Source organism: Erinaceus europaeus, chromosome 1, assembly GCF_950295315.1.
Source record: "Erinaceus europaeus chromosome 1, mEriEur2.1, whole genome shotgun sequence".
Lineage (NCBI taxonomy): Eukaryota > Metazoa > Chordata > Mammalia > Eulipotyphla > Erinaceidae > Erinaceus > Erinaceus europaeus.
The window spans coordinates 150,755,271-151,006,586 of NC_080162.1; the positions used below are offsets into that span (position 1 = coordinate 150,755,271).

At 50.7% G+C, this 251,316-nt stretch overlaps 18 protein-coding genes and 2 pseudogenes across 34 annotated transcripts; 9 read left to right on the plus strand and 11 right to left on the minus strand.

Annotated features, from left to right (window-relative positions):
• Positions 1 to 178: 178 nt before the first annotated feature.
• Positions 179 to 2,563, minus strand: SLC52A2 (solute carrier family 52 member 2). Of its 2 annotated transcripts, none has more exons than XM_007516029.3 (5): positions 2,370 to 2,563; positions 1,885 to 2,032; positions 899 to 1,781; positions 680 to 803; positions 179 to 584 (listed from the first exon to the last, which is right to left on the minus strand). In XM_007516029.3, the coding sequence occupies exons 2-5, from the start codon at positions 2,012 to 2,014 to the stop codon at positions 372 to 374; spliced, it is 1,350 nt and encodes a 449-aa protein (XP_007516091.1). In that variant the 5' UTR covers positions 2,015 to 2,032; positions 2,370 to 2,563; the 3' UTR covers positions 179 to 371. The 2 variants fall into 2 exon arrangements, with proteins under 2 accessions (XP_007516091.1, XP_016040624.1); XM_016185138.2 differs by having other exon boundaries at positions 1,885 to 2,136.
• A 215-nt stretch (positions 2,564 to 2,778) lies between these two features.
• FBXL6 (F-box and leucine rich repeat protein 6) lies at positions 2,779 to 5,730 on the plus strand. 6 transcript variants are annotated; one of them, XM_060197402.1, is made up of 9 exons: positions 2,779 to 3,174; positions 3,466 to 3,624; positions 3,774 to 3,837; positions 4,094 to 4,225; positions 4,300 to 4,407; positions 4,487 to 4,600; positions 4,669 to 4,900; positions 4,983 to 5,229; positions 5,460 to 5,730. In XM_060197402.1, exons 1-9 carry the CDS (start codon positions 2,792 to 2,794, stop codon positions 5,626 to 5,628), a joined length of 1,608 nt encoding a protein of 535 aa, XP_060053385.1. In that variant the 5' UTR covers positions 2,779 to 2,791; the 3' UTR covers positions 5,629 to 5,730. The 6 variants fall into 6 exon arrangements, with proteins under 6 accessions (XP_060053385.1, XP_007516141.2, XP_060053400.1 ...); XM_007516079.3 differs by having other exon boundaries at positions 5,478 to 5,730; XM_060197417.1 differs by having other exon boundaries at positions 4,487 to 4,519; positions 4,651 to 4,900.
• A 3,723-nt stretch (positions 5,731 to 9,453) lies between these two features.
• TMEM249 (transmembrane protein 249) lies at positions 9,454 to 11,144 on the plus strand. Its single transcript, XM_016185129.2, has 6 exons — positions 9,454 to 9,471; positions 9,532 to 9,706; positions 10,015 to 10,109; positions 10,226 to 10,421; positions 10,623 to 10,708; positions 10,850 to 11,144. Exons 1-6 carry the CDS (start codon positions 9,454 to 9,456, stop codon positions 11,024 to 11,026), a joined length of 747 nt encoding a protein of 248 aa, XP_016040615.1. The 3' UTR covers positions 11,027 to 11,144.
• A 12,667-nt stretch (positions 11,145 to 23,811) lies between these two features.
• SCRT1 (scratch family transcriptional repressor 1) lies at positions 23,812 to 28,118 on the plus strand. The gene is made up of 2 exons (XM_060197457.1): positions 23,812 to 24,566; positions 26,484 to 28,118. The coding sequence occupies exons 1-2, from the start codon at positions 24,452 to 24,454 to the stop codon at positions 27,416 to 27,418; spliced, it is 1,050 nt and encodes a 349-aa protein (XP_060053440.1). The 5' UTR covers positions 23,812 to 24,451; the 3' UTR covers positions 27,419 to 28,118.
• An 18,522-nt stretch (positions 28,119 to 46,640) lies between these two features.
• DGAT1 (diacylglycerol O-acyltransferase 1) lies at positions 46,641 to 56,348 on the plus strand. Its single transcript, XM_007516027.3, has 17 exons — positions 46,641 to 46,906; positions 51,014 to 51,101; positions 53,750 to 53,790; positions 53,882 to 53,967; positions 54,048 to 54,100; positions 54,232 to 54,337; positions 54,455 to 54,568; positions 54,668 to 54,742; positions 54,845 to 54,948; positions 55,032 to 55,070; positions 55,141 to 55,182; positions 55,280 to 55,324; positions 55,406 to 55,518; positions 55,592 to 55,657; positions 55,737 to 55,824; positions 55,900 to 55,962; positions 56,049 to 56,348. The coding sequence occupies exons 1-17, from the start codon at positions 46,716 to 46,718 to the stop codon at positions 56,202 to 56,204; spliced, it is 1,470 nt and encodes a 489-aa protein (XP_007516089.1). The 5' UTR covers positions 46,641 to 46,715; the 3' UTR covers positions 56,205 to 56,348.
• A 1,158-nt stretch (positions 56,349 to 57,506) lies between these two features.
• On the minus strand, positions 57,507 to 81,623 carry HSF1 (heat shock transcription factor 1). 2 transcript variants are annotated; one of them, XM_060197529.1, is made up of 13 exons: positions 81,324 to 81,623; positions 61,973 to 62,081; positions 61,537 to 61,673; positions 61,198 to 61,322; positions 60,336 to 60,411; positions 60,195 to 60,256; positions 60,011 to 60,107; positions 59,792 to 59,928; positions 59,449 to 59,703; positions 58,338 to 58,443; positions 58,202 to 58,267; positions 58,044 to 58,116; positions 57,507 to 57,977 (listed from the first exon to the last, which is right to left on the minus strand). In XM_060197529.1, the coding sequence occupies exons 1-13, from the start codon at positions 81,438 to 81,440 to the stop codon at positions 57,772 to 57,774; spliced, it is 1,566 nt and encodes a 521-aa protein (XP_060053512.1). In that variant the 5' UTR covers positions 81,441 to 81,623; the 3' UTR covers positions 57,507 to 57,771. The 2 variants fall into 2 exon arrangements, with proteins under 2 accessions (XP_060053512.1, XP_007516090.1); XM_007516028.3 differs by having other exon boundaries at positions 58,044 to 58,113; positions 81,324 to 81,622.
• Positions 81,624 to 81,781: 158 nt separating this feature from the next.
• Positions 81,782 to 105,305, plus strand: BOP1 (BOP1 ribosomal biogenesis factor). Of its 2 annotated transcripts, XM_007516076.3 has the most exons (16): positions 81,785 to 82,048; positions 85,841 to 86,029; positions 93,935 to 94,015; positions 102,419 to 102,573; positions 102,664 to 102,781; positions 102,862 to 102,963; positions 103,030 to 103,242; positions 103,332 to 103,493; positions 103,569 to 103,649; positions 103,723 to 103,792; positions 103,877 to 104,009; positions 104,093 to 104,273; positions 104,347 to 104,635; positions 104,729 to 104,813; positions 104,888 to 104,995; positions 105,078 to 105,304. In XM_007516076.3, exons 1-16 carry the CDS (start codon positions 81,935 to 81,937, stop codon positions 105,229 to 105,231), a joined length of 2,235 nt encoding a protein of 744 aa, XP_007516138.1. In that variant the 5' UTR covers positions 81,785 to 81,934; the 3' UTR covers positions 105,232 to 105,304. The 2 variants fall into 2 exon arrangements, with proteins under 2 accessions (XP_060053504.1, XP_007516138.1); XM_060197521.1 differs by lacking the exon at positions 85,841 to 86,029 and having other exon boundaries at positions 81,782 to 82,048; positions 105,078 to 105,305.
• Positions 88,514 to 88,631, minus strand: LOC132542907 (small nucleolar RNA SNORA44; annotated as a pseudogene).
• On the minus strand, positions 99,532 to 101,211 carry SCX (scleraxis bHLH transcription factor). 2 transcript variants are annotated; one of them, XM_007516026.3, is made up of 2 exons: positions 100,490 to 101,210; positions 99,532 to 99,831 (listed from the first exon to the last, which is right to left on the minus strand). In XM_007516026.3, the coding sequence occupies exons 1-2, from the start codon at positions 101,039 to 101,041 to the stop codon at positions 99,793 to 99,795; spliced, it is 591 nt and encodes a 196-aa protein (XP_007516088.1). In that variant the 5' UTR covers positions 101,042 to 101,210; the 3' UTR covers positions 99,532 to 99,792. The 2 variants fall into 2 exon arrangements, with proteins under 2 accessions (XP_007516088.1, XP_060053526.1); XM_060197543.1 differs by lacking the exon at positions 99,532 to 99,831 and adding an exon at positions 99,971 to 100,054 and having other exon boundaries at positions 100,490 to 101,211.
• Positions 105,306 to 105,418: 113 nt separating the features above from the next.
• On the minus strand, positions 105,419 to 167,846 carry MROH1 (maestro heat like repeat family member 1). 7 transcript variants are annotated; one of them, XM_060197474.1, is made up of 43 exons: positions 167,796 to 167,846; positions 160,545 to 160,698; positions 159,723 to 159,868; positions 146,871 to 147,002; positions 146,301 to 146,463; positions 146,069 to 146,167; positions 141,777 to 141,928; positions 141,422 to 141,562; positions 141,040 to 141,132; positions 134,737 to 134,815; positions 134,499 to 134,612; positions 132,140 to 132,213; positions 131,183 to 131,305; positions 129,091 to 129,198; positions 128,779 to 128,923; positions 128,528 to 128,568; positions 128,259 to 128,400; positions 126,423 to 126,475; positions 126,146 to 126,253; positions 125,784 to 125,903; positions 125,481 to 125,603; positions 124,717 to 124,863; positions 124,590 to 124,616; positions 123,648 to 123,770; positions 123,478 to 123,557; positions 123,296 to 123,410; positions 123,115 to 123,210; positions 122,593 to 122,697; positions 116,015 to 116,150; positions 115,797 to 115,909; positions 114,856 to 115,008; positions 111,787 to 111,941; positions 110,774 to 110,939; positions 110,087 to 110,277; positions 107,921 to 108,058; positions 107,636 to 107,750; positions 107,305 to 107,451; positions 107,045 to 107,233; positions 106,627 to 106,782; positions 106,425 to 106,559; positions 106,248 to 106,350; positions 106,061 to 106,126; positions 105,419 to 105,654 (listed from the first exon to the last, which is right to left on the minus strand). In XM_060197474.1, the coding sequence occupies exons 2-43, from the start codon at positions 160,570 to 160,572 to the stop codon at positions 105,569 to 105,571; spliced, it is 4,926 nt and encodes a 1,641-aa protein (XP_060053457.1). In that variant the 5' UTR covers positions 160,573 to 160,698; positions 167,796 to 167,846; the 3' UTR covers positions 105,419 to 105,568. The 7 variants fall into 7 exon arrangements, 6 of the variants coding, with proteins under 6 accessions (XP_060053457.1, XP_016040651.1, XP_060053449.1 ...); XM_016185165.2 differs by lacking the exon at positions 167,796 to 167,846 and adding an exon at positions 167,487 to 167,614 and having other exon boundaries at positions 123,320 to 123,410; XM_060197466.1 differs by lacking the exon at positions 167,796 to 167,846 and adding an exon at positions 167,487 to 167,614.
• A 393-nt stretch (positions 167,847 to 168,239) lies between these two features.
• Positions 168,240 to 178,074, plus strand: LOC103107247 (large ribosomal subunit protein uL29-like). Its single transcript, XM_016185137.2, has 2 exons — positions 168,240 to 168,314; positions 177,619 to 178,074. The coding sequence occupies exons 1-2, from the start codon at positions 168,255 to 168,257 to the stop codon at positions 178,030 to 178,032; spliced, it is 474 nt and encodes a 157-aa protein (XP_016040623.1). The 5' UTR covers positions 168,240 to 168,254; the 3' UTR covers positions 178,033 to 178,074.
• On the plus strand, positions 168,498 to 168,595 carry LOC132542761 (U6 spliceosomal RNA; annotated as a pseudogene).
• Positions 178,075 to 179,569: 1,495 nt separating the features above from the next.
• Positions 179,570 to 182,260, plus strand: LOC103107298 (testis-specific serine/threonine-protein kinase 5-like). Its single transcript, XM_060197556.1, has 8 exons — positions 179,570 to 179,909; positions 180,103 to 180,210; positions 180,355 to 180,557; positions 180,642 to 180,697; positions 181,162 to 181,300; positions 181,378 to 181,493; positions 181,745 to 181,879; positions 181,955 to 182,260. Exons 1-8 carry the CDS (start codon positions 179,721 to 179,723, stop codon positions 182,122 to 182,124), a joined length of 1,116 nt encoding a protein of 371 aa, XP_060053539.1. The 5' UTR covers positions 179,570 to 179,720; the 3' UTR covers positions 182,125 to 182,260.
• On the minus strand, positions 182,236 to 185,061 carry HGH1 (HGH1 homolog). The gene is made up of 6 exons (XM_007516074.3): positions 184,348 to 185,061; positions 184,177 to 184,277; positions 183,952 to 184,050; positions 183,747 to 183,838; positions 183,544 to 183,666; positions 182,236 to 183,467 (listed from the first exon to the last, which is right to left on the minus strand). Exons 1-6 carry the CDS (start codon positions 184,983 to 184,985, stop codon positions 183,288 to 183,290), a joined length of 1,233 nt encoding a protein of 410 aa, XP_007516136.1. The 5' UTR covers positions 184,986 to 185,061; the 3' UTR covers positions 182,236 to 183,287.
• A 16,356-nt stretch (positions 185,062 to 201,417) lies between these two features.
• WDR97 (WD repeat domain 97) lies at positions 201,418 to 212,346 on the minus strand. Of its 2 annotated transcripts, XM_060197570.1 has the most exons (24): positions 212,197 to 212,346; positions 211,884 to 212,014; positions 211,137 to 211,765; positions 210,891 to 211,012; positions 210,050 to 210,752; positions 209,657 to 209,799; positions 209,335 to 209,571; positions 209,170 to 209,260; positions 208,864 to 208,996; positions 208,651 to 208,772; positions 208,369 to 208,429; positions 208,105 to 208,254; positions 207,829 to 208,008; positions 207,623 to 207,748; positions 207,458 to 207,541; positions 204,189 to 204,317; positions 203,882 to 204,112; positions 203,607 to 203,804; positions 203,309 to 203,506; positions 202,997 to 203,118; positions 202,765 to 202,927; positions 201,981 to 202,576; positions 201,832 to 201,893; positions 201,418 to 201,733 (listed from the first exon to the last, which is right to left on the minus strand). In XM_060197570.1, exons 1-24 carry the CDS (start codon positions 212,336 to 212,338, stop codon positions 201,561 to 201,563), a joined length of 4,926 nt encoding a protein of 1,641 aa, XP_060053553.1. In that variant the 5' UTR covers positions 212,339 to 212,346; the 3' UTR covers positions 201,418 to 201,560. The 2 variants fall into 2 exon arrangements, with proteins under 2 accessions (XP_060053553.1, XP_060053562.1); XM_060197579.1 differs by lacking the exons at positions 201,418 to 201,733; positions 201,832 to 201,893 and having other exon boundaries at positions 202,072 to 202,242.
• Positions 212,347 to 212,478: 132 nt separating this feature from the next.
• On the minus strand, positions 212,479 to 215,483 carry MAF1 (MAF1 homolog, negative regulator of RNA polymerase III). Its single transcript, XM_007516023.3, has 8 exons — positions 215,029 to 215,483; positions 214,260 to 214,384; positions 214,044 to 214,172; positions 213,805 to 213,970; positions 213,527 to 213,648; positions 213,325 to 213,444; positions 213,029 to 213,175; positions 212,479 to 212,920 (listed from the first exon to the last, which is right to left on the minus strand). Exons 2-8 carry the CDS (start codon positions 214,340 to 214,342, stop codon positions 212,899 to 212,901), a joined length of 789 nt encoding a protein of 262 aa, XP_007516085.1. The 5' UTR covers positions 214,343 to 214,384; positions 215,029 to 215,483; the 3' UTR covers positions 212,479 to 212,898.
• Positions 215,484 to 215,969: 486 nt separating this feature from the next.
• On the plus strand, positions 215,970 to 220,357 carry SHARPIN (SHANK associated RH domain interactor). The gene is given in 12 exon segments (XM_060202161.1): positions 215,970 to 216,038; positions 216,041 to 216,155; positions 216,158 to 216,189; positions 216,315 to 216,485; positions 218,212 to 218,294; positions 218,563 to 218,636; positions 218,874 to 219,011; positions 219,084 to 219,225; positions 219,296 to 219,386; positions 219,462 to 219,809; positions 219,889 to 220,017; positions 220,090 to 220,357. Coding segments are annotated over 12 exon segments (1,470 nt in total). The 5' UTR covers positions 215,970 to 215,975; the 3' UTR covers positions 220,174 to 220,357.
• An 878-nt stretch (positions 220,358 to 221,235) lies between these two features.
• LOC103107244 (cytochrome c1, heme protein, mitochondrial) lies at positions 221,236 to 223,508 on the minus strand. The gene is made up of 7 exons (XM_007516022.3): positions 223,341 to 223,508; positions 222,679 to 222,875; positions 222,456 to 222,582; positions 222,214 to 222,371; positions 221,982 to 222,142; positions 221,613 to 221,713; positions 221,236 to 221,525 (listed from the first exon to the last, which is right to left on the minus strand). The coding sequence occupies exons 1-7, from the start codon at positions 223,467 to 223,469 to the stop codon at positions 221,421 to 221,423; spliced, it is 978 nt and encodes a 325-aa protein (XP_007516084.1). The 5' UTR covers positions 223,470 to 223,508; the 3' UTR covers positions 221,236 to 221,420.
• Positions 223,509 to 230,497: 6,989 nt separating this feature from the next.
• GPAA1 (glycosylphosphatidylinositol anchor attachment 1) lies at positions 230,498 to 233,754 on the minus strand. The gene is made up of 12 exons (XM_007516020.3): positions 233,590 to 233,754; positions 233,318 to 233,497; positions 233,123 to 233,234; positions 232,793 to 232,940; positions 232,608 to 232,709; positions 232,322 to 232,518; positions 232,055 to 232,251; positions 231,789 to 231,942; positions 231,534 to 231,629; positions 231,211 to 231,401; positions 230,959 to 231,129; positions 230,498 to 230,854 (listed from the first exon to the last, which is right to left on the minus strand). The coding sequence occupies exons 1-12, from the start codon at positions 233,661 to 233,663 to the stop codon at positions 230,611 to 230,613; spliced, it is 1,866 nt and encodes a 621-aa protein (XP_007516082.1). The 5' UTR covers positions 233,664 to 233,754; the 3' UTR covers positions 230,498 to 230,610.
• A 2,055-nt stretch (positions 233,755 to 235,809) lies between these two features.
• Positions 235,810 to 238,024, minus strand: EXOSC4 (exosome component 4). Its single transcript, XM_007516019.3, has 3 exons — positions 237,813 to 238,024; positions 236,300 to 236,506; positions 235,810 to 236,209 (listed from the first exon to the last, which is right to left on the minus strand). Exons 1-3 carry the CDS (start codon positions 237,981 to 237,983, stop codon positions 235,850 to 235,852), a joined length of 738 nt encoding a protein of 245 aa, XP_007516081.1. The 5' UTR covers positions 237,984 to 238,024; the 3' UTR covers positions 235,810 to 235,849.
• Between the last annotated feature and the right edge of the window lie 13,292 nt (positions 238,025 to 251,316).

Genomic DNA, 251,316 nt, shown 5'->3' on the forward strand with positions numbered 1-251,316 from the left:
GGTCTTCTGGGAAGAGTGGTCCAAGAAACAACCGGGGGAGAATGACAGGGCTCAGATGGTGTAACCCCAGGATCTCTGAGAAAGTCTGGGTCCCTAGCAGACATGGCAGCTGTCAGTGCTGGGTGGGGGGGATCAGTCTACATAGAGGTAGGTGTTCCTGCATTTACCACACGAACCATAAAAATAAAAATGCTTTATTGTACAAATCCCACGTGGATGAAGGACCCTGGTTCAGTGCCTGCGGAGTCAGGACTTCCCATGGAGGTGCCCTGGGTGAGCATGGGTGGGGAAGGCCTCTCCGGGCCACAGGTACAGTGACACTTTTTGGGCGGAGAAGGGAATGGTTTGAGAAGCGGTCCCCAGAGCCTGGCTTAGAGGCCACATAGATCCACACAGTCCTGGCCACTGCGGAACACTTGGTAGACACTAGTGGGAGGGAACATGGCAACGGCACCCAGCAGGGAGCCCACCTGGATGGCCACGCCAGCTGCCAGCAATGCAGGACGCCCCCCCACATGCAGGAGGGAGCTAGCGGCCACCTTCACATAAGAGAAGACACCCAGACACAGCACCCAGGACAGCACCTAGAAGGGTGGGCAGAGGAGCAGGCTGAGTAGAAGGCAGTCCTGTGCCAGAGCCAGCCACCCTCTTTGCTTTCCTTTGTCTCCAGTGTACTTACCACAAGGACCACGCCAGCAGAAGTACCCACTAGGGGTGGACAGGGACTCAGGACTGCCAGTGCTATCAGGTAGGTCCCAAAGAATAAGCCGAGCAAAGAGAGACCACTCAGTCCTGCCAGAGACCTGCCAGGGGGATGCAGAAACTCAGGAATCGCTGAGCCAGGACCTGGCCCACCCCAGAGTCTCCACCCCCCGAGTGTATTAGGCCCCTTGAGCACCTGCACAGCACGCCCATGGCCAGGAAACAGGCAAGTGGGTTGGCGAGACTGCCCAGCACCACGGCCAAGTGGTAGGCCAGGCGTCCATAGGGCAGGCAGGAAAAGCTCTGTATGGCGGGCAGCACACCGTTGATCAGTGCATTGGTGACCGTCAGCAGTCCCAGCAAACAGATTCCACGGACAGAGAGCAGTCGAGCTTTCTTAGAGTCTGGGTTGGGGGTGGCACCTGCCGCCTGACCCAGTGGCTCCTGCAGTGGTGAAGCTTCCTCCTCCTCCTCCTCCTCTTCCTCCTCTGTTCTGGGGGCTCCCACCCGAAGGTTAGGCCCTGAGCCCCCAGAAGGGGAAGATGGTGAGGTTGGCAAAAGTAGTAGGAGACCCTGAAAGGAGGCAGCTGAAACCACCAGAAGGGTGGTCAGCACCCAGAAGAAGGTGCTGGCAGAAAAACGCTCTGAAAAATGGTGTGGTGGCCCTGGGGTGCTGTTGGTGGCAGCTGGTGGGCACTCAAGGTGGCCCACACCCTGCACCAGGGCTAGCACACAGGGCAGCAGGGCACTGAGGCCCTGACCCAGGAAAAAGGAGCGCAGGAAGGGAGGGGGCAGGTGGCTCAGGAAGGGCAGAAAAGTGACATTTGAAGCGCAGCAGGCCAATGCCAGCACGAAGGTTAGCGTCAGAAAGGCCACAGAGTGTGGCTGCCCTGCCACAGGGGTCACATGATGCCACAGCAGGGCCAGCAGGGCTGTGCCCACCCCATTCAGTGCTTGTACCACCTGGATGGGGCCCCGCTCGCCTTTGCTAGGGACCAGCCGCCTCCATAGGGTCACCGCTAGCAGCCCCAGGTTCCCCAGTGCCACCAGCACAGAGAGGTAGGCAGGCAGGCTCCAACCTGGAAGGATGGATGGAGAACAACAGACCGTCAGAGGGCAGGAGATAAGTGATGCCTGAGCCGCCCGGCTCATCTTCCTGCACACCAGCATGCTTCCACTCACCCTCGGGAAGGCCTTTAACCACCACAGGTAACTCCACCCAGACGCCATTGACTGAAGACCAGGAGCCCATGCCAAAGAGGGCAACCAGCAGGTGGGTCAGGACTAGACGGCGCAGTGGGGGTGCTGCCATCCAGTTTAAGGGTGGGCGCTGCAAGACAGGAAGCGCTCACGGTCGGTCAGCCCTTCTTTTCCCCCCAGTTCAGAGAAGACACTTCGGTTCCTTCAGATGTGAAGACCTCTCCTAGCAAGAGGCTGACAGCGAGAGCGGAAGGAGAGACAGAGTTGAAGTCAATGCAGGGTCCGCCTGTCCAGCCCCGGGGACCTCGAGCAGCAGAAACCCCAAGGAGCACCCCGCCCACCAGTCGGGATCGCGTGCTGCAGGGTCCGCAGTCGCCGCACCAACAAGGGCCCGCGGTGTTCTGGTCCCTGGGGAGGAAGACGAGAGAGGGCACGGGTCGGATACCTCACGCGGTCTCTGCACCCACCTGGGAGGCCGAGCTGCAGGGTCAGGCCGGGCGGCCCCGCGGGCTCCGGCTCCAGCTCTAGGGGGTGTGGTCGCCGCGGGCCCGGCCCGGGGGTGGGGGTGGGGGTAGGCGGCCCAGACACCGCCCCTCGCCCGCCAGGGCGGTCCCTGCACCCGGGCGGCCGCAGCCTGCGCGCTCCCCGCCCCGGCGGGGAGGCTCTTCCCGCCGCGTGGTGAGGACGCCACCCCGGGTCTGAGGATGCGGCCCGCCCCAGAGCCGGAGCGACCCGGAGACACGGGCCGCCGGGAGCTGGTCTGCGATGCAAGGCACCTGCTCCCAGGAGCCCGCCTAGCGCCCGGCCACGGCGCCGCCGTAAATCCCGGAAGTGACCCGCTACAGGCCCGCCCCTTCCGCTCCGTGAGGCGGCTCGGTGCGCAGAGATTATGGCTCCCGGGGCTGTCCGGCGGGCTCGGCGTCGAGCTCGGGGCACACCGCCCGCCGGGGCACGGGCCCAATCGGCCCGCTCGGCTGAGGACTGGTGGTGGGACCGGCTGGCACCCAGCGGCTCTGGATACCACCTGCTGCAGTCGGACAGCATGCTGCTGGTATTGCCCGACCCGGGGCCCGTCCGCGCACAGCGGCGCGCCCCCCGTCGCGCCCCCCGCCCGCAGCTTTCTGGGACCCGCGCGGCTGCCAGGCCCAAGCCCGCACCCACGCCGGAGCAGGGGCCCGACTCCGGCTGGGGCGACCGCATTCCACTGGAAATTCTGGTGCAGATTTTCGGGCTGCTGGTGGCATCCGATGGGCCCATGCCCTTCCTCGGCAGGTACGTGGGCGCCCGTGTGTGGAGCGCAGTGGCCCTGCTACCCACTTAGCAGCGGGGCTGATGTGGGACGCGGAAGAAAGCGCCCCAGGGAGTGCAGGTGCTCAAGGGTCCCATAGGCGCTTCAGGGTCGGACTTAGAGCTTCGGCACCCACAGTGTTTTGAGAGCTGGGGGTGGGGTGGGGAGCAGGTCTTTCTTTTAGACCCACCTACCCCCCCCCCTCCGGCCCAGCGGCAGCTGGTGCAAAGCATCCGCTACGAAAGGGCGGTCCCTCAGCGGAGCTTTTCTCACAGAGCTGCTCGCGTGTGCCGCCGCTGGTACCAAGCCGCCTCCCAACCCGCGCTCTGGCATACCCTGACCCTGTTGGCCCCGCAGGCGGGCCGCCCCGGCAAAGACGGGGCCAAGGCCGAGAAGAAGCTCCTAACGTCTCTGGAGTGGCTTATGCCCAATCGGTGAGGAGTTCCCTCGCTCCTTGTGTTGTTTGTGGACCCCTCACCCCCTCCGCAACACCCTTCCTCTCTCCGGCACCAAGGCAATGGGTGGGAAGCCCTGACCAGAGGGCAACCGGAGCGCTGCAGCTTTGCCTCTGCTACCGGCCCAGGTTCTCCCAGCTCCAGAGGCTGACACTCATCCACTGGAAGTCGCAAGTACACCCTTTGTTGAAGGTGAGAGCTCCATGCACACCAGCAGTAACACTGAGCTGTACTGTTCTAGGGAGCGGAGGTCAGACAGTGGAGACAGTGCTGCAGTAAGGGGTATTGCTTGGTTCTCGTTTCCAATGACCTCCTCCAGCTAGAGGGACCAGAGGCAGAAGCACCTAGAGAAGCCCAGAATGGGTAGAACCCCATATCCATTTCTTCCCTAGTAACTCGCAGCCCATTACAACCATCCACAACCTGGCTGGTCCTCTTTCTTCCACAGCTGGTGAGCGAGCACTGTCCCCGGCTTACCTTGCTCAAGCTCTCCGACTGCCATGGTGTGACCCCTGACACTCTGGTTATGCTAGCCAAAGCCTGCCCCCAACTACACAGCTTGAACATACAGCACTCCATGGTGAGCCCAGTGTCCCAAGGGGCCCCAAAGAAGACGGGACTGAGGTGACAGGCACCCCTGTGCTGGGTCCCCAGGTGGAGTCAACAGCCATCTTGAGCTTCTTGGAGGAGGCAGGCCCTCGAATGCGCAAGCTGTGGCTGACCTACAGCTCCCAGACCACAGCCATCGTGGGTGCACTGCTGGTAGGTTGTCGGTGGGCAGAGGCAGAGCCTACAGATGAACCTGGGACTGCCATTCCTCAGACTCCCTGTTCTTCCACAGGGCAGTTGCTGCCCCCAGCTCCAGGTCCTGGAGGTGAGCGCTGGCATTCATCGTAACAGCACTCCTCTCCAGCTGCCTGTGGAGGCCTTGCAGAAAGGCTGCCCACAGTTACAGGTACCTGATGCCCCACCTCTCCCACCTGCCACCTCCCTCCCCACCTACAGCTCAGACCTTGCTCCCAGGTGCTACGGCTGCTGAACCTGATGTGGCTTCCCAAGCCTTCTGGGAGAGCAGTGACCCTCAGCCCAGGATTCCCTGGCCTGGAGGAGCTCTGCCTTGCCAGTTCCACCTGCAACTTTGTGAGCAATGAGATCCTAGGCCGCCTGCTCCATGACTCCCCAAATTTGCGCCTCTTGGACCTCCGTGGCTGTGCTCGAATCACACCGGCTGGCCTGTTTGACCTGCCATGTCAGGGTCAGCTCTTCCTGCTGGCAGCTGGGCAGGTGGGAGGTGGTAGCCCAGCCCTCTAGCGGCTCACACTCACTCTTACCTCCAGACCTGGAGCAGCTTCACCTAGGCCTTTATGGCATGTCCGACCGGCTGATTCTAATCAAGGAGGGTAGCCCCCTGTTGACTCAGAAGTGGTGCCACAGCCTGCGGGAACTGGACTTGAGTGGCCAAGGCTTCATCGAGAAAGACCTGGAGCAGGCCCTCGCTGCCTTCTCCACCATCCCTGGGAGCTCCCACCCGCCTTTGTGCTCCCTCAACCTCAGGGGCACCCGGGTCACACCCAGCACAGTCAGGTCAGCACCTCTCTGCATCCCCCAGCACCAGGATGGCTTACTTCCTGTTCTGCTTGGCTCACTAGCTTACTAAGAGGAAGAGGATACTAGCCAAACACTGCTTGGGGTGGGCCTTGCAAACTAAAAGCACTGAGTGGAGTTCTCAGTGCCAGGTGGCAAGGATAAAGGGTCCCCTAGGCAACCCCAGCCCACTGGGACCTGTGTCTTCTGGGGTCCTAACTTCCTCACAGCCTGCCCTGCTCCCACAGCTCTGTCATCAGCAGCTGCCCCGGTCTGCTGTACCTCAACTTGGAGTCCTGCCGCTGCTTACCCAGGGGCCTGAAGCGGGCCTACCAAGGCTCAGAGGCCATCCAGTGGTGCCTGGAGCAGCTGCTCACCAGCCTCCCTTCTGCCAGCTAGGCAGCCTGGGTCTCAGGCCCTGCCAGTAGGCCCCACCCCGCACCTTTTTTCTCTTTGGGATGTTTGAGCATTATGTTACAATAAAATGTGTTTTATTTACTTCTTCTTCTTCTTCTTATTATTATTATTGTCTCCAGGGTTATTGCTGGGGCTCGGTGCCTGCACCATGAATCCACTACTCCTGGAGGCCTTTTTTTTCCCCTTTTGTTACCCTTGTTGTAGTCTTGTGGTTATTATTGTTGTTGTTGATGTTCTTTGTGGTTGAATGAAATGGAGAGAGGAGGGGAAGACAGAGAGGGGGAGAGAAAGATAGACACCTGCAGACCTGCTTCACCACCTGTGAAGCGACTCCCCTGCAGGTGGGGAGCCGGGGGCTCAAACCGGAATCCTCACTCCGGTCCTTGCGCTTTATGCCACATGCGCTTAACCCGCTGCACTACAGCCTGACCCCCTATCTACTTATTATTCTTAGGAACTCTGTGGTCATGATAAGGATGAGGGAGGGGACAGGTAGTAGAAGGGGGTCTGGACCTGGCAGACCCTGAGTTTTGGGGCAGGCAGGACCCCCAAGTCTGCCTGTGATTGTGCCTTGCCTGCTCAGTGTTGCACAGGAATGTTATTTGATAGTTATTACACAAGAGTTTCACATGAGATAGGGTGAAAAGCCAGAGCTCCACAGTTGTACATTCGGTGCTGGGAATTGAACCTCAGGCATGCAGGTCCTGTGCTCAGTCAGCTGAACTATTTTCCCCATCTCCAGGATTTTTTAAAACCAGTATTGGAGGAAGAGAAACATTCCCTTCATACCACCCCTCATTAAAAACATTTAGAGGGAGTTGGGCGGTAGCGAAACGTGTTAAGTGCACATGATGCAAGGACCTTATCGATCCAAGTTCAAGCCCCTGGCTCCCCACCTGCAGGGAAGTCGCTTCACAGATGGTGAAGCAGGTCTGCAGGTGTCTATCTTTCTCTCCCCCTCTCTGTCTTCCCCTCCTCCATTTCTCTTTCCTATCTAACAACAATATCAATAACAACAACAATAAAAAAAGGGAAAATAAATAAATAATCATTTAGAGATTGGACTAGGGTTATAGCATAATGACCGTGCAAAAGACTTCACCTGTGACTCTGAGGTCCCAGGTTCAATCCCCAGCACCACCATAAGCCAGAGTTGATCAGTGCTCTGGTTTCACTGCCTTTCTGTATCTTTTTCTCTGTATTTATCACTCATTTAAAAATGAATAAATTAATAAAAATATTTAGGGTTCATGAGCACACCCAGTATAGTGCACATATCACTCAGGTTCAAGTCCTCAGTCCCCTCCTGCAGGGGTGAAGCAGCATGAGTGGTGGAGCAGTGCTATAGGTATCTCCTATTTCTCCCTTTCTGCCTCTCACCCTCTATCAAAACAAAAGAGGACTGGTGAAATAGCTCTCTTTAATAGTACTCTGCCTTACAATGTGTTTGACCCAGGTTCAAGCCTGGCCCACTGGCGGGGTCTCTGGCGGGGTGATCTCCAGGGGCAAGGTAACGGACCGGTTCTTTCTCGAATAAAGACACCAGGGAGACTGCAGCGTGCTCAGAACTAGTTTATTAGCATGTGGACATGAGTTTAATAGGAAACCAAACAAAGGGAATTATTGAAATATGTCAGAAATGACAGGTTTCTTAAAGGTCGGCTTGCCCCTATGGTAGGGGGCGGGTATGACAAGAATTGATGCAGATACATAAAGGTCAAGATAATTAGTCTTCTGATGCAGGTATTTAATTACCCAAGTGCTTTTGAGGGGAGGAGAGGGGTTGAACCAGTTAAGGCAAGATAGAAGATAAGCAAGGTTTGATGCAAATTGAGGACATCAAAGGGCACTGCTAGGAGTGTGTGATAAGGTGTGTTCTCCTCTGAACTTTGAGTAAGTGAATCTTAAGGTAGGCGGCCATGTGGCCTGCAGTTAATGGGGAGAAGTATTGGGGTTTCTGTGGGCTTGAGAGACTAACAAGGCAAGCTTAGTCTGGGAGACTTTTTCCCTCTTGGCTCATCTCTATGATGAGAGAGACTTACCAGCGGGGTGTCTATCCAGACCTCCATCCAAGGATGGGAGAGCTCCCCTATGCTCTACCAAGCTGTCACATAGTCCCAACAGCCCACACTTCATTGAAGGAAGCTTTGATGTGGTATTTCTTTGTCTCTGCCTCCAGAAGAAAAGAAAGAAAAAAGGCCACTTGGATCGGTGAGGTTGTGCAGGCATCAAGCCCAAGCAAGAACCCTGATGGCAAAAAAAAAACAGTAGTGAAGAGAGAACCAGAGCATTCCTCTGGTATGTTTGATGCTGGGATTAACTCAGGATCTCATGTCCCAGAAGTCTAGTCACTATACCACCTCCTGGACATATATATATTATATATATATATATATATATATATATATATATATATATATATATATAATTTATTTTTACTGAAAACCAGAGGGTAAAGCACTGAATCCTCAAGCATGAGGTCCCATCCCTAGCATGAGCTCCTGAGTTAATCCCAGCATCCCTAGCATGGAATGTGAAAAAAAAAAGTGATTTTTTTTTTCCACCAAGGTTATTACTGGGGCTCATGTGAGCAATACAAATTTTTGCTCCTGGCAGCCATCTTTTTCTTTCTACTTTATTTGGCAGGACAGAAAGAAACTAAAAGGGAAGGGGAGATAGGGAGAAGGAAAGATAGATACCTGTAGACCTGCTTCATTGCTCATGAAGTGTCCTACCTGCAGATGGGTAGTAGAGGCTCAAACCCAGAAGGATCCTTCAACATGGTGATATGTGTGCTTAACCGAGTGCACCACCACAGGCTCTGAAGTGATGCTCTCTTTGGTTCTTTTTCCCTTTCACTCTCACTAATCTTAAAGGGCTGGGAAGACAGTGAGACAGTGTAATAGTTATACAAAGGAATTTCATGCCTCAGGCTAGGAGCTTTTAGGTTCAATTCCTAGCACCACTATAAACTATAGAGTTGAACAGTACTCTAGATTAAGGGGTTGGGGAGACTGAGACAAGCCAGAGCACTGCTCTGTTACATGCAGCGTTGGAGATCAAGCCTGGAGCCTCAGGTATACAAGTCCTGTGCTCTACCAGCTGAGCTACTTTCCAGACGGGATGGGAGTTTTGACTTTTAATTATTTTGTGTGTGAGAGAGAGAGCAAACCAGAACATCACTCTGGTACATGTCATACCAAGACTTAAACTGGTGTTACTTCAGCTTTAGAGTTAAGACAACTCCCAGTCATAGATGGGAATTTTAAATTGAGTGCGTGTCCTACCCCCAGAGACACTGAGGTCTCCAAGTTGTATGCTGTATGTGAGGCTCTCTCTTGGACAGAGGAAGTCGGGGCTCAAGTCATGGAGTCTGATATAGGATGACTGGCGGCGGATTCTCTTCCAGCTCAGGCCTGGGATGCTATTGAACTGCTCCAGTTTAAACTAGGAACCAGATAGCACAGGGGACCGAGAGCTGAGGAAACAGCATGATGATTATGCAAAAAATAGGTTCATGTCTGACGCTCTTAAGTCTCTGGTTCAATCCCCAGCATCACCATACAACAGAGCTGAGCAGAGCTCTGGTAAACAACAACAAAAACTGACCAGGGACCCAGGGAGGGGGTGGGATCTAGGTGAGAGGTACACACCCACCTCAGGGGCTGCCTACTGGACTTCTGGAGAAGTGGTCAACAGAACTGTCCCTTCTAGAATTCACTGCCCAGCTTCTAGAATCCAGACGCAGCCTGGCCTGCACTGCCACCTGGTGTCGCTTGGGGCCTGTCTCCCTCCTGGATTGCAGCCATGGAGGTTTTCTTACGGGTAAGAGCGCAGCTGAGAGCAGTCATGGGCAAAGGCGGCAGACGAGGCGCCTGCTGACCGGCTGACCTCCTGTGCCTGACCCAGACTCCCAAGAGCCCACTCGTCTGTTCGGCCCCGTTGACCCATGGCAAGCGCTTCCAGCTCTGGTCACTGGGATTCCATCAACCTGAGCGCCACCTGGCCAAGCGCCTCAAGCACAACAGTTTCTACCCATTCACTGAGCAACAGCCCAACGGTGCGCGGGGGCGGGGGCGGGGGAGCCGGGAGCGGGTGGCTCGGGACAGACCCGGACCCAAGGAATGGACACCGGTCCGAGCCCGTGTCTCTGAAACACCAGGCACCGTGAGCTTGGTCAGGGCTGAGCTCTGAGCCTCTGGGCTAGGAAAGGCAGGAGGCGGGGCCTCGGGCGGGGGCGCGGCTACCAGGCGGGGGGCGGGGCACAAAACCGTGGCCAAAAGCCCCGCGACTGCCACCCCCACCTGCGAGCGACTGGACCCAGAACCTCACGTTCTCCCTTCCCCTTAACCCCCGTACCACCCCCAGTTTTCGTGCTCGAGTACTACCTGGACACGCTGTGGAAGGGGACACTGCTTTTCGTCGCCTGTCTCGTTGTGGTCATCAGCGTCCTCATGAACCAGGTCTGGCATTCTTTCCCAGAGGACTGGGCCGCCCTGTCCCCCATCTCCGGTCCTCCCACCTCAGTCCCCAATTTCAGTGCCCCTCAGTCGCTGAGAAGGTCCGGCCATGCCTGCAGGTACAAAGGCAGGAGACGTGGGGCATCCCCGCGTACGGCGTGGTCATAGGCTTGTGGCTCATGATCTCGTCACTACCGCTGCGTCGCCTGGTGCTGAACCACCCGCATGGCACATACCATTTCTCCATCCAAGGCCGCACCGTGTATCAGGGCCCCATGCACCTGGTCTACTTGCGCTTGGCCTTCAACTCCGACGGTGATGCCTGGGGCAGGGTGGGGATGGAGGGGGAAGCAATTGGCCCCACTCCATGCCCTTGAACCCCTACCCCCAAACCTAGCTGAGCCCTTCACCCCCTCTGCTGGGCCCCTGACCCTAGAAGGACCCATCCCTGGAGTCCTATCCCTTGAAGCCCTAGAGCCCCACCCCTAGAGCCCTGCTGAGTTGCTCCCTTCCCAGCCCGTGGAAGGTGCTTCTTCCAGCTGGTCCTCTGTGGCTACAAGCTGGAGCCGCTGGTGCTGCTGCAGTTATCCGAGCACTATGAGGTGGGTCTCTCTGCCAGCCTAGCAACACCCCCCACCCCCAGTCATGCTTCCCTTCCTGCCAGGAGCTGGTACCTGGCAGATGTGTGGGTGGGGCTGTGGGTTATCTGGGGAGGGCCTGTCCTACCCACTGCACTCCCACAGCAAGTGGAGTACCTAGGCCGATTCATCGCCAGGAAGCTCAACATCAACTACTTTGACTGCTTGGCTGTTTCCTACCGGCATGTGGTCCGACACTGGCCACTGCGTACCAACACTGACTCCACCAGCATAGCGCAGACCAGGAGCCAAACCTACAGCAAGATGAGTTTGAACTTGTGAGGCTGCTGTCCACACCCCATTGCCCCCCCACCGAGGGACTACAGCCTCCTTTCTTTGCCATTTCTTACCCTTCCCCACCTACTAGTCTGACTTGCAGTAAAGCTTCCTCTCACCTGGAGCTGGCCATTTTCCTGCTACCTGCCTCCTAAGTGTCTGCACAGAGCACCAGGTAAGGGCTTGAACCTGCTACTTTCCCGCGTCGTAATTACCAGTTCCTGCTGGAATTCATGCCTCTTGTTCCTGGTCCTGTGTCATCCTGCACACACACCCCCTCCCAGCTGAGGTCTCCTGGGAGTAGCCAGCAGAGCCCAGAAGTGATGCTTACCTGCCCACCTGTCTCTCCTGCTTGCTTTTCCTCCAGACAAGGCTGGTGACCTCAGTGGGAGGGTCTCCCCTTGGGACAAGGAGCAGCTAGTGATTGAACTCAGGGCCTTATGCAAAAGGAAAATGTGGCACTCCTGCTCAGTAAGTAGCTCAAAGCATTAGGCCAAGTGTGGGCCCTTCTGTGCTTTAAGCCCATAAAACCAAACTTTCCTTTGACCAGGGTTTAGAATCATACAAAATTGGGTTGACTCCCAATTTTTAGGCTCGTCCAATCCAGCAGGCATACCAGCATCTCACTTCATGCCTGAGGAGGGTCCAGCACTGACAAATGGCTTCAAGAACATCAGTCAGCCATGGCAGGAATGTAACCAATCCTCTCACTCAGAAGTCAGGGTTCATAGGCTGAGTGGTAGTGACCAGTTTGAGTGCACACCTTAGTGTGCAAGAAACTGGGTTTAACCCCAGTCTTCACATGCAGGGGGGAAGCTGCACAAGTAGTGAAGCAGTACTGTAGGTCAGGGTCTCAAGTTCTCTGTCTTTCTCTCTCTCTCCCTTATCCTCTTTCCCTCTCAATTTCTCCATTTCTATACAAAATAAATAAATAAAGTCATGTGGAGATAGTATAATAGTTATGCAAGGGGAGTTGGGCGGTAGCGCACAGCAGTTAAGCACAGGTGGCGCAAAGCACAAGGACCAGTGTAAGGATCCTGGTTCAAGCCCCTGGCTCACTACCTGCAGGAGAGTCACTTCACAGGCAGTGAAACAGGTCTACAGGTGTCTATCTTTCTATCCCCCTCTCTGTCTCCCCTCCCTCTCTCCATTTCCCTCTGCCCTATCCAACAACGTAGACATCAATAACAACAATAATAACTACAACAATAAAACAACAAGGGCAACAAAAAGGGAAAAATAATAAATATTTTTAAAGTTATGCAAAAATATTTCCATGCCTGAGGCATCAATGTTCCCTAAACCACAGCATCACTCTAGCACATGTGGTGCTAGTGATCAATCCTAGGACCTCATTCTTGATAGTACAACTTTGATCCACTGAGTCTGAGTCACCTCCTGAATCACTCTCTTCACTTTTTTTTTTTTATGAGAAAGATAGGAGGAGAGAGAGAAAGAACCAGACATCAGTCTGGTACATGTGCTGCCGGGGATTGAACTCAGGACCTCATGCTTGACAGTCTGATGCTTTATCCACTACGCCACCTCCCGGACCACCCTCTTCACTTTTTTTTTTTTTTTAGAACTTTTTAATTTTTTATTATATTTATTTATTTTCCCTTTTGTTGCCATTTTTATTGTTGTTGTTGATATCGTTGTTGGATATGACAGAAATGGAAAGTGGAGGGGAAGAGAAAGATAGACACCTGCAGACCTGCTTCACTGTTTGTGAAGACTACCCTGTAGGTGGGGAGCCGGGGGCTCGAACCGGGATTCTTACTCCGGTTCTTGCGCTTTTAGCCATGTGCGCTTAACTGCTGTGCTACCACCCAACTCTCACTCTTCACTTTTTTATGGCACTGCTTTGCCAGTAGTACCAGAAGCTAGAGCTGGGGTGCTCAGATAACAAAAAGGAAGACAAACAAAAACTAACCCATAAATAAATAAATAAATAAATAAGACAGGGTCCATGTTGACCCCAACTTTTACTAAGGGGATGGGTTCAAGAGAGTAGGTGGAAATTAGCAATGTTGGGGCAGGTTGGGGACAATGTAGTTTGGAGAGTGTGAGGTGTGGGTCATGAGTCTTATGAGGGCATGCTAGCCACCCCTGGCCTTATCCCTGCAGGGGTCAGGGAACCTGCTCACAGCTCAATTAGGAATTGGGTTGGGGACTCATTTTCACCCCAGTGGACAGACTTCTGCCCTCCTAGCCTAAAGGTTGACTTCTCTATTGTGAGGTGACTGGAGGGAGAGGATCCTCCAGTTAGTGGATCAGGAAAGGCTTCTCTGAGGATGAAGCATCTGACTAGATACAAGAAGCTAGTAGCCATGTAGCGTTCTAGGCAAAGCTAAGAGAGCCTTCCAGGCAGAGGGGACAGGAGTGTCAAGTGGTAGCACAGGGCTGCACTAGACTTGCTGGACTCAAGGTTTCATCCAAGGGCAATACTGCTGAATGGCTTCTTGGGCTCAATTTGTTCAATTAAAAAATATTTATCAGGAGTCGGGTGGTAGCGCAACAGGTTAAGCGCATATGGCACAAAGCGCAAGGATCCCGGTTCGAGCCCCCAGGTCCCCACCTGCAGGGTAGTCGCTTCAGAAGTGGTGAAGCAGGTCTGCAGGTGTCTATCTTTCTCTCTCCCTCTCTGTCTTCCCCTCCTCTCTCCATTTCTCTCTGTTCTATTCAACAACGATGACATCAACAACAACAATAAAACAACAAGGGCAACAAAAGGGAATAAATATTTTTTTTTAATTTTTAAAAAATCATTTTAGGGGGCCAGGTGGTAGCAGAGTAGGCTAAGTGCACATAACGTGAAGCGCACAGATGAGAGTAGGGATCCAGGTTCGAGCTCCCAGCTCCCCACCTGCAGGGGAGGGGTGTCACTTTACAAGCAGTGAAGTTGGTATGCAGGTGTCTATTTTTCTTCCCCCTTCCTCTCTCCATTTCTTTCTGTACTATCCAGCAACAATGACAACAATAACAATAATACGGGCAACAAAAATGGAGAAAAATGGCCTTCAGGAGTAGTGAATTCATGGTGCAGGCACTGAGCCCCAGCGATAACCCTGGAGGCAAAAAAAAAAAAATCACTTTAAGGGGCCAGGCAGTGGTACACCTGGTTAAGTGTATACATAACACAGTGCACACAAAAACCCAGGTTCAAGTTCCTGGTCTCCACCTGCAGGAGAAAAGCTTCACAAGTGGTGAGACAGTGCTACAGGTATCTCTCTCTCTCCCCCTCCCATTTCAATTACTCTGTCTTTACCTAATAATAGACAAATATATTTAAAGAAAAAGTTGTATATTTAAAAAATCAAAACCTCAGATAAGGGGCTGGGGAGACAGCATAATGGTTACACAAAAGACTTTCAAGCCTGAGGTTCCAAAGTCCCAGCACCACCATAAGCCAGAGCTGAGCAGTGGTCTGGTAGCTCTCTCTGTGTATCCCTCTTTCACTAAAAATAAAATATTAAAAAAAAAAACTCAGATAAGGAGAAAGACACAATTACATCATCCATGAAGTTTTCCCCAGTACTGCGGCACTTCCCCATGGTTTCAAGACTTGAACCCCAGGGGCTCCCACATGGTAAGGCAGGCACTGTACCAGGTGAATTATGTCCTGGTCCCTGGGTCTTCCACCTTCCAAGTCTCTGCCTGACATAGTCACTCCTTTCTGGCTTTCTGGATTATAGACAATAGTCCTAGCTGTGTTAGTATACTTGTCAACAATTCTGACACCTGTGTCACTTCTGGGTCAAGTTGGATCACTGATATGTATTACTTTGAGTAGTACTTGTCCCACTCTTTGCAGGGCAGGTAATTAATCTCATTGGATGTCAGACATTGGATGTTATACTGTTGGGTTCCAGAGTGTCATCCTATAAATAATTCTGAAATTTGCTATGGAATGTAGTTTAAGTAGTATTCTTCTGGGTCTGGCTTTCAAGCTTCATTAATGAATCTTGGAGGCTAGAGTCTTTTCTCCACTTAGTGGTCTGGGGAACCAACATAATGGTTATACAAAAGATTTTCATGCCTGAGGCTCCAAAGTCCCAGGTTCAATCCCCAGCACCACTAAACGTTGAGCAGTGCTCTAGTAGCTCTCTCTGTCATTAAAAATAAACAAATAGGGGCTGGATGGTGGCATCCCTGGTTGAGCACACACATTATAGTGCACAAGGACCTGGGCTGGAGCCCCTGGCCCCCACCTGTAGGGGAAAGTTTTGCGAGTGGTGAAGCAGTGTTGCAGGTGTCTCTCTGTCCTTTTTTTTTCTCTCTTCTTCCCCTTCCCTCTCAATTTCTGGATGTCTCTATCCAATAAATAAAATTTTAAAACGCCTTAATAAAAAATAAACAAAATATTATTAAAAAAACATCTTGAGTGGTCTGGGAAATCGTACAGTGGATAAGATATTGGACTCGTTGGGGGTTGGGTGGTAGTGCAGCGGGTTAAACGCACATGGCACAAAGCACAAGGACTGGCGTAAGGATCCTGGTTCAAGTCCCCGGCTCCCCACCTGCAAGGGAGTCGCTTCACAAGTGGTGAAGCAGGTCTGCAGGTGTCTATCTTTCTCCCTCTCTTTCTTCCCCATCTCTCACAATTTCTCTGTCCTATACAACAATAATGATATCAATAACAATAATAACCACAACAATGATAAAACAAAAGGGAAAAAAATAGCCTCCAGGAGGAGTCAGGCCTACCTAGCGCAGTGGGTAAAGCGCATGTGGCACAAAGAGCAAGGACCAGAGTAAGGATCCTGGTTCAAGCCCCTGGCTCCCCACCTGCAGGGAAGTCACTTCACAAGCGATGAAGCAGGTCTGTAGGTATCTATCTTTCTTTCCCCCTCTCTGTCTTTGCCTCCTCTCTCCATTTCTTTCTGTCTTATCCAACAATGACGACATCAATAACAATAATAACTACAACACTAAAACAACAAGGGCAACAAAAGGGAATAAATAAATAAATAGCCTCCAGGAGCCCCAGCAATAACCCTGGAGGCAAAAAAAGAGGTTAAGCACACGTGGCTCAAAGTGCAAGGACCGGAATAAGGATCTGGGTTCGAGCCCTCAGCTCCCCATCTGCAGGGGAGTCGCTCCACAGGCGGTGAAGCAGATCTGCAGTTGTCTATCTTTCTTTCCCCTTCTCTGTCTTCCCCTCCTCTCTCCATTTCTCTGTCTATCCAACAGTGACAACATCAACAACAACAACAATAACTGCAATAAAACAACAAGGGCAACAAAAGGGAATAATTAAATAAATATTTTTTAAAAACTTAAAAAAAGGGAGTCGGGCTGTAGCACATCGGGTTAAGCGCAGGTGGCGCAAAGCACAAGGACCGGCATAAGGATCCCGGTTCGAACCCCGGCTTCCCACCTGAAGGGGAGTCGCTTCACAGGTGGTGAAGCAGGTCTGCAGGTGTCTTTCTCTCCTCCTCTCTGTCTTCCCCTCCTCTCTCCATTTCTCTGTCCTATCCAACGACAACAACAATAACTACAACAATAAAACAACAATGGCAACAAAAGGGAATAAATAAATAAAATAAATATTTAAAAAAACTTAAAAAAAAAAGATAACACCTTGGATTATTTCCATGAAACCATGCACATCAGGAGGTGTTCCAGCCTGGCCAGTGGGATCAGGTGCCAGTCTGGACCCTGTCTAAGCACCGTTAATTCCTCAAACTTTTATTTTTTGACACACTAAGGTTATTGCTGAGGCTTCATACCTGCACAATTCCATTGCTTCCAATGAACTATATTTATTTATTTATTTACATTTACCAGACCACTGATGAGCTCTGGCTTATGGTGGTGAGGGGGATTGAACCTGGAACTCTGGAGTCTAAAGCATGAGAATCTCTTTGCATAACTAGTATGCTATCTAGCCCCCATCCTCTCTCGATTTTTTAAAATAAGAGGGTAAGAGACAGAGACACACAGAAGAGGCACCATAGTACTGCTGCATTGCTATTTAAGCTTCCTTCATGCCTATATGGTGGCCAGGAGCTTGAAGTATATGATAAAGTGCTTCTCCACCACATGAGCCACTGCCCAGGCCTCCTCCTCACCCTTTATTATTTTATAGAGATTTATTTACCTCCAGGGTTATTGCTGGGGCTCGGTGCCAGCACTACAAATCCACTACTCCGGGAGGCCATTTTTTCCATTTTGTTGCCCTTGTTGTTGTTATTATTTTTGCCATTGCTGCTGTTGTTGGATAGGACAGAGAGAAACCAAGAGAGGAAGGGAGACAGGTAATGGGAGAGAAAGATAGACACCTTCAGAACTGCTTCACCACCTGTGAAGCAGCCCCCGCCCTGCAGGTGGGGAGCCAGGGGCTCCAACCAGGATCCTTACTCTGGTCCTTACACTTCGTGCCATGTGCATTTAACCCACTGCCCTACTGCCTGCCCCCTGAGATTTATTTATTATCCCCACATACAGGGTGGACACTTCATGAGCACTGAAGCAGATCTGCAGGTGTTTTTTTTTTTCTCTCTCTCTCTCTCTCCCTTCACTCTCAATTTCTCACTGTCCTATTAATAAAATAAGAGAGAGAGAAAGGGAGAAAATGACTGCCAGGAGAGGCAGATTCTTTTTTAATATTTATTTCCTTTTGTTGCCCTTGTTTTATTGTTGTAGTTATTATTGTTGTTGATGTTGTCCTCTGATGCTAATTTCCAGGCCTATACCTGTGACCAACTGCTATAATCAGTGGCCCACAAGGCATCCAGTTTCAGGTCAAGGTGGCCAGGTCCTTCTTCCTTGCTTTCTAGCAGAAGGTAGGATGTGATGTGGGGCCAGAGGCGGTGATGGGGAAGGAGGTGACTGCTGACACACTCTGGCACTCCAAACAGTTGATCATTGTCTCGCCCAGGTTATTAAGATGTTATTTATTTATTCACATGAGATATATATAGATCAAACTTAGGACCTCATGCCCATGAATTTACCAATTTACCCACTGAACACCTCCAAGGCCATTTTTTAGATAAAAAAATATTTTATTCACTTTTAGAAGTTTTATTTATTTTTTTAATTTAATTTAATTTTTTTATTTTTTATCTTTTAAGACACCTGCAGACCTGCTTCACCGCCTGTGAAGCCATTCCCCTGTAGGTGGGGAGCCAGGGGCTTGAACCGGGGTCCTTGAGATTCGCACCATATGTGCTTAACCCGGTGTGCTGCCGCCCAGCCCCCAGACAAGTTACTTTTTTTTTCTTTTAGTTTTCTTTCTTTCTTTTTTAAATACTTTATTTATTTATTCATGAGAAATGATAGAATAGAGAGAAAGAACAAGGCATCACTCTGGTACATGTGCTGCCAGGGATTGAACTCAGGACTTCATGCTTGAGAGTCCAAAGCCTTATCCACTGCGCCACCTCCCGGACCACAGTTTTATTTATTCTTAATGAGAGATATAGGAAGAGAGAGAAAAAGAGAACCAGAGCATCACTCTGTTACATGTGCTGTCTAAAGATTAAACTTGGGACTTCATGCCTTTTTTTTTTTTGGGTTGTTTTTTGTTTTGTAAGATTTATTTGTGTGTGTGAGAAGAGAACACCATCACTCTGGCACATGTGACACCAGGGATCAAGCTTAAGACCTCATGCTATATCCACTCCAACACCTGCTGGGTTACTAGCCCAGATTTTATTTATTTAATTTATTATTTTTTACCAGATCACTGCTCAGCTCTGGCTTATGGTGGTGCTAGGGACTGAACAGAGGACTTTGTAGCTTCAGGTATAAAAGTCTTTGTGATTATTATTATTATTATTATTAAAAAATATTTTATTTACTTAACAACTCATTAAAAAAGAGAACCGGGGAGTCGGGTGGTAGTGCAGCGGGTTAAGTGCAGGTGGCGCAAAGCACAAGGATAGGCATAAGGATCCTGGTTCAAGCCCCTGGCTCCCCACCTGCAAAGGAGTCGCTTCACAGGCAGTGAAGCAGGTCTGCAGTTATATTTCTCTCCCCCTCTCTGTCTTCCCTTCCTCTCTCCATTTCTCTCTGTCCTACACAACAACAACAACACCAATAATAATTACAACAATAAAACAAGAGCAACAAAAGAAAGAACCAAACTAAACAAAAATATTTTTTTTATTTATTTACAAGAAAGATAGGAGGGGGGCCAGGTGGTGGTGCACCTGGTTGAGCGCACATGCTGCAATGCTCAAGGACCCAGGTTCAAGCCCCTGGTTGCCACCCGCAGGGGGAAAGGTTTGCAAGTGGTGAAGCAGTGCTGCAGGTGTCTGTCTCTCTGTCTCTTTCCCTTTCTGTCTCCCCCTTCCTCTCAACTTCTGGCTGTCTCTAGCCAATAAATAAAAATAAAAGGAAAAAAAAGTTTGAAAAAAGAAAAAAGATAGGAGAAGACAGGAAGAACCATACATCACTCCGGCACATGTGCTGCCAGGGATTGAACTTGGGACTTCATGCTTGAGAGTTCAAAGCTTTATCACTGCTTCACCCCCCCCCCCACTACTGTTTTGTTTTTTTTTTTCCCCTGGGCAGCATTTCTCTCTCTGTGTTTCTCAAATATTTTATTAATTTATTAATGAGAAATTTTTTGTTGTTGTTTTAAGGGAAGTCTTTAAATTTTTTTTAAGATTTAAAAAAATATTTATTAATTTATTCCCTTTTGTTGCTCTTGTAGTAGTTATTATTGATGTCGTTGTTGTTGGATAGGACAGAGAGAAATGGAGAGAGGGGAAGACAGAGAGAAAGGTAGATACCTGCAGATTTGCTTCATTGCCTGTGAAGCGACTCCCTTGCAGGTGGGGAGCCGGGGGCTTGAACCGGGATCCTTATGCTGGTCCTTGCGCTTTGCGCCACGTGCACTTACCCCGCTGTGCTACCGCCTGACTCCTTAAACGTTTTTTTAAAAAACTACCTTTATTTACTGGATAGAGAATGCCAGAAACCAAGAGGGAAGCCGGTGGTAGGGAGAGAGACAGAGAGGCACCTGCGACACTACTTCACCACTTGCTCCCTGTTTATTTTATTTTTTAACCAGAGCACTGTTCAGCTCTGGCTTATGGTGGTGCAGGGGATTGAACCTGGGACTTTGGAGCCTCAGGCATGAGAGTGTTTTGCATAACCATTATGCTATCTACCCTCTGCCCAAAGCTTTCCCCCTGTGAGGACCAGGCACTCAAACAAAGGTCCTTGCACACTGTAACATGCACTTAACTAGGTGTGCCATCACCCAGCCCCTGAAAGTCTTTGTATAATTATTATTCTCTCTAACCATCCTGGCCCTGGCTTTTACCCACACCCCTATCTGTGGTCTCAGGAACTTTTCCATGGCTGTTCATCCAGACCATTCAGTCTTAATCTCTCCTAGTTTTACTCTCACCATTCAAGCTGTGAACTAGTGTAGTGTCCCTGTGCCTCCTGTGATACATGACACATACCCCCAGTGGTATGTCTTGAGCTGGACCAACCTCTGGGACTACAGATGTCAGTACCAGTCTATCACAGCCCACGTCCCAAACGGGGCTCCCATCTTTGCTTTGCAGAGCACAGTGAGGTTCAGTACAGGTTTAGAGGATGAAGGTAGAAATGGCTCCAGAACCGACCTCATCTCCAAGTCCAAGGGTTAACTTTTTCCAGCCCTGCTGAAGCCCAAGTACTGATGGGTTCTGTGACCTGGAAGGGCAGGACCCCCAGCCCTAAAGGTGCATTTTGAAGGGTCCAATGAATTTTAAATCTTAATTTGTGAGCAAGAGGCTGCTCAGAGAAGGAATCTTTTTTTTTTAATTTTTAAAAAAATATTTATTTTATTTATTTATTCCCTTTTGTTGCCCTTGTTGTTTTATTGTTGTAGTCGTTGTTGAATAGGACAGAGAGAAATGGAGAGAGGAGGGGAAGACAGAGAGGAAGAGAGAAAGATAGACACCTGCAGACCTGCTTCACTGCCTGTGAAGCGACTCCCCTGCAGGTGGGGAGCCGGGGTTTGAACCAGGATCCTTATGCCGGTCCTTGTGCTTTGCGCCACCTGCACTTAACCCGTTGCGCTACAGCTCGACTCCCCTCAGAGAAGGAATCTTTTGGAGCTGTGGGACCTGCCAAGGATGGAGATGGCACAAAAGCAGAGGCAGGAAGACATGAACTGCCTGGAATACCCCTAGACCACATGGATAAGGTCTGGGCTCAGCTGCAGTTGAACCAGGATACACGGGAAACAATTACAGAAGACCCTCAGGTTGGGAGGACGGGTACAGGAGCATGAGAGTGTCCTGCAAGCCAGCAGAGGGGAAGAGGGCAAAAAGTAGCCTAGCTTCTTCTGTTATGAAAACCCCTCCCCCATGCTTCCAGGTCTCTGCCGAAGAGACTCTGTGTGGCCTCAGTGGTGTAAGGCTGGCCCTACTGAAAACAGGGTACCATCGATTGTCTTCCAGTCTCTGAAGGGGGGTTCCCCAGGTCTGAGACAAGGCGAAGAAGATGGAAAAGAGGCAGGCGAGGCTAGGCGATCCAAATGATTGATTCTGGGCCGCATGTGTGCTCAGCATGTAGCCGCCAGAGGACTGATGGCAGAGGCCTGGGCTCAGCTGCCCCTCCCCGCAGGGTTGGCGCCCCAAGAGGCTGCAGGCTCCACCTGAGCTGGGGCAGGGGCTGCCCAAATGCACCCCTTGGGAGCAGAAGGCTAGGAAACAGGGGCCGGAACTCTGACAAGTCGTCAGTCAAGAGGGTTGGAGGCTAAGAGGGGCGGAGAAATTGACACAGAGAGGTGGGACATACAACGAGCTGGGGGATGCCCTACCCCCCAAATCCCCTTCCCCATCCGCCCGCTCCCAGGTTGGACGGAGAAATTGAAGGGTCTGAGGGAGGATTAAGAGGGAGAGAGGAGGAGGGGTTAGAGGACTGGAAGAATGAGGGATGGTGACTAGTCGTGAGAGGATGGACAAAAGTACAGTGTTAGGGTGAGTAGGATACAGTGTTAGGGTGAGTAGGGCACTGAGGGGGACAGGGGCGGAGGCAGGGAGTGATGGAGAGGGGTCGGCAGAGTCTGGGGGTGAAGTAACAGAGGCTGGCATGTCACGCTGGAACCCCGAGGGTTAGCCTGGTAATTAGGCCTGGATCCAGATGGCCCCCCCCAACCCCGCAATCAAAATGCTAATTGTCCCCGCGCCTCCGGCTGCGCCTCGACCCGGCCCCCTCCAGTGAGGGAAGACGGGACCAGCGGCTGGGGGAGGAAGATCCCGATCCCGCCCTCACTCCCGGCCTGGCCGGCTGCGCCTCGGTGATAAGGGGGCTGCTGCGCCCCGCCCCCGCCCCCCGGGAGCACCTGCCACGCAAGATGAATATCCAGCGACTGCGGTGGGGGGACTACAAAGCGGACCGCTGTTTGCGCCGCTGCCCACGCGCCGATCCCGCTGCTCCACACCCGCCCTCCTGGGTGACTGCGCCCGGGACTAGGGCGGGAGCGGGTCTCCGCAGCCCGCGGCTAGGCGCTGAGCTCAGCTCTCCCCGCGCGCTCCCGCGTGCGCTCCCGGGTGTGGCCCGCCCGCCGCGCGCTCCCGGCCGGAGGCCGCGGGCTCGCGCTGACGCCCAGCACAAGGTCACCGCGTGCGGTGACGGGTGCGCGCGCACGCTCCCGCCGGGCCCGCGATTCCAGGCCCTCCCGAGAGGCACCCCTGGGGACCTCGGCCTCCAGCGACCGAGGGCTGAGTGGGGGCCGCGCTCCCAGCCTAGAGACCCGAGCCACGGGCGGGGGCGGGGACAATGGCGGCGCCGGCCCTAATTGGGGACATATGTCCCCGCGCGCGGCCATTGTGCAGCCCGGAACCCCCTCACCCCTGCGCGGAGTCATTGGCCGCCAGGCCTGACGTCATGGGGGCTGCAAACTCCAGGCGGGCGGCCACGGCAAGGGTTGTCCGCATGGTTTCTAGGCTGCCTGGGGTGGGGGGTGGGGGGAATGCAGCTTCGTGGAAGGGCAGAAAACCACCAATGCAGCCAATGTCTGCAGAAAGAGCAGAGGAGCTCCCCGCTGTCCACACCCGGCTCACAAGCGTCGTCGATGTACTCGGTTCCTGTCCCTTGGGAGCGGAGCGGGGGTGGAGGGGTGCCCCCGCAGCGGGCACGGGGTCAGCCCGGGTGACCGAGTGGCAGGGAGACACTGCGGCACAGCGTTTCCACACTGCGCTTTCGCTGCCTCAGCATTTGCTTCTTCGCCTCCCACCTCCCCCACCCGCCCCCGCAGATCCCGCGCCCCCATGCCCGTGAGTCAGGAAGGCAGGACGCGCCCCGGGCCAGTCCAGCGCTCCACCCCCAAAGACTCCCCCCCAAATCAGGGCTCGTGGGTCCCGGAACCGTTGGTCCCTCCCCCGCCACCACGCCTGACAATGCGGTGGCCCGCAGGGCCTCCATTTCCCGTAGCCGCGCGGCGGGACTCCTCGCCTGCGGGGGCCGCGGCATTCCCGAGCCCCCTCCCTGGAAACTCAGGCCGGGGCCGGCGCAGCGAAGCCATTTCCGTCGGCCTCTCCTGGGCCTCGCCCACCCCCTCCCGCAGTTCCTGGGCTTTAAAAGCCGGGGGCTGGACCCGACCGCTGGCAGAGGCGGCCGCGGGTGCAGTAGGCCTGGCCCGTCAGCTGTCCGAGAGCCGAGCCCCGCCCCTGGCGTCTCCGGCCCTCCCCCCTCCTTCCCTGGGTCCGCCCTCTCTGCACACCCCTCCCCTCAAGGACCCCCGCCCCCCGCCCGCCGCCGCCGCCGCCGCCGCTGCTCGCTCTGGCTTCAGAACAATAAAGCCAGCCTCCCGGAGACCCCCGCCGAGGACCCCCAGCCGGCGGCCGAGCCCCCGCGGCCCGCCCCTCGCTGGCGCGGCGGGCTGAGTGCGCCCGGTCGGTCGCTGGCCGAGGTGCTGGCCGGGCCGGCGCTGGCCGCGGTGCTGAAACTGCCAGCGCTCCCGCCGCCGCCGCGTTCTCTGGGCCCGGCGCCGCCGCCCCCGAGGGCATGGAGGGGCGCTGACTGAGGCTCCGCCGCCGCGGTGGGGGGGAGGGGCAGGGGGCCGCGGAGCCGGGCCAGCCCTGCACCCACTCGCAGCCTCCGGGCCCGGGACGGAGCCGCTCCCCCCCTCCCCACCCCGCCAGCCTCCTCCCCCGCCTGTCCAGGGGCGGCACTGCGGGCTGGGAAGCCGGGTTCAGAGGAGGGAAGGAAGGAAGGAAGGAAGGAAGGAAGGAAGGAAGGAAGGAAGGAAGGAAACAGAAGAGAAGAGAAGAGAGAAGAGAGGAGGAAGGGAAAGAAAAAGAGATCCCCGGAGGAGCATCAGAGGAAACGCAGGGCAGGCAGGAAGAAGAGAGAGGACAGCACTCTTGCGGCAGCATTCAAAGGTCAGAGTGGGGACCCGGGCTGCCTCCGCTGCTCCTCGGATGGTGACGGGGCCGCGCCGCGGCCGCAGCCCCTCGGAGCCCCACAGGAATCATGCCCAGGTCTTTTCTGGTCAAGAAGGTCAAACTTGACACATTCTCCTCGGCGGACCTCGACAGCTCCTACGGGCGTGCCCGCAGCGACCTCGGTGTTCGACTACACGAGAAAGGTTTGAGCTGGGCTGAGGCTGGGGGAGGCGGCGGGGGGCACAGGGCAATGCTGGAAGGGGTGGAGGGGATCAGGGCCCCAAGAGATAGACCCCAGGGAAAGCAGAACCAGCAGGAAGCAGTGGCTGGAGCAGGACTGAGGGGGGATGGGCGTTGGGAAGAGGGGAGCATAGAGGCAGGCTAGAACCGGGCCAAACTGGCAGTGACTGTTAATGCAGGAGAGGATGAGGGAGGGGTGGAGGTCAAGAATAGGCAGGATGGGCAGGACACCCTGGCCCACAGACTAAGCTATGCCTAGACAAACAGCCTCATGGCACCTGCCGACATGACAGGACCTAGCCAGGCATGCAGACCCACACCCAGGAAGCTGGGCCTGCCTCTGTGTCCTCTATTTCCAGGACCCCTTGTAAGGGCCACCTGAGGAGGGCTGGAAGCTCCAAGGAGTAAACTTAGGGGTGCAGTGGAGGCTGCTCATCTGTCAGGGCAAAGGCACAAGCAGTGGCAGAAGCAGTGCTATCCCTGTTTCTGAAGGGGGGGGGTGTTGGGCAGGAGGACTGTGGGGAGGGGAGGTCCAAAGGGCTGGAGGCAGGGGAAGCTCTTTGTGTCAGGGTACCCAAGTTCAAGGACAACTGTTAGCAAACAGGCAAGGGGGCCAGGAGTGCCAGCAGTGTTGGGTGGCAGAACAAGTGTGACCTGCAGGAGCAGGAACCTGTGTGTGAGTCTGTGTGCACCCATGTGACTGCATGTGGCCATGTGACTGTGTGCGTTTGTGTGTGACCCCTGTATGAGTGTGTGTTTGCCTGTGTGCCACTACATGGGGCCATGTGACTCTGAGGCCACTGTGCCCCCATGTGACTGAAGACCCTGGCTGAGACTGTGCCTGGCAGGTGTGACCCTACATGAGTAGGTGGATCAGTATGCAGCCCAGAGAATGAGAGGCTCCAGGTTCAGCTTTGGCCTGGGAGTTGGCATAACCCTACAGGAGCCAACGCCTGTATTTTGCGGTGTGTGTATTTGTAACTTTGAGGCTGGGAGGCCCACCTTGTGCCTTGAGAACTACTGCAGATACCAGCGGGCATGGCACTGCCCACCTGCAGCTTGCCTCTATTCAGGTGTCCCTCACTGGACACGGTGTTATTCATCATTCAATCTCCTCAGAACAGCATTGCCCTGGCTGTCAGTCCAGGAGCTTAGAAAGGCCCAGAAAGGGGCTAGGAACTAAGGAGGGTGGGGGGGGGGTGGAGAAAGAACCCCAAGGGTGCAGGATGGGGAGGGTAGACAGGGCTGGAACACAGGGGGGTAAAGTCCAGAGAGACCAGATGATGCAGGAAGGGGGGAGGTTAGAAGTCTGGCTGAGGGGGAGTTGCTGGGGGGGACCTAGAGGATCAGAGAGGACTTCATCAAAGCCCGGTGCGGGTGCTGGGGGCTGAGGGGAGGAGCTACTAGGAACCCAGAGAGGCGGGAGCAATGGGGTCCCTGGGCAGGCAGTCCTGGCTTTGTGCGCTGCGGGTCTGCAGTGTGTTGCATAATCAGGGAAAACTGCTGAAGTGGGGAGAACCCGAGGGGGAGGGGAGGAGAGGGGAGAGACTAGGGGGAGGAGGGCGAGGGAAGCGCTGCCCCTCCCCCCTGACCTTGAGGCTCCGAGGAAGGGGGTGGGGGACAGCCGCGCCCTAGGATGCGCCTCTTCTCTCCCTCGGCAAGGGCAGGGCAGCGGGCGGCGGGGGTGGGGCCGGGCCTGGCCGGGTCTCATTTCTCTTCTCTCTCTCTCCTCTTGGCCCTGCGGTCCCTTGGCCCCTTCTCCTTTGTCCTCTCCCTCCCGGCCCCCGGTGTCTCCCGGTCTGTGTCTGTTCTGTCTGCCGCTTCCCGGCACCCCCTCCCACTCTCTGTCTGTCTGTCTTTCCGTCTGCCTCGGCCCGCAGGATACCTCAACGACTACGCAGGGCCTGCATCTGTCTACGATGGCGACGCCGATGCGACCTTGCTCAAAGGGCCGTCCCCGGAGCCCATGTATGCCGCGGCCGTGCGGGGAGAGCTGGGCCCGGCGGCCGCGGGCTCGGCGCCACCGCCCACCCCACGCCCGGAGCTGGCCACTGCCGCGGGCGGCTACATCAACGGCGACGCGGCGGTCAGCGAGGGCTACGCGGCCGACGCCTTCTTCATCACCGACGGGCGCTCACGCCGAAAGGCTGCCAACACCAACGGGGCTGCAGCCCCCTCAGCGGTCGCGGCTGCCGCCCCCGACGGCGACGACGGAGGCGGGGCCGGGGCGGGCGCGCGAGGGGCGGGCGCGGGGCCCGGGAGCAGGGGCGGTGCGCGCGCGGGGGGCGGCACTGAGGCGCGCGCCGGGCCCGGAGTCGGCGGCCCGGCGGGCCGGCACGCTTGCGGCGAATGCGGCAAGACGTACGCCACGTCGTCGAACCTGAGCCGCCATAAGCAAACGCACCGCAGCCTGGACAGCCAGCTGGCTCGGCGCTGCCCGACGTGCGGCAAGGTGTACGTGTCCATGCCGGCCATGGCCATGCACCTGCTCACGCACGACCTGCGCCACAAGTGCGGCGTGTGCGGCAAGGCTTTCTCCCGGCCTTGGCTGCTCCAGGGTCACATGCGCTCCCACACCGGCGAGAAGCCCTTCGGCTGTGCGCACTGCGGCAAGGCCTTCGCCGACCGCTCCAACCTGCGCGCGCACATGCAGACCCACTCGGCCTTCAAGCACTTCCAGTGTAAGCGCTGCAAGAAGAGCTTCGCACTCAAGTCCTATCTCAACAAGCACTATGAGTCGGCCTGCTTTAAGGGCGGCGCCGGCGGCGGCCCCGCGACCCCCGCGCCGCCGCAGCTCAGCCCAGTGCAGGCCTAGGGCAGCCGGGCCTCCGCCAGCCGGGTCAGCTCTCAGCAATATGGGCCCCCAGGGAAGTCTCGGCCGCGCCCGGGTGGAGAGGCCGGAGGGCGGGCCCTCCTCACAGCAATAGGGGGAGGGGGCCCGGCCCCGCCCCGCCCGCCAGGGGCCTTGCGGGTCCCTTCAAGCAATAGGGTCCTGAGGGGAGACCCACCCCGAACCCTCTCCCTTCCTCTCCAGGGTGCCCCAGGCTTTCTCCCAGCAATAGGGTCGAAGAGACCCGGAACAGAACCTCATCTCCGAGTTAGGTCTCTGAAGACCAGACTGGGGCGAGGCGAGAAGGGCCCTCCTCCTCCCTCCTCTGCGCCCCTGGATCGTGCAGAGACTCAGGTCTTTCCCACCCCTTTCAAGCCTTCCAGGGCTAGGCCTGCGGCCGAGTCGTCCAGGGAGCCCGTGCCTCTCCGGCCTCAGACGAGGAGGGAGAGGAGGGGGGGAGGGCTGCAGAGGCATCCCTATTCCTCAGCCTTCACTGAGTGTCAGACGTGTTGGGGATCGGGGAGGGGGGCGGATGGCGGCACCCCTCTCCCTAGGGTTCCTTCTGGGGCCTCAAGTCCGAGCCGCTCTCCTACCGTCGCCTCGCATTCTCTGCCAAATCCGAATTCTTCCAGCCCCGATTCCTGGGCTCTGTCCTCCACAACGAATAATAATGACGCATATCGAATCGCATGGACTTCTCCCACCTCCTCAGATCTCGCTCCCACCCTGCCCCGCTCCTTGGCCCCCGCCCCCTCAGACCCAGGCATTTGGTGTTGGAAGGCAGAATCCTGGGGTCCGGCAGGCAGGCCGGGACACGGCCCTCTATACACCTCTCTGTATTCGCTTTGCGGGTAAAGCCCCCTGGGGGGGTTACGGACGCGTCGGGTTTCTTTCTTTCTGTATTTGTTACGTTTTCTTGAGGACGGATTGCACTCGGGTCAGGGAAGGGGGCGCTGAGTTCCCCCATCCTTCCCGCCGACGCCCGGGGCTTCGGATGTTCAAGAACACTTTCTCCACCTCCTACCCGGACCCCGCCTCCCCGGGACCACCCAGGACCCTCCTCCCCGGGACCCCCAGGCCCCGCCCCCACTTGGTTGCCAACTTTCGCCCGTCTATGCCAAAGCCTCGGCGGCGACCCGCCCCAAGGGCCCGCCCATTGGCCGCCGCCTTTGTGACGTCACTGCATGCAGTCCCAGCCCTCCTCCTGTCCTCCCCCGGGGCTGCCCGCTCCCTCTCCCTCTTAGTTAGTCCGATGCCGACTATAGAGCAATAATGCGCACTGCATGCGAAGAAGCTGCCGCCGCCTCTAGAGTTACTGAGAATCAGGTATCCCCCTGCCCGACCCCTCCATCCCCCCCTTTCCCCTTCATAGGCCCCTAGATCAGGGACGCTGCGCGGAACCGGACGCGCAGACTTTCTTCCCCTCTTCCCCACCCCTCCCAGCCCCTCCCACGGCAGAGCCCGGCGGGTGGCAGGTAGGACGGTTTCACGGGCAGGGGTGGGGTGACTGCACCTATGACCCCCCTACCCTACTTCAGGCATCCATCACGCACCAACCGTTCACTGGGCACCTCTCGCATGCCAGGCCTGTTGCTAAGTCTGGAGAATCCGCAGCAACCTGCAAAGGGGTGGGCATGTCTTCAGGCCTGGCGCGGGTCAGGGACTCCCCAGAGGCAGAGAAAGGCCAGTCCCTGAACCCAGTCTCAGTCTGTTAGCGCTCGCGGCCCCGGCCAGATGACAGTACTAGGCCTTGACTGGTTCTAGCTTTGACTTGGGCCCCTTGTGTTCTTAGCTCAGGTGGGCCAAACCCAGGGCCCCAAGGCCCAGCGCCCCTAGGGCTGCCCCAAACAACTCCTTCCAGTCTTTCCATTCTGTGGTTCCCAGAGCTTGCAAAGCCACCATGCACCAGGGCTCCTGACCTGATGAAAAGGTGCACACTGGAGCACACGACCTGGTCAGCACAGCTCTGCTGTGCCAGGCAGGCTGAGGGCCAGAACCCCTCCACCCCCGGCTCGGTACCCACACAGATCCCAAGCTGGGGCCTGCTTCGCCTGTGCCAGACACACCCGCATGCACATGCACACACAGGCCCTCCCCCACCCCACGCCTGTCTACCTACCTGAGGAGAAGGCCGCCGGAGGGCTGTGGGCCGGCCAGGTCTTCCGCTTCTCCCCACACCCTGCCGCCGTGGAAAGCCATGGACCCCCTCCCGCCCCCATAACTAAGCAGCACAATAACCGACTTAGCGAATTCAGGTAGAAGGAACGTTTAGGTAGCACCTATTTTGTACTGATTCTATAAGTAGGGCCCGAGATGCGGGGGGGCCCTAGGGTGGGGGCCTGGCTGCCGGCCCGCCCGCCCCCACTCCCGCCTGCGCCCCGCTGCCTTGTATATACTCCCACCCGGAACAGGCCGGGATTTTTACTCGGGCCGCGCCCCACTTCCGCCCCCATTTGGGGCCGGGCCGGCCGGACAGACGGACGGACGGACAGACCTCCTTCCTAAGCACAATAGCACCAGCTCCCCGGAGCGCCGCACCTCCTTGAGGAGAATAAATGCCACTCTTGATAGAACCTGGAGTGTTGGGCTGATGTATCCAGTGCTGGGCTGGGCTGGGCTGGGCTGGGCTGGGCTGGGCTTGGGGGGTGGGTTCCTGGGGGGACTCCTGCTCAAGGGTCCAGCTTGGGGAGCTGTGGACTGCCATGCAGCCCTGGGTCATATTGCTGCTTTTTGCTAGGGTGCACCCCTGTCTGCTTTTACAATAGGGTTGCCTTCTTCCACCCGCAACGCTGGGGCAGGCCTAGTAGCAGGAGCACCCTCCACCCAAGCAAAGCAGTTGGCATTTCTCTTGTGGTAGGTGAATCAACTCTGTGCCAGGAAACCCAGAAGTGAAAACACAGCAGTCTGAAGTCAGGCCAACCCCAATCTTTTTTTTCTTTTTCCTTTGCCTCTAGGCATATTTTATCACTAAGGCTCCATGCCTGCACAAGTCCACAGCTCCCATTGGACTCCTTAATTTTCTTTTTCTAGGGAGTCGGGCAGTAGTGCAGCCGGTTAAGCGCACGTGGCGCAAAGCTTAAGGATTGTCATGGGTCGCGGTTTGAGCCCCTGGCTCCCCACATGCAGGGGGAGTCGCTTCACAAGCAGTGAAGCAGGTCTGCAGGTGTCTTTCTCTCCCCCTCTCTGTCTTCCCCTCCTCTCTCCATTTCTCTCTGCCCTATCCAACAACAACGACAACAATAACTACAATAATAAAACAACAAAAGGGAAAATAATAAATAAATATAAAAAATATTTTTTCTAGGGGGCTGGGCAGTAGCGCAGCAGGTTAAGCGCACGTGGTGCAAAGTGCAAGGACCAGCGGAAGGATCCCAGTTGGAGCCCCTGGCTCCCCACCTGCAGGGGAATCGCTTCACAAGCGGTGAAGCAGGTCTGCAAGTGTCTTTTTCTCCCCCTCTCTGTCTTCCCCTCCTCTCTCATTTCTCTCTGTCCTATCTGACAACAATAATAGCTACAACAACAATAAAAACAAGGGCAACAAAAGGGAAAAAATAGCCTCCAGGAGCAGTGGATTTGTGATGCAGGCAAAAAAAAAAAATTCTAGATAGAGGTTAAGAGGCAGAGAGACAGAATGGGAGAGAGAAACAGAGGAGTGACACTACAGCACTGCTCCACTACACATGAAACTTCCCCTGTGCAGATGCTCCCAGATGGTGACTGGAGCTCAAACCTAGATTCTTGATCATGGTAAAAAGTGTGTGTTTTACCAGATGAGCTATCTCCTGGCTCCCCATCCCAAGGAAAATCTTGAATGGTGCAGTCATCTGGTAGGGGGTATTCCTATTCTCCCTAAGGAGTAGGCCAAGGTCTTGCAGCCACCAGCAAGCCCTTGTTGATGTTTTTGAAGAAAGTGGGGTGGGGGTAGATAGCATAATGGTTATGCAAACAGACTCTCATGCCTGAGGCTCCAAAGTCCCTGGGTCCCATGCTCTGGTAAAAAAATAAAAATGAAAAAGTGGCATAGGGTGTAAGGTCTGGCTATTCCCTGCAGCCTTCTGCCCATCCTGACTGCAGACATGCTCCCCCACTGTCTGAGGGAGCCCTCATAGACACTTGCAGCCCTCAGACTAGACAGGATGAGTTGGGGTGAGGGGAGGAACTGCTAGGCAGGGCCAAGCATGAGCTGGTCAAACCAGGTCAGCCCAGAACCAGCCCAGCTGTCTGCACTTTGGCAGGGAACATGCTTTCCTGGAATATATTGAAGCTACAGCATATGGCTTACTGTTCAGGGCTTACATGATGTGAGCACACCTTTCATCAGGAGTGTAAGTGAACCTGGTGTTAATATGAGGTCCATGGCCAGGCCATCCTGCTCAGGGGTCCTCTACTATCACTGTCCCCAGGCTGAGAAGTCACTCTCAGCTGGTTTGCCGAGGAAGACTGATGGCAGTGATAGAAACAGCTTGTCTAAGGGCTGCCTTTGGCATAAGCCTGCCCTAGTACCTCACCCATAGTGCATCTGGAGCTACCATTGGGCAAGAAGGTGGGGGAAGGCTCTTAGACACCCCTTCCTTACAGCAGGCTCCCCAGCCTCTAGCTCTGCTGTGTAGTTTCTGCTTCTGTATTCTTTTTTTTTTTAAATATTTATTTTATTTATTTTTTCCTTTTTGTTGCCCTTGTTTTATTGTTGTAGTTATTATTGTTGTTGGATAGGACAGAGAGAAATGGAGAGAGGGAGGGGAAGACAGAGAGGAGGAGAGAAAGATAGACACCTGCAGACCTGCTTCACCGCCTGTGAAGCGACTCCCCTGCAGGTGGGGAGCCGGGGTTCGAACTGGGATCCTTAGGCCGGTCTTTGTGCTTTGCGCCACCTGCGCTTAGCCCGCTGTACTACAGCCCGACTCCCTGCTTCTGTATTCTAAGGCACACTGGAGGTAGAAGGATGGGAGCCCATTCCTCAGTCCCTTAAGAAGCTGGAGGACAAAACTTTGTGCCCAGAGAATGGGTGGTACAGCCTGCTGGCTGCCATATCTGCATTGACTCTGCTGGCCACACTCCTCACAGTTCTCTGTCTTTTATCCCTCAGCCTGAAACCCATTGTTTATTACTTATTGTTGTTATTTAAATACAGAGCACTGATCAGCTCTGGCTTATGGTGGTGCTGGGGATTGAGCCTGGGAGCTCAGAAACTTAAAAGTCATTTGCATACCACTATTCTGTTCCCCCAGCCCAAACCCTTTATTTTTCTTATTTTTAATTTCTTATTTTTAGATTGAGACAGGCTCAAGCATCAAACTATCCAAGGCAGAGGGTAGATAGCATAATAGTTATGCAAAGGGCCAGGAGGTGGCGCACCTGGTTAAGCACTCACATCTCTGTGCAAGGACTCAGTTACAGCCCCTGGTCCCTGCCTGCAGGGGAAAAGCTTCACGTGTGGTGACGCAGGGCTGCAGGGGTCTCTCTGTCTCTCACCCTCTCTATCCCCCCCTCCAATCTCAATTTATCTCTGTCTCTATCTAATAATAAAAATATTTAAAAAGGGAGTAGGGCAGTAGCGCAGCTGATTAAGTGCAGGTGGCGCAAAGCACAAGGACCAGTATAAGGATCCGGGTTTGAGCCCCCCCCTGCTCCCCATCTACAGGGGAGTCGCTTCACAAGCAGTGAAGCAGGTCTGCAGGTGTCTATCTTTCTCTCCTCCCTCTGTGTCTTCCCCTCCTCTCTCCATTTTTCTCTGTCCTATCCAACAATGACATCAATAACAACAATAATAACTAAAACAATAAAAAGGGCAACAAAAGGGAATAAATAAATATTAAAAATACATTTTAAAAATAGTTATGCAAACAGACTCTTATGCTTTAGGCTCTAAAGTCCAAGGTTCAATCCCCTGCACCACCATAAACCAGAGCTGAAGAGTGTGTGGGGGGGCTATCCAAGTGAACTAGTTTACAGGCCTAAGGTCCTTTCTTTTTGTTGTTTGTTTATTTATTTTCATACTTTATTAGATAGGACAGAGAAAAATTGAGAGGGGAGGGGGAAATAGGGAGAAAGAAAGCAACATCTGCTGACCTGCTTCAGTGCTTATGAAGCGTCCCTTCTGTAGGTATGGAATGAAGACTCAAACCCAGGTCCTTATGCATAGTAATGTGTGCACTCAACTGAGTGTGTCATCACTCTGTCCTCATTTCTTTTTCTTTTATTCTTTAAAAAAAATTTTAGGGAGTCGGGCTGTAGCGCAGCGGGTTAAGCGCAGGTGGCGCTAAGCTCAAGGACCAGCATCAGGATCCCGGTTCGAGCCCCCGGCTCCCCACCTGCAGGCAGGTCCCTTCACAGGCGGTGAAGCAGGTCTGCAGGTGTCTGTCTTTCTCTCCCCCTCTCTGTCTTCCCCTCCTCTCTCCATTTCTCTCTGTCCTATCCCACAACAACGACAACAACAATAATAACTACAACAATAAAACAACAAGGGCTTTTTGGCTTTTTTTTTTATTTAAGAAAGGATTAATTAACAAAACCATAGGGTAGGAGGGGTACAACTCCACACAATTCCCACCGACAACAAGGGCAACAAAAGGGAATAAATAAATAAAATAAAAATAAAATAATTAAATTTTTTTATTATTTTATTTATTTATGAGAAAGATAGGAGGAGAGAGAAAGAACCAGACATCACTTTGGCACATGTGCTGCCGGGGATTGAAGTTGGGACTTAATGCTTGAGAGTCCAAAGCCCTATCACTGTGCCACCTCCCGGACCACTATTTTTTTAATATTTATTTATTCCCTTTTGTTGCCCTTGTTTTATTGTTGTAGTTATTGATATCGTTGTTGTTGGACAGGACAGAGAGAAATGGAGAGAGATGGGGAAGACAGAGAGGGGGAGAGAAAGATAGACACCTATAGACCTGCTTCACCGCCTGTGAAGTTACCCTCCTGCAGGTGGGGAGCCGGGGGCTCCAACCGGGATCCTTATGCCAGTCCTGGGGCTTTGTGCCATGTGCGCTGAAACCGCTGTGCTACTGTCCGACTCCCCATTTCTTTTTCTTTTTATGCATCACTGAAGAAAGAACTGAGAGCCTCACCCATGCATGATACCACTGAGTAAGCTGTCCAGCTCAATAAAAAAAAAAAAAAAAAAAAAAAGCACTGGGGAGACTTCCGGAGGCAGAGCTACGAGCAGCAGCAGATCGCTTTCTCTCCTCTCCTCTCCTCTCCTCTCCTCTCCTCTCCTCTCCTCTCCTCTCCTCTCCTCTCCTCTCCTCTCCTCTCCTCTCCTCTCCTCTCCTCTCCTCTCCTCGGTCAACTAGGAATACCAAAGGAGACCACCCGGGACCGAAATAAGACAGGACTAGAATGACCACAGGAACCCACTAAATCACCGGTGAGTACAAACACCTGTGGCTGGTGACAGAGAGGAGAGAGGAGCCTAAGGAGAGATTAAGTGACTGCTAACAGTTCAGCAGTTTATCAGTTGAGATACCACCTCCAGTCTGCTCCACCAACAAGGGGACAGCTGAAGGGAGGAGAGGACTCCCCAGAGACTCACCAAGTGCAACTCTGAGTCTCCATTGCTACTGCCCTCAGAATCTGGAGCAGCAACAGGGAGGGACACCAGGGGACAGAGATCTAACCGAGAAACTCAGGAGAAGACCTATACCTAGGTGGCATAGCAGAGGGGCTGTGAAAGTCTCTTTGCATAACCACTGGATTATCTCTGCCACACCCTGCTTTATCTCTTGGTCAGGAGTCAGTGATTAAGCTAAGAAGCCTACTGATAGTTTAAAAGCCCTCAGGCTCCCATAGCCTACAGGGAAGAAAAAAAAAAGAGCTTTTAAACCACTGAGCTCCAACTGTTAACTTCTACCACTGTGAACCCTTTAATTAACTTACTTAGATACAAGTCAATCCAGGCAATAGGGATCAGTAATTTGAACAGTACTGAGAAAGGGAACTCATAACATAATATATAAAATGGTTAAAACAACAAGAAGAAATATTGGAGAATCGAACCAGGACAAGAGTCCAGCTAAAAGTCCTCCAGAGGGTGAAGCACAAAACAACGAGTTCAACATCCAAACATTAGCTAAGGAAATAATAACAGGAGTGAGTAAAGAATTTGAAAAAATTATAATCAGAAATGCAGGAACAACAAATGAGAATATGGAAGAAAATACTAATTGTCTCATGGTCATTAGAGAGCTGAAAGCTGAAATCACTGAGCTAAGAACGCAACTAGTTGAACAAGCTAAAACAGTATCAGAACAGGGTAACAAAATAGATGAACTCCAGAAAACAGTAGAGGGCAGAGAGAATAGAATCAATCAGGCTGAAGACAGAATTAGCAAGATCGAGGATGAATTAGAGACAACTAAAAAAGAAGTAAGAGATCTCAAAAAAAGAGATTAAGAGATGCTGAAAACAACAACAGAGTCCTATGGGATGACTTCAAAAGAAACAATATATGCATTATTGGTATACCAGAGGAAGAAAAAGAAGGAGAGGAAGAAAGCATTCTCCAGGCCATAATAGCTGAAAACTTCTCTAGTCTAGACAACATCAAAGACATAAAGATTCAAGAAGCCCAGAGGGTCCCAAACAGAATTAACCCAGACCTAAAGAGACCAAGACATATCATAGTTAGAATGGAAAGGAAGAAGGATAAAGAAAGGATCCTGAAGGCTGCAAGAGAAAAACAAAGAGTCACCTACAAAGGAAAACCCATAAGATGAGCAGCAGACTTCTCCATACAAACACTACAGGCCAGAAGAGAATGGCAAGATATCTATCGAGCGCTCAATGAGAAAGGCTTTTAGCCAAGAATACTATATCCTGCTAGACTGTCATTCAGACTAGATGGAGGCATCAAAACCTTCTCAGACAAGCAACAGTTGAAGGAATCAACTATCACCAAGCCTGCCCTGAAAGAAGTTCTGAAAGGTCTCCTATAAACAACCAGACCACCATAAATAGGACATATATCAAAACACTCTAAAACTCTACAAGAATGGCATTAAAATATCTTCAATCTTTGATATCAATAAATGTCAATGGCCTGAATTCACCTATTAAAAGACACAGAGTAGGAAGATGGATCATAAAATACAACCCAACAATATGCTGTCTATAGGAAACCCACCTAACACAAGACAAACACAGACTTAAAGTGAAAGGATGGAAAACTATCATACAAGCCAATGGCCCACAAAAAAGGGAGGGAACAGCTATTCTCATATCACATGATAGACTTTAAAATAGATAAGATTAAAAAAGACAGGAATGGACACTACTTAATGCTCAGAGGATCAGTCAATCAAGAGGACTTAACAATTATTAACATCTATGCACCCAATGAGAAGCCATCTAAATACATCAAACTTCTACTGAAAGAGCTACAGCAATATATTAACAGCAACACAATCATAATAGGGGACTTCAACACCCCACTCTCTCAACTTAACAGATGATCCAGGCAGAAAATCAATAAAGACATAAGGGAGCTAAATGAAGAGATAGATAAACTAGAACTATTGGGCATTTTCAGTCATTCATCCCAAGAAACTGGAATATACATTTTACTCAAATCCTCATGGGTCATTCTCAAGGACAGACTATGTTAGGCCACAAAGACAGCATCAGCCAATTCAAGAGCACAGAAATCATCCCAAGCATCTTCTCAGACCACAGTGGAATTAAACTAACACTTAACAATCAACAAAAGACTAGTAACAGTCCCAAAATGTGGAAGCTCAACAGTACACTTCTTAACAACTTCTGGGTCAAAGAAGAAATAAAGGAAGAAATCATAATGTTTTGAGAGTTCAATGAAAATGAAGACACAAGCTATCAAAATATTTGGGACACAGCTAAGGCAGTACTGAGAGGGAAGTTCATAGCTATACAAGCACACATCAGGAAACAAGAAAAAGCACAAATAAACAGCCTGATTGCACATCTTAAAGACCTAGAAGAAGAACAACAAAGGAACCCAAAAGCAACCAGAAGGACAGAAAAAAAAATAAAGTTAGGGCAGAAATAAATAACATTGAGAATAAGAAAACCATACAAAAGATCAACGAAAGTAAATGTTGGTTCTTCGAAAGAGTGAACAAAATCAACAAACCTTTAGCCAGATTCACAAAAAAAAAAAAAAAGGAGACGACTCAAATAAATCACATACTAAATGAAAGAGGAGATATCATAACAGACACCACAGAAATTCAACATAGAAGCGAGGCTTCTATGAACAACTATATGCCACCAAGCTAGAGAATCTGGAAGAAATGGACGATTTCCTAGATACCTACCAACTTCCAAAACTAAGTAAAGAGGAAGTGGATAACATGAACAGGTCCATCACAGCTAATGAAATTAAAACAGTTATCAAAAATCTCCCCAAAAATAAAAGTCCTGGACCAGATGGTTTTACAAATGAATTCTACAAAACCTTCAAGAAGAACTAATACCTCTACTTTTAAAAGTCTTCTAGAAGATTGAAGACACTGGAATACTCCCTGCCAGCTTCTATGAAGCCAACATCACTCTGATACCAAAAGCAGACAGGGACACAACCAAAAAAGAAAACTACAGACCAATATCTCTGATGAACATAGATGCGAAAATATTGAACAAAATTCTAGCCAACTGGATACAGCAGTATATCAAAAAGATTGTTCATCATGAACAAGTGGGGTTTATCCCAGGCATGCAAGGTTGGTTTAATATACGTAAATTAATCAACGTGATCCACCACATCAACAAAAGCAAGACCAAAAACCACATGGTCATATCAATAGATGCAGAGAAAGCCTTTGACAAAACACAACATCCCTTTAGGATCAAAACACTACAAAAATGGGAACAGATGGAAAATTCCTGAAGATAGTGGAGTCTATATATAGCAAACCTACAGCCAACATCATACTCAATGGTGAAAAACTGGAAGCATTTCCCCTCAGATCAGGTACTAGACAGGGCTGCCCACTATCACCATTACTATTCAACATAGTGTTGGAAGTTCTTGCCATAGCAATCAGGCAGGAGCAAGGAATTAAAGGCATACAGATTGGAAGAGAAGAAGTCAAACTCCCTATTTGCAGATGACATGATAGTATACATGGAAAAACCGAAGGAATCCAGCAAGAAGCTTTTGGAAATCATCAGGCAATACAGTAAGGTGTCAGGCTACAAAATTAACATTCAAAAGTCAGTGGCATTCCTCTATGCAAACACTAAGTTAGAAGAAATTGAAATCCAGAAATAAATTCCTTTTACTATAGCAACAAAAACAATAAAATATCTAGGAGTAAACCTAACCAAAGAAGTGAAAGACTTGTATACTGAAAATTATGAGTCACTACTCAAAGAAATTGAAAAAGACACAAAGAAGTGGAAAGGTATTCCATGTTCATGGGTTGGAAGAATTAACATCATCAAAATGAATATACTACCCAGAGCCATCTACAAATTTAATGCTATCCCCATCAAGATCACAAGCACACTTTTTAGGAGAATAGAAAAAATGCTACAAATGTTTATCTGGAACCAGAAAAGACCTAGAATTGCCAAAACAATCTTGAGAAAAAAGAACAGAACCGGAGGCATCACACTCCCAGATTTCAAACTGTATTATAGGGCCACTGTCATCAAAACTGCTTGGTACTGGAACATGAACAGACACACTGACCAGTGGAATAGAATTGAGAGCCCAGAAATGAGGCCCCACACCTATGGACATCTAATCTTTAACAAAGGGGCCCAGACTATTACATGGGGAAAGCAGAGTCTCTTCAACAAATGGTGTTGGAAACAATGGGTTGAAACATGCAGAAGAATGAAACTGAATCACTGTATTTCACCAAATACAAAAGTAAATTCCAAGTGGATCAAGGATTTGGATGTTAGACCAGAAACTATCAGATACTTAGAGGAAAATATTGGCAAAACTCTTTTCTGCATAAATTTTAAAGACATTTTCAATGAAACGAATCCAATTACAAAGAAGACTAAGGCAAGTATAAACCTATGGGACTACATCAAGTTAAAAAGCTTCTTCACAGCAAAAGAAACCACTATAGAAACCAAGAGACCCCTCACAGAATGGGAGATCTTTACATGCCATACATCAGATAAGAGTTTAATAACCAACATATATAAAGAGCTTGCCAGATTCAACAACAAGACAACAAATAACCCTATCCAAAAATGGGGGGAGGACTTGGACAGAATATTCACCACAGAAGAGATCCAAAAGGCCGAGAAACACATGAAAAAATGCTCCAAGTCTCTGATTGTCAGAGAAATGCAAATAAAGACAACAATGAGATACCTCTTCACTCCTGTGAGAATGTCATACATCAGAAAAGGTAATAGCAGCAAATGCTGGAGAGGGTGTGGGGTCAAAGGAACCCTCCTACACTGCTGGTGGGAATGTCAGTTGGTCCAGCCTCTGTGGAGAACAGTCTGGAGAACTCTCAGAAGGCTAGAAATGGACCTACCGTATGACCCTGCAATTCCTCTCCTGGGGATATATCCTAAGGAACCCAACACATCCATCCAAAAAGATCTGTGTACACACGTTCTTGGCAGCACAGTTTGTAATAGCCAAAACCTGGAAGCAACCCAGGTGTCCAACAACAGATGAGTGGCTGAGCAAGTTGTGGTATATATACTACTCAGCTGTAAAAAATGGTGACCACCATTTTCAGCTGATCTTAGATGGACCTTGAAAAATTCATGTTAAGTGAAATAAGTCAGAAATAGAAGGATGAATATGGGATGATCTCACTCTCAGGCAGAAGTTGAAAAACAAGATCAGAAACGAAAACACAAGTAGAACCTGAAATGGAATTGGCATATCACACCAAAGTAAAAGACTCTGGGGTGGGTGGGTGGGGAGAATACAGGTCTATGAAGGATGATAGATGACATAGTGGGGGTTGTACTGTTATATGGGAAACTGGAGAATGTTATGCATATACAAACTATTGTATTTACTGTTGAATGTAAAACATTAATTCTCTAATAAAGAAATAATTTTTTAAAAAAAGCATTGTTCAGCTGTGGTTTATGGTAGGTAATACAGGAGTTTGAACCTGGGACCTTGTAGCCTCAGCCATGAGAATCTGTTTGCATAATCATTATGCTTGCTCCCCCACCCAATATTTTCTTTCTTTTCTTTAATCTTAATTTTTTAAAAAGATTTTGTTTATTTATTAATGAGAAAGGACAGAGAGAGAGAGAGAGAGAACCAGACATCACTCTGGTACATGTGCTGCCGGGGATTGAACTCAGGACCTTTTGCTTGTTAGTCAAATGCTTTATCCACTGCACCACCTCCCAGACCACTAATCTTAATTTTTAAAATTTATTACGGGGTAGAGACAGATAGAAATTGAGTGGTTTGGGAGGTGGCGCAGTGGATAAATTGCTTGACTCTCAAGTGTGAGGTCCTAAGTTCAATTCCCAGCAGCACATGTACTACAGTGATGTCTGGTTCTTTCTCTCTCTCCTTTTATCTTTCTAATAAATAAAGTCTAAAATTTTTTTTAAAAAATTGAGAGGGGAGGGGGATATAGAGAGGGAGAGAGGGAGATACCTGCAGCCTTGCTCTACCACTTATGAAGCTTTCCCCCTGCAGGTGGGGACCAGGGGCTTGAATCTGAGTCCTTGCTCACTGCAGTGTGTGAGTTTAACCAGGTGCACTACCACCTGGCCCCTCCCAACATTTTCATTTCATGAGAGATCAGAGCATTGCTCAGTTCTGGTTTATTGAGTGATGCCAGAGACTGAACCTAAACCCTCAGGCATGAAAGTTTGGTGCACTGCCACTGCACTATCTCTACCATCCTCCTGTTTGTTTACGAGAGAGAGAACCAGAGCATCACTCATGTACATGAGATGCTTGGAGTCAAATTCATGCTTGAGAGTTTAATGTTTATCTACTTCACCACCTCGTATTTTTTATTCTATAGATTTGTAGATAGAATGAGACCAAAGGGAAGGGAAAAGAAAGAGAAAGAAAGAGGGAGAGACACTAAAACACCTCTCCACCACACATGCTGTTCTCTGGGTGCTCCCCATGGTGCTCCTGTGTGACGCCAGGATGGAACCCAAAGCCTCACACACAGCACACTTCCTCCCCAGACCGTAGCTAAACCTTAAACCCCTTCCAGACCTTTATTCCTCAGACCAGAGGCTTCTCATCCCTTGACTCTTTAATCAGTTGCTGCAGGCAGTGGCGCTGGGCATTTCTGGACAAGCCTTCATATATACCTTTGTCCCTAATCAACCAACCCCACCTATCCTGACCTTTCCCCTTTCCTGGGGGCCCTGGGCCACACCTTTCCCTGGATCATGCTATATCAGGACTGGCATAGGCTCAGCATCCTGTAGAATTCCTGCCTAGGCTAGGTACCCAGATTGTTACTATTATTTCAATTTTAAACATTTATATTTTTACCAGAGTACCGCTCAACCCTGGCTTATGTGGTGCATGGGAATGAACTTGGGACTTTGGAAGCTTAAGTGTGATAGGGTTAGGTTTGTGTGACACTAAAAGGCCCAGAGAGAGAGACTATATCCTTAGCCCCTCTCAGGTTTTAGCACCAAAATGCTAGAATGATGAAGTGCAAAGTAAGTCAAATAGAATCAGGAGTGCAAACAAATAAATATTTAATATAGTAGCCAAAGGTGTGTGTGTGTGTGTGTGTGTGTGTGTGTGTGTGTGTGTGTGTGTGTGTGTGTGTAATGAGCCCTAGTTGGGATGGAGCTAAAAGCCCAATCTGGGTAGTTGGGCGGTTGCACAGTGGGTTAAGCGCACGTGGCGTGAAGCACAAGGGCCGGGGTAAGGATCCGGGTTGGAGCCCCCGGTTCCCCACCTGCAGGGGAGTCGCTTCACAGGTGGTGAAGCAGGTCTGCAGGTGTCTATCTTTCTCTCCCCCTCTCTGCCTTCTCCTCCTCTGTCCATTTCTCTCTGTCCTATCTGACAACAATAATAGCTACACCAACAATAAAAACAAGAGCAACAAAAGGGAAAATAAATAAAATTTAAAAACAAAAGGGAAAAAGAAAGAAAGAAAGGGCAAGGGTAGATAGCATAATGGTTATGCAAAGAGACACTTGTGTCTGAGGCTCCAAAGTCCTAGGTTCAATCCCCTGCACCACCATAAGCCAGAGCTGAGCAGTGCTCTGGTAAAAAATAAAGAGGGAGTCAGGCAGTGGCACAGTGGGTTAAGCCATGTGGCGCGAAGTGCAAGGACCGGTGTAAGGATCCCAGTTTGAGCCCCCGGCTCCCCATCTGCAGGGGAGTTGTTTCACATGTGGTGAAGCAGGTCTGCAGGTGTCTATCTTTCTCTCCCCTCTCTGTCTTCCCTTCCTCTCTCCATTTCTCTCTGTCCTATCTAACAACAACGACATCAATACAACAATAATAACAATAACAACAAAAAACAACAATGGCAACAATAGGGGAAATAAATAAATGAATAAATATATAAAAATAATAAATAAATAGAGAGAACAAAAGAAAAAAAGAAAAAGAAAAGCCCAATGTGGGGGGAATTAAAAACCTGAAGTGGGACTTGCTGTTTGGTCTTCATATAGAGTCTTGTTACTTTGTCTGGCATGGAAAGGGCTGTGGCCTGTATCATAGAATTTATGATGCATTTCTGGTTGGAGATGTCTGCTTCAAGCAGGGGTAAGTCTTCCTGTGTGGGTGAGGGGTCTGCTTATCCTGTGAGGCCTTAGTATATTTCCTTCAGATAGTCTCTTTGCATAACTATTATGCCATCTCACCCACCCCAATATTTATTTATTTTTAAGTATTTTATTTTATTTATTAATGAGAAATATAGGAGGAGAGAGAGAAAGAACCAGACATCACTCTGGTACATGTGCTGCCAGGGATTGAACTCAGGACCTCATGCTTAAGAGACCAATGCTTTATCCACTGCGCCACCTCCTGGAACACCCAATATTTAAGGAGGGTGGTGGGACCCAAAGGCATGTGATAACACATAGGACCTCTTGCAGTGCCCCTCACAAGAAGCAAGGAGTTAAGAGGAGATAGCATAATGGTTATGCAAAAGACTTTCATGCCTGAGGCTTCAATGTCCCAGGTTCAATCTCCCATATCACCATAAGCCTGAGCTGAGTAGTGCTCTGATAAAAACAAAAACATGGGGAGTAAAGTGGTAGCGCATCGGGTTAAGTGCATGTGGCGTGAAGCGCAAGGACTGGAGTAAGGATCCGGGTTCAAGCCACCAGTTCCCCACCTGCAGGGTAGTCGCTTCACAGGTGGTGAAGCAAGTCTGCAGGTGTCTATCTTTCTCTCCCCCTCTCTCTGTCTTCCCTCCTATCTCCATTTCTCTCTGTCCTATCTAACAATGATGACATCAGTAACTATAACAATAACAACAATGAAAAATAAGGGCAACAAAAGGAAAAATAAATATTAAACAAACAAACACGGAGAGCATCTGGGTGTGTGTGTGTAACTGAACTTCCAGAGCTCACCCCTGTGCTCCAGTATCCTGAGAAGACCCTCACTTCCATTTGTCTCCCTTGGGGTCAGCACTCAAGAAGACCCAGCTGTGACTAGGTCTGGCTGGCCAATGAACAGGTGACTATGGAAACTGGACAGGAGGCAGGCTGGTCTTGACTCACCTAGCTGAGTATGAACAACAGAGGTGTCTCTCCCCTTCTCAGGGCAGGTCACTACACCAAAACATTTGTCAGCTACTCCCAGGATGCCAGTCTGGCCCCATTCCAATATGGCCCCTTGACTGCAAGACTGAGTCACCAGGGCGCAGCTGAGGTGGTGAATCTTTGTAGCCTGGAGAGAAGGTGGTGACCATACACCCTTGGAGATGTCATGTCTACAGGATGAACTTCCAGCTTTATTTGCTGTGGGTACTCTCTGAGGCTCTGCACCCTTCTTAGGGGAGGAATGACAAATGAACTCTGTTGTAGAGGTATTTCTTGAGCAAACCAGACCTGAGCCTCCAGTGAACCCACAGTCAAGATCCAGGATGCTCACTCTGCGCTCTATGTGGGGCGGGTGTCAAGCCAAGGCTGCACAGTTGCTAGAGACTGTAGTGACACAGAGGCCTTTGAATTTCTGCGATCAGGTAGCCTAAACCTTGGCAAAATGGTTCGGGTGGAAAACTGGGAGTCCTTTCAGGTTGGCATGGTAAGCACCTTCCTCAGCCTTGCCCAATCCTGACAGTGCACGAGTGTCCAAACTTTTTCCCTTTTTTTAAATATTTATTTTCCCTTTTGTTGCCCTTGTTGCTTTATTGTTGTAGTTACTAATGTCGTTGTTGTTGGACAGGATAGAGAAAAATGGAGAGAGGAGGGGAAGACAGAGAGAGGGGGAGAGAAAGATAGACACCTGCAGACATGCTTCACCGCCTGTGGGGAGCTTCCCCTACATGTGGGGAGCTAGGGCCTTGAACCGGGATCTTTCTGCCAGTCCTTATGCTTTGCACCACGAGTGCCGCAGGCACCGCCATGTGAGCTGCTTAACACAGTACTAGCTTCACAGGAAGTTCAGCACGGCTGGACTCTCCAGGCCAAACTGAAACCATCTTGCCTTTTGCCATGTATAGAGCTTGAGATTAAGCTCTGTGTGGTCTTAATAATATTTACCTGTGGCCAAGGTCAGAGCCTGACCAATAACAAAAGTAATGACAAAACCTGCATTCCACTCTGTAAGTCTGATCATAATGGAACGAGCAATATCAGTAATGCAGAATTTTTCAGGAGGTTCCAATAGGAAAAATTGTTTCCCCCTTTATCTACAACACTTCCTTTAGTATTCCCCCTAAAATATAAAGATTGGTGCTTCCCACAGTGGAGGGGCCACCTTACATAGCATACTTAATAAATGGAAAGTTATGGTACCTGCCTAGATACAATGGGCCTTTTAATCTACCGCCCACCAATATGCTCCCACTTCCTTATGCAGGAATAGTACATGAGAACCTAGGTCACACAGTAAGCATACACAGAAGATGGATTCTAGCTAGAGAGCTTAATTTTATGGAGAGGCTGGCCAGGTCAGCACCACCTTGGTGCCTTCTCAGTAAAAAAAAAAAAAACTCCTTGATCAAACAATGGAACAGGTTTTTATGAAAAATGGACTGCTCAATTTGTTTAAGGCCCCTAGAAACATAACAAGCTTGAACTTTTTATGAACCATTAGCTTCTGATGCACAGGGGCAAGAGAGTGGCATAAACATACAGGTAGCATATTAATCTTAAATCAAAAGGACATTTGCCTAGCACACAGGTACACACACAGGAATAACAAAAGACATAAAAACTGTGATGTGATCTCTAGGGAGGAAAGTGCCCCTGGAGTGTGAATGTTCCACAAAGCATAAGGTCTTTCCTACCTGTGCTGTTCTTACTTGGTGATTTTTGTATTGATAATCAAAGCCTTGGTGATTTTTGTATTAGTGACCAAAGCCTTGGTGATTTTTGTTTTAGTAATCTATACCTTGGTGATTTTTGTTTTAATGACCTAAGCCATATAAGACTATAGAAACAAAGTTCTGCTTAAGTATGACAGAGATGTCTGCTTGAGCTTGATTCAGCATCAACTCACACGTCTCTCATTCTTCACCTACGCCCCTCCTCCTCCAGGATGCCCTAATAACCTGCTGCCCCCCCCCCCCCAAACGAGCGCTTAACCGGCTGCGCTAGCGTCAGACTCCCTTGTTTCCAAACCTTTTCCTCTCTCCATCTAGCTGGCGCGGATCTGAGTCCCCTTAAACGGAGTAAAGGTGGTGCCCTCACTGATAACGGGAAGGTTCGCGGGGCTTGCGTGCTATGGTGGAGGTCGCTGTCACAGAAGCCTGTTTGCATTTGCAACAAGGGCGAGCGGTGGCCAGTCAGGCACACTGCTTCGGCGAGTTGACAAGTGACAGAGATGCGGAACCAGCAACCCACCGCTAGCAGCTGCGCTCAGATTCCTGCAGATGTCCATAGCTCCCAGCCTGCTCCACGCGTGTGCCTATAACTACCAGCGTGCCTTGCGTTGGCGTCCAAGACTCCCAGCATGCCGCGCGGCCCGCGGACTACGAATGAACATGCCCCCGAGGTTGTGGGCCAGTTAGCGGTTCCTGGAAGTAGGAGGCCGGGACCGTAGGGCGGACCCAGCAGGCTCGTGGGCTACGGCGGCCGGCAGGGGGCGGTGGCGGTCGTTGCTCTAGGGCCCGGGGGCGGGGCTGCAGGCCTCGGGCACCGAGAGCCCAGCAGACGCGACAGAGTGCGGATCAAAGTCATGAGCGACCGCGGTGGCGCGGGAGGCTCCCGGCGCCGCAGGGCCGGGTCGCGCCCCTCCAGCCAGGGCGGCGGTGGTCCCCCCGCGGTGGAAGAGGAGGTGCGGGACGTGGGCGCAGGAGGTGATGCCCCGGGCCCGGACAAGGACAAGGGCGGAGAAGCCAACGTGAACAGTGGCCACTGGGACCTGAGGTAGTGGCGTCTTGATTCCTAACTTCTGACTCGTGTCCCCGGGACCTCGCGACCCTCCTGGGTCCCCGGGCGTGGCCGCAGCAGCTTAGGCGGCTAGTGGGAGAACCTGGCTCCAGAGACTTGTCCGGGGCAGGGAGACTGAGGCTGAGGGGGTGGAGGGTCGTCTGCCAAGGTCACTCGAGTGGGGGCTCAGAGGTCTCTGTCTGCATATCTTGCGAATCCCTGAGACCCTTCACCAGAGCCTGGAGCCCTGGGCAGGCTGCAGGGAGAGTGATAGAATGTGATGCTTTGCATTGAAGGCTGTGAGGGACCTGGGGGCAGGGAGGGCTCCTGGGTGTGTGTGTGTGTGTGTGTGTGTGTGTGTATGTGTGAGAGAGGGAGAGAGAGAGAGAGAGCCAGAGCCAGCAGGAGACAGCACTACCTGAGGGTGGACAGGACATGAGGCAGTCGGGAGCTCAGGAGAGCTTCCTTAGAACAAGTGACCGTAGTGACAGAATTGGGTCCTGTCTTGAAGCTGTCTCCCCATGGGGTCCAAGTAGAGAGTTGGAAGTGGACATGCCCACAGGTGAGCGCCTGCCCAGCTGAAGGGGTGGCTGTGGGGGAGAACAGGGGCTCCCCCCCCCCCTCTGGCCCCAGCGTCCTCAGGGAGCAGCAGAGGACGTAGGTAGGTTATTGGTTGGCAAGGGCTTGCTCTCTCAGTAAGACAAGAAGCAGGCTTTCTTCACTTGGTGTGGGAGGGGGCAGGTGGGGTACAGATTGGCTCTGCCCTTGGGGTGCTCAGAGTCCTCTAGGGAGATAAGATAATCTCAACCCCAGCAGAATGATCAAAGGTCAGCTGGGGCTGGTGAAGGTGCCCTGGGGGAGGAGGGTGGCTCTCCCCAGGGGGCCTGTGTATGTGTGTGGAAGCTGGTACAAAGGACAGAGAATGCTGGAGTTCCTTCTGCTACCTCAGCAGTCACTTCTGTTCAGGAGGCCTGGGCCTCAGTGGGAAGTAAGGTCTTCCTGTGTAAGTGAGGTGGGGTGCTGGCTCTGGATCAGTGTGTCACCCCTGGGTGGGCTTTCCTACTCTGAGCAGGCCAGGTAGATAGAAGTTTCTCCAATGCTCCTGCTGGTTGAGCAAGATGCATGGAGCCCTGTCCATCCCTACCCCCCACCTCTAGCGCTGCCCCCTTCCCCCAAAAGGAGCTGGGGTGGACCTGCCTAGGACTGGTGGAGGAGCTGGCAGGCGATATTGGGATTTGGCCTCTGACACACCTCCTTCTCACTGCCTGTTGCCCCAACCCCGCCTTTCTCTCTCCTTTCCTGCTTTCTCCCAAGTTGGGCCTCTCCCAACACTTCAACACTTCCTGCTCACCCTGGGCTGGGGCAGGCAGGTCAGGCTCTGCGTGTCTGTGTGTGTGTGTGTGTGTGTGTGCGCGTGCCTTTCTTTCTCCACTGGGCCAGGTGTGGCCACGCTTGCTCAGGAAGGGGAGGACTGCCCTTCCCACTGTGCTGTGGCTCACTCCTTCCAGGCAGAAGGAACTCTGAACACTCACTTCCACCCACCTGGTCTGTTCACAAGCAGGTCCTGGGCAGGTTCTTCTAGTTGTGGGACTCTCCAGGAGTGTCCCACAGGAGAGTGGGGCTAGGGGAAGTACTATGGCCATTGAGAGGGGAGCTGTCACCCTGCCGGCTCTAAGTCTGTAAGGGCGGCTCATATTCACAGGCTGGGCCTTGGGCATTTTCAGACTTGGGTGAGCCTGAGTTTCTCTGTTTCCTCCTTCCAGCATTGCTGAGAATGAATTGGATTGGCCTTGCTGGCTGGTAGGCTCTGAGAGCCCAGTGGGGTCACAGGGGTCAGTGGGGGGTGGTCAGCCTGGGCAGCCCTCGTCACAGGGGAGAGACTGACATAGAGCTCTGGGTATGGTGGCTGAGGGATGTGCTTTACTCAGCAGTGCCTACCCTCTGGTCCACTGCTGTCAAAGGGTCCTGATGGCTGGTGGGATTCACCGACAGCACAGGCCTAAAGAAGGGTTGCATGTGTAAATGGTGGGGAGACCTGGAGAGCCTTGGTGTCAGGTCTGAAAAACAGCACTTCTTCACCCTGGTTTTCAGAGTGCTGGAAACAAATCCAGAGTCTTCTTCATGACCCAAAGTGGGCAGGGGTGACAAGGTTGTGAAACTGTCCTCTGGGAATGCTAAGTGGGTATCGATGTGTGGACCTCATTAGCATGAGGTGGCATTGGGGTGGCTTCCTGGAGGCATGGACTGGGACTTTGGGGGCAGGGCTGTGGGACCAGGCCAAGGACCAGCCTCTGTGGGTACTGGAGCTTGAGGTGCTGCTTTTAGTCCCTTGCTTAAAGCAGTCAGTTGAAAAGATAGCTGTAGGCACGGGGATGCAGCCAAGTGAGGCCCCAGCCTCACTGCAGGCCCAGGGTGGGCCATGAATGCTGAGGCCAGATAGACAGGCCTATGGCTGGGAAATGTGGGTGGGCAGCTGGGTGAACCAGGGCTAAAGCCAGTCTGCCCTGTACTCCAGCTGGACCCTGGCACATGGAGGGTGTGTCCACCCTGCTGGAGGGCACCCTGCTCCAGCTACTTGCTCAGCTGGCAGGCACAGGGCTCTGAGCACCAGCCCAAAGGAGACATATGTCCAAGGGAGGAAAGGGGATGTCCTCCCTGGCTTCCCTGCTTACAAAATCAGAGGCTTTGCTCAACACTGTGACTTCCTGGTACCCTGGGGGGTGGAGTCCCCAGCTCTTGGCTGGAAGGGATGGGTCTGGCCCAACTCTGACCCTTTTCCACCTTGATTCCTGGAAGGTGTGCTTGTGTGTCTGCCCCGCCTAGTGGGAATTCTCAGGGGTAAGCAGGAACCACCCCGAGGTACTTACTGTTCCCTTGACCCTTCTGCTGAGGCAGCAATGCTGATGCTGGCTTACCTGGGACAGCCATCATTATGGAATCAATTGGAGGCTGCTAGATTCCTGTCCTCAGGCAGACACACAGCAGACAGGGTGCCTAGCTGTCTCTTGGCCTTTGTCCCTGTGCCCACTACACCAGGGCCAGGAGATGTCCTAGTGGTTATTCACCTTAAGCCAGAGATGAACAGTGCTCTAGTTAGAAAACAAACAAATCTGAGGCCAGGTGGTGGCACATTTAGCACATGTTACCACGGTAAAGACCTGTGTTCAAGTCCCCACTCCCCACCTGTGGGAGGGGGTGTTTCACAAGCAGTGAAACAGTGCTGCAGGTCTCTCGCTCATCCTTATCTCCACCTTTACTCTCATCTTCTCTCTGTATCAAAAAACAAATAGGGAGTCGGGTGGTAGCATAATGGGTTAAGCGCAGGTGATGCAAAGTGCAAGGAATGGTGTAAGGATCCCAGTTCAAGCCCCCAGCTCCCCACCTGCAGAGGAGTTGCTTCATAAGCAGTGAAGCAGGACTGCAGGTATCTATCTTTCTCTCACCCTCTGTCTTCCCCTCCTCTCTCCATTTCTGTGTGTCCTATACAACAACGACGACAATAATAACTACAACAATAAAACAAGGGCAACAAAAGGGAACAATTAGATAAATATTAAAAAACAAATATTAAAAAACAAACAAAAATCTGTGTGGGCCAGTATGGTAGGGAGGTGGCTTAAGGGGGGGACTCCTTAGATCTCTGGGTGACTGGGTTCACTCCCTCTCCATATCCTGCCCCCACCTCTAGGCCTGGGCACAAGTCCCTGGTGAGACCCTTGCAGTTTCACTCCATGGCCTTCTGAGGCCTGGAGAAGCTAGACAGTGATTGGAAGTGCCCCTACACTTGCTCTTGCCTGTGAGGGGCCCTCGCTGTTGGCTGCAGGAAAGGTGTCTGGGTGGCCCTGGGATCCAGGCCGATCCTATTTCTCTGTAAGAGGGGGGACATGTGTTGGTAGTAGAGAGGGTTGGGGGGGGGTTGGTACAGGTAGGGGCTCATGGAAGAGAGTAGCTCTTTGCTCTGTGATGGGCCTGGCTCCTGAGCGACTGTGCCTGGCCTGCTCAGTATCTGCCAGGGCTCAGACCCATCCCTGTACTTGCTTGTGGTCCTGGCCAGGTTTTTCCCTATTCCGGGGCTCACCAGGTGCCTGCGTTCTTCTCTATCAGGTGTCATCGCCTGCAGGATTCCTTGTTCAGCTCTGACAGTGGTTTCAGCAACTACCGTGGCATCTTGAATTGGTGTGTGGTGATGCTGGTGAGTAGGATGGTGTCCCTGGGGTAACCTTGGCCTAGGCAGACTCTTCGGAGCAGGACATCCTGTGGGTGGATGTGGTAGGCACTGGAGTGGTGGAGAAGGGTGGGAGCTCCCTGGCTTCCGTTGGCTCTCATCCTGTGGGATCCCCAGAGGCCTTGGTGTGAAGGGTAATGGATCCTCCAGTGGCCTATCTATAGGTGTGGCAGAGGTGTGAAGATGGTGGCCATGGGGTCGTGCCCTGCATTTTGTCAGCCCACTGGTGCAAGTAGTTTTGGGAGGGTCTCAGTAGAGTAGTACCGAATGGGGCTCGAGTGTGAAGTCCACCCCAAGTAGGTGCTGCAGACGTCTCTCCTCCTCAGGTTCTGCTGCCATGATTAGGGGAGTTGCTGCCTTCACCTGTCTGGGGATGGTGTCTTGCTGGCTCTTGGCAGGGCCGTCAACCCTCACTCGATGGCTTGGAGGAAATTTGCAGTGCAGGACATGTGGCCTGAGCTGATGTGGCTCATAGAGTGCTGTCTTAGGTGTGAGAGGGTTCCAGGCATAGATAACCCCTCCCTACTCTTTATTATTCTCTTTTTAAACTAGAGCACTGCTTAGCTCTGGTTTATGGTGGTGGTGGTAGGATTTGGAGCCTCAGGCATGAGTCTCTTTGCATAACCATTATGCTGTCTACCCCTGTCCTGCCCTTGCTGCTCTTGGTCCAAGTTTTCCTGGGGTGGCTGAAGTTATGCTGGTGGGCAAGGAGGTACTACATGTTCTTGGCTTATGGGGTTCACTCTTGGCCTGGGACAGTGGGCATCCCTGGCCAGCCTGCACTGCTTGTGTAGTGCAGGCCCAAAGCCCTTCTTCCGTTTGGCTCTCTGAGGGGTGTTTTATCTTAGTACCTGTGGTCCATGTCTTCTGTGGACTTTTTTTTTTTGCCTCCAGGGTTATTGGTGGGATTGGTGCCTGCACTGTGAATCCATTGCTCCTGGAGGCTATTTTTTTCCCCTTTTGTTGCCCTTGTTTATTTATTTATTTATTTTTTATTTCTGTCCTTGTTGTTGGATAGGACAGAAAGAAATTGAGAGAGGAGGGGAAGACAGAGAAGGGGAGAGAAAGACTGATACCTGCAGTCCTGCTTCACCAGCTGTGGAGCGACTCCCCTGCAGGTGGGGAGCTGGGGACTCGAACTGGGATCCTTACACAGGTCCTTGTGCTTTGTGCCACCTGCGCTTAATCAGCTGCACTACCACCCAACCCCCAGATTTTTTTTTCACCAGAGCACTGTTCATCTCTGATTTATGGTGGTGCAGGGATTGATTCTGAGACTCTGGAGTCTCAGGCAGGAGAATCTCTTTGCATAACCATTATGCTATATCCCCTCCACCCGATTTTTTGTTTTTTGGTATTTTAAAAAAATCATTTTATTTGATAGGACAGAAAGAAATTGAAAGCGGGGGAGTTGGGCAGTGGCGCAGCGAGTTAAGTGCATGTGGTGCAAAGTGTAAGGATCCTGGTTCAAGCCCCTGGCTCCCCACCTGCAAAGGAGTCGTTTTGCAGGCGGTGAAGCAGGTCTGCAGGTGTCTTCATCTTTCTCTCCCTGTCTTCCCCTCATCTCTCCATTTCTGTCCTATCCAACAACGATGACATCAAGAACAACAACAGTAACTACAACAATAAAACAAGGGCAACAAAAGGTAAAATAAATAAATATTTTAAAAAACTTAAAAAATATTTATTTTCCCTTTTGTTGCCCTTGTTTTTATTGTTGTAGTTAGTATTGTTGTTATTAATGCTGTTGTTGGATAGGACAGAGAAATGGAGAGAGGAGCAGAAGACAGAGAGGAGGAGAGAAAGATAGACACCTGCAAACCTCCTTCACCGCTTGTGAAGCGACTCCCCTGCAGGTGGGAAGCTGGGGGCTTGAACTGGGATCCTTAAGCCAGTCCTTGCGCTTTGCGCCACATGCGCTTAACCTGCTGTGCTGCCACCTCCCTTTTTTTTTTTTTATAAGATTCTTTTTTGTTTCATTTATTATTGGATAGAGACAGAGAAATTGAGAGGGGAGGGGGAGATAGAGAGGGAGAGACACCTGCAGCCCTGCTTCACCACTCGTGAAGCTTTTCCCCTGCAGGAGGGGACCAGGGGCTTGAACCCAGGTCCTTGCAGCACACTGTGTGCCTAACCAGTTGTGCCACTGCCTGGCCCCTTAGTTCTGAACTCTTAAGACAGGGTGACAGCTACATAAGACTCATTAGGAGGTCCTCAGGTCAGGCTTGGGGGTGAGGAAGGCTTGGTCAAAGGCTCATTTTTAACTTGCCACCTCTTTGTGACTTTTCTGACCATATTTAAATGTTTAGACTCTAAATGGTTAGATCCCCACATGGGTAGAGCTCAGAGCACCGACAGTCTGTGCCAGCTCCCTCAGGCAAGCTTGTGTGTGTGGGGGTCTCTCTACTCAGAGGGACTGAAGGTTTGGGGTTGTCCCCCCCCAAGGGTGTGCCCTCTCCTTGTGACAGGGTGGTACTGTGGGATTGCCTATCTGGCATGGCTCTAGGTGATGTAGGCAGTGAGTTCAGCTGCCAACTTGACCCAGGGCTCCTGCCTCACAGTGCTGGGAGGAGATAGGCCACAGTACTTCTGACTACAACCTTTCTCTCTTGTAGATCTTGAGCAATGCCAGGCTATTTTTAGAGAACCTAATCAAGTGAGTATCTTTCCCAGGGCCCTGTCACCCCTCTACCTGCCCTGCTTTTCTTCTCCAACCACCACTGAGGCCCATGTCCCCCGACCTTTAGGTATGGCATCTTGGTGGACCCTATCCAGGTTGTGTCTCTGTTCCTGAAGAACCCCTACAGCTGGCCTGCCCTGTGCCTGATCATTGGTGAGTTGGCTGCTGTGGAGGGCACCGGGAGGATGTGGGGTGAGCCAGGCCTGAACCTGCCGTGATGCTTGTGTCCTTAGTGGCCAATGTCTTTGCTGTGGCTGCCTTCCAGGTGGAGAAGCGCCTGGCAGTGGTAAGCTGGACTTTGGTGTCCCCCAATGCCCCTCCCCCACTCTCCTCACTAGGCCTGGGCTTTCAGGCACCCTTTGCCTGGGGGAGTAGGTGCCCTCTCTGAGCTCTTTCCTCCATGTACCCCAACACCAGGGTGCCCTCACGGAGCAGGCAGGGCTGCTGCTGCATGTGGCCAACCTGGCTACCATTCTCTGCTTCCCAGCGGCTGTAGCCTTCTTGCTTGAGTCCATCACTCCAGGTGAACATCCCCCCACCCCCCATTTTGTGGGCCTGCAGGAGATCCCAGGGGCTGCCCCCAGGCCTGGCACTCCTGTGGGTGTATGCACAAATCCAAGCTGAGGCCTCCTCTCTGCAGTGGGCTCCGTGGTGGCTTTGCTGGTTTACACCATCCTCTTCCTCAAGCTCTTTTCCTACCGGGATGTTAACTTGTGGTGCCGTGAGCGCAGGGCTCAGGTCAAGACCAAAACTGGTGAGGGGTCACTTATGGCTGCCTGGGGCTGGGATCACAGCCTACCCTGCCTACGTACCAGAGCCTGAGGCCTCACTTCCCTCACCCCCTTGCTCTTAGCTCCCACAGGCAAGAAGGCCAATGGCGGAACTTCCCAGCACACCGTCAGCTACCCTGACAACCTGACCTATCGTGGTAAGTGGCCTGCAGGTCCAGCCTCTGGGAGGGAGGTGAGGACAGAGGGCAGGGCCTGTGCCAAGCCAGTACAGTCATGTCATCCTCGCTTCTCCCTTCCAGATCTCTACTACTTCCTCTTTGCCCCAACTCTGTGCTATGAGCTCAACTTTCCTCGCTCCCCCCGCATCCGGAAGCGCTTCCTGTTGCGGAGGCTCCTTGAGATGGTGAGGCCTAGGTACACTGGTGAGGCCAGGGGTTGTAGGGTAGTGGGGAAGGCTTAGCCTGCTACCTGTGCTTCCTCCCGCAGCTCTTCTTTACCCAGCTTCTGGTGGGGCTGATACAGCAGGTAAGGGGAAAAGCAGAGTGGTGGGGCTGCCTGATGTGGCTAGGAACTGACACCATACCCTCCTTTGCAGTGGATGGTCCCCACCATTCAGAACTCCATGAAGCCCTTCAAGGTGAGGGCTCAGGCTGTCCCATGGCTGGGGGGTGGGGTGGAGAGGAGTGTCTGGGAGTGCAGCTTCAGGAGCCAGAGGAGCCCTTTTTTTTTTGTAGGACATGGACTATTCTCGCATCATTGAACGTCTCCTGAAGCTGGCAGTGAGTGTCTGTGGGAGGGGTGGGGGGTGGCGGTAGGGGTGGGAGTAAGTTCTGGAACCTGGAGCCCAACTTCCCCCACAGATCCCTAACCACCTCATCTGGCTCATCTTCTTCTACTGGCTCTTCCATTCCTGCTTGAACGCCGTGGCTGAGCTCATGCAGTTTGGAGACCGAGAGTTCTATCGGGACTGGTGGTGGGTATCCTGGGTAGGGGCTGGAGGTAGGGTGGGCCATGGCCCCATCTGACCCCCACCCCTCTGACCCCAGGAACTCGGAGTCTGTCACCTACTTCTGGCAGAACTGGAACATCCCAGTGCACAAGTGGTGCTTCAGGTGGGTGCTGGTTTGTGACAAGTGGGTGGGCTCTACGCAACCCAGGCTCTCACCCCATTCTCAACCTCTTCCTCCACAGACACTTCTACAAGCCCATGCTCCGCCGGGGCAGCAGCAAGTGGGTGGCAAGGACGGGTGTGTTCCTAGCCTCAGCTTTCTTCCATGAGGTCAGTGCTCCCTAACCTGGCACCCCCTTGGACGAGTGTGCTCCCTGTTCCTTGACCTCCTGTTCCCCTCCCCAGTACCTGGTGAGCATCCCACTGCGAATGTTCCGCCTCTGGGCCTTCACTGGCATGATGGCACAGGTGAGTGTCCTCATGTGCCCTAGGCAGCCCTTGCACCCCCTGCCCTGTGCTTCTGCACCCAACTGACCCTGGTGCTGTGTCCCCAGATCCCGCTGGCCTGGATTGTGAGCCGCTTCTTTCGGGGCAACTATGGCAACGCAGCTGTGTGGCTGACACTCATCATTGGGCAGCCAGTGGCTGTGCTCATGTACGTCCATGACTACTACGTACTCAACTATGAGGCTGAGGCTGCTGAGGCCTAAGCTGCCCCCTCCCCTCTGGGGAGGCCTCTCTGCCCCTATGGGGCTCCCTCAGGAATGGCCAACTGGGCACAGGCCAGCATCCTGGAATCCTGGCTGAGCCTTGTCCAAGATGCAGAAGCGTCAATAAAGTGCTATCCAGAGTGATCCCTAAGCCTGCAGGGGGCTCCAGCTGGGGGGAGGTGGGGCCCACAGCACTTGGTGCACAGCAGCTTTGGGAGCAGCAGGCCTGTCCTTCTGGGAGGGAGGTTTGGGTCCCATCAGCTTCTTCCATGCCCTGGCACTTTTGGGCCATCACTCCCTATCCCCATTCCTCAAAAACCTCAGCCCTGGCCAGACTTTCTCCTGCCACTGTGCTGGTAGCTCAGAAGAGGGTGCCAAAGAGCTGTCAAGTACCTGGATGGAGGTGGGGCTGGGGTTGGGTATGTGTACAGAATCTGCCTGAGACAAGGCTGCGAAGGCCACACACTAGATTCACGCAACCTGGAGAGGCTGTTACACCCTACTCTGGCCTGGCACATGTTGAAGCATCAACTGGGGGTGCAGAGCTCAGGGAAGGGACTAGCTTGGCCCAGTTCCAAGGCCTACTGTTCTGATGTCCTCACCCCCTGCCACCCATTTGCCAGGGCCAGAGTACCAGTTAACTGCACTGCCCAGTGTGGCTGGTCTGAGGCACCTGCAGTATTATCATTTAGCACTTCTGGCACTGGACTAGGTAGTGCCCAGGACTGAGTACAGTCCTGCCACCTCATGCCCACCAGGTCTTGGGCCAGTTTACAGGCCTGGAGAGCCCAAAGCCAGATTAAATTGGATGGAGGCCTCAGCGTGTTGCCCCTGCCCTGCCTGGCATCTGCTGGACCCTGAAGTGGGAGCAGTGTGCCTCTGGTCTCTTGACTCCTAGGAAGCCAATTTTCTGGGGCTTTAATGGGAACAGTGAGTCGTGGATGACTTCCTGGGAGTGCAGGACACTGGATGGGCCACTTTGGTGTAGACTCCCCCATACACACATACACACACACATTTTGTGCCCCTGCACCCCCTGGCTGAGGGTCAGGAGCCAAATCCCAGAGCACTAAACAATCCTCCTCTGCCAGAGATTGCCTGGTGTTTTGTGACCACTGTGGGGGTTCATCTCCAATGTCCAAATTTGTGGAGAGATTTGGGAGTGGGGTTTCTGTGGCCCAGCTAGCCCCTGCCTAGTCCTTTAATAAAGACTTGTGAGCAAACACGGATCCTGTGGTATCATGGGTATGAGTGTGCTAGTGCATTTCCCAGGGCAGGAGGAAAGACGCAGAAGCCACACCATAGAGACTGTCCTTTATATATATAGATCCCTGCCTGCCTGTCTGTGTAGATATCTGTGTATCTATAGTGGGGAAGGGGTCCACTTGTGTAAAAATCCAAAATACAATTCTATGAACACCGCAACCCTAGTCAGTCCAAGTGTGGCTGTGAGGCCCAGGCAGCCATTGCCACTGATGGGTCTGCCCACCCCACCACCGTCCAGTTCCCCCAAGATAGCCCTGCATGGGAAGGCTAGGGGAAGGCATGGCCAGCCCTTCTGGAACCTCTACGAGACAGTGGGGTCCTTGGTTTTTGGGGGGTCGGAGCCTGTCAGAAGGGAGATGGTGGGATCATCCACGTAGTCATCCCCCTCAGAGAAGTAGGCGCCCTCTCCCAGCTCGAAGAGCACAGGCAGGTCGCTGCTGCCCATGTCCACAGGGCCCGGGTCCACCAGGAACAGGGGTTGTGCTGTGTAGTGTACCAGCTGCTTCCCTGCAGGGGGAGGTGGGTCAGGGAGGGGCATATGCAGGGCCAGGGTGGGCAGTGGGCTCTGCTCACCTGAGTCAGGGTTGTTGTTCTCAGCCTCGAGAGGCCTGGGGGGGTCCTGGGGAGAGAGGAGCTCCTGGATCTGCTGGGACAGGAGAATACAGTGAGGGCGTTGCTGGTCCCTGCCCCCTTGCCGCCACCTCCCCTACATAGTGTCCCCCAGTACATACACCAGCCAGGCTGCTGTCTAGATCCGGCAAGCTCATGTCGGGCATGGTCACAGAGGGGCTAAAGAGCTGTAAAGGAAATAAGTCAGGGCTTGCTCGAGGGAAGGGGTGGGGGTCATGGGGTGGGGGCAGGACTTACATCCAGCAGGGCACTGGTGTCTACACTGAAGCCGTGGGTTGTCAGCATGGTCTGAAGGTTGTCCAGGTTGGAGTCCATGGCATCCAAGTGGTCGCTGAGCTCGGTCCTGGCCAGAGTGGGTGGCCAGGTGACGCAGTGTCCTGGGCCATCCCAGACACCTTCCTGCAGCACTCACACTGGCCCAACAGCAAGGATCAACCTATCCCTTGGTCTCACAGGAGACCCCTGCATGCTCCAGGGAACTCAGGGGTTTGGAGAGGGGGCAGTGTACGAAGAAGGGCTGGGCTTCCCTGGTTGATACAGTCACTGTGAGGTCCTACAGTGCATCTCAGACTCAGGTGTTTGGGCACAGTTCTTTTGGGACCAACTGGGCTGTGGGTACTGGCTGGAGCCCTTACATTGGGATGTCATTCTGAGGTGGGGCTCCCTTGTGCTGCTGGGGGCAGGGGGAGACTGAGCATAGCAGCTGTGACCTGCAGGGCTGGGGCCACTGGGTGTACTGGGCTCACTGGGCAGGTGGCCAAATGCTCCTGGGGTTGCTTGTGTGACAAAGCCCTACCGAGAGGAAGCTAGTTAGCAGGGCCCTGGCTGCTGTACTGGGAAGCCCCTCCAATACACATGGGGCTTTGAAGGGCCCAGGATGCCTGGGTCAGGAATGTACTTGGAAGGAGGGGTGAACTCAGGCCAAGTCCTCCCTCCCCAGTGGGGACAACACGAGCCCCGGCTGGACTTGGCCATGCAGAGAGGAAGAGGGGCAGGGGAAGAGGCGGGCGACCCCAGACATCTTTGGAGCGTGTGCCAAACTGCAAGATACAAAGAAAAGAGCCCCCCGATTGCAGGCAGGGGCCAGGCTACTTGGTGCCCCCCACCCTTGCTTGCTGGCCTCGGTAGCAGAGTAAGGCTGTAGGGACCCATTGGCCTGTGCCAGGAGTGGGAGCCCAAAGCAACTGCGTGGCTGGGGTTCAGTGTGTAGGAGGTCCACACCCAGGGTCCCATGGCTGACCTGGCTAAAGTCCAGAACTTGAGGTCACACCAGCCCCGTGGAACATAGCCCTCCAGGAACCCTGGGCTGAGGCCTGGTTGACTCTGGGTGGGGAGGGCAGGCACTCACTTGTCCAGGCAGGCTACGCTGAGGCACTTCTCGGGCGCTGATGCAGGAGTGGGTGAACGGGGGTGGACCCCAGCCTCTGGGAGGGGAGTGGCTGAGGCCACAGGGGCTGGCTCACTCTCTCGTAGAATGGAGTCAATGAAAGTGATTGGGGACGGGGGGGTCTCCAAGACAGAAGGTGGGCGCCCGGGGCTGGCCTCTTCCACTCGAGGACTCTGAGGCGGACTGGGGGGCTCCTCCTTGACCCTTACCAGGGACCTGCACATAAGGGTTGTGTCAGCAGGCACCAGTGGACAGTGGAGGTCCCCTTCAGTCCTCCCAACTCTCCTAGGTGATGATGTCCCACCTCTTATCTATGCTCCTGCCAGGGGAGGCAAAGGGGCTGCTGGGCGACAGCTCTGTGATGTCGGAGATGATGGGCCCAGAGCTGGCCACAGCATCTGGGGAGTAGAGGCTTGCGCTGCTGTAGGCCGGGGCTGGAGCCTAGGGTGGAGGGGGGTGAGGGTGTGTGAGGCACACAGCCCAGAAACCATTCCCCAGCCCTGGGGCAGTGCTCACTGCTCACCGGGTAGGGGCCAGCTCCATGGATGTGCTCCAAGGAGTACTGGCGGCCGTACTTGGGCATGGAGTGGGCAGCACCACTATCATTCAGCATCAGGGGGCTGCAGGGGGGAAGGGCAGGGTCAGCTGTCACCCCAGCTGGGGAAGGAGGAGGGGTGGGAAAAGGTGGGGGGTATCGCCATTCTCACATCTTTCTTTTCACCCCCAGGATCCGGTTGGACTGCACCAAGGACATGAGGAACTGGATGAGCTGTAGGGCAAGAGGCACAGTCAGCCTGGCAGGTGGTGAGGCAGGGACTCCACCACATGCCCCACCGGTCACCTGGCACCTTGTTGACGACTTTCTGCTGCTGGGCGTGCTTCTGCCGCAGACTGGCCACCTCCCGCCACAAGGCCTCGTTTTCGCTGGAAGAGACCAGGACTGGTCAGCGGGGGACTCAAGTTGGGGGGGGGGGTCCTGGATGTGCCAGGAAGTCAGGCAGAGATTTGAGGAGGTGCAGATTCTCAGACCCTGGGGGCTCTTCCAGCTGCAGAGCAGCACATGGTATTGTCCTAGCTCCCCTCTCCACCAGGCCTTCAAGCCACTTGGAAGTGGCCCCAAGGAGTGGGAAGGACCAACTGAGCAAAGTGGCCTGCACCTTGAGCAACACTACAGTTCTATGTCTTCTGGGAATGGAGTTGACTACCCACCCTCCTGCATACTATAAAGTCAAGTGCCTCTGGACCTGTCCCCATGTAGACCCCAATGTGAGGTGAGCAGGTGACACAGGAAGGGACATTAGGCCCCCTCTGAGTGGCTGAGGACAGCATCTGGCAGAGGTGGCCACCCAGGCCAGTCTTCTCAGGGAGTATAGGGCATCCAAAAAGTGCCAAATGCTTCTTGCTTCCCACACCTGTGCAGTGGTGTGGGGCTGTGGGAGAGGAGGTGGCCTGGGGGCTGTGAAGTGCCTAGCTCTGCTCTGCTCATGGCACAGAGCCTGCTTCCAGAGTGGGAGCATAGGTCCCAGGGAAGGAAGCTGAGGGAAGACGTGCAGAAAGTGCAGGAGCAGATCGTCAGGAGACGGGGTGGAGGGGCTTGCTTTGCCTGCTGCCCTCCGGCTTCTCCTCAGGGGGTTTCTCTGTATTGCCCATTGACCTGAGACAAGGGGGTGCTGGCCCGGGAAGCCCCTTCTTCCCCAATGAGGCACCTACTGCTTCATGGCCAGGAGCTTGGAGTCCATGCTTTCCTGTTTCCCCTTCATGAGTTGCACATCTGTCAGCAACTTGGTGACACTGTCTTGCCGAATCCTTATGTCCTCATTCTTTAGAGTGGTCACCTGGTCCCAGGGGAGGAATCACTCAAATGCCCTGCCCTCCACAGAGGGGGAACGCCAGGGGTGCAGTTCCAAGGGCCCAGAGGCTGCCTGGAAAGGACCCTTCCCAGAGACACTATGGGTGACTGTGTGGGGACAAGGCGGCCTGCGTCCATGATGGCAGCTTGTCCCCAGCCATGGGGAACACCATGGTTGAGGGGTGGGAAGTGCTACTCACACTGGTCACCTTCCTCTTGATGTTTTCCAGGAGCTGCTCCTGACCACGCAGGAAGCAAGGGTGCTGGAATTCAGTGTCGTCCCGTTCTGGCTTGACCAGGCCACCCTGCTCAATGTGGACCACCTTCCGGAAGCCATCTGCACATGACAGGGCAGGGGTAGCTCTGCCTAAGGGCTGGGACTACACCTCTAGCCTGGCCACCAGCCCCCCGCCGGGTGAAGCGTGCCAGGGGTGACCCGTGCCCTCATGCGTGCCCTAGAGCCTAGCTGGGACTCCACAAGGGCCTTCCTGGAGGCATTGGGTTCAGGCCCAAGAGGGCCCTTCTCAGGGCAGAGGCCCCTGCCCTCAGTCTCCCATGACCCACCCCTAGGACCATCTTCACCACAGACTGGCTTAGTGCTGGTGTTTTGCCTGCAGGGGCGCCCGGCGCACTCACACATGTTAAGCTGGCGCACGAAGCTCGCCATGTTGTTGTGCTTGAAGTACTTGGGCAGCACCTCCTTGGCAAACTGGCCCTGGTCAAACACGTGGAAGCTGTTCCCGCTCTGCCAGGAGACACGTGGGAAGAGTCACACGCAGCCAGCAGGGGATGTGCCCCCTGTGCAGCGGGAGGCCTGGGGGCCCATGGCAGGCAGAGAGCAGCCCAGGAGCATCAGCCAGCTGTGCCCATCCCCGCTCACAGCCCGCATCCCTGATCAGACATGTGACAACAAAGATGCATGGCTGGACATTAAGGTCCTCAAGTTGGGGAGCCCTGCCAGGGTGCTGGGGCCAAAGGGGACATTAATGAAAGGCTATAGGTCATTCTGCAGGGGAGGGTTTTCAGCTCTGTATCAGTGTGTATACCATGGGGTTGACTTTTAGCTTTCACTGGCAAATTCCCCCCTACAAGCAGCTCAGACTCCAAATTGAGGCAGCCAAGTAAATTGAAATCTAATTGTGGTTATCCTGAGGGAAACACACATTTATGCTTAGAAACATGATTGCTTGCACCAAAGTAAAAGACTATGGGGTGGGGATGTGTTCAAGTCCTGGAACATGATGGTGAAGGAGGACCTACATGGGGGGTGAAGAGTGTTACATGGAAAACTGAGAAATATTATATATGTACCAACTACTATATTTTATTATACCAATAAAATTAAAAAGAGAGAAGGAAAAATGATTGAATTTTTCTTGTGGTACCTGAGATGAAAAACTTAGGTTGTAAGAAAACCACTGCACTCCTTTCCTTAGCCTCAGTCAGAAAGCATCAGGAGGGAGCTGGGTGGTGGCGCAGAGGGCTAAGTGCAGGTAATGTAAGAATCCCGGTTCGAGTCCCCGGCTCCCCACCTGAAGGGGGTCACTTAATAGGCGGTGAAGCAGGTTTGCAGGTGTCTGTCTTCCTCTCCCCCTCTGTCTTCCCCATCTCTCTCCATTTCTCTCTGTCCTACCCAACAACAACAACGATCAGCAACAAAAGGGGTGGGGGATTACATAATAAATAAAAAAAAGAAAGCATCAGGAGGACCCGTCTGCAGGGGAAGAGAATATTGGGGTATATCCCGGGAATCTGCTAAGGACCTGAGAAGTAGTAATGTCAGCGAAGCCTTGGACTCTCAAGCATGAGGTCAGGAGTTTTATCCCTGGCATTACATGTGCCAGAGTGAAGATCTGGTGTCCTCCCTCTCTCACTCCTCCCCCCCCCAAGTACTCTCTCTCTCCCATCAAGTATATAATAATAATAATAAAAAACCCTCCTGCACTGCTGGTGGGAATGTAAATTGGTCCAACCTCTGTGGAGAACAGTCTGGAGAACTCTCAGAAGGCTAAAAATGGACTTACCCTATGATCCTGCAATTCCTCTCCTGGGGATAGATCCTAAGGAACCCAACACACCCATCCAGAAAGATTTGTGTATACCTATGTTCTTAGCAGCACAATCTGTAATAGCCAAAACCTGGAAACAACCCAGGTGTTAAAAACAATGATTTCACTGTTTTCAGTCCACCTTGGATGGAGCTTGAAGAAATCATGTTAAGTGAAATAAGTCAGAAACAGAAGGATGAATATGGGATGATCTCACTCTCAGGCAGCAGTTGAAAAACAAGATCAGAAGAGAACTGACTAGAGTTGGTGTATTGCACCAAAGTAAAAGACTCTGGGGTGGGTTGGGAGGGAAGAGTGTAGGTCCAAAAAGGATGACAGAGGACCTAGTGGGGTTATATTGTTATGTGAAAAACTGAGAAATGTTATGCATGTGCAAACTATTATATTTACTGTCAAATGTAAAACAACCCCAATTAAAAATATATAATAAAAATTGGGAGGGTTGGACAGCATAATATTTATGCAAAGAGACTGATGCCTGAGGCTCCAAGGTTCCAGATTCAATCCCCTGCACCACCATAAGCTAGAGCTCAGCACTGCTCCGGTTAACAAACAAACTATATTATCTATTTATCTATTTATCTGTCTGTCTATCTATCTATATATGAAATATGGGGAAGAGGGGATGAGCCCTGTGAAGCTGAACTGTCTGACCTCCATCACACAAGTAGTGTAAGGGGGGGGGTGTCGGGTGGTAGTGTAGTGAGTTAAGTGCATGTGGCGCAAAGCGCAAGGATCCTGGTCGAGCCCTGGCTCCCCACCTGCAGGGGAGTTGCTTCACAGGCAGTGAAGCAGGTCTGCAGGTGTCTGTCTTTCTCTCCCCCTCTCTGTCTTCCCCTCCTCTTTCCATTTCTCTCTGTCCTATCTAACAATGACAACATCAATAAAAAAAGGGCAACAAAAGGGAAAATAAATAAATATAAAAAATAAAAATAAAAACACAAACCAAAAACAGAAGTTTAAGGGGGCTGGGCGGTAGCACAGCGGGTTATGTGCACATGATGCAAAGCGCAAGTACCGGTATAAGGATCCCAGTTCGAGCCCCCAGCTCCCCACCTGCAGGGGGGTTGCTTCGCAAGCAGTGAAGGTTTGCAGGTGTCTAACTTTCCCTTCCTCTCTCGCTTTTTTCTCTGTCCTGTCCAACAACATCAATAGCAACAATAACAGTAGCAACAAGGGAAACAAAATGGAAAGGGATGGCCTCTAGGAGCAGTGAATTCGTAGTGCTAACACCTAGCCCCAGAAATAACCCTGGAGGCAAAGAAAAAAAATGTGTAAGAGGAAACAAGTGGAATGGTGGATGAAGAGACTCTGAAAACTCTGAAAATGAACCAAAGGAGAGTCCCTGCGGGGAGCATTTATTCAAGGAAATCAGTTCAATCTCAGCAAGATTTGTCAGCTCAGTGGCATGCTGCCTTGCTCCCCTCACCTGAAGTCCTGAAACCCAATGATGTGATTCTGGGGAACCAGCCTCCTGGAGTGCCTTCTAGATCCCCTAAAGAGGACAGGATTTGATCCATCTGGCAGTTCCCTCCACAATCCTACTTTCAAAGCAGCCTTTGATTTGACCAGTTCTTCCAGTATAAAAATCTCTTTCCCACTGGGTGGCGGGAATTGTGTGGAGCTGTAACCCCCCATCCTATGATTTTGTTAATGACTTTTTTGTTAAATAAATAAAATTTAAAAAAAAGAAAAAAAAATCTCTTTCCCAGAGGGACGTTCGCTAAAAATACCTAGAGGCAATTTTATGTGGTGCTGTGAAGGATCCCTGAACTAATGATCAACACTGCTGAGCCATCTTCCAGGCCCAATTTTCCTCCTTTTAATAGAAAAAAAGAGTGGGAGGGAGTCAGGCGGTAGTGCAGTGGGTTAAATGCACATGGTGCAAAGCAAAAGGACCGACATAAGGATCCCAGTTGGAGCCCCTGGCTGCCCACCTGCAGGGGAGTCGCTTCACAAGCAGTGAAGCAGGTCTGCAGGTGTCTGTCTTTCTCTCCCCCTCTGTCTCCCCTCCTCCATTTCTCTCTGTCCTATCCAACAATGACGTTATCGACAATAACTACAACAATAAAACAAGGGGAACAAAAGGGACTAAATAAATATTTAAAAAAAAAAAATAAAAAAATAAAAAAAAAAGGAGGGAGTCAGGCTGTAGCGCAGCGGGTTAAGCGCAGGTGGCGCTAAGCTCAAGGACCAGCGTCAGGATCCCAATTCAAACCCCCGGCTCCCCACCTGCAGGCAGGTCCCTTCACAGGCGGTGAAGCAGGTCTGCAGGTGTCTGTCTTTCTCTCCCCCTCTCTGTCTTCCTTTCCTCTCTCCATTTCTCTCTGTCCTATCCAACAACAAGGACATCAATAACAACAATAATAACTACAACAATAAAACAAGGGCAACAAAAGGGAATAAATAAAATTAAAAAAAAAAAGAAAGGAGTAACTGGGAGGGAGTTGGGCAGTAGTGCAGTGGGTTAAGCAAAGGTGGCGCAAAGTGCAAGCACTGGCATAAGGATCCCGGTTCGAGCCCCTGGCTCCCCACCTGCAGGGGAGTTGCTTCACAGGCGGTGAAGCAGGTCTGCAGATGTCTTTCTCTCCCCCTCTGTCTTCCCCTCCTCTCTCCATTTCCCTCTGTCCTATCTAACAATGACGACATCAGTAACAACAATAACTACAACAATAAAACAAGGGCAACAAAAGGGAATAAATAAATATTTAAAAAAAAAAGAAAGGAATAACTGGGAAATGAAGTATGTAAAGGGGACCGAAAAGCTCCAAGTTCCTGGGAATCCAGAGGCTTATCTGTGTGTGGGGCGGTGTGCATGTTGGCAAAGGTGAGAAAGTCCTAAATGCTCTCCTCTGACTGACCTTGAGGCTCCTAAACAGGAAGGATGGACTAGGGTTGTACACACTAGGGTTCCCCAACACACAGAGTCCCAGCAGGATTGAAGAGTTACTGGTTCCAGGCATTAACGGAGATTTTTTTATTTTAACTTACTTTAATTTAAAAAAAAAATCTATTTATTTATTCTCTTTTGTTGCCCTTGTTGTTTTATTGTTGCTGTTGATGCCATCGTTGTTGGATAGGACAGAGAGAAATGGAGAGAGGAGGGGGAGATAGAGAGGGGAAGAGAAAGACACCTGCAGACCTGCTTCACCGCTTGTGAAGCGACTCCCCTGCAGGTGGGGACCCAGGGGCTCGAACCAGGACCCTCAGACCGGTCCTTTGCGCCACCTGCGCTTAACCCGCTGTGCTACCGCCCGACTCCTTTAAAGGAGATTTATACCCCTCCACTACCTGACCACTAAGCTGACCTGGCAGAGGTGTCAGTGACCACAAATAATAAAGAATGTAAACTGTCCCAAATTAGTTCAGAACCCACCAAATAGAAAAAGAAGAAAAAGCTCCAAAGGTTGGGAGAGATAGCATAATGATTATGCACAAAAACTTTCACGCTTGAGGCTCCAAATCCAAGTTCAATTCCCATGCCTACCATAAATCAGAGTTGAACAATGCTTTGGTAAACAAACTCACCCACAAAATCCTGAGGGAGGGCAAGGAAGGGAAAGAAGAGAATGAAATCCAGAGTTTAATGCAGTCACATTATACTAAAAGTCTAGTTCCAACATATATGCAACAAGGTGTGGCCCACACACAGGAAAAAACAAAACAATAGGGACAATCCCCAAAGAAGCTTATATATTGGGTTCACTGCATATACTTTAAGTTAACAATTTAAAATATGTCCAAAAAATAAAAAGAAATTGTGTCTAAGGAAAGAAGGAAAGGAAGCTTTGGCTCTGTGGTCTCATTCATATTCTTTCTCTCTCTCTCTTAACAAATAAAAAGAAATAAAGGGGAGTCAGGCGGTAGCGCAGCAGTTAAGCACAGGTGGCACAAAGCACAAGGACCGACATAAGGGTCTTGGTTCAAGCCCCCGGCTCCCCACCTGCAGAGGAGTCGCTTTACAAGCAGTGAAGCAGGTCTGCAGGTGTCTATCTTTCTCTCTCCCTGTCTCCCCCTCCTCTCTCTATTTCTCTCTGTCCTATCCAACAACAAAGCATCAATAACAACAACAATAATGACTACAACAATAAAACAACAAGGGCAAAAACAAAGGGAAAATAAATTAATTAATTTAAAAAATTTAAAAAAAGAGAGAAATAAAGAAGGAACACAATAGATAGTGTTGGATTCTCAAGCATGAGGTCCTGGATTCAAGCCCTGGTATCATATGCCAGAGTTTATGTTCTGACTCTTATTCTCTTTTTCCCATAAATAGGTCTAAAAACAAAACAAAAAACAAAGAAGTAGAAAAGGAAAACAAAGGGATTTTGTCAGAGAACAGAAATTAACAGTAAAGATAAAAATTATAGACAGAGGGCAAGGGCAGATAGTATAATGGTTATGCAAAGAGACTCTCATGCCTGAGGCTCCAGAGTCCCAGGTTCAATCCCCTGCATCACCATAAGCCAGAGCTGAGTAGTGCTCTGGTAAAAAAAATAAAATAAAATAAAATAAAAATTATATATATATGTATTAGAATTTGTGAGTTTAAGAGTACAACTTAGTATAGCTTTATTCAACACGGGGGGGGGGGGGGGCTAGAAAACATAATGTTTAGGCAAAGAGACTCATCCCTGAGACTCCAAAGTCCCAGGTTTAATCCCCTGCACCACCATAAACCAGAGCTGAGCAGTGCTCTGGTAAAAATGAATAAATAAATAAATAAAATTCAACAAAGGGGTTCAAGAACAAGTATAAGCAAGGACAAAAAGGAATTAGCATACAAGAAGATAAGTCAGCTGAGATTATTTAGTCTGAGGAGCAGAAAGAAAAACAAATGAAGAAAAATGACCAGAACTTCTGAGAACATAGACAGAAATACAAATGGGAGAACCAGAAGGTTAGAAGAGAAAAAGAAAGGATATCTGAACATTAATGTAATGGCCCAAAACTTCCCAACTAATGAAAACTATCCAGGAAGATAAAAACTCCAAGTAGGATAAGCTGAAAGTGATTCATACCTAGATACTTTATAATCAAACCGTAGAAAGTGTAAATAAAACCAAGGAATACGCTTGAAAGTAGCAAGAGACAAAACTCATTAAGTACAATGTCCTTAGTAAGTTCAACAGGGAAGTTCTCAACAGAACATTGGAGGCCAGAAATATAGGATGACATAAGTGCTGAAAGAGAACTGTCAACCAAGAATTCTATATCTAGCAAAACTAGTAGAATATTGGGCTTGCATTCCTGACTCTCCTAACTTGATCCCTGGCACTTCATGTGTCAGAGTGGTGCTCTCTTTCATATGTAACAAATAAAAAATGAAGGAAAGGGTAAGGGGAAGACAGCATAACCATCATGCAAGATTTTCATGCCTAAGGCTCTGAGGTTCAATCCCCTGAACCACCATAAGCCAGAGCTAAGCAGTGTTCTGATAAGGGGAGATTTCTCTTTCTGTATGGCAGTGTGACAAGTTTAAATAAACTACTTTCAAATGAAACAAGCAAAGTTTTAAAAAATGTCATTAAAATCTCTTTAAATTATAAAGGTATATAACAAAAGAAGAAACACTTAAGAAATCTACTAAAACTAATGGAGTCTGTGGTATCTCCATCATACCTGCTCCCTCCTCCTCCCTGCCAGAGCACCATGTATGATACTACACTCTGGGAGGAAATGGAAAAAAGATGGGAACTCCTCTCCCCTCGGTTTCCAATATGGCTTACTGAGGGACAGACCACTACTATTGGCCACCGCCATCCCATCCAAGCCAATAAGTTATATTCCTGATAATTGCAACGAAAAGACTGGGGTCACCTTTCTCCATTCTGCCCTTACCCATAGGATAGTTGCTCTACCCCTGGTTTGGCAGGCAGAAAATACTGAACTTCTACCACCATCAACCTAGCTAACTGTAGGACAGAACATCCCAGTTGGGAGAGCTGAGCTAAGACCAGAGGTACCATCCTGTCCAGAATCCCTCAGAGTTTATCTAGGGGAGAGGTAGTCCAAAGGAAAGTGCTCTTGAGTTCCCTTTGGGAACTCTAACATTTTTTTTTTTGCCTCCAGGGTTATTGTTGGGGCTCAGTGCCTGCACTACGAATTCATTGCTCTTGGAGGCTATTTTTCCCCTTTTGTTGCCCTTGTTGTTACTATTATTTTTGTTATTGCTGTCGTTGTTGTTGGATAGGACAGAGAGAAATGGAGAGAGGAGGGGCAGACAGAGGGGGAGAGAAAGATAGACACCTGCAGACCTGCTTCATCACCTGTGAAGTGACTCCCCTGCAGGTGGGGAGCTGGGGGCTCGAACCAGGATTCTTACGCTGGTCCTTGTGCTTCGAGCCATGTGTGTTTAGCCCGCTGCATTACCACCTGACTCCCGAACTCTAATATTTTCAACCACAGTCAGCTAATTCATAGGGAAAAAGATAGCTGAGAGCCCTACTGGGAAGGACATACCTCAGAGACAGATCCACCTCCTCAAAAATCACCAGTGCTCATTTAACTGAATCAGTCAGACTGGTGAATGATTTGTGCTCCAAGACTAAGTCAAAAACAGTAGACACAGCTGGGAAGACAGCACAATGGTTATGCAAAAGACTTTCAGGCTGAGTGCAATAGCCCAGTGGAAAACTTTTGTACCTAGGGGGTTGGGTGGTAGCGTAGTGGTTAAGCAGAGGTGGCACAAAGCACAAGGACTGGCATTAAAGATCCCGGTTCAGGGAGTCGGGCTGTAGCACAGCGGGTTAAGCGCAGGTGGCGCAAAGCACAAGGACCGGCATAAGGATCCCGGTTCGAACCCCGGCTCCCCACCTGCAGGGGAGTCGCTTCACAGGCGGTGAAGCAGGTCTGCAGGTGTCTTTCTCTCCTCCTCTCTGTCTTCCCCTCCTCTCTCCATTTCTCTCTGTCCTATCCAACAACGACAACAACAATAATAACTACAACAATAAAACAACAAGGGCAACAAAGGGAATAAGTAAATAAAATAAATATTAAAAAAAAAAAAAAAGATCCCGGTTCAAACCCCTGGCTCCCCACCTGCAGGGGATTGCTTCACAAGCGGTGAAGCAGGTCTGTAGGTGTCTTTCTCTCCCCCTCCTTTCTCCATTTCTCTCTGTCCTATCCAACAACAACTACATCAAATAACAACAACAATAACCACAACAGTGATAAAACAACAAGGGCAACAAACGGGAAAAAAATAGCTTCCAGGAGCAGTGGATTTGTGGTGCAGGCACTGAGCCCCAGCAATACTATAGGCCAAAACAAAACAAAACAAAAAACAGACTTTCATACCTGAGGCTCCAAGGTCTCAGGTTCAATCCCTACCTATACCATAAACCAGAACTGAGTAGTCCTCTGGTTTTTCTCTGTCTGCTTGCCTTCATTCCTTCCTACCAGAGCACTGTTCAGCTCTGATTTATGGTGGTGAAAGGGACTGAACCTGGGTCTTTGGAGCCTCAGGCATGAGGGTCTGTTTGCATAACCATTATGTTATATACCCCCACCCTCTGTGTCTTTCTCTTTATAGAGCTCTCGTAAAAAAAAAAAAAAAAGCAGAACTGTGGCCCAGTGGACAGAGTGTCCAACTTACAAGCATGAAGTCCTGAGTACCAATCCAGGCATCACTTACGACAGATGCTCTGGTTATCTCTCTATCTCTCCCCCTCTCTCTCTCTCTCTCTCTCTCTCACACACACACACACACACACACACACACACACACACACACACACACACACACACACACACACCAATACTGCACCTACAAAACAGTTCACTTGGGCAGCATGCTGCTTTGCCATGTGTGTGACCCAGGTTTGAGCCTGGCCCCCATGGCACTGGAGGAAGTTTGGGTGCTATGGTTTCTTTCACTGTCTCTTACTGCCCTTTCATCTCTGTCTCTATCACCCATATTCCTACCCACCTACCCACCCACTACCCTGGGCACACACAATGACATGGGAAAAATCAGCATTTATTTATTTTCCACCAGGGTTATTGCTGGGGCTCTGTGTTGTAAGATAGATTCCCTGCTCCTGGCAGCCATTTTTTGTTTTGTTTTGTTTTGACAAAGGTGAGAGACAGGTAGAGGGAGAGAGATAGAGAGGAGAGATATCTGCAGGACCGCTTCACCATTCATATAAATGGGACTAGGGGCTTAAAACCCTGGTCCTAGTCCATGGTAATGTGCAAACACACTACCAGGCACACTACCATCTACTACTTGTCTCATTTACGTGGTGCCCAGGATCAAACTCAGTACCTCATGCACATATGTCCAGTGCTCTATTCACTAAGCCATCTCCTGGGTTGCAATAGTCAATCTTAAAACAAATAAACAAACACAGCTAGTAGAGTTACCAGGTAGTAATTATGGAGCCAAAGGTTGGGTTTAACACCACACAGAAGAGAGCTAGGATACCAAAGAAAGAATTACAGACATTGCTGAAATTGCCTAATCAAGCCACAGAACAAAAACAAACAGAAAAAAAAAAAGAAGAAGACTGGAGGTTAGAAACACAAAATGTATCACTTTAAATGAAATTTTTCAAAACTATAAGACATGAGAGCTAGGGAGACAGCATAAATGATTATGCAAGAAGACTCATGCTTAAGGCTCTGAAGTTCCGTGTTCAGCCCCCAGAACCATCACAAACTAGAGCTGAACAGTGCTGTGGTCTCTCTCTTTACATAAATAAAACATTTACAAAAATGAAAACAAAAGCAAAAAACAAAACTATGAGACAATAAAGAATGATAAAGAGTGATGGATATACGGGAGAAAAGAGAAAGCAATGCAAAGTGACTGACTGAGAAGGATAGGATGTCAGATGCTAAACTTTTTAAAGAAGCCATCACAGGGAGTCGGGTGGTAGCACAATGGATTAAGCGCCCCCGGCTCTCCATCTGCAGGGGGGTTGCTTCACAGGTGGTGAAGCAGGTCTGCAGGTGTCTATCTTCCTCCCTCTGTCTTCCCCTCCTCTCTCCATTTCTCTCTGTCCTATCCAACAACGACAACAATAAAAAAATAAAGAAGCCGTCACAAACATGCTCAGAGAAGTCAAGGAAACAGAGAAGGAAAGCGAGACCATAGTGTCTTATCCAACAAAGATAAGAAAAAAGAGACAGGCATGTAAGGCAGAAGCAAACAAAAAACCTGGAGATGAACAGCAGCATCTCTTGAAAAGAATAGTGAACTAGACAGGCTTAACAGAAGGTGTAGTGGTTTGGGAGGTGGCACAGTGGATAAAGCCTTGGACTCTCAAGCATGAAATCCAGGGTTCAATCCCCAGCAGCACATGTACCAGAGTGATGTCTGGTTCTTCCTATTTCTCCTATCTTTCTCATTAATAAATAAATTTAAAAAAAAAAGAAGGCGTAAACTGGCTGATGAGTCAGTCAATCGGAAATTAGATTGATGGAGGTAATCGCAGCCGAAGAACAGAAAGAACTCCACAAGGGCACACAAAGGTGCCCTTAATTGCCTGAGCACACAAGTCATAAGTTCGCAAATAGTCACCAGAGGCAAGCCTGAAAACCCCCTAAGTTTTCTAGAAAAGTCTACAAACCCTGGGGTTAGGAGGTAGTGCAGTGGGTTAAGCGCACATGGCGCAAAGTGCAAAGACTGGCATAAGGGGGAGTCGGGCGGTAGCGCAGTGGGTTAAGCACAGGTGGCGCAAAGCACAAGGACCAGCGTAAGGATCCTGGTCCAAGCCCCCGGCTCCCCACCTGCAGGGGAGTCACTTCACAGGCAGTGAAGCAGGTCTGCAGGTGTCTATCTTTCTCTCCCTTTCTGTCTTCCCCTCCTCTCTCCATTTCTCTCTGTCCCATCCAACAACAGCGACATCAATAACAACAATAATAGCTACAACAATGATAAAACAACAAGGGCAACAAAAGGGAATAAATAAACGTTAAAAAAAAAAACCTTAAAAAAAAAAAGACTGGCAGGTGTCCAACAACAGATAAGTGGCTGAGCAAGGTGTGGTCTATATACACAATGGAATACTATTTGACTATTAAAAATGATGATTTTATTATTTTCAGCCCATCTTGAATGGAGTCTGAAGAAATTATTTTAAGTGAAATAAGTCAGAAACAGAAGGATGAATATGGGATGATCTCACTCACAGGCAGAAGTTGGAAAACAAGATCAGAAGAGAAAACACAAGTAGAACCTGGACTGGAGTTGGTTTATAATAACAGAGGGAAAGCCAGGAAGATATATTAAGCTGTTAAAGTTCGACCCCGATGCTGCTAGGTTCACCCCTGACACCACCTGATGCCAGAATTGAGCAGTACACACTGGCTCTCTCGCTCTCCCTTCCTCTGTTAAAAACAATAAAATAAATGTTTAAATCAAATTATGTACAGCCTAAGCAAACCATTGAATATTACCTGACTCTACCTTCTGCTCTTTTAGTAAAATGTCATGGAGAAGAACAGTCTAAGAGCAGAGAACACAGTGTCGAACTCTATTTGATAAACTGTATTAAGGATTCCTCTCTTCATTTATTTATTTATTTGCTTTTGTTCCCTTTTTGTTTTATTGTTGTAGTTGTTATTGATGTCGTTGTTGGATAGGACAGAAAAAAAAAAAAGGTGAAGGATAAGATGAGAGATATCGGGGGTCGGGCGGTGGCGCAGTGGGTTAACCGCACGTGACGCAAAGCGCAAGGACCGACCTAAGGATACCAGTTCAAGCCCCCGGCTCCCCACCTGCAGGGGAGTTGCTTCACAGGTGGTGAAGCAGGTCTGCAGGTGTCTGTCTTTCTCTCCCCGTCTCTGTCTTCCCCTCCTCTCTCCATTTCTCTCTGTCCTATCCAACAACGAACAACATCAACAATGGTAATAATAATGGCCACAGTGAGGCTACAACAACAAGGGCAACAAAAGGGGGGAAAAATGGCCTCCAGGAGCGGTGGATTCATGGTGCAGGCACTGAGCCTAGCAATAACCCTGGAGGGAAAAAAAAAAAAAAAGATGAGAGATACCACATTTTTGCCCAATTGCTCCTTTGCATAGGAGCTCACCACAGCCTTCTGGAAGACTTCCCTTTCTGTAATTTTCCTCTTACTACCCAGTTCCCTGGTCAAAGGGCTGGAATTTAATTTTGTCTGATCCACAGGGCACTTCCTATGAGCTCTCGTGTCTGAACCACATAAAGGAAAGACAGAAGAAAAAAAGTGTGTTTGTCCCATACTCTCTGGGACACAACTCTTTAGTGGAAAGAGGAAGGAACTCCTTCTATTGCTATTCTGGCCCAGTGATCTTATTTCCCTCATAATTCTTAATATGTTGCTAATCTCCCATTGCCTATTCAAAAGTTTCTAATTTTAGAAATTTTAGATTTATAGGAAAGATGAGTGGCTGGGGAAATAGCTCAGCCAGTAGAGTGCAGGACTTGCATGTTTGAGGCTCCTGATTTAATTCCCAGCACCACACATGCCAGAGTAGTGCTCTGGCTTCTCTTTCCCCTTATATGAAACTCTTTTTTTTTTTTTTTTTTTTTTAATGAAACTCTTACAAAACACTTGCGAAGCTTTCCTCCTGCAGGATGTGACCAGGAGCTTGAACCTGCTTCCTTGTGGACTGTAATGTGTGCGCTTAACCAGGTATGCCACTGCCTGGTCCCATGATATACTTTTTCTTTTTTTTTTTTTATTCCCTTTTGTTGCCCTTGTTGTTTTATTGTTGTAGTTATTATTGTTGTTGTCGTCGTTGTTGGATAGGACAGAGAGAAACGGAGAGAGGAGGGGAAGACAGAGAGGGGGAGAGAAAGACACCTGCAGACCTGCTTCACCGCCTGTGAAGCGACTCGCCTGCAGGTGGGGAGCCGGGGTTCGAACCGGGATCCTTATGCCGGTCCTTGTGCTTTGCGCCACCTGCGCTTAACCCGCTGCGCTACAGCCCGACTCCCCTTGATATACTTTTTCTATGCAAAAATGCATCATGACTTTTCCAATAATTCATCTCATGTGAAGTAGATAAAATAAAATTTAAAAAATGACTAAGGTCTGGGAGATATCTGTCAGGCAGAATACACATCTTACGTTATGTGAGGAGCCCCCCTGTACCACATGGGAACACCATGCTCAGCACCAGAATAAGCTCTATGAACGGTGGAGCAATAGTGAAGCAGTTCTACTGTGTCACTCCTCTCTCCTTTTGCTCTGAGGTAAAAAAGGAAAAACAAGTATAAATGAGTGCAGCCTAGAATGTTCCTAGCTATGACCACAGAATGCAAACTCAGGGGGCTCAGGGGGCTAAGTGAATAAGGACTACGGCACTATATTCTCAAGCAGGAAGTGCCAAGTCTGATCCCTGGCAGAGTGGTACTCTGGCTCTCTCTTTAAATAAATCACACACACACACACACACACACACACACACACACACACACACACACACACACACACACCAGGCAGTAGTGCACTTGGCTGAGTGCAAACATTACCATGTACAAGGACCACAGTTCAAGTCACTGGTTCCCATCTATGGAGGGGAGGCTTCACAAGCAATGAAACAGTGCTGCAGATTTATCTTCTTTCTTCCCCTCTCAAATTCTCTGTGTTATCAAAGGGAAAAAAAAAAGGGGTGGGGCGGAGTGGCCACCAGGAATGGTGGATCTGTCATTCAGGTACTAATTCCTATTGATAACCCTGGTAGCAAAAACATCTATAGGTACATAGATATATGAAAAAAAAAAAAAAAAAGGGAGTTGGGTAGTGGCGCACCAGGTTAAGTGCATGTGGCGCAAAGCATAAGGACCTGCATAAGGATCACGGTTCTAGCCCCTGGCTCTCTACCTGCAGGGGAGTCGCTTCACAAGTGCTGAAGCAGGTCTGCAGATGTCTTTCTCTCCCCCCTCTCTATCCTCCCTTCCTCTCTCCATTTCTATCTGTCCTATCCAACAATGACGACATCAATAACAAGGGAATAAATAAATATTAAAAAAAAAAAGAATAAAGTAGGGGCGGGGTAGATAGCATAATGGCTATGCAAAGAGACTCTCATTTTCCTGAGATTCCAAAGTCCCAGGTTCAGTTCCCTACACTACCATAAGCAAGGGCTGAGCAGTGCTCTGGGGGGGAGGGGGGGGAGTATACTGGGAACAGTGGAATTGCATGATATGATGGGCCTAGACCTCTAACAGATCCTTCTCTAGTCATCTGCATTAGTCATCTCCTTCAGGAACAACATCATAAACCCTCTCATGGGCCTCTATAGGACTTTGCCCGCAATGTGGAACAACAATGGTAAGGACTGCCCCACTCTCGGAGGGGAGGCTGGGTCAATATTCTCTGCCACTGGAGGAAGACAGGTCCTGAAATGAGTGCAGCCTAGAATGTTCCTAGCTATGACCACAGAATGCAAACTCAGACCTACAGGGATGCAGAGGTTACACAAGCTCCTGTGCTAAATATGAATAGACATGGGCCCTAGGTCTGATTGATGGGGTTTATAGTTAATGGTAGTTATATACTTTCCCCATATCTGGGAGCTACTCTCTGCCTTGATCCAGCTTTTTAGTCCTATTCTCAATTCTGACACCATCTTCCCAGACAATACTTTTAGCCCACCTGCATGTTAACTGTTGGACCCAGGCAAAAATGAGTAAGGTCATTGGCCCTTTGGAATATACCTAAAACAGACTTCCTAGCTTTTTCCAAAATAGAGACCCCAAATCTTATCTGCTATATTCTTACCTTTAGGATCCTGATTATTAAACAATTTGTTCTGTTTTATATCTTAGTGCTTTCTAGCCACCAAGTTGCAGATGCTACCATGATGCCAACCTGACTTATCTGGGAGATGACCCTACCAGTGTGTTCTGGAACCCTACCTCCCTAGAGTCCAATCCCACCAGGGAGAGACACAAACAGGCTTGGGGTATGGATCAACCTGAAATAATGCCCTTCTGCTCAGTTATGAGAACTATGTTCACTTTTCAAAAAATGCATACAGTCTGGCAGATAGTAGTAGAGTGCACTCCCTAAGATATGTGAGAATTTCAGGTGTAACAAGTATAGTGAAGTGGTGCTGTGGAATCTCTCCTCTTTCTCCCACTCAAAAGGATAGGTTATAGGAAACTGGTCCAGGGAGGTCACTCAGTGACACTGCATATGTGTGAGGTCCTGGATTCATTCCCTGGCACCACATAAAAATGATAAATAAAAACTGGGGGCTCGAATTGAGCCCCAAGCTCCTTACCTGCAGGGGAGTTGTTTCACAAGTAGTGAAGCAGGTCTGCAGGTGTCTTTCTCTCCCCCTCTCTGTCTTCCCCTCCTCACTCCATTTCTCTCTGTCCTATCCAACAATGACATCAATAACAACAATAATAACTACAACAATAAAACAACAAGGGCAACAATAGGGAATAAATAAATATTTTTTAAAAGGAATTCTTTCTATAAAAAACAAACAACAAAACAAAACAAAACAAAACAAAACAGGGGGCTGGGGAGATAGCATAGTGGTTATGCAAAAAGACTTTATGCCTGAAGCACCAAAAGTCCCAGATTAAATCCTTTATTAGTACCTCACACTAACCGACTGTGCCACTGGAGCTCCCCAGGTTAAATACCCAGCACCACCATAAACCAGAGCTGAGCAGTGTTCTGGTAAACAAACAAACAAACAAAAATGAGGGCCAGGGGGCCAGGTGGTGGCACACTCAGTAAACATGTTTTTGGGTTGTCAGAAAAGTCATACTTTTTCTTTTTTAAAAATGTGTTTTGGGGGGAGTCAGGCAGTAGTGCAGTGGCTTAAGTGCAGGTGGCACAAGGTGTAAGGACCGGTATAAGGTTCCTGGTTCAAGCCCCCGGCTCCCCACCTGTGCGGGAGTTGCTTCACAAGCAGTGAAGCAGGTCTGCAGGTGTCTATCTTTCTCTCCCCCTCTCTGTCTTCCCCTCCTCTCTCCATTTCTCTCTGTCCTATCCAACAACAACAACATCAATAACAACAATAATAACCACAACAATAAAAAACAGCAAGGACAACAAAAGGGAATAAATAAATATTTTTTTAAAAATGTATTTTTGGGGGGTCAGGTGGTAGCACAGCGGGTTAAGTGCATGTGGCGCAAAACGCAGGGACCTGCATAAGGATCCTGGTTCAGGCCCCCCAGTTCCCCACCTGCAGGGGAGTCACTTCACAGGCAGTGTCTATCTTTCTCTCCCCCTCTGTCTTCCCCTCCTCTCTCCATTTCTCTCTGTCCTATCCAACAACAAACAACATCAACAACAACAATAACGACCACAACAAGGCTACAACAACAAGGGCAACAAAAGGGGGGAAAATGGCCTCCAGGAGCAGTGGATTCATGGTGCAGGCACTGAGCCCCAGCAATAACCCTGGAGGCAAAAAAAAAATGTATTTTTGGGCTGGGTGGTGGCACACCAGGTTGAGTGCAAATGTCACAGTACAGTGCACAAGGATCTGGGTTCAAGCCTCTGGTCCCCACCTGCAGAGGGAAAGCTTCCCAAGTGGTAAAGCAGGGCTGCAGGTGTCTTTCTGTCTCTCTCTTCGTCTCTATCTCCCCCTTCCTCTCAATTTCTGGATGTCTCTATCCAGTGAATAAAATAAAGATAAATATATATATTTAAATTTATTTATTATTGAATAGAGACACAGAGAAATTGAGTGGGGTGGGTAGTTAGAGGAGGAGAAAAACAGAGAAACATCTTGCAGCACTGCTTTACCACTTGTGAAGCTTTCCTCCTGTGGGACAGGACCAGGGGCTTAAACCTTCTTCCTTATGCACTATAATGTGTGCACTTAACCAAGTGTGTCACTGTCTGGCTCCACGATATATTTTTCTATGCAAATATGCATCATGACTTTTCCAATAATTCAAGGCATTATGTGGCAAACGCTAGAAGAAGAAGGCATTATGCAAGGGCCCTAGTGCCCACCTACAGAGGGAAACCTTCACAAGTGGTGAAGCAGTGTTGCAGATGTCTCTCTTTCTCCCTTCCTCTCCATTCCACTATCTCTATAAAAGTAAAAATAAAAAAAATAAAATAAAATAAAATCCAAGTGGGAACAAAGTGACCTGCTTGCCCATCAGCTCAGGGATAGCCAGTCCTTAGTCTCAAGCAAATTTATATCTTATACAAGACTACCAAAAAAAAAAAAAGTGACTGCAGTGTAGCTTGGTGGTGTTCTAAGCCCTTGGTTTTCATGTACATCATTGTGTGTATGTAAACTCAAGAGGCTACTGCTTTCGTGGCTCAGCCCATAATCCAGGGTGTCTCCTGGCAGAATGGTGGGAAACCTTCCAGTACAAAGAAGGCACCCCAGAACATGGAGCAGTCTTTCCAAGATCTGGGAGGGCTGAATTCTGAGCTCCCATTGGTAGAAGATCCTGTGCAGGCTTTCTGAACAGAAGCCACATAGCTTGTGTGAGCAATCTGGTGGCCACATAAGGGATTACTTACTATCTCCTGTCTGAGACATGCTATTTGGCCATCCCTATTCAACCTGTCCAAGGTCTTCCTACCACTTCTGAGCTAGTGCAGGGTTTCTGTGTTCATTGTCAACCCAGCTCCTATACAACCACACCCTGCTGGCCTAGGTGCTGATGGGATCAAATGCCCAGCTCCACTTCATTCCCAGCTATCCCTAGGGAGGATACCAGGCCCACTTGGGTGTGGCCACTGGGAGTGGAGGCTGTCTAACGGGCTTGAGCAGATCCAACTCTCCCACTCCAAGGCCCTGTGTCCTGGAAACATCTGGTGGCAAGTCACAAGTTTCACCCTCAGTTTAAGGGGCAGTCTAAATCATCCCAGCAGAATTAAGCTCTGAGTATCTCAGAGAAACTTTAAGGCTCCAACTTTCACTGGGTAAGCGTGTTTCCCTCCAGACAAAGAAGGAAGGACAGAAGGCAGAAATGGGGCCCATTTTCGTTGGTCAAAGAAAGTTTGTGGTTTATGAGGGGAAAGACTGCTTTTCCTTTTTGGGACTTATGCTGGCCATCATGAAGTGAGGAATGGTGAACACCCACACAGAGGTGTCAAAAACAAAAATGTTGCATGATTTCTAGTCTCTTTAATTCTAAACACTCTTCAGATAGAGCATTGCTTCAGGAAACAGACAAGCAGAGACCTGGCTTCCCGCCCAGGCTAGCTTCAGTCCAGACTTCTTTTCTAATCTCTTAAGAGTATGAGAAAGAAGGATTTAGCCGAATCTGAGAAACGCGGCTGCCGGTCCTCAGAAGGTCATGAATATTTGGAGGTGTCCACAGCCTCTGCATGATTGGGGCAGCCCTTTGTAGTCTAGGCTATGACTGAGTTATCTGGGAAACAGCCAGGATGTGAACAGCACATCCAACTCTAAAGAGACTAGGATTTACCTCTGCAAACCGGAGCTGTCCGGTCTTGTAGGGTCAGACCAAATAAACAAGCCTGCTGCTAGGCAACTGGAGACAGGGCCAAGTATCAAGATGACTGGTGAGAAACAGAAAACAAAGCTGCTCTTGGAAACTCAACTCTGGAAGATGGAATCTGGCTGGTGACCCACCTCAACTTTAAGACATTATACTTTCTGCCACGCGCTCCCCCTCCCCCAAATCCCACGCTAAGTCTGGAATTTCTGTGAACCGTAGTGGCCACACCACCCTGAAAACTTATTCCGAGAGATTAGGCTGTCACTACTTTCGTTCCCAAAGTTTCGCGCACTGTGGGGAGACGCACTTCTGCAGCCGGAGAACTCAAGGGGAGGATCTCTGCCCGCGCCGAGACGCGCGTGGGCTGGAGCCGCCGCCGCGCCGCACCCCGCGACACCGGCATCCCCGGGACTGCGCGAGGGGGGCAGGGCCAATCACTCCGCCCCCACCACACCACACCACACCCTACCCCAAGCGAGACGGGCCGGGTCGCAGAGCCCCCATCCGCCGCCAGGTCGCTCACCGGGCTCCAGCAGATGAGCGCGTCGGTGTCCGGGTCGCTTACGAGTGTCCACAATTTGGTCAAGAAGGCCGGGACGTTGCTGGGCCCCGCTGTGCCCGGGCCCACCGGCAGATCCATGCTGGCCAAGGCGGGGTGAGGCGGAGGAAGTGACCACAAACAAGACTCGAAGGCCAGGCTAGCGCCACTGACACGCCTGATACCTGGACCGCACCGCTGCTGCCCACTGCGCACACACGGCCCCAGACCCTCGCATGGCCGCAGCCATCTTGTGACGGGCGCGCTCCCGTCGGCTCCGCCTGCTCGCGTAGCCCGGTGCGCGCACGTCGACCCCACCTGCCATATAACCCCGCCCGTTCCATATAACCCCGCCCATTCCATAACACGCCCCCTTCGCTGGGTCCGCCCCACGCAGTGCACCGCCAGGCCACAACCCCTCCCTGCCAGTCTCGTGCGCTCCGCACGACTGGGACCTGCGTTGTCTGGCCCCGCTCCACCAATCAGGCCGGGTGGGGAGGGCCGGCTGCGTCCTCTGACCCCGCAAACCCCGCCCCCAGGTTCCCCGGACTCCTACGCTGCCGGAAGTGCACTGCGAGTCCTGACGGTCTGGAAGCATGGCGGGCGCACGGGGCACGCGTAATGCGGAGGCGGCGACAGCGCGGCCCGGGAAACGACTTGCGGACCCGGAGCCCGAGCTGGAGCCAGAGCACGAGCCGGAGAGAGACGAGGTAATTGCGGGCGTTGCCGGGTAGGCGGGCGCGGCCCCCACGTGGTGGCTTCTCGGGCCTCCCGCGCACAGCGAGTTCGGAGGCGGCTGCTTTCCTCCTAGAGGTGTCTTTGTCGGCCGCCGCTGCTCTAGGTAGAGCGGACCCCTGCGCGAGGGTTGGCGGAGGAGGGACTAGAGGCGATTCCTGAGTCTGGAGGATTGAGCTCGAGAGACCACTTTGCATCCTGTGCGGTCGCCTCCTAAGCCCTGAAGTTGTGCAAACCGTCATTAAAAGGACTTATGTTCGCACCCCACTACCGCTCGTTTGTGTGCGCTGCTGTTGGCTTTGGGTACAGTATGGGAACCCACAACATGGTATAGAACCTAGCGCTTGCTTCCTTGACATTGTTTTAACTGGGCTCCTGGGTGTTCCCACTGTTCAACTGGATCCTAGCTCTGCTGTGGGATGTTATCGAATCTGGGTCATAGAATGTCCCAGAAGCATGGAAAGTTCGTCTTCCCCCCCCCCCCCCCCCAGAGGAATCAACTGGATGTCACGCTGTCCCTTCTCTTTGCAAAGTGTTCTGTGCTACTTTTAAGTGCCAGCCTTACTGGTCTCTGTAGGAATCATTCATTCTTCTACTTGCTGTTTTCATTATATAGCTCAATTGAATGTTGGAGATAAACAGTAAGTTCATGATATTAGAGCTGCTTCTACAGGATCTTAAGTTGAGTGCTGTGAAATAACTGGCTAAGTGAAGGCTTTTCACATAGTTGAGAGACTTGTCAATTGAGAAAAACAAACAGTGAAATCTAGGGTTCTGCACTCAACTTGCTAAGAGCCTACAGGTCCTCGGTGCATTGTAGAGGTAGGGAGGGAGTGGTGATCTGGGGTTGGGAAAAATAACTCAGTGATTGAGTCCAGGACTGGCATGTATGAGGTCCCAGGTTCCATCCTGGCACCACATTTGCCAGAGCTAAACAGTACTTAGCCTCTCTCATAAACATAAAAAATCAATTTTTAGAAAGAAAAGAAATGATGTTCTGCTTAGGAAACTTACAGTCCTCTAAGAGGAATACATGGGTAGGTGCTTTCCTCTTAAATAAAGCATATCATTTTTGTCACTCTAGATTTTTCCTTTTGAAGATTTATTTATTACGGGGGGGGGGTATTCCATAAGAGGAAGAGAGAAGAAGAGAGATGCCAGAGCACCACTGCAGTACATGTGGTGTTGGGGAATCAAACAAGGAACCTCAGACATGAAGGAAAGCCTGATGCCTTGCCTGATGCCTTACCAGTTGAGTTGTTTCTCCAGGTGCTCTACAACTAGCTTTTACAGTTTACTTCTGGGTGGTTAGTACTAACTTGGATAAAGAGGCTTCTGTTTCAGGTAGAAAAAGCCTTTTTTGGTGGGCCAGGTGGTAACACACCTAGGTGAGCACACATTACCATGTACAAGACTTGAATTTAAGCTCCTGGTTTGAACCTGCTGGGGGAAAGTTTCACAAGTGAAGCAGCACTGCAGGTGTCTCTCTTTTATCTTCTCTCTCTTTTTAAAAAAATATTTATTTACTTATTTTCCCTTTTGTTGCCTTTGTGTTTTTTATTGTTGTAGTTATTATTGTTGTTGTTATTGATGTTGTCGTTGTTGGATAGGACAGAGAGAAATGGAGAGAGGAGGGGAAGACAGAGAGGGGGAGAGAAAGACACCTGCAGACCTGTTTCACTGCCTGTGAAGCAACTCCCCTGCACGTGGGGAGCCGGAGGATCGAACCGGGATCCTTATGCCGGTCCTTGCACTTTGCGCCACGTGTGCTTAACCCACTGCACTACCACCCGACTCCTTACCTTCTCTCTCTTTTAATATTTTAATTATTTATTTTTATATTTTATTTATTTATTAATGAGAGGGATAGGAGGAGAGAGAGAAGCAGACATCACTCTGGTACATGTACTGCTGGGATTGAACTCAGGACCTCATGCTTGAGAGTCCAACACTTTATCCACTGTGCCACCTCCTGGACCACATATTTTAATTATTTTTAATGAAAGAGACACAGAGAGAAAGATACACAGAGTTACCGGAGCACTACTCAGCTCTGGTTTATGGTGGGGTTGGGGAATTGAAACTGGGACTTTGGAGCCTCAGGCATGAAAGTATTTTCCATAACCATTATGCTGTCTCCCCAGCCCTCTTTAAAAATTATTTATTTATTTATTTGGTAAAGACAGCCAGAAATCAAGAGGGGGGGGTGATAGCTACGAGAGAGACAGAGAGACGCCTGCAATACTAATTCACCACTTGTGAAGCTTTCCCTCTGCAGGTGGGGACTAGGGGTTTGAATCCTGGTCCTTGTGCACTGTGCCATGTGCACTCAACCAGGTGCACCACCACCCGCCCCCCTTTTTTAAATCATCTTCATTTATTGGATAGACACAGGCAGAAATCGAGAGGTTAGGGGGTGATAGAGAGGAAAGAGACAGATACCTGCAGCTCTGCTTCACCGCTTGTGAAGCTTCTTCCCTATAGGTGGGAACTGGAGGCTCAATCTTTGGTCCTAGCGCATTGTGACATGTGTGCTCAACCAGGTGCACCACCACTTGGCTTCCACTCTCCCTATCTCCTGCTTCCCTCTCAGTGTCTATCAAAATAAATAAATTAAAAAAAAATAGAGTTCTGGGGGAGATAACATAATGATTATACAAAAAGGCTTTCATGTCTGAGGCAGCAAAGGTCCCAGGTTCAATCCCTAGCACCATTATAAACTAGAGCTGAGTATGAAAAAAAAAGGGGTGGTGGTGGTGCACCCAGTTAAGCACACATAGTACTAAGCACAAGGCCCAGCACAAGAAGCCCCTACTCCACACTTGCGGGGGGTGGGGGAGAGCACAAGTGGCAAAGCAGGTCTGCGGGTGTCTATCTTTTTCTTTCCCTCTCTGCCTCCCCCTCCCTCAATAAAATGGAAAAAAATGGCCACCAGGAGTAGTGGATTCATAGTGTTAGCACTGAGCCCCAGTGATAACCCTGGGGCAAAAAGAAAAAGGGAAATGCCCTTTTGGAACTGTTTTTTTTTTTTTTTTTGTCTTTAGGATTATTGCTGGTTCTACATAGCAACTCTGCTGCTTCTGGCTCCTTCCTTCCTCCCTTCCTTCCTTCCTTTTTTTGTTTATCAGAACTAAGCAGGGGATTGAACCTGAGACTGGAGCCTCAGGAATGAGTATCTGTTTGCATAAGCATTATGCTATCTACCCCCACCCTTCATCTTTCTTTCTTTTTTTAAATTTCTTTTCTGACAGAGACAAATGGAAGGGGGGGGGAGCTGGAGAGAGAGAGAATGCACACACTGCTCGTCAAGCTTTCCCTCTGCAGGTGGCGACCAAGTATTGGAACCTGGGTCCTTGAGCATGGTATTATTGCATGTGCTTTTACCAGTTTACCACCTTTCTAGCTGCCCCCCCCCCCCAACTTTGGGACTTTTATCCCATCCTGACCCAGCCCTTGCCCTAGTTTGTGCAGTCCTCTGGGGCCTTAATACATGGTGCTTCACAAAGGTTTTAGGAGAGCCTAATCATGCAGTGGGAAGGAGCTCAGAGAAAAGTACACTGACCTTGGAAAGATGATAGGATTGTGTCACACCCATGGACACTGGTGGGGGTAAGGGGCTTGAACCAGATCCTTGCATATAATAACGGTGACCTGGGGTATTAAGGTGGGAATGGATCACTTAGGTCCTTGGATCAGTGTGGTTCCTGGGGGGCAAGGCTGGCAGATGGACTGAGGACTGAATGCCTTCACACTGTGCTTCTTTGCAGCCTTCTCTCTTCTGTACCCCTGCACCCAGTCTGGGGAATGGCAGTGATTCCGGTGTCTCAGACAGTGAAGAGAGTGTGTTCTCAGGCCTGGAAGATTCTGGCACTGACAGCAATGAGGATTCTGCTGCCGAGGGGGAGGATGAAATCTGCAGTGATGAGGACACTGGTACAGAGAAGATCACCGAGCAGGTGCAGGAGGGTGTGGCTTTTTTCTTGATGACCCAGGAGGCCCAGCAAGAAAGTGCTCACGCTGCCTCCCCCCACACACACACACACACACAACTTTCCCTCCATTTTCCATTCCAGCCCTAAGCCTTCCTCCCTCATCTGCACTTGATCTGGGGGTACATAGGGTCTGGGTAGAACTACAGAGCCCAGGTTGTGTGTAGTTCATAGGAACTCCAAAATTCAGCTTGATCCCCCAGTTACTTCTTTGGGAACTCAATCCACTTTACTGAATTTACTAGGCTGGGTTTCCTTGGAGCAGAGCCTGACTTGGGAGTTTATATGTAAACTGGGAGTTGGGGTGGGGGAGTTCCATGTCATTTGAGCTTCACTCTATCGGGAATACAGGAGTAGGAATGACCCCATGGGATAAGACTTTGGCATGGGATGATAGGGGAGAGGGCTGCCTTCTCTTATGTTAAGTGAGAAAGGCATAATTTAACTGAAATATAGCATGGGTTATTTAGAACACTCTGGAAATACGTTTGCAACGATTATCCTTGCAGTGGACTGGGGTTCTATAAGTTCTGATCTTAGCTAGTGTAAAAGTCACCTCTGACTAGTTGCGAGACTTATAACTATTAGGAAAAACAGGACTTGTGGGATATGTTTCCTGGGAAGGAAAGACAGTCAGATGTGATGCTCTTGTGACCCTCTGTGGCATGCAGAGGGTGTGTTGATGTTTGGTATTATGGGTAATTTCTCTTCCCCTACTACCAACCCCCCCATTTTTTTTTTATTTTCCCTTTTGTTGCCCTTGTTTTTGTTGTTGTTGTTGATCTTAGGACAGAGAGAAATGGAGAGAGGAGGGGAAGATAGAGAGGGAGAGAGAAAGATAAACACCTGCAGACCTGCTTCACCGCCTGTGAAGCGACTTCCCTGCAGGTGGGGAGCTGGGCTAGAACCAGGATCCTTACGCAGGTCCTTGCGCTTTGCGCCACATGCACTTAACCCACTGCACTACTACCCGACTCCCTTTCTTTTTCTCTTTTCTAATTCTTCTTCTTCTAGTGTTTGCCCTTCTTCCGTAGCCAGTCAACAGCGTCAGGTTGAGCCTGATGTAAAGTTTCGAGAATATACATTCTGGATGTGAGGGCGATCTGGCTGCGACATCTGTCACCGCATTGATCGCTAGGGTTGATTCGGCTGATCTGGCTGACTAGGCAGGTGTCCCTTTCCTCCCTCACCGCTCCATGTGCTTCATCCCTCCAGAAGCTGCAGGCTCGGTCGAAGAGGACGGCCTTCCCTGAATAGAGACAGACTGGTTGAGGGTATTTGAGTAGCTGTGCTCCCCTGCTAGAACCTCCAAATAAGCTCTCAAGAGTATACATGCTTTTTTATTTTTAAGATTATATATATTTTATTTTACTTATTGGTTTGAACCCCTGGGTCCTTGTGCATGGTAATACATGCACTTAACCAAGTGCACCATACCCAGACCCTTCCTGCTCTTTAAAATGGATAATGTGCAGTTAAGGTGACTCGATGGGTAAAACACATATCTTGCTGAGCATGAGGTCCTCGCTTCAACCCTGGTACCACATGAGAGCAAGCACCCTAGGAGAATGGCATGTGGGGAGCTCCTTGGCTGGAGGAAAGGGGTGCTGCAGAGCCTCTTCCTCTAAAATATGAAGACGAAGAAGAAAAAGAGGCTCATGGGGGCCATGTGTACACTTGCTGGTGCTGTAAATAAAATGCAGTAGGGGGCAGGGGTAGATAGCATGATGGTTATGCAAAGTGACTCTCATACCTGAGGCTCCAAAGTCCCAGGTTCAATCCCCTGCACCACCATAAGCCAGAGCTGAGCGAAGCGGTGCTCTGGTTAAAAAAAAATAATAAAAAAAATACAGTAGGTAATGTGTTAATACGATATAATGACACTAGCATGTCCAGAGGTGACATCCAGGGAAAGGGCACTTGTGCATGTGTTCCTTGAGTTGTCCTGTAGGAGGCACTGTGCTTGGGAGCCTGAAGGTGGTTGGTGGCTTACTGGGTCTGCTGCTCTGCTCATTATAAGCAGATGGGTTGTTTGCAGGGGGCCCAAGTCTCATGAACCCGGGTCCAGGCGTATTAGCCTCTAGCTTCCCAGACAGACTGGAAGTGACCTGCTGACATCCTCCCTGAGCCAGAGGACTTTAGTGCCTACCAGGGCTTCTCATCCCATAAAGGCTAGGAATGGGGTGTCTGGTATTAGTGGCAACCTGGATCTCTTGGGGTTCCTTCCCTTGTGGGTTCCTGTTTGATCGTGTGTAGATTGGTCCTGGGGTAGAGAGCTTTGGGCTTCATTAGTAGCTCCTGGGGTTCACCACTGCTCCTGTACCCATAGGGTGACCACTCTCAGCTCCCCGAGGCAGTTTTTTTTTTTTCTGAATAAGTTAAATATTATTATACTCATTCTAACCAAAACTGGTGAAAATCCAAGAGAAAGGCATCAAAGCCCATGCTCTGAAATATAGGAGAGTTGAGTGGCAGCTACAGGTATTATGCTGACCTGTGCTGTCAGTCTCTCAGGTTATTCTTGTATGCAGTTGGAGATCTCATGGCTATGGCCATTTAATCTTTATTTATTCATTGGATAGAGGCAGAAATCGAGAAGGGAGGGGGATGATAGAGAGGGAGAGAGACACCTGCCGCCCTGCTTCACCACACACAAAGTTTTCCCCCTGCAGGTGGGGACTGGGGGCTCGAACCTGGGTCCTTGTGCATTGTAACATTTGTACTCAACCAGATTTACCACCACCCAACCCCTCTCCAGGCAGTTCTTTGAAGTGTGTTGTGTTTGTTTCCTTCTGACTTGGCCTCCACCCCTCTGCATTGCAGATGGCAGTGGGGAGCCAGCTGGCCCCCTAGGGTACATTATACTTGGGCCTGCAGTCACCACCACGTTATTCTAGGACCAAATCCAGAAGTGTTTCCAGGTCACATGGTGACTGCATTTTGAGCGGAAGTGTCTTGAAAGGTGGGCCAGTGCCTGGCAGCTCTGCCTGCTGCAGCTCCCCACTGACACCTAGTGCACCCGCCTGCTGAACTGCTTGACTTTCCCACTTTGATGAGTGGGGGAGTGGTCTCTCGCCGCTTTATGGCTCTTTTCCTCTCCTCTGGAATGAGGTATTAGTCCCTGTTGCTTCTGGATGTCAGAAAGGCGGCCTCTGTTCCTGCTGTGTTTGGAGGGCTGGGCTCCGCCAGCCTTGAACCATCCATCACTCTTGTCCTCTGTGTGGGCGGGGATGCCTGGGCATCTCATCCCTGTGCTGCTCTGCTCAGCCTGCACTCCTCATCCACCCCTTTTGGAGTTTACCCTGGTGGCCCCTGTGAGTCCCAGGGAAGAAGAGCTCTTGTCACTTTGCTTTTGATTTAATTCTCCCAGAACTTACTTTTTAAAAATTAATTAATTTATTCCCTTTTGTTGCCCTTGTTTTATTGTTGTAGTTATTATTATTATTGTTGTTGTCATTGTTGGATAGGACAGAGAAATGGATAGAGGAGGGGAAGACAGAGGGGGAGAGAGAGATAGCTGCAGACCTACTTCACCACTTGTGAAGCGACTCCCCTGCAGGTGGGGAGCCGGGGGCTTGAACCGGGACCCTTAAGCCACTCCTTGCGCTTTGCGCCACCTGCGCTTTACCCGCTGCGCTACCACGTCTCCCCAGAACTTTTAACTCCTTTCCCTTTGAGCTGTAGTTGACAGCCGCTAGGGCTATATGGGTATCTGAGTGCTGCTGCCCCGCCCCCACCCCCACCCCCACTGGTGTTGAGTGAACTGCTAGCTGAACCTTCTCTTCCCTTTGGTGCTGGTTTAGATCCAGTTCTTGTACTTGCTGTGTTGGGATGATGTTTTCTATTCAGTCACTTGGAGGGTTCTCTACTGTGCCTTTCCCACCCAATATGATACCAGGCGTGCTTTCCCCCCAAGATCTCATCCAGTGCAGACCCAGGAGCATAAGGTCCTTGGGCTCCTACCTGTATGGCTGCCTGCTGTGGTGACCTGTTGAATATCGCTACCACATTGTCACTGGGGCTTAGTGCCAGGACTATGAATCCACTGCTCCCAGCAGCTAGTTTTTTCTTTTTTCTTCTTCTCTTTTCTATTATACTTAATACTTGATAGGACAGAGAGAATTGAGAGGGGTGAAGAGATAGGGAGAGTAAGTGTTTCCCTGCAGGTGGGGAGTGGTGGCTTGAACCCAGGTCCTTGCACATGTGTACTTAACTGGGTGTGCCACTACCTAGCCCCCTTAGTAACTAAATCTGAAGGGAGGGGAGCTGGTTGAGGATTGGGAACTTGAACCTAAGTCCTCTCTCATAGTAATTTGTATGCTTTACTGACTGAATCACTCTGGCCCCTCTATTAATTTTGAAAATATAAACAAGATAATCTTTCAAAGCTAAGTGTCAGTCTTTTCTTTCAACTTTGGAGAGAAGAAATAAATTACTTTGAAAATGCAAATCTTGGAATAAAAATAGTTTTAGGGGGTGAGTGTAGATAGCATAATGGTTATGCAAAGAGGCTCTCATGCTTGACACTCTATAAAGTCCCAGGTTCAATTCTCCTGCACCATCAGTCAAAGCTGAGCAGTACTGTGGAAAAAAAACAAAGAATCTACCTTAAAGAAACAAATCTAGGGACTCGGCCGTAGCGAAGCGGGTTAAGCACACATGGTGTGAAGTGCAAGGACCTGCGTAAGGATCCTGTTTCGAGCCCCCAGCTCCCCAGCTGCAGGGGAGTCGCTTCACAGGTGGTTAAGCAGGTTTGCAGGTGTCTGTCTTTGTCTCCCCCTCTCTGTCTTCTCCTCCTCTCTCCATTTCTCTCTGTCTTATCCAACAATGAAGACAGACAATAATTACTACAACACTAAAACAACAAGGGCAACAAAAAGGGAATAAATATTAAAAAAAAAAAAAATCTAGCAGGGGAGTATAATGGTAATGCAAAAGACATTCATACCTGAGGTTCTGAGATCCCAGATTCAATCCCCAGCACCACAATAAATCAGAGCTGAGGGAGTTAGGCAGTAGCGCAGCAGGTTAAGCGCAAGGACTGGCAGAAGGATCGCGGTTCAAGCCCCGGGCTCTTCACCTTCAGGGGAGTCACTTCACAAGTGATGAAGCAGGTCTGCAGGTATCTCTCTTTCTCTTCCCCTCTCAGTCTTCCCCTCCTCTCTCCGTTTCTCTCTGTCTTATCCAACAACAACAATAACTACAACAACAATTAAAAAAACAAGGGCAACAAAAGGGAAAATAAATAATAAAAAAAATTAAAATTAAATAAATCAGAGCTGAGTAGTGCACTGGTAAAAAGAAATGAATTAGGCTTAATTTTTTGAAAAACAAATCTCACATCTGGGGGGGGGTCTTACTGAACATTCCTTCCTCTGTGACTCCTGGGGGTGCCTTGGGGCATTCATGTCTCATCTGGAGGCTCCTTTCTTCCATTCCTGGATTCCAAGACCTCTATTCCCACCATACCTGGGTTTGGTCTTGATTCTGAGTATTAAGGCCATGCATTGATGGTTAGGCTCCACACTTTGACCTGGGGGTATGGTGCCTCCAAGCCTGATGTGGTCAGACTGGCCTGGCCCACAAGGAGGGAGACTTTGCTGAGAGCATATCCAGAAAGACTCACTCTGTTGTCACATGCCTGGTTATGGCTGTGAGGATGTCTGGTCAGGCACCCTGTGGACACCGTGTTTAGAGTCAGAGCCCCTCTGGACCTTCTTTGACTCGGAGCTCACATGTCCAGCAGGTCAGGTCCAGAGATTGCTTGTCTTCCCAGCCTGCCTGCCTCCTTTGCTTCTACCCAGCTCTCAACTATGTCCAGCAGCGCCTCACCACATCTTTTTTTTTCTTTTTCCCTTTTGTTGCCCTTGCTGTTTTATTGTTGTTGTAGTTGTTGTTATTGATGTCGTCGTTGTTAGATAGGACAGAGAGAAATGGAGAGAGGAGGGGAAGACAGAGAAAGGGAGAGAAAGTCACACCTGCAGACTTGCTTCACTGCCTGTGAAACAACTTCCCTGCAGGTGGGGAGCCTGGGGCTCGAACCGGGATCCTTATGCTGGTCCTTGTGCTTGGCACCATGTGCGCTTAAACCACTGCACTACCGCTGGACTCCCGCCTCACCATATCTTTATGGTCCTCTGCTGCCCCTCCTGCCCTGCTCTACCCTGACTTTCCCTTTGCAGGTGGGAATCGGGGGCTTGAACCTGAATCTTTGCACATTTTAACATATGTGCTTAATTAGGTACACCACCACCCAGCCCCAACCCTGGCTTTCCTCCTAATATACTCGACTCCTGCCTCTGGCTTCCTCGACCTCCACCTCCCTTAAGGAGACTTTCTGTCCTGAGCCCTTGACCCTTCTAGGTATTACCCACAGAGACCTGCTTCCCTTGGCTAGTGCTCAGGGTCAGTGGCGGGCAGGCTTGAGGGGCTCTGCGTAGGTGCTGACGTCTGGGTGACTGGTGAGCTTCCTCCAGTCCATTCCTAGAGCTGACCTCAGCTTTGGGGAGATGGGGCACTCTGCCTTGCTGCTGCCCCCTAGTGGACAATCGTAGTCCCACAGCCTCACATTTAGAGCAAGGAGGGGCTACTGTAGGAAGGAATCCAAGGACCATGCTGGATCAGGGCCACTCCAATGTGAGAAACTTGCAGTTCCCAACAGGAGAGCACGTTGGTGTCTCCAGGTCCCCGGGACTGGACCTGTGATTGTGGTTGATGTTGGGGCCTGGTGCAGCAGGCAGATGTGCCATTGGTGGCCCCTGTGACTGAGTTGGGGGAGATCTTAGGATTCACCCAACAGACCATGTTAACCTGCTTTGAGTGGGCACAGCTCCTAGTAGCTGAGGGAGGGGTTGGAGTGGGAGGATGTGGAACCCAAACCTGCCTTGCTTCCAGTCTGGAAAAAAACTTAGCTTCCCACCCTCTTCTTATTGAGGGGAAAAACAGCCTTTGGTTACTCCAGACTATAGAGAAAGGGACTTACCTCTCACCTCCCCATCCCACCCCCGCATTTACTGCCCCCCAGGGGTGGGGTTGCTGCTTTCCCCATCAGTCCTGGTTATAGGGCACGCCCTGCCATCTGTCATTGGAGCTGCTCCCTACTGATGGGACAATCATTTTTCTGGGTTAGGGCATGATTTCCCAGTGGTGCCCACTCATAGTGGGACAGGGCCATGACCTTCAGCATTTGAGGGTTCATGGTGCCTCTCTGGGTCTTTGGCCAGCTGGGCTAGACACAACTCTTGGTAGTGAGGCCTCTAGGGGTACAGATACTGCCCTCAGGGTGTGCCGGCTGTGGCCCCTGTCTGTGATGAAGGGCCTCAGTCACTGACATGTGGCAATATGACAGCCCCCCCCCCAGCTCTCCTGCTACCGCTGGCTGTCCACCCCTGCCTTGCCCCCTGACCCCAGACTAGGTCTGGATGTTGTGGGGCTGTTGGGCCAGGAGCCATGCAGCTGGTTTCTTCATTACAGCTGTGCTGTGAAGGGGCGGCCAGGCTTCAGCTGGTGGCCTCATTGTAGGACCTCTTCCTCCATTCTGGCACCAGGTGTCAGCCCCTCCCTGGAGCTTGTCCCTAGGGCTGGGTATTGACTGAGAAACCTGTGTGATCCCAAGGGATCCACTTAGAACTGGGGCATCCCTGGTCCTATCCAGGTACAGGCTCAGTGCTGGATAGAGCCACTCAGAGATTGGGGCACGAGGGAACCTGGGCAGCAGCACTGGTGTGAGTGTGTGGGGGGTGGGGAGTGATATTTTGTTCTTCCTGAGTCCTTCCACTGCTGAGGAAGGAGCCGGAAACCCCAGGCCTGGAACCTGCCTCTAGCCCTACGGTGTATGGGCCCCCTGTAACCACTCTTCCTCTTTCTCCACAGGCTGGTCCTCCCTCCTCAAGGACTGAGGTTGTGAGCACGCAGGATGAGGATGAGTATGCAGAAGACAGCTCTGATGAGGAGGTAGGTAAGGGGCCACAGCCTTCTAGGCTAGGGCTGGGCATAGAGACACTGGGCTGCGATGACACCCAGGCAGTCTGGCCCCGAGCCACACTGTGGTCTGGAAGAGTGATTTCAGCTTGGGACACATGACTATAGGCATTCATGTTATCATGGGGGATGGTGGGCATAGCCCACAACTCAGTCCAGAGCTGTGACCCTTGCTATATCTTATGCTCAGACTTTGAGGGATCCCCCCCCATAACAGTGGCCTTGTTGGCCCCCCAAGGTGGTGAAGTGCCCTGCCACTTATTGGTCACCTGTGATCTTGGGCTCACAGTCTGGAAGGAGCAGTGGGGCTGGAGTGCTCCATTTGGGGCCCCTGAACAGGAGGGCTGGGGATTCTGGGTGGTGATGCCATTCTTGCCTGTTGTAGCCCCATGCCAGGGCACCTTCTTGGACCATGCAGGCTGAGGACTACACTTTGCTGCCTGTCAGCTGTCCCCAGGACCTGGGGGAGACGCCCCCACCCCCATCTGAGCGCTCTCTTGGCAACGGCTGCAGGAGCCTTGGCTGCCCGCCCGATCCCGGTCTCTGCGTTCAGAGAACAGAGACAAAACAAAATAAATTGGTTTCCTGGCCGGAGCAGCGGGCGTTCTTGGGGAAGGGGGGCCGATGCAGCGCACTCCCAGCCTGTCTCCCCTCCCAGGGGCTCTGGCTGTCGGCAGCCACATCCTGTCGGCTACTTTTTTATATTTGGTACTTGGAGAAATCAATGATGATTGTAAATGGAGCAGAAGCTGGGAGGGGCCGGCGCTGCCCTTGGGGGTGTTCCTCCGGGCCTGCTGGCCAGGAGCCGCTGCGGGGCTGTGGGGGCTGCGGGGGCCACTTCCTCCCGCGATGACTATGCCATATGTCCTGAGTGACAGGGAGCCCGGGGCCGCCTGCCGGGCCTCCGCCAGCACAGCCAGCCGGCTCGAGGGGGCGGCAGAGCTCAGTTTTCAGGAGCCTGGCCAGGCTGACAGATGCTTCCCCTCCCTGAGTGTGCCGGGTGCTTGTGCCCTTCCCCAGGCCCTGAGGGAGCATCTCTAGCTCATACTTCAGATGGGTAGAGAGGCCTGTGAGGCTGGGGCTCAGGAGGACAGCATTGGGTGCTCAGTGGACAGGGTTCTAGCCCCAGGTGACTAGCACCCCAGGGAAGGGTCATCCACCCTCCAGAATGGCAGTAGTCGGTACTGGTCATAGGGCATGAAAACCTCTCACTTGGGGCTGTTTCTGGTCAGGAGCCCCTGAGGGACATTGCCCAAGGGACCAGCTCAGTGGAACCCAGAGGGTGTGGTGTCTGGCTGGACCTCCCCGACCACCTGTGCCCAAGTCCTCTGCCCTGCCTTCCTGTGGATATGGATCTGAGGCCTGGCTTGGGGAGTTCTACTGTGAGATTGCTGGCCCTGCTCAGAGACCCCTAACCCAGATGTGGTCGCTGCCCTGGACTCCCATGTGCACACATAGGCCTGGGGGTGGTTCTCAGGGAGGGAGTGGTTCAGAGGAGCCAGCTGCTGCTCGCCCTGCCCCCACTGTCCACCTCACCCCTCTCCTGTGGCACCCGAATCTCACAGACGTGATCTCATCCAGCAGCCAGGACCCCCGGGGGCGGGGGAGGGGGTGGAAGCCTTGGAGCCTCAGCCTTCATTGTTCCCAGCCGCTGGGAGAAACTGAGGCCACCCTGTCAGCCTGTGGCTGTGTTTGGGAAGCGTGGTCAGTGGAGGTGGCTGTGAACTCTGGCCCAGTCCCTAGGGCACCCCAGGCTGGAGTGGGCCTCAGCCCTGGCCTGTGATTTGGCTCCTGCGGGGGCCATCCCGTTGTATCCAGGCCCGCCATCCCCTCTGCTCTTGCGCCAAACGCCGTTAATGGCTTCTCCCAGCTACTGAACCGGCAGCTGCCTCCAGCCTGGCGGCCCACGCTCCTCCGGGGCGCCCGCCCCCGCTGTCCTGGCTGCGCTAGCACTTGCGCTTGCGTTGTTGCTGGCAGCCGGCCTGGCGGCTCAGGTTTCAGGCTGTTTGTGGAGAGCGCCTGGCTTGCTGCTCCTGTCTCTGCTTTTGGCCACCTCCCCCCCCCCACACACACACACCAACGCTGGCCTCCGAGGGGGGCCCTTAGTTCTGGCCTCTTCCCCCTACTGGCACCCTGCTGGCTGGCCCTCTCCAGGCACTCAGCCTTGCAGGTGGCCCAAAGCAGGGTGGCAACCCCCTAGTGTCCCTTGGTGTCTGCCTGCCTCACCTTCCCCGCCAGGCTACTGGTCACCTGGGTGGAGATGCAGGGGCCTCCTCTGCCCCTTCTGGAGGTTTCCACAAAGCAGGCAGGACAGTGAGGGGGCAGAGTGGAAGGTGCAGCTTCTGCCACATCCTAATGAGCTTCTTTAGGAGCTGGGGGACTTCTCTGAGCCACACACTCCCTGTCCCTGGGAGTCCCTGGCAGAACCTGGCCCCTGTGGACTATGCTGCAGGCACATCTTCACCTTGAGTTGGAAATGTCCTGGAGTTAGGGGCCACAGGCAGGTCCTTTTTGATCTAGTACCTCTAGTGCTCCCAAATGGGCTTCTGGGAGCTGGTGCCCTCAGAAAGTTGAGAGTCCGAACACCCATGTGGAAATACCTAGCACAGCCTGGGCAACCTTAGGAGGGGTTGGGAGCTCTCAGGAGCCTGGAGCAGCCTTTATGCCCCCTCAAGTCCTGGGGATCCCTGAACAGACTGTTGGGATTGAGAGTGGACCTGGTTAGTGAGTAGCAGCTTGGAGAGGGACAGAGGGACAGATGATGGAGATGTAGGAGGGGTGTGGAAAAGTGCCCCAGCTTCCTTCCTAGATACCCATTGTTATAGCCCCTCCAGGGCCTACGCCCCCATGGGCAGTAAGCAAAGCCCTGTCTTCCCTGTCCTGCTGATCAAGATTCATCCTGCTGGAAACTTCTGTATGTTTGGATGGAGCAGGTGAGCCAGGGCACTGACACCCCAGCTGAGATTAAGTGCTGAGGAGGAGAAGGAGAGGAGCTGGGCAGGAAGGCTGAACTGAGACAGGCCACGAGCAGCGTGCAGGGGAGCAGGGGAGCGGGAACACTGCCGGCATTGTAATCGGAGAGGGGCCGGGAAGAGAGAGACTGAGCGAGGGCGGCTGACCCCGTGCTCCCAGGGGACAGGTGGGAGAGGCGGAACGAGGAGAGAGTGAAGGATTCCAGAGGTGGGCCGGCTTCCTCTCTCGCAGACAGACACGGGAGGGAGGTGGCAGCGGGCCAGGCCGTACCTGCACTTCCAATCTGCGGTCCTGACAGCTGCAGCCACTTTGGGGAGGGGGAAGAGGGGGGCGGGCTGGGGGCTCATCAGAGAGGGAGCGGAAAAATCCCCGCCAACCCACCAGCCCCTTCTCCCTGTCTCCGGTGCCTTGAGGGGGGAGGGACCCCCTGTAGCTTGGTCCCACTGGCTGTCCCAGGCTATGTGTGCCTGACCCAGGTCAGCAGGCTTTTGCGGGGGTCACATGTGCTTCCTGGCAGCCCGCAGGTGCGGAGCAGGGTGGGGGCCGCCAGCGGCTGGTGATGAATCATGTGGTGCCGCCGGCAGCTCATTCCCGGCCGGGGACAGGGAGCTGACAGCCCAGGCCGATCAGAGTGTTTCCAGCCCAGCTTGGCCCACAGAGGAGGCTGCTTGGCCCAGGGAATGGGCAGCCAGCCCCTCCTTCCCAGCTGCCGCAAGGGACACACACACACACACACACACACACACACACTCTCTCTCTCTCTTTCTCTCTCTGCCTTGGAGCCCCATATCTTTGTCCCAAGGCTCCCACTGGGCCATCATGGGTGGGTGGGGAACTCTGGGGGGTGGTAGCACCTGCCTACCCAGTCCAGGCTGCTGTGAGTTGAATAGTAAGCTTGACTTGTGTGGGGTGCTGGGGTTTGCCCACCCCCACCCTCAGTCTGGTTTGAATTTCTGGAGCCTGGGAGGGTGACAGAGTGCTCCCCCTTCCTACTGGCAGCCCGGGCCCGAGGCTGCTGCTGCTACTGGTGCAGTGGGCCCACTGCCTGGGCCTGAGGCTGCCAAGCTGCAGCTGAGGGTTGGGCCCCCGGGCTTTGCCCCCAGATGGCCAAGGCCCCAGGGAATGATCGGCTGCCTGTCCTCTTCCAGCCACTTCCCACCTCCCCTCTAGACCAGCTCAATACTCCAGTCTCCCAGCCTTGAGCACCCTTTCCACTCCCCTTTAGGTCTTGGTAGTGTCCATTGCCCAACACAGGATGCTGCCTATGGGGTTGGTGCCACCCTTTGCCATCCCTGTGGACAGGAACTCCTGAGAGAGTTGCAGCCAGTATGGGGGCAGCAGGCACCTGCCTGACTGGCTGTCCTCTCCCAGTCTCCATGCACAGGAGGGAAAGGGGCATCTTCAGCCCCTGGCTTTACCCTCCCTGACAGGCATGGGACAGGGGTCTGCCTGGTGGGCTTGCCCTCTCCTCCCTCCTCTGGCCAGCTGTGGCTCCTGCAGGATTAAGTAAAGGAAATTTGGGGTTGGGTTTCTCAGAGAGGAACCTGCTCATGATTCTATCCTGTTATATTTCTATCAGATTGGATGCAGCCCTCACCCCCCACCCCCTTAATGGATCTGGCTTTGAGAATTTCCTCCAAAATTACACCACTGCTTCCTGCTCTGAGTCCCTGGAGCCTGCCCGTGCAAAAGGGGGGGTGGCTCTGGCCCTACCCTGTTGGGGTACCTGCGTGGGCCTCAACACCTGGCCTCCCCCACGGGCCAAAGCAGACACATCAGTGCAACCTGCTTAGGGTGCTTTGGGCCAGCCTAGCTGACTGGCCGGATGTTGGACTGCTGACTGCCCTGGGGGGAGGTGGCTGCTCCCCCCCACCCCTTTCTCTGCAGTGCCCATGGAGCTCACACCACTAAACTCTTTAATTGTCACCTGCAGGATTTTAACTGTCAGCCAGCTGCACACAGCTAAGGGAGGGGCTAGCATCGAGCTCTGCATGGGCAGGTGGGGCCTTTGGGGGAAGCTGGTGGGATGCTGTGAGGAGGCAGAGGCACATGGCCTCTGCTCTTACAGCTGTGGGGGAGCCAGGCCTACCTGTGCAGGTGGGCCTCCATCCTCTGGTCCCTGGGCTGGGGGCCACACTCAGGCAGCTAACACCTGGCCCCAAACTGGGTGCGCTGGGCTTAAGGGCAGTGGCCCTTCTTCAGCTCCCTCCTATGGCCACTTCTTGGGGCTCCTTGGCCCAGGCAGAGGTGCCAGAGCCCTGTACTTCCCTCAGCCTTTCAGGGCATCAGTCCCAACCAGGCCTGCTGGTTCTTGGAAGGGCTGTGCCCTTGTCCTCTCCCTCACAAAGGTCTCCTCCTTCACCTCCCTAGGCCACAGTTCTGGGCAGACCACCCTGAAGACTTGCAGTGCCCTTGTCCCACGGAGGACAGACTGTGAAGAAATACGCTTGGGTGAGAGGGGCTCGGGGCAGCTTCAGAGCCCACAGAGTGGACAGTGTGTGTCCACCTTTGGAAGATACTGTTTCAACTTTAATTATACAAAATTTCCAGACTTTATATTATATCAAAGTCACAAGATGCCAGCACGTAGTATGCAGAAGAAAGCCCAAGTAGGAAGCCAGCATGGAAAGTTCCAGTAGGCCTGGGCAAGTGCTGGGGCCAGCTCAGAGTCCTCCACCGCCTGGCTGTCCCTCGGTGCTTGTAGCCGGGGGCGGGGCTGGCCTGGGGGAGCCTGTGCCTGTGCAGGTCCTTGGGGCTCGATGGGCTCACATGGACCTCTAGCTCCGGATGGCTGTCTTTCTGTCACGCTCCTTGCTCTGCAGAGGGGAGGGGGTGGTGTCAGCCTGGGCAGAGACCTGTGTTACTCCCCACCACCGCCAGGCTTCCCATTGGGTGCTGTCCGGGCGCTGAAAGCACCCCCCTTCCACGCTCACCCCAGCTTCCCTATGCAGCTTGGGGAGGAGAGAGTGCTGCTGCACAGCCGAAATTGTAAAATTAAATTTCCCAGATGTTCAGGCCCCAGGAGCTCGTGCGTGCTGTCTGGAGAGGAAATGGGGATTGGGGAAAGCCACGCCGTATTTTCTCCCTGCTCACCCTGCTTTTCCGGTGCCACCAAGCACCGCAGGAGTTGTAAATCACCAACCGGAGGAGCTCCCTGTTGGCTGCGCCACACCCCCACCGCCTGCTATCCTCAATGGGCAGCTCGGGGGAAGGGCAGCAGGTGCTCCCCTGGCTCTGGGGCAGGGCTGTAGTGGGGAGTTTGGACCTGGGAGTGGGCCCTTTCCAGGGGGCCAGGACGGCTGACCATTGCTACTGAGCCCCACTTTGGTCATTGGGCCCTGTTGTTCCAGGTGGGGCTTCTGCTCATCTATCTCCCGACCCCCACCACCCTTCTAGACTGTGGGGCAGGAGGGTGGGGGTGGCGCTGGGGTTACAGGTGCTGAGATACAGGTGTGTGTGTGGGGGTGCACTCACCAGCTTCCTCTGGTTACTGAGGCAGAAGGTGCAGATCTGTTTGGGCTGAGCGTTCTCGCCGTCGCGGGTGGGGGCTGGCGCGGGGCTGCCCGCACGCGCGGCTGGGAACAAGGGCCCTGCGTGGCAGGGTTGCCCGTCGCCACAGGCTTCGCCCAGGAGCAGCACGTTGCCTAGGTGCGAGATGTAGCTGGACGCCAGGCGCAGCGTCTCGATCTTGGAGAGCTTGCGGTCCGCCGGCTCCGTGGGGATGAGCGTGCGCAGCGCGGTGAAAGCCGTGTTCACGCTGTTGGTGCGGTCCCGCTCCCGCGCGTTCGCCGTGTGCCGCTGCCGGGGCTCCCGGCCGGGCCGCCCCCCTGGCCCCACACCGCCCCCCGCCCTCCGGGCCCCCGCCCGCCGGCGCGCACCCTGAAGGCCGCAGCGTGCTGCGTGTACGCGGCAGGGCTTCTCGTCGGAGCCCGAGCTCTCGCTGCCACCCTCGTCCTCCGACAGCGGGCTCACATCGGGGCACAGGTAGCGGCCCGGCGGTGCCGAGCGCAGCATGGCGAACGACATGGCCTGGCTGCGGCCTCAGCTTCGGGGCGCTCAGCGCATGCCGCCGCCGGGCGGGCCGTGGCCGAGGGCGGCCGGCCGGGAGGCGCGGGTCTCGGTGGCCGCGGTGGCGGCTGCGGCGCCGCACGCACGTGTGCGTCCTGGGCTGCCTCGGGCCGGCCCCACAGTCCTTTATAGCGGCGGCTCCTCCCCCCCCCCCCCCCCCCCCCGCACCGGCCCGCCCCCTCTGCCTCCCGCCCCCTCTGCCTGGAGCCTGGGCTGCCCGCCCCACACCGAGGGCCTGGAGCATCCTGCGGGTTGGAGGACGGAGGGGGGAGGCGGCCTATGGGCGCTGGGCTAGCTCTCCTAAGGGCGGCGGAGACCTGGGCTCTCCCTGGCATGACCAAGTGAGCCCGGCTGCCTTGGCCCCAGCCCTTGGCCACACCCTGTCTATCCCTCACACTACTGTATGCTAAGGCCTGTGTCAGGCAGAAGGGGGCGCAGTGGAGTTCGAGGGACTCCAGTGCAGCTGCACCCCAATCTGTAGATGTGCCCTGGGGTCCCTGTGCTCTTGTCTAGCTTGCACCTGCCTGTTTGTGGGGTCCCAGAGCTCTGTCCAGTTGGGGCAAGTTGTGTAGATGGGGTTACAGGGTGCATCTGGAACTGCTGGGAAGGCTGGGGGTAGCCAGGGGCAGAACCCAGCGGTTCCGTCTTGGGCGTTGGAGCTCCAGCTGTGCTCAGTCTCTTCTGGGCCTCTCCCTCTGTGGCTACTGTTGCAGGAAGCGGCTGCCTGGGCAGCAGTCTCCTTGCACAGTAGAGGGAGGGTGGTGGCTGGCAGGGGCTGCGACCAGGAATGTGTGTCCAGGAATGTGGCTGCTCTGCCTGCTGGGTTGTTTGGGGGCAGAGCTGGAGTGGCTGGAGAGTCCTGAGCACCTGCAGGGCGTCATCGATGGCCCAGGGTGGGCCTGTGGTTGCCCCTTTGAGGGACTTGGGGGTCTTTCCTGAAGCCCAGCCGGGGGCTACCCACTTTTACCAAAGGCCCCTGCCAGGGGAGGGAGCCCATGGACGATGAGGTCACCCTTGTCTGTGGCTGCCCAGAGCTCTGGCCAAGGAATCCGGGGGGAGGCTCAAGGTTGGCACCACTTCAGTGGAAAATGTGAAGGTGCAGTTCTGGCGCCTCTAAGGGCTGGGGTGGTGGGCAGTGCACGCTGCCATGCCACGTCAGACCCCAGGGGGAGGGTATAGTCAGGGTACCTGGTGCTGCCACCTGGCCAGCCTGGAGGTGGCAGTCCCTTTGCTTCCACCCCCTTCCCTCCTGATCTGCATCTCCGGGAGGCAGTGGAGGGAGGAGAGGTGGGCATCGTGGATGCCCAGCACTAACATGCTGGCTTGCTGCCCTAGGACGTCCGGAACACAGTGGGCAATGTGCCCCTGGAATGGTATGATGACTTCCCCCACGTGGGCTACGACCTAGACGGCAAGCGCATCTACAAGCCTCTGCGCACCCGTGATGAGCTGGACCAGTTTCTGGACAAGATAGACGACCCTGACTACTGGTGGGGACACGGAAGGACTAGGGGTGGGGGATGCTTCAGTGGGAGATTGGGGCAGGGGAAGAGTCAGGAATGGGGTGCCCTGCTTTCCAGGCGCACAGTGCAGGACCGGATGACAGGCCGCGACATGAGGCTGACTGACGAGCAGATGGCCCTGGTACAGCGGCTCCAGAGGGGCCAATTTGGGGATGTGAACTTCAATCCATATGAGGTAGGTAGGGTGGCAGCATCTGGGCCTGGGCATCGGGGCACCTGAGGGCTGCAGCTCATTCACTGTACTTGTACCTCCAGCCCTCAGTGGACTTCTTCAGCGGCGACCTTATGATACACCCAGTGACCAACAGGCCAGCTGATAAGCGGAGCTTCATCCCATCCTTGTTGGAGAAGGAGAAGGTAGGTGCAGCCCCATCCTCTAGGTTGAGGTCCTTGTCCCAGCTGCCCTGACCCCTGTGTGTGTAGGTTTCTCGCATGGTGCACGCCATCAAGATGGGCTGGATCCAGCCACGCCGCCCCCGGGACTCTACCCCCCACTTCTACGACCTGTGGGCCCAGGAGGACCCTAACGCTGTGCTGGGCCGGCACAAGATGCATGTACCAGCCCCCAAGCTGGCTCTGCCTGGCCATGCTGAGTCCTACAACCCACCTCCTGAGTACCTGCCCAGTGAAGAGGAGGTGAGCCTGGTGCAGCCGTGGGGTTGGACTTCAAGCCCAAGTCCCCCTGCTGACACCCCCCTTGTACACCCCCCTCCCCGCTTCCACAGCGCCTGGCATGGGAGCAGCAGGAACCTGAAGAGAGGAAGCTCAACTTCTTGCCACGCAGGTTCCCCAGCCTGCGGGCCGTGCCTGCCTACAGCCGCTTTATCCATGAACGCTTTGAACGCTGCCTTGATCTTTACCTGTGCCCACGGCAACGCAAGATGAGGGTACGCAGGGCAGCTCCTGGGTGTGTGTGAGTGGGCATAGTAGGACGGTGACCATGACCTTCTTCCTTCCTACAGGTGAATGTGGACCCTGAAGACCTCATCCCCAAACTGCCCCGGCCTCGGGACCTCCAGCCCTTCCCCACATGCCAGGCCTTGGTAAGCAGGCAAGTGTCGGGGAGTGGGGCATGCAGCTCAGGGCTCCTGTGGCCTCACTGCTTCCCTCCCATAGGTCTACAGGGGACACAACGACCTTGTCCGTTGCATTAGTGTCTCCCCTGGGGGCCAGTGGCTGGTTTCAGGTGGGTCTCGGGGTAGGGTGGAGTGGGGGCTGGGCAGGCATTGTGGGAGGGCTGGGTCCTCAGGGTCTTGTCTGTTGTGCACAGGCTCAGATGATGGTTCTGTACGGTTCTGGGAGGTGGCCACTGCCCGCTGCATGAGGACCGTGACTGTAGGAGGTGTCGTGAAGAGTGTGGCCTGGAACCCCCACCCCACTATCTGCTTGGTGGCTGCGGCTGTGTGCGTATAGAGGTTGTGGGGGCAGGGCAGGGGTCCTGGAGAGGAAGGAGGGTAGAGCTTGAGGGGCTGCATCTGGCCCATAGGGAGGACACTGTGCTGCTGCTGAACCCAGGCTTGGGGGACAGGCTGGTGGTGGGCAGCACTGACCAGCTGCTGAGCGCTTTCACCCCGCCCGAGGAACCTACCTTGCAGCCCGCCCGCTGGCTGGAGGCATCTGAGAAGGAGCAGCAAGACAGCCTGCGCTTACGGATTTGCCACAGCAAGGTATGATGGCAGAGAGAAAGGGGGACTAGGGCGGGGTGTGGGGGACCTGCTCAGTCACTCTCACCCTCTGTAGCCAGTGACACAGGTGACCTGGCATGGACGTGGGGACTACATGGCCGTGGTGCTGGCTGCCCAGGGCCACACCCAGGTGCTGATCCACCAGCTGAGCCGGCGCCGTAGCCAGAGCCCCTTCCGCCGCAGCCACGGGCAGGTGCAGCATGTGGCTTTTCACCCCACTCGGCCCTTCCTGTTCGTGGCCTCACAGCGCAGCGTCCGCCTCTACCACCTGCTGCGCCAGGAGCTCACCAAGAAGCTGATGCCCAACTGCAAGTGGGTATCCAGCATGGCTGTGCATCCCGCAGGTAGGCATATTTCCCACGGGGGGTGGGGGGACATGCACCGTGCAGTTGCAGCCTTGGCTGCCCAGCAAGCACTTTCTCTTTGTCTGCCCCCAGGTGACAACATCATTTGTGGCAGCTACGACAGCAAGCTGGTGTGGTTTGACCTGGATCTTTCAACCAAGCCATATAAAGTGCTAAGGTGATGTCCCATGTGATTGGGTGGGATGGTTCCCCTCCACCCTGGCCTGCTCTAACTCAGCAGCCCCCCTCCAGGCACCACAAGAAGGCCCTGCGGGCTGTGGCCTTCCACCCCCGGTACCCGCTCTTCGCCTCTGGCTCAGATGACGGCAGTGTCATTGTCTGCCACGGGATGGTATACAAGTGAGTGCTGACCCCACCCACCCACCCACCCTGCCCTCCTTTGTGAGTGCCCACCCCATGCTGAGTGTCCATCCTCCCACAGTGACCTGCTGCAGAACCCGCTGCTGGTGCCTGTGAAGGTGCTTAAGGGGCACACACTGACCCGGGACCTGGGTGTGCTGGATGTGACCTTCCACCCCACACAGCCCTGGGTCTTCTCCTCAGGATCTGACAGCACTGTGCGCCTCTTCACCTAGCTGGTTGATGCCGGGGTGTGTGTGTGTGTGTGTGTGTGTGTGTGTGTGTGTAGACCCCCTCAATAGAGGTCCTTCTGCTCCTGTCTGGTGTCCTGAGCTTGAATTGTGTTCCTGACATGCTGCCCCACCCTACCTGGAGCATGCTACTGACTTCCAGAAGGAACGACCACATCATTGCACCTCCATGTCACTTGCTGAGGAGCAAATGGCTTTATTAGAATGAGGTGGGGACACACTGGCCAGTCCCTGTTTGGCCTCTGGAAATTTCCTGGTGGAGGGGCGGGTCTTTGGCTCCTTGAGTGGGGACCCAGGGCAGGTGGTCTTGCTCTAGACGCCCTCAGGCAAACTTTACCAGGTGGCCCAGGGTCTCTGCAGCCTTCACACGCACAGTGGGGGCCGGATCCCTCAGCAGGAACTGCAGTGCTGGGAGAGAGGTAGAGAGAGGTAGTAACTGCGGGAGTGCCTCTAGCCCCTGGACCCCTGCCAGCACCCCACTCAGAACTCCTCACAACATGCCTTGAGGGGCAGTACCCCCTCATGTACCCCACTCCAAGTGTGGGGCCACCCGCCCACCGCCCTAAGACAGGCCTCTGCTGGGAGGGCCCAGGAGCCAACGGAAAGATAGTTTTTCCTTTTTTAGTGTTTTTTAAGCTCTTGGAACAGTTAAGAAGTTTCCGTGAATTACTAGAGACGATGAGGTCATGACAAAAAAAAAAAAAAAAAAACTTTGAAATTCAGGAAAATCACTTAGTCGTCCCCCCTGGTGCCCATGGGGTCAGTGGGCCTACACAGTTCGACAGGTGGGGTGGGGGGCACAAGAGGGGCTCACCCATAACAAGCTGCTCCAGATCCACCTGGGGCTGGTGCTCCGGCTCCACGTGTAACACCAGGAACCCTATGGGGGGGGGGAGGTGTGCCATCAACCTCGGCTGGCCCTGGCAGTGTGGAAGGGGCACTCCCAGGGAACATGGAGGTGCTGTCAGCTGTAGGCAGACCAGTGGAGGTGGTGCACTCACCTGTGAGCATGGGGGCAGCAGCTCGGATGTCTTCCCAGCAGCTCTTGAAGTAGAACAGACTGGTGCTCACCAGGCGGCCCAGCAGCTCCGGGAAGTGGTGCATCTGCAGAGAGGCCTCCCTCAGTTGGCCTTGTGTAGCCACCCCTTGCCCCTGTGACCCCAGCCACCCAGCCTCACCAGGTGTTTGCAGGTGGTGTTGAGAAATTCCCCGAAGTGCAGCCCCCGGCCCTCTTGCAGGTGCTTCTGGAAGGCGGCCTCCAGGTCCTCACACTCCATGTTGGGGGCGCACATGCACAGGGCAAACTTACAGGCCTGCAGGGTGTGATGCTGAGTCTTTTGGCCCTCAGGCCCCACCCACCCCACCTTGTTGGCTACTCACACTGGCCACGAGGGCCTGGGGGTCCTGCAGGTGCAGCAGCAGGGGCACCAGCCCACCCACCACCTGCTCCAGGAAGACATCTTCACAGTCCCCGTGGCAGGCCTTGTTGAGGTGCCCAAAGAGCTGGATGGAAGTGGCTCGAAACTCCATCTTCTCCTGGGGGTGGCAGCTGTTATCCCATGAGGTCCAGCTGAGCCCACCCACCCACCCACTGGCACCGGTCCCAAGCCACAGCATCCTTGTCCCTGGACCTGCCAGGGATCCACAGTAGGGTGCCCAGATCAGGGGTGGAGAGGCTACTAAGGAAAGACCCCTGGTAGAGTGGAAGTGGTGTTGCTTGGGCCCCAGGGGACAAGAGGTGGGCTGCCTGGCAGAGGCTGAGCCCTAGGGGACCTCCATCCCCGTCGTCTCCACCTACACTGTCGAAGAACGGCCGGATACGGATAGCTACGTGCAGCAAGACTGAGTGCAGGTCCCCAGGCTCCAACAGGCCCACCAGCCTGGCCAGGCCTGCCATGGCCTCCAAGGCCACCAGGCTGTGTGGGTCATCCCCGTCGTCCAGCCCACCAATCATGGCCATCAAGAGCTGGGGGCCATGAGTCTGCACCTAGGAATACCCAGCACTCAGCGGTGTCCATCCATCTCCAGCGGGCAGCCTTCCAGATGTGGGCAGCTCACCTGCTCCCGGGAGCCAGAGGCCATGTTGGCTAGGCCTCGGAGCACAAGCCTCCGCACGCCAGCACTTGGATCCTTTTGCCGTGCTGTTAGGCTGTCCAGCAGGGAGTCTAGGAGCATCAGGTCATTCACCACGTTGCTGCTGAGCACCTGGAGGCAGAGATGTTGTGACAGCATGCTTGCACTGCACTGACCCCCAGCACACAGGACGAGTTTCCTTTCCCAACCTGGGTCTAGGGGCATCCCCTCCCCCCAGCTTCTGGCTCCTGCCCCATCCCCACAGGTGGGCCTAGAACACATTCCCAACCTTAGCCACAGGTCTCCAGGCCCCTACCTCAGCCAGGAAGGCGGTGGAAGTGATCCTCTGGTTCTCATACACGCTGCTCTGTGCGTTCACCAGCACCTTCATCACTAGGGGCAGCCGGGGGCCTGCAAGCTTGGCCATGGCACTGGAAGGACACACAGTGCTGCCACCTCCCCAGGGCACTCGGCCTGCTCAGGGGCAGCCTGCTTGCCCCCACCCTCCTGGGTGAGCACAGGGCTCTCCCCTCATACTCTGGGGCCATTTTTATACTCCTGTGGCCACAAGTCCTAGGCTACAAGAGTGAGTATGGCTCACCTGGACAACAGGCTAACACCTGCCTCGTGGCCCTCTGGGGATCCCAGCATCTCCCAGCCTCCCTCCTGGTCCATGTGCTGTACCACGTCCTCACTGCTGCCTCGAAGTAGCATGGCCCGTAGTGCCTCCACCGCAGTGCTGCAGAGACACGGCTGTGGGCTTAGCAGGCTACACCCACAATGCCCTGTGAAAACAGGCAGGTCCTTGCCACTCTCCTGCCCTTCTTTCCAGCTGTCCCTGGTAGCACACACAGGTGGACCATAGCTTTCTACTGGCCTTTCACTTAAAATAACACCCTGCAGGGATAAAGCATTCGATTCTCAAACATGAGGTCCTGAGTTTAATCCCTGGGAGCACATACCAGAGTGATGCACTGGTTCTCTTAGTAAAATTTTTTAAATGGATAACCCCCTGCATTAGTGTTCTGGTTTTCCTTTCATGTGAAACATAAAATAGACTAGAGCCGGGTGGTGGCACACCTGGTTGGGCACACATAACAATGCATGAGAACTGGGGGGTTCAAACCCCTGGTCCCCACCTGCAGGGAGAAAGCTAAAGTCTTTTTTATTTTTTTATTGTAGTCATTGTTACTGATGTCGTTGTTGGATAGGACAGAGAAAAATGGAGAGAGGAGGGGAAGACAGATACCCAGAGACCTGCTTCACGACCTGTGAAGCGACTCCCTGTAGGTGGAGAGCCAGGGGCTGGAACCCGGATCCTTATGCCAGTCCTTGTGCTTTGTGCCACCTGTGCTTAACCCGCTGTGGTACCGTCTGACTCCCAGTAAAGATAATTTTAAAATTAAACATACTTTGTTAAAAGTTGGGTAGCAGGGAACAAACATTTGAACCAAGTGCCTTTACCACCACTCACAGCTTTGTGGGGGACCCTCTGAGTACTGCAGGAAGGGGTCCCAGATGCTGCACCTGTACCCATGCAAAGAAATGTCCTGCTCTGAAACCAGAGAACAGAGCCTACCCCTGGGGGCTCCTTCCCCAGACAGGAAACCAAGCATCTATGGAGAACTGGTGATACCGTGGGGGTGAGAATCTAAACAGGGCATTTTGTCCGTGAATGTGGACAGCCCACATCAAGGGCACAGGGAGAACTATACTGATTGACATGGTATCTAGGCTCCCAGGCCAAAGCCAGCTCTGGTGAGGGTGCCCACAGCTCAGCCCCAGTGCCACCTTGCTCCTGGCCCCAAGGTACCACTCAGGGTCACCCCTTTGCAAGTGCATAGTGCAAGGGTCTGTCTTGGACATGCAATTTATTTTTACTGTAGCACTATTCAGCTCTGGCTTATGGTGGTGTGGAGGATTGAACCTGGCACCTTGGGATCTTAGGCATCAGAGTCTGTTTGCATAACCGTTATGCTATCTACCCTCTGTCCTGGATATGCAATTTAGATGAGGTGTCCCCCAGCACCCAGGACTTGGCATCTGTGCCATTTATGGGATCATAATCTGTGCCAATTAGGGGATCATAATGTCTGGCAGTGCCCTAGCCCCCATGCCCAGGATACTTGAGGCAGCTGGGCTCCTGAGCACTCAGACCCCAGTGGGGCTGGAAGTCATTTACTGTTCACAGTGTGGCCCTGGACAGCTGGCTGGAAACCTGAAGTTCTCAGTGTAGTCTCAGGAGTGCAGCTTGGGGGCAAATGCCCAGGCTGCTGCCACTCTGCCTGCTGCCCTCAACCAACTACTCCACCCTGCTGCCCGTAAATCATAGCCAAGAGGGAGTGGGCTTGGTAGGCTGGGGGCACACTTGCCTAGCAGCATCAAGGAGGGGGATAGTGTCAGCCATTTCTGTCTGAAGGTGGGGTTCTGGGTGTGGAATTAAGAATTCCGCTGAGGCTGAGATACAGCTGAGGTTAAGAAGCATAGCCCCACCTTCTGAAAGCAAGCCCACCTGCATCTTTTGTGAGCACCCCCAGAGGCCTGTGGCCACCCTGAGTCAGCTCTGCCTTCCCCTGTCCCCACCTCCTGCTCAAGACGAGAGGCCACAAGTGTTATGCCTGGCAGGGCGCACCCCAAGAAGGAGCAGGTTCCCTGGGCACAAGTCTACCTACAGCAGTTCACTGAGCCTCCCGTTATGGACCCAGCCAGACAGCCCGGTGCACTCTGCCTGCCCACCTACCACTCTGCTGCCAAGCAAGGCTGTTACCTGCAAGGCTCCAGGCTCCGGGCGGCCTGGCTGCTGCTCCTCCGCTCCTTGGCCTGCAGGTTGCGGGGCAGCTGGACGCCCATGGTGCAGCTGACACGTAGCAGGAGTGCTGAGAACAGCTGGGGGTAGAGCTCCAGCACAGCAGGCCCAGACGCCGGGGCGGATGCCACTTCATACAAAGCACAGGTGGCCTGAGGATAGGCCCTCTCTAAGTGAGCTGCACACCAGGACCTCAGCTGACCCCAAGCCCCTGTATGCACCCCAGATCTTGAGGAGGAAGGCACAGGATGTGGGTGCACCCTGGCCTGCTCAGCCCTCTGGGCTAGGAGGCAGGGATGGGAATGTGGCTTTCCTGGGGCTGGGCCCCAGACCATCTGCTCCTGGTTCCTAGGTAGGGAGGGGAGAAGGGGGGGGAGAGGAAGAGGTGGAAGAGAAGGAGGAAATTCTCACAGCTGCATTACTGCAGAGAGCGTTGCCAGACCCACTTTATTTTTTCTTCTCCAGGATGAAACAGAGTTGGTCTCCCTTGGGGGCCAACACCTGTGGGGTCTTTATGAGCCTAGGCTCCCAGCTCGTCTGCCCCCAGTGCAGCTGCCAGGTGGTGGTGGGGCGACAGACCACTGGGGGGGGGGGTAATCTTGGGTCTGGATAGGGGAAGAGACGGCAGGTGCAGGCCCCTTTCCTTACCGCCAAGGGCAGCAATGTGGCCACACGGTCAGGGGAGCTGCTCAGCAGGAAGGTCCGGCTCTCCTTGAATGGGACATCTCTGTTCATTTTCTCCAGAAGCAGTGCTAGAACCCGGGCAGTGAGGCTGGGCTCTACAGCCAGGGCACGCCACAGGGTACAGATGTGGCTATAGCAGGGAGATAGTCACCTCAGACCCCAAGTCAGCACCAGCCAGGTGGAGGTGGGGCCTTGAATTCACAGCCACCTTCTGGCCCAGGCCATGGATGAGATGCCCGGAGTGAGCAGAGCAGATGGGCTGGGAGAAAGTCTTGGCTGCACAGACCTGAGATGCATGGGAGGAGGGCCCCAGAAACAGGGACCCTGGGACTTGGGCACCGTGGGGGAGAGGGTACAAAAACCAAGGCTGAGCCAGGCTTAGACATCGTGGGGCAGCACTTCAATTACTCACAGAAAAGGGACAAGTTCTACATCTATGCAGACACTCTGCAAACACTGAGTGAGTGGGAGGGCGCACCAAAAGCCCTTTCAGGAGTGGCAGTGGCCTACTCCCTGATGAGTTGGAAAGGTGAGTGGGAAGCTTTTCCTGAGCTGGTGGGGAAAGCACAGGACACGGGGATATGAACGGTCTAAAGGACACCGTGCTGGTATCCTGGGCAGGAAAGGACAGTGTAAAGAGGGTTGAGCCTTCAGGGCTAATGGCAAATATGAAGGACGATGCTAAAGCTCAGCAGAGTGGAAATGTAGCAAATACGTAGAAAAGTGTTCCAGGACCCTACCTGGATAGGACAGAGCTCCCCAGCGGGGTGAGGGGACCAGGTGAGCAGCACAGATTCTGCCTAACAGTTGGCCCTCACCTCTGCAGAGGCCTCTAGGTCACAGGCCCAGTGCAATTGAGGGGAACAGCAAAGGGGCCTGTCTTCCCAGCTCAGGGCCCTGGACTCCCAGCCTCCCATGTAGAGGAGTCTGGGTGCAGGGGCAAGAGGACAGAAAGAAGCAGGCCAAGGGACCTGTACCTGTCAAATGGCAGGGGGCTGCCCAGCAGGCTGGACACCACAGCCACGGGGTGCTGAGATGCTAGGAGGAACATGCTATGCTGCGCCGCCTGTAAGACGTGCTCCTCCTGTGTCTCCTGCAGCTTGGAGCGCAGCACACTCACAATCTCGGGTACCTGCAGGCAGGAGAATCTGGCAGTCAGCATGCAGGCAGCATGGTTGGCACCCCCAACAGGAACTGGGGGACCCTGCATCTGACTATTCTCAAGCTGGCCACAGAGGAAAGAAGTGAGGTCCTGCGTCCTTGCTACTGGAGGATGTGGACACCAGACTGAGAGTGCCAGGAGATGCAGCCTGTGGCCACTGGATACAGGGGCAAGAAGGACTCACTGCAGCTGTGAGCAGGTGACTGCCTGAGGGCTTGAGTCAGGTCCTGGCCTGTGCGGTAGTACCCGAGGCTGACACACTGGACTGGCTTCCTGCGTTGCTATATCCCAAGCTTGGCTGCGTCTGAGGCCTCTCTGGGCACTTCCTAGCATGGTGCCCAGGGGGTTCCTGGCAACTTCTGCCACACCTGACCCAAGTAGCCCCATGCTGGGGGGTCTGTCCACTCATTTTTGTTGTTGGACAACAGTTCATCACATAGACAAGTCATATTTATCCAGTTATCACTGTATATAGACCATTTTTCTGGGACATGTATATGAGGACAACATCTTGATTGTGATCAGCTCTTCCTAGAGGCTCTGTCCCATTCCCTGTCATTTCCTAGCACATTCCCTTCGTACTATAGAAGGTTTTTCTGCCACTATTGCCGGGAAGGCAAGTACATGACTGGTTATTTATTTATTTATTTATTCACCTTTGTAGCCCTTGTTTTACTGCTATAGTTACTATTGTTATTGATGTCATCATTGTTGGATAGGACAGAGAAATGGAGAGAGGAGAGGAAGACAGAGAGGGGAAGAGAAAGATAGACACCTACAGACCTGCTTCACCGCCTGTGAAGGGACTCCCTTTGCTGGTGGGGAGCTGGGGCTCAAACCGGGATCCTTATGCCGGCCCTTGCGCTTTGCGCCACGTGCGCTTAGCCCACTGCGCTATATCGCCCAATTCCCCAAGCATGCCTGGTTTTACCAAGAACAGGTCAAACCCAAGACTGCTTCCTCCTATAGAAAGCCTGGAGAGCTTCCCAACATGGCACTTGACAGCAACACTACAATACCAGAAGCACAGGCAGCAGGAACTAGACTGTGCAGCTTTGAAGCCTTCCTGCTTCAGAGGACACAATTAATAGGGTGAACACACAAGTGAAATGGGGGAATGCGTGCAAATTGTGTATCCAACAAAGTGCTGATATTTGGGGTATAAGAACAATGGCTATAACGCAACAAGAATGTCAGTAGCCTGGCTGGCTGTCGAATGGGCAAAGAACTGGACATTTCTCCAGAGCAGACACATAGGTGGCTGAGAAGTGTGTGGGGAAATACTCAACACCAGAGGTCACTGGGGATATGCTGACCAGAACCAGAGTTGTTGACTATGAAAAGGAAAACAAACAAACAAAAAAAAGGGGCAGGCAGGGGTAACATAATGGTTATATACAGAGACTTAAGCCTAAGGTTCCAAAGTCCCAGGTTCAATCCCCTGCACCACCATAAGCCACAGCTGAGCAATGCTCTGGTATTATTAAAAAAGGGGGGAAGGGGCAGGACAGTGGCTCAGTGGGTAGAGTGCCAGCCTTCCATACATGATACTTGGGATTCCACACTATTACCACATAAGAGCACTGAGGATAGTACTAAGAGAGCTCCAGGGATGAGGAAACAGTGCTTTGCTAACTTCTCTCTTTCATAAAGATATAAAATTTGATTCATTCGACTTCTGGAGGCAGAGCTACGAGCAGCAGATCGCTTTCTCTCCTCTCCTCTCCCGGATCAACTAGGAATACCAAAGGAGACCACCCGGGACCGAAACAAGACAGGACTAGAATGACCACAGGAACCCAGTAAATCACCGGTGAGTACAAACACGCGTGGCTGGTGACAGAGAGGAGAGAGGGGCCTAAGGAGAGATTAAGTGACTGCTAACAGTTCAGCAGTTTATCAGTGGAGACACCACCTCCAGTCTGCTCCACCAACAAGGGGACAGCTTAAGGGAGGAGAGGACTCCCCAGAGACTCACCAAGTGCAACTCTGAGTCTCCATTGCTACTACCCTCAGAATCTGGAGCAGCGACAGGAAGGGACACCAGGGGACAGAGATCTAACCAGGAAACTCAGGAGAAGACCTATACCTCGGTGGCATAGCTGAGGGGCTGTGAAAGTCTCTTTGCATAACCACTGGATTATCTCTGCCACACCCTGCTTTATCTCTTGGTCAGGAGTCAGTGATTAAGCTAAGAAGCCTATTGATAGTTTAAAAGCCTTCAGGCTCCCATAGCCTACAGGGAAGAAAAAAAAAAAAAAGAAAGAAAGAGGCTTTTAAACCACTGAGCTCCAACTCAGGGATTGAAATAACTGTTAACTTCAACCACTGTGAACCCTTTAATTAACTTACTTAGACACAAGTCAATCCAGGCAATAGTGATCAATAATTTGAAAAATATAAAATTTAATTTAAAAATAATTGGGCTGGGAAGACTGCTGAGTGGTGGAGCCTTTCTGGGGCTGAAGGTGACCTTTGATCCCTAGGACCACATTAAAAACAAGAAAGGAAAAGAACAAGTGGTGGTGAGAGTGTAGAGAAGTCCGAATTTCTAACTGACAGTGTGGACAGTCAGCTAGACGCCTGCCCAGAGAACACAGGGGTGAGTTGGGGTAGGTGCAGGCGGGTTGGAGAAGCTGAACACCCGGGGGTGCAACACAGTTCAGACACTCACTCAGTGGCCCACAAGCCTGCATCCTCCATAAACCTTGTTACCTGCATTTTGAGCCTTTCTCCTGTAACTGCTCATCTCTGCTCCACAGGAGGGTAAATGTGACCATGTCAGGTCAGCAGGGAAAGAGCACAGTGGGTCACAGCCTGCTGTGGAGCAGGAGTGGGAGCCCAGGGAGGGGTGTCCCAAGGCCCTGTTCCCACAGACACTCACCTTCTCCAACAGCATGCTGCCCCGTTCCTTCAGTAGGCAGTTGATCATGACTGTGGAGGCACGAGAGCAATTCTTGTCCAGGTCTCCCAAGCTCTCAAACAAGGTCAGCAAGAGGCTGATGAGCTGATCTGGTGGGAGGCGCCTTGCAATGATCTAGACAGAGAGCAGCATTGCTTCCAGAATAGTCCCGGGGACCAAAGATGACTCTCTTTCCTCTTGCCACAACCCCTCATCCCTCCTAGAGCTCCTGTAGTAAGGGGGTGGCCACAGGGTCTTCCCCAAGTGGACAGTAGTCTGGCCAGACTAGAAGGAGGTCCCTAGACAAAACAGCCCTTCTGGAAGCTACTCTGAGCAGTGGGGTGGGCTGGGAGTGGTTCCATTGGTGTGGCTACCTGAGAACTCTCTAGAAACCAGGTAGTCAAAGATAGGTGGCAGCCTGTTCTGCTCGGGACAATCTGTCCCAGAGGCTCCTCACTTCCCAGCCATCCCAGCAAAAGAAGATACCCTTTCCCTTCTCCCCTGACAGAGTCTAGCTGGACGTGAAGGCAGAGGGAGAAACATGGAGGTGACAGAGAAACAGGAAACTGGGACAGATAAGCCTCAAAGTGATGAGGTACCAGAAGTCTGTCCTCTAGACAAAAGTCTCCACTTCACCCACTCACCCAAAGCTGGGCGTTTGTTTCACAGTGCCTGAGTGCCTACTCCTCCCCCTACTTCAAGGGTGGGAAAGCCAGCTCTAGGAGCTTCCAATCCCTGGAGCAGGCAACCTGGAGCAGGATTGGGGGTGGGGGTGGGGGGTTGGGCAGGAAGTGCTGGGGGTCAGGAGTACAGCCATACCACTGACTGCTTGAGGGAACCCCTACAGTGAAGCCTTCTTTGCAACCCCAGTCAGTGCCCTGCAGAGCTTGTGAGATGAAAGGAACTGTGAGGGCCCAGGGTACCTGGGCGATGCTGTGGCAGGTGTGGAAGAGAGTGGTCGGGTCGGAATGCAGGAGGCCCTCTTTGAGGGTGAGGAGCCGCTCAGCTACATCATCCCGGTAGTCACGTGAAAAGCCTGCAGAGGCAGAAGGGAGCCTGGGTGTCCTGGGGCCTTCCCAGGAGCCCTGGAGCCCAAACTCAACTCCCTCCCTCTGGCCACCCCTACCCAGCGGATACTCACCCTCATATCCCAGCTGGAGGTAGAGCAGCGAATGGACGCAGCTTACCGCCTCCTGGCGTGTGGCAGACCACAGGTCTGTGCACCGTGGGGCAAAGAGGCCGACAAGGAGGCCCAGGTTGTGGAAAGGCACCAGGGCCTGGAGAGACAGAGGGTGTGGGGACACTGGGAGCACACAGCAAGGCTTGGGAGGACTGTCATCATAGGAATTCCAGGGAAGGGGGCAGGTCCCTGGGGTGATATGGGGGGGGGGTGTCACATGTCCACTGGACTCAGATACAACAGGAGGAAGCCCAGTCCCCACAGAACTGGCCCTTCTTGTGGCCATGACTTGTCCCAGTGTGAGCTCTAGTGAGTGGACGCCTCACTAGGGAGGAGACGGGACACTAGGGGTGTGGAACAGAGGGCTGACAAGAGGCTGGGGCAGCAGGGCTTGGCTGAGCTGTAATCACCTGGGGGAGTCCCTCTCTGAGAAGGCAAAGTTCTGCCAGAAGGGCAAGGCAGTACAGGAGCTTATCCCCCTCCTGGGGCCTACCACCCTCACCCAGACTCCACCCTCTACCCCCTACAAGTGTAGCAGTTCCCCACTCTCTCAACCTACCTCCTGCCCCGTAGTGTATTGGGGAGCCCACCCTCCCTAAGGTACCCAAAGGGAGAGAAGAGTTGGGGCTATGGCATTGGGTCAAAGGCTGGGGGGAGTAGCTACCGCTGTAAGCAAGAGGGTATCTAACATGATGATACAGGGGATATCAGGGGGTATCCCATGTGTCTGACACCCTGCTCATGCTTAAGACAAACAGGTCGTGTGGGTGACCCAGGAGCACACACAGGAAAAAACGATCAACGCCCAAAGAATGCAAGTATAGGCACATCAAAAAAAAAAAAAAAATAAGTGGAAAGATATTCCATGTTCATGGGTTGGAAGAGTTAACATCATCAAAATGAATATACTACCCAGAGCCATCTACATATTTAATGCCATCCCCATCAAGATCCCAAGCACATTCTTTAGGAGAATAGAACAAATGCTACAAATGTTTATCTGGAACCAGAAAAGACCTAGAATTGCCAAAACAATCCTGAGAAGAAAGAACAGAACTGGAGGCATCACACTCCCAGATCTCAAATTGTATTATAGGGCCATTGTCATCAAAACTGCTTGGTACTGGAATATGAATAGACACACTGACCAGTGGAATAGAATTGAGAGCCCAGAAGTGAGCCCCCACACCTATGGACATCTACTCTTTGACAAAGGTGCCCAGACTATTAAATGGGGAAAGCAGAGTCTCTTCCACAAATGGTGTTGGAAAAAAAAATGGGTTGAAACATGCAGAAGAACAAAGTTGAACCCCTATATTTCATCAAATACAAAAGTAAATTCCAAGTGGATCAAGGACTTGGATGTTACACCAGAAACATGGACTCTCAAGCATGAAGTCCTGAGTTCAATCCCCAGCAACACATGTACAAGAGTAATGTCTGTCTGGTTATTTCTCTCTCTCCTCCTATCTTTCTCACTAATAAGTGAACAAAATCTTAGAGAGGTAAAGGGAGAGAGAGGGAGAGAGAGAGAGAGAGAGAGGGAACTGAGGCTCTGTCCAGGTCATCATGTGAGTACTAGCTCCGCTCTTCTCTCTCTCTCTCTCCCTCTCATGTCCTAACATGTGAATGTTTTCAATTTTCCCAAATAAAATTTAAAAGAAAGAGAGAGAGAGAAAAGGGAGAAAGAAAAGAGAATTGAGGGGGGGAGCAGGCAGTAGCACAGAGGGTTAAACGCACATGGCACAAAGCACAAGAACAGGCATAAGGATCCCCGTTCTAGCCCCCGGCTCTCCATCTGCAGAGGGGTTGTTTCACAGGCGGTGAAGCAGGTCTGCAGGTGTCTATCTTTCTCTCCCTCTTTTTTAAAAAAATATTTTATTTATTTATTTATTTATTTATTTATTTATTTTAAGAGAGAGAGACACAGAGAGAAACACCAGAGCACTGCTCAGCTCTGGCTTATGGTGGTGTGGGGGATTGAACCTGGGACTTTAGAGCCTCAGGCATGAGAGTCTGTTTGCACAACTATTATGCTATCTCCCCCACCCTTTCTCTCCCTCTCTGTCATCCCCTTCTCTCTCCATTTCTCTCTGTCCTAGTCAACAACAACAGCAATGACAACAACAATAATAACAACGATAAACAACAAGGGCAACAAAAAGGGGAAAAAATAGCCTCCAGGAGCAGTGGATTTGTAGTGCCGGCTTTGGAGGCCAAAAAAAAAAAAAAGAAAGAAAGAAAGAAAGCATTGAGGGGGCTGGGTGATAGCACACCAGGTTTAAACACACACGGCACAGGGGTCGGGCAGTAGCACAGTGGTTAAGCACACATGGTGCAAAGCGCAAGAACTGGCATAAGGATCCCAGTTCGAGCCCCCCAGCTCCCCATCTGCAGGGGGACCCCTTCATGGGTGGTGAAGCAGGTCTGCAGGTGTCTGTCTTTCTCTCCCCCCTCTCGATTTCTCTCTGTCCTATCCAACAGCAATAACAACAACAACAATAACCACAACAATGATAAACTTATGGTGACTTGTGGTGCAGGCACAGAGCCCCAGCAATAACCCCGGAGGAAAAAAAAAAAAAATACATGGCACAAAGCACAAGTGTCAGGCAGCCCCCTGCTCCATCCTCCATTGCTGACATTATGGCCTATTTACATAATCATTGTTTTGCCTGATTTATCTTCTTTCTACCTGGAGACCTGCCCTGCCTGCAGGGTACATTAATCCCACCAGTTAAAACTCTAGCAACCGTTGCTACGGAAGCTTTCTTTCTTTTTTTTTTTGTTGTCCTTGTTTTTTTTTTTTTAATTAATGTTTTACATTCAACAGTAAATACAATAGTTTGTACATGCATAACATTCCCCAGATTCCCATTTAACAATACAACCCCCACTATGTCATTCATCATCTTTCATGGACCTGTATTCTCCCCACCCACCCACCCACCCACCCCAGAGTCTTTTACTTTGGTGTAATACTCCAATTCCATTTCAGGTTCGACTTGTGTTTTCTTTTCTGATCTTGTTTTTCAACTTCGGCTTGAGAGTGAGATCATCCCATATTCATCCTTCTGTTTCTGACTTATTTCACTCAACATGATTTTTTCAAGGTCCATCCAAGATCAGCTGAAAACGGTGAAGTCACCATTTTTTACAGCTGAGTAGTATTCCATTGTATATATATACCACAACTTGCTCAGCCACTCATCTGTCGTTGGACACCTGGGTTGCTTCCAGGTTTTGGCTATTACAAATTGTGCTGCCAAGAACATATGTGTACACAGATCTTTTTGGATGGATGTGTTGGGTTCCTTAGGATATATCCCCAGGAGAGGAATTGCAGGGTCATAGGGTAGGTCCATTTCTAGCCTTCTGAGAGTTCTACAGACTGTTCTCCACAGAGGTTGGACCAATTGACATTCCCACCAGCAGTGCAGGAGGGTTCCTTTGACCCCACACCCTCTCCAGCATTTGCTGCTGTTACCTTTTCTGATGTATGACATTCTCACAGGAGTGAAGTGATATCTCATTGTTGTCTTGATTTGCATTTCTCTGACAATCAGAGACTTGGAGCATTTTTTCATGTGTTTCTAGGCCTTTTGGATCTCTTCTGTGGTGAATATTCTGTCTATGTCCTCCCCCCATTTTTGGATGGGGTTATTTGTTGTCTTGTTGTTGAGTCTGGCAAGCTCTTTATATATGTTGGTTATTAAACTCTTATCTGATGTATGGCATGTAAAGATCTTCTCCCATTCTGTGAGGGGTCTCTTGGTTTGGGTAGTGGTTTCTTTTGCTGTGAAGAAGCTTTTTAATTTGATGTAGTCCCATAGGTTTATACTTGCCTTAGTCTTCCTTGTAATTGGATTCGTTTCATTGAAAATGTCTTTAAAATTTATGCGGAAAAAAGTTCTGCCAATATTTTCCTCTAAGTATCTGATAGTTTCTGGTCTAACATCCAAGACCTTGATCCACTTGGAATTTACTTTTGTATTTGGTGAAATACAGTGATTCAGTTTCATTCTTCTGCATGTTTCAACTCATTGTTTCCAACACCATTTGTTGAAGAGACTCTGCTTTCCCCATGTAATAGCCTGGGCCCCTTTGTCAAAGATTAGATGTCCATACGTGTGGGGCCTCATTTCTGGGCTCTCAATTCTATTCCACTGGTCAGTGTGTCTGTTCATGTTCCAGTACCAAGCAGTTTTGATGACAATGGCCCTATAATACAGTTTGAGATCTGGGAGTGTGATGCCTCTGGTTCTGTTCTTTTTTCTCAAGATTGTTTTGGCAATTCTAGGTCTTTTCTGGTTCCAGATAAACATTTGTAGCATTTTTTCTATTCTCCTAAAAAATGTGCTACGGAAGCTTTCTACCTCCCCACTCTTTCCTTTTCTCCACCCCCTTTCCTAGCCATTTCCTTTTCTGACTTGCCACTTCCGGTTCTAAATATATAAAAGCATTGTCTCTGATCAATAAAGGCATTGCGTTCCTGCTCCACCACGAGTTCCTGGTCTTTCTCCTGCGTCGCTGCATAACTAGCAGCCCAGGTTGGCTCCAGTCAAGTTCTCTCCAACCCAGAGAGCATGTGCTCGGGAAGAAATACCAAAAAAAAAAAAAAAAGAAATACCCTCACGCTAGCCTGGCACACAAGGACCAGTGTAAGGATCCTGATTCGAGCCCCTGGCTCCCAACCTGCAGGGGGGTCACTTTGCAAATGGTAAGACAGGTCTGCAGGTGTCTTTCTCTCCCCCTTTCTTTTTTTTAATGTTTTAATTATCTTTATTTATTTATTTATTTGATAGAGACTATCAGAAATTGAGAGGGAAGGGGAGAGACAGAGAGACAGAGAGACACCTGCAGCACTGCTTCACCATTTGTGAAGGTTTTCCTCTGCAGGTGGGGACCAGGACTTGAACCAGGGTCCTTGTGCATTGTAACAGGTGCACTCAATCAGGTGCGCCACCACCCAGCCCCTCTCTCCCCCTTTCTGTCTTTCCCTCTTTTATCAGATATCTCTGTCCTATCTAACAACAACGATAGTAACAACAGCAGCAACAACAACAACAACGATGAACAAGGGCAACGAAAGGGGAAAAAATAGCCTCCAGGAGCAGTGGATTCATAGTGCAGGCACCGAGCCCCAGCAATAACCCTGGAGAGAGAGAGAGAGAGCTAGCTGAGGGGCCAGAGGGTAGGGCTCAGAGGTACATGCCCATTTTACATGCATGAAGTTCTCGGCTCAATCCTTGGCACTATGTGAGAGCACCAAGAGGACTCTATGGGTGGTGGAGCAGTGCTCTGCTCACACTCCCTCTTTGTAGCTCTCATTTTAAGACTTGAGAGGTGGCTCAGAGATGATATGCGTTCATAAAACCCTGGCACTGCAATACACAGAAACATGCCAGGAAAGTGGACAGTAACATCCAGTAACTCTTCTGGGCAAAAATGCTCACAAAGGGGGCCAAGTGGTGATTCACCCAGTATAGCACACGCTACACCATGCACAAGAACCTCAGTTCATGCCCCTGAGCCCCACCTGAAGGTGAGGGAGGCTTCATGAGCAGCGGAGCAGTGCTTCAGGTCTTTCACTCTCTCTCCATCCCTCCCTTTTTCTCTGTCTCCCACCCTCTATCAAAATAAAAAAAAGTGGGGGAGCTGGAAGTGCTGGAGTCGTGTAGGCATTGAGCCTCAGTGATAACCTGGGTGGAAAAAAAATCCACATTAAGCCAAATAGCTGCGGAGAGTGAAAGAAGACACAAATCAAGCAATCTTTGCATCACATGTGCTTCATGGTGAAACTAGAGGCTGGTCTGCCTGGCCTCCGAGGGCCAGAAACAGGAGAGAAAGGGAAAATTATCAGCACTTGTGACTAATATGATCATACATCTGAGAAGCACAAGAGAATCAACTACAAATCCATTTACAGTAACAAAAGGGGCTTCAAAGATGTGCAGTCTTCCTGAATACCAGCAATAACTGATGAAGCCATTCTGCTGGCAGGATCATGCCACATCTGAACCAGAACACCAACCCATAGGGATAGGTAAACACCTACTGAAGTCGCTAATGCTCAGCAAATTACCCATTAGTTCTTGTGATCTTTGATAAACTCACAACAGGAATATTTTAGGGCTGTCAAGATTCCCCTAAACTACTTGGATTAATGGGCTGGTAAAACAGCCTCATACTCTGAGTGTGTAAGGAGTCTCAGACAGTCTTGTGATCATCTCTGGAACAAGCCCCTCCTACCCACTCCCACCACACTGGCCTTCCCACAGCATACCCTGGGACAGTACCCAAATTTTCAATGGCACCTGTTTTTTTTTTCTACATCTGCTTTCCTGTTGCCCCTTCGCTAATTTGGGGAGTACCCGTCAGATGTGATGGGAGCTAACAGGTTGTCTCCCTGAGGCACCTTTGGGGCTGGCCTTGAGGATGACTCCTGGCCTGCCAGGTGCTCAGTTCACATTCCCAAGAGCACTCGTGGAAAGCTAGGCTGAGCTGGGACTACAGCAAGGGCTGGAGCAGGGACTCACGCTGACTTGCAGGTGCTCCAGGAAGTGTTGCAACAGGTGGGCACTCAAGTGCAGTGCTCTCTCCCGCTCGTAGCCCTGAGGAGACTTGATCCATGGACTCAGGTACTGGGGAAGAGGGAGTGTCACATAAGTGCCAGCACAGGAAGAGGAGTCTGGGTCCCACAAAAGGGTCATCATCCCTGCCAGGCTACCCTTCCAAGCTGTGGGGACCTATCGGGCCACCTGTCATCCTATGCTACTGGCCAGATAGTCACAGCCATGCTGAGGAACCCAGAATGAGCCAGGCCCACAGAGGGACCCCAACTCAAGGCAGATGGTGGAGGGCAGGGAGAATACAGCCACCACCCTCCCATCCTGCCACCCTTAGGGTCCAGGCAGTCAGCTCCTACCACCTCCATTCCCAGCACCATACCACGGAGGGAGGGCAAGGCCTACCCACACTCCCACACGTGCAGAGAGTGGCAGACCACAGAGAGGCTGCCCTGTGGCAGTGAGGCCCAGAGCAGCCAAGCACCATCCTACCTCCACCATGATCTGCAAGCCCTGAGGAGTCATGTCCTGCTGAAGGAGGCTGATGAGCAGGTTCTCCAAGGCATGCAAGGTATCTTGGTATAGGAGCTTGGAAGACACAAGGCACCAGTCACACTGGGGACCCTGCCACACACAGTGGACAACCCTGCCTGGGGACCCCATGAGTGTGTACCTCCTGATTTTCTTGGCCATCTACCTGGTGCTCAGGCAGCACGGCCAGGACACTGTGCAGACAGCTATGGATCATGTCCGCTCGTGCCGGCTCCTCCAGCCTTGGCTCCAGGGGCCTGAGCGTGGAGTTAAGGACCTGGTATGCACAACCCCCAGCCCCACACCTGCCCATGGAAAGGATACACCAGGTGTGTACAGGCCAGCATGGCTTTCTTCCGGATGGGCGTCCTCAGCGAGTCTGGGGGCTCAGCCTTAATGAGTTCCTGGGTAAGGGGAGGCACATGGCTCAGGCTATGGGGCCCAGGACTGTTTCCAGGGGCCATACCCAGGGCTTGTGCCCACCCAGGGCTCACCATCATCTGTGCCACCAGCTCTGCCTTCCGGGAGAAGTGGAAGGAGCCAGCCTGTGCACTGCTGGTGATGGCCTGGCTGACCATGCACACACTCTGCACCAGGCACAGCTTCAGGGTTGGGTCCTGCAGGGATACTGGGCTCAGGAAGTGCTTTCCAGGTGCAGCTCTGGCCTGGCCTGGGGCACTCAACCCTCTCAACCCTGCAGCTGCTGCCCACTCACCCAGGTACCCCTCAGCCAGTCCTGCAGCTGCTGTCAGTGCTGCAGGGCCCCAACAGGCCTAGGCAGGAAGCCCTGGGCACTCAGCTCTCTGCCTGGCCCAGGGTGCCAGGGCAAGGACTCAAACTTCCAGCATCCCCTGAATACCTAGGAGTGGAGGGAGGGGCCTCCCAAGTCAGGAGAGAAGAAAGCCCACCAAGAAGAGCCTCCTTTGGGGGGGGGTGCCTGTTTGGTCCCTGCTTAAGACACTGCGCAGCCAGGGCAGGGGGTGACTTGACTTGTCATGGAAACAGGGAGAGCTGCCCCCCTCACTCTTCCAGGCTGAGAGAGAAACAGCTCTCTGAGAGTCCATCACCAGCTGCCCCAGGAAATGCCCATTCCTGGTTAGTGCCAGAGTCACCAGCAGAGAAATGTGTTAGTGAGGTGGTGGCTGGGTCCCTAGCTCCAGGGCGTGCCCTCTCCCAGTGCCCATGAACACAGGGGCAGAGCCTGAGGAGGGGGCCAGAGTATGAGGCTCCAGAATCCCACTGCCCAGGGTGGCTATACTGGAGCTCTGTTCTGGCCCCACAGGAGGAGCTGTACACAGGAACTTGGGGACAGGCCCTGGAGAGGCTTTGGAAGTCCCCACCTGGGTATCTCCTCCCCCCACTTCTGCCCCTGGTGCTCAGAGCCCGACCCAGAGAAGAGAAGAGGCAGGGGAGGCCTGAGCTCCTGCACACTGTACCTTGGTCTCTACCTTTATTCCCAGAACCTGAATGACAAAAAGTGAGGTGGGTTACAAGGTGTGCCAGAGTCCGTCCCACTCCCCCGCATGATGCAGGTGTTCCCAGGACAGGTGGCCAGGCACCCACCTTGGTACTGAAGTAGTGAAACATGTTCCTGAGGATGTCGGACTCCACCCGGGCCAGGACCAGTTCCTGAGGGGCCCGTGTGGCAACGTGCCCATAGCACAGGATCAGAGCGCCCTTCATTCTCTCCACCTCGTTCTCACTCCGGTCCTAAGAGGCCAAGGCAGCTGTGCACCTCAGCAGTCATGGGCACACCTCCAGGACCCTCCAGAAGGAGGGTGGTTAGCAGTTTCAGGGGCACAATCAGGTGAGTGGACAGTACCATCCCCCAAGGGACAGGGATAGGGACATCCCCTCTGTTAAGGACAGCAAAGGAGAAGCCATTCAAAATATCAGAGAGGTTGGGGGAGGGGTGGAGGTGCATGTAGGCCTCTAAGAGGCCATAGGGCAGTCAGCCCTGTCACTGTCCTGTGGTGCCAGGGCCCTCTCTGGGGCCAGTCCATCTGTGGGCACATAGCAGGTGGTGCCAGGCTGCATGCAGGTCCAGCCCTGAGAGTCTATAACTGATATAGTCCTGGAGACAGAGAACCAAGGGACAGGGCTGCAGCTACCTCTGGTCAGAGCAAGAGAGACAGGACAAGAGGGCACTGCCACCTGTGCAAGCAGGTCTCTTAACTGCCCATGCTGGTAGAGGTCTGCAGCTGGAGGACACCCCAAGATCAGCAATGACCAGGTCCTCTCCCACGTCAACATGGAGGATGTCTCAGCTGCCAGTTTCAGGCTGGCCCCACCCAGGCCTTGACCCACCACAGTCCAACCCCCCGCACCTTAAAGAGGTTGAAAATGCCAATGGATTTTCTGAACACATCTGACTTCACAAAGTTCTCCAGCTGGGCCAGGGTGTTGTCCAGGTGGGAGATGGCACAGAGCCCAAAACAGTTGGCGAGACCCTGGGGAGGCACATGGGTGCTCTCACGACTGGGCAAGGACTGGGCAGGCAGATAAACATGTGCACACCCACACCACAGGGACACATGTATGCACACACACACGTGTACATGCTGGCTGGGTGCCTGAGAGGACAGAGGGTGAGCACTGTGGGATTCAGGGGGGCAGGGCAGTGGCAACACCTCATGCTCTGCCTCTTCCTGGTATCTGGCTGTCTCCAGCAGTTCCTGTAGGTGTTTCTTCACCACCTCCTTGTTGGAAGCAGTACCCAGTGTGGTCCCTATGCACTTGTACAGGAAGTTCTGCAACAGAGGAAGGATGCTCAGGCTGACACAGGAGGGTCCACAGTGCCAGTTAGGCACAGGAGGTGGGATGATGGGGTCATGCACCTCTATTCCTGGGCCACAAAATGGCTCCAGGCCTCCATTACTGTTCTATCCCCAAGACAGGCTCAGGTAGCAAGTGACAGAGGGTAAACAGAGATGAGCCTAGAACATGCCCCCCAGACTCTTCCCTTCCCCTGGGCATCCACCCCACCATGCACCTTCTCCTGGGGTGTCTCGTTGTAGCTGGGGAGCTGCTTGCACATCTCTAGGCTCAGTTGGCAGATCCAGGTGTTGTCAGACACGATAGTTAGAGTGTCCCGGAGGAACTGAGGACAGGAACTGCATCATGAGGGACAGCCCTGTCCTTCCCCAGCCACACGAGTTCACAGCAGGGCCAGCGGCCTGGGAAGGTCCAGCACCCGGCACCCATTGTCCAAGTTCTCCACCCCCAGTGCCCAGGTGATGCCAGTCTCCACAGCCACTCCCTCTTCTCACCATCAGCAGTTTTTCCTCCCACTCCTTCTGTGGTAGGGTTTCCTCATTATGGTCTGGAAGAATCAGTCATCCAGTCAGAGTGCAGGCAGGAAGAGAGGGTTGAAGATTCAGAGCAGGTCCTGTCCCTACTTCCATCTGCCTAGGCCCCGCCCTGATTCTGATGTGGAAACTCCTAACAGGTACTATATATATGGTAAGGACTCCCAAGAGTCACTCAGCAGGGAGAGCCTGTTGGGACCTTTTCCCGTGCCATCATGGAGGCTAATTTTTTTCCTCTTTAAAAGAATATATATGATTTTAATGAGAGAAAGAGAAACAGAGAGGCTAGAACACTGTTCTACTCTGGCTTATGGTGGCATGGAAGCTGAACCTGAGACTCTGGTGCCTTATCCATGTAAGTCCTTTTGCAAAAGTTTTGTGCTATTTCCCCTACCCTCTTTTTTTATTTTTAAGATTTATTTATTGGGAGTCGGGCGATAGCACAGTGGGTTAAGCACAAAGTGGCGCAAAGTGCAAGGACCGGCATAAGGATCTGGGTTCGAGCCTCTGGCTTCTCACCTGCAGGGTACCCCCTTCACAAGGGGTGAAGCAGGTCTGCAGGTGTCTATCTTTCTATCCCCCCCTCTGTCTTCCCCTCCTCTCTCCATTTCTCTCTGTCCTATCCAACAACGATGACAACAGTAACTACAACAATAAAAGACAAGGGCAACAAAAGAAAAGGAATAAAGAAATATTAAAAAAAAAGATTTATTAATGAGAAAGGAGGAGTGAGGGAAAGAGAACCAGAGCATCACTCTGGCACAAGAGCTGCTCAGCAATAAACTCAGAATCTCATGCTTGAAGGTCCAATACTTTATCCATTGTGCCACCTCCTGGGCCATGGAGGCAATTTCTTACCACATACCAAAGTCTGGGCTAGGGCAGGGATAGATAGCATAATAGTTATGCAAAGAGACTCTCATTTCTGAGGCTCCAAAGTCCCAAGATCAATTCCCTGTACCAGAGCTGAACAGTGCTCTGGCAAAAAACACATAAACAAACAAACAAACAAAACCTGGGCTCAAGGCTCAGTGGTGGCACACCCAGTAGAGTGTGTGCACACATATTACCACCACCACATGTGAAGATCCTGGCCCTACCTGCAGGAGGAAGCTTTACAAACAGTGGAGCAGTGCTGCAGGTATCTCACCTCTCTGTGTCTCCTTTTCCTATTCTCCCTATCTCTCACCATCTATTAAAATTGGCCAATGGGGAAGTTGGGCGGTAGTACAGTGGGTTAAGCGCACATGGCCCAAAGCTCAAGGACCGGCTAAGGATCCCGGTTTGAGCCTCCAGCTCCCCACCTGTAGGGGAGTCACTTCGCAAGCGGTGAAACAGGTCTGCAGGTGTCTATCTTTCTCTCCCCCTCTCTGTCTTCCCCTCCTCTCTCCATTTCTCTCTGTCCTATCCAACAACGATGACATCAATAACAACAATAGTAACTACAACAATAAAACAACAAGGGCAACAAAAAGGAACAAATAAATAAATAAAAATATTTTTTGACACCTGCAGACCTGCTTCACCACCTGTGAAGCGACTCCCCTGCAGGTGGGGAGCCGGGGGCTCGAACCAGGATCCTTACGCCGGTCCTTGCACTTTGTGCCACGTGTGCTTAACCGCTGTGCTACTGCCCAACTAATAAAATTTTTTTTTAAAAAAGTCATGCACTAAAAAAAAAAAAAAAGGGCCAATGGAGCAGTGGAGCTTTGGAAATGAGTCCTAGTGATGACCCTGGTTGTATAAAGCAAACAAACCAAACCCTGGGCTCCTGAGTCAGCTAGGCGGGACACTCACCATCCAGATACTCCAGCAGCAGGGGGATGGTGGTGTCCCATCGCCGGCCCAGTGAGGGGTGGATGTTGCCGTGCAGTACTTGCAGGAGGCGCAGCGAGGCCGCCCCACGTTTGTCCCCCAGGTAGGGGCTGGAAGACACAGCCTGCAGAGGCAGAGGGGGACTGGGGGGCCCAGCCATGGAGATGCAGGGGACAGGCCCCCCGAGACAGAGGGTAGCCCACCACTGTCCTGAACTTCATCTGTGCATTCATACCCTAGGTGCTACTTACCAGAAGCCTGGTGATGATGGCGTAGGGGGACGGGAGGCTCACTAGAAATCAGGGGGTCAACACTCAGCCCAGACTGCACCCAACCCCACTGCAGCCTGGAAGGGGGCTGCCACAGTTCTGGGGATTGGGGAGGGGCAGGGCTAACTCCTAGAGTGGGGTGGGCCCTACTAGGGGTGGGCATGGGGCTGGGAGGGCAGGAGCTGTGCTGGGTGTAGGATGAGTCTTGAGTCCAGGGTAGTCTGTGCACCCACCGTGTTGGTCATACTGGATGAGGAGGGCATTAGGGCCCCTTTCCTGCCTCTTCTGAGCCAGCTGTACAAGGCTCTGGCAGAGTGGTGTCAGGGCCCCTGTGAATCGCGCCGGGGTGAGGAACTCAAGTAGGTAGGGCCAGAGGACCTGCAGGCAGAGTGCTGGTTGCTGGGGCCCAGGCCCGCATGCCTCACAGCAGCTACAGGCAGCGCCTGAAGACAGAGAGAGCCCTAGCAGAGCCCCTGCCTACAAGGCCCTGCCCAGTAGGAGGCAAGCAGGCAGCTCCAGGAGGGAAGGGTGCCCTACACACTCACATCACACATTCTGTCCACGGTGGTGCTGACCAAGAAGAGGGTGCTGACACTGACGGCCCGCACGCTGTCTGCTGTGAGCTCCTCCCCGTCAGGACTCAGCTTCTCAGGCTGGGGAGGCAGGGGTATAAGGCCATATGGAAGGGGGCTCAGAGCGTGAGGACACACTACCCAGCCACTCAAGAGGGGATACCCTTGTCACCCACACAGGCAGTAAAGGACTTCTGTGCTTGTGATTACTTGAGAATGCCTAGCTTAGTTCTGATCTCTGAAATAAATGAAATCTTGAGTGTTTCTTGTAAGCCAAAATTACATAAGAAATGGGCAAAGAGTGTTCTGCCTTTCAGCAGACTGTCATGCAAAAATGGGAGGTGCCATTACAGAAGTGACAGTCAGTGGAGATCACTCACTTCCACCAATAACAGAGGCATGAAGTGGCTAAGACAATGCCCCAAGGCCCACTCTCTGGGGGTATCCAATCAGGAGAGCAGCTCTGTGCCCTGTGTGCCTCTTCAGGCCTGCCTTACCACTTGTGCCAGGAAACACCAAAACAGAAAGGGCCTGACAGACTTGTGAGGGTAGAGGAGACTCTGAGACCTCTCCTTTAGAAACCAAAGCTCAAGGAGAAGAAAGAGGTGCTTAATCATAGAATGATTTTTTAAAAAAAAATTTACTTATTTATTTACTTATTTATTTTTGCCTCTAGGGTTATCTCTAGGGCCCGGTGCCTGCACTACAAATCCACTGCTCCTAGAGACCATTTTCTTCATTTTGTTGTCATTGTTATTGTTATTATTGTTGTCATTATTGCGGTTGTTGGATAGGACAGAGAGAAATCAAGAGAGATGGGGGAAATGGGGGGAGAGAAAGACAGACACCTGCAGACCTGCTTCATTCACCACCTGTGAAGCAACCCCTCCCCTGCAGATGGGGAACTGGGGTCTCGAACCAAGATCCTTGAGCTGGTCCTTACACTTCACGCCATATGTGTTTAACCTGGTGCGCTACCACCTGGCCCCCCATAGAATGATTTTTAAGGCATGTTCTTTTTAAAAAAATTTTATTATCTTTATTTATTTATTGGATAGGAACAGTCAGAATTTGAGAGGGAAGGAGGAGATAGGGAGAGAAAAAGAGAGACACCCAAAGCCCTGCTTTACCACTTGTGAAGCTGCCCCTGCAAGTGGAGACTCGGGGCTCGAACCTGGGCCCTTGCGCATTGTAACATGTGCACTCAACCAGGTGCGCTGGTATATTCTAAACATATGGTAGAAATTTATACCAAATAATTGCAATCAACTTTAAAAGCCCTGCCATCTATTGGGGGGGGGGATCAACTTTTATTTTTTAAAACAACTCCAGGGAATGAACCCAGGGACTCACACATGTATGATGCCACTGAGGCCTTCACAATCAATACTACAGTCTTTTGCTTTTTCAGAGAGAGGAGGAACAACAGGAAGAGAGACACTGTAACACTGCTCCTCTATCATGGGATTCTAGAACTCAAACCTCGGGCCTCACAAATAGCAGAGTATATGCCCAACCAGGCCAGCTACCTCCTGCCTTCTCAACAAACTTTTTTTTCCTCCTCTGTGGAACCAGGGTCTCACACATGTGCAATTTCAACACTCTGGGTTAAATTTCCTTCCCCTCCTTTTAATATGTATTTTATTATTTATTGATGAAAGAGAGAGAACCAGAGTAACTCTGGCACATGCAGTTCCAGCAAGTGAACCTGGAACTTTGTACTTGTAAACCCAGCACTTTACTGTGCCACTTTCCAGGCTACTTCTTTTATTTACTTAGATAGAGGATGAGACAGGGGTGAGGGGAAGAGAGGCATTATAGCAGCACTCTGCCACTTGTGATGCTTCCTATGTGCATGGTGCTCCCATGTGCTGGCCAGGAGCTCAGACCCAGGTGGTCCTCAAGTATGGTAAATTGTTCACTCTACCAGGTAAGCTATTCCTTGGTCTTATTCAGTAACTTTCTAAACAAAGTCCCAAGAAAATAGTACCTAGTCCTCCTCTTTCTCTTTCTGAGCCTGAAAAAAGGGGTGGGGCCAGGGCAAGTGAGACAGATCCCACCTTACCTCCAGCTCAGGGGTGAGCGCGCACTGCTGCACGATGTACTCAATCATGGCTTCGCCCCCAGGCTGCTCCAAGTAGCCATGATGGGCCATGGCACTGATCACCTGTACCACAGCCCGCTTCACCTACCAGAGAGAGAGGTGGGAGTGTCCAGGTCAGAACTTATCATCACATGTGGAGAGGTGGACAGATAAGGCTCCCTTCCCCTTGATGATACCCACTCCACCCCCAGACTTATGGCCATGTCTACACCTTTACCTGCAGACACAGCCCCGAACACCAGCACAGGTTGCTACCACACCCTAGTATCTGCACCCACCCGCCTTGTGGCCACACAGAAGCCTGCTGTCCTGGAAGCAAGAGGGTGTGCCCAATCACAGGGTTCTGCTGAGCCTGGTGCACAGGGAGGGGCTGAGCTTGCCCTGGGCTTGGGGAGGCATAGTGGGCCCTTGACACTGTGATTGCATCCAGTGTCCCTGCTTCACTGAGGCTCTGGCCATGTCTTTGTCTAACAGGGAAGCTGATTTAACTGGAGGCTGTGGGCCATGTGATGTTAGTTCTGCCACCCAAGGGGCTGAAGACTGAGGCTGCTGTGTGGGTGGCTAACCAGGTCTGCTTGACAAACCCTCAGTGAAGTCCTTAAGCCACCACAGTCAGGGAGGGGACTTCCTCAGCTGGCAGCACCACACACACTGTCACATCACTGCCCACTACTCCTGGGGGTTGGGGGGGATGGGATATATGTCCTGCCCCACACCACTTTCTAAGTTGCTATGTACTCGTGTCCCTTCCCTGTGACAAACCTAGCTGCGCAGTCTTCCTGAAGAAGAAACAAGCCAGCATGTGGTCCAGGGAACCCCAAATCTACTCTGATGCAGAGTGGGGTGCCCAAACTGATACAAAGCTCTCTGCACCAAGACTGAAGCGCATGACTCTGCTGAGGTCTGGTTGGGACGTACCTTGTTGTTGGTGTCCATCAGAGGGAGCCTCATGGAAGAGAGAATAAAGGGCTTCTTAACCTCCATCTGAGCAGCTGCAAAGACCCAGGCCATCAGTCAGCCTCCCCCCAAGACCAGGGGTCAGGCATTCTGGCTGGCATGAGGTCTGAAACCCTGTCGCCAGAGGTGCTACCCCAGTATGTTCTCATAGGAGGAGGAGGGAAGTGTATTAACAAAGACCCCTTCTCCCCCTGGGGACAAATGTTCATCTCTACCCCCCTCACACCCCCCACCAGTATGATTTTATAGTTAGGAAACAAGAAGATTAGGTGTTTAAGGCATCAAGAAAGAGGGAACTAGTTCTAAACAAAATTAGTCTCTAGCCCTAATGTAACAGAAATGTACATGATGATGATTATTTATCCAGTTTCTCCATATCTATGACTATAATCTATGAGTTACCTCAGGGTAAAAGCTACAGCCACAAGTGCTTCTGGTCATGTACTCTTGCAGCGAGTGGGAAATGAGTTAAACATATTTGTTTATTAATTTTTTAATATTTTATTTATTTATTTATTAATGAGAAAGATAGGAGGAGAGAGAGAGAAAGAAAGAACCAGACATCACTCTGGTACATATGCTGCTGTGGACTGAACTCAGAATCTCATGCTTGAGAGTCCAATGCTTTATCCACTACACCACTTCCTGGACTGCATATTTGTTTATTTTTTTGTATGTGAGAGAAACCAAAGCATTGCTCAGCTGTGGCTTACTGTGGTGACAGGGACTGAATTTGGCACTTATGGAGTCTCAGGCATGCAAGTCTGATGTGCTACCATTGTGATATCTACCTTGCCTTCTTCTGGTTTGCTTTTTATAAATTAATTGATGTTTTTAATATTTATTTATTTATTCCCTTTTGTCACCCTTGTTTTTTATTGTAGTTATTACTATTGTTATTGATGTCGTCGTTGCTGGATAGGATAGAGAGAAATGGAGAGAGGAGAAGAGAAAGATAGATACCTGCAGACCTACTTCACCGCCTGTGAAGCGACTGGGGAATTGCTTCAGGACAGGTGGGGAGCTAGGGCTTGAACCGGGATCCTTATGCTGGTCTTTGGGCTTTGCGCCACATGCGCTTAACCTGCTGCGCTACCGCCCGACTCCCAATTGATTGATTTTTAAAAATTTATTTATTTATTCCCTTTTGTTGCCCTTGTTGTTTTATTGTTGTAGTTGTTGTTAGATAGACAGAGAGAAATGGAGAGAGGAGGGGAAGACAGAGAGGGGGAGAGAAAGATAGACACCTGCAGACCTGCTTTACCGCCTGTGAAGGGATTCCCCTGCAGGTGGGGAGCCGGGGGCTTGAACAGGGGTCCTTATGCAGGTCCTTGAGCTTTGCACCATGTGCACTTAACCCGCTGTGCTACTGCCCCAATTGATTGATTTTTTAACCACAGCACTGCTCAGCTGTGGTTTGTGGTGTAGGGGATTAAACCTGGTTCTTTGGAGCTTTGGGAATGAGTCTACTTTCATAGCCATTATGCTATCTACCCCCACCCATTTGCTTTTATAGTCAATACCTACTGATCATTTGACAGGGCATCAGACTTGTAGAAAATATAGTCAGGTGTAGGGGTTGGGGAGCGCTCAAGCTCTGGATACCACCACCAGACACACAAACTGAGAGATACTCTAAAGAATAACCAGTCTCAGCCTTGAAAACAGATGATAGCACAAAGTTGTAAAAGAAAAATAAAGAGGGAGGGAAGTGGGCTGGGAGGTGGCGCAGTGGATGAAGTATTGGACTCTTAAGCATAAGGTCCTGAATTTGATCCCCGGCATCACAAGTGCCAGCATGATGCTCTGGTCTTCTCTGTCTCTCAAAAGTAAGTAACTTTTATTTTATTTTGTTTTGTTTTTTATTATTGGATAGAGACAGAGGGAAATTGAGAAGGAAGAGGGAGATAGGAAGAGACAGAGAGACACTTGCAGCCCTGCTTCACCACTTGTTAAATTTTCCCCCTATAGGGGGGGGTCAGGGGCTTGAACCTGGGTCTTTGTGCGCTGCAATGTGAGTGCTTAACCAGGTGCACCACTGCTTAGCCCCCCTCTTTTTGTTTAGTGGTGTGTGTGTGTGCAGAAGGGAGGAGTGGGTGGGGCTCAAAGATGTCTTAGACTGAAGCTGCATATCCCCAATGGTAAGGGTCAGAGCCAAGCAGTCATGTGCCCAGTGCCTCTCAGCTGTCCAGGCACACATGGGGGCTGGACTCCTGCTGACAGGCACACAGGTACTAGTTTTCCACCATTCCACCAAAGGGTGAGGGATGCTCTGCCAGAGGTGAAGTTGGAACTGGCTGTAGGGCTCAGGGGCACTCACCAGCCGAGTTGATGATGTGCCTGAGGACCTGCAAGGTGCCTACTCGGATCCGCTCGTTGCTGATGTCGAGCTTGGGCAGCAGAAAGGCCAACAGGCGATCAGGTGAGCAGCAAGCTGCAGGTAGGGCATGGAGAATGGCGGTGAAGACCTGGAATCATAGATGCCAAGGCAGCAGTAGACATGCCCACCATAGCCCAATGCTCAGAGCACCCAGCACCTCCACATAGACCTTGCTCACCCAGCACAGTGAGGCAGCGCAGCACCTCCTTCTGGTTGCTCTTTACCAGGGGGCTGGGTGACTCCACTGGCACGCAGTTCTGTTCCAGACATAGGACAGAAGTTACAGGGGGCCCTCTTCACTAAAGGGACAGGCTCTTAAAAATGCTGGTATGGGGGAGTCGGGCTGTAGCACAGCGGGTTAAGCGCAGGTGGCGCAAAGCACAAGGACCAGCATAAGGATCCCGGTTCAAACCCCGGCTCCCCACCTGCAGGGGAGTCGCTTCACAGGCGGTGAAGCAGGTCTGCAGGTGTCTATCTTTCTCTCCTCCCTGTCTTCCCCTCCTCTCTCCATTTCTCTCTGTCCTATCCAACAACGACAACAACAATAATAACTACAACAATAAAACAACAAGGGCAACAAAAGGGAATAAATAAATAAAATAAATATTTAAAAAATTTTTTTTAAAATGCTGGTATGAATGGTAAGTGTGGTAAGTGTGGACTGCTGCACTCTCCAAAGGGAGGCTGGGTCATCTTACTCTTGTAAGATGTACTGGTCCTGAAATGAGTTCAGCCTAGAATGTCCCCAACTATGATCCCGGACTGTGAGCTCAGACTGACAAAGACTCGGGTTACACAGGCTCCTGGGCTAAATGTGAATATGTATGGGACCCAGGTCAGACTGAAGTAGTAAATTTTATCTACATATATATATATATATTTTATTTTTCAAGTTTGGAAGCTACTCTCTGCCCCAACCTGGCTTTCAGGTTCTCTTTTATTATTATTATTTATTATCTTTATTTACTTGATAGAGAAAGTTGTAAACTGAGAGGGAAGGGGATGCTAGAGAGGGAGAGAGACAGAGAGACACCTGCAGCACTGCTTTACCACTCGAAAGCTTTCTCTCTGCAGGTGGGGACTGAGACTCGAATCTGGGTCCTCGTGCATTGTAACGTGCACTCAAGCAGGTGTGCCACCACCTGGCCCCCTCAAGTTCTATTCTCTATTCTGACACCATCCTCCCAGACAATATTTCTAATCAACCTCCAAGTTAGCTACTAAGCTCAAGTAAATATAACTAAAGTCCTGGGTTCCTAGGAACATACCTAAAATAGACAACTTAGCTTCTCTTCACCCTAGGATCCCTATTCTCATTTGCTCTACTCCTACTCTTTGGTTCCTGGTTTTTTAAATTTTTTTTTAAGTTTTTATATTTATTATTTATTTATTTTCCCTTTAGTTGCCCTAGCTGTTTTTGTTGTTGTTGTAGTTATTATTATTGATGTCGTCATTGTTAGATAGGACAGAGAGAAATGAAGAGAGGAGGGGAAGACAGAGAGGGGAGAGAAAGACACCTGCAGACCTGCTTCATCGCCTGTGAAGCTACTTCCCTGCAGGTGGGGAGCCGGGGGCTCGAACCAAGATCCTTATTCCGGTCCTTGCACTTCACGCCACATGCGCTTATCCCACTGCACTACCGCCCGACTCCCTGGTTCCTGTTTATTAAACATTTTTCCCTGATTTATATCTTGCTGCCTTTCAGCTACCAAGGTAAAGATACTACTACAACTCCATCCAGACCTCCTTAGGCAGATAACCTCTCCAGAGCCCTACCCTACTAAGGAAAAATAGAGACAAGCTAGGGGTCTGGATTGACCTGCCAATGTCCATGTCCATCTGAGAAGCAATTCCAGAAGCCAGAACTCCTTCCTTATACACCCTAAAAAGAACTTTGGTCCATATTCCCAGAGGGGGAAAATGGTAGCAGAAGATGACCAGAGGGCTCCAATGGGACCTGAAATGTTTGTTACCAGGAATCTTTAATTAATTAATTTTAATGTATTTATTTATTTATTTATGAGAGGGATAAGAGGAGAGAGAAAGAACCAGACATCACTCTGGTACATGTGCTGCCAGGGATCAAACTCAAGATCTTATGCTTGAGAATACAAAACTTTACACTTTACACCATCTCCTGGACCACAGGAATTATTTTCATTAAAAAAATTTTTTTAATTTATTCGTTTTGTTGCCCTTGCTGTTATTTTCATTTTTTAAATTTTTTACCAGAGCATTGCTCAGCTCTGGCTTATGGTAGTGCAGAGGATTGAACTTGGGACTTCAGAGCCTCAAACATGAGAGTCTTCTTGCATAACCACTATGCTATCTACCCCTATCCAGAATCTTTGTTTTATACCATCACTGAAAAGGAAGAGAATCTGGAAAACTGGATCAGAGGAAGTCAGACACTGTTTTGTTTATCTGAGAAGGAGGAGGAAAAAGGGAGAAGTAGTAGTAGGTGTAGGTGTGACCTAGAAAAGAAGTGAAGGTAGGGCCATAGAAGTAAATAAAAATAGGCAAAAAAAATTATATATATATACATTCAACCCATATCTGTAACCTTGGGCTAACTATTATAGTTTCTTTTTTAAAATTTATTTATTGGGGGATTAATGTCTTACAGTCGACAGTAAATACAATAGCTTGTATATGTGTAACATTTCCCAGTCTTCCACATAACAATACAACTCCCACTAGGTTCTCTGCCATCATGTTCCAGGATCTGAACCCTTCCCCCAACTATTATAGTTTCTGCTGGAGGGGCATGGGGGACACAGAACTCTGGCAGTGGGAATGGTATTACCTTACAATTTTATAAATCACTACTAAAAAATAAAAAACTAAATAAAGATGCTGGTGCAGGAGAGGTGGGTGGTGGCACACCTGGCTCACATTATAGTGTGCAAGGACCCAGGTTCAAGCCCTGGTCCCCACCTGCAGGGGAAAGCCTCATGAACAGTGAAGCAGGGATGCAGGCATCTCTCTGTATCTCTCCCTCTCTACTCTCAATTTTTCTCTGTCTGAGGACCTAGTGGGGTTGTACTATTATGTGTAAAACTAAGAGATGTTATGTATGTACAAACTATTGTATTTACTGTCGACTGTAAAACATTAATCCCCCAATAAAGAAATTAAAAAAAATCTCTCTAATAATATATATGGAAAAAATGGCCACTGGGAGCAGTGGATTCATAATACCAGCACCAAGTCCCAGCAATAACCTTGGTGGCTATATAATAAATACATCAATTGGGAGTCGGCTGGTAGTGCAGCGAGTTAAGTGCAAGTGGTGCAAAGCGCAAGGACCGGCATAAGGATCCCAGTTCGAAACCCCACAAGCGGTGAAGCAGGTCTGCAGGTGTCTATCTTTCCCTCCCCCTCTCTGTCTTTCCCTCCTCTCTCCATTTCTCTCTGTCCTATCCAACAACAACGACATCAATAATAACTACAACAATAAAACAACAAGGGCAACAAAAGGGAATAAATAATAAAAATAAATATTTAAATAAATAAATAATAGATCAATAAATAAATAAATGCTGGTGCAGTAGGCCACCATACTAGGTTGCAAGCCTGCATCCCCTACAATTAGAGGCTTCAGGGGCCTCAGCCTGCTTCTATAGTTTGTGGGGGTTGGGAAACAACACAAACACATACACACACAGGCACAGAAACACACAACTGGTCCTCAAGTCTTACGATAAGTCCACCCCTTGCACAGTCTCTCTTTCCTTCCAGCAGCTAGGAGAACAAGCTCTAAACACTATTTTCCAGAAAGGAAGGGGTCTCATTTCCAAGGGCAAATGGTCATAGGCAAAGCCTGGAAACCATCTGTTTCTAGAACATGGGAAACACAGGAAACCAAAATACCTAGTGTCCATTCATGCAAAAATTGAAGAAAAAAAAAGTGGTACAGGTGAAAAGCCAGCCCAGGCCCCTGGTAGATATGCTTGGGCTCCATAGCACTTGGGTGGCACTGAAGCCACTGGCCCCACTCAAGGTCATAGCAGGGTTGTTTTGGGCACCTCCTGGGAAGCACATGCAGTGAACAGAACAGATGGGCAGGAGGCAGGCATATGCAGCTTGATGCCAGAGCTCTGCACCAGGTCCCAGGTGGCTCTAAGGCTTTATGGGTTATAAAAGTGGGCAGCTGCCTGCCTGCTCCCCAGAGCCCTGCTTGTGGGGAACCAGCTGCCAATCTGTGAGGAGACTCAAGTTACCACCCTGGGGGAATATGCTGATGGAGCAGGGGTATCTAACTAGAACCCTGAGAGAGTAATTCCTGGCTCTGGGCTCATCTCCTTCAGTGCCATATTAAAAAGAAAAGAAGAGAGGAGAAGAGAAGAAAGGAGAGGAGAGATAAAAAATACAAACAAAACATTGGCCTCACAGAATCCATCAGGCAGCTTTGGATCATTTTCAGAATTCCAAGATAATCAGGATAAGACAGAAATGAATTGCTCCTTGGGAGTTGGGCAGTAGCACAACAGGTTAAGCACACACAGCAGGCTAAGCACATGTGGTGCAAAGTGCAACGACCAGCGTAAGGATCCCGGTTCGAGGCCCTGGCTCCCCACCTGCAGGAGAGTCACTTCACAAGCGGTGAAGCAGGTCTGCAGGTGTCTGTCTTTCTCTCCCCCTCTGTCTTCCCCTCATCTCTCCATTTCTCTCTGTCCTATCCAATGACGACATTAATAACAACAACAATAATAACTACAACAACAATAAAAAGACAAGGGCAACAAAAGTGAAAATAAATAAAATTAAAAAAAAAAAATGAATTGCTCCTGAAGGCACTGTAGAGCCCTACCTCAAAGCCATGTGGGTCCAGGCATTACGTAAGGAAGTCCTTGGAATATTATTTCCATTTCTGTTTTTTATTATTTAATTTTTTTATTATTTATTTATTCCCTTTTGTTGCCCTTGCTGTTTTTTTTATTGTTGTAGTCATCATTGTTGGATAGGACAGAGAGAAATGGAGAGAGGAGGGGAAGACAGAGAGGGGGAGAGAAAGATAAACACCTGCAGACCTGCTTCACCGCTTGTGAAGCAACTCCCCTGCAAGTGGGGAGCCGGGGGCTTGAACCGGGGTCCTTGTGCTTTGTGCCACCTGCGCTTAACTCGCTGTGCTACAGCCCGACTCCCTATTTATTATTATTATTTTTAAAATATTTTATTTATTTTCTCTTTTGTTGCCCTTGTTTTATTGTTGTAGATATTACTGTTGTTCTTGATGTCATCATTGTTGGATAGGACAGAGAGAAGTGGAGAGAGGAGGGCAAGACAGAGGGGGAGAGAAAGACAGACACTTGCAGACCTGCTTCACCGCCTGTGAAGCGACTCCCCTGCAGGTGGGGAGCCAGGGGCTGGAACCGGGATCCTTACGCTGGTCCTTGAGCTTTGCGCCACTTGCGCTTAACCCACTGCGCTACCACCCGACTCCCATTTCCATTTCTTTTTGGTAGGTCTGGTCCCTTCACATGGGTGATTTCATCACTCCCAGGCTGACTTTTTCTTTCAGAGAAAGAGTGAGAGAACTGGACCTTCCCCCAGTGCATGGTACTCTCGTGTGGTGCCAGGGCTTAAACCTGGGTCACAAGCATAACAAGGCTTGCACCTTCCGGCTACCTTCCTTCCAGCTCCAATTTCCATTTCTTCATCGGTTTATTCAAGTTCTCTATTTCTTCTGTCAATTCTGCATTTTACCAGAAATCTATCCACATCATAGTTTTCCCAGTTCATTTTGACTTAAATTACTGTTTTATATATCTACTGAAGCTATTCCTTCCCCCTTGTTGGGAACCACTCCCCCTCCCCCAATACACAAACACACACACACACACACACACACACACACACACACACACACACACACACACTCCAGAAGGATTAGTCCAGCAAATCTGGGGCACCAAGCTGACCCTCAGACAGGCCCAGAAGGGTTATAGGCCGCTGCAGCTCAGTTGTGGAGAGAAGCAAATCTCCATCTCTTTACTTCTCTTTCAGAAAGCGCTTTCTACCTGTCCCTGCACTGGTGCGCCAGCCATCTCCGGAAAGCCCAAACTGGATTCAGGGGACCCACTGCTCCACCTGCCTGCCTTCCACCTCTCCCCTCTAGTTCTCAGACCTCCAACTCTGGTGAGGGCATGGGACAGGGTTTGTACAGTTCATCTGCCTCCTCCAGGAAGCCCTCTATCTAGGCCTCCCTTGTCATTCATTCAGCTTCTCCTTCACTCTCCTTAGTGGACCCACCACCAGTGCAGGCTAAATATGCAGGCTGAAGCCCAACACTAGCTGGCAACAAGCTGGCTGCCTATGTGGCTGCCCAGACAACCACCTCATGCTTGGCTGTTGTGCTGGGTGGGTGTGGGGGAGTAAGAGCAAGATCACACACAAGTCACACTCTGCAGCAGTCAGCTTCCCCGGAGGGCCCACTTCCAGCATGCATACCTCATCACTCAGTCCACCCTCAGCCTACCTGTGCATGCAGAGCAGCCAGGAGAGAGTCAAGCTGGACCTCCAGTGTGCGGCTGCCCACGCTCACAGCCACCTCAAGGATCTGGCCCAAGCTCTGCTTGGGGCGGTGTGGGGGGACAAGGGCACAAGTATATCAGACCATTGAGGGGCCCCAAACCAGTCCTCAGCCTCTGAGATCAAGTTGGGGGCCAATGTGTGGCTCTAGAGGTCAGGGAGGGGGGTAGTTGGGGAGGGGTTGTGAGTGAGGCCCAGGCGCATAGATTCCTGTGCAGTGCAGGCGGCAGCAAGAAACTGACACCATCCTCACTCAGCATGACTGTAAAGAGAAGACTCTCAGAGGCCCCCTACCCCTAGCTGGGACCTTCAAGGCTTGAGTATGGCACCTTGGACACATGGAAGGCTTCGGCGTGCTTCTTGTAGAGTGCCAGGACTCCGGGCAGGAGTTTGGGGAGCTGCTCTTCCAGCTTCTCACTGGGCAGCAGGTGGCTCATGGGCCCCAAGGCTTCCACCACAGCCAGCCGGAGCTAAAGGGCAGAGAGGAGGTTTGCCTACCCAGTACCTGGAGGCCTGCAGCCAGGGGGCAGAGGGTGTCCCTGAACGGATTGGGGAGTAAGCCTAGCAGAGGTTTGTCCACTGCCTTGGGCTTCAGGGAACCAGCTAAACTTGGTCAACATGGGAGCCTCAGGTAGAATGGCAGGTGCACCCCCAAGTGAGCCATGAGATGGCTGGCAGCTGTACCTTGGCCTCTCGGCTCTGCAGCCACTGGTGAAAGAGGATGTCGTAGGCGCTGAGGATGTCAGTGGCAAAGGCATCCTTCCTGACTGTGGGGTCCGGGGCCTGGTCCAGGTTGGCCAGGTACTCCAGGGTGCTCTCACTGAAGCGCTGCAGAGCTGAGGCCCGAGGCAGTGAACACACAAACGCAGGGACTCCCTCTGCAGCACCATGACTAGTGCAGGTGAATGCTGTAACACTCATGGTGGCCAGACTCTTTGAAAGGGCCCCATTTGGGAAATGGGGTCTTTGCAGTTGCAGTTATATAAGATGGGCTCACAACTGTACAGATGGCTCATATGACCACGTGAAAAAAAATGCTCTCAGCCTGAGAGGTGGCACAGTGGGTGAAGCATTCTCAAACATGAGAGTCCTGTTCCCAGTATTACGTGTCAGAGTGATGCTCTGTTTTCTCTCTCTTTCTTCCTCACTCTCTCATTAATAAGTAAATAAATCTTCAGTGGATGAAATATTGGACTCTCAAGCGTGAGGTCCTGAGTTCGATCCCCAGCAGCACATGTGCCAGAGTGATGTCTGGTTCTTTCCCTCTCTCCTCTTATCTTTCTCATGAATAAATAAAATCTTTTTTTTTAAGTCAATAAATTCTTTTTTAAAATGCTCTTCATCACTTATCAGGGAGATATAAATCAGAACTATCCCTTCACACTTGTCAGAATGACCTATATAAGCAAGACCAGAAGTAATAAGCTGGTGAAGATGTGGAGAGAAAAGAACCCTTGTGCACTGTGGTAGGGATGCAAACTGGTCTGGTTTCCATGCAAAACAGTCTGGAGAGCTCTTGAAAAAAATAAAAAAAATATCAACCACACGATCTAGCAATTTTACTCCTAGGTATCTATCCAAAGAACACAAAAACTACACACACACACACACACAATTTTTTTTTTTTAAGTCTGCACTCCTGGAGTGGGTAGGTCACTCAGTGGGTAGGGTATACACACTTTATGGTGGGGCTTGAGTTCAAGTCCCAGCACCACGTGGGCACATCATGGACAGCAACAAGGGAATTCCATGGATGGTGGAACAGTGCTGTGGTCTCTCTCCCTTTCTCTGTCTCTAAGTGTAAAAAAGGGGGGGCAGGCCAGGAAAGCCACTTGATGGTATTGTACATGTATGAGGCCTGCACTCATTCTCAAGAGCTGCACTAAAAAAAAAAAAAAAAAAAAAAAAAATCGAAGGGCCAGGTGGTGCTGGTTAACGGCCTGGTTAAGTGCACAAGGACCCAGGTTCAAGCCCCTGGTCTCCACCAGCAGGAGTAAAGACTCACAAGTGGTGAAGCAGGGCTGTAGGTGTCTCTCTGTCTCTCTCCCTCTCTATCCTCCTTCCTCTCAATTTCTTGCTGTCCTATCAAATCAAATTAATAAAGTTAAAGAATATGTCAGGGGCTGGGTGGTATGCCCGGTGGAGTGCACATGTTACCATGTACAAGGACCCAGGTTAAAGCCTCCACTCTCCACTTGCAGGGGGTAAGCTTTATGAGTGACAAAGCACGTCTGTAAGTACTATTTTTCTCACCCTCTCTATCTCTCCCTCCCCTCTCAATTTCTCTCTGTCCTATCAAATAAAATGGGGAGAAAATGAAAGAAAGAAAGAAAGAAAGAAAGAAAGAAAGAAAGGAAGGAAGGAAGAAAGAGAAGAAGAGAAAATGGAAAAATAGCCACTAGGAGCTGTGAATCTGTAGTGTAGACACAAAGCCCCAGCAATAACCCTGGAGGCAAAATAAGTAATGAAGATATGAAAATTTGTCTTTTAAAAAATATATAAATCAGGAGTCGGGCGTAGCTCAGTGGGTTAAGTACAGGTGGCGCAAAGTGCAAGGACCGGCATAACCGGCATAAGGATCCCGGTTTGAGTCCCCAACTCCCTACCTGCAGGGAATTCGCTTCACAGGTGGAGAAGCAGGTCTGCAGGTGTCTGTCTTTCTCTCCCACTCTGTCTTCCCCTCCTCTCTCCATTTCTCTCTGTCCTATCCAACAACAATAACATCAATAACAATAACAATAACTACAACAATAAAACAAGAAGCACAAAAGGAAATAAAAATATATTTAAAAAAAAGAAACAGAAATTGGGAGGGAAGGAGGAGATAGGGAGAAAGACACTCATAGCGCTATCTCATGCCTCATCACGCTTTCCCTTTGCAGGTAGGAATTGGGGGACTTGAACCCAGTTTTTAAAAAATTTTTATTTATAAAATGGAAATATTGACAAGACCATAGAATAAGAGGGGTACTACTCCACACAATTCCCACCACCTGAACTCTGTATCTAATTCCCTCCCTTGATATCTTTCCCATTCTTCTCTGAGAGTATGGACCCAGGGTCATTATGGGGTATAGAAGGTGGAAGATCTGAATCCAGGTTCTTATGCATTGTAATATGTGTGCTCAGTGAGGCATGATACCATCTGAGAGGGGAGGGGAAGAAAGAGGGAGAGAGAGAAAGGCAGACACTGAAGACCTTCACTGTTTAGGAAGCGTTCCCCACTGCAGGTGGGGAGTAGGGGCTTAAACCCAGTCCTTGCACTGGTCCTTGTACTTAGTACTATGTGAGCTTTAACCAGATGTACCACCACCCAGCCCCATATTTTTTCTTATTGTTGTTTCTACATTTAAGCATTCACTGTTTTAAAATTACATATATATGCATATAAATGTTATTATTTTTTTAAATATATATATTTTTAAAGACTTTATTTATTAATGAGAAAGATAAGAGGAGAAAGAACCAGACATCACTCTGGCACATGTGCTGCCGGGGATAGAACTCAGGACCTCCTGCTTGAAAGTCCAAAGCTTTATCACTGCGCCACCTCCCCAACCACATATGCATATACATGTTCATAGATGGGTATGATGACTCTAACCCTCACACAACTGGTGCCACTTGAATGCTGACTGTGGCCTTGCCTGGGGCAGGTACACTAGGCCTCCTGCTTTCCATTGCTTTGTGTTTCTGCTCTGTTTTTCTGGGGGATCCCCTCAACTTTTTCTTCTGAGTCCCCAACTCAGTGGTTTCATTCTCAGAGCTAACTTGCACTCTCTAAATGTGACTTTTCTTCTCGCTGGAGTCTTTCCAGTCCAGCTCTCTCATCCTGGTGCTTTACTTCTGTCTCCAGGTCCTGCTCCTGTACTACCATCCTTCCCAGGGCAGTGAGGTGGGTAGCATGAGTGCAGCAGTCACCCCGGCCACCTGTCAGAGCAGATGCAGCCCACACTGCACTGCCGTCTGGAACCTGGGTCTCTCGAAGACACCTGTCCTGCTAAGCATGGTGTGTCACAGCCACTGGTTTGGACACCCCTGCATGACATCTGGTCATGGATACAGGAGCTGGCCAGCAAAGGTGGCTGCAGCCAGAACAATCCTTCTGTGTGTCATTGGTGCCAAAAGAGACTCTGATGGCTACCTGGGCCACCCGTGGGCAGGACTCCGTCTCCTGCAGAGCACGTGAGGAGAGCACCTGACCATCACACACCATGTGGAGGGGCCCCAGAGATACTTCAGGGGGTACAGAGAGCTCGGTGGGGTCCTAATCCAGGAAGGGGCTCCAGGGCCCTGTATTTCCAACTCCTTCTGCAAATACTTTGGCATGTCCTGTGCCCTAGGGGGTGGAAAACCAACCATAGCACAGGAGCTGGGTCCAAGCCCTCTCACAAGCCATGCTTGCCAGCTGGGTGGAAGTCCAGGGCCCCATTAGAACTTTGCTGTGGGCCTGGATATGAAGAAGAGCCTGTCCTCTTGGGGCCAAGGCCCAACTGGTCCCCATATACCCCCAGTACCAAGAGTCATGGTCTTCCTGTGACAGAGGGGTGCTGGGGAGGAATAAGTAAAGGACAAGGACAGTGTGGCTACCATAGGAGGGTTAGCTCCCCGCCTCAGTTTTAGTACTGTCCACCCTACACCATAGGAACCACTTCTACCTACTCACCCCCAGCACACACACACATCAAAGGACATAGACACAGACGTGGTATAGTAACCACACCCCCACATACACACACTTTATCTAAGCAGTACAGGTATAGTCATACCCAGGTCGGAGTGTGGAGAGAATGGAGGCTCCACAGACTATGGTATGAAGTAAGGGAATCCTCCAGCAACAGAGTGAACTGAGGGGGCAGAGGCCAAGTCTTTCCCACTGGTCAGTACCCGAGCTGTCTCCTACAGTCCCATGAAGTACCCCTCCACCCAAAAGGCCAAGGCTAAGGGCAGGTACTGCCTGGTCCAGCCTGTCTTACCGCAGCAGAACACCACCCGCATGGAGTCGTGCTTGGCCAGGCTCAGCATGGGCAGCATGGTGCTGAGGATGGATGTCAGGAAGGGCACCATGCCAAACACTGCAAGGGGGGGGGGGTTGTCACAGAGGCCCTGCCATGCACCCGTCCACCCTCATGGTCTGGCAGGAGACACCAAGCTTAGCAGCTCTGCCAAACACACTACAGGGGGAGCCAGGGCCCAGCTACCACACACCGTTGGAGATGGAGAGGTTGGCCAAGGTCTGAACAATGAAAGGGTGGGGCAGGAGGCCGGGTTGGAACTTGGTCAGCATCTCCTCCATCACTGGGCAAATGAAGCGCTTCCCCACAGCCACCAGGACACTGCTGGCAGCCTGCTGCCAGTCAGTCACCAGTTCCTGTGTCCAAAACCCTCAAGTGACTCACTGGCCCCCAGTGCACTGGGGCCTCAGCCCAAAATCCCTGAGGACAGCAAGATATGTGTCCTTAACAGAATGGACTGGGGTCAATGCTTTGTTTCCAGGCTCCCAGGCAGCACCTGTCAGAAACCTCATTTTCTCCCCCATCCCAACCTCCCACACCAATCAGGGTTCCTGCCAAGCACCCATTGCCTGCTGGAAAGGGAGGAAGCTCTGCCAAGGATGCTGGGTGCAGGGTGCACCAAGCATGGGGGAGCTGGCCCCAGGGTACCCATAATGGTTTGCAGAATTTTAGAATTCACCCCCTACTCCCATTTCTACCTCTGAAATCACGGCATATCCCCACGCCCTCAGCCGAGCTGAGGGGGAGGGGATATGCTGTGTACCTTCACCCTGGTCATCTCATTGGAGGCTAGGAAGATGATGGCCCTGGCTGTGTCCTTGTCCAACTTGTCGATGTGGCTGCTCACAACCGTCTCCATGGCCCTCAGGATCATCGTGCGGTAGGGATGTGCCAGCTGAGGACAGAGAACAGGGGACATGAGCCTTGTGTGGAGGACAATATGCTCTAGCAGTGATGCATTGAAGGCATGGGCCAGCCACTTGCCAGAACCCACTGGAAAGCTCCCATGAGGGCATGAGTGGGGAGTTCTAACAACAGGCCCTCCCTGCACCCACCAGTCTCTAGTCAGAAGGCTCACTGTCTGTTGCTGGCTCCCTGAGCCATGAGCTGACCAGGTCTCCAAAGATGTAATGTGAGGACAGCACTTGGGTCCCACAGATACCACAACCCAGCTATTCTGCTTGCTCTTGGGGCTCTGCCACCTGCATAGCCCCCACCAGTACCTCCCAACTGAGCAACTCTGACAGGCGAGAGCCCTGGTAATGGAGGGCATAGTAGTTGGTTTGCAGAAACAGGTAGGGGTCAATATAGAAAATAGGGTGCAGGGAGTCAGGTGGTAGCACAGTGGGTTAGGTGCAGGTGGTGCAAAGCGCAAGGATGGGTGTAAGGATCCCAGTTCGAGCTCCCAGCTCCCCACCTGCAGAGGGGTGGCTTCACAGGCGGTGAAGCAGGTCTGCAGGTGTCTGTCTTTCTCTCCCCCTCTCTGTTTTCCCCTCCTCTCTCCATTTCTCTGTCTTATCCAACAATGACAACGACAGCAATAACAACAACAATAATAACTACAACAATAAAAAACAACAAGGGCAACAAAAGGGAAAACAAATAAAGTGGTCCAGGAGGTGGCACAGTGGATAAAGCATAGGATTCTCAAGTATGAGGTCCTGAGTTCAATCCCTGGCAGCACATGTACCAGAGTGATGTCTGGTTCTTTCTCTCTCCTCCTATCTTTCTCATAAATAAATAAAAATAGGGTGCAGACTTGAAATGAGCTGAGTACCTGGGGAAGGTGTCACTGTCAAGGGGTGCTTAGTGGGCATGGAGACTGGAAGTGAGGGGCCAGGAAAGAATGTCTTGCCTTGGGGCCAGGCAGTGGCGCACCTGGTTAAGCACACACATTACAGTGCACAAGGACCTGGGTACAAGCCCCTGGTCCCCACCTGCAGAGGGAAAGCTTCATGAGTGGTGAAACAGGGCTATAGGTGTCTCTCTGTCTCTCTCCCTCTCTATTTCCCTGTTCCTCTCAATTTCTTGCTGTTGCTATCCAATAATAAAATACAAAAAAAAAAATTCAAAAATGTCTTGCCTCACCCTGAGGACTCCACTCTGAATGGACCATACAGACAGGGTTCAGCCTAGGGGTATACATAGTAGGTGCCCAGGTAGTGGAGAAGCAGAGGAAGCCTGAGGGTATGATCTTTTGGAAGCCCTCCCTGTTCACCCTGCAGACGTGAGTCAGCCGCCCCAGTGTCCATACCAGGAGCACATGCTTCTTGAGGTAAGAACTGAGGGGCAGGGTGCAGGGTGCAGCTTGTATGTGTCACCTGGCCCACTATTCTCCTGCAGTCACAATGCCCTCTGAACAGTACATTTCAAGTCACACCAATCACCATTTTTAGTTGCTTTTTCTTTATTTTCTCATGCATCAGGGCCTTATAAGGATAGGGGTGTTATATATATATATATACATATATATATCTCCCCCAAGCAAGAGGGAGGCATGGCGTTCCTAGAGTAAGTTCTGTGGGCCTGCTCTGGTCCCATTCTTCAGTGCTATGTGACACTGCTCAGGGGTCTCGAGTTGTGTAACTGGAAACCAAAATGCCCATGAGAAAAATGCACTATCTTAAAAAAGGTCAGAGGACTCCAGATCCTCTTTGAAAAGCCACCTAAGTGTGTATTACCCCAGCTCCAGAACCCAGATGAACTTGTCCTAACTATGGTGTTAAGCATTCAGTGTCTAAAGCCCAGCCCTTCCTCCCACTCAGGTGTACCCTTCAAGGACAGTGAGCATGGTAACAATACTCTTTTGTAAAAATGCATAACTATATCTGGGAAGAGAAGTGTCCAACTGATGGGATCCTTCAAAGTTCCCCTCTCTCTCTTTTCCTTTATTTATTTTTAAAAGGAAATCTTTAAAAAAATTTAAAAATATTTATTTATTCCCTTTTGTTGCCTTGTTTTTTTTATTGTTGTAGTTATTATTGTTGTTATTGATGTCCTTGTTGTTGGATAGGACAGAAAGAAATGGAGAGAGGAGAGGAAGACAGAGATGGGGAGAGAAAGACAGACACCTGCAGACCTGCTTCACCACCTGTGAACTGACTCCCCTGCAGGTGGGGAGCCAGGGGCTTGAACTGGCATCTTCACGCTGGTCCTTGCACTTTGTGCCACGTGCGCTTAACCTACTGCACTACCGTCCAACCTTTTTATTTATTTTTTTAAGCAAGGTCCTGTGCAAGCAGGATTTCACCCCCCTCCCCCAGGTTTTTTTTTTTTTTTCATTCAGAAGAGAAAGAAACCAGATCCTTGGAGCTTCCCCTCCCCCATGAAACCTCCCATGTGGTACCAGGCTCAAATCTGGCAAGGAATACATCCTTCCAGGTAAGTGCTCTCTCTCTCTCTCTCTCTCTCTCTCTCTCTCTCTCTCTCTCTGCCTCAGCTCTTCTCTCTCTCTTTCTCTCTACTGAAATATAGGCTAGGTAGACAGCATAATGGTTATGCAAAAATATTTTCATGCCTGAGTCACCAAAGGTCCCAGGTTCAATCCCCAGCACCACCATCAGCCAGAATTGAGCTGTGCTCTGGTGAAATACAATAAAATAAGCCCTAAATAATAAATTTAGCTCCTGAGCCACTTCTCCAGTATATTGAAATACATAAAACTGCAGTCCAGAAGGTGGCATAGTGGCTAGAGTTTTGGGCCAAAGTGCATGAGGTTCCAAGTTTCATCCCTGGCACTGCATTTATGAAAGTGAAACCCTGGTTCTCTCTTCTCTTTCTAGCATTTTGTTTTGCTTTTGTCATAGCCAAGGCTTCACCAGTCCAGGACAAACTCTTCAGAAAAAGAGACAGAGGGGAGAGGGAGAGAAAGAAAGACACCATGGCAGCAAAGCTTCCAGTGTAGTGGAGGCTAGGCTTAAACCAGGGTTGCATTCATGACAAAGCAGACACATTATCCAGGTGTGCTATCTTGCAGCCCTCTCCCTAGTGTTAATAATTAGTGTTAATAGATTTAAAAGAAAAAAGGCACATAAATATAAAATACATAGAATTTACTGTCTTAACCATATTCAAGTGCACAGCTCAGTGGCATTAAGTGTTTTCACACCACTGTGCAACAATGACTGCCATCCACATTCAGAACTCTCCTTTCCATTCCCAAGGCACTGCTCAGCTCTGGTTGATGGTGGTGCTGGGGATTGAACCTGGGACATCAGAGCCTCAGGCATGAAAGTCTGCAATATAACCACTGTTATCCCCCTGGCCCAACCCTCAAGACCTTTCATCTTACAAAATAGAAACTATCCCTACACCCCATCTGCCCTGGTAACACCATCCACTTTGTCATTGTGACCATGACCACCCTGAGTATCTCACTGGAATGAAATTGTAAGTGAAGAGTCTTGGGCTTGGGAGACAGCATAATATTTATATAAGAGACTTTTATTCCTGAGGCTCCCAGGTCTTGATTTCACTCCCCAGAACCACCATAAACCAGAGCCAAACAGCGTTCTGATCTTTCTCTCTGTATCTCTCATTAAAATAAAATTAAGCATATATATTTTGGCAGAGTACTGCTCAGCTCTGGTTTATGGTAGTGTGTGGGATTGAACCTGGAAGCATAAAAGTCTAGTTGCATAACCTTTATATTATCTCGCCCACCCCTCAAACATAAATTATGTTATTGGGGGCCAGGTGTTGGCACACCCAGATAAATGTACATATCCATGTGCAAGGACCTGGGTTCGAGCCCCCATGCCCCACCTGCAGGGAGGGACGCTTCATAAACAATGAAGCAGGTCTACAGGTGTTTTTCTTCTAAACTTATCTCCCCTCCCCTCTCAATTTTTCTCTATCTTGTCAGGTAAAAACAGAAAGAAAAGAAAAAGGAGAAAAAAAAAAAAAGGCTACCAGGAATGGTGGATGCATAGTGCTGACATTAAGCCCCCGAGATAACCCTGGTGGCAATAAATTTTTTTTTAAATAGTTATTTAAAAAAATAAGTGAATTAGGAGTCGGGCGGTAGCGCAGCGGGTTAAGCACACATGGCACAAAGCACAAGGACCTGCATAAAGATCCCAGTTTGAGCCCCCAGCTCCCCACCTGCAGGGGAGTCGCTTCACAGATGGTGAAGCAGGTCTGCAGGTGTCTATCTTTCTCTCTCCTTCTCTGTCTTCCCCATCTCTCTCCATTTCTCTCTGTCCTATCTAACAATGACGACATCAACAACAATAACAATAATAGCTACAACAACAATGAAAAACAAGGGCAATAAAAGGGAAAATAAATATAAAAAAATAAAAATTAAAAAAAAATGTGAAGTGAATGGTTTTGCTGTGACTGGTTTATGTAGCTCAGCATTATGTCCTCAATGTCTGTCCATTTTGTAGCATGTACCAGGATTTTCTCCATTTTTTCCGTAAGACTGAACAATGTTCCAGCATTCCATCATGTGGATGGGCCACATTTTGCTTCTTCATCCAAGGATCCAGGCTGAGTCCCTGTTGTTTTTGTGACTGATGAGCACAGCCAGGGCCCTGGAGACACACCCACAAGTGGGATCACTGGGTCACATGCAGTTCTATTTTTATTTTGCTGAAGAACCTCTACAATGTTTTCCACAGCAGCTGCATCATTCTCCATTCCCACCAATAGTGCAGCAGAGATCCAATCCTCAACTTTCCCATATCTTTGCCAACATTTGTTATTTTTATTTCTTTTTTAAAGACAGAAACCATTCTAGTAAGTGTGAGGGGACATCTCATTTTGATTTATATTCTCCTGACAATTAGTAATGTCGAGCAGTATTTTTTTGTCACTGCTGGAGCTTTACAACTCTTTTTTTTAATATTTTTAAATTTATTTATTATCCCTTTTGTTGCCCTTGTTTTTTTATTGTTGTAGTTATTATTATTGTTGTTATTGATATCGTTGTTGTTAGGACAGAGAGAAATGGAGAGAGCAGGGGAAGAAAGAGGGGGGGAGAGAAAGACAGACACCTGCAGACCTGTTTCACTGCCTGTGAAGCGACTCCCCTGCAGGTGGGGGGCCGGGGACTTGAACCAGGATCCTTACACAGGTCCTTGTGCTTAACCCGTTAACCACATGCGCTTAACCCGTTGCACTACCGCCTGACTCCCATTTTTTTAAAGATTTTAAAGAACATTTATTTATTTATTGTCCCTTTTGTTGCCCTTGTTATTTTTTAATTGTTGTAGTTATTGTTGTTATTGATGACATCATTGTTGGATAGGACAGAGAGAAGTGGAGAGAGGAGGGAAAGACAGAGACGGGGATAGAAAGACACCTACAGACCTGCTTCACCACTTGTGAAGTGACTCCCCTGCAGGTGGGGAGCCAGGGGCTCCAACTGGGATCCTTAGCTGGTCCTTGCACTTTGCACCACGGGTGCTTAATCCGCTGCGCTACCACCAGACGCCTTCGTTAAAGATTCTTACATTAATCCACTATCAGATATAGGGTTGGCAAATCTCTCCTATCCCATGGGCTTTCTTTTCACTGTCTTTTTCATGCAGTGCTAGAGAGTAGAGTCCAGGACCTTGTGCTTGTGAGAATGCACTGAGCTGCCTCCTCTTACAATTTCTTACTCATTATTATTATTTTAGCAAGAGGAGAGAGGGAAAGATAAAAACAGATGACACCACAGCGCTGCTCCACTGTCCATGGAGTTCCCTTGCTGTCACAATGCCTCCACGTGGTGTAGAGTTCAAACCCAGGTACAGCAAGGTGGCTGCTCTACTGACTCTACTCTTCTCCCAGCCTATGGAGAGTCTTTTTTTGTTTGTTTTTTACCAGAGCACTGCTCAGCTCTGGCTTATGGTGGTGTGGGGGATTGAACTTGGGACTTTGGAGCCTCAGGCACAAGTGTCTCTTTGCATGACCATTAGGCTATGATGTTGATGTCATTGTTCTTGGATAGGACAGAGAGAAATGGAGAGAGGAGAGGAAGACAGAGAAGGGGAGAGAGAGACATCTGCAGAACTGTTTCACCTTCTTTTTAAAAAATATTTATTTATTTATTCCTTTTTGTTGTCCTTGTTTTATTGTTGTAGTTATTGTTGTTGTTATTGATGTTGTTGTTGGATAGGACAGAGAGAAAGGAGAGAGGAGGGGAAGACAGAGAGGGGGAGAGAAAGATAGACACCTGCAGACCTGCTTCACTGCCTGTGAAGCGACTCCCCTGCAAGTAAGGAGCCGGGGGCTTGAACCAGAATTCTTAGACCAGTCCTTACACTTCACACCACCTATGCTTAACCTGCTGCATTAACGCCCGAACCCCTATGGAGAATTTTTTTTTTTTTTTGCCTCCAGGGTTATTGCCAGGGCTCGGTACCTGTACCACGAATCCACTGCTCCTGGAGGCCATTTTTTCCCTTTTGTTACCCTAGTTGTTTTACCATTGTTGTGGTTATTATTATTGTTATTGATGTCATTATTATTGGATAGGACAGAGAGAAATGGAGGGGGGAGAAGACAGAGAGGGGGAGAGAAAGACAGACACCTGCAAACCTGTTTCACAAGCGACTCCCCTCCAGGTAGGGAGCTGGGGGCTGGAACCGGAATCCTTCTGTAGGTCCTTGAGCTTTGTGCCAAGTGCGCTTAACCCACTGCGCTACTTTGGAGAGTCTTTTAATGCAAAAAACTTTCTTTTTTTTTTTTTGTCTTCAGGGTTATCGCTGGGGCTTGGTGCCTGCACTATGAATTCACGGCTTCTGGAGGCCACTATTCCCATTTTGTTGTCCTTGTTGTTGTTATTATTATTGTTGCTATAGCTGTTGTTGTCGGATAGAACAGAGAGAAATGGAGAGAGGAGGGGAGGATAGAGAGGGGGAGAGAAATATAGACACCTGCAGACCTGCTTCACTGCCCATGAAGTGACCTACCCCTGCAGGTAGGGAGCTGGGGGCTCGAACAGAGATCCTTACGCCGGTCCTTGCGCTTTGTGCCATGTGTGCTGTGCTCCCACCTGGCCCCCCAAAACTTAAAATTTATCCATGGTATCCATGAAATCACCACCAGGGTAGGGGTAGATAGCATAATGGTTATGCAAAGTGACTCTCATGCCTGAGGTTCCTAAGTCCCAGATTCAATTCCCCATACCACCATAAACCAGAGCTGAGCTAAAAAAAAAAAACAAACAACAACTGTATAGTCACAGGGTTAAACACACACACACACACACACACACACACACGCATACACACATATATCACCACCAAAGCCACTTTCATGAAGCTTTTACTTCCTGCTTTTCCTTTATAATTTTTATCATTTGGGGGCTTAGGTTTAGGTCACTGATCCAACTTTAGTCATTTGTAAAGGCTATGTGGGTGACCTAGTACTACCTATTCAGAAGGCTTGTCTTTCCCCACTACATGGTCTTGGCACCCTTGTGAAGTCACTTGACCATGTACTGTTTCGGGAATTCCCAAAACTGAGCTTGTCTGCTCAATGAAATTAAATGGATGACCAGATTAGCTGCATGTGACTCTAGGTCACATGGCCACCATGTGATCCCAGTGTATGTGATGACTAGTCTCTAAGGCCCTGATGTGGGTGTGCAAAAGCAGGTTACTTAAGTAGACTTGACATTTTGCCCCCAGTAGGACAATTTAGTCCACTCTACTCCAGTCTCAGTTTGAATATAAAAAAGTACCAAGTGCTAATCTATTTCCTGATGTTCAGGTCTACTATTCTTTCTGTGATCTGGGAACCAATTCTACTTCTTACAATGTGTTTGAGAGATGCTAGATCAGAAAGGGCACCCTCATGGTAGGTCCTGGCTCCACGCCTTTTGACCCTGTAGCTCCTGGTGTTGGAGGTTCACCTGTACCTTCTGATTTTCCTTCTGCAGGGCTAGAGCCTCTCCTGGCATAGGCCTTTAACAGCTTTTGCAGTTTCAGATGACTATAGAGAAGAGGCCCCTATCCCTTCTGCCATTTGAGGGCAGGGAGCAGGTGGCCTTGCCCAGGGAAGTGTGCCTCTCGGGACAGCATATCAGTTGGCACCTTGCTCTTAGACACTCAGCCTCCAGACCTGTAAGAGAAGTGGTGGCTCCTTCACAAGTATAGGGTCTGTTTGTCCCTGAGTCTACCCTGCCTGTGATGGACTTGATACAACTTCCCACTAACTTGCAGCTACTATAAATAGGCAAATATGAAGAAAAGGGTTCTTTAAAAAAATTTTTCAGTTGCCCTAATATGGGAGTCCTGAAATTCCCAAACAGACATGATGGGCCTATACCTTGAATAAATCCCTTTCTCCATTGTTACTGGTCATTTCTATCAGGAACAACCAATAGACCCTTTTGTGGGCCCCCATAGGACCTTGCCCTCAACTTGGATCAACAACAGTAGAGAATGTTCCATCCTCCGAAGGGAGTATAGACAACAGACTCTATGCTACACCTGAAGCAATATTGGGGCAGCTTGGAATATTCCTACTCATGACCACAGAATGTGAGCTCAGATCTACAGGGATGCAGAGGTCACAAAGGCTCCTAAGCTGAATATGGGCCCCAGATCACATCAAATCAATGGGGTTTACAGTCAACAACATTTATACCCCTTTCCCATATTAGGGAGCTACTCTCTTCCCTGATCCAGATTTCTGGTCTTTTTTCCAGCCATGACATCATCTCCCCAGACAATAACTTGGATCCACTTGCATATCAGACTTCAGGCTCAGGGGGAAAAAGGAGAAGAAGGAAAAAACAAAACAAAACAAACAAACAAAAACACTAGTATAGCCATAGGCCCTTTGGAATATAACTAAAATATGCCTACTAGCTATCTACAAAATGGAGGAAACCCCCCCCCCCAACTCTTCATCTGCACTACTCCAGCCTTTAGGTCCATGACTGTTCAAAAATTTGTTTGGCTTTGTATGTTAATTCTCTTTTCAGCCACCAGGTTCCAGATGCTAGCATGATGCCGACCAGACTTCCCTGGACAGACAGCTCCACCAATGTGTCCTGGAGCTCCGCTTCCCTAGAGCCCTTCCCCACTAGGGAAAGAGAGAGACAGGCTGGGAGTATGGATAGACCTGTCAATGCCCATGTTCAGCGGGGAAAAAATTACAGAAGCCAGCGCTTCAACCTTCTGCATCCCACAATGACCTTGGGTCCATATTCCCAGAGGGTTAAAGAATAAGAAAGCTATCAGGGGAGGGGATGGAATACAGAGTTCTGGTGGTAGGAATTGTGTGGAGTTGTACTCCTCTTATCCTATGGTTTAGTCAATGTATCCTTTTTATAATAAAACATTTTTTAAAAAATTTAGTTAAGGGGGCTGGGCTGTGGCACACCCAGTTAAATGCACCCAGATTCAAGCCCCTGGCCCCCACCTATAGGGGGATACTTAATGAGTAATGAAGTAGGTCTGCAGAAATCTTTTTTTCCCTTTCTCATTTTATTTATTTATTACTGGCTATAACAGAGAGAAATTGAGGGGGAGGGGAGACAGAGAAGAGGGGACACCAGCAGCTCTACCTCGCCACATGTGAAGCTATCCCACTGCAGGTGGGGACTAGAAGCCTGAACCTGGGTCTTTGCACTGTAATGTGTGTGTGCATAACCAGGTGTGCCACCACCTGGCCACAGGTGTCTGTCGTCTTCTCTCCCTCGCTGTCTACCCCTACATTCTCAATTTCTCCCTGTGCTGTCAAATACAAATAGAAAGAGAAAAAAGGGGGTAAGGGGAATGGCTGCTAAGAGAGGTGGATTTGTCATGCAAACACGGAGCCCCAGTGATAACCCTGGTAGTAATAAAAATAAATTAATAGGAAGTTGGGCGGCAGTGTAGCAGGTTAAGCACACGTGGCATAAAGCACAAGGACCAGCATAAGGATCCCAGTTCAAGTCCCCGGCTCCCCACCTGCAGGGGAGTGGCTTCACAGGTGGTGAAGCAGGTCTGCAAGTGTCTATCTTTCTCTCCCTCTCTCTGTCTTCCCCTCCTCTCTCCATTTCTCTCTGTCCTATCCAAAAACGACGACATTAATAACAACAACAATAAAACAACATGGCAACAAAAAGGGAAAATAAATAAATGTGTTAAAAAGTTTAAAAAATAAACGAATAAATATAATTTAAAAAATAAAAGAAAAAAGTTTTTAAAAAAGTTAAAGGAACCAAAATGTCTATTTAAAAGGAATAAAATTAGTGCTAGAGAAAAAGCATAATGGTCATCCAAAAGGACTCTCAAGCCTAAGGCTCTGAAGTTCCAGGTAAAATCCCCAGCACCATCATAGGCCAGAACAGAGGAGCGCTGAGTGATACTCTGGCTCCTCTCTCTCTCTCTCTCTCTCTCTCTCTGTCTCTCTCTCTCAAGTAAATAAATACATCTTTAAAATCATGAATGAAAGTCTAGGAGCTAGCTTACCTAGTAGAGCACATAATTTATTATGCCCCAGGACCCAGGTTCAAGTCCCCAGCCACCACATAGTATTTACACCATGTAATAGGGAAGCTTCAAAAGCAGTGAATCAATACTGTAGTGTCTCTGTTCCTCTCTCTCTCTCTCTCTCTCTCTCTCTCTCTTCCAGAGTACTGCTCAATTCTTATTTATGGTGGTACAAGGAGCTGAACCTGGGAAATCAGAGTCTCAGGCATTAAAGTCTTTTGTATAACCATTATGCTATTTCCCCCATGCTTGACTTCTCTCTCACCCTTCTTTCAGAGGGAGAGGGAGAAAGGGAAAAGGCCAGTGAAAAAGCTCACTTGGCTAGTGCTCTGCTTTGCCATGTGTGCAGCCCAGCTACAAGCCCAGCCCCCACTGCATTGAAGGAAGCTTCGGTGCTGTAATGTCTTTCCTTTTTTATATATATGTTGATGTTGTAAGCTTTAAAAACTATTTTATTGTGGCCCAGGAGGTGGTGCATTGGATAAGGCTTTGGACTCTCAAGCATGAGGTCCCAAGTTCAATCCCCAGCAGCACATGTACCAGAGTGATGTCTGGTTCTTTCTCTCTCTCTCTCCTATCATTTCTCATGAACAAATAAATAAAATATTTTTTTGAAAAAAGTATTTCATTTATTTGGTAGAGATAGAGAAATATATAAAGATTCCCACCTACGGGGGTAAATCTTCACGAGCATTGAAGCAGGGCTGCAGGTGTCTCTCTGTCTCTCTCCCTTTCTATCTCCCTCTCCCCTCTCAATTTCTCTCCATCTCTACTATCCAATAATAAACAAATAAATAAAAATAAAAAAGAAATATATAAAGAATGGAGAGATATGGAGGGAGGGAAGAAGGGAGAGAGATACCTGTAGCACTGCTTCAGCTGCTCATGAAGCTTTCCCCCTGCAGGTGGAAATCAAGGTCTTGAGCCTGGGCCCTTGCACAACACCACTTCTGGCCCTCTCTCTCTGCCTCTCTCTTAAAGTGAGGGAGGCAGCATACTAGCCTGGTAACAGCACAATATTCATGCATGGGACCCAGGTTTGAGCCTGGCTCACATAGAACTGGATAAGCTTTACTGCCATGGTGTCTTTCCCTTACTCTCTCTCTCTCTCTCTCTCTCTCTCTCTCTCCATATGTATGAAAAAGTCAGCCCAAAGCAGTGAGGTCTCAGAGATGACAAACAAGCAAACAACAGAAGTGGTGAAATTATGCAGACATAACTGACAGAGTTAATAATAATATAAAATCATAAATGAACCCAGAAATGAGAAGCATGAAGCACCTTCTATTTTCCTGAGTCACTAGCAATAATAAATTTCTTTTAACCATTTGTGGGATTCTGTGGCCACTTCCTCAAAGAGCAAGGCATCCCTAACTCTAACAATCAGACCCTGGTTTCTGGTGTCAGCATGGTGGGACTTTCTGGTCACCACAGGAGATGCCCCAGCACCCAGCACAAATGGTATGGAAGCCGCACCAAGCAAACTTAGCACCCACGCCATCAGGGCACTACCCAGACACAGACCCGAATGGCCCCCATCCAGTCCCAGCAGGTCAGCAATGAGTGAAGGCTAAGAACAATGAGGACTGAGGGGAGACAGGGCAGAGTCACTCCCAGATGTCACAGGGCTACAGCCAGACTGGGCAACTTTCCCCAAGTTGGCAGTTGAGAAATAGTCATGTTGCAAAGAGATCAGATCATTTTTTATACATCAACATACCAAATAAACAAAAGGCAAATATGCTTGAGACTCCAGGAGCTCTCTCCCCTGCTCAGAAGGGGCCTATCCCCACAGAGGGAAACTCAGAAGGTGCAAGGACAATGACAACAGGAGTTGTATATGGTGGAGGGAGTACACAGAGCCAGTACCCAGGAGGGCAGGACAGGGGTAGAGGGGTGGTGCTATTCAGGTCTCCCCACCCCAGCCCCCTGAATGGACTAGTATCCAGTATCTCTGCAGGGCTGGGCAGGGTACCTCATCCGGGGCCATGAAGGGGGCCCTTCTCTGGGGCAGACCAACAGCACAGATTCTATGAGAGTACCTAGTCTCTAGCCAGTGGATGAAGGGGTGACAGGACTGAGCCCAGTTTGCACTGAGCTAGGCTGGGAAGGGACCCTCCCATAGGCCCCGAGAAAAGGCAGGCCACCTGTCCTGGCCCCCACAACCCTGCAACCTCTGCCCAGTGCGGAGGTACCTTCTCATGCTGCCGCAGGTACTCCTCACAGGCACGGAGCGTCTCCTCTGGCTGTGACTCCCCGAGGGTGCCCAAAGCACTGCAAACCTGATCCTGCACCAGAGGGTCCTTATCGGTGACGGCGTCCAGCAGGATGGTAGACAGCTCTGCAGTGACAAAGCCCAGGGGGTGAGGGGACTGTGCCAACCCTCCACAGTCACCACCCGCAGCACCTCTAAGACTCATGCCCTGGGCTGGAGGAGGTGGCATGACCCAGTGAGTTCCGACCTGTCCCCTTAGGCACCTGTGCCATCAGCTCCTGACATCACTTGCTAAGGTTTCTGTGGGAGACCTGGCCATCTGCTAAGGACACTCCTGACCACGGGCACCCAACCCCATGTTCCAGGCTGTCTGCTCCTGGTCTCCTGCCCACAGCACAGACAGCATGAGCTGCAGACTACTGTGGAGTCCTCACTGCTATATCCTCACCCTGCCTGCCCTGCCCTGGAGACAGGACCTGGCATCCTCAACACATCAACTCAGTGGTGTGTAGAGTCCTGCAAGCTATCCTGGGACATAGGGACAGAGTGGTCACCAGGTCCCTCCCATGGAGCACACAGCCCCCATGCCAGACTGAGCCTGCGAGGAACAGGGCCTCCGTTTCAGCACTTGCACAGGCAATACCTCATTCTTTTGTTCAGAATGAAAGCTTAGAGAATGCAGGGGTGTTCCCTCAGACCATATGTACTTGTCACCATGCTCACCTGGGCCCTAAACTCACAGGTGACTGCACTGCTCCAGAAGCCAGGCCCCAGCACCAGCCCACCCACCCTGAGCACTCACTCTTGATGTAGGACTCGGACCCAGACATTGCTGTGGTTTCAGACTCCCCTGCCCAAGGTAAACATGGACAGTTTCTTCCCAGGAGGTGCTGGTCACAGTGGCCCCTGGTGGTTGAGGCAGGTGTGGTCACGTCTTCCACCTACAGCATCCCTCCCTGTGAAGAAAGGGCAGGTGTGAGGCCCGTCTGCACCAGCCTGTGGTCTCCGGCAGCCAAAACTAGACTCAGTGCAGAGGTGAGGCCAGGGATCTGAGACTCATTTGCAAAATCCATCAAACATGCGAGTGTCCACCTCAAAGTCAGCTGCAGGCTCTGCAGGGACCTGAGTGACCAGGTAGCCACAGCACTGCAACACTCAAGACCACTGCTCACTTGTTCCCTGGAAACCTGTTATATGGGGGTGGAGGCCATGAAGGAGAGAGGTGTGAGCTCCCTGGCAGGTAGGTGTACGCTCACAGAGCTGGGACTAAAACTATGTCAGAACACAGGATCACGGGAGCAGGCTGACCTCAAAATCCTAATGAAATGACAGGAAAGACACACAGTTTATTTACTTATTTTATTTTTATTTATTTATTTTCTTTAGAGACATATTAGTAGAGAGAGTAAAAAAGACCACAACACTAAAGCTTCCTTCAATGTGTTTAGGGGCCAGGCTCGAACCTGGATTGTGTACATGGCAAAGCTCCCCACCTGCAGGGGAGTCGCTTCAGAGGCGGTGAAGCAGGTCTGCAGGTGTCTATTTTTCTCTCCCCCTCTCTGTCTTCCCCTCCTCTCTCCATTTCTCTCAGTTCTATCCAACAACAATGATGACATCAATAACTACAACAACAATAAAAAAACAACAAGGGCAACAAAAGGGAAAATAAATAATTTTTTAAACAAGTTTGGAATGCTCTCTTGCCAAGTACAGCTTTTTAGCCCACAAAGTAAAGCAAGCACAGATGGTAGGTCTGGAAAGTTTCCTTCCAACAAAAACAAGATCTCCCAGGGTAAGGAAGGCAGAAAATGCCCCCAATGGCTACCTGATAGTGCACCATGTGAAGAGGTGAAGACCCCAGATTGGGACAGCATGGGAAACACCCAGCCAGGGGAGGCAGGGGACTGCAGGCTGTGGCACCTGAGAAGTCTGCAGACCTGCCAGAGAGACCCTGGTCACTTGGCTGGCTAACTGATTAACACTGGGTGAAGAACTTTCCTCAAGATGTATCCATGCCCTCCTGCCTAACCTGTCTGTGGAGTAGGACACTGAGAGGCTGAGAGGTCACAAACTCCCTACACCAGCCAGTGGCCTCTAGGAAGCTGAGACCAGACATGCAGGGAAGAGTTCAGGGGTTCGGGGCATGCAACCAATCACCCAAAGGCCCATGGGCCTGAGTTTTGGCTCTTCACATGGTAAGAGGGATTTACTAGGTGGATTTAGGTGGTTACCCAGGATTATTTGGGTAAGATGATCTATCCTCAAAGGCAGAAGACCTTTGACAGTGAGGTCAGAGAGGTGAGACAAAGGAGGAGAAAGTCAAGCATGGGAAGGACTCCCCTATTTCTGCTGGGCTTTTTTTTCTTTTTTTAATTTTTGCTTCTTCCCCCCTTTTGTTGCCCTGGATGTTACATTGTTGTTGTTATTGATGTTGTCGTTGTTGGATAGGACAGAGAGAAATGGAGAGAGGAGGAGAAGACAGAGAAGGGGAGAGAAAGACAGACACCTGCAGACCTGCTTCATTGTCTGTGAAGCAACTCCCCTGCAGGTGGGGAGCTGGGGGCTCAAACCAGGATCCTTACGCCAGTCCTTATGCTTTGCACCATGTGCGCTTAACCCGGTGCATTACTGCCTGACTCCTACTTCTTCTGGTTTTTAAAATGGGAGAGTTATCTTAGAATCTAGGAATGGGGGAAGGGGGCAGGTAATGAATTCCGGAGGCTGGGAATGTCCTCGAGCTTACAACCAGCAAGAAAACAGGGACTTTGGTCTTGCAGCCACAGAGAACCACACACCGCCAACAACCTAAAATAGCCCCAGAAAGGAGCAGCCAGGTCCCAGGCCCATGAGAACATGGCAGACAACAGAGCAAGAGCTGTATTACTGTTTTTTTTTTTAAATATTTATTTATTTATTCCCTTTTGTTGCCCTTGTTTTTTTGTTTGTTTGTTTGTTTTATTGTTATAGTTATTGATGTCATCGTTGTTGGATAGGACAGAGAGAAATAGAGAGAAATGGAGAGAGGAGGGGAAGACAGAGAGGGAGAGAGAAAGATAGACACCTGCAGCCCTGCTTCACCGCCTGTGAAGTGATTCCCCTGCAGGTGGGGAACCGGAGGGCATGAACCAGGATCCTTAAGCTGGTCCTTGCGCTTTGCACCACGTGTGCTTAACCCGCTGCGCTACCTACCACCTAACTCCGTATTACTGGTATGTTTTGGTGCTAGAACTTGAACCCAGGACTACATACATGCAAAGCATGTAGTCTTATCACTGAGCTATATCCCTGGCCCTGACTATGAACTTTAAGATCAGAAATTTGGTACCAGACGACAAAAAACCTAGAAAGAATGTGTGCCTAACTGTGTCTGAGACCCTGCATTTGAGCCCCAGCACAACACAGCAGCATTATGGATGGAACCAAAGGAATTTCGTGGATGGTGGAACAGTGCCTCTCTTCTCTGTTCCTCTTATCTGAAGAACAGATGAAGGAAAATTGAGCCTGGGAGGCTTTAGCATTGTGAGGCCCTGGATTCCTTTCTCAGTGTCAAATTAAAAATAATAACAGGATGGTCTGGGAGATAGTGCAGTGGATAAAACATTAGACTCTCAAGCATGAGTTCAATCCCCGGCAGCACATGTACCAGAGTGATATCTGCTTCTTTCTTTCTCTCCTCCTACCTCTCAAATAAATAAATCAATAAATAATCTTAAAAAAAAAAAAAAGACAGATAGTCTGGCGGTAGCAAAGCGGGTTAAGTGCAAGTGGCACAAAGTGCAAGGACCACCGTAAGGATCCCAGTTTGACCCCCCGGCTCCCCACCTGCAGGGGAGTCACTTCACAAGCGGTGAAACAGGTCTGCAGGTGTCTGTCTTTCTCTCCCCCTCTTCTCTCCATTTCTCTCTGTCCTATCCAACAACGACGATATCAACAACAACTACAACAACAATAAAAAATAAGGGCAACAAAAGGGAATAAATATTAAAAATAAATAAATAAATACAGGAGCCAGGTGGTGGCTCATCTAGTTAAGTACACCCATTACTGTGCACAGAGATGCAGGTTCAAGCCCCCTATAGGGGGAAAGCTTCACAAGTGGTGAAGCAGGGCTGCAGTGTCTGTCTTTCTCCCTTTCTATTCTTCTTCCCCTTTCAATTTCTGTCTCTATCCAATAATAAATAAAATATTTTTAAAAGACCATTAAAATAATAATAATAGTAATAATAATAATAGACTGGACAGTGGCATACTCAGTTCAGTGCACATGTTACCGTGCTCAAGGACCCAGGTTAAAACCCCCCCAGTTCCTACGTGCAGGGGAAACGTCATGAGAAGTGAAGCAATACTGCAGATGTCTCTCTTTTATCCTCTCTATCTCCTCCCTCTCAATTTCTCTCTGTCCTATGAAATAAAAGAGAAGAAAATAATTTATGTTGTTTAAGGTACTAGATATATGGTGATTGTTACAACAACAACAGAGAACAAATAAAGTGCTGTGTCTGAGAAGGAACTTCAAAAGTCCAAGGAAAGGCTCACTCTAAGGGTGAAGCAGATAGAACCCAAGGTGTTCACGGGGGTCCAAAATAGATCTGTTCCCATAATCAGAGTGGAAATCACTCTCTGTATTTCTCTCCATCTAAAAATATTTTATGGGGACTGGGTGGTAGTGCACCTGGTTGAGTGCAAATGTTACAGTGGGCAAGGACCCAGGTCGAAGCCCCTGGTCCCCACTTGCAGGAGGAAAGCTCTGTGAGTGGTGCAGCAGCTGCAGGTGTCTCTCTGTCTCTCTCCCTCTCTATCACCTCCTTCCCTCTCGATTTCTGGCTATCTCTATCCAATACAAAAATAAATAAATGTAGTTTAAAAAAGTTTATGGACTGGGGAGATAGCTTAATTGTTATGTAAAAAGACTTTCATGCTTGAGTTCCCAACAGTCCCAGATTCAACCCCCAGCACCACCATAAGCCAGAGCTGAGAAATGCTCTGGTTAAAATAAATAAAAGAATCTGGGCAGGGGAGACAGCATAATGGTTATGCAAACAGACTCTCATGCCTGAGGCTCCTAAGTCCCAAGTTCAATCCCCTGCACCACCATAAGTCAGAGCTGAGCAGTGGTCTGGTGTTTCTCTATGTGTGTCTCTCTCTACATCTCTCCCAAAAATAAAATTAATAATAAAAAAAGAATCTAGAGTAACTATATTAATATCAGATATGTAGATTTCAGATCTATAACAATCTTAAATATGTATACACCCAGTGACAGAGCTTCAAAACACACTAACACAAAATAAAAATACAAGGAGAAATAGACAAATCAGAGGCCAGGCAGTGGCACACGTAGTTAAGCACTCACATTACAGTGTGCAAGGATGCAGGTACAGTCCTCTGGTCCCCACCTGCAGGGGAAAAGCTTCATGAGTGAAGTAGGGCTGTAGGTGTCTCTCTATCTTTCCCTCTCTATCTCCCCCTCCCTTCACAATTTCTGTCTCTATCCAATAATAAACAAATAAATAAAAATAAATAATAAAGTTAAAAAATAAAAGAAATTACACAAAACCTAAACACTGCCAACTAACAGCCCAAGCTGGACTTACATAACACTCCACTCATTAGCAATACACACTCTTTCCAAAAGAACACAGAACATTTAACAAGACTATCATGTCTGATGCTCGGAGGTCCCAGGTTCAATGCCCAGCACCACCATATGTCAGAACTGAGCAATGCCTTAGTAAAGAAAAAAAAAAAATCCTCTCCAGTCACTTGCATTTGTAAATGCCCACCTCACATGGTCCCCTATAAAAGTTCCAAACTGAAGGGCTCATAAGCACAGTGTAGCTGCCTCCTGACAAGGCATGTTCTGGCAGAAGCCCTGGGCCTAGCCCACTGAGCCTGGGGTTGGGGGCTAGTTAGTGGGTGAACCACAGCCCAGGGAGACCAGGAGCTTGTCCAAAGGGTGGGCTGTGTGCTGGCCAGGAATGTCCCACCACTCAAGAGTCTGAAGCCTGGAGTCAAAGAAAGAACCAAGAGTAGGCAAAACAGTGTAGCAGTTTACACAACAGAGGTCCAGAGTTGAGGCTTAGAGGTCCCAGGTTCAACCCCAGGCACCACTATAAATTAGAGCTAAGCAGTGCCCCGTTGTAGTAACAACTACAAGTGAACCAATCAGCTTCCAGAGTCACCAATATCCCAATAAAACCAGTTCCTGTCATAAGCAGTAGGAACCATGTCTGGGTTCCAGGAGTCAGCCAGTGGACAAAGCACATTTCCTTATCAAGGCCAGTAGTCAACAGCCAAGCAGGAGCCTAGCAGGTGCAGCTGTAGCCCCCAACCACACAGTGAAGGGGTACTGAGCCATAGATCACAAGACAGCCCCACTCTGTTGCTCACCTGGCCCCAGTTCCCCCTGGGGAAGGCCAAATATAGACACCTTTCCAAGCAGCAAGCAGGAACGAGCACAAGCCAGGAGGCCAGGGGCTCCACCTGAACCACCTGATCCAAACCCACCTCCACAGGTGGATAGCCCTGGGGGGTGGAAAACATGCCTGCAGGCCTGCAAAGCCAGAGCCCCCTATACATCATTTCTCTCTTTTTCTTTTGATAGACCTAAAGAAGGCAGAGACAGTAAAAGAGATCACAACATCAAAGCTTTCTTCAGCGCGGTGTGGGCCGGGCTCCAACCTACGTCTCAGACAAAGCAGCACACTATCCAAGTGAGCTATTTTGCCAGGCCTGCCATCACTTTCAAGGTAACAAGTTCAATTAGGTCATTCCACAGACCAAAGACATCTGCTCCCTAGAGCTAGGATGGTCCACTGCCAGAGCAGAATGCTGATGGGACAGAACCCTGGGCCCCTGGTTCTGGCTGTAGGTCCACCTTCTAGATTGGTACCAGTCATAGCCAATCCAGCCCCTAGCCCACCTCCCTAGCTTTTCCCTGGCACCAGGTATCTTGGTCAGGACTCAATAGCACCCCTGCCACTCCTCCACCACCTCCCTGCACCTGCACTTGACTCACTACCCCACCTCCCTCCAAAATGGTCCCCGCCTCTAGGACCGTCCATGAAAAAAACCAGCCTCCACCCCACAGACATGGCAACTTATACCTGCAGGGAGGACGAACCCCTGGACGCCACCCCAACAAGGGGTACAGGGGTCAGTCCCGCCCCGCTGGGTAGGCCAGACCAGGCCAAGAGGAAGCTTTGAGCAAAGAGGGAACTAGCTGCACCCAGAGCCGACTCCCATGAGGTCTGCATTGCAGAAGACGCTGCAGGAATCAGGGGCTGAAGCAGCTTGGTCTACACCTGGGGCTCCCCAAGGATGAAAGCTGCATTTCCTGACGTCTTTGCAGCTGAACCCGCAGCACTCAGGTCTAGCAAGGCTCCCACTCAGCAAAGCAGAGCCCTGCTCAGGGGCCTTCTCGCCAGAGAAAACAAAAAGACGAAGCGGCCTTGAAGCTTTGGGACTCTGAAGGTTTGCACTAGGGGACATAGGGATCACACACACACACACACACACACACACACACACACACACACACACACTCTCTGAAGGTTTGCACTAGGGGACATAGGGAACACACACACACACACACACACACACACACACCCCAGAGGAAAGGGCGCCGCACCTGGCACCCCAAGTCACTCTGGGCGAGAAAACGCAGGAGATCCCGCACCCCACCTGGGCAGACCCTCGAGTCCCTCCACACCTAGACGGGAAAGCAAGCACTCCGAGTCCCCACCTGGGCAAAGGACTGGACACCCCGAATCCCCCACCTGGGGGGGAACTGAGCACCCCGCGCCAGTGGGAGGAAGACGTGAGCTGCCAAGTGCCCGTCCGGCTTCCGGGTTATGACGCGGCTCACCCCGCTCCACCAGGGCTGGGCACACGTGAGACCCGGACCCTCCCCGCGCCCGTCCAGTGACCTTGGGGAGACAGCCCCTGACTCGGCTTTCGTGCAACCCAGCCAAGACTGCGCACCCTACCCTCCTGGGTCCCCAGAAGGGGGCGTCTCCCCGTGCAAGCCCGCCTCCGGCAACCCACCGTTTACCTGAGGAGCTGCCGCCTCCGCGGCCCACTCACAGCCCCGCCCCGCCCCGCCCCGCCCCGCCCGTCCGCGCACTGAGTAGGCAGTGCCTTGCACAAACCCCGCCCCCGATGCCTTCAGACCAACCACGGCTCAGCGCGCCGCAGTCTGGTCCCGCCCCCTTAAGACTGCTAGGCTCATTGGTTGAATATACATCCCTCTCTCCGGCCCGCCCACATCTTTGCGCGCTGGTGTGCGCAGACTCCGCCTCGCGCCCCACCCCGCCCCAGGCGCCGGATGACTGCGACACCAGACAGTTGGGCGCGCGCAGCCAGTTCTGCGCAGCCGCCGATTGCGAGCTCCCATTTCCTTGCCTCCCGCCCAGGTTCCTCTCCCACTCCTTTCACATTGCAACACACTTGTCCTGAGGAACCCAGCTCACGCACAGGCTCCGCACCCACACACCCCGCGGGCGCATCGGGAATGCGGGCTCGGTGCACCTATGCAGACTCAAAAGCGGTCCCATGGAACATACCTGTCCAGGTATGCACTCCAAGTGTGCCCGTCCTGTATCTCACGCACGTGAGCACACACTAAACACCCAACACATAGTCCAAGCCCTGGAGAGCGCGCGCACAGACACACAGAGTCAGGTGCCTTCCCCAGCGAAGATCAAGGCTGTCTCAGCACTGAGGGAATCTTAGGACCTACAGAAAGGCAACTACTGCGCTTATGCAGCACATATAATTGAAACCATACAGAGAAGATTAGCATGGCACCTGCCCAAGAATGACACGCAAGTTCGTTAAGTATTCCATGTAAGAGAGAGATGGGAAGAAGGGAGGAAGGGAGGATAGAATTAAAGGGGGCCGGCTAGTGGTGCACCTGGTTGAGTCCACATGTTACAATGTGCAAGGACCCGGGTCTGAGCCCCTGGGTCCCACTTTCAGGCAGAAAGAAAGCTTAGCAAGTGGTGAAGCACTGTTGCACTGTCTCTTCCTCTTTATCACCCCCTTCCCTCTCGATTTCTGGCTGTCTCTATCCAATAAATAAACATAATAAAAAAATTAAAAAGTGATAAATGTGGGGAAAAAAATCAACCTATATCTAAGAAAAAATATTTCAACCTACATCTAAGACAGGGAGAACCACTGGTTATCTCCCGGGGTGGGAATGAGGACGCAGACCTTTGTGAGTGGTGGTGGGGGGAGTGAGTTATTAATATAACATGAAGGGTGATCCAGGAGGTGGCACAGTAGATAAAGTATTGAACCCTCAAACTTGAGATCCTGAGTTCAGCCCCTGACATCACATAGACAAAAGTGATAATCTGTTTTTTTCTGTCTCCTCTCTCTTAAATATATCTTTATTACTGTTTTTGTATTTTATTTGATGGGACAGAGAGAAACTGAGAGGGAAGGGGAAACAAGAAGAGAGAGAGCTGTGGTATTGCTTAACCAGTTGTAAAGCTTGCCCCAGGTGGGGAGCAGGGGGGCTTGAACCTGGATCCTTGCACATAGTAATGTATGCACTCTACCAGAGGCTCCAAATCTGGGCTTCTAATTGTTTCATTATTATTGTTGTTGTTGTTATCAGGGTTATCTCTGGGGCTTAGTGCCAGCACTACAAATCCACCACTCCCATCCAGCATTTTCCTATTTTATTTATAGAGAGAGAACAATACAGAGAGAAGATGGCTCATGGTGGTGCTGGGGATTGAAAATGGGATGTTGGCGTCTCAGACATGAACTTCTTTTGCATAGCCATTGTGCTATCTCCCCAGTCATCCTCTTTTGTCCTGATAGGAGAGGAATTGAGAGGGGAAGGGAGATGGAGAGAGAAAGAGAGACACCTGTAGACCAGCTTCACTGCTTGTGAAACATCCTTTCTGCAGGTGGGGAGCAGGGGCTCAAACCCAGGTCCTTGGGCATGGTTAAGTGTGTGTTTAATTAGGTGCACCGCTGCCTAGCCCCACAATTGCTGCTGCTGCTGCTGCTGCTGCTTCTCCTCCTCCTCCTCCTCCTCCTCCTCCTCCTCCTCCTCCTCCTCCTCCTCCTCCTCCTTCTTCTTCTTCTTCTTCTTCTTTGAGATTTTATTTATTTATTAATGAGAAAGATAGGAGGAGAGAGAAAGAACCAGACATCACTCTGGCACATGTCCTGCTGGGGATTGAACTCAGGACCTCATGTTTGAGAGTCCAAAGCTTTATTACTGCGCCATCTCCCAGACCACCCACAATTGCTTCTTAAACCAGAACCATACTCAGCTCTGGCTTATAGTGTTGCAGAGGATTGAACCTCAGATGTCTGATGCCTCAGGCATGAAAGTCTTTTGCATAGCCATTAATGCTTTCTCCCTCACCCACCAAATAAATAAATAATTTCTTAATCTTTTAAAATTTTTTATTATTAAAAAATTTTTTTTTATTATCATTATTTATTGGATAGAGACAGCCAGAAACTGAGAGGGAAGGGGGTGATAGAGAGAGAAAGTCAGAGAGACACCTGCAGCTCTGCTTCACCACTTGTGAAGTTTTCTCCTTGCAGGTGGGAACAGGGAGCTCAAACCCGGATCCTTGTGCACTGTAACATGTGCACTCCACCAGGTGCACCATCACCTGGCCTAAATAAATCATTTTTTAAAACTAAGATATGGGGGGGGGGTTAGGTGGTGCACACCCTGTTAAGTGCACATGTTACCATGCATAAGCACCCAGATTTGAGACCCCTTCTCCACTCCTCTATTTTCCCCTCCCCTCTCAATTTCCCTGTCTCATCAAATAAAGAAAAGTCTTCCAGGAGCAGTGGATTTCTTGTGCAGGCACCAAGTCATAGAGATAAGGCTGGTGGCAAATAAAAATATGAAGGGTATTATTTATAAAATAGTCCAAATGTCCAATGACAGAGGAATGGTTAAGGAAGTTGTGGTTTATGTGCACAATAGAATGCTACTCAGCTTGAGAAATGATGGAGGACTGGTGAAATAGCTCACTTGGATCGCGCACTGCTTTGCTGTGTACATGACCCTGGCTTGAGCACAGTCCCCACACATTGAAAGAAGCTTTGGTTCTGTGGTCTCTTCCACATTCTCATATTCTCCCTCTCTCTCTCTCCCTCTCCCTCTCCCTCTGCCTCTGCCTCTCTCCAAACAAGACAGAAATAATAAAATGTCATTGTTGTATCTTGATGGAACTTGAAGTAATTGTGTTGATGGGGCCAAGGGGTAGCACATCTGGTTAAACACTTATGTTACAGTGTGCAAGGACCCAGGTTCAAGTCCCTGGTCCCCATTGCAGGGGGAAAAGTTCACAGGTGGTGAAGCAGGGCTGCAGGCATCTTTCTCTCTCTCTTTCCCTATCTTATCTACCCTCTCCTCTTGATTTCTATGTCTCTATCCAATAAATAAATAAATTAAATTTAAAAAAATGAATCATGGTCTGGGAGATGGAGCAGTGGATAAAGCATTGGATTCTCAAGCATGAGTTCCTGAGTTTGGTCCCTGGCAGCACATGTACCAGAGTGATATTTGGTTCTTTCTTTCTGTTCTCCTATCTTTCCCATTAATAAATAAATAAACAAATAAAATCTTTTTTTAAAAAAGAGTCATATTGATATAAGCTAGAAGGAGAAGAATGAATACAAAATGGCTTTACTCATAGGTAGAAAGAAAGAAAGACAGACACAGGATGAAACAGACTAGTTGTGGTGTACTGCAGCAGTCACAAATTCTAAAGGAGGCAGGGGTTGGAGGAGATTGATTGGGAGGGTACTGGGGATCCAGTGCATGGTAATGGAGGAAGACTTCAGTTGGTGATAGGACAGGTATACAGGAACCTATTACTAGGAGATAAGATACACATGTGAGGGCAGGGGTAGATAGCATAATGGTTATACAAAGAGACTCATGCCTGAGGCTCCAAAGTCCCAGGTTCAATCCCCTGTACCACCATAAGCCAGAGCTGAGCAGTACTCTGGTTAAAAAAAAAAAAGATATACATGTGATGGTTGTATTGCAAATCATTAATTCCACCAACAAAGTAGTACAGAAAAGACATAAAGGGGTAACCTAGGCGGTGTCTCAGTGGATAAAGCATTAAACTCTCAAGCCTGGAGTCCCAAGTTCGATCCCTTATATGGTGTATACCAGAGTGATGCTCTGGTTCTCCCTCTTTTGGAACTCCTCCATTATCTGTCTGTCTGTCTGTCTGTCTGTCTATCTATCTGTCTATCTATCATCTCTCATAAATCTTAAAAAGAAAGAAGGTTAAGTGCACGTGGCACAAAGCACAAGGACTGGTGTAAGGATCCCGGTTTGAGCCCCAGGCTCCCTACCTACAGGGGGAGTTGCTTCACAAGCGGTGAAGCAGGTCTGCAGGTGTCTATCTTTCTCTCCCCCTCTGTCTTCCCCTCCTCTCTCCATTTTTCTCTGTCCTATCCAACAACGACAACATCAATAACAATAATAATAATAACTACAACAATAAAACAACAAGGGCAGCAAAAAGGAATATATATATGAAGGAAAGAAAAAGAGACATGAAGGGGCATAGCAAGAAGAGGAGAGGGGATACCAGTGCTGAGAAGAGATGGGGGCTCTGGGTCAACATTAACACCCACATAGTCCTGGAACTAGTCACAGACTAGAAACACAAGCTCCTAGGGGCTCAGGGAGTGAAAATCTTGCTTATAGGAGATAATCAGCAGAATTACGTCTTCTCAAGTGGGGTCATGAGAACTGAGGTGCACCATAGCAGACAGTGCCACCCTCCAGCAAGGGCAGGAGATGCATCTGGATAGTGCTGGGAGGACCCTTTCCATCAACAGGACTATAGTCTGTTTCTGTTGTGGAACAAAGTTCCAAAGAAAGGGACAGAGATGAGTCAGAATGAGGTTCAAACAATAAACTAGGCCCCAGGACTGGGCCTACGCTGTTTAATTTGCCCATGTGGAGGTGATGGCCAGGGAATGAAGAATTCACTTAGATTTAATTCCATAGTTGGTGTGCAAGTGTGGAAACGGGGACAGCCTCCAGGACTCTGATCTCCACCCACTCCGAGATGGCTGTCCTCTGTTACTATAGTCACTCAGTTAAGAACCACAGCTCCCAACAAGGGCAACAAAAGGGAATAAATAAATATTATTACATAAATAAATATTAAAAAAAAAAAAAAAAAAGAACCACAGCTCTACACAAGAGTGACACTAGGGGGAGCTCTGGGGCTGTGGTGTCGCCTGAATTTTTTTTTTCCTTCAGGGTTTTCCGAGGAATTGATGCTGGCACTAAGGTTTTTCCCCCCGTTTTAGTTTTATTGGATAGAACAGAGAGAAATTGAGAGGGGAGAGGAAGATAGACACCTGCAGACGTGCTTCACCTCTTGTGAAGCGACCCCCCTACAGGTAGAGTTGGGGCTTGAACCAGGATCATTGCATGGGTCCTTGTGCTTAACCTGGTGTGCCGCCGCCCTACCCCCCGAATTATTAATTTTTTAAATCAGCCTGGGAGTAGTGAAACTGCGTGTGCAAGGCCCCAGCTCTGCAAAACAAACAAAATAAAATAAAAAGCTTCTCAGGCTGGGCAATGGTTATGCAATCCTTTCAAGTCTGATGCTCTGAAGTCTCAGGTATAATCCCCACGACCACCATAAATTAGAACTGAGCAGTGTTGTTAAAAAAAAAAAAAAAAAAAAGTAAGATGTGATCCGGGAGGTGGCGCAGTGATAAAGCTTTGGACTCTCAAGCATGAGGTCCCGAGTTCAATCCCCGGCAGCCATTTTTCCCCCCTTTTGTTGCCTTTGTTGTAGCCTTGTTGTGGTTATTATTGTTACTGTTGATGTCATTCGTTGTTGGATAGGACAGAGAGAAATGGAGAGAGGAGGGGAAGACAGAGGGGGAGAGAAAGATAGACACCTGCAGACCTGCTTCACCACCTATGAAGCGACTCCCCTGCAGTTGGGGAGCCGGGGACTCTACCGGGATCCTTAAGCCGGTCCTTGCGCCTTGCACCACATGCGCTTAACCCGCTGCACTACCGCCCGACTCCCCTCAATAAACATTTTTAAAACTATTTATTTAAATAGGCACACCTGCTTAAGTGCACATTACACTGCACATGAACTCAGGTTCAAGCTGCTTTCAAGCTCCTGGTCCCCACCTGCAGGGGGAAGGTTTCACAAGTGGTGAAGCTGGGCTGCAGGTGTCTCTCTTTCCCTCTATGTCTCCCCCCTCCTCTCAATTTCTTTGTTTCTATTCAATAATAACATGTTTTTAATTATTGATTTTCCTTAAGAGCATTGCTCAGCTCTGGCTTATGGTAGTCCTGGGTGTTGAACCTGGCACCTCAGAGCCTCAGGCATGAAAGCCATTTGCATAATCATGATGCTGCCTCCCCAGCCTAACTTATTTAATAATGACAGAGATGCCATAGGACGATAGCTTCCTTCAGTATAGTGGGGGCTGGACTCAAACCTGGCACATGGCAAAGCAACGCACTATCCAAGTGAGTAATTTCACCAGACCCCTAAATACTTTTTTTTTTAATTTCTTTATTGGGAGATTAGTAGTTTACAGTTGACAGCAAAACACAATAGTTTGTACATGTGTAACACTTCCCAGTTTCCACATGACAATTCAACCCCCGCTAGGATGTCTTCTGCCAGCATGTTCCAGGACCTGAACCCTCCCCCAACTTCAGTGTCTTTTACTTTGGCACAATGCACCAACTCTAGTCCAAGTTCTGCTTAGTGTCTTCCCTTCTGATCTTGTTTTTCAACTTATGAGTAAGATTATCCCATATTCATACTTTTGCTTCTGATTTATCTCACTTAACATGATTTCTTCAAGCTCCATTCAAGATGGGGTGAAGAAGGGGAATTCACCATTTTTTATAGCTGAGTAATATTCCATTGTGTATATAGACCACAACTTACTCAGCCACTCATCTGTTGTTGGACACCTGGGTTGCTTCCAGGTTTTGGCTATTACAAATTATGCTGCTATGAACATAGGTATACAAAAATATTTTGGGATGGATAAGTTTGATTTCTTAGAATATATCCCCAGGAGAGGAATTACAGGGTCATAGGGTAGGTCCACTTCTAGCCTTCTGAGGGTTCTTCAGACTGCTCTCCACAGGAGTTAGACCAGTTTACATTCCCACCAGCAGTGCAGAATCGTTCCTTTGTCCCAACCTCTCCAGCATTTGTTGCTACCTTTATATATATATACTTATTTTCACTTTTGTTGCCCTTGTTTTTTATTGTTGTCGTTATTGATGTTGTTAGATAGGACAGAGATGGAGAGAGGAGAGGAAGACAGAGAGGGGGAGAGAAAGATAGACACCTGTAGACCTGTTTCACTGCCCGTGAAGCGACACCCCTGTAGGTGGGGAGCCAGGGGCTCAAACCAGGATCCTTATGGCGGTCCTTGTGCTTTGCCATGTGTGCTTAACCTGCTGTGCTACTTCTGGACTCCCCCGCTGCTACCTTTTTTTAAAAAATGTTTATTTATTTATTCCCTTTTGTTGCTCTGCTGTTTTATTGTAGTTATTCTTGTCGTCGTTGTTGGATAGGACAGAGAGAAATGGAGAGAGGAGGGGAAGACAGAGAGGGGAGAGAAAGGTAGACACCTGCAGACCTGCTTCACCACCTGTGAAGCGACTCCCCTGCAGGTGGGGGGGGGGCTCGAACCGGGATCTTTATGTTGGTCCTTGTGCTTTGCACCATGTGCGCTTAACCCGCTGTGCTACCGCCTGACACCCAGGTAACTTTTTTTTTTTAATGTATGACATTCTCACAGGAGTGAGGTGGTATATCATTGTTGTCTCTATTTGCATTTCTCTGAAATTTCTTTAAAAAATATTTTCTTTTTTAAAAATTTTTTATTATCTTTATTTTTTACTTGCTGGATAGAGACAGCCAGAAATCGAGAGGGAAGGGGTGATAGAGAAGGAGAGACAGAGAAACACCTGCAACACTGCTTCACCTCTTGCAAAGCATTCCTCCTGCAGGTGGGGACTGGGGGCTCGAACCTGGGTCCTTGTGCACTGTAATATATGTGCTCAACCAGGTGTGCCACCACCCAGGCCCTCCAGGGTTTTTTTTTTTTTTTAATTAAAATTTATTTTCCCTTTTGTTGCCCTTGTTGTTTAACATTGTTGTGGTTATTGATATCGTTGTTGGATAGGACAGAAATGGATAGAAGAAGGGAGGCTTTCCCCCTACCCCTCAGTCCCTGCACTATAAATCCACTGCTCCTAGAGGTCATGTTTTGTTTTTTTCCATTGTTTTTGCCACTGTTGTTGGATAGGACAGAGAGAAATCCAGAGGGGAGGGGAACATAGAGGGGGGGGAGAAAGACACCTGTAGACTTGCTTCACCATTTGCAGTGACCCCCTTGCAGGTGGGGAGCTGGGCATCACATCAGGATCCTTGAACGAGTCTTGCGCTTTGCACTATGTACACTTAACCCGCTGGGCCACCACCTGCCCCCCTTTTTTTTTAGGTTTATTTATTCCCTTTTGTTGCCCTTGTTTTATTGTTGTAGTTATTGTTGCTGTTCTTGACGTTGTTGTTGGAAAGGACAGAGAGAAATGGAGAGAGGAGGGGAAGACAGAAAAGGGGAGAGAAAGATAGACACCTGCAGACCTGCTTCACCACCTGTGAAGCGACTCCCCTGCATGTCGGGAGCCAGGGCTCAAACCAGGATCCTTCTGCCGGTCCCTGTGCTTTGTGCCACCTGCACTTAACCCACTGCACTACCACCCGACTCCCTACTTTTTGTTTTAATTGAAGTTGATGCACAGCTTTTTTTTATTTTACCAGAGCACTGCTCAGCTCTGGCTTATGGTGGTACAGAGGACTGAACCTGGGACTTTGGAGCCTCAGGCATGAGAGTCTCTTTGCATAACCATTATGCTATCTATCCCCACCACCCCTACTTTTTATAAAGATATATCTTATTTATTACAGGAGACAAAAAGGAGAGAAAGTCAGAACACATTTTTTTTTTTTTTTGCCTTCAGGGTTATTGCTGGGGTTCGGTCGGTGCCTGCACTAAGAATCCACTGCTCCTGCAAGCCATTTTCTCCTTTTTTTGGGTTGTCATTATTGTCATCGTTGATGTTGTTGTTGGACAGGACAGAGAGAAATCTAGAGAGGAGGGGAGACAGAGAGGGAGAAAGACACCTGCAGACTTGCTTCACTGCTAGTAAAGCAGTAACCCCTGCAGGTGGGGAGCTAAGGGTTCAAACCGAGATCCTTGAGCCGGTCCTTTGTGCCATGTGTGTTCAACCTGCTGTGCTACCGCCCCCCCCCCACACTCTCAAGCATGCGATGCAGTTGACAGGGAGTTGCAGCAGTAACCTCAGGCGCACACCCCACACTCTACTAATTGAGTCGCTCTCTCGTAAGCAGGGGTGCAGGTATCTGTCTCCTCTACCTCCTCCTCCCCTCTCAGTTACTCCGTCTCTATCCAAATAAATAAATATTTAAAACTTCATAAAGAATACTGTCTGAGAAAATGGTGTCAGAGTAAAGAGAGGGGCTAGAAAGTTGATTAGGGCAGTGAGTAGCTCCCATTCTTGAAAAAAAATTCTGTGGATAAAATTAACTATTCACCTCCATCCACCTGACCCAAGGCCGAAATTTAGATTTAGCACCAGCGCCTGTGTGACCTCTGAGTCCCTATTGGTCTGAGCTTGCAGTTCATGGTCACAGCCGGGAACATTGTAGGCTACACTAATTTCATGACCAGTCTTCCTCGAGTGGCAAGGCAAGATACTCCAACCTCCCTTTGGAGACTCCCTCCCCAGTTTCTTTATTTTCCTTCCTCTTTAAAAAAATTTTTTGTAGTTTTTCCCTCGGAGCCAGCCCCAGAGAGCGTCCTCTGAGTGCGGCATGATGGCGAAGATTAAGGCGAGAGACCTACGCGGGAAGAAGGAGGAGCTGCTGAAGCAGCTGGACGACCTGAAGGTGGAGCTGTCCCAGCTGCGTATTGCCAAAGTCACGGGTGGCGCGGTGTCCAAGCTCTCCAATATCCGAGTGGTTCGCAAATCTATTGCTCGAGTTCTCACTGTTATTAACCAGTCACAGAAAGAAAACCTCAGGAAATTTTACAAGGGCAAGAAATACAAGCCTTTGGATCTGCGGACCAAGAAAACTCGTGCCATGCGTCGCCGGCTCAACAATTATGAGAACCTCAAGACCAAGAAGCAGCAGAGGAAGGAACGGCTGTACCCAATGAGGAAGTTTGCTGTCAAAGCCTAAGCATTCCAGCATCAATAAAACAAACTGTCTGACAAAAAAAAAGTATTATCGTTATTTTTATAAGCTTTATCTTATTTTATTTTTGTATTTTTTACCAGAGCACTCTTCAGCTCTGGTTTATGGTGGTACAGGGGATTGAACCTGGGACTATGGAGCCTCAGGCATGAGAATCTCCTTGCATAACTATTATACTATCTAGCTCCCATCTTTATTTATTTATTGGATAGAGACAGCCAGAAACCAAGAGGGAAGGGGGTGATAAGAGACAGTGAGACACCTGCAGCCCTGCTTCACCACTTGTGAAGCTTCCCCCTACAGGTGGGGACCAAGGGCTTCATCCTGGGTCCTTGTGCACTGTAACATGTGTGCTCAACCAGGTTGCACCACCACCCGGCCCCTCTTCTTTTTTTATTTTTTAATTTATTTTCTCTTTTGTTGCCCTTGTTGTTTTATTGTTATTGATGTCGTTGTTGTTGGATAGGACAGAGAGAAATGGAGAGAGGAGGGGAAGATAGAGAGGGGGAGAGGTAGACACTTGTAGACCTGCTTCACCACCTGTGAAGCAACTCCCCTGTAGTTGGGGAGCCGGGGGCTCAAACCGGGAATCTTTTGGCGGTCCTTGCCACTTTGCGCTACGTGCGCTTAACCCGCTGTGCTAACACCTGACTCCCAAGAGCTTTCTTTCTTTTCTTTTTTTTTTTAAGATGTAATTCATTAATGAGAAAGATAGGAGAGAGAAAGAACCAGACATCACTCTGGCACATGTGCTGCCCAGGATTGAACTCAGGACCTCATGCTTGAGAGTCCAAAGCTTTATCACTGCGCTACCTCCCGGACCACACTGCCAAGAGCTTTTTTTTTTTTTTTAATTTTTTTTCTTTTTTTGCCCTTTTTTTTTTAAATTGTTGTAGTAGTTGTTATTGATGTCGTCATTGTTAGATAGGACAGAGAGAAATGGAGAGAGGAGGGGAAGACAGAGAGGGGGAAAGACACCTGCAGACCTGCTTCACTGCCTGTGAAGCGACTCCCTGCAGGTGGGGAGCCGGGAGCTCAAACTGGGATCCTTATGCTGGTCCTTGCGCTTTGCACCAAGTGCGCTTAACCCGCTGTGCTACAGCCCGAGCTTTCTTTTTAAATGACAGAGAGAAGAAAGGGCAAGAGACACCTGCAGCACTGCTCTACCACTTGTGAAGATACTCTTCTGCACATGGAGACTGGGGGCTTGAAACCAGATCCTTAAGCATACTAATGTGTAGGCTAAATTGGGTGTCAATGCCCAGCCCCCTTTCCCAGTTTCAATAGCCTCTTGTGGCTTTATCCTGTCTCCAACCCGTGGGGGTTCTCAGCCCACACTCTTGAGGTGCGCTTCTAGTAAGATATTCTCCGGCCAGGCAGGCCCTCTGGCACAGGACACTTCCTTCTAGAGCACAATGCAGGTATAGCTCTAGAACCCTCTATTCTAGAATGTGCTCTGCTTTCCCAGAACCCACCCCTCCTCCAGCATCATTCCAAGGCTGTCAACGTCCTACCTGGAGTTTAGCCTTGGTCCCTCCCCTGGACTCACCCTTCTACTTCCAACTCAGCAGTCTTCAGAGCTTGGCTATAATTGCCGAAGCTACAGGACTTGCCTCCGGCCCGTGCCCCTGCCCAGGAGCTGGGTAATCTGGTCCTGCTGGCCCCTGCCCTCCATGAAAAGCAGCAGCCGGCACACTTTCCTGGAGCAGGTGCGCGAATGTTGGGACAAGGGCTACCTGCTCTCCTCCAAGAAGATCGGCTCTGGGACCTTTTCCAAAGTCTACCTGGCCTATGCCACACACGAGTGCATCCAGAACAACCCCAAGCTGGCTTCTGATCTGCGGGGCAAGCACCACACCATGGTGAGGCTGGGAGAAGTCTGGCTCTGGCCTAGAGACCACAGCTCTGCAGGGCCTTTAACACCCAAAATGGCTGAAAGTGGGAAGGTGGGAACTGCTTGAGTTCAGCCAGCTGCACAAACTCTGGTACCTGTCCTTCACAGCCCTGCTGGAAGGGGCAGTGGTATTCACATGGCAGTCACCCTTACCTCCACAGGTGGCCATCAAGATCATCTCCACTGCCAAGGCCCCCCCAGAGTTCTCCCGGAAGTTCCTGCCACGGGAGATCTCCTCCTTCAATGCCACCTATAAGCACCTGAATGTGGTGGGTAGATTCTCCTTCCTGCCCACACCCCACCTGGGGGCACTCCTCTGATCCTTAGCCTCGGGACCCACTCCCATGCTGACACTGTGTTCCTATGCCCTGGTCAACCCCTCTCTGGGGTGATGACTGGTGGGGATCCTGCAGGTGCAGTTGTATGAAACCTACCAAAACAGCGAACGCTCCTATTTGGTGCTGGAACTGGCAGACCGTGGTGACTTGCTGGAGCACATCAACATGGTGTCAGCACAGCGTTACTCCCCAGGGCTGGAGGAAGAGGAGGCCCGCAGACTGTTCTGGCAGCTAGTCAGCGCCATTGCCCACTGCCACAATACAGGAATCGTGCACCGGTAAGGGGGCCATCCACCACTGTGTGTAGAGAGCTCCCCCCACCCCCCAGATAGGCTGAGTCCCAACTCACTTTCCCTGCACAGGGACCTAAAGTGTGAGAACATTCTGCTGGATGACCGAGGCTTCCTGAAGCTGACAGGTAAGTAAGCCTGCAGCCTCATCTGGCATAGCCATACTTCTGCAGGATGCAGTGTACCTTCTAGAATAGCCAGCCTGCTGCTGCAGAAGACTTGAACCCCTCTCTTAACTGCAGTTCACACCAGACCCTACCCATGGCCTCAGCATATATACTACCAGCCCTAGACCTTTAACCCCAGCGAGATTGGACCTGCCACCCAAAGGGGGGGCTATATCCCACCCCTACCCTCCACCAGGACCCTACTGGTTCAGTAGCATTTCTGTCTACACTGGTGGCCATACCCTTCCTTTTTTTTTTTTAACCAAAGCACTGCTCAGCTCTGGCTTATGATGGTGTGGGGGATTGAACCTGGGACTTGAGAGCCTCAGGCATGAAAGTCTCTTTGCATAACCATTTTGCTATACCGCCATACCCTTCCTAACCACCCTGAGTTCGATGTACCTTAGATTCTCTGCCCTCTACAGACTTTGGCTTCGCCAACCAGGCAGTGACAGGACCCAAGAGCTCCCTGCTGAGCACCTTCTGTGGCTCAGTGGCCTACACCGCCCCCGAAATCCTCATGAGCAAGAAATACAATGGGGAGCAGGCTGACCTGTGGAGCCTGTGAGTACTCACCCCCCAGGGCACCTCTGGCAGCTGGGAGGTGAGATGGACAGGCCCTGAGGAGCCCACGCCCCCAGAGGTGTCATCCTTTATGCCATGGTGATGGGGAAGCTGCCCTTCAAGGAGCGCCAGCCCCACTGCATGCTGCACATGATGCGCCGGGGCCCCACCTTCCGGCCAGGTCTGTCCACAGGTGAGCTCAGCCGAGGGGCAGCTGGACATCTGGGTCTGCCTGGTGGAGGTGGGGCTGGAGGGGACTGACCTGATGACCCATCTTCCAGGCTGGTGACCCAGGGTTAGGTGGGATTGGCTCAGGGTCTTAACCCTGGAAAGGCAGAAGAGCCCCTAAGCAAGCCATACACCGGTGAACCCCCCACTCCCAAGTCTGGTGGGAGTGAGTGGTGCATAGGGGATGTTGCAGCCTCAAGACTTGCTCGCCTGCAGAGTGTCAGGACCTGATCCGGGGTCTGCTGCAGCTGTGCCCACTCAAGCGGCTGGATCTGCAGCAGGTGGCCACACACTGCTGGATTCTGCCCAGCACACACACATTCTTCAGTGCCCTGCTGGAACTGGCACCAGGTGGGCAGGGCCCCCCATAGGGCAGGTGGATGGCTTTGAGACATCCCCTGAGCCTCCACCTGCTATGTGTTACAGAGAAGCTGGTTGATGAGGAACCTGATGAGGAACTCAAAACTCCAAGGCCATTCTTGCAGTCGCATCACCTCCAGTGGCAGGGTGTCCCCCAGGAGAGGCTTGCCTCAGGCCATAAGCCCCTTGAATCCTGGCTGAGACAAAGTGCGGACTCTGCTGGGCTGGGACTTTAGAGCTCAATGGCCACTCGCCCCAGGTACTACCAGGCAGCCACTGCCTCTGGTCTCCAAATCTGCCTTCGGGGGCACAACTGGGCACTATCTGGTCAACTGAGGGCAGGGCGCTGCTAGATAAAGAGTTTATTTTCAAGACCATGGTGTCCCCATCTCAGTACAGAAGAGGGAAATATGATGTCACACACCTCCAAGCAGTGTTTAACTGGGGATTAGGGTGGGGGACAGCCAGGATGGGGGAAGTGAAGAAGGGGGTAGCAAAAACTGGCTTCTGTGCAAAAACTGGCAGCAGGTTTGCTGGGAAGTCCAGGAAACGACACAGTGGGACAACAAGCTCACAGAACATGGTAGCACAAGAAGTCAGATGAGGATGGTGTCCCTGGTCCTGCATGGGCTCAGAGAGGGCACATCAAGGGAATGGACTGGGCAAAAGGCAGCTTCAAGGCACAGCAGAGGCTTCTGTGTGGCAGGCAAGGGGCTCCAGGGCAGCTGAAGCTGGGGGATGGGACAGCTGACCAGGAATAGGGCCTAGCTGAATGACAGCAAGGATGTGGGTCAGGTAAGGACTGAGAGAGGACATGAGGAGCTACCGAGGGGTGAAGGAAAAGTCTAGGGCATGGGCCAAACAGGAAGGTGGAGAGGATGGAATAGGTAGTCAGCTAGTGCTCCAAGGACAGTGGGAAGCCTGCTCCAAGGATAGCTGGTGAGTCACAGGGGGTCAGCCTGCTAAGGCTGCTCTCTGGTAAAGAAGCTGAGGATTCTACGAAAGACTGGTGGCCACTGCCTGTACCTGGTCCCCTGCTAGGCCCAAACTCACAGCAGTACTTGGAATGCTGCACTGGCTTCTCAGGACTTGAATGTTTTCCTGTCCTGCTCCATAGTTAGGAGAAGGCTTATGGTCTCACTAACAGTACCCTATCTCACTGGCAGTACCTGAGAATCAGAGGGCTCTGGTTGACTCTGGCTGAAGAATGCTCTTCTGAGTAGTCTGGATTCTTGCTGGATGCCACAAGGAACAGACAGGTGCCCTCAAGCCTATGAAAGTTACTTGTCATTTGCCCTAGAGACCTCAGCACTGATCTAGAGCTCAAACCAAGCAGAGCACAGTTTCAGAGTTAAGGAATCCAGAGGCAGGCCTGGCACTAGTAGTGGGGTGCAGGACTTCAGGTGGGTGTGCTGTCCTCAGCTTGCTGGTCAGGGGCCAATTGCTGCTCCAGCTGCTGCCGCTGACACTCCTCCTGTTCCTGGAGGTCCAGCTTTTGCAGCTGCTGCTCCACATCCTCTGGGACCTGCACTTCCAGCAGGTTTTCCATGCCGTGCTCTGGCTCATCCCCAATAAGAACCTGACAGCAGAGAAGCCAGGTAAGTGCTTGGCTGGACTCTCACTCTCTGGACACCCACCCCCAGCCCTACACCCACCTGGATGAGTTTCTCACAGGCTAACCGCACATCAGGCTCTGGCTCCCAGGTGTGCAGCTCCCGCAAGATCAGATAGGCTCCCTGGTCCCTCACCTGCTGCCGACCAGAGGCTGTGGCCGTCAGCTGTAAAGATAAAGAGAGTCCTTGGTGTCAAGGTGCAGGCCGACAGTAAGCAGTAAGCATGAAGTATGGCGCCTGCTCACCAGCATGATGGCTTCAATTAGCATCTTGCGGATGTCGGCATCAGGCTCTCGCTGCTTGTCTGACGGCAGATACTGCAGGTCCACGGGAAGCCCTGGGGTGATTGTGGGATTGACTGGTCTCTGTTTGATGTCTAGGCCAGACCCTGCTCAGTTCTGAAAGGCGCCCTCCCTTTACCCCTGCTGGGTGCCTGGCCAAGTCACTCACGGTCCATCTCCTCCTCAGAGAATTCCTCTGGCCCAGCCAGGGGCAGTAGTAAGAAAGGGAGAATGTCCACCTCAGGCCCAAGCAACCATTCATGGTGTCCTAGGGGAGATGAGGGGGTAAAGAGGAAGAAGGAGAGGGAGAAAGAGCAAACTAGTCCAAAAGGGTCCCAGGCTTCGGCCTCTTCCCTTTCTCCTCTCCCACTGCACGACCCACTCTGCCACTCACGGTGCTCAAAGCAGCAGTTTCGAAGTGTTCCCACTACACCACCCCTACGGACTGAAGAGTCTGAGTACTGCGTGAGGGGGAGCAGCCGCTGGACCACGCACCTGGAAGGAGGAACCACTCAGTGCTGCCCCTGCTCACTTCCACCCCTCCTCGAAGTCAACTAGAGCCCACCTGTCCGGGTCCAGAAGGAAGGCCCGCGCCACGGGACGCTGGCTGAGATTGGAGAGTATCGGTCCCAAGTAATGCAGGGGCGCCCGGGCATTGTAGTCGGGCCTGCAGAGTGCACACACCAGCCGCTCCAGGCCACATTCGCCCGGCTCGGCGGCCGCCAGTGCCTCCATCAGCTCGGCGCACGGCCCCGGCTCGCGGCTGAGGTTGGCCAGCACGGCGGCCGCCTCCTCGGCCCAGGGCCACTGCGGGTCTAGCACGCGACCCAGCAGGCGGGCAGGCAGCCCGGGCTCCGCAGCCAGCAGAGACTCGTGCAGGTCCGGATCTGCGGCCAAGTTGACCAGCGCGCGCGCGGCGTCGCGGGCTGGGGCCGGGGCCGGGGCCGGGGCCGGGGCCGTTGCCAGTTCGACCAGCGCCCGCAGCAGTGTAGCCTGCCCGGCCAGTAGCTGGCGGCACGGCTTGGAGCCGGTCATCGCCAGCACATGCTGCGCCGCCGCCGCCTGCAGGTCTGCCCGCGCCGCGGGCTCCAGGAAGGGCAGCAGCTTGGCCGCCTCTGCCTCCAGGCTGGCCTCCAGTGTGTGTGAGTCTGCGGGAGCGACGCCATCAGCGGATACGCCAGGCCCTACCTTGGTCTCCCCCATGCAGGCCCCTAGAAGTCACCCGCACAGTCCAAAGGACCCACCCTGAGTCAGTACTTGGGCCGCTGCCTAGCCCACCGCCAATTCATCGCGTAGCGGAAGTGGCAGCGACCAATCCAAGGCTGCCGATCCTGCGCAGGGGGCGGGATCAGAGCGTGTAGGCGGGGCCACTCCGTGCCAGGCATTGTGGGATGCGGTTGGCCCAGGAGACTATGACCTCTGCCGGCAGGGGTTAGAGTGGCCTGGGATGGTTGTGACATCTGTTCTTACAGAAGCAAAACCCTGCGCTTAGTTTTGTGGCACTCCAGTCACCCCAACCTGGATGCTGAGGGTGGCGACGGGGCCCTGGGAGACCGAGGCTAGGCCCTCAGGCACCTGGAAGGGGTGACCGTGTGGTATTTGTTCGGACTTCTTTCATTTGGTGGAACAGAAACCCCCTAGGAAACTGACTCCCACGGAAAGGAAAGTGACAAAAGGGTCTGTTCTGAGGATACTGCAGGGTCCAGCAGATTTGCTGGACTCTCATGCTTGAGAATCCAACGCCCTATATACAGTGCTCCACCTCCCGGACCACTCTCCCTTTCTCTTCGTTTTCCTGTGGTTCCACATTGTTTTCACCTGCCAAAGACAAGTTTTCTCAGCATAGAAGAAAGATAAGCCATGAAGGATGATAAATGACATAGTGGGAGTTGTATTGTTAAATGGGAAACTGGGGAATGTTATGCATGTACAAACTATTGTATTTACTGTTGAATGTAAAACATTAATTCCCCAATAAAGAAATAATTTAAAAAACACATAAATAAAAAAATACTGAAAAAAAAAGATAAGGACTTGGGGGTGGGGGTGGGGGCTGGGCTGTGACTCACACGCAGTTTAGCGCACGTTACAACGTGGCAGGACAAGGGCTCAAACCTCAGGACCCCACCTGTAAATGGAAAGCAATGAAGCAGTGCTACAGGTGTTTGTCTCTCTCCATATCTTCCCCTTCTCTCCCGGATTTCTTTCTCTACCCAATGGATACATAGGTCTATTGATGGGGGGGGGGGGGGAGAGGGAGAAGAAAAGGACCTGGGGATTTCTGCTACTTGGTCCTCGTTGAAGATGGTTTTATTATTTACAGGAGATTTGTCCAGGCAGGACTCTAACCTTGTTCTTTGAGTGCACACTACTGAGCCAATCACCCTAGGAGGCACACACAGATGAACTTGAGAGAGCATGAGGGCAAAAAATGTATTTGCTGTTTCCTTTAGCATTTTGTCACCTGCCATATCCTGGTCCATGGGCTGCTTGTTAGGGACACAAGACACGTGGACTGCATCTCTAGACCTCCCCTGAGCATGCTAGTGTCTTTCTGGCCCTGCACTAGCCACCCCCCTTTGCAAGAATACTCTTCCTCCCTGCTTTGGTCATGGCTGACAGCTTCCTAAGTGTCAGGAGTTGAGTTCCTTGAACAACTAATCTAATAAAGTCAGTCTCAGGGCAGGCAGTGGTACACCTGGTTAAACGCTCACACTGCAGTGTGCAAGGACTCAGGTTCAAGCCCCTGGTCCCCACCTGCAGGGGGAAAGCTTCACAAGTGGTGAAATAGGGCTGCAGGTGTCTCTCTGCCTCTCTCCATCTCTATCTCCCCCTCAATTTCTCTATATCCAATAAATAAAATTAAAAATAAAGAAAATTAGCCTCTGCTTCCAGCTGCTCAGTTCCTATCTGTTCATCTGATAACTGAAGATTCCTAAATTTAAGCTTAGGGCTCCCCCCTTTTTGGATCTCTGAGAGCAGCCTGATCATGGTGGTACTTTTTGCCCAGTTTGTAAAAGAACACATCACTGATGCCACATCCACTAGGATGGCTACAATAAAGAGATTAAAAATAGCTGTTGGTTTTGTTAATTAATCCTTTCTTAAATAAAAAAAAATTATTAAAAAAATAGCTGTTGGTGGGGATATATATTCTTTGAAAATCTCATGCATAGGGAGTCGGGCTGTAGCGCAGCGGGTTAGGCGCAGGTGGCGCTAAACTCAAGGACCGGCGTCAGGATCCCGGTTCGAGCCCCCGGCTCCCCACCTGCAGGCAGGTCCCTTCACAGGCGGTGAAGCAGGTCTGCAGGTGTCTGTCTTTCTCTCCCCCTCTCTGTCTTCCCCTCCTCTCTCCATTTCTCTCTGTCCTATCCAACAACAACGACATCAGTAATAACTACAACAATAAAACAACAAGGGCAACAAAAGGGAATTAAAAAAAAAAAAAAAGAAAATCTCATGCACAGTGTTTGACGTATGAAATAGTTCAGCTGTCATAGAAAATTATCTGTTCCTCAAAAATGAAATCCAGGTGCCAGGGAAGTGGCTCAGCTGTAGAACATGTAGTGTGCATGTGTTAAGACCAAGTGTTCAATCTCTAGCACTTCATTTTATTTTTTATTGCCACCAGGATAATTGCTGGGTCTCAGTGCTGGCACTATGAATTCACTGCTCCTGGGAACCTTTTTCTTTTTCTTTCTGTTACACTTGGTAGGACAGAGAGAAATTGAGAGGAGAGTGGAGGTAGAGGAGAAAAATACATGCAGACCTGCTTCATCGCTTATGAAGTGACCCCCCCCCCCCGCAGGTGGGGAGCAGGGGCTCAAACATGGTAATATGTGCACTTAATCAGGTGCATTATTGCCTGCCGGCCCCCCCCACCCCCAGCACTTCATACAAACAAAAAAGGCAAAAGTAGAACATAATGAATAGTGGAGCAGGGATCTGTTTCTCAAATCTACATATATTTTTTAAAAATTTATTATATTTTATTTTCCCTTTTATTGCCCTAGTTTTTTATTGTTGTAGTAGTTATTATTGTTGTTATTGATGTTGTCATTGTTAGATAGGACAGAGAGAAATAGAGGAGGGGAATAAAGAGAGGGGGAGAAAGATAGACACCTGCAGACCTGCTTCACCACCTGTGAAGTGACTCCCCTGCAGGTGGGGAGCCGGGGGCTCGAACTGGGATTCTCATGTCTATTCTTACGCTTTGTGCCACATGTGCTTAGCCCACTGTGCTACCACCTGACTCCCCAAATCTACATATTTAAAAATATTATTGGATAGAGATAGAAATTGAGAGGGGAGGGGGAGATAGGGAGAGAGACAAAGATACCTGTAGCCCTCTTCACTATGCTTGAAGCTTTCCCCCTGCAGGTGGGGACCAGGGGCTTGAACCTGGCTCTTGTACACAGGTATATGAGCACTTAAATGGGTACACCACTGCCTGGCCCCCTCAAATCTACATTCTTAAACCTAGAAGTTTTAAAAAAAATTTATTTTCCCTTTTGTTGCCCTTGTGTTTTATTGTTGTAGTTACTGTTGTTGTTACTGATGTCATTGTTGTTAGATAGGACAGAGAGAAATGGAGAGAGGAGGGGAAGACAGAGAGAAGGAGAGGAAGATAGACACCTGCAGATCTGCTTCATCGCCTGTGAAGCGACTCCCCTGCAGGTGGGGAGCCAGGGGCTCAAACTGGGATCCTTATGCCTGTCCTTGTGCTTTGTGCCACGTGCGCTTAAGCCACTGCGCTACTGCCCGACTCCCCAAAACCTAGAATTTTTTTTTCTTTTTATTTTCTTTTTTCTCTTTTTCTCTTCTTTTCTTTTCTTTTCTTCTTCTTTTTTCTTTTTTTTTTTTTTCCCCTCCAGGGTTATTGCTGGGCTCGGTGCCTGCACCATGAATCCACCGCTCCTGGAGGCCATTTTGCCCCCTTTTTGTTGCCCTAGTTGTTGCAGCCTCGTTGCGGTTATTATTGCCATTGTTGACGTTGCTTTGTTGTTGGATAGGACAGAGAGAAATGGAGAAAGGAGGGGAAGACAGAGAGGGGGAGAGATAGACAGACACCTGCAGACCTGCTTCACCGCCTGTGAAGCGACTCCCCTGCAGGTGGGGAGCCGGGGGCTCGAACCGGGATCCTTCCGCCGGTCCCTGCGCTTAGCGCCACGTGCGCTTATCCCACTGCGCCACCGCCCGACCCCCAAAACCTAGAATTTTTATGTAACTCTGCAATTATACTCATTAGAATTTAAATCTTGGAGCTGGGCAGTGGCACAGCTGGTTAAGTGCACACAGTACTATGTGTAAGGACCCACACAAGGATCCTTGAGCTCTCGGTCCCCACCTGCAGCAAGGACACTTGCTTCACTAGACCAGCAGTGAAGCGAGTCTGCAGGTGTGTGTCTTGTGTGTCTTTCTCTCTCCCTGTCTATCTCCCCCCCCTAAATTTTTCTCTGTCGTATTGAATAAAATGGGGGGGGGGGGAATGGCCACCAGGAGTAGTGGATTCTTACTAAGCCCCGGTGATAACCCCAGAGATGAAAAAGAAAAAAAAAAAAAAAGCAATTAAATCTGGTTAAACGTGTTCTATGAGAAATAGAAAGAAGGAAGAAAGACCCAGCTAGTTTAAAATATGATCACAATGCTCACTTTATTTCCCTACGTGTGACCTCGGTGCTGTTATTCCTAAAGCAGTGGTCTGTGTGTCCCGTCTTAACACGAAAGCAGTCATTTGGGCACACGTTCTGACCTCTGAGTTGCTGGTGAGTTTCTAGGTTCCAAGTTTTGCCATCTTGGTTCTCTTTAGTGTTTTAATCCCGCTCCCACCCCTTGTGGTTTTTAATGTCCCTACGCCTTACTGCTAGGTTTTTGTTTTCCCCAGAGCACTGATCAGCTTTGGGATTGAACCGGGGACCTTTGGTAGCTCAGGCACAGAAGTCTTTTGTATAACCGTTATGCTATCTCCCCAACCAACCCTTCTAGTTTTTTTTTTCTTCCTTTTAATTTTTTATATTTATTTTCCCTTCTGTTACTTTTGCTTTTTATTGTTGTTGTCATTATTGTTGTTGTTATTGATGTCATTAGATAGGACAGAGAGAAATGGAGAGAGGAGGGGAAGACAGAGAGGGGGAGAGAAAGACAGACACCTGCAGACCTGCTTCACCACTTGTGAAGCGACTCCCCTGCAGGTGGGGAGTCGGGGGGCTCAAACCGGGATCCTTATGCTGGTCCTTGAGCTTTGTGCCATGTGTGCTTAAGCCGCTGTGCTACCGCCTGACTCCCTCCCTCTCGACTTTTATTTATTTAGTTTTCGACTTCTATCTCTATACAATAAATAAATAAAATACTTAAAAAAACTAATTCATGAAGCAGCAGAAGCCACCCACTATACTCACAGCGCCATCTATAGGAATGAAGCTCCTCCCCTGGACAATAAAATTGTCAAGTCTCCAGGTCTGGCTGAAGAGAGTGCTCTGCTTAGGTGCAAGTCAGGGGCAACACAGGGCAATCAGTTTTTTATTTTATTTATTTATTTATTTATTTATTTATTTATTTATTTATTTATTTATTTAATGAACCTGTGGTCTCTGGGGCCTCAGGCATGCAACTTCTGTGCCCTGATGGACTGAGCTCTCTCCCCAAAGGCAACCAATACTAACCAGGTAACCATAGAGAATAAACTTCTGGAGTTGAGGCTGGAGTACAAGGAAGAAGACACTGCTCAGACCCTGAGGGGAGAGGTGGGAAAAGTTGGAATAACACTCACATGGAAGAGCATGTGGCTGAGGGGTGGTGCACCCAGTAGAGTGCACATGTTACCATGAATGAGGACCAGGGTTCAAGTCCCCACCCACAAGGGGAAGCTTAGGAGCAGTGAAGCAGTGCTACAGGTGTCTCTCACTATCTACTGTGGAGGAGGAGGAGGAGGAGAAGAATGGAAGAAAGTGATAAAAATGGCTGTGAGGAGTGGATTTGTCATGCAGGCACTAAGCCCCAGTAATAACCCTGGTGACAATAAAAACAGAGGAAAACCATGACCATTAGCCAGTGCATATAGGTCACATTGTTTTTTTCTTGTTTACCATAGCACTGACCAGCTCTGGCTTATGGTGGTCTGGGGGCTTGAACCTGGGACCTCAGAGCCTCAGGCATGAGAGTCTCTTTGCATAACCATTATTCTATATACTCCCAATGAAGCTCACATCTCATGTACCTCACAAATTCCACTTTTTGGCAACTTTAAGATGGAAGGGACCAGGGTATGCTGCCCTTTCTGCTCTTCTGATAAAGAATGGGGAGCCCCTTTACTCATTCTTCTCTCCTCCAGCCTACAGGTAGCAAAGTAATGATGGGATTCTGAATACCCCTGTATCAAATGACTGCAGCCTCCCCCCCCCGCTCCCTTCCCCTCCATAATTTTTTTTATAATTTATTTCTTTATTGGGGAATTGATATTTTTACATTCAACAGTAGATACAATAGTTTGTACATGCATAACATTCCCCAGTTTCCCATTTAACAATATAACCCCCACTATGTCATTTATCATCCTTCATGGACCCACCCACCCTGGAGTCTTTTACTTTGGTGCAATACACCAATTCCATTTCAGGTTCTACTTGTGTTTTCTTTTCTGATCTTGTTTTTCAACTTCTGCCTGAGAGTCAGATCATCCCATATTCATCCTTCTGTTTCTGACTTATTTCACTCAACATGATTTTTTCAAGGTCCATCCAAGATCGGCTGAAAACGATGAAGTCACCATTTTTTACAGGTGAGTAGTATTCCATTGTATAATATATACCACAACTTGCTCAGCCACTCATCCGTTGTTGGACACCTGGGTTGTTTCCAGGTTTTGGCTATTATAAATTGTGCTGCCAAAAACATATGTGTACACAGATATTTTTGGATGGATATGTTGGGTTCCTTAGGATATATCCCCAGGAGAGGAATTGCAGGGTCATAGGGTAGGTCCATTTCTAGCCTTCAGAGAGTTCTCCAGACTGTTCTCCATAGAGGTTGGACCAATTTGCATTCCCACCAGTAGTGTAGGAGGGTTCCTTTGACCCCACACCCTCTCCAGCATTTGCTGCTGTTACCTTTTCTGATGTATGACATTCTCACAGGAGTGAAGTGATATCTCATTGTTGTCTTTATTTGCATTTCTCTGACAATCAGAGACTTAGAGCATTTTTTCATGTGTTTCTTGGCCTTTTGGATCTCTTCTGTGGTGAATATTCTGTCCAAGTCCTCCCCCCATTTTTGGATAGGGTTATTTGTTGTCTTGTTGTTGAGTCTGGCAAGCTCTTTATATATGTTGGTTATTAAACTCTTATCTGATGTATGGCATGTAAAGATCTTCTCCCATTCTGTGAGGGGGTCTCTTGGTTTGGGTAGTGGTTTCTTTTGCTGTGAAGAAGCTTTTTAATTTGATGTAGTCCCATAGCTTTATACTTGCCTTAGTCTTCTTTGTAATTGGATTCGTTTCATTGAAAATGTCTTTAAAATTTATGTGGAAAAGAGTTTTTCCTGTGTCATCATTTTCATTGAACTCTCGAAACATTTTGATTTCTTCCTTGATTTCCTCTTTGACCCAGAAGTTGTTAAGAAGTGTACTGTTGAGCTTCCACATTTTGGGACTGTTACTAATCTTTTGTTGATTGTTAAGTGTTAGTTTAATTCCACTGTGGTCTGAGAACATGCTTGGGATAATTTCAATGCTCTTGAATTGGCTGATGCTGTCTTTGTGGCCTAACATATGGTCTATCCTTGAGAATGACCCATGTGGATTTGAGTAAAATGTGTATTCAAGTTTCTTGGGGTGAATGACTCTGAAAATGTCCAATAGTTCTAGTTTATCTATCTCTTCATTTAGCTCCCTTATGTCTTTATTGATTTTCTGCCTGGATCATCTGTCAAGTTGAGAGAGTGGGGTGTTGAAGTCCCCTACTATGATTGTGTTACTGTTAATATATTGCTGTAGCTCTTTCAGTAGAAGTTTGATGTATTTAGATGGCTTCTCATTGGGTGCATAGATGTTAATAATTGTTAAGTCCTCTTGATTGACTGATCCTCTGAGCATTAAGTAGTGTCCATTCCTATCTTTTTTTAATCTTATCTATTTTAAAGTCTATCATGTCAGATATGAGAATAGCTGTTCCCGCCCTTTTTTGTGGGCCATTGGCTTGTATGATAGTTTTCCATCCTTTCACTTTAAGTCTGTGTTTGTCTTGTTGAGTTAGGTGGGTTTCCTGTAGACAGCATATTGTTGGGTTGTGTTTTCTGATCCATCTTCCTACTCTGTGTCTTTTAATAGGTGAATTCAGGCTATTGACATTTATTGATATCAAAGATTGAAGATATTTTAACACCATTCTTGTAGAGTTTTTAGAGTGTTTTGATATATGTCCTATTTGTGGTGGTCTGGTTGTTTATAGGAGACCTTTCAGAACTTCTTTCAGGGCAGGCTTGGTGATAGTTGATTCCTTCAACTGTTCCTTGTCTGAGAAGGTTTTGATGCCTCCATCTAGTGTGAATGACAATCTAGCAGGATACAGTATTCTTGCCTGAAAGCCTTTCTCATTGAGCACCTGATAGATATCTTGCCATTCTCTTCTGGCCTGTAGTGTTTGTATGGAGAAGTCTGCTGCTCATCTTATGGGTTTTCCTTTGTAGGTGACTCTTTGTTTTTCTCTTGCAGCCTTCAGGATCCTTTCTTTATCCTTCTTCCTTTCCATTCTAAGTATGATATGTCTTGGTGTCTTTAGGTCTGGGTTAATTCTGTTTGGGACCCTCTGGACTTCTTGAATCTTTATGTCTTTGATGTTGTCTAGACTATAGAAATTTTCAGCTATTATGGCCTGGAAAATGCTTTCTTCCTCTCCTTCTCTTTCTTCCTCTGGTATGCCAATAATGCGTATATTGTTTCTTTTGAAGTCATCCCATAGGACTCACTTGTTTTTTTCAGCAGCTATTAATCTCCTTTTGAGATCTCTTACTTCTTTTTTGGTTGTCTCTAATTCATCCTCAATCTTGCTAATTCTGTCTTCAGCCTCATAGATTCTATTCTCTCTGCCCTATATTGTTTTCTGGAGTTCATCTATTTTGTTGCCCTGTTCTGATACTGTTTTAGCTTGTTCAGCTAGTTGCATTCTTAGCTCAGTGATTTCAGCTTTCAGCTCTCTAATAACCATGAGATAATTAGTATTTTCTTCCATATTCTCATTTGTTGTTCCTGTATTTCTGATTACAATTTTTTCAAATTCTTTACTCACTCCTGTTATTATTTCCTTAGCTAATGTTTGGATGTCGAACTCATTATTTTGTGCTTCTTGTCCTGGTTTGATTATCCAATATTTTTTCTTGTTGTTTTAACCATTTTATATATTATGTTATGAGTTCCCTTTATCAGTACTTTTCAAATTATTGATCACTATTGCCTGGATTGACTTGTGTCTAAGTAAGTTAATTAAAGGGTTCACAGTGACGGAAGTTAACAGTTGTTTCAATAGTATTTAAATCTCTGAGTTGGAGCTCAGTGGTTTAAAAGCCCCCCCTTTTTTTTTCTTCCCTGTAGGCTATGGGAGCCTGAGGGCTTTTAAACTATCAATAGGCTTCAGCTTAATCACTGACTCCTGACCAAGAGATAAAGCAGGGTGTGGCAGAGATAATCCAGTGGTTATGCAAAGAGACTTTCACAGCCCCTCAGCTATGCCACCGAGGTATAGGTCTTCTCCTGAGTTTCCTGGTTAGATCTCTGTCCCCTGGTGTCCCTCCCTGTTGCTGCTCCAGATTCTGAGGGTAGTAGCAATGGAGACTCAGAGTTGCACTTGGTGAGTCTCTGGGGAGTCCTCTCCTCCCTTAAGCTGTCCCCTTGTTGGTGGAGCAGTCTGGAAGTGGTGTCTCCACTGATAAACTGCTGAACTGTTAGCAGTCACTTAATCTCTCCTTAGGCTCCTCTCTCCTGTCACTAGCCACACGTGTTTGTACTCACCAGTGATTTAGTGGGTTCCTACGAGGAATGGCTTGGGAAGCTGCTTTGAAGATGGCTTGGTGGAAGCGCCTGTAGGAATCTTCAGAGGGGATAGAGTTAATTGGAATTGCAGGAATAGATTTGTTGGTAAGATCACTGAACAGACGCCAGTTTGCTTTCCGAAAGTTCCATCTTAGTTTCTCCGAGCACAGAATCAGTGGGAGCTGGAGACCAATGTGGATGATAGCTGGGCGGTGATGACTGTGCAGGAAGATCTTGAGAACTTGTCTTGTAGCGGGAAAGGCTTGGCCGTTGACTGTGCTAATCCAGCACAGGTCGGGTGACGAGTCTTTATTCCATCTAGCACTGTGAAAAGAGCCTGGCTGTTTGGGATCGTATAATAGGGAGAGGTCATTCGCTGAAGCCCAGTCGGCTAAGATAGAGCCGTCAGCACGAGTGGAGGAATATCCCCAGTCTTGGTGATGACTATTAAAGTCTCCAACGTAAACGGCTGGGTGATTCGGGCTAGGCAGGACCTCATTATCCCATGAGGCACTGGGAGGCTTATATATGTTGACGAGCTGAATAGTTCCAATAGTAATGGAGTCGTAGAAGGTCGAAGAGGCCGTGTGGTAAACATCCGCAAGGCACGATTTGGCGTAGATGGCTCGGCCGTGTTTAGGATGGAGATTATAGCATATTAAATCGAATCCACTGATGGTGAATCGAGCAGCTTCATCGACTGCTATATGTGTTTCTTGTAGGCAGATAACATCTGCCTGATATTGTATCGCCAGTTGACCAATAAGAACGCGTTTGGCAAAGGACAGCCCCTCAACATTAAGTTAGAGGACTCGAAGAGCAGGACCAACAGCTTGAAAGCTGTCAGGAGCTGCTTGTTGATGGCTTTGGAAGTGACTGGGATCCATGTGGATTCATTTGGCTAGGAAGGATTGTCAGTTTCCCCAATGAATGGGTACTCACGGGATGCACCACGGGAAGGTCGATCCAATGCAACCCGAACACGAGCAACTACTAAAGCAGTATGATGAGTCGGGTGACCCAGATGTGGCTGACCATCTCATTGCCTCCCTGGATGCAGCACGCCAAGCCCGCTGGCAACAACTCACGGAAAGTCTGAACTTCACCCACTCAAGTAGGAAGGCCTGGAAGCTTCTTCACAGACTGGGTGCCGGTAGCCAACCCCCTCCCGTCTCCCATCCTCCCGTATCTCCAAACTCAGTGGCCAGTCACCTAACTCAAGTTGGTCGTGCTAAGATTGACCCAGTCTGGAAAAGAGAAATTTCCCATGAGTGGTCATCCCACTTCCGGTTATCTTGACCATCTCCAAAACTCTCTCCCTTTACATTGTCTGAACTGGAAGACGCTTTGAAGAGGGTTAAACCAGGAACAGCTGCTGGCTATGATAACATCACCCCAGAACTCATTCTTAACCTGGGTCCCGCGGCAAAGAAGTGGCTTGCTTCATTCCTGTCCCACATCTTGGAATCTGAGTCTATGCCCAAAGTTTGGCATCGTGCGAAGATTATAGTGGTTTTGAAACCAAAGAAAGACCCAACACTGGCTGCCAGCTATAGACCAATTTCTCTCCTCTCCGTGTGTTACAAACTCCTTGAGAGGCTGCTTCTGTCACGTATTTCTCATCTTACAGAGAAATTCCTATCACCCGCCCAAGCTGGTTTCCGCCCAGGAAGATCTACCTGCGAACAAGCCCTGGCCCTCTCAACTTACATTGAAAATGGATTCCAGAAGAATTTAAAGACGGGTGCTGTCTTTGTTGATCTCACAGCAGCCTGTGACACGGTCTGGCACCGTGGTCTCCTAGTCAAGATCTCAAGATGCCTGCCTCCATGGGTGGCCAACACTATATCGTTTCTTCTCCAAAACAGAAGATTCTGGATGCATCTGGGTGATGCATCTCATAAAAACTGCAGCAAAGGTGGGCACGAGGAATAACATCATTGCAAGACTGGCCAGCTCCTCATGGGGCGTGAGCGCTTCCACACTACGATCATCATCTCTGGCATTATGCTATTCCACTGCAGAATACTGTGCCCCAGTATGGTTCCGTAGCCCCCATGTCCACTTGGTCGATTCCAAATTATATTCCTCCATGAGGATAATTTCTGGAACCATCCGTTCCACCCCGGTTCCATGGCTGCCAGTTCTTAGCAACATCGCCCCGCCAGATATTCGTCGGGATGCGGCATCATCTAAGTTCATTTCTCACGTCTACGCTCGACCGGACCTGCCAATATACGCGGCTATCTTCGCCCACCCTGTCCAACGCTTGATGTCTCATCACCCAATCTGGTCCCCTATGCCTACACTAAACTTCTCTGTTCCAGTCTCTTGGAAACAGAGTTGGCAGTCAGCTGAGGTAAAGAACAAACACCTCATCACAGACCCCTGCAAGCGTCAACCCGGCTTTGACCTAGCACGTTATGATTGGGCCCTCCTCAATCGCTATCGAACAGGCCATGGCCGGTGCGCAGCTATGTTCCATCGCTGGGGAGCCAGAGATGACCCGAATTGCCCCTGCGGCTCCAGACAGACTATGACCCACATAGTCAAAGACTGCCACCTCTCCAGATTCAAAGGAGGTCTCGAAACTTTACATCAGGCTCAACCTGACGCTGTTGACTGGCTACGGAAGAAGGGCAAACGCTAGAAGAAGAAGAAGTGGGTTCCTGTGGTCATTCTAGTCCTTTCTTGTTTCGGTCCCGGGTGGTCTCCTTTGGTATTCCTAGTTGATCCGGGAGAGGAGAGAAAGCGATCTGCTGCTTGTAGCTCCGCCTCCGGAAGTTGAATCAGATTCACATTTTTTTTTTTTTAATACCAGAGCACTGCTCAGCTCTGGCTTATAGTGGTGCCAGGTATTGGACCTGGGGACCTTGGAGCTTCAGGCATGAAAGTCTTTGTGCTTAACCACTATATTACTTTCCCATCCCTTTTTTAAAAAGATTTTATTTATTTATTTATTTATTTATTTATTTATTCTGGCTAGAGACAGTGAATTTGAGAGGGGAGAGGGAGATAGAGAGGGAAATAGAGGGAGATAGGAAGAGAGACATACTTGCCTCACTGCTTGTGAAGCTTTCTCCCTGCAGGTAGGTACCGGGGCCTTGAACCCCAGTCCTTGTGCATTGTAGCATGTGTATTCAACCAGGGACACCACCACCCAACCCCAAGATTTATTTCATTTCATTATATTTTATATTTTTCTCTTTCTTATTATTTATCAATGAGAGAAAGCACCAGAGCATCACTCTAGCACATGCAGTGCAGGGATAGAACTCAAGACCTCATACTTGAGTTCAGTTCCTTATCCACTGTGCCACCTCCTGGCCCTCTTTTTTTTTTAAATTTATTATGTATGAGAGAGTGTTTCACATGAGGTGTGGGGGAGGGGAAGTTGGAGAGAGAAGGAGCTGGTGGACTTGTTTGAGCACTCATATTACCACTTGCAAGGACCTGGGCTTAAGTCTCCCCCACCATTCTTGCGTGAGGATGGAAATTTCAGAAGTGGTGAAGTAGTGCTGCAGGTGTCTTTCTCTCCCCTTCTCTCTCATTTTTTTTGTAAGAATTTTTTCTTGCCATGCAGGCTTTAAAAAAATATATCTTTACGGGGTGTCAAGCAGTAGCGCAGTGGGTTATCCCCACGTGGCACAAAGCGAAAGGACTGGCATAAGGATCCCGGTTTGAGCTCCCGGCTCCCCACCTGCAGGAGAGTCGCTTCACAAGCGGTGAAGCAGGTCTGCAGGTGTCTATCTTTCTCTCCCCCTCTCTGTCTTCCCCTCCTCTCTCCATTTCTCTCTGTCCTATCCAACAACAACAACAACATTAATAACAACAATAACTACAGCAACAACAACAACAAAAAAACCAAGGGCAACAAAAGGGAAAATAAATAAAAAATATATATATCTTGGGAGTTGGGAGGTGGCGCTGCGGGTTAAGTGCACATGGTGCAAAGCGCAAGGACCAGCGTAAGGTTCCTGGTTCGAGCTCCCGGCTCCCCACCTACAGGGGAGTCGCTTCACAGGCGGTGAAGCAGTTCTGCAGGTGTCTATCTTTCTCTCCTCCTCTCTGTCTTCCCCTCCTCTCTCCATTTCTCTGTCCTATCTAATGACAACAGCAATAACAATAGTAACTACAACAACAATGAAAAACAACAAGCGCAACAAAAGGGAAAATAAATATAAAAAATTAATTAAAAAAATAAATGAAAAAATATCTTTATTTATTTATTGGATAGGAACAGCCAGAAAATGAGAGGAGAGGGGGTGATGACGAGAGAGACAGACACCTGCAGCACTGCTTCACCACTCATGAAGCTTTCCCCCTGCAAGGGGTGGGGGCAGGGACTTGAACCTAGGTTCTTGTGTATAGTAACCTGTGTGCTCAACCAGGTGTGCCACCACCCGACCCCTCTTCTTATTTCCTCTTCCTCTCTAAATTTCTCCCTGTCCCATCAGATTAAAACAAAAATTCTGATTATAAAAATATCATAATGGCAGGCACCAAGCCCCAAAAGTAAACCAGGAGGTAATAATAATAATAATAATAATGGGACTGGGTGGTGGTGCACTGGGTTAAGTGCACATAGTATGAAGTACAAGGACCTGCGCAAGGAAACCAGTTCGAGCACCTGGCTCCCCACCTTCAGGGAGGTTGCTTCACAAGCAGTGAAGAAATAGGTCTGCAGGTGTTTCTCTTCCTCTTTATTTCCCTCTTCCCTCTTAACTTCTCTCTGTCCTATCCAAGAAAATGGAAAATGGCAGTTGATTTGTAGTGCCCGCACCAAGCCCCAACAGTAACCTTGGAAGCAAAACAAAATAAATAATAATAAAGTAAAGCAAGAGGATGTGGTCTGGAAGGTGGTGCAGTGGGCTAAGGCACTAGACTCTCAAACATGAGGTCTTGAGTTCAATTCCCGGCAGCACATGTACCAGATTAATGTCTGGTTCTTTCTATCTTTCCTTTGTCATTAATAAATAGACAAGAGAATTAGTCTGGTATGATTGGTAGTGGTGGGGATTAAATTGGGAACCTCAGATATGAAAGTCTGATGCTTTAGCAGTTGAGCTGTTTCCCTAGGGAAATTTTTTTTTTTTTTCTGCTAGGGCTTTACTGAGGCTTCATGCCTATACAGTTCCCCCACTCCTAGTGAATTTCTTTCTTTTTAAAAATACATTTTTTATTATCTATTTTATTTACTAGATAGAGACATCCAGAAATTGAGAGGGAAGGGGGTGATAGGGAGAGACAGAGAGACACCTGCAACACTGCTTTCACCACTTTCAAAGCATTCCCCCCCTGCAGGTGGGGACTGGGGGCTCGAACCTGGGTCTTTGTGCATTGTAACATGTGTGATTAACCAGGTGTGCCACCACCTGCCCCCCCAGTGAATTTCTTAAAATTTATTTTTTTTTATTATTAAAAAAATTTTTTTTGCCTCCAAGGTTACTGTCGGGGGGGGCTCAGTGCTTGCACCATGAATCCACTGCTCCTGGAAGCCATTTTTTCCCTTTTTGTTACCCTGGTTGTTTTACCATTGTTGTTATTATTATTGTTGTTATTGATGTCACTGTTGTTGGACAGGACAGAGAGAAATGGAGAGAGGAGGGGAAGAAAGAGAGGAGAAGAGAAAGACAGACACCTGCAGATCTGCTTCACCGCCTGTGAAGCAACTCCCCTGCAGGTGGGGAGGCGGGGGCTCGAACCGGGATCTTTCTGCCGGTCCTTGCGCTTTGCGCCACGTGCACTTAACCCACTGTGCTATCACCTGACCCCCTTAAAATTTTTTAAATTATTTTTATTTATTGGATAGAGACAGCCAGAAATTTAGAGGGGAGGGGGAGACAGGCAGAGAGAGAGAGAGAGAAAGACACCTGCAGTCCCGCTTCATCACTTGCAGAGCTTTCCCCCTGCAGGTGAGCACCGAGGGCTCGAACCCAGGTCCTTGCACATTGTAACATGTGGGCTCAACAAGGTGTGGCACCATCTGCCCCTATTTTTCCTTATTTGTTGGATAGAGACGGTCAGAAATCAAGAGGGAAGGGGGAGATAGAGAGGAAGAAAGAGAGATACCTGCAGCTCTGCTTTACTGCTCACAGAGCTTTTCTCCTGCAGTTGGGGACCAGGGGCTCAAATCCAGGTCCTTGTGCACTATAACATGTGTGCTCAACCAGGTGCACCACCACCCGGCCCCCATTTTTTTTTCAGACAGTCAATAAAAGATGGAGGAGGAGGGGAGGAAGCAATATCATAGCACTGTTGTACCACTTGTGAAGCTTCCCCTTTGCAGCAGTGCTCCCATATGGTGGCCAGTCTTGAACTGCACCCAGGACGGATTCCACCCCCAGCCCTGCCTGGCACATGGTTCGAGGTGCACCTTTTGTGGTCCCCAAAGATGGAGGTGGGGTTCACTTTTCAGCTGCATGGTAAAACGTGCACTTCAGGTGGTGAATCACCTCCTGGTCTGTTGCCCACCCCCTCCACCCCCACCCACTTCAGTGACTGACAGCCCCAGCAGGGATGCACTGACTGCACCCCAGACAGATCCCACCCCCAGCCCTGCCTGGCACACGGTTCAAGGTGCATCTTTTGTGGTCCCCAAAGATAGAGGTGGCATTCAGTTTTCAGCTGCAGCCTCTGGACTTTATTCTAGCCCTGGACATGGGGGTGGAAGTGGGTGGTACAGAGGGCTGAATCCTGACTCCATGCGGGAGGCAGGGGAGGCTGGGGTGGAGTGGGGTGTTGGGACCCCAATCAGGTCAGGGGTTGTCGCCAGGGTACGAGTAGTCCGGCAGAAAGTAGCGCTGCAGGGCGGGCTGCAGGAGTAGGGGGGGCAGGGGCCGGGCAGGCCGGGGCCAGCCGGGTGGGAAAGGCTGGAGCTCCACCCGGGGCAGAGGCAGCTTTAGCATCTTGATGGGGCCCTTCAGGCTACCTGCCCAGAATGTGGGCAACATTAGGCCTGGGGACCAACAGCACATTGATGCCTCAGGTCAGGGCTGGGGGGCACCCATTTTCTCTATCCATACTCACCCCTCATTCTCATTGGATAGTGCAGCATCCTGTGCCCCCGAAGCCCAAGCATGGACAGGCGCCTGGGGAAGGGCAGTAGCAGGAGGATATTTGGGGCAGGGTTTGGGGGGTGCTGTTCCCTATATCCTGCCCACCCCCTGCCTACTCACTGATCATCCAGATGTCCAGTGGACTGAGGTAGTACCACCTCGGGTTCCTCCTGCTGCTGGAGGCTGGGCCAAGGGTGTGGGCTCATGCCAGGGCTCATGCTGGGACTCAGCCCAGGGCTCAGGCAGGGGCTCTCCAACCCCTCCCACTGCCTCAGTCTTAGCTGCTCGCAAAAGGCATTGAGCAAGTCAGTGGTCCCCAGATCCAGAAAGTGTGTGCGGGCCCACTCGGTCAGCTCCAGTGGCAGAGGCTCCCCAAGAAGATCTGAGGATGTGGGGGAGAGCAGCTGGGTGTCGGTCAGGGAGGTAAAAGGTAGCAGCAGCTCTGACAGTGTGTGGTGGGTCTGCCATTGGCGCAGATGCATCAGTGACTGCTGATGCTCCAGGCCAGCAGAGTCTGCCTCCCCCTGTGACAGCACCATCGAGGGCGTCCTGGAGACAGTGGAGGAGGTCCGGGAGAGCAGGAAGGGTGCTCCGGACATCACTGAGGTCTGTGACAAGGCTTCCTTGGGTGTTGAGGGCACCGTCCAGACAGAGGACAGCAGCTCTGACAGCCTGATTAGGGTCGGCCTGAACATTCCCATCTGCACGGGAGGTGACTGGGGATGCGAGACCTGGTTCAGGGCTGAGCTGCCCCCCTAAGCAGGAGGCCAGAGGGGTGCAGTCCCCAATGCAGACACTCCTCCCCCACCAAAAGCAGAAGAATCCTGACAGAGGGCTGAGGGAGGCCAAGAAGCCCACAGCTTGAGGAAGACTCTGGGCCACGCCCACCCATGCCCACCAGGACCTGCAAATACTGCATCATGTCCTCCAGCTTCTGACTGCAGCACCTGCGCAGGGCGGCCTTGGAGACCAAGTCGTGACCCTGGACCCAGCTCATCATCTCCTTAAACAGGTAGCCCTGTGGGTCATGAAGGCCTAGCCCTTCCATCAGCTTCCTGATCTCGGCCCTGGCACAAGTGCAAAGAGCTTAGTGGAGGCCCCTTGGGCTGCGCTGAGAGCAGAGGAGCAGGACTCACTGGCATGATGGTGGTGAGTAGAGGAAGTAGGACATGAGCTCCAGCACCACATCTCTGGAGTCCAGGGAGCAGGCCAGGAGCAGCTGCAGTGCCAGGATCACAAACTTCTTCTGCACTGGGTCCTGTGCAGAGAGGGAGCTAAGCAGAGTGTGTGTGTGTGTGTGTGTGTGTGTGTGTGTGTTGGGGGAAGGCTAAATCAGATGTGCCTGGCTAGGGAGGGGCATGTCCAACAGGGATGGGGCTGGGGTGGGGGATGGGTAGGCCTGGAAGACAGGGCTGTGGACCAGAACGAAGGACAAGGGGAGTACACACCTGGAAGCTGGGGGGTGGCTCCGTGTTGAGCAGACGCAACAGGATGTCCTGCAGCCTGGCACACAGGCCTCTGCTCATGTCCGGTATCAGTCGAAGCAGTGCCTGCAGGAGGTGAATGCGGTCTCCCCAGGAGGCCCCCTCCAGTAGGTTAATGAATTGTGAGGCCAAGCCTTCCACTGTGCCCATCTCAGGATAGGCCTAGGGGAGGGGGATGTGCAGGGGTGCAAGGCCATCTTAGCCAGACACACTCTTGTCATTCCCTTAGCCAAGCCCACACTTCCCCTGAGAATCTCTGAACCTCCAGTGTGAAGATTGGGAAGAGCTTTTTGAACCAGTTCCGGATGACGAAATATTGCAGAAACTTGGGCAAGAACTTGTAGCGCTCTATCCAGGGGGAGCGCCCTCGCTGGTGCCGGGGGCTCAAGTGGATCTGGATGTCTTCATGGATGCTTTGAGGCTTCCAGAAGTGATGGGAGCTCCAGTGGTACTGGGAGTCCTAGGGAGGAACAGGCAGATAAAGCCACCTCTCCATACCTACCAGGCCCTGCATTCCTGGGGACAGCCAGTACCTACAGGAGTACGAATCTCTTCCGATTCCATCTGACTGATTATGCTCTCTGCTTGGGACCAGGAAAGATCCAGTTTCTCCTCTTGCACTGTAATAGACCCCACTGACATGGACACCGACATTGCCTTTTCTGGCTCTTCCATGTCTTCCTCAGACTCTTCTTTCCACTGGATTGGTTTCTGTAGCCGCCCATAATACATGCTATGTCTCACCAGCCACTCATCGTCCTGTCCTATCTGTGGAAGGAGAGCATGAGCACCTGCTGGATGCCAGGAGTTGGTTGACCCCCACCCACCCACCAACCCCTCTTGCCTCTTGATGGTGGTGGTCATGGAGCAGAGCCAGGTCTCCTAGCCCACTGATCTCCTGCTGATGCCACAACTTTTGCAGCACCACGGAGTTGGGCACATAGCCTGGGAACTGGATGGGCAGCAGGAAGTGCTGCAGGGTGGGCAGAACAGGGGAGCTGAGAGTCTGACCTCCCTGCTAGCCCAGAACCCCACCTTCTCAGAACTCCCCTGCCAGTCTCTAAGGGCATAGTGACCCACAACACAGAGACAGGTAGAGAGAACCTTCAGAAATTGGCTGACAGGCAGATCATGAGCCACTGATTATTGACAAGAGGCAGTCTGAGTACCAGCTGGTCTCTGGGGACTCTGACACCCTGCATGCTTCCCATAGGCTTCTGACCCATCCCTGGAGCAGGGATGCCTATAAAAAGAGTAGGGAGGGCTGGCAAGATAGCTCACTTGGATAATGTGCTGCTTTGCTAAAAGAATCAAGTGTGGCTCAGGAGGTGGTATAGTGGCTAAAGTGTTGGACTCTCAAGCATGAAGTTCTGAGTTCAACTCCCAGCATCACTTGTGCCAGAGTGATGTCCTGGTTCTTTCCCTTCCTCTCTCATGAATAAATCTTTTTATTTTTTTATTGGGGATGGAGGCCTGGGAAGTGGCTCAGTGAACAGAGTGTATGCCTTCTGTGTGTGAGTTTTTTGGTGTGATCCCTTAGCACTCCATGGAAGTACCATGGACAGCACCAAGGATAAAAATGGGTGGAACTTCATGGACAGTTGAGTGATACTTTGGTCTCTTCCCATTCTGTAAAACCACACAGAAAGAGGGCTGGCTGATGGCACACTGGTTCAATGCACATGTTACTATGCACAAGGATGCAGGTTCAAGCGCTTGGCCCTCACCTGTAAGGGGAAGCTTCATGAGTGGTAAAGTGGTGCTGTGAGTGTCTCTTTCACTCTTTCTTAAAATAGATTTTTTTTTTCCTCCTCCAGGGTTATTGCTGGGCTCGGTGCTTGCACCTGGAGGCCATTTTTCCCCTTTTTTGTTGCCCTAGTTGTTGCAGCCTCGTTGCGGTTATTATTGCCATTGTTGACATTGCTTTGTTGTTAGATAGGACAGAGAGAAATGGAGAGAGGAGGGGAAGACAGAGAGAGAGGGGGAGAGAAAGATAGACACCTGCAGACCTGCTTCACCGCCTGTGAAGCGACTCCCCTGCAGGTGGGGAGCCGGGGCTCGAAGCGGGATCCTTATGCCGGTCCTTATGCTTTGCGCCACCTGCGCTTAACCCACTGCGCTACAGCCCGACTCCCTAAATTTTACTTATTTTAATGAGATCTCTCACTGATTATTACAGACAGAAATGCCAGAACACTGCTCAGCTCTAGCTCATTGTGCTGAGGATTGAACCTGGGAGCCTGGAGCCTCAGATATTAAAGTCTTTTTGCTGGGGTGGGGCATTAGCACAGTGGGTTAAGCACACATGGCTCGAAGCGCAAGGACCCTTGTAGGGATCCAGGTTTGAGCTTCCGGCTCCCCACCTGCGGGGGGTGGGGGGGGGTTGCTTCACATGCGGTGAAGCAGGTCTGCAGGTGTCTATCTTTCTCTTCCCCGTCTTCCCCATCTCTCAATTTTTCTCTGTTCTATCCGACAACATCAATAACAACCACAACAATGATAAAACTAGAGCAACAAAGGCCTCTAGGAGCAGTGGATTCATAGTGCAGGCACCGAGCCCCAGCAATAACCCTGGAGGCAATAAATAAATAAAGTCTTTTTGCATTATCATTATGCTATCTCCCCATCCCTCTCTTCTTCTCTATCTCCCCCATTCCATCTCAATTTCTCTGTCTTTATCCAATAAATGAATAAATAAAATACAATAAAAGTAAATGGAAAAACAAGCCAAAAAAAGGGACTGGAAGATAGCTCATTGGGTAAAGTATATATCTGCACTATGAATCCACTGCTCCTGGAGGCCATTCCCCCCCATTTTTAAATTAAAATATTTTAAATTATTATCTATTCCCTTTTGTTGCCCTTGTTGTTTTACTGTTGTAGTTATTATTGTCGTTGTTGGATAGGACAGAGAGAAATGGAGAGAGGAGGGGAAGAAAGAGAGAGGGAGAGAAAGACAGACACCTACAAACCTATTTCACCACCTGTGAAGTGACTCCCCAGCAGGTGGGGAGCCGGTGGCTTGAACCAGGATCCCTATGCTGGTCCTTGGGCTTTGCACCACCTGTGCTTAATCCACTGCGCTACCGCCCAACTCCCTTTTTTCCCCTTGTTGCCCTTGTTGTTTTATCACTGTTGTGGTTATTATTTTTTTTTGTTGTTGTTGTTGGATAGAACAAAGAAATTGAGAGAGGAGGGGAAGACAGAGAAGGGAAGAGAAAGACAGACACCTGCAGACCTGCTTCACTGCTTGTGAAGCGACCCCCTTGTAGGTGGGGAGCCGGGGGCTCGAACCGGATCCTTACTCCGGTCCTTAAGCTTTGCGCCATGTGTGCTTAATGCACTGCGCTACCACCCGACTCCCGTAAAGTACATATCTTACCATGAGTGGGACCCTGGATTTAATTTTGGCACCATGTAGGAGCACTATAGACAGTATCAAGAGAACTCCATGGAGGGTGGAGTGGTGTTTTGGCCTCTTTCTCTCTTTCCTAATCTCTCCCTTCCCTCTCCTTTCTTAGTATATAGAATTGAAAAATCTGAGTCAAAAAGGCTGCTCTATAGTACTGTGCATGTTCAAGGTCCTTGGTTCAACTTCTAGCACTACATTGGGGGATGGGATCATGAAGGATTATAAGAGCCTGGGAGGGGTGGCTGAAGGTTTGAGGAAAAGGTCCAGCTACTGAAGGGATGAGTGACCCACCTGGCAGAGGATCTGGCAGGAGCTGGGAGACAGACTAGGGCCTATGAGGGTGTCTGGGTTTTGGGGAGAGTGTGGGAAGGGTGTAGATGTCCATGATGGAGGGTGGTATCCCTGTTCTCCCCAGTGGAACTCAGCCATCCAGCACCTTCCCTGGGGTTTGCTGACAGAGACCTGTCCCGGGAGCTCAATTCCTTAGCTGTCCATAGAGCACAGCAGGACACAGGTAGGTAGGTAGGTGTGTGTGTGTGTGTGTGTGTGTGTGTGTGTTTGTGTGTGTGTATATGTGTGTGTGTGTGTGTGTGTATGTGTGTGTGTGTTCTAATCTCTGCAGCCTTTGGCACAGGGAAGCTAGGAAGCAGGAGAAGGTGTCCCTGCAGGGTAACACTCCTGGGCAGAGCTAAGTCTCTCACCTTACTGGCATCAATGGTGGCTGGAAAGAAGCCTCCAAGGTTGGAGGGAAGCTCTCTGGGCCGCTTCTCCAGCAGCAGAGGGATCTGGGCAGAGACAGGAGCTCAGAGGCAGCCAGGACCTCAGGCCTGCGGGATGAACAGCAGCCCACCTGTGGAGGTTCTTACTGGGGGTGGCAGCTGGGGCTCAGGGGGCTCTATGGCTTCAGGCTTCGGGCCCTGGAGGTACTCTGACAGCACTTGCAGGTCCAGACTGAGGCCCAGGTCTTCACTCAGGGAAGAGAAGGCTAGCAGCTGGAGCACAGGGTGTAGTAAGGATGAGTCCCAGGCTGGGCTCGGGCTCAGAGGGCAGGACGCAGGGCCAGGAGGCTCACCTGGGATGCCCTGCTATGCACCCCCAAATGGGGGGGAATTCGTGCCAAGCGCTGGCTTAGGGTGGGCATGATGGTCTGGTGGTCCACACAGACATCTGTATGCTTGAGACTGGGGGGCTCTCTGTCCACTGCCAGGCTAACAGAGCTCCACATCTGGGGGGTGCCTCCGGATTGCATATCCTGGAGGAAGTGGACAGGCAGAGGGACAGAGTCAAGGCTGGGGGAGGAAGGGGCTGGGTCACTGTTGAACAGGGACAACGACAACCCAGCACCCACCGCAAAGCAGGTGCCGTAGATGAGACGGATATAGTTCTCAAAGGCGTCCTGGCGTTGTTTTGCAGATAGGGGCTGCTTGGTAGCTGGGCCCACCAAACCAAGTTTCAGCTGCTGAAGGTCCTGGTCCCGGGCAGCAAGGGCTGTTAGGTCCTGAGATGAAAGCCAGGGGTCAGTCCTTTCTTCCCTGCAGTCTTGATGTATACTCCCAAGGCACATGGATCCCAGGCTGCCCTCTGGGGTGAAGGGGGAAGGCCCATCCCAAACCTTCTTTGTCACTGCCTTCTGTACTGTCCCTGCTGGGTGCTGGATGGAGGGCTTGGCCGTGCTGTGGACAGGGAGGGGCACAGATGGGACACTGACTGCCCTTTCTTGGGGCGTTAGGTGGTGACTGGGAGAGAGGGCCCAGCAAACAGTGTGAAGTGGGGATGCCATGCCCAGGACAGGTTTGTAGTAGTTCAGGGGCTGGGAGTCCTGATGTCTTCTGCTGGGGGCCCACAGCTGGGGCTCAAGAGACAGCGGTCTTGTGACCCACTCAGGGGGGCACACCTGAGGCTGGCCACCCCACGCAGGACAGCAAGCCTCTGCATCTGGGTGGAGGTCAGCAATTCCTGGCTCATCAGAGGCAGTGGAGGGTCATTCACCACACTGGGGGCCTTCTGGCATAGGATCTGAGCAGGGGGAGAAGACAGCCTAGAGCTCAGGGCCAGGGGCCCACTTGCCCACCACTCTCCTACCCAGAACTTGGTGCTCCCTGCTCACCATCACCAGGTAGGATGTGGGCAGGTAGACTTGGTGGGACACCAGGCAGAGGCGGGAGCCAAGCGCCAACACCAGGTCTCCACTATCGCTGCAGAAAGCCAGGGCTTGTGGGGCACCATCAAGCTGCAGGAGCCTGGGGGTTCAGGGCCGAGAGTCCAGCATCCACCCCTTGGGGGTAGAGAGCTGAAGCAGCATTCAGGACCAGGCCTGCCCCTCTGCCAGGCACTAGGTTCCAGCAAGGGCAGAGGGATGGAATGCCCAGCTGGCTGGAGGCCTAGTCCCAGCCTCCCGGCAGCCCCCGCTCACCGCAGAAGCCGGTTCTCTGCTGTCCAGATGCGAATGGTACAGTCCAGGCTGGAGCAGGCATATAGCTTGAGCAGTGGACAGCAGCAGAGTCCTGGGGGCCGGGCTCAGGGTAAAGCAGCAGAGCCCTGCAGTGGCCTGGGCTGCCCCTTGGCCTTACCTCCTCACCTGTGATGTGGTCCATGGGGTCATCCTGAGGCCGGTGATCATAGCGTGAGCTCTGGCCCAGACAGAACTGCACCAGGCCATAGGTGGCAGTGTCTGGGTCCTCAAAGCCCACGGTGATGCACTTCCCTATGGCGCAGAGTGCCACAGCCAGGTGGCAGGAGGCAAAGGTGTGTAGCAAGCTCAGGCTCTCCTCAGCATAGGGGAAGACTCGCCACACCTTCACAGTCAAGTCCTCTCCTGCAGGGTAGAAGCAAGGGCTGGATCTCTGGGGGCAGTATAGGGAAGGGCTCCTGGGCCAGCTCTGGGGAGGAGAGGGACTGACCAGAAGTCACGATGGTACTCCAGGTGGACGCAATGGCAGTGACAGGGCCTGGGCTGTGTGCCTTCAGACGGAACACAGTCTTCCAGGTGTGCCATTCAAACACCGACAGCGAGCCATCTGTGTGCCCCACTATGGGCAGGTACCTATGGGAGACAGGATCCTGCTGGCCCTGCTCTGCCCCAGCCTGCCCTTGCTGACTCTGTCACCTACTGATTTACTTTTTTTGTACCCATTTGTTGATAGAGAATTTGAGAGAGGAGTGAAAAAGAAAAAAACCTGCAGCACTACTCCACTGCTCGTGAAGCTTTCCCCCTGCAGATAAAAATGGGGGCTTGAACCCCTATGTGAAAAGTAACGTCTACTCTACTGGGTATGCAACTGCTCAGCCCCCACCTGTTTTTGTCCTTCTTTGCCCTGGCCAAATCGCGGCTCGTAGCTGGGGTGCCCCTGCGCTGGTTCGCGGCCTTCCAGGACTTAAAGGCTCTGTTGGGATCTGTGAGGTGGCTGTAGAGGTGCAGGCAGCAGGGCCTGGGTCCAGGGGTAGGTGGGGGGCACTCCCGGTGCAGCACACGCATGGGGCAGCACGCCGCAGTGGCGCACACTAGGTCCCCGGTGTGTGTCAGCACCCACAAGACCTCAAGTGGCAGGCAGTAGGCCACTGCGGCTGCACGGTCCTCGGGTTCCAACAGCAGCGCACTAACAGTCTGCCCAGTGGATCGCGACACCAGGTAGACTGAGCCGTCTGCGCAAGCGCACACCAGCCTCACTGGCAGGGAGGGGCTAGTGGGCGCGGGCAGCGAGGGCGCCACCTGCAGGTGGAGCACTGGCGCTGATAGCTGCGCCAGCGTTGAGTACAGCTTGTGCAGGTGCCACAGCTGCACGCAGTTGGTTCTCACAGAGATCACGGGGCAGCCGGGGCGGGCGGGTGGCAGCAGGAGCTTCACTGGTGTGCTTTTATCATAGGGGTCCCAGGCGCAGAGCTCCACCTCGCCCACCTGCGCTGAGGTCTGTAGGTCCCACGTACGCAATGTCCCATCCAGGGCAGCCGACAGCACCAAGAGAGTGTTGGGAAGCACAGTGAGGGCTGTCACTGGGCCTGTGGGAGACCCACCAGTTATTGGGACATTAGGGACTCAGGGAAGGTTGCAGTCAGCTTAGAGCTGGTGGCCAGAGTGTCAGGGGGTTCTGCATAGCCAGGAGTGCCTTAAGGCAGAGGGCAGAGCACCAGGCATACCTGTGTGGCCCAGGAACACCATCCGGATCTGCCAGTCAGAGTCCCACACTTTAACCGTGCTGTCCCAGGATGCTGTCACCACGACCCTCAAGTCTTCACAGTATGCCAGGTCGGAAATGGTGCTGGAGAAAGGCCCTGTGGACTTAGTGCCCCACTCCACCCCATCCCCCATGACAGCTACGTTTACTCATCTACCTGCTTCATGATCCCCTCACCTCCATCCCACCGCCCCACCTGGCTGCTCACATTTTATGTAGGTCGTGCTGTACATCTGTGAGAGACCAGGCATGCAGATCAAAGGTGAGCACTGATGAACCATAGGCAGCATAACAGCAAGGAGTGTGGTGGGGAGCCAGGGCCCCCAGAGCCAGACGCTCGAGTGCTCCCCCAAGGCTTGGTGGTGGCTGCAGAGGTGATCCACATGGCACCAGGCGATGACCCCCCGAGCGGAACCTCCAGAGTGCCAGAGCTCCTCCTGCTTCTGCCACTAGCAGCAGCCCCAGTTCAGGCACTGGCAGGCAGCAGGTGGGTTCTCGGCCTGATGCCCAGCCTGTGCCTGGGTTACTTAGCCACAGCAGGTGGAAGTTGGACCTTAGTAGGACCAATCCCATGGGGCCCCAGCCCACAAAGCGGCTCACATTCCCCAATGGGCCCAGTACTGACGCCAGTCCTTTAAGTGCCAGGGGGGCCTTCAGCGTCCTGCGTGCCCAGCCGTCCTCCTTATGCAGGTGCAGGTAGCCTATGCCATCCAGCACCACAAAGCGCTTGTCTGCTGGGTCCTGTGCTAGGGAGCTCACTCTGGCTGTCACCTGCAGGCAGCGCAGTGGCTCTAGCCCATGCTTCAGGAGTGTCACGTGTAGCTCAGCTCTCTTTGCCTGGAGGTGGGGGGGAGGCCCACTTTCAATGTTCAGGGAAGGGCAGGGGTGGTACTGGGGACCCCAGGGGGTTAGAACCAGTTAAGAGGCCTATGGGCTGCCGCCACAGCAATCACACCTTTTCCACCACACCATGGAGATTCATGCGGAGGTACAGCCAGAGCTGGCGGGCACGGGATTGCAAAGTCAGGATCTGCCACTTGGAACTGCTGGTGAAGACCTCTGAGACTGGCTCCGAGAATGACAAGTCTGTGGGCCATCAGCAGTAGGACTGTCACCCTGTGGCTGTGGGGTCCCCAACCCTGGAGGCCATGGGCAGCATGGAGCCTTGCAGGGCTGGGGGACTGCCCCAAGGTCTAATAGTACCAGCAGAAAGAGAGCACCAGTTCCTGGGGAGTGGGCCCCTATGTGGAAAGGCCAAGATGCCTCACCATTCCTTTCCTTAAGCACACCAGGATCTGGGTTGGCAAAGCAGTCAGCATCGTACACATCCTCATCCTGACTCAGGTTGTCACCTTCACTTGATAAAGGGCTGCTCCGCCGCACCACTTTCTTCTCCACTTTTGTCCCCATGTAGCCTGCAGGAGCTCCAGGCCCTGGCCCAAACCGCTCAACAGCGCCCAACTGTTGCTAGGCAACCTGACGTCGTTGGCCCCGCCCAGTCCCACATCGTCCCGCCCCCGGCCCCCACAAAAGTTGCGGTCCACACGGAGTCACAGAAACTTTTATTGGAAACAAACGAGCTGCAGCAAAGTGACACTCAGTGCACGGCTGCCCAATGGGCAAGGTGAGGGGTAAGGGTGGGCCCAGGCTGAATGGCCACTCAGGCCCCTTGGGCTGGAGTGTGCAGGCCCAGGCCTGACCCAGTACAAAATACAAAAATAAACTCTGTAATCCAGCTGCCCTGCCGGTCAGTTCGTGAGGGGAAGGCAGTGGCCCTTCCCACCAGTCCCTGTGCTGTCCTGTCCAGCAACAGTGTGGGCAGCGGGAGCCCTGGGAAGAGGGGCCAAGGGCTAGGTGGGCGTGGCCACGGTTGTGCTGGAATTGGGCAGTAGCAGCAGGCCCCGCCCCCAAATGGACAGGTCCACGCACTGGTGGAAGCTGGATGAAGCCCGGGCCTCTGCTCCTGCTCCTCACATACAGATCACTGGGACCCTGATGGAAGTGAGCACACAACATATCCTGAGGAGTCAGGCAGCAGGCTTGTCCTCTGTCCTGCCCACCCCAGGCTCAGGAACCCAGGCCACCATAGCCAGCACATACCTGTCCTCCTCCATGGCGCTGGTCTCCTCCAGGGCACCCTCCCTGCCTCCAACCCTGGTCTCTTCCTCCTCTTCTTCCTCCTCTTCTTCCTCTCCCAGCTCCATGTCCAGTTCATTTCCTGCCTCCGAGGGAGTGTAGGTGGAGCCACTGGAGGAGGTAGGGGATAGGATCTCAGGACTATCTATCCCTGGTGTGCTGCTGACCCCAGGGAGGATAAGAGCAGAAGAGGGTGGGCACTGCTGGGAAAGTGGGGTGAGCCAAACAAGGATCTGTGGGGTGGGGGGACAGCCATCAACCTGATGGATCGGCAGCTGAAGAAGACAATCCTCTTGAGCCGCTTGTTGTAGAAGAAGTAGTTGAAGGACCAGAGGCTGCCATCCTCCCCAAAGGGGTCTGAGTCCAGGTCTGGGTTGTAGCTAGGGAGTGTAGGGTGAAGGTGGTATGAGGCCCCTGGTATTGCACACACCTGGGCTGGGCCCTACACATGTGCCAGCCCACCTGTAGATGTCACATTCAGCCAGGCAGATCTCTTCGTCCACTGCGTTCCACAGCTTTGGCTTCAGAGCCTCGAAGTCTTCACGCACAGCTGAGAACAGGCTGCAGTTGACCGCATTCACCACCTAGGGTGGCCACACACAGTTGGGACTGACTGGATCTCAGAATACCAGGGACAGGATAGTGCCCAGGGGCCACCACAGATGGGGGAGAGCCATGGGGAGAGTCATGGGGCTGCTGGTCCCATCCCTGTCCCCCCCCCACCTCCCCCTGACCCTCACCCAGCTGAGGCTGGGTTCCCGGCTGAACTCGTGGCTTCGGGCTGTGCTGAAGTCATAGTCAGGGCGGAAGGACTCGTTGAGTGTGGCAATCAGGTAGAAGAGTGTCTTCCGGCTGCACTTGTCGCTGAGGGGGCTCTCATCCTCGCCGCCTTGGCTTTTGCTCAATCTGCACAGAGATCCATCAGCCCACCCATGCCCCGCACTCTCCTGACTGCCCCCTGCAGGCAGCCCTCACTCACCTACTAGGACTGAGGCCTGAGGTCTGGGGTGGGGACAGTGCCTCAAGCACGTGTGGCTGGCCCTCCTGGCAGAACTGCTTGAACATGTGTTTATCGTCTCCTGCCATCTTACAGGAGTAGCTCTCAATTCTGCAGAACAAGCAGACCGTGACCCAGGCGGCACCTCCCACCCTCGCCCTGACACCACCACGTGGGAACAGCTGGAGACCCCCTCACCTGCCAATAATGTGGGCATCTCCAGTCTCCACTGTCAGCTGCGAGTTGATGGCCTCGAAGCTCGAGTTCTCCAAGAGCTTCATGTCCTTGGGGAAGGGGTCTGCACTCAGAAGGACTAGTGCTGCCTAAGGGAAGGAGGCCAGGTATGGGTGGTTGTCCTCCTGCCCCGCCTTCAGCCAGCCCCCAGTAAGCAGAGCCAGGGTAAACAAGCTGCAGCAGGCGTGAGATCCTATTACCTGAGAATGGTCAGCCCAATGCCCGCCTCAGCCACACCCCCTGCACCTCATCCCAGCCCTGGGACCAAGGAGGTGGCCTCCAGGGAGCCTCTCAGACTGAGGTTTTAAGTTGATCCTCTGCACACACCCTAACCAAAAAGGAGCCTCACCCTCCATGGGGTCAGTGGGGTACCCCCGGGTCTGGCTTTGCACCGGGTCAGGTCCCTGGATGCACCTCCTCCCCTGTTCTCGAGGGGCTTTCTGCGAGGGAGAAAGGAAACCCACGGGCTCCTTCGTTCTTTACTAGTGCGTCTTTCTTCGGACACCAAGGAGCGGAGAGTGACCTCTCTGGCTCCGTAGGGCCTGTCTGTGGGCCGCTCTGGCGCTTTACTGCCGGTTAGGCAGCGCCTGAAGGGGAAGCCCGGCCAGTCCACACAGGACTACGAATCCCAGGACGTAGTGCGTCGAGGTGCGCACGCGCAAAGGCGCGAGGTCTGCTGGGGACTGTAGTCCCGAGGGCCCCGGGACGGCGTCGGGCTCGGGCGGACACCCACCTGCTAGGCTAGGCTCTACTGGGCGGGGCACGACCGGGCCGGGGCGGGCGGCGGCGGTGCCGGCGAGAAAGCTGGGCGGGCTTCGGGAGGCGCGAGCTCTTCAAGACCGGAGGGCAGCGGTGCGGCCTCCGCTAGGGTCGCGCTGTATCCGGGGGAAGGAGCTCTGCGGCGACGTCCCGTTACTCCAGGCCCTGCCGGCCCGTCCGGGCTGCCACCGCGACATAGCCTCGCCCCTGCACGGCGCCCGACTACCGCGACCGACCTGCTTGCCGACCGCCACAGAGAGCCCCGCGAACGAACGAACGACGGCGACGAGTCAGCGACCTCTGCTCTCCCCGGCCGGACAACAACAAGCGCCCGCAAAGCCCAGCCCCGCTCCTCGCAGTGGCCGACTCTAGCCGCCGGGATCCAGAGTTTCGATAGCCATAGGAGGGGTTGCCCGTCGCTCAGCCTAGTTCCCCACTCCTATTGGCTACTGAGCCTGTCAGTCACTGCTCACGGTGCCTGAGCCTTCCCTCCTCTCTGGCGGTCATTGGTCACTGCTTTTCATGCCCCGCCCGGGTAGGCGGGACCTTGGCGCGCGCTGTGTGGGCGGGGCCAAGAGCTGGTGGCTAAAGTCGATCGCGAAACCCTGAAGTGGAAGGCGGGGTTATAGCCCCCATTTGGTCACAACAAGGCGCACCTCCCGCCTCCAATGGTAGTTGATATTCCGTCCTTTAATTTCAGGCCTTCAGACCCCGCTAGGGTCCCGGGACCCTTGGGCCGTGTCCCTCGGGCGTAAAGCGGGAGTATCAAATGCGGCAACTCCCGTACTGGGAAGTTTTGACAGCGCCCGGAACCCCAGAGTCACAGTCGGAGTTTCCGGCCGGCTGCAGCTCGCGATGGCCCCAAAGTAAGGAAGGGGCACGGGGGTGGGGGTGGGGGACTGGGACGCTACCGAACCCGAGATGGTGCCGCCCGTGGGCGGCGCGGCAGAGATTTCGGAATCGAGCTCAGCCGCGGTGCTTCAGACGGTGGATGCCGCGGTGCAGCCCATGCCGCGGTGCAGCCCCTGGACGTGGGGCCGGACGTAGAGGCTGCGCTGCGGAGACTGCAACTGAGCGCGGACTCTGGGCGGCCCGGACACTTTGGGTGGAGCTGCTGGGCGAGGGGCAGGGGGCGGTGAGTGGGGCGGGGTTGCGGCTCGCTCCCGACTTCCCGTCGCTGTCTCGAAGGTGGGAACTGTGCTGGCGCCCCAGGGGCTGGAGATGGCAGCGGGCGGCACTGGCCTGGCTTCTCCCCCGCAGGTCGGCGCCAGGTGGCCCTTGGAGTCGGTCTCCTACCCCGTCCGAGGCTCCAGACAGAACGAGTTGGGGCTGCCGCCCGCGGGCGCCGAGGCGCTCGGCCGGCTCTTCCCCAGCGCCCGGGACGCAGGCGGTGGGCCGCCCTGCTCGCAGGCCCCGCAGAGGGGTGGGATGGTCAGTGCTTAGGCCCGGGACTGGCCGCTTGATCGCGGGAGGGACCCGCTGCTGCTGCAGCGACCAGGCCTCGGGGGCAGTGTGGGGGTGCTAGGGGCAGGCTGGCTCACTGAACCCGCAGAAGCCGCAGCCGAGCTCTGGGGAGAACAGAGGGTGGAGCACCAGGGGAATGTGCAGGGTAGAGCGCGCAGGGCTGCAGGCCCGCTGCAAGGCGCCCTGTGGGGATGGTGACAGGCTCCGATTTGCGTCAGTTGAGACCGGTTGCCACTTGCACCCTGGTGGGGTGGTGCAGAATGGCCAGGAGAAGGGTGTTTCCCAGGAAGCCTAAGATGGAACGGGCTAGGCTTCATGACTAACTGGAAGAGGTAGTGGCTGAGACAGGAAGATGGAGGGACGTGGGGCTCCCAGAGAGGGGGCGGGGGCTGTCTAGGAGGGTGTGAGCCAAGTCCTTACACATCTGGTGTGTACAGCGTATCTGGACTAACGCTGGGGCTCAGCAACAGAAGTGCTATAGAAAGGATGCAGGTAGACAGTGCAGGAAAAAGCCCATTAATGAGCCCGTACCAGAGGATAGGAAGCAAATTTCACTGTTATGGGGAAGCCATGACATTTCCATAGAAAACTTTTCCCCATTCACTCACCTGCTCATTTATCAGTCTTGTGTTTGAAGGCGGCTGTGTATTAATTAAGCACTCCTTTAGACCTGGAGGTACTTATCAGTACTAGAACTTCCTGCACTCTTGGGGATTGCATTTGTAGGAGGGGAGCCCATAATATGTTATTTAATAATTTTCTTTCTTATTTTTATTTACCAGAGTGCTGCTCAGCTCTCGCTTATGGTGGTGCGGGGGGATTGAACCTGGGGCTTTGGAGCCTCAGGCATTTGCATAACCATTATGCTATCTCCCCCACCCTGTTCCTCAATTTTTTTTTCCCCTCCAGGGTTATCACTGAGGGAGGCTCAGTGCCTCTACTATGAATCCACTGCTCCTAGAGGCTATTTTTTCCCTTCTGTTGCCCTTGTTTTATTGTTGTAGTTATTGTTGTTATTGATGTCGTTGTTGTTGGATAGGACAGAGAGAAATGGAGAGAGAAGGGGAAGACAGAGAGAGGGAGAGAAAGACACCTGCAGACCTACTTCGCTGCCTGTGAAGCAACTCCTCTGCAGGTGGGGAGCTGGGGACTCGAACCGGCATACTTAGGCTAGTCCTTGTGCTTTGCGCCACCTGCGCTTAACCTGCTGCACTACTGCCCGACTCCCTCATTCTTTAATTTTTAAAAAATATTTACTTGGGGAGGTGGGTGGTAGTGTGGCGGGTTAAGCGCATGTGTGGTGCTAAGCGCAAGGACTGGTGTAAGGAGCCTGGTTCGAGCCCCCGGCTCCCCACCTGCAGGAGAGTCGCTTCATAGGCAGTGAAGCAGGTCTGAAGGTGTCTATCTTTCTCTTCCCCTCTGTCTTCTCTTCTCTCCATTTCTCTCTGTCCTGTCCAACAACAACAACATCAATAACAACAACAGTTAAAAAAAAAAAAGGGCAACAGAAGGGAATAAATAAATATTTAAAAAATATTTATTTGGTAGAAATTGAGAGGGAAGGGGAAGACAGGGAGATAGATACATGCAGCACTGCTCCACTCACTACTCATGAAGCTTCCCCCTTTCAGGTGGGAACCAGGGGCTTGAACCTGGATCTCTACCAAGTATGCCACCTTTCAGCCCTTTATAGGTTTTAGCAGAAGTTGGAAGGGGTTGCAATTTAAAATTGGATGTCAAGGAAGACCTCACTCAGGTGACACCTGAGCGAACTGTGTGAGTAGTTGTAGCAGAGACAAAAGCCCCTGGGGTGTTGCATGCTCAGAGCCCTGCTTATCAATGGGTAGACAGCTCAGAGTCCCCAGGGCCTGATGATGGCAGAGGGAGGTAAGAAAGGGGGATAGCAGTCCCCAGCTTTGTACAGAGGCAGCAGCATGAGAAGTAGCCCAGGTGCTGATGGAGGTCCCTGAGGCCACCAAGAAGCCACTCTTCCTGAAGGTTTCCTGTGAACAGCTCCTGAAGGCCAGTTTTGATTTGATTTTAGATCCTGCAGAGCATCCCTGGCTTGCAGAGAGCCTGTAGAGAACAAAAGGACCAGCCTCTGGAGGAAGGGGACAGGTGGGGCCAGTAATAGCAGGGTTCAGAAGGACTCCAGGGTCTAAGGACAGGTGAAGGGTAGCTGTAGCTGGAAGAGGGTTTGGCAGGGTCCCTGAGGAGCTAGCAAGACCAAAACTGGGCTCTGGCTGAGATTAAAGTGAAGGGGCAGAGGTTTTACAAGCCTTCAGGGACTTAGAAAGTGTTTAGTAAGGGGTCTGCCTCTTGGGAGGCCAGCAGCCCATACCACTCTTCTCCTAGGGAACAACTGCCCACCTCCAGCCTTGGGGTCAGAAGCCAATCCTATTTTGCTGCCCAGCCCCCTTGAAGTGGCCACACCCAGCTCATCCCAAATCAAGGTGGATCAGCCTCGGAGCCCTGGAGCCCTGATGGCGAGAGGTAAAGACAGGTAGCCTAAGGACCTGGGGAAGCAGAGTATGCACAACTGTGTGGCTCTTTCTTTCCCTACAGAAGAGCTCGCTGGGCGCCTGGCCCAGGCCATCCAGGGTGGGGACAAGGAAGAGGCGGCTAAAGTGGCAGCCACTTTGGCCCAACAGCATGTGACCCTCAGCATCCAGCTCCAGGAGGCCTGCTTCCCTGCTGGCCCCATCAGGTGAGACCTGGACTTGTGCTTGCCCTGCCCTCCAAGGCTCCTCCATCCCCTGACCCACATTCCCACCCAGGTTGCAGGTCACTGTGGAGGATGCTGCATCCTCTGCGCATGTTACACTGCAGGTCCACCCCCACAGCACTGTAGCAACCCTTCAGGAGCAGGTGAGTAGGGTCCAGGCAGCCCTGCTGGGATGGGCGGGCCCTATGGCCCTGCTTCAACCCTGGCCTTGGCCTCAGGTGTTCTCGGAGCTTGGCTTCCCACCGGCTGTGCAGCGCTGGGTCATTGGAGGGAGGCTCTGTATGTCTGAGTGCAGCCTCGCTTCCTATGGGATATGTCATGATGGGGACCCTGCCTTCCTCTACCTGCTTTCAGCCCCTCAGGAAGCCCAAGGTCAGTCTTGGGGTAGGGTGGGCACAAGAGGGGATGCAGCCTGACAAAGCCCTGAGTCCTACCCCTGTGCAACAGGACGCAGCTCTCAGCACCCTAAGAAGATGGATGGAGATCTAGGCTGCCTGTTTTCTCAGTCGTTGGGGGTGTCCTGTACCCCTCAGCTGGCGAGTGCTAGCCTCCCCAGTCCCCTTCAGGTGGGCTAGACCCTGGGATGGGTGGGTCTGGGCACTCTAAGGACAGAGTGGGTAGCAGCTGTGTCCCTGCTTCCCCCAGCCTGGGTGGTCCTGTCCATCCTGCACTTTCATCAACACCCCAAGCCGGCCTGGCTGTGAGATGTGTAGTACCCAGAGGCCCATCGCCTGGGACCCCCTGTCCACAGCTTCTACCCTGCAGCCACCAAAGGTATCAGAGGGTTTGGGGAGGGGGACAGGGCAGCAGGACAGGCAGAATGACCTGTCTTCCTCCTGCTTCTAGGTCCTAAGAAGAGAGGAGGGTCTTTCCCTCCCTGGCCCCAGTTCCCTGAATACTCTTCTGAACCTCTCAAGGGACCTCTGCTGACTTCACCTGGGGACAGAGGTGGGGGTGGGGTAGAGGGAATCCTTGAGCTGAGTCTTTTTTTTTTTAAAGCAAAGCACTGCTCAGCTCTGGTTTATGGTGGTTTGGGGGGGTTGAACCTGGGACTTTGGAACCTCAGGCATGAGTTTCTTTGCAGCCAGAATCATTAAAAACACTTCTGAGCCAACCATGTACCCCTTCACTGTGTTATATAGCCCATATGGAGGCCAGAGAAAGGCACACAGTCCCACTGGCCTGAACTTGATGAAAGGGAGGTTCCATGGCCAGGTCGAGGTTGAACCTCAAGCTTCAGTGCTTCCGGGATCTTGGAAGTCTGTGTTAGACCCTAAGGACGCCTTCCACCGTCCACCCAGGTACTCTTCCCCACTTCTCCCCCCATCACTCCCATTGGCATATATGGTTAGGATATAGCCTTTGGCCTGCCCCTCATGGAAGTCAGAAAAGCTGAGAAATGGGAGCCCTGAGTCAGGGTTCTGTTAATGCTGCAGAACTGCTCTCCAAGACTTGCCACTGATGGCTTCCCTGCCACTCTCCCCTCCCCTTTGAGCCAGGAGCTGCTGGTCACGTGGTGGGCTGCTAGAAGACACCGTCTACAGCACAGCCCCAGGGCTCCACTCTGCTCCATTTTCAGTGGAGGCAGCACTTCAGGTGTCCGGCTATGTGCTGGGTGACGCCTACCTGCTTTCTGAGTAGTCACATCCTTCTCTCCAGTCACTGCCCAGCTCCACTGAGCCCCCAAACAGTACCTGTTGCGAATACCTTCAGCCCCCCGTGAAATGCTGCCTAAGACTCCCTTCTATCCTCAGGATGGAGGCCGGGTAGCTGATTCCTGGTCATACAGGCCCCACTTCCACTTCTGTAACAGCTAATTCCACCCCAGTGAATGCAGTCTCTGCCTTCAGCAGCTCTACCTCCATCTCCCTCAGCAGGGCAGCACTGGTGGTGAGTTGGTGACACTACACAGGATATGCTGATGCTCAGAGCTAGGACCTCAGTCCCAGAATTCCTGCAAGCCCATATGCCCATCAAATAATAGTCCCAGTGTGTATTTTGAGAAACTTAATTTATTCCCATAATGGGGACTGCAGAATCTGGAGTTTGAACCCGCTCATCTGTCCCCTCCCCCCTTGTCTCAGACAAAGAGGGCCGACTGAGGCCTGATAGACCTAAGGTGGCTCCTTGGCATGAGGGACCATACAGGCAGGATGTCAAGCAGACTTTGGGCAGGTTCACTTGGGTGGACGATATGCCAGCTTCCGGCTCTTCAGGACTGACCATTTATGCCTCTTCATGGCGTAGATCAGGGGCAGCAGTAAGCCCATCATCATCAACATCTGGGGGTGAGACACACTCAGAAGGGACCTCAACCCAGCTCCTAGCTCTACTCCCGTACCTGCTATGCCCTTCATCCAACCCTTTACCTTGAGACCCATACGCTTGCGATGGTCGTGCTCTGGCTCAGATGTCCAGCGCAGGAAAGTAGACACATCCTTGGCTATCTGAGACATGGTAGCTGGGGTGCCTGGGGACAAGAAGTGGAAAAGGGTGGCCTTGGGGTCCTGTCCTAGGACCTCAGAGCACCACCACCCTACATTCAAGAAGCAGAGGCAGGAAACCTAAAGTTTCAAAGTGGATGGGACTCCACCTCCAGCAAACAGATGAGCCTAGATTCCACAGACAGGACTGTGAAGGCTGGCTGCCCATGGCAGGTTGACAAGGCCTCAGCCAAAGAGGCTGCAGAACTCAGAGGCTCAAAGGAAGATGATATGGCTTGCCCATCCCCAGCTTACCGTCGTCGAACTCCAAGACCTCATTGTAGATAGGTGGAGCCATGCCAATGGCCTGGCCAGGAAAATAGGGGTTGAAGTACAGGCCTTCTCGAAGTGACACCCCAGTGGGTGGCTCACAGTAGCCCGTGAGCAGAGAGAAAACATAGTCCTCGCCACCATGCCTGGAACCAGATTCAGCACTTCAGCAGGGCACCAGGTGGACTGTGCCCCCCCCCCCCCACAGGACACTCACCGAGCTCGCACGATGTAACTGAGGTCAGGGGGCAGTGCTCCATTATTGGCAGCTCGAGCAGCTTCGGGATTGGGGTATGGTTTGGGAAAGTAGTCAGTCAGCTTCCCTGGCCGCATGAACATCTCTCCATCCTCATTGGGGCCATCCTGAATCTCCACCTGCCACCAAGAGCCTGTCACAACCTTGCTGTCACTACAGCAGGCACCCCAGCCCAGGGTGCTCCACGCCCTCAGGCCCCGCACCTCCTCAGCTAGGGCCTTGACTTCTTCCTCTGTGTAGCACACACCTACAAGGTGGCGGTAAGCCACGTAGTCCATGCTGTGGCAGGAGGAGCACACCTGCTTGTAGACCTGGAAGCCCCTCCGGATGCTGAAGAGAGCAGAGAGTTAGGGGTCTCGAGGGGCCCACCCAGTATGCTCCAACAAGCACAGATCGTCCCCCTTGACCCCGGTTGCCCCCGCGCACCTGGTGTGGTCGAGCGAAGAGAGGAGGCTGCGGTGGGACCACGGGTAGCTGGGCGGGTGCAGCTCCAGGTCACTGGCGCTCACGGCTGTGTGCAGAGCAGCGACCAGGCCCGCGCCCCCAGCTGCCAGCATGCCCAGCGCCGAGAGCATCACTTTGCGGCCCCGGGACGGGCCGGACTTGGACGACAGGGGCACCGCCTGCAATAGCGCCCCGCTCAATGGCTGTCCCCACCCCCATTCCTCCGCCCTGAGCATGGGGTGGGCCGGGGAGCCAGCCCAGGAGAGCAAGGGTGCAGGGGAGCTCCAAGGTCACGCGTTGCTGACCGAGGTCAGGCTGAGGTCAGTTCAGGACGCGCGCGGGTCTGCGAGACCAGAGGGGCAGCGGGCTGAGCACGCACCCCCAGAAAGGCCCCCGCCCGCCCGATCGCCAGTCCGTCCCGCAGCCCCCGAGCCCGCACGCGGCGCCTCCATTGCTTGGAGAGACGGACACCCTGCCCTGTTCCCCACGCCCAGGGTCCGGCGGCAGCGGGAACCCAGCTGGGCTGTGGGCGCCGGTGGCCGAGGCCGTCCCCAGCTGTCTGGCTTGCACCCCGAGCCTCCCCGCCGTGACCTTCACGGGGCTGCGGGGCCGCAGGGGCGAGCAGGGTCCGAGCTGGCGCTCACCTGAGGCGTCCGCAAAGGGAGCTGCCCGGGCCGCGCGCCACACAATAGAGTCCGCGCCCGCGCGCCGGGCAACCCGGCGCCCCGCGGGCCCAGCACCGCTCCGCGAAGCGAGGCTGCCGCGGCTGCCATCTTGGCCCTCTTCAGCGCGGCCGCCTCTCCCGACGGCCTCTGCGGCTGCACCGGAGCTCAAACTCGCGAGATCCAGGGAGCTAGAGGCGGAGCTGGGGGTGTGGGGCGGGGCTTGCAGTACCTGCCAAGATTGGGCAAGATTTGGGTCCTGTGGCCCGCCTCCCTCTCCACCCCTGGGCTGTATGAATGGGGCAGAGTGGCACCTCTCCACTCCCCACTACTGGGGTCCCCCGAATCATGCCCATTGGAAGCAAGAGTTCCTATTGTGAAGCCAAGGTCGCTCTAGGAACTATTGTCAATCATCTTTGAAAATGAAAAAAAGACAAAGGACTTTAGAATAAACTAGAAAAAGATTTCAGTCAACTATCAGAACTCTGGAGATCCAATATTTACAACATCCAGGGGAGTGCTTCATGGAAGAAAAAAAAAAAAAGTTTAGTCTTTAGCAGAAATAACTGACTCAGTGAACGCGTGCTGGACCCTCAAATATAATAAGGCCCTAAAGTTTTGCAGATACCTATCATGGTGAGATAAGAAATTCTACCCATGTGTCAACAACTGTACTTACTGTAAACCAATAACTCCCCAATAAAAAAAATTGAACACACACACACACACAATGAGGTCCTGAGTTTAATCCCCAGTAATTGTCTATGACATTGTGATAGTCTGGTCTTACTCTCATCAGTCTCCTAAAATGAATAAAATAATTCTTAAGAATAATAATTAAAAAGGGGCTGGGCGGTAGCGCAGTGGGTTAAGCACACATAGCGTGAAGTGCAAGGACTGGCGTAAGGTTCCCATCTGCAGGGGGGTCACTTCACAGATGGTGGAGGTCTGCAAGTGTCTTTCTCTTCCCCTCTCTGTCATCCCCTCCTCTCTTTGAGTTCTCTCTGTCCTATCCAACATAAACAGCAGCAATAACAACAACAATAATAAACAAAAGAGAAACTATAGCCTCCAGGAGCAGAGGATTTGTAGTGCAGGCACCAAGCCCCAGCAATAACCCTGGAGGCAAAAAAAAAAAAAAAAAAAAAAGATGAAAGGAGGGCCTGGGAGATAGTATTGCTATTATGCAACAAAGATTTTCATGCCTGAGGCTCCAAGGTTCCAGGTTGAATCTCCAGCACCATCATAAACAGGACCTGAGTAGTGCTCTGGTAAAACAAACAAACAAAAAATTGTCAGCTTTACTAATTTTATTTTAGCCACAGCTCTGCTCACCTCTGGCTTATGAACTATCTCCTAGATTATTTACATATTTCAAAAAATTAAGCAATTACTGTTGTTTGTTTTAGAAACAGAGAGAAAGACACAACACTAAAACTTCCCAGAGTGGTGGGGGCCAGGTTCAAATCTGGGTCAAATGCATGGCAAAGGAGGCTTTTCTAGGTAAGCTACCTTGCTGGCTCAAAGTATTTTTAAATTTTTTAAAAAATATTTTATTTATTTTACTTTTGAGAGAGATGCAGATGGAGACAGAGACAAACACCAAAGCACTGCTCAGCTCTGGCTGATGGTGGTGTAGGGGACTGAACCTGAGACTTTGGAGCCTCAGGCATGAGAGTCTGTTTGCATAACCATATGCTATCCCCCCCCCCCTTTTTGTTTTAAAGATTTCACTTAGGGGCAGAGTGGTGGTGCACCTCATTAAGTACACACATTACAGTGCATAAGGACTTGGGTTCAAGCCCCTGGCCCCCAACTGCAGAGGGATAGCTTCACAAATAAAGCAGGTCTGCAGGTGTCTTTTTCTCTCCCTCTCAATTTCTGTCCTAGCCAATAAAATGGAAAAAAAAAGGGGGGGGGCAGGCAGTGGTGGACACAGTTATGCAAGCATAGTACCAAGTGCAAGTACCCAGGTTCAAGCCCCCAGCTTTCTACCTGCAGGGGAGACACTTCATGGGTGAAGCAGCTCTGCACATGTCTTTGTCTCAATTTCTGTCCTGTCAAATAAAGTAAAAAATGTCCTCCAGGAGTAGTGGATTTGTAGTGCAGACACCAAGCCCCAAGCAAAAAAAAAAAAAAAGGCCACCAGAAGCTAAGGCTTCAGTGTCAGTACTGAGCCCAGTGATAACCCTGGAGGCAGAAAATAAAAATTTCATTTACTTATTAATAATTATTTATTATATCCAGATTTATCATGTCCTCTAGACACTACTGCTTTCAGTGGATTTTCTTTCCTCTAGGTAAAGGGTGAGAGACAGAGACAGAGATATTGCTGAAGCTTCCTCCCTACATGTGCTCCTATGTGGTGACCCAGGGCTCAGGTTTTAGTACCTGAGGAGTCCTGCATGGTAATTCATGTGCTCTACCAGGTGAGCCATCTGCCAATCCCTCAATTATTATTATTATTTTCCTCCAGGGTTATTGCTGGGCTTGGTGCCTGCACCATGAATCCACCACTCCTGGAGGCCATTTTCCCCCCGTTTGTTGCCCTTGTTGTTGTAACCTCGCTGTGGTCACTATCATTGCCATTGCTGATGTTGTTCATTGTTGGACAGGACAGAGAGAAATGGAGAGAGGAGGGGAAGACAGAGAGGGGGAGAGATAGACATCTGCAGACCTGCTTCACCGTCTGTGAAGCTACTCCCCCGCAGGTGGGGAGCCGGGGGCTCTAACCAGGATCCTTACACCGGTCCTTGCGCTTTGCACCACATGCGCCTACCCCACTGCGCCACCGCCCTACCCCCCAATTATTATTTTTATTTTATGTACTATGAACCCCCTGCTCCTAGTGGCCATGTTTTCCTTTTTTTTTTTTTTTTACTAGAGCACTGTTTAGCTCTGGCTTATGGTGGTACGGGGGATTGAACCTGGGACTTTGGAGCCTCAGGCATGAGAGTCTGTTTGCGTAACCATTATGCTATTTACCCTCCGCCCCCCTTTTTTAATTGAATAGGACAGAGAGAAATTGAGAGAGGAAGGGGAGACAGGGTGAGAAAGACAAGACACCTGCAGACCTACTTCATTGCTTGTGAAGGTTCTCTATGCACAGGGGGAGCGGGGACTTGAACCCAGATCCTTGCCCATGGTAACAAGTGCACTTAACTGAGTGAGCTGCCGCCCAACTGCCCCAATTGTTATTTATTAATTTTTATTCATTAGGGCATAGAGAACAAGACTAGAACACCACTCTGGCATATGCAGCACTAGGGATGTTATCTCTCTATCTGGAAGTAATCAAATGAATGGTATGGGCTGACTTTTCAGAGGCCCCCTAACCCCCATCGCTGGGGGAAGTTTTGGTGCTGTGTGTCTTCCCCCATCTTCTGATTCAGTCTCTATCTGAAAAAGTCTACCCGAGTGGTGACTCCCCAAGCAGCTGGCCAGAGATGAAGAGTGCTCTGGTAAGGCAAAGCACAACACTCCACCATCCGAGAAGTCCTTGGTGCTGGCCACGTTGCTCCCATGTGGTGTCAGCCAGGGTTGAACCTAAAGCAGCCCCCCCGGCTCCTGACACTTAAATCCTAGGTAGAGTGGGATTATCTGGCAGAGTGTCTATTAAGGGCACAGAAGAGGTCTGACAAAATAGTGTGCGGGACCCAGATTCAAGCCTGGTCCCCACTGTACTGGGTAGAAGCTTTGGTGCTGTGGTCTCTTTTTCTTCTGTCTCTCCTTTATCTGACGAGGAAAAAAAAAGTTGACCTATCATGGTGAAGAACTGGTAATTACGATAAGTAAATAAATGGCTGAGGAGTTAGAATTAAGGTTATGCAAACAACTTTCATGACTGAGGCTTCAAGGTTCCAGGTTCAATCCCCAGCATCTCCTTAAGCCAGAGTTGAATAGTGCTCTGGTAAGATTAAACACAAATCTAGGTGGTCCAGGAGGTGGTGCAGTAGATAACATATTGGACTCTCAAGCATGAGTTACTGAGTTTAATCCCCAGCAGTACATGTATGAGAGAGATGTCTGGTTTTCTCTCTCCTCCTATCCCTTTATTAACAAGTAAATAAATATTAAAAAGGTATCTTGGGACCAGGCGGTGGCACACCAAGTTGAACACATGTTATCATTTACAAGGACCTGGAGTTCAAGGCCCTGCTCCCCACTTACAAGCAGTGAAGCAGGTCTACAGGTATCTTTCTTCCACACACCCCACCTCAATTTCTCTGAGCCTCATTAAAAAAAAAAAAAAAAAGATGGATTCATAGTGTTGTCAATGAGCCCAAGCAATAACCTGGAGGCAATTAAAAAAAAAAAATCTTGGGAGTCGGGCAGTAGCGCAGCGGGTTAGGTGCACGTGGCGCAAAGCGCAAGGACAGGTGTAAGGATCCCAATTCGAGCCCCTGGCTCCCCACCTGCAGAAGAGTTGCTTCACAAGTGGTTAAGCAGGTCTGCCAGTGTCTATCTTTCTCTCCCTGTCTCTGTCTTTCTCTCTCCGTTTCTCTCTGTCCTAGCCAACAACGAGGACACCAATAACAACAATAATTACAACAATAAAACAAGGGTGACACAAGGGAATAAATAAATATTAAAAAATAAAGAATAAAAGGAAGGCATAACCTGATCCTTTACCATTATATTGCCGCTGCTGGTGTCAGCTGAATCAGTGCCATCATGGCAAGTCATGTTGTTATGGTCTTTTTGCTGTGAATTGTGTCCAGTGATGCCAAGCCTCCCAACTCTTCTAATCTGGTGAGATCTTTCCTAACATAGGCACTACCTAGTTCCATTTCAGATGGTGTCTTTTCTTTTTAATTTTTTAAAGATATTTTATTTATGAGAAAGATAAGACAAAGAACCAGATATCACTCTGGCACATGTGCTGCCGGGGATCGAACTTTGGACCTCATGAGTCCAAAGCTTTATCACTGTGCCGCCTCCCAGATCACTCAGATGGCATATTTTCTAACAAAGGTACAGATGCTAAAGGCTAGAGCCTTTGGTACTGAGTACCTGAGTACATGTATCCATAAATAAGGGACAATTATATACATCAAAGTAAAAGTGCTTAATAGCCCTCTGTGGTTCGACTTGAGGCCTATTAAGTCTGGCAGTCTAATAGAACGGTCTAAAGAAGGCATTATACGTTTTCTTACTTTTAAATAAGATAGCTTTATTATTTTATTTTAATGAGAGAGATAAACAGAAAGACCAGAGCGCTGCTCAGTTTTGATTTATAGTGGTGCTGTGGACTGAACTTGGGACCTTGGAGCCTCAGGCATGCGAATCTTCAGCATTGACCATTACGCTGTCTCCCCTGCCCACATCATAAGATTTCTAGTCAAACATTTATTACTTAGGTCTAGTTGCCCTCTTCTACTTCACTTCCCTCAATCAATCTATCCCACTAGGGACAGAAACAGGCTAGGGATATGCATCAACCTGCCAACCAATGTCCATGTCCAGCAGAAAAGCAATTACAAAAGCCAGACCTCCCACCTTCTGCACCCCAAAAAGAACTTTGGTTCATACTCTCAGAAGGGTAAAGGATAGGGGAAGAAGACCAAAGGGTTTGAGTCCCAATTCCACCAGGACCTGAAGCATTTTTCACCAGGGATCTTATTATTGAACCATCATAGGAATGGAAGCAAATATGGAAAACACCAGAGAAAGCCAGACACTGTTTCAGTTATCTGAGAAGAGGAATAAAGGAAGGACACTCAGAAGTAGTAACAGGTGTAGGTGTGACTTAGAAAAGATGTGAACGGGGTCCGGGTGGTAATGCACTTGGCTGAGTGCACATTATAATGTGTGAAGATCCTGGGCACCTATCTGCAGGGAGAAAGCTATACAAGTGTTGAAGCAGTGTGGCATGTGTCTTTCTGTTTCTTTCCCTCTCTAACGCCCGCTTCCCTCTCAATTTCTGGCTGTTTCAACTCAATAAAAAAAAAAAAAAAAAAAAAAAAAGATTAAAGAGAAAGGAAGGCAGAAACAAACAAACAAAAAAAAAAGGACAAAAAATGCTATCTCCCCCACAGTAAATTAAATCTTTTTAAAAAAATTATTTATTTATTCCCTTTGTTGCCCTTGTTTTTGTTGTTGTAGTTATTATTATTGTTATTGATGTCATCATTGTTGGATAGGAGAGAAATGGAGAGAGAAGGGGAAGACAGAGAGGGAGAGAGAAAGATAGCCACCTGTAGACCTGCTTCACTGTCTGTGAAGCGACTTCCCTGCAGGTAAGGAGCCAGAGGATCAAACCGGGATCCTTATGCTGGTCCTTGCGCTTTGCGCCACCTGCACTTAACCCGCTGCGCTACCGCCTGACTCCCTAATAAAATCTTAAAAAAAAAAAAATCTGGGAGATAGTGTAGTGGATAGTGTTAGACTCTCAAGTTTGAGGGCCCAAGTTTAATCTCCAGCAGTGTATACACCGGAGTGGCACCTGTTCCTCTTTCTCTCTCTTATAAATAAATAATTAAGTAAAATAAAGAAAAAGGAAAAGACAAAGAAACAAAAGTCCTGAGTACCCACCAGAAGGTCCAGTGACTTCCATCTTCCATGAGACTGTGCTCAGCACACTGGCTGGCTGCGGCACCTTGGCACTCTCAAGGGCTGGCCTCCCAGCTAGTCTCTGGTTTTTCTTCTCTGCAGGATGGACACTAGACATCCCAGTTCAAAGGTTTTGGAACAGTCTCTGATTTCTCTGTGCAGCCACTACCACTTTGGGCTATGTCCCTGTAATACTGCTCCTGGGGTTTGGGGGTTCCTGGGCTGGTTCAGCTCCAAGGTAATGAAGCTAGGCGGTCCTCTTTGTTCAACTCCAAGGCTAGTCTCCACCCCCAAACCTTTTTCAGGGTTCAGCTCAAGTCCACTATCCCCACCTCAGTGGACTTTCTGGTGCCTCAGCTTTCAGCAGGTCCCCAACCCCTGTATACAGTGCCTCCCCCCTCCCTGACTCCAGGTCACCCAAAGCAGACACTGCTAAACTCCGACTCCTGCAGCAGTGAGGAGCTGACAGAACCAAGTAGTACCCTCCCAGAAGGAGGTATGCACAATGCCAACCCCTGTAGGCCAAGTTTCTTTCCTATGGGCCAGGGGCTCTACAGGAACAGTGGACTGTGGGCCAGGAGCCCAAATGGTGGCCAAATCAAGGTGCCTGTTTATTTCCCAGGAAAAAGAGAACATGGGGGGTGGAAACGAGTGTTTGGGAACTCCCAACCCCAGTTTTCCGCTTGAGGATATGTGGCAGTCACTTCCAGAAGAGGATGTTCCAAAAAAGAAGCCAGCAGGGGTAGAGGCCCAGCGCCAGCAGTGGGAAGAGCAGGGCACCATAGGTGTGGTGCTCCAGCACTCCCTGTGCCAGTGCCGTCAGGAAGAGCTGCCAGCCTTCTGCGAGTGACAGCGGGGCCTCCTGCAGCTCCCGCCATAGGAACAGGCAGCCCAGGAGTGTGGCTGCTGGGCTGGTCAGCACCAACAGGGTGGCAAAGAGGGGCCTGTAGGAGGAGCAGGGTTGGAGAATCGAAGCCTTTGAAGAGAGGGCTTTGGAGGGGATATCACGATGGACTTTCTTGTGGGGAAGGGGCTGGCCAGCACTTACCGGGCACCAGAAGGCTTTGTGAGTGCAGCAGCAGGCACCATGGTAGCAGCCAACAGGAAGCCCAGTGAGAAGTTAGTGAGGGCAATGCAGGCCAGCTGTAGTGCCAGGTAGATGAGTGCTACGAGTTTCAGTGCCATCCAACCCCGGTCTGGGGCCTGTGAACTAACCACCCTGCAAGACAAGGGGCTCAGAGGCAGCCACCTAGCAGTGCAGGGGCTTTCCTGCCTGTAGCCAGCATGCCCAGCTCCTTACCAGTGAGTGTTGTGAGGAAGTGCCATGCCTGCCGCATATACGGCCAGCAATGTTAGCACCACAGCCTCGGCTTCAGCCACAGGGAAGTGCTGGGCTGCCACATGTTGGCCCAGCACTGGCAGGAAGTAGAGGGCCAGGCCCATGGCCTGTGAGATCAGCAAGGGCGCCACAAGTGAGGTGAACCCCACACCCTGCAGGGCACACAGGTACTTCGAGATGAGTTCTGAACTGGGGAGCCCCATAGGGCATTAGTGCTTAGCAATAGTTAAGACTGAGAGGCAGTGGTAACCACCCACCCCAATGACTGGATGGAGTACTGTCACCTGTGCTGGGGCGAGGGGCGGGCTGGGTCCACGAGTCCCACCTGACTCCTCAGCGCTGACTCCAGCTTCGTGTAGCTGCATCCAGAGTTCCAGAGCGTGGTCTGGTCAAGGAACCTGATGACATTTGTGGTAGAAATGTGCCTAGTAGAGGGGACCCAGGGCTCAGCACCACCACCATCCCCTTAAGTTGGAGGGTTTTCTTCTGACCAGTATGGAGGAAACTTGGTTATAGTGGACAGCAGGGGCAGAGGATATCTTGAGACCGAGGACCAGGAGCAAGAAGCCGACCGCAGGCATATAGAGGCCAATGGACACAAAGCGCGAGAGTGCAGGGAGCAGGTAGAAGAAGAAGGACTGGTGCAGGCGCTCCAGGAGGTGGTTGAGCTTGCGGAACATGCCCTCCAAAGCCCTGTGGGTATGGGAAGGGTCGTGGTCAGCCAGATCCCCAAGTACCACTCAACCAGCCCCGTTAGACACGGCCCTGAAAATGGAAAGATGGAGGAGATCCAGAGGATACTTACTTGCCTACTGCCACCAAGTCATACTTATACTGGCGGAAACTATTGATGCCACGGAGTGTTAGGGCCTCTACGCGGTAGCGTAGGAAGAGGCCGTGGGGCCCATGGGGACGGCCAGAAGCCTGCTGCAAAACCATGAGCAGCAGCGTCTGAAGATCCTGCAGTGGTCCGTCCACCGATGACCAGTCCTGGGGCTGTAGCTGAGTATTGGAGACGGTGTCAGCTAACCTTTGCATAGGCAGGCCCCGGCCTCCATGTGGGCATTCTCACCTTGCCCTGAAGTGTGCACAGCAGCCCCCCTTTCTGGCAGAAGGTCTGGAAGAGGTTGATTAGGTCAAGGTTGGGCAGCTGCCCATTGAGACCCTCCACGGCCACGTCAAGGCTGGTGACCACGTCACTGCTCAGTTCCAGAGCCACGGCTGCCTGGATGGCCCCAGCCCGGCCCTGCAGTGGAGATGACTGCATACCTAGAGAAACAAGTGAAGATGATGGCAACTGGGAGCAGGGGAGAGAATGGGCCAGCAGCAAGGCGCCAACGTGGGGCAAGAGCACCCACCTGTGACATTGACATCGTGGTAGGCTTCCAGCCAAGCCTCGGTACCCAGGAGATCGTGTTCCGTCACCAGGAAGATGATGTCTTTGGCCCAGTAAATCTGTCCTGGAGTCCAGAAGCAGGGTCAGTGGGGCTTGGTGAGACAGAGGTCAAATCACCCCCTGGCTGTAGCAGCCCCTCAGTCTCACCCCGGAAGTGGGCAGCGAGTGCCAGCAGCAGTCCTACAGCCTGGCTGTTGGGAGAGTCTGGGCCACAAGGGACCGTGAGCACCAGAGACTCCGTGCTGGCTGCGCGTGGAGCCCGCAGGATGCCGTACACGTTGGTTCCGGACACCATCTGCAGGCAGCATCGGCAGAAGCTCAGCCAGGCCCGGTGCCCTCTTGCACTGAGGTTTCCACTAGGAATTTCCAGACTCAAGGGCACGCCCCCACCCGCCCCCCTACAACCCTGCATGGAGCTGCCTGGCCCCAAGCCTCTCCCCCGGGTGCAAATTGGTCACAGGTCCCTCTCGACAGTACATAGCGCTCGTGGGTCTCATCTGGAAAGGGCAGTTTCCGGGAGAAACTCTGTGAGTAGACCTCCAGCCCCACTGAGCGCATCGCCCGCTCCAGCCAGGCCACTGGCAGAGTCCTAAAGACACAGGGAGAGGCCCTTAGCAAGGCGCCCGGGCAGGCCCGCAAGGCGCCCCGCACGCCCGGGGCGCAGCCGCTCACCCCGACTTCCTGCGGTGGGCAGCGAAGTCCCGGGCGAAGCTCCTGGCGCGGTCTCCGCCTGCAAACTGCTCCTCCACCATGGTGGAGCCCATGGCGTTCTCCGACATGTAAGTGCGCTGGGTCAGCGGCGGGAAGGCCAGCGCCAAAAACCAGGCGACACCCGCGACGTAGCTCAGCACGCTGCGGGGAGAGGGTGCGGGGCGCCGAGCGTGAGCGGGCCGGGTTCCCGGAGACCCCGCGGGAGAGGACCCGTCCCCAGCCCCCGGTCTCACCAGAGCGGCGTGTTGAGGCGCAGCACGAGCCGGGCGAGCGCGCGTCGGCGCACGGGGTCCGACAGGAGGCCCATGGCTGAGCCAGTAGACCCTGAGCCGCCCACCGGCCTGGTCCGACGCCAGCATCAGCCCCGGGCCGCGCGCACTTCCTGTCCCAGCGGCCCCCGCGCCGGCCCCTCCGCCCCGCCCTGGCGCATGCGTAAAGCAGCGCTGGTGTGAGCCCTGGCGACCCGATTTCGGGCTTCAGAACCAAGGTTTCATATTCTTGACAGCGCAGGACCCGCAGGGTTTGCGAGGGGTGGAAATCTGGAGGCGGGGACCAGATCGTGAAGGTTTTTCTACTAGCGGTAGTGAGACCTGGTGTTTGTACACGGGGCAGTGGGCATAGCAAGTCAGGGACTTCTGTAAGCTTAGGCCAGGTGTTCAGGTGTTTGCCTACTTATTCTTATGGATGTGGGTCATCAAATGATCCCTGTGTGAGGCTGGCATCAAGATCCACAAGGAAGAAGGTGCAGAGTGAGAATGTACAGTTGGCCAAAACGGGTCTCAACAGAACTGAGGTATGTGGACTAGGAGGGGGTGTGTTCCTGTTCAGACCTGGTAGTTGCTGGGATAGGTAAAAAGCCCCTAGAAGAATGTGAAAGGAGATGTGTGCAGAAGCAGAAAAGTGTGTGTATGTGTGTGTGTGTGTGTGTGCGTGCGCGCGCGCGCCATTATGCAGCTGAGAAAGGGTTAAAGTGAAATCTCCAAGTGACAACATGCATGTAGTTCTTTTGGGCTTCAAGCAAAGTAACAGGAAGTATGGGACATGGTACATTGGATAAAGCATTAGACAGGGGAGTTGGGTGTTAGGGCAGTGGGTTAAGTGCACGTGGTGCACTGAGCAAGTTGTGATATATATATATATGACTCAGCTATAAAAAATGGTGACCACCATTTTTAGCTGATCTTGGATGGGCCTTGAAAAATTCATGTTAAGTGAAATAAGTCAGAAACAGAAGGATGAATATGGGATGATATCACTCTCAAGCAGAAGTTGAAAAACAAGATCAGAAAAGAAAACACAAGTAGAACCTGAACTGGAATTGGTGTATTTCACCAAAGTAAAAGACTCTGGGGTGGGTGGGTGGGGAGAATACAGATCCAAGAAGGATGACAGAGGACCTAGTGGGGGTTGTATTGTTATATGGAAAACTGGGAAATGTTATGTATGTACAAACTATTGTATTTACTGTTGAATGTAAAACATTAATTCCCCAATAAAGAAATAATAAAAGAAAAGTGCATGTGGCGCATGGCGCAAAGCCCAAGGACCGGTGTAAGGATCCCAGTCTGAGCCTCCGGCTCCTCACCTACAGGGGAGTCTCTTCACAAGTGGTGAAGCAGGTCTGCAGGTGTCTGTCTTTCTCCCCCTCCTCTCTTCATTTTCTCTCTGTTCTATCCAACAACGACATCAATAATAACTACAACAATAAAAAACAAGGGCAACACAAGGGAATAAATAAATATTTAAAAAAAAAGCATTAGACAGACTCTCTAGTGTGAGATCCTGAGTTCATTCCCTAGCACTGCATGTGCCAGTGATGCTATGGTTCTGTTCTCTCATAAATTAATACAGTTTTAAAAAGGAAAGGAAATCATGGCAGATGAGGACCTAGTGGGGGTTGTATTGTTATGTGGGAAACTGGGAAATGTTACACATGTACAAACTATTGTAGTTTACTGTTGACTGTAAACCATTAATCCCCCAATAAATTAAAAAAAAAAAAAACACTGAGGAAAAAAGGAAAATAGCAGGGCAAGAGGTCTGAGGGGCTCCTAAAGGCAAAGGGATCATTCTGTCCAGCTATAATCCTGATCATATGGGATGCAGCTCTGTCTCCACAATAGGTTCCCATACGTAGCAGACTTTTCCTTTCTTTTTGGCAGCTGAGTTCTTCTGTAGCCTTATGTCCAGCATAGGACATGAAAAAGGTGGAGATGGCCTGTCTATACCAGCAGGCTCCCATTAGTGCTCAGTTCAACCCTTCTTGCCATAAGATGATCTCACCACACATGGAGACCCTCCCCCCAATCCTCACCTTCTTCAAGGTTCTCTTCTGTAAGAGGTATGTAGTTCATGGGGAGAGGGGAAAGGGGGGCCCTAGTCACCCCCAGGAGCCAGCATAGGCCAACCTCTGAGAATAAGGAAGTGCTATGAGGAGAATAAAGTACAGTGGCTGGTGTGTACACTTTATTTTGGGCTTCAGTGAACAGATGCTCAGTCCCCCAGCAAGAGAGAGGCCTCTTGTACATGTTGCCGGACCACTCGGTCCAGTAGGGTGTGAACGTCTCGGGCAGCCCTGGCAGCAGCCTCCAGCACCTGCTCCAGGTGGTCCTCATGCAACCTGGCATCCATCTCAAGTAGTGCAATCTGGCCTGAGGCTGGCAGTAGGGCCAGGGCCAGCTGGGGGCCACCAGCTGCTTCTTCCACATGGCTGAGGTCTGCCAGGGAAGTGCCATCCACAAAGCCAGCAGAGCAGGCACAGACAAAGTCCCGCATAGGTATACCAGCGTCCAGCACAGCCAGTGTGGCTGCATTCACACAAGCTGCGTAAGTCCCACCGTCTGCCTGCAGCACCTGCAGAGCATGAGTTTATTAGGTAGGTGACCATATGACCCTGGCACCCATCTCCTCCCCATCCTTGGTGTGATGCTGCTGCCTACTCACCTGCACATAGATATCAATCTGAGAGCGTGGGTGTAGCTGTGTAAGGATGGCTGCCTCAAAGGTCTGGCGAAGCTGCAGGCCCATCTCAGAGGACTTGCGGTCCCCATGTGGCCGCCGCTTGCGCTCACCTGTGCTGAAGGTTGCGGAACTGTACTGACAGTTCACCAGGGCCCGATCAGGCAGGGCTCTTGACCTGGAGCCCCGGATCTAGGGGAGGAAGGACACATGAGCCAGATCCACTCCTCCTAGTTCCAACAACTTCATCCACTGGTTCAGACCCTGAACTTCAGTAACTCTTCCTCCTACATCTCAATAAATGTAACTTGATGACTCCATAATCTACCATCAGCTCTAGATTTCATCTCTTTCTCTCTTTTAAACGGAGTACTGCTCAGCTCTGGCTTATGGTGGTATGGAGAGTGAACCTGGGACTTTGGAGACTCAGGCATGACATTCTCTTTGCATAATCATTATACTATCTCCCCTTGCCTGCCACCCCTGTTTCCATTCTAGTCTTTTTCCTTCCAACCCATTTCCCTTTGGAGTTGGAGGCAGAGAATGTTAAGTTTAAGTATGAATCTGGACTCCCCTAAAGAGTCACATAGCCTAATTTATTCCAAAGGTTTCCCATCTTGTAGGAAGTAAACTCCTAAATCTTAAACTCACACAAGTACGGACTCTTCACTCTCCTATGACCCTCCCCCTTAATTTTTTAAAAATTATCTTTATTTATTGGCTAGAGACGGCTAGAAATCGAGAGGGAAAAGGGGTGTTAAGAGGGAGAGAGACAGAGTGACACATGCAACACTGCTTCACTTGCAAAGTTTTCCCCCTGCAGGGGGGTGGGGCTCGAACACTGATCCTTGAGCAGTGTAAGGTGGGCTCAACCAGGTGCGCCCCTCCCCCCACCTCACTTGGAATCAACTCCCAATTCCTCCAGCCGCCTTTATGCTCTGCAAACGTCCCATGTAGTTTCCACTCCTCTGGCCTTCGCCCTCCTGATTCCCTCTCCATGGAAACCGGGGCGCCCAAACTCATGCGCTAAGCACCCATCTTTTCAGTGCCTACACTGGGATGCTCTTGCTACTGCGCTGGAATCATAGCGATAAAACCAGACGGCTTTATTCAAAGTCCTGGCAGCGTTCACGTTCCAGTAGGGAGACAGACGACGAGAAAGAGAAGTGGATGCCGAGATGACAGCTGTAGGAAGGCGGGGGAAAGTGTAGTTGTCTGAAAGGGGCTCGGCCAAGTGGATCAGGTGGCCTGGGGAGGCGCAGAGTGACCAGGGGTGAGGGAGCTCGTGGGAACACGCCTGGCACGTTAAGGAAAGCAAGAGCGGAAGGGACAGAGGCCTGAGAGAAAGGCCGAAGCCGCCGCGAAAAACCAAGGCTTTTGTTCCGAGACGCTTCCCAGGACCGGAGCTTCAGGCTGGTCCGCACCGCCCCCGCCCCTTGCAGGCGGGCCCCTGGCTTCCCCACCCGCCCCGGTGGCCGGCTCGCACATGCCCACTCGCCTCGTGCGGCCCATAGACCACTGCTAGTGCCTTGGTGTTGCCTTGTTCGATGTAGGCCGAGCCGTCTGCCTGCGCGAACACTCCCATTCGCGCCTGGATCTTGCGCAGCTCCCCGGCGCGCCGCCCGTCCACTCGGTAGCCCTGATCAGACAGGAGTTCCAGCCCAGCCATGTTGCCCCGCCGACGGCCTCGGTTTCCGATGCTCAGAAGACTACAATTCCCGACTGCCCGAGTCCCACTTCCGATCTTCCGAACTCTGGTTTCCGGTGGTGGTTCTTCACTTCCGGTCCTGAAGACCTGCAGCTCGTTCCTCATATACGGACTCGGGAATTTGGTTCCCAGAGCATTCATTTTAATTTCTGGTTCCGGGAACCTCCTCCATGTTGATTGCTAGGGAAGGTTGCCCCCCACCCCCCCCAGGCACTTTGGAGAGCTGCCTGGGCGGGGAGAATCGTGGAGGGGGAGTGATCGGCATAACCCTGGAGGTTGGCCCCATTTCCAGAGTGGCCGCCACCTCCAGAATGGAAACCTAATTTTATTAATGGAAGAGAGCTGGAGCGTCACTCTGGCACAGGGAAGGTCCTTTCCTCACCTTCCTCCTCCCTCTCCTTTTTTCTTTTTGCTCCAGGGTTATCGCGGGGGCTTGGTGTCGGCACTACGAATCCACTGCTCTTGGAGGCTATATATATATATATATATATATTTTTTTTTTTTCCATTTTGCTGGACAGGACATAAAGAAATTGAGAGGGGAAGGGGAGATAGGGGCGAAGCAGTTCCCCTGCAGTTGGGGAGCCGGGGCCTCGAACCGGGATTCTCGCGCGAGTCCTTGTGCTGCGTACTATGTGCGCCACCGCCCACCTGCCCGCCCCCTTCTTTTTCCTTTCTTTTCTTTTTTTTTTTTTTAAGGCAGCTTAAAAAAATTTTTTTTTTTATTATCTTTATTTATTGGATAGAGACAGTCAGAAATCGAGAGGGTAGGGCAGATAGAGAGGGAGAGAGACAGCTTCAGCCCTGCTTCACCACTTGCAAAGCTTTCCATCTGCAGGTGGAGACCGGGGGCTCGAACCCAGGTCCTTGTGCACTGCAACATGTGCGCTCAACGAGGTGCGCCACCACCCAGCCCCTTTTCCTTTCTTTTCTTACACCTAGTTGGGTGTACAAGTTACTATGGTCAAGGACTGGAGTTCGAATCCCTAGTCCCTACCTGTAGGGGAAAACTTAAATGAGCAGTGAAGTAGTGCTGCAGGTGACTCTTACTCTCACCCTCTCTTCCTTCCCTCTCAATTTCTCTGTCTTATCAAATGAAATAGGTCCCAGGTTCAATCCCCAGCACCAACATAAAGCAGAACTGAGCAGTGCTGTGGTCTCGGGGGTCTTTCTATCTCTCCTCAGGGTCTCTCTATCTCTCCCTCCCTCCCCCCTTTGTCTCTTTGTATCTTTCTCATTAAAATAAGTAAAATATTTTTAAAAGAAATAGATATTAAAAAAAGAAAGCTTTGTATAACCATTATACTAGCTCCCCAGCCCTGGGAGTATGGTTTTATCTCTTGTTTACTTCTCCTTTCCCTGAGACACATTTCTGTTCTTGTTTTCTTACTGTTCCTTTTTACCTTTGTGTTTTGGGCTGGTGGAGGACGGATAAATTTGGTTATATAGTACTTGTATATTCTTTTCTCAGTTTTAATTTTCTTTTGTATCTTGGCCTTCTTCTTTTGCATGCATTCCCCCTCTCCCACAGCCTTAACCCCATAGATATCTCCACATCTTTCTTTCTTTCCTACTTTCTTTCTTTATCAAAACACTTATCAACTCTGGCTTAAGGTGGTGGGGGGATTGATCCTGGTACTTCAGAGCTTCAGGCATGAGTCTGTTTGCATGACCATTATACTGTCTAACCCCGCCCCACATATTTTCCATACTGATTTATTAATGAGATTATTCAGAGCAACCAAGATTCAGACTGGGAGGGTGCATCTGATTTTTCTGAATGTTGGTCTGTTATATACAGCTAGTACATGAGGGGGGTTATATGTACAGGAAAGCTTCCACATTCTAGTATAGACAAAAGGAGATCTCTTGTTATATGAAAAAGGAAGAATATCATGTATTTTATCAAAACTAATCACCTACAGGCTAGGAGATAGCCACCTTCTCTGTTGGTCTGTTAATTAGTGAACTACTAGCAAACTGCCAACTCTAGTAGATGCTCCATGAATGATGGAGTGGTGCTGTCCCAGAAAAAACACCACCATAAGCCAGAGCTGAACAATGCTCTGGTTAAAATAAAAAAACAACAATAAGGGGGTCAGGTGGTGGCACACTTGGTTAAGCTCACATATTACCATGAGCAAGGACCCAAGTTTGAGACCCTGCGCTACACCTGTAGGGAGGACACTTCATGAGCCAGGAAGCAGGTCTGCAGGTGTCTATTTTTCTCTCTCTTTTACATTTACTTTTTTTTTTTTTTATCAGAATACTGCTCAGCTCTGGTTTATGGTGTCTGTGTGTTTGTGTGTGTGTGTGTGTGGGGGGATTGAGCCTGGGACTTTGGACCCTCAGGGATGAGAGTCTCTATGTATTATGCTCTCTACCCCCACACTTTTCTCCCTTTCTATCTCCCCTTCTCTCTCAATTTTTCTCTGTCCTATTAAATAAAAATAAAGTAGAAAGAAAACGGTGGAAAAAATGACTGCCAGGAGCCATGGACTCATAGTGCCAGCACTGAGCCCCAGCAATAACCCTGGTGCCAATAAAATAAGTAAATAAAAATTAACCATAAGAAATAAAAATCAATATTTGCATTATACATTAGGGCTGCTCTATTCACTTAACTTTGGACACACAATTTTATCTTCTGTTTCTTATAAAGGCCTGAGCAGAGCAGGTCAGCTGTACCGTCAGGAGACCAGCACATAGACTGGACTGATGTCTTGGAATTTGCATTCCCAAGGGCTCCCAGCCTTCCTGATCAGAGCATCTCCCTGTGTTGGGGCATTTCGATAAGATTGATGCTGAACTCTTACTGTCCTTCCAGGAATCTGAACTTGACTTTTGCCAGGCAGATGCTTGATCAGCTTCTCACTCCCCTGAAAGTGTGGGCACTGAGTCACCAGTGCGTCTCCCTGGCAGACACTGCATACATGTTTTTTGCACCTTCTCACTGGGCAGGGAGAGTGTTCTCTGTCATTGCCCTAAGGACTAAAAGCCTACATCGGTTTTCTTCTGGACTATGCCCCAGGTACCTCTTTCCTTTGCTGTTTTTTTATTTTTTCCTACAGGACACATTTAGACACAGCAGTGTGAAATAAGACAGTGTTGGTTTTTAAAAAATATTACTTATTTATTTATTCTATTTGATAAGACAGAGAGGAATTGAGAGGGAAGGGTGATAGCAAAGGAGAGAGAGACAGGTACTTGGCAGCACTGCTTTACTGCTCATGAATCTTTTTTCCCCCTTCAGGTGGGGACCAGGGGCTTGAATCCAGGTTCTTGTTCATGATAATACAAGCACTTAACTAGCCCTGCCTTTGCTTCATTTGTGCACTACCCATTCTCTATGATGAATCTTAGCTATGAGCACAACTATGCGTGCAGAATTTCATGAGTCCTAGCAAATCATTGACTCTGGGACTGGTCTGTGTGAGCATTCACTAAGATAAAGAGACAGCTCAGTTCTTGTCAGCTCCTATGAACAGATAGTGTGACTCTGCAAAATAAAATATATATTTAAATTTTATTTTATTTTTTATTTTTTCCCCTTTTGTTGCCCTGGTTGTTTTATCATTGTTGTAGTTATTATTATTGTTTCCATTGCTGTCGTTGTTGTTGGATAGGACAGAGAGAAATGGAGAGAGGAGGGGAAGACAGAAAGCGGGAGAGAAAGACATACACCTGCAGACCTGCTTCACCGCCTGTGAAGCGACTCCCCTGCAGGTGGGGAGCTGGCGGCTCCAACCGGGATCCTTACTCTGGTCCTTGCACTTTGTGCCACGTGCGCTTAACCCACTGTGCTACCGCCGGACTCCCAATAAAAAAAAATTATTTATGGGAGTCTGGCGGTAGCGCAGTGGGTTAAGTGCACGTGGCGTAAAGCAAGGACCGGCTTAAGAATCCCGGTTCAAGCCCGGGGCTCCCCACCTGCAGGGGAGTTGCTTCACAAGTGGTGAAGCAGGGCTGCAGGCGTCTTTCTCTCTCTCCCCTTCTCTGTCTTCCCCTCTGTCCATTTCTCTCTGTCCTATCTAACAATGACAACAACAATACTAACAACAACAATGAAAAACAACAAGGGCAACAAAAGGGAAAATAAATAAATATTAAAAATAAATAAATAAATAATTTATTTTCTACCAGGGGGTACCTCTGGGGCTTAGTATGCACACAACAAATCCACTACTCCTGTCTGTCATTTTCTTTTTCATTTATTTATTTACTGTTTTTGTTTTACAGATTTATTCATTTATTATAATCTATACAAAACAATTAGAATTTGGTCAAAATGAAGAGACATCTTCATTTAGTTTCTTTCCTGCAGGTGGGAACAGGGCCTTGTCCATTGAATTAGGTGATGCACCTCCCAGACCCCTGAAAGACACCAAAATTCTCAGGGTTACCTTTCTCCTTAGTAGGTACTCACTGCTCCATATCCCAATTAAAGTCCTGCCTTCCATATGATAGCACTATTACAGCAAGGCATGGACTATACCAGCGAGCTCTTATCTTCTGCTACACCTTCAGTTCACCATGTAACTGGCCAGAAAAAGGATCCCAATATAGTCGAATTAAGTGAAGCCAGGTGAAGACAGCTCCCCCCTAAGCCAGCCATCCGAAATTCCCAGTGAGAGCAAATGAACCAATGTTACCGTGAAAAGCTATCCTGAAAAGCCATTTATTTATTTATTTATTTTTTATGAGCGAGACCAAAGCACTAGTCAACACTGGCACGCAGTAGTGTCAGGGATTGGAACTGGGCTCTGGGGTGTGAAAGTCCTGTGCTGCAAGGCACTGAGCTATCTCCCTGGCCCCACTCTGATTATTTACTTATTTATTCCCTTTTGTTGCCCTGTTGCTTTATTGTAATTATTATTATTGTCGCCATTGTTGGATAGGACAAAGAGAAATGGAGAGAGGAGGGGAAGACAGAGAGGGAGAGAGAAAGACACCTGCAGACCTGCTTCACCGCTTGTGAAGCGACTCCCCTGCAGGTGGAGAGCCGGGGGCTCAAACCCCACTCTGATTTTTTGATTTGACCAATATCACAAACATCAGAAGATACAGAAATCGAAGTAATGTGAAATATCTTTCTGACCTATTGATATTTCTCCAAAATGCTATTTTCTTTTTTTTAATTTCTTTTAAAAATTTATTTATTAATGAGAAAGATAGGAGGAGAGAAAGAACCAGACATCACTCAGGTGCATGTGCTGCTGGGGACTGAACTTGAGACCTCATGCTTGAGAGTCCAGTGCTTTATCCACTGTACCATCTCCCGGACCACTTTTTTTTTTTTGCCTCCAGGGTTATCGCTGGGATTTGGTGCCTGCACTATGAATCCACTGTTCCTGGAGGCTACTTTTTCCCTTTTGTTGCTCTTGTTATCTTTGTTGTTATTATTATTGTTGTTATTGGTGTCATTGTTGGATAGGACAGAGAGAAATTGAGAGAGGAGGGGAAGGCGGGGTGGGGGGAGAAACATAGACACCTGCACACCTGTTCCACCATTAAAAAAAATTTCTTTATTGAAGGATTAATGTTTTATAGTTGACAGTAAATACAGTAGTAGTTTGTACATGCATAACATTTCTCAGTTTTCTACATAACAATGCAACCCCCACTAGGTCAAAATGCTATTTTCTTTTGTCATCTCAGGGGATTCATTGCTCTGAGTCAAGATGAGAGACAGAGCCAGTGCAGTGAAGTGGGGGATAGAGTTTGCCCTTGCACTTTTTAGGTGCATACTCTGATGACTGTTTAAGAGAACACCTTTATGATGTCACCTTGTATGTATCAAGAGGAGATAATCCAGCCTTTTCTCTTAACATGTTTTATAAAAATTTATTTAATACTTTTTTTTTTTTTCAGAGCACTGCTCAGCTCTGGCTTAACGTGCTGCTGGGGATTGAACCTGGGGCCTTCAGTGCCTCAGGCAAAGAAGGTTTTTTTGTGTAACCATTATTATATCTCCTCATCTTATTAAAATACATTTTTTATTATTTAAAGATTTGTTTATTACATATGGAAGAAAAAGTTTCACATGGGGCACAGAGATAGATAGGTAGATAGACAGACAGACAAGCCAAAACTCTGTTTTGATACATGCAATACCAGCAATTGAACCCAGAACCTCAGGCATGAAGTCCAACATTCTACCATCTATCTCTGTGGTCCATTTTTATTACTCATAGCTTAGCAAAGTTCTCTCAGGTAATAACTTGTTTTGGAATCAATATGTTTTTTCTTTTTTTTTTTTCCTTTTTTTAAATTTATTTTTTATTTAAGAAAGGATAAATTAACAAAACCATAGGGTAGGAGGGGTACAACTCCACACAATTCCCACCACCCAATCTCCATATCCCATCCCCTCCCCTGATAGCTTTCTCATTCTCTATCCCTCTGGGAGCATGGACCCAGGGTCGTGGGTTGCAGAAGGTGGACGGTCTGGCTTCTGTAATTGCTTCCCCGCTGAACATGGACGTTGACTGGTCGGTCCATACTTCCAGTCTGCCTCTCTCTTTCCCTATTAGGGTGAGTCTCTGGGGAAGCGGAGCTCCAGGACACATTGGTGGGGTCTTCAGTCCAGGGAAGCCTGGCCGGCATCCTGATGGCATCTGGAACCTGGTGGCTGAAAAGAGAGTTAACATACAAAGCCAAACAAATTGTTGAAGAATCATGGACGCAAAGGTTGGAATAGTGGAGAGGAAGTGTTGGGGGGGGTACTCACTGCAAACTCTAATGTACTTCTGCTTTCAGGTATATATTTTGCACTTGTTTATGGATACGTGTGAACATATGCTCTCTCTCTCACAGAACTTGGTCTCTATCTAGGTTTTGGGACTTTGTTAGAAAGTGAACCACCTGGGATGGAATTAGAGAATGCTATGAAAGGAAAGGTCTCACCCGAGTAATGAAGCTGAAGGGTTGTCATTCCACACCTGAAGTCTCTGGACACAGTCTGAGCTGATGCATGTTGAGGTGGCAATTGTTGCGTTGATTAGAATATATGTTTTTTCTACCAGAGCACTGTTTAGCTCTGGCTTACGGTGGTGCAGGAGATTGAACCTGGGACCTCCGAACCTCGGGCATGAAAGTCTTTTGCATAATCCTTATGCTGTCTCCTCCTACTAATAACTTCTTTTGGTAGTCTGGTATAAATGTTTAGGATCAGGAGTCGGGCGGTAGTGCAGTGGGTTAAGTGCACATGGCACAAAGACCTGCGTAAGGATCCTGGTTCGAGCCCCTGGCTCCCCACCTGCAGGGGAGTCGCTTCACAAGTGGTGAGGCAGGTCTGCAGGTGTCTTTCCTCTCCCCCTCTCTGTCTTCCCCTTCTCTCTCCATTTCTCTCTGTCCCTATCCAACAACGATGACATCAATGATAGCTAAAACAATAAAACAAGGGCAACAAAAGGAAACAAATGTTTCTAAAAAATGTTTAGGATCATTAACTGTGAGGAACTGCTATCAAATTTCCTTTTCTTCTTGCCATAAAAGTCAAGGTCTTTTGAGCTTTCTTATCTGTAACTCCTGTTAGGTAGCTATTAAAGGGACAGTGCTCATTACCCAATTCTATCAGCCAACTCTGAATAGAAGAAATAGGCAGGTGTGTTCCCAGAAATAATCTATTTTGTTGTTGTCACTAGGGCTTCATTGCTTAAAGCCAGCATTTTTTTAAAGATAGAGATAGCAAGCCAGATGCCTTTTGGCAGTGTCTCCCCCCCCCCCCCCAGGAGGAGGTGGGACAGGATCTTCAACAGACTGTCACTGTCACCACTCTGTCCATAGATGGTGACATAGGCACACCAGTAAGTCCTGGAGTTATAGGCCAGACTACAGGTCATTGGCCTCTGGTTTCTGGGATGCAGTCATCTGTCCTAAGCCAGATAAGGTACTTGGTGAGTCCACATGGGGTGTGGTAGAGCTCCTCCACACAGGAAGGGCAGAGCCATGTCCAAATTCAGTCACTTGTAGGAAGAACTAATCACTGTGATGGTTTGAGAGGAGGCCCAAGCTGTGGGTCTTTGCTGCCCACACTGGGGACTCAGGAGTGGCAGGGGACAGAGCAGATCCGCTGCCCCACCACCAGGGCCATTCTGTTTAGAGCCTTTTAGAGTCCAAGTGTTGATTGTGAATCCCTTCAAAGGCAATTCCTAGCACCTGCCTTTCCTGCATTGTGAACATGCCAGGAGCCTCCTAATTTCTAGTTCAAAGTTGGACATTTCCCATGCCCTTTGGATCATGACTAGCCAGTCTCTCTAATGACTAGTTGATCATTAGTTTGTTATCCTGCTTGCAGATGCTGTGAAGTCTGTCCTCCCAGTGTGAGGGCTGCTTTCCCAGAAGCCTCAGCTTGCTCACCATGGTCAAGTGCATGGGCTGATGTTGTGCCTAGAGCCCCCACTCCTCTGCATGCCAGTACAGCACCCCTCTTTGCTTATGGAGTTGTGCATACATGGAGGACACTCTCAGGTCAGCCTCTCTCATGGTAGCCTGAAGAATGCCTCACAGGAACTTCCAAGTCCTGGTCCCCCAGAATGGTTACCTTATGTCAGAAGGAGGACTTTGCAGGTGTGACAGGGTATTAAAAAGGAGATGTGCTATGTGTGCTTAACCCAGTGTGATACAGCCCAACCCCTAGGAGTCAAGCACACCCATTCAAAATGATATGTGCATACCTATGTTTGTAGCAGCACAATTCATAATATCCTAAACCTGGTGCCCAACAACAGATGAATGGCTGAGAAAGTTGTGGTATATATACACAGTGGAATACTGCTCAGCTATTAAGAATAATGAACCCACCTTCTCCGACTCATCTTGGATGGAGCTAGAAGAAAATATGTTAAGTAAGATAAGTCAGAAAGAGGAAGAGGAGGATGGGATGATCGCACTCATAAACAGAAGTTGAGAAAGAAGAGCAAAAGGCAAACGCAAAGCAGAATTTGACTTGAGTTTGGAGTATTGTACCAGAGTAAAAAACTCTAGGGGGAGGGGGAGGGAAGGTTTTTTTTCCCACTCCACTGTAGGGGATTGGGGGTAGGGACACAGAACTTTGGTGGCAGGAATGGTGCTAAGAAACACTCCCATTAACTTATAGTATTATAAATCACTATTTAATCAATATGAGTGGGGGAATATATTGAATGTCTCAAACCTTTTGATGCATAGACTTCAGTTCTGAATATATATTCCTTCAATCTAAGCACTTAAGTTTTCAAATTAATAACCAGATTGAATTTTAACATTGGCTTTAATTTTTTTTTTTTTTTGTGGGGCCTCATTTCTGGGCTCTCAATTCTATTCCACTGGTCAGTGTGTCTGTTCATGTTCCAGTACCAAGCAGTTTTGATGACAATGGCCCTATAATATAGTTTGAGATCTGGCAGTGTGATGCCTCCGGTTCTGTTCTTTTTTCTCAAGATTGTTTTGGCAATTCTAGGTCTTTTCTGGTTCCAGATAAACATTTGTAGCATTTGTTCTATTCTCCTAAAAAATGTGCTTGGGATCTTGATGGGGATAGCATTAAATTTGTAGATGGCTCTGGGTAATATATTCATTTTGATGATGTTAATTCTTCCAACCCATGAGCATGGAATATCTTTCCACTTCTTTGTGTCTTTTTCAATTTCTTTGAGTAGTGACTCATAATTTTCAGTATAAAAGTCTTTCACTTCTTTGGTTAGGTTTATTCCTAGATATTTTATTGTTTTTGTTGCTATAGAAAAAGGAACTGATTTCTGGATTTCAATTTCTTCTAACTTAGTGTTTGCATAGAGGAATGCCACTGACTTTTGAATGTTAATTTTATAGCCTGACACATTACTGTATTGCCTGATGATTTCCAAAAGCTTCTTGCTAGATTCCTTAGGTTTTTCCATGTATACTATCATGTCATCTGCAAATAAGGAGAGTTTGACTTCTTCTCTTCCAATCTGTATTCCTTTAATTCCTTGCTCCTGCCTGATTGCTATGGCAAGAACTTCCAACACTATGTTGAATAGTAATGGTGATAGTGGGCAGCCCTGTCTAGTACCTGATCTGAGGGGAAATGCTTCCAGTTTTTCACCATTGAGTATGATGTTGGCTGTAGGTTTGCTATATATAGACTCCACTATCTTCAGGAATTTTCCATCTATTCCTATTTTTTGTAGTGTTTTGATCATAAAGGGATGTTGTATTTTGTCAAAGGCTTTCTCTGCATCTATTGATATGACCATGTGGTTTTTGGTCTTGCTTTTGTTGATGTGGTGGATCACATTGATTGATTTACGTATATTAAACCAACCTTGCATGCCTGGGATAAACCCCACTTGGTCATGATGAACAATCTTTTTGATATACTGCTGTATCCGGTTGGCTAGAATTTTGTTCAATATTTTCGCATCTATGTTCATCAGAGATATTGGTCTGTAGTTTTCTTTTTTGGTTGTGTCCCTGTCTGCTTTTGGTATCAGGGTGATGTTGGCTTCATAGAAGCTGGCAGGGAGTATTCCAGTGTCTTCAATCTTCTGGAAGACTTTTAAAAGTAGAGGTATTAGTTCTTCTTTGAAAGTTTTGTAGAATTCATTTGTAAAACCATCTGGTCCAGGACTTTTATTTTTGGGGAGATTTTTGATAACTGTTTCAATTTCATTAGCTGTGATGGGCCTGTTCATGTTATCCACTTCCTCTTTACTTAGTTTTGGAAGTTGGTAGGTATCTAGGAAATCATTCATTTCTTCCAGGTTCTCTAGCTTGGTGGCATATAGTTGTTCATAGAAGCCTCGCATGATATGTTGAATTTCTGCAGTGTCTGTTGTGATATCTCCTCTTTCATTTACTATCCGATTTATTTGGGTCTTCTCCCTTTTTTGTTTTGTGAGTCTGGCTAAAGGCTTGTCGATTTTGTTTACTCTTTCGAAGAACCAACATTTACTTTCATTGATCTTTTGTATGGTTTTCCTATTCTCAATGTTATTTATTTCTGCCCTAACTTTAGTAATTTCTGTCCTTCTGGTTGCTTTAGGGTTCCTTTGTTGTTCTTCTTCTAGGTCTTTAAGATGTGCAATCAGGCTGTTTATTTGTACCTTTTCTTGTTTCCTAATGTGTGCTTGTATAGCTATGAACTTCCCTCTTAGGACTGCTTTAGCTGTGTCCCAAATATTTTGATAGCTTGTGTCTTCATTTTCATTTAACTCTCGAAACATTTTGATTTCTTCCTTGATTTCCTCTTTGACCCAGAAGTTGTTAAGAAGTGTACTGTTGAGCTTCCACATTTTGGCACTGTTACTAATCTTTTGTTGATTGTTAAGTGTTAGTTTAATTCCACTGTGGTCTGAGAAGATGCTTGGGATGATTTCAGTGCTCTTGAATAGGCTGATGCTGTCTTTGTGGCCTAAAATATGGTCTATCCTTGAGAATGATCCATGTGGATTTGAGTAAAATGTGTATTCCAGTTTCTTGGGATGAATGACTCTGAAAATGTCCAATAGTTCTAGTTTATCTATCTCTTCATTTAGCTCCCTTATGTCTTTACTGATTTTCTTCCTGGATGATCTGTCAAGTTGAGATAGTGGGGTGTTGAAGTCCCCTACTATGATTCTGTTACTGTTAATATATTGCTGTAGCTCTTTCAGTAGAAGTTTGATGTATTTAGATGGCTTCTCATTGGGTGCATAGATGTTAATAATTGTTAAGTCCTCTTGATTGACTGATCCTCTGAGCATTAAGTAGTGTCCATTCCTATCTTTTTTAATCTTATGTATTTTAAAGTCTATCATGTCAGATATGAGAATAGCTGTTCCTGCCCTTTTTTGTGAGCCATTGGCTTGAATGATAGTTTTCCATCCTTTCACTTTAAGTCTGTGTTTGTCTTGTTGCGTTAGGTGAGTTTCCTGTAGACAACATATTGTTGGGTTGTGTTTTCTGATCCATCTTCCTACTCTGTGTCTTTTAATAGGTGAATTCAGGCCATTCACATTTATTGATATCAAAGATTGAAGACACTTTAACGCCATTCTTGTAGAGTTTTAGAGTGTTTTGATATATGTTCTATTTGTGGTGGTCTGGTTGTTTATAGGAAACCTTTCAGAACTTCTTTCAAGGCAGGCTTGGTGATGGTTGCTTCCTTCAACTGTTGCTTGTCTGAGAAGGTTTTGATGCTTCCATCTAGTCTGAATGACAATCTAGCAGGATATAGTATTCTTGGCTGAAAGCCTTTCTCATTGAGCACTTGATAGATATCTTGCCATTCTCTTCTGGCCTGTAGTGTTTGTATGGAGAAGTCTGCTGCTAATCTTATGGGTTTTCCTTTGTAGGTGACTCTTTGTTTTTCTCTTGCAGCCTTGAGGATCCTTTCTTTATCCTTCTTCCTTTCCAATCTAAGTATGACATGTCTTGGTGTCTTTAGGTCTGGGTTAATTCTGTTTGGGACCCTCTGGGCTTCTTGAATCTTTATGTCTTTGGTGTTGTCTAGACTAGAGAAATTTTCAGCTATTATGGCCTGGAGAACGCTTTCTTCCTCCCCTTCTCTTTCTTCCTCTGGTAAGCCAATAATGCGTATATTGTTTCTTTTGAAGTCATCCCATAGGACTCTGTTGTTGTTTTCAGCATCTCTTAATCTCTTTTTGAGGTCTCTTACTTCTTCTTTAGTTGTCTCTAATTCATCCTCAATCTTGCTAATTCTGTCTTCAGCCTCATTGATTTTATTCTCTCTGCCCTCTACTGCTTTCTGGAGTTCATCTATTTTGTTGCCCTGCTCTGATACTGTTTTAGCTTGTTCAGCTAGTTGCCTTCTTAGCTCAGCAATTTCAGCTTTCAGCTCTCTAATAACCATGAGATTATTAGAATTTTCTTCCATATTCTCATTTGTTGTTCCTGCAGTTCTGATTACAATTTTTTCAAATTCTTTACTCACTCCTGTTATTATTTCCTTAGCTAATGTTTGGATGTTGAACTCGTTGTTTTGTGCTTCGCCCTCTGGAGGACTTTTAGCTGGACTCTTGTCCTGGTTCGATTCTCCATTATTTTTTCTTGTTGTTTTAACCATTTTATATAAGTTAACAGTTTTTTCAATCCCTGAGTTGGAGTTCAGTGGTGTAAAAGCCTTTTTTTTTCCCCCTGTAGGCTATGGTAGCCTGAGGGCTTTTAAACTATCAATAGGCTTCTTGGCTTAATCAATGACTCCTGACCAAGAGATAAAGCAGGGTGTGGCAGAGATAATCCAGTGGTTATGCAAAGAGACTTTCACAGCCCTTCAGCTATGCCACCGAGGTATAGGTCTTCTCCTGAGTTTCCCGGTTAGATCTCTGTGC

Bases quoted from the DNA above. Each gene is read 5' to 3' on its own strand.
- MAF1 (XM_007516023.3), bottom strand. From the start codon at position 214,342: ATGAAGCTCTTGGAGAACTCGAGCTTCGAGGCCATCAACTCGCAGCTG. The intron at 213,445-213,526 runs GTGGGCTGGCAC...TACACTCCCTAG, and splicing joins GCTGAATGTGACATCTACAG to CTACAACCCAGACCTGGACT. The intron at 213,176-213,324 runs GTTGATGGCTGT...TACCTCCTCCAG, and splicing joins TTCAGCTGCCGATCCATCAG to TGGCTCCACCTACACTCCCT.
- SCX (XM_060197543.1), bottom strand. From the start codon at position 101,041: ATGTCGTTCGCCATGCTGCGCTCGGCACCGCCGGGCCGCTACCTGTGC. The intron at 100,055-100,489 runs GTGAGTGCACCC...TTTCCTCTCCAG, and splicing joins TCAGTAACCAGAGGAAGCTG to ACAGCACGCACGAGCTCCTG.
- TMEM249 (XM_016185129.2), top strand. The intron at 9,707-10,014 runs GTGCGCGGGGGC...TACCACCCCCAG, and splicing joins CACTGAGCAACAGCCCAACG to TTTTCGTGCTCGAGTACTAC. The intron at 10,110-10,225 runs GTCTGGCATTCT...CCATGCCTGCAG, and splicing joins TCAGCGTCCTCATGAACCAG to GTACAAAGGCAGGAGACGTG.
- HGH1 (XM_007516074.3), bottom strand. From the start codon at position 184,985: ATGGGGGAGACCAAGGTAGGGCCTGGCGTATCCGCTGATGGCGTCGCT. The intron at 184,278-184,347 runs GTGGGCTCTAGT...TCCTCCTTCCAG, and splicing joins TTCCTTCTGGACCCGGACAG to GTGCGTGGTCCAGCGGCTGC. The intron at 183,839-183,951 runs GTGAGTGACTTG...CAATCACCCCAG, and splicing joins CTCTGAGGAGGAGATGGACC to GGCTTCCCGTGGACCTGCAG.
- HSF1 (XM_060197529.1), bottom strand. From the start codon at position 81,440: ATGGATCTGCCGGTGGGCCCGGGCACAGCGGGGCCCAGCAACGTCCCG. The intron at 60,108-60,194 runs GTGAGAATGGCG...TCCCCCCTGCAG, and splicing joins CTGGGGGTGAAAAGAAAGAT to CCCCCTGATGCTGAATGATA. The intron at 57,978-58,043 runs GTGAGCAGAGCC...CTCCCCCTGCAG, and splicing joins GAACAACAACCCTGACTCAG to GGAAGCAGCTGGTACACTAC.
- LOC103107247 (XM_016185137.2), top strand. From the start codon at position 168,255: ATGCGGGCTCGGTGCACCTATGCAGACTCAAAAGCGGTCCCATGGAAC. The intron at 168,315-177,618 runs GTATGCACTCCA...AATTTTTTGTAG, and splicing joins CATGGAACATACCTGTCCAG to TTTTTCCCTCGGAGCCAGCC.
- SCRT1 (XM_060197457.1), top strand. From the start codon at position 24,452: ATGCCCAGGTCTTTTCTGGTCAAGAAGGTCAAACTTGACACATTCTCC. The intron at 24,567-26,483 runs GTTTGAGCTGGG...CTCGGCCCGCAG, and splicing joins TGTTCGACTACACGAGAAAG to GATACCTCAACGACTACGCA.
- MROH1 (XM_060197474.1), bottom strand. From the start codon at position 160,572: ATGTCTGGGTCCGAGTCCTACATCAAGA. The intron at 125,604-125,783 runs GTGTTGCCACTG...GTGCCTCCCCAG, and splicing joins AGGAAGAGGCAGAGCATGAG to GGTCTCGCCAACTGTTTTGG. The intron at 107,452-107,635 runs GTAGGGGCCTGG...CTCTGCCTCCAG, and splicing joins CCACCGCCTTCCTGGCTGAG to GTGCTCAGCAGCAACGTGGT.
- EXOSC4 (XM_007516019.3), bottom strand. From the start codon at position 237,983: ATGGCTGGGCTGGAACTCCTGTCTGATCAGGGCTACCGAGTGGACGGG. The intron at 236,507-237,812 runs GCGAGTGGGCAT...TTCCTCCCCTAG, and splicing joins TGGTCTATGGGCCGCACGAG to ATCCGGGGCTCCAGGTCAAG. The intron at 236,210-236,299 runs GTGAGTAGGCAG...CATGCTCTGCAG, and splicing joins AGATTGATATCTATGTGCAG to GTGCTGCAGGCAGACGGTGG.
- GPAA1 (XM_007516020.3), bottom strand. From the start codon at position 233,663: ATGGGCCTCCTGTCGGACCCCGTGCGCCGACGCGCGCTCGCCCGGCTC. The intron at 231,630-231,788 runs ATATCCTCTGCC...TGACCAGACCAC, and splicing joins TCCTGGTCCTCGGTCTCAAG to GCTCTGGAACTCTGGATGCA. The intron at 231,402-231,533 runs GTGACAGTACTC...TGTGCCCTGCAG, and splicing joins CGCCCCTCGCCCCAGCACAG to GGTGTGGGGTTCACCTCACT.
- DGAT1 (XM_007516027.3), top strand. From the start codon at position 46,716: ATGAGCGACCGCGGTGGCGCGGGAGGCTCCCGGCGCCGCAGGGCCGGG. The intron at 53,968-54,047 runs GTGAGTTGGCTG...TTGTGTCCTTAG, and splicing joins TGCCCTGTGCCTGATCATTG to TGGCCAATGTCTTTGCTGTG. The intron at 55,071-55,140 runs GTAAGGGGAAAA...CCTCCTTTGCAG, and splicing joins TGGTGGGGCTGATACAGCAG to TGGATGGTCCCCACCATTCA.
- BOP1 (XM_007516076.3), top strand. From the start codon at position 81,935: ATGGCGGGCGCACGGGGCACGCGTAATGCGGAGGCGGCGACAGCGCGG. The intron at 94,016-102,418 runs GTAGGTAAGGGG...TTGCTGCCCTAG, and splicing joins AAGACAGCTCTGATGAGGAG to GACGTCCGGAACACAGTGGG. The intron at 104,996-105,077 runs GTGAGTGCTGAC...ATCCTCCCACAG, and splicing joins TGCCACGGGATGGTATACAA to TGACCTGCTGCAGAACCCGC.
- FBXL6 (XM_060197402.1), top strand. From the start codon at position 2,792: ATGGCTCCCGGGGCTGTCCGGCGGGCTCGGCGTCGAGCTCGGGGCACA. The intron at 4,601-4,668 runs GTACCTGATGCC...CCTTGCTCCCAG, and splicing joins AAGGCTGCCCACAGTTACAG to GTGCTACGGCTGCTGAACCT. The intron at 4,901-4,982 runs GTCAGCTCTTCC...TCTTACCTCCAG, and splicing joins GTTTGACCTGCCATGTCAGG to ACCTGGAGCAGCTTCACCTA.
- SLC52A2 (XM_007516029.3), bottom strand. From the start codon at position 2,014: ATGGCAGCACCCCCACTGCGCCGTCTAGTCCTGACCCACCTGCTGGTT. The intron at 1,782-1,884 runs GTGAGTGGAAGC...CCATCCTTCCAG, and splicing joins GGTTAAAGGCCTTCCCGAGG to GTTGGAGCCTGCCTGCCTAC. The intron at 585-679 runs GTAAGTACACTG...CCACCCTTCTAG, and splicing joins CTGCTGGCGTGGTCCTTGTG to GTGCTGTCCTGGGTGCTGTG.
- WDR97 (XM_060197570.1), bottom strand. From the start codon at position 212,338: ATGGGGACAAAAGTGGAGAAGAAAGTGGTGCGGCGGAGCAGCCCTTTA. The intron at 209,800-210,049 runs GTGGGGGCTGAG...TGTCTCCCATAG, and splicing joins GCAAAGAAGGACAAAAACAG to GTACCTGCCCATAGTGGGGC. The intron at 209,261-209,334 runs GTGAGGAGGTAA...CCCGGCCCCCAG, and splicing joins CCCCATGGACCACATCACAG to GACTCTGCTGCTGTCCACTG.
- LOC103107298 (XM_060197556.1), top strand. From the start codon at position 179,721: ATGAAAAGCAGCAGCCGGCACACTTTCCTGGAGCAGGTGCGCGAATGT. The intron at 180,698-181,161 runs GTAAGTAAGCCT...TGCCCTCTACAG, and splicing joins AGGCTTCCTGAAGCTGACAG to ACTTTGGCTTCGCCAACCAG. The intron at 181,301-181,377 runs GTGAGTACTCAC...CCACGCCCCCAG, and splicing joins CAGGCTGACCTGTGGAGCCT to AGGTGTCATCCTTTATGCCA.
- LOC103107244 (XM_007516022.3), bottom strand. From the start codon at position 223,469: ATGGCAGCCGCGGCAGCCTCGCTTCGCGGAGCGGTGCTGGGCCCGCGG. The intron at 222,583-222,678 runs GTGCGCGGGGGC...TGCTCTCTTCAG, and splicing joins TCTTCGCTCGACCACACCAG to CATCCGGAGGGGCTTCCAGG. The intron at 221,714-221,981 runs GTAAGCTGGGGA...TCTTGTCCCCAG, and splicing joins GGTCTTGGAGTTCGACGACG to GCACCCCAGCTACCATGTCT.